Source organism: Macrosteles quadrilineatus, unplaced genomic scaffold (genome assembly GCF_028750875.1).
Source record: "Macrosteles quadrilineatus isolate MER2022 unplaced genomic scaffold, UCM_ALF_1.0 Scaffold_5__1_contigs__length_97177068, whole genome shotgun sequence".
In the NCBI taxonomy this organism is placed as follows: Eukaryota; Metazoa; Arthropoda; class Insecta; order Hemiptera; family Cicadellidae; genus Macrosteles; species Macrosteles quadrilineatus.
The window spans coordinates 36,560,362-36,848,719 of record NW_026542598.1 but is presented as its reverse complement, the minus strand read 5'-3'; the positions used below and the strand labels follow the sequence as shown (position 1 = coordinate 36,848,719).

The 288,358-nt window shown below is 33.4% G+C and overlaps 4 protein-coding genes and 1 non-coding gene across 6 annotated transcripts; 2 read left to right on the top strand and 3 right to left on the bottom strand.

Annotated features, from left to right (window-relative positions):
- Nucleotides 1-23,710: 23,710 nt before the first annotated feature.
- LOC128994447 (osmotic avoidance abnormal protein 3-like) lies at nucleotides 23,711-45,623 on the bottom strand. The gene is made up of 16 exons (XM_054419022.1): nucleotides 45,552-45,623; nucleotides 44,072-44,227; nucleotides 43,092-43,377; nucleotides 41,776-42,012; nucleotides 41,090-41,229; nucleotides 35,408-35,636; nucleotides 34,295-34,473; nucleotides 33,108-33,175; nucleotides 32,568-32,612; nucleotides 31,120-31,342; nucleotides 29,158-29,318; nucleotides 28,761-28,864; nucleotides 26,630-26,727; nucleotides 25,203-25,320; nucleotides 24,536-24,688; nucleotides 23,711-23,924 (listed from the first exon to the last, which is right to left on the bottom strand). Exons 1-16 carry the CDS (start codon nucleotides 45,621-45,623, stop codon nucleotides 23,776-23,778), a joined length of 2,418 nt encoding a protein of 805 aa, XP_054274997.1. The 3' UTR covers nucleotides 23,711-23,775.
- Trnad-guc (transfer RNA aspartic acid (anticodon GUC)) lies at nucleotides 35,771-35,842 on the top strand. The gene has a single exon. It is a non-coding gene; the product is annotated as a tRNA-Asp (tRNA).
- Nucleotides 45,624-61,777: 16,154 nt separating the features above from the next.
- Nucleotides 61,778-67,671, top strand: LOC128994448 (melanoma-associated antigen B10-like). The gene is made up of 6 exons (XM_054419023.1): nucleotides 61,778-61,866; nucleotides 62,540-62,831; nucleotides 63,611-63,794; nucleotides 64,909-65,015; nucleotides 65,858-66,022; nucleotides 67,508-67,671. Exons 2-6 carry the CDS (start codon nucleotides 62,547-62,549, stop codon nucleotides 67,598-67,600), a joined length of 834 nt encoding a protein of 277 aa, XP_054274998.1. The 5' UTR covers nucleotides 61,778-61,866; nucleotides 62,540-62,546; the 3' UTR covers nucleotides 67,601-67,671.
- A 662-nt stretch (nucleotides 67,672-68,333) lies between these two features.
- On the bottom strand, nucleotides 68,334-89,108 carry LOC128994263 (dihydrolipoyl dehydrogenase, mitochondrial-like). 2 transcript variants are annotated; one of them, XM_054418677.1, is made up of 15 exons: nucleotides 88,981-89,108; nucleotides 88,068-88,226; nucleotides 86,024-86,162; nucleotides 77,654-77,754; nucleotides 77,132-77,275; nucleotides 76,392-76,493; nucleotides 75,140-75,260; nucleotides 74,902-75,005; nucleotides 73,812-73,898; nucleotides 72,373-72,509; nucleotides 71,792-71,871; nucleotides 70,514-70,623; nucleotides 69,970-70,107; nucleotides 69,082-69,171; nucleotides 68,334-68,702 (listed from the first exon to the last, which is right to left on the bottom strand). In XM_054418677.1, the coding sequence occupies exons 1-15, from the start codon at nucleotides 89,020-89,022 to the stop codon at nucleotides 68,634-68,636; spliced, it is 1,623 nt and encodes a 540-aa protein (XP_054274652.1). In that variant the 5' UTR covers nucleotides 89,023-89,108; the 3' UTR covers nucleotides 68,334-68,633. The 2 variants fall into 2 exon arrangements, with proteins under 2 accessions (XP_054274652.1, XP_054274653.1); XM_054418678.1 differs by lacking the exon at nucleotides 73,812-73,898.
- Nucleotides 89,109-96,389: 7,281 nt separating this feature from the next.
- Nucleotides 96,390-241,207, bottom strand: LOC128995527 (uncharacterized). Its single transcript, XM_054420546.1, has 21 exons — nucleotides 241,125-241,207; nucleotides 239,623-239,821; nucleotides 239,361-239,515; nucleotides 230,734-231,070; nucleotides 171,696-171,913; nucleotides 163,975-164,859; nucleotides 140,007-140,137; nucleotides 134,905-135,256; nucleotides 118,677-118,901; nucleotides 112,964-113,197; nucleotides 111,849-112,056; nucleotides 110,901-111,034; nucleotides 108,700-108,847; nucleotides 108,405-108,549; nucleotides 107,666-107,814; nucleotides 106,268-106,387; nucleotides 103,027-103,097; nucleotides 101,499-101,609; nucleotides 99,946-100,264; nucleotides 98,061-98,529; nucleotides 96,390-97,511 (listed from the first exon to the last, which is right to left on the bottom strand). Exons 1-21 carry the CDS (start codon nucleotides 241,205-241,207, stop codon nucleotides 97,288-97,290), a joined length of 4,917 nt encoding a protein of 1,638 aa, XP_054276521.1. The 3' UTR covers nucleotides 96,390-97,287.
- Between the last annotated feature and the right edge of the window lie 47,151 nt (nucleotides 241,208-288,358).

The following is a 288,358-nucleotide window of genomic DNA, read 5'->3' as shown; positions in this document are numbered from 1 at the left end:
CTTTGAAATTTGTTCAAAATAAAATATTTCTGATATTAATACATTACCAAATATTGAACACTTTTTGAATAAGAACTTTAAATATACAAACCACCAATTGAAATTAAAATGTAAAATGTAAAATTATGCTAAACTAGGTGTACAATGCAGTTGTCTGCTTGCAATATTGAGCGGAGCCAGCATATTCAATATCAATGATTTTTTTGCATTTTAAATAGAATGCCTATTTGCAGAGGTATCCAAAGTCAATCATAAGTCAGGATTAAGTGAATGAATCGTCTACTTGCAGGAACCGTATTCTATGTTTCATCTGGTTCTCATAAATTAAATGTCTACTTGCAGTATCCAATGCCAATGATATATTTGGTTCGCATAAATGGAATGCCTATTTACAGATTCTAAAGTCAATAGTACGTATGGTTCACGTAGACGGATTGTTTACTTGTAGTATCCAAACCCAATGGTACATGTAAATGAATAGTCTACTTGCAGTATCCTCAATAAATCAATGGTCCATTTATTTTGTTCACATAAATAAAATGCCTAATTGCAGTATCCGAAGTCAATGGTAGGCTTAGGCCTACTTCTGCTTCACTTATATGGGATGTCTATGTGCAGTATTCAAAGTCAATGATACGTCGGGTTCATGTCAACGAATTGTGTTATATTTGGTTCACATTAGTGGAATTCCTATTTGTAGACTGCAAATAGGAATTGAACATGTTCCAATCAGATAGATATTCAAAGTCTACATTAATTGCACGTCTTGCTCACATAAAATGCTGTAAGTTATTTACAGATTCCAAACGCAATATGGTGCATCAGCCTAATTCCGGCAACCCTTATTATTGGTTTAAGTCCTGTGGTCCGAATATTACCATTTCAGATTTATACCTTCCCATATGGTTGGTTACATGACTGTGCCAAATTTCCTGCAGATCGCTTAAGCCTGTCAGGTGGAGCCTGACCTGTATTTGTAAAACAAAGGCAGTGAGTGTAGTATAAGAGCTTCGCTTCACTCCGCTCAATAATTTCGATACTGCAAATGAATCATGGTAGGCCTAAGCAATACCTGTATTATTAAAAGGCAATAACGATTATTATTATATTATTATTACCCATTGTATGTAGAATTTGCTTTTCTTTATTTTTTTTCAATGTCTTCTTTCTTCATTATTAAAAAAAGAATCATTTATTTGTACAGAAGACTTATTTGCATTGAACATTCATAAAACTCACCAATTCAATTACCTCAATAACTGTTTACCAGTATTATTGTTGTGAGGGATTGGGGTTAGCCTCACTTAGTATAGGCCTATAACTTAGGTCTAGTTTTATTTTAGCAGTTAAAAGTAAGAAATTGTCGTCAACCACTTTCAAAATTTCCCTATTGTGCAATAAAATTTATCAATACAACTATTTTATTGTCTAAGTTACACCATTTAGTCTTAAACCTTACCTGTAAACCACGTGGTTGTGATTTCATTTCGTAAAACGATTTTGTATTTTTAGCTACAAGAACATTTTTTACAAAGTTTCTTGCAAATCAAGGGCGGTGTGATTTTTGTTGGTATGATTATGTTGTAGTGTTTTTTTAATGACCTCGTTTTATCTTCTCCTTCTCCAAGCAACATAAACTTAGGCCTAATTAGTTAACTATTCATTGTTGTTAAAAAGAACAGAACCATTTTACAATTAAATATAAACGGCATGGAGTTTAATCACTCAATATAGAACTGATTGTTAATCATTTCGTATTACATACAATCTAATATATAAAATTCTCGTGTCACAGTGTTTGTCTGCAAACTCCTCCGGAACGACTTCACCGATCGTTATGAAATTTGGTGTGTAAATTCTGTAGGTATGCGAATCGGACGTAAACTATTTCCCGTTTCGAAATTCTTAAAAGGGCTCCGCCCCAGTGGCTCTGGAGTTTCCCATGTTAACCTTATGAGAAATGGAATTAATGAATCTTAACAGCTGTTTCAATTAAACAAGTTGGTTCTGTTCTATGATGTTCAATAGCATTAAAGTTACAAGGATTACCAACAGGGTGCAGCACTATTATTTCTTTTACATGTATGACAACAGCTAATTTGCAACCAAAAGATGAGTGAGCGTAGCGAACGAACTTCAACCTGGAGGCGAGTGAGCGTAGCGAACTAGCTAACCTGAAGGCAAGTGAGCGCAGCGAACGAGCTCCAACCTAAAGGTGAGTGAGCGTAGCGAACGAGCTCCAACCCAAAGGTGAGTGAGCGTAGCGAACGAACTTCAACCAGGACGTGATTGAGCGATGCGAACGAGATCATCTTGAAAATTAAACGTAACGGTACTTTCTTTCAATCGGTCTGTCTTAGGGGAAACCTATAACTTAGGCGATACGAAGTTCGCCGGGTCAGCTAGTATACTATAATATGCTCTTTAGTATTATCAAATTTTTTCTTTTGTACTGTATTTATCATGTGGTAGATTTGTTGACTAATGTTGAGGCTCTTGTTTACTTTTTAGTGTTTACTCGCAAATAATGACATGGCGACCAATTAACCCATAAGGCCCATGTTTAATTTCCAAAAGTTTGCATTCATGTAGGGAAAAGTCCTATGGTCCGATTTGTACCGTTTCAGATTTATACCTTCCCATGGTTGGTTACTATGACTGTGTTAAATTTCATGCAGATCGCTTCAGCCGTTCAGGAGGAGTATTTGTAATAAAAAAGCAGGAGTGTAGTATAAGAGCTTCGCTCGCTTCGCTCGCTCCGCTCAATAAAAGTGTTATAGACATTTTCTTATAAAAATAGCAACTAAGTAACATTCATCTATAATTGTGATAGGTATTATAGAAGGGGATGGTTAGAGGGGCTTATATAAGTTAAAACATATTTTATTAAAACTATCGTTTGAAGTGACACTTCTAAAAAACATAAAAATTACAACGTTCCCGAAACCGTGCCTTATCTCAGTGAAGCATCAATATCATAGCAACTGCGGTAAATTAAGCACTAAAATCTGCAAGTGTAAAAAATGTCTCCCAACATAATAAATTTGTTTTATATATTGATCAACTAATGGGTACCTTTCTGTTGAGTATATCACCAAAAAATTACAGTACTTAAATACAACGAATAATGTGATTTCTCACCAAACAGCTCATAGAGCGTGCTTCATATCTTATTTTATCAAGTAAAATCAAGTCAAATAATCAAAACCTAAAGTTTTTAAAAACGTGTAAATTACATAAAAGAGTTGAATAGCTTAAATAACTATAACCATAGACAATAAATATAGACTATCAGCCTAGCAATGGTTACCATGGTTACTATAGGTTCTGGCGCACACCGCTGGGAGCGCCGTGTAGTTACGTAGCGCATCGGTCTAACTACATGGCACTCCCAGCGGTGTACGCCAGAACCTATAGTAACCGCAGCACAGCTGATGGTATATATTTAATTATTTTTGTCTACGCTATAACAATTGTTACGTACTTTATTGTCTTTGATTTTTCAATACAGTACTATCCTTAACATTTGAGGAAATCTTCTCCACGATACATGATAGTAGGATTAAGAAAGGAAATGCAGGAAGACGTATATTCTTCAGTCCTTCAACACGTGTCTCGCATTTGTGTTGCTGTAATAAGCTTAAGACGCTTAGTGTGACGTCACGTTTGTCTTATGTAAAGTATTGTAGCAGACATCTGAAACTCTCACATCTTCTATTGAATAAATCAGAATCTTCTGGATGTCACAACTGTATTTTCCTTATTTCGTGACCATATTGTATGACGATTAATTGTTAATTGTTGTCTAATTATTATTTAGGTTAGATTAGATGGAGAAGGTAAATGTAAATAAATAGTTTGAACTTGAAAACAGGAGTTTAACCTCCCGAAACTTAGTGTAGTCAAAATACTTAGCGTAGGAAAAGCCCATAGACTAAAATTTAAAATTCAATGATAAAAAGGGCTATTGCATTAACACCCTAGGGTATTAGAACAGAAGCTATAAAGGGTGTCCAGTAAGTAAACAGTCAAACTAAAAGAAATATCAAGGAAAAACGTCCAGAAATATGCTATACAGAAATGGAAATATCAACATTTTTCGTTGTAAAATGATGTTGATCAAGCTAGTCAGGTTTGCCTCATTTTACAACTAAAAATAAAAATCATGATATTTCGGTTATTTATTATTCGATCTTTTTGGGAAATTTCAAATGCTAAATAAAAGTGTTCTAGACAATTTCTCATAAAAGTAGCCATTTCTTAGCAATTTAAAGTTAAAAGATTAAAATGGCCACCATTTTGAATTTTTTTGCAATTGGATCAAGACTTTTTTTGGAACGTGGCTCTGTTTACTCATCGATGTAGGCTTAAATCGATGGTTTTACTTACACATACAAACCATGTTATATATTGATCGGTTGAAAAAAATCAAAGATAAAAATGTTTATGTGAAAAAAAAACAAAATGGAAAAATTTTATAGTTGATTTTCTCTTTATTTTTATCCATAGAACCATTTCCCGGAGTTCGGCTGTTTACTTACGGGACACCCTGTATAGATCATAAACATGAAAAAAAATTGTCGCTGGCTTGAAAATAAATATTTTTGTATTATTATATAAATGGAGCTGTCAAAACAAGATGTTAAGTTTATTAGCATAAGATTCGGACCAGCGCCGTCATATTTTTATGATCCATACCTTTCTGTCCTAATATTCGTATTTCACAGTATATCTTTTTGATTCGTCTATGCTGTAACATTTAGTTCACCAGAAACATAAAGATTTTTCACTGGACCCTCATTTAAAACATGAACACATTATTATTTTTCGTATAAATGAGTTCCTATTACTTAGTTCTTTACTGTAACAGTTATTTTGTAACTTCGTTTGTTCCGTGTAACCGCTACAAGAACCTTGCACGTGCGATGTTCTCCCCAGCTATCACAGGTCCCCGATCCATCTTAGTTACTGGTATTAAGCTCATTTACATTCATTAGTTGATCCCTAACAATTGCATCTACCTGACCCTCCATCTTAAGCCCCAACGCCACCCTAAAGCTGTCAGCGAAGCATGTTTTGCAGCTGACTGTTGTCGTTACCTGCAATTTCCCTTGCAGGGATTAACAAATCGAAAAAATTCCCTTTTGGGAATAAGTTATTATATACCGTAGATCTCATGGTTGTAGGACCTGGACAAATGAGTGATTGCCTTTATGTGTGTGTACAAAACTACAAACCACACCCGTGGTTCGGTTTTAATAAAATTCAATATGTACTTCTTCGTGGTCTCTTAAGGTTGTTTTTTTCATTTTTTTTTTATTTGGATTTTATTGGTGACTTTTCCGTAAATACTCACAAAAACGATAAATCTTAATAATAAAAAAATATCTGGATCGATTTAAATGAAAACTTAGTATATTATAGTCCTCGTATAATCAAAACAGTGTCACCCTCATTGCTGTAACATCTACACGGTCAAAAGTTATTGCAAATGTTGAGATTTTCCCCATGAAATACCATAGTTACTCACACCTCTTACGCATGATGAAGGTTTTTGAAAAGCTAATAGGGGAAAGTATGTGTCAGATTGCTGATCCTGTTTATTATATAGTGTAACTTTGTGCTTTATTTTAACCACCAACAGTGGAGGGCCCGGACCTCATTTTCGTGACATTATCACAATATCACTCAGGTAATTGGTTCATTTGTTTTAACACGGGGAATGATCAGGTCTAGTGGCGCGAGACTTCGGTCCCGGAGGTCCCGGGATTAAATCTCCCCAATCACCAATGTATTATATCCAAGTGAAAACTCCACAGTCCCTACGACTAGCCTGAAGTCATTTAAAGCAATTTTATTAAAGCATTGGCGGTTTTAATTTTAAAGGTTTTAATGTTAAATGTTTAAGAGATAAAAGGTGTATAGCATGCTTTAGCTCGAACGATTTTAAATAATATTTATATTATTTAAAATAATATTTATATTATTTAAAATCGTTCGAGCTGTTTTTGTAAAAATTCGATTTTCCGTTATTTCACGGTGTTTTTAAAAAAAAACACAATTGAAAGTCAAAACTTAAAAAAGGTAAATAATGTCTAAATATTCCATTGATTACTACTACCTACCCATAAATCCAGACGCACGCATCTTTTCAAAAATCACATTTTTTATTCGAGGGGGCCCAAAACAGATATACTGTATCCACCCAAAACTCAAACCCGAAATTGTTTACGAAAACAATACTCCATAACTATGTAGAGAGGGAGAAAGTAAAATTTACACGAAACTTGTACACAAAATGCGTCAGCATTTTAACTTTTTAAACAATAAAATATTAAGGTAATTCGTGACAAATATTGAAAGTTGACTAAAAAGTGAACCGATGTAATTCAGTTGGAGTTTGGCGGTTTAGAGTGTAAAGCCAAGCCAAGCCGTCTGCCACGATGATTCATTCTCATTAGTAAGCAGTTGGAGTCATTTACATCCATTAGCCAACATTATATCACCGCACACTTCCGTACAATAGCTTCTAAACCGTTTCTATTTATTTATGATTTCATGAAATAATCTATCAGAGATTACAGGTAAGGCCTACCGCACACGAGAGACTTTTTGTCGGCCGACTGTTGGCCATCTGTCTGGCTGGAGTCGGGTGGACAATCGAAAAGTCGTCAAGACTGTTTGGTCGTTGACTATGGGTGCGCACACGCCACGACTGTTTAGTCGTCTTTCGAGTGAGAAAAGGGTGTATATGACAGAAACCGCTGTCATATGTGCGTTACTGATAAGATTTCGTGCAAGAAAACGTAAGAGAAAATACTGGGTGCATCCAATTTATAGTCCGAGAACCTTGAAAGGCCAGATTTACCTCTATACTCGGATTTGAGGAAATATTCGGACAAATGTTTCATGTACTCATGAATGAGTGTTGATTTTTTTGACCAATTGTTAATACCCCGGCTTCAAATACCTCATCCTATAACTTTTAGGGAATAAGCTGTAACCGTAGGTCTTATGGTGAGACCTGGTCCCGGGACCGATTAACCTTTTCGTTTTGATGTCCCCATAGAGGCCAAAAACACCGTCCGTTCAAATTCACACACACATATATATATTTGTCCGTTAACACGATAACTTAAAAAAAATATCCGATTTTGATGAAATTTGGTACAAACGTGTAAATCTACATGTATTTTATTCAAATGAGTTCGCAAACCAGCATGACTATGGGAACGGGGGTTTTATCGGGTAAAAATGGGGTTTCCCATTTTTTTTTACTATAAAAACAAAACATTCCACAATTTCTTTAGACAACATTTCGCAGGGCTTGAAAAACAAATAATTTAGCATGCTAATTGTTATCATAATGGTTACAGGGGAATTCCAAAATATTTAAAGTTAAAATTTTCATGTCATTTATATGTAGGACAAGTAAACTGTTGTAGTTTGCTTGTTTATGGATGTATTTTGATAAAACTTGGCAAATCTATTTATTTTATACTCAGCTATAAATGTTTTACTAAAACACACCCTGAATACCCCTGTAGCAGCAAACATAGGTACTCGTTTATCCTAATTTTATTGAAATAGATTAAATAAAAAGTTAAATCAGTCAAATGGGAATTCACTTAGTCTGCAGGTTAGCTGCAGCGGGGGCATTTTTTTATTATGACCAAATACTCTTTCAAAGTATTTTTATAAAGAGGGGACCGTGCCTCAACTTCATCGATAAGTTTATCAACTTTCTCGTCCCTCAAACACTTGCACTGGTGGTTGTAGAAGCCATAATAATAACAATAACACACAAATAATAATACTTATCATAATAACAATAATAATACACATGATAACACCGCACTCGACTGTCAGACAGACAGACTTTTTAGTCGTCAGTGTGCGCGTTCAAACTTATCTCCCTGCCTTTATCAATAAGACACGACAGTTGAGTCGGGGAGCAGTCGGCGGGAAAATCGGTCAGCACCAAACTGCCCCGACTGTCTGCAGACAGTCTGCCGACTGTCTTGCTGCGGTCGGCCTGTGTGCGCGCTCAGATTTACCACTATGGGGCCGACTTTGACTCCCGACTACGACTAAATAGTCGGCCGACAAAAAGTCTCTCGTGTGCGGTAGGCCTAAGTAAACCTTATTGAGGTAAAATCATGAAATCGAAAACTCTCTCAAATTGAGTTCACATGATGGGATGTCTTGTTTAGAGCGGGTTTGGTTTAGCAAAATCACCAGGAAATAAATTAGAGTAAATAAAATTGTTTTGAATGTCCAGCACTGTAAAGTGTCTAATACAATGAATCCTTGTTATTAACTTACAGTCATAATGTTCACCATGATTTATAAATTTAGAATTACTCGACACATCGTACGGCACTGGGCCAAGGTACAGAATAGAGTTTTTAAAAGTACGATGATGTTATGGGTATTCTTATAATATTAAATTAATATCTTACATGTTCTAATATTTTGACACTTCTACTTTTAAAATGGACAACAACTTTTTAAATGGGCCTATTATTTGAACATACAGTATTTTGCAAAATGCAAAAAGTCTACATTTTGTTGTATTAAGAACTGTGTTACATAAAATATTAAATGCACATAGTCTTACTTCTGTATCTTGTTCAACCGCTCCAATGGGGTTTCCAGGTGGCAATGTCCCAGATTTAATAGACCATTGTCACAATTATATAGTATGCATTTTCTGGTGTGTAAGGTGTAGCAAGAGAATAATCAATTTGAAAACTTTCTTTTTAAATGTTACTTTTGAAATGATAAAATAGATTCCTTCAACTCTGGTATGAGTCTGACATTCAAAACATGATCATAACATACTACGTAGTCAGATTGTATGAAATTACATATCTTCTCAATCCCAAACAGCAACGGAGCGGTTATTAAATTTCAAACCGCTTTACCATTACTAAATTGATTGTTGAATAATAAATGATCGTCAATTAACATGCTTGATTTATTCAATCGAATGAAAACAGGGCTATCAAATCGTTAATCTGCTGACTTCTGACTTTATGATTTCATATCATCAAATTCTGTTACAGATTTTAATAGATTATGAAACCTTTTAGTGGATGAAACGTGCATCAGCATCTGATTTTGTACATTAAACGTTTCAATAAATGATATCGTTATACTTTATTTAATCAACGCTCTCTTGCCAAACCGAGATCGGATATTTACTAACATCATTTTTACTTTCTCTTCCTATGGCTTGTAATTTACAAGAGCCAGAATTATATTCTGGAGAAAGCTTTGTTTTTGACGAATTTTTGGAATTTGAGTCGTGGGTGGAACCCTTTCGGCCCCCTGAACCCAAAAAGTGGGCTTTGAAAAGATATCTGTGTGTGTGGATGTCTAAAGAGCTACAGACTACACCTGTAGATCGACTTTGATAAAATTTTGTGTGGGTACAAATCTATGTTGGGTAACACCAGGTAAGTTTTTCATCTACGAAAAATTGGATTTTTACAAAAAACGTTTTTTAGCTCAAAAACTGATTTTTATTTACAAAATAGTTCAACCCCCAATCCTGTATAAAATCATGGTTCAAAGGTTATTGTAGTTTTTGTGATTTTACCCATAAATTGTTACTCCCACCACTTACCCATTATAAGAGTTGTTGATAAGCTAAACTGTAGCATCTGTTTTAACAGTCCCTTTTCATGTGTGAGACTTTGTAGCTAAAAACGCCGATAGTAGAGCTCATCAAACAAATTCGAAGGAACATTCAAACATTTTTCGTAACTATAGACTACAAGCACTAACAACAAAAATATATTGGAATGCCTACAAATACACCCTTTTAACTTATAATTCTTCTTATCATTCCTTAAAAACTGGCCACTAAAAGACCATGAATCCAATTCTTTTTTTCAAATCTAGACTATATGCAAACAAAGTGGTAATCAAATCGATGCAACAAAACTATTTAATTGTGATTTCTCTAACACGTAGTTTGTGTGTAAAGTCCATTTACTGTCTGATAGAACTGTCCGGTGACCAGACAGACCCAAGTGTCACTGACAGACAAATGGATCGACTACATAATAAATGACTTAAGTTGGCAGACAGCGTTGAGTTGAGAACTAAATGTGCCTCACTCGATGTGTCTAGCAGTTATTTGGTTAAAGCTGTAGTAAGACATGCTGTACAAACCAGCAATACCCATGCATATAGAGGGTTTTAAGATTAATCAAAATAACTGAACCTAAACTAACTATTACGAAAGAAAGGAGATTTGAAACAGGTGTATATGAAGAGGGGGAGGTGGATCTTCCGAAAACAAATGTATGACAAGAAAGGCGTCACAAGAAGGGGGGTTTTTATGGAAATGGGGAAAACATGACATTACGCTAAGTTACACTAACTAGTAGCTAATATCCCAATTCATTTGATCTACTGTAGAGTTGGCTGTCAACCAAGTAATCTTCGCCTTCTTTGACGGGATTGTTATACACTTGATTTATCAGTTTTTGTAGAAAGATTGGGAATTCCTCATCCACTTAAGCTTAAAAAAGTCAAACAAATGGACCATTAATTTTATTCTCACTATATTTTGTCATTAAAGGTATTCGCTTACAATTTATTTACTTCGTACAAAAGAGTCGCTAAAACTGACAGTTTAAATTATTATTTGCGTGTATCAAATTACATGGTTGATTTTTAAGAATACAATTCAATTAAATTATTATTAATTGAATCATTACACAATATAAATTACTAAAGACTTTTTCCATTTGCTAATGTTTGTATGTTTGTTTGTATTTTGTTTGAATATTGTCATTATTTTTTTATCATAAGCAAATTAATGGTGGTCATAGCACAATAGTCGACAGTAGATCAGCACCGTTGATAGTTTTAATTCTATTACATTATTGTGTTAAAATAAAATGGTTACCTTACCCAACCAAGTTGTTGATATGACGACTAGTTTCATTCCTCAGAACTTGATCAGTTCATTTTGTATGTAAACACATCATCAATGAATTGATATATTGTGGTATGTCAATAGACTCTTGAAAAAAAACTGTCACAATCACAATAATTGAAAATTCTAGTGTTGGTGTAATACTTAAAATGGAATAAAAATTGATAAAACTGATTAAAACAGTACAGGCTGGCCAGCACTGTCTTATCACTGCCAGTGACTAAATAAAACTGTGCAAATCATCATGTTTCTTCTTCTCTCCAGTGCCACTTCTTATTTTATACTTGATTATTAACGTATCAATATAAGTAACAAAATTTATTCAACTGTCACGGTGCGTGCAAATAAATTAATGTTATGTCTTTTATTAAATACGTGTGTCCTGTGTTTTCAATTTTAAGTTTACGCCAAACCTGATGAGAGGATAACCCTAATGATGTGGTAGTTGCCGTGAAACATTTAGTTTACCAACAGCAAATACGTATATTGTAAGGGAACGAAATCTTTTTATTAATATAAGCAATGTCCATAATGAATTTCGAACAATTTCATTGTTTTACAGATAACTATTAATTATAACCAAATTTAAAAACATTTTTTACACCGAGCAATATAACCAGCTAAAAGATTAGTCACGGAATATATATTCCAAACGGAGACGGACGGGTTTTATTAGGACCGAGTTAACGATGATGAAATGGACGTCCCTTGGTGGTGTTAACATATTTATTGAGTCTGCTTGAGATTTACATGGATCTACTTCATTTATAGGATTTCTTGTTACCTCTAAAGCCTTTCCTAGTTTCACAAACCATTGTCCTTTATCAGTTGACACTAAAATCTACTGGGGTTCCTTTATTATTTCTCTCGCCGAAAATATTTTCAAAGTGGAAAAATTGGTACTTTAGCTGTATATGGTAATTGCATGTTTCAAAACAATACATTGGATTTTAACTCCAAAAACATCCATCTAGTTATTTAAATAGATTTTACCTACGACAGTTTTTTTTTAAAGGAACCATCCAGTTCAGTTCTTATAATTGAAAAGTTTTCATAACAGCATTGTTTACTTTCATTACAGCATAGTTTTACTCATAACAACACGAATAACGGACCAATCAGGTTCAAGGATTTAGAGAGAAGAAGTAAAATTGTAATCATTTCAACTTCAACTAATCAGCTGTTCAGGCCAATTTAATTGTTGTGTGGTGCAATCAGTTTTTGGTACAATATGTTTCGTTGCATCACTGTCACTGGCAATGATAGGTTATCAACGAAAACATAACCTCTCTTTGAGGTTGAGTAGTGATTTTTATTAATTAAAACACTGTCGTAGGTAAAGTAGTGTACGCAAATCGCGTAAATAGTGTTAATGACACTCGTAGAATTTTTTAATGCAGTCGCAAAGGCTTCATGTTATTGCCTTTGAAGTTTATATTGTTTCATGCCCCTTTTGAAGGAAAACCCCATAATGAATGATGATGGTAATGATTATATGAAATTTGTATGAAAAAACAACCTACCAACTTAACTTAGACGTGAAACTTTTTTCCGCAACTGGTTGTAAATTTTGCACAAAAAATCTCTTTACAATTGACTTACAGCTCTCAAGTTAACATAAATCTAAATCATGATAAAATTGAATCTCTAATTTATTTTTGTAAGTCCTTACATATTGCCGTTATAATTAAAACATTCTATGAATATATTTTCGCAGCAAAAGTTTGAAATTATTACAATGCTTTTATTTATTTTAATCGTCTGGGGAAATGGTGTGCCGATGTGCCTAATGTTATAGGATGACATTCCCCTAGGAAATAATCAAATATTACGTATAAAATATGTCCTCTGTTTGCCTATGTGTACTTTTATGTTTGCACAAAGTATATCTGTGCTGTCCACGTGTGTGGCAAAGTAAGCTTCAATTTTGTAGAGTGAGCATTGCAGCAATCCAAATCTCATCAGCCCCGGCCAGGTATTCTAAACTCCATTCTGCAGTATTTGCATGAGAATGGTAATACTACTGTCCTCATTGTGGGGCATCGTTTTGAAATGTAATTACTATTAGTTGTAGGTATAAATACAACCCACACAAATTGGAGTGCATTTTTTTAAATCTGCATTGTATTTGGTTATTTTGTGTTTTATCGTTGACTGTAAAAAAATCCTTTTACATTCAAAGGTTTTATATTGGCAATTATGATGTGGAATCTCTTTTATACGGATTATAGGAATTAGTTGGCCAATCTTTTTTTTCATTTAAATATTTACTGGTTAAAGAGTGCCAAACAATTTAATATCGAATAAAGAAAACATAGTTTGAAACGATAGGCATACTTTTGTTGGTTATAATTTCAATAACTTCATATTGAAAATAATCTTTGAAGATCCTTAATTTTTCTGAACAATTACAGAAAGTGTATCTATATACCAGTGCGATTCCCTGCAAGTGATTGTAAATAAACATTGCAAGCTCTATCAGTCACAGATGTTACATTGTTAGTGAAACACAAACAAACGACATTGGTTATCTTGCTGTTGTGTAGTTGTAGATTGTGCAATTCCCAACAAGAGATTGTAAATAAACATTACAAGCTATATCAGTCACAACTGTTACATTGTTAGTGAAACACAAACAAACGACATTGGTTATCTTGCTGTTGTGTAGTTGTAGATTGTGCAATTCCCAACAAGAGATTGTAAATAAACATTACAAGCTATATCAGTCACAACTGTTACATTGTTAGTGAAACACAAACAAACGACATTGGTTATCTTGATGTTGTGTAGTTGTAGATTGTGCAATTCCCAACAAGAGATTGTAAATAAACATTACAAGCTATATCAGTCACAACTGTTACATTGTTAGTGAAACACAAACAAACGACATTGGTTATCTTGCTGTTGTGTAGTTGTAGATTGTGCAATTCCCAACAAGTGATTGTAAATAAACATTGCAAGCTCTATCAGTCACAACAACTGTAACATTGTTAGTGAAACACAAACAAACGACATTGGTTATCTTGCTGTTGTGTAGTTGTAGATTGTGCAATTCCCAACAAATAGAATTGTAAATAAACATTGCAAGCTATATCAGTCACAACTGTTACATTGTTAGTGAAACACAAACAAACTACATTGGCTATCTTGCTGTTGTGTAGTTGTAGATTGTACAATTCCCAACAAGAGATTGTAAATAAATATTGCAAGCTCTATTAGTCACAATTGTTACATTGTTAGTGAAACACAAACAAACTACATTGGCTATCTTGCTGTTGTGTAGTTTTAGATTGTGCAATACCTAACAAGAGATTGTAAATAAACATTGCAAGCTCTATCAGTCACAATTATTGTTACATTGTTAGTGAAACACAAACAAACTACATTGGCTATCTTGCTGTTGTGTAGTTGAAGATTGTACAGTTCCCAACAAGAGATTTTAAATAATAAACATTGCAAGCTCTATCAATCACAACAACTGTAATTACTAATTACTAGTAAAACTTTTAGGAAACACTAGTTAAACTAATGTAGCAGTCTCAACGGTTACATTGTTGGTTTTACTATAAGAAAATATCATAATCCCTAGGAAGAGTATGCGGTTACCGTATGAATCCTCACAAGGATAAGTTTACTATTAGAGACTGGATTAGTGTTAAGGCTATAGATGTTGTTGCCTTATCAAGTCAATAACACAAAATTTTCTTCAAATTGAAACCATGAATTAAAATATGCTGTATTTATAAAAATTTCATAAACATAGCCTCTTTCACTCCATTTAATACTTTCTATAAAAACCTAGATTAAAAAACAAAATCTTTTAAAAGTAAAATGGTATATTGCATTATTCATTTTGACTTGAAAACATGTTTTAACTCTATTGAAATGCGCAATTTGCACTCCGCTCCCTTTTTATTGGTATTGTTAACTAAAATGACAAAGTGGTATACAATCTAAGAGTTATCAGCAGGTGCGCCCGATTTATTGGGAACACCTCCATAAATCTTGGAGGTTTTGGCCACAATTCTGTTGGTGATATAATGTTGGCTAATAAATGTAAATGACTTTAACTGCTTGCTAATGAGAATGAATCATCGCTTTAGATTACTTGGCTTGGCTTACACAGTAAACCACTTTAGCAACTGGCGATATTTGGTACCAAATTATATTTTTATTTATAGATAAGAATATTCAAATAGGCCTATTAAACAACTACTAGCAATGTATATGGTTGTTCCATAGTTTTATATACAGTTTATTGGGGAGGAAACTGGTCTAGTGTTAGAACGCGGGACTTCAGTCCCTGAGGTACCAGGTTCAAATCCCACCAATCACCAATGGATTTTATTTCAGTGAAAATGCGGCATTCCCTAGGTCTAGCCTGAAGTTATGTGAAAAAAGATTCCGGACTAGAACCTGGCATCCTAGGGTAAAACTATCTCATATATCATTTTGATAACTTCAACATCATATATGTGTTCAACAATTAATTATTTGTAGCTATCATAACAAAAGAAATATGCATGTAGCCGTCACAGAGCAGAGCTCCTGGTCTGTGGTAGCTGTGAATAGGATCTATAGTAAGTTCTTGTTTTATTGTTTCGTGGAGTAATTTCAATATTATATAGTTAAACAGTAGATCGTCCAAAGAATAAACGCAACAAAAATAACTGGATAACAACAGGAATAAAAATTTCAGCAGAAAATAAAAATAAGTTGCACCAAGAATCAAAATGGAATCGTAACCCTCAGTTTTTAATCTATTACAAAAACTACAGAAAGGTCTTTAAAAAAGTAGTTGCATTAGCAAAACTGAAAGCTAATGACGATTTTATTAAAAAATCTAAGAATAAAAGTAAAGCATCTTGGGTAGTAGTGAAAAATGAAACAGGACTTAATAAACAAATATCTGATACTCCAGTTGAGATTAAATTCAAACATGAAAGGGATATACAAAATTGTGCAGTATTGGTAGCAAATAAATTCAATAACTTTTTTATTAATGTTTCTCAGTATGCCAACAAATCAACAGATAAATTAAAAGCCACTCAGTTACTAATCGAAAATCATCCACGTTCCAAATTAACATTTAAATTTAGAAATGTTTCAATTGACGAGTTAAGAAAAGTTGTTACATCTCTCAGTAACACTAAGTCCTCAGGTTGGGATGAAATTCCTCTTTTTGTCATTAAAAGAGTTTTTAAATTTATAGAACATCCATTATGCCAAATAGTGAATCAGTCCCTTGAGGGGGGGGTTTTTCCTGATAAACTAAAGTTGGCTGAGATTAAACCTCTGTTCAAAGAGGGCGATGTCAACGATCCCTCTAACTACCGCCCCATCGCCCTTCTGCCTTGTTTTTCAAAGATTTTTGAAAAAATTGTAAAGATTCAACTAACAGAATATTTAGAAAGCAATAATTTAATAAATCCTTCACAGTTTGGTTTCCGCCCAGAACTCGGTACTGAAAAATCCATAACAAAAATGATTAACTACATTGCGGAAGCCTTGGATGGATCGCAGAAGACTGTGGGTGTGCTATGTGACCTATCCAAGGCTTTTGACTGTGTGAATCATGAGATACTCATAGAAAAATTAAGTATGCATGGAATAAAAAATACTGAATTAAAATGGTTCATATCATATTTAAAGACCCGAAAACAAAGACTTATTTTACAAAAAATGCAGAGAAATTATAAATCAGAGTGGAACATTAACCCCAATGGAGTTCCTCAGGGCTCCATTCTAGGCCCTTGTTTATTTATTATTTATGTTAATGATCTATGCAATGCTACTAAGATGTCCACCTTTCAATACGCAGATGATACCGCTTTAATATGCACAGGACAAAACAATGAGTTCATTCAAGCCTCAATAACTAAGGAATTTCAACTCCTTGGGGATTGGTTTGCAGTAAATGGCCTGTCCATGAATGTGGCAAAAACTCAACTAATTCAGTTTTCTGCATCCAATATTAACCAAGAAATAATTGTAAATACAAACTTAACTACAATTCATTCACAACAGTCAATAAATTATTTGGGAATAGAAATTGATTCACAACTAAATTGGCAAAAACACATTAAAAACCTATCAAAAAGACTACGCTCAGCAACATTTGTTCTCACAATAATTCGGGATACTACTAATCTAGAAACACAAATAGTAGTATATCACGCATATTTTTCATCGATTATGAATTATGGAATTACTGTTTGGGGCTCATCAAGCCAGGCCAAAAAAATATTTATTCTCCAAAAAAGAGCTGTAAGATTAATGGCCAGAGTCTCCCATAGAACACATTGTAAAGATTTATTTATTAATTTTAAAATTTTAACTTTTTTTAGCTCTTATATTTACAAATTGGCATTAATGGTTAAAAGTGATTTCGACACATTCATGGACTGTCAACAATCTCATCCACATAACACAAGATTCAAAAATATTATAAAACCAGTTCAACATAGGCTTAAAATCTTTCATTTATCCCCTCAGTATATGGGACCAAAAATTTACAATAAATTACCCGCTGGGATTAAAAACATTGCCTCATTCTCTAAATTTAAACTATCTTTAAAAAATTTCCTTTTGGAGAGGGCATTTTACTCGTTAGAGGAATATCTGGAAAATGAGTATATTTGAAAGATATTGCTTCTCCCATAGGTTTGTAGCTTATTATATGCTTTATTTCTTTTGTAAGCTATTTTATTTTAAAATGTAGTATAGTATTAGTATTAGACTTTGTGACAAATCACCTGTCAAGAGAATTGATGTAATGTGATGATGTTTAATAAATAAATAAATAAATAAATTAGCTTGTTTATAAATACATTTGTATCAAATTTGGCAAATTTATTTGTGTCTTACAATAAAAATTCCTACTATACAAATTTTCCTTCCCTGTATAGCAAACCTGTAACATCACCATAAAATCTAATGTTATTTCACAGAAAATTTTATTAAAAATCTAATTTAGATAAATGAAAATGCACTTAGTCTGCAGGTTTGCTGCGGTGGGGCAGTTTGACCCATCGCAATACACGAACTCTGATAGATACAGTATATTATTTCTGTCCTTGTTCTACTAATTGGATGACAATGGGAGCTGGCCTGGAGCCACCACTCTCATGATTGGATCATCTCTCTTCCCTTCCCTTTAATGCCAGCTGTATCCTTTTTTCCTCCAGCGAAATGCCAGCTAAATATATCTTGCAGTTAGTTGTCATTTGATTGTGATTTGCACTATTGTGAAATAAATGAAAAAAAAACATAGCAGCAAACATGCAAATTAAGCAAATAACCTTTTGCCTAATAATTGCATTTGGACTAACATATTTCCTTAAACATGTGAGATTCATTCCCTGTTTTATCACTTAGATAAAATCCATTGGTGATTTGGCGGGATTTGAACCCAGGACCTTGGGGGCCATGCTCTAACCACTAGCCCAGCTCGCTCCCCCGTGTGAATAACATTAGGTTGAACGAGTACTTAGGTTAGCTACTACAGGGAAAGGGTAAAGTGTTTTTTGTTTGTGTTTTGTTTGTTTTTTGTTTTTAGTTTTTGCTTTTTCGTAAAACATTAATTGTTTAGAATAAAATAAATAAGTTTGACAAAAACGGCCCAAAATATTTTGATTAATTGATATGTTAAGGTTCCCTGAAACTCCAAACAAAATGATACAACCCCTAATCCTGTAAAAATTACAATCCAAAAGTTATTAAATATCTTGTAAATTCCCCTTAAAATATCACAATTACCCCCACCACCCATCAGGGTTGTAGACAAGCTAATGGTTTTGTGTTAGAATGCTGATATTGTTTATTATTAATTGTGTTCAGTCTCATAATTTTTACGAATATATTACATTAAAGTATTTTAACTTTAAAGTATTATTCGTACTCGTATGCAATAATTTTTGGATTGTGATTTTTATAGTCGTCGTTATACAATGTATTCTATAGAGTATGATTCCCCAATGATAGTAGATACAAATTACAAAATCGATATATTTAAAGAATTGCAAAACCCATACAGCTTTAATAATTTAACAACTGTCAACTTTGCTTGTTTCTGTATCATTGTAGAATGTAGATACTCGTCCTAAGTAGCGATTGTGGATGAAATTTGTGAGCTTCAGTCAAAACCAACGACATCGTTGGTCACAACATACTGAAACGCAGTTGGTTAACCAAAAACAAACAGCAATGCTGTAGTAGATAGTACGATTTCCCAAGAGCGATCGTGGATAAACATCATGCCCGATCAGTCATAACAACAACTGTAACAATATTTGTTAACAAACAAATCCATTTTGGTTGCCGTCAAGGGATACACCAAACACCAAGCTTTTGTTAGCTGTTAATTTTCAGGAGAATGTTATGGAAAAGCCTTATCTACTTGATTGTTTACAAACTAATGTTATCAAAATAACAACACTGTCATTTTACAAATGAGTTGATGGTAATAACTAATAGTCTTTAATAAAAAGCCTGTTTTAACAAAATAACTGCTAGACACATCGAGTGAGCCACATTTAGTTCTCAACTCAACGCTGTCTGCCAACTTAAGTCATTTATTATGTAGTCGATCCATTTGTCTGTCAGTGACACTTGGGTCGGTCTGGTCATGGACAGTTCTATCAGACAGTAAATGGACTTTACACACAAACTACGTGTGTGGAGCAATCTCAAAATAGCTAACTACTCTATTAGGTATTTAAAAATATTTTACTTATTAGTGTTAGTAGACTGTCTGGTGTCTATAATTAGAAAAAACTAATTAAATATACCATCAAATTTGTTCGAGTTAGGTCCATAAAATACAAAATGTTTTTAAAATCATTCTAGCCGTTTTTTGTAAAAAAAAATCGTTATTCGATGAGCTTTAAATGGGAAAATCGCCATTGAAAAATCAAAATTTGAAAAAATCAAAAGATCAACAAGCGATACCATGGATTAGTGTATGTTCCAAATTCCACAGGTGTATATAGCCCATATAGGTGTATATAGGTGTGTGTCTATAGCACTTGTCTCACTTAAATACACACAAGCACCACTTTAAAAAAAATTGGGTTCAGGATGACCAAAAACGGATATTCCCACTCAAAACTCCAACTCGATTATTTTGATAAAAACAATACCATCTCCATGTACAATTTATAGGGGATAAAGTAAAAGTAAGTAATATATTAAATACAAATACCTACAAAAAAAAATAATAAACACTTTTCTTTGAAGAAAACATTTACCTTATTTAAGTAAAAAGTTATAGAACCAATTCAATATTTACTGTTTATCAATTAACCACTTGTATGACAAACGTCAAACACACAGACAACTCAAATGCAAGTTCAAATACAAATAGTTACACTCAATGTCCAATAGAAGATCAATAACCACGATGTGGCTGTTTACATAAACCTCCATGTTTGATTAGTAAACAACGCAGAAGAGGTAATGAGAACTAAATTGAATCAGTCATGATGCATTGAAACATTTAACTAAAATGCCGCCATCTCGTATAAGACTTGTACTACTGCTTGTTGTATATTGTGTGAAGATTGCATTTTTCTAATATATAATAAATTGCCAACAAAATGTGCAAGTGAACAAATTTTAATCAACACAAAACATTGTGCACTGTGAAATAATTGTAATCAAAATTTCAAACATCTTTGGTATAAGGTTCACTGTGCCTTAATGTTGAGATGTTACGATTGCCCATGAGTAACTTTTAACTTGGTATGGAGCCTAGACTTTTTAACTCACTTAACACAATTACAAAACTACAGGGACAATTTCTAATCCCACATTGCCCTAGATTTTTAATTACAATCACTTTGTTATTTGAAAAAATATATTGGGAAGATAAATAACTTTTTAGCAGCTGTTTGAAATTAATTCAAGATTGCCGATAGCCTCTAATGACTCTTAAATGAGAACAAAAACGGTTTACAGATACAGTATATCTATTTTAGCAAATCTCTGTTCCAAATTACGTAGTTCTATCATTACATAAAGCAATACAAAGCATCAACTTTAACAGGTTTTTAAGGTAAGAAGTTAGGCCTACTAGCGTAACATGGTGTGGTAATTTTCTTTGGCATAAACATCTATCAAACATGTTTTACAGCAGGTGCAGAGCCAGTTATGATCATGTTAAAAACTTGTCTAAACTTTGTTGAAAGTCAACTTTGATTAATTGTCCCAATTTACTTCGCAAATAACTTTATATCTAAATGTTTGTAATTTGTATAGACGCTTTTTCTTTTTATCAAGAAGTTGTCAGCTTTTAAACTTCATTTAGCTTTTCACATCAACCTACTCTGTTGCATTGGATTTGTCACATTTGTAATTTAACCCTTCCCAGATGGCCTATAGTATGTATACAGACAGCAAAATTATTTTATTTAAATAAAAACTAAAAAATATCTAGTTTACATCTATAATTTAAAGAATGTTGTAAATAGTTAACCTACCCAGCACTTTAGTACTAAATATTTTTGTTTACTTTTTTTATTAAGCACTTTTTTGCATAAACAATTTTTTATAAATGAAATTTCTTATTCTTCTAGAAAAACCCTCCAAGTACATCGTTGAAGATATAATTGAATAAATGGATGTTTTTTTTTATGAAGATTAATGAGGCTATAGACAATCAACTATAACAATAGCTGTAGTATTGGCAGATATTCCGCCAATCAACCAACCAAAAAGGGCTTTTTGTTTTAGCCCAAAAAGGTAAGCCTACCGTCCCAGCCCCTTCTGCTATGCACAAAATGCTAGCAGATATATCCCATTATAGTTCTGGAAGGGTTAAATTATTGAAGACAGCCAATTGAGTGTGTTTTTAACCAACATTCAATGTTTTCTCGTCTGAAAATATTTTAAAGGCTAAAATAGTTGACACAAATGAAAATAAACATAATTTTTATTCGAGAAGTCATACAAATAAACATGAGCACCCACAACAACGTTTTAGTTTTTAGAATCATCACATGCTACCGGTACTGCTTTACTCAACAAATGAAATAATATTACATTACAGAGCACTGACCATGTTTGCATTTCATAATGAAGCGAAAGTTTATTTTGCATAACACATTGTGTGTATTTATTATTATTGCGGAATGAAATTAAATGTTTTCTGAAATAACAACATTTTTACAAACTTATCTGCTAATAGAACATAGATAAAAAAACATTTTTATGTATTACTGAGGATTATTACATGCATTACATTTATTTTCCAGGTAATGAATTTTGAATTTAATAATTTGATGGAATAATTGAATAAATAGGATTTAGAGTACAATAATATTCATAAAAGTGACAATACGCTTACACAAAAACAAAATAGGCCTACAAAAGTAGATTTTTATTTTAGTACAAAAAAAGTCATAGCTTCTGAAGATATAAAATTGAATATCAATTAATTTGTTTCTATTATAGGAAATTAATTACAAATTATTTAACAAGGTAAAGAAACTTATAAGAAAAATCAGTAAGGAATCAAATAACTCTAATTGGGCTTATTTATTTCACATAGTGTGTTTCATGTAGAAAAAGGTGTTGTGAGCAAAATAAACAATCAAGAAAATACATGTTGGTACGTAACAATCCAACAAACATTCACATTTAAAAATAATTCTGTATGATATTAGGGATCACAGTAGTACAAAAGTATTAAAACACTTCCATATTTGATCAAGGATTTCTAACTAGTTACAATTAACATTTTAGTAAAGATCACTTGGGCTCGGGTATAAGGTGCCTTATACAAGTTATATTTTTATTTACCAAAACCAAATTAAATTAAATCTCTATTTAACAACAATCTTTCTGGGTAGATGAGTTGTTAAAGTGTTTGCTTTCAAATATAAGGTTGTTGAGATTGATTCTGGATCCAGATGGGATTTTTCATTAGACTCTAGCCCGGAACTGTTTTCACACATTATTTCATGTTAGACCTAGAGGGGTACGTGGTAATAACATGGGTAAAATCTTTGACTGTCAATGATAAAATCCATTGTTGAATGGCAGGATTTGAGCCTTGAACCTCTGGGTCCGAAGTCCTGCGCTATCACTAGACCAGCTCGCTCACCGATATCAATTATTATAACAAATGGTTTATGTAAGAAAATAACAAGTCCATCAGGCTGGAACTAACCAAAAATTCTGTAAAGGTAAATTGAGACATATTGAGTCATCTAGAGTCAAATTTTTTTACTTTTTAATAAAGAAAAATAAAGATTTTGAGAATTTACAGATACAAACCAAATAATGTTTATGTTTTACGTGACTAAGTACATCTCAATTCCAGAAAGACCATATAACTGTAAAATGTTATTATTTTATTAAATGTACCTATGTCAAGCAATCTTATGTATGCGTACGATTAATACTTTTCACTATTTAATCTTGTTAACAGCACTCGCTGCAGCTGGTTATGTTATATGATCTGTAAAATAACTATTTCAGTGCTTGGTATTGCACCCTACAACCACTTGGTTTTGAAAACCATAGTTACAAAAATAATTTCAATCGGTGGTCAAGCACTAAAGTCATATTCTTACCAATTAAAAGCATAGAGATGTTGTTCTTTTTTAATTCAGCTTTAGGCGTAAACATATAGAGGTGATTCCAGAAGTTATAGCTACTAATTGGCATGGTTATTTCACTCAAATACTTACTCCATTTTCATCAAAAATATACTTAATTGTATTCTTATAAAAATAGACAATACTTAACCACCTTTATCACTTTTGTACTGATACTAGTATAAAACTTTAGGCACATTATGAGAATATAGTTGGTAACTATCAGATGGAATCCAGAGTGTTTAACCCTCTAGTTCTTTGGAGGGAAGCTGGAGCCGGCTTTTTGGAGGGAACTGGTAGAGCCTCAAGCTTGAGAGGTCTTCTTACCAACTCCGGGGATGTTCGGAAACCTCCATTCTTGGAATTTTGAACTGTAAACAAACATTTCCATTGAAATTCAAATCCAGTTTCTTGGACCAAATAAAAAAAAATATAAGTAAAAATAAACCAAAAAATCTTAAGAAATAAATTAAAAACAAGTAGAACTAATTTTATAAGAGTAAGTTGTACTTGAATCACTGTTTTATTTAGTTTAGAAACACAGTGTATAATACAAGGAGACTATTTTTTTTTAAATTTACTTTGTTATAGTAAAAATCCTACTAATATCAAAATGTGAAAGTTCGGATGTTTGTGAGTATGTCATAATGCAGGGGGATTCACATAAAACTACTGTTTTACTTCTTTTTTACTATTGATTTTAAATTGCAGCCCACTTTTTAAACTTCAATACTGCAGGCAGCACAATGATACTTCGACGACTGGACTCTGAGGAGAGAAACCTGTGTAAGAAATCGTAATATTAGCGCTTGTCTATCGGCGTCGGACGGAAACGTTCCCTTACCTTCTAAACAAACCCTTGTATATAAAGATAACTTTACTGTCACAAAACATGCAAACCTGTGGCCTACATTTACAGGAGGTACATGAATTTCTTCCGAGTTTGGGATACCCCAATTTAAAACAGCACAGCTTTTCATACCTGCCCAAGGACTTGTGATCTGGCCTGCACCCCAGGAACTGTTGAGGAACATCTGACCAGGTAGGGGGTTTAGTGGACCCGTGGGGGGAGCAGGGACCCCTCCAGGCAGAGGGGGAACTGTGGCTCCTGGAACTGGCTTGATGAAACTTGTCTCTGAAACAATGAAACAATATAATAAAATATATCAATGAAAACTCTAGACTTCCACGGTAGTACGCACAAAAGATTATCTTGTTGTCTTCTAAGTCAGACAGGGTCGGATAGCTGTGTTTCGATGGCGAAGTTTCTATAATCTAAATTAGTAAATTATAGATAGTGTATTAAGCTTTTTCCTTCCTGAAATTTCTTTTTGGACCTCTTCATTACCCTGTTATGCAAGTGTAACTGATATTAAATCAATTTCAGGAAGAGTTGTTGGTTGGTGAGTCGGTAGCTCATTCGGTAGAGCCACAGACTTCGAGGACAAGGCAACCATGTTGTTGGCTCAAATCCTGGTACCTACAGCTACTTTTTATTAGTAAAATTTACTTTTGTACTGTACCGGCTCACCTTTGCTTTGCTAGATACATTCCACGCACAAGCCCAAGACTCATGTGTATGGACAAACGGAAGGGTAAGAGCCCGCCAACCTCTTTAAAAATAAGTTTTAAAATGTTATCTACTTTACCTCTCCATCCATTGACAGGCCTCCCTGCTTCCTCCTTGAATTTAATCAAGAGTTCCGTTGCTCTTTTTGGCTTGAAGTAGTTTCCAGCAAAATCCTCTTCATCGCTTTTTTGTAGTCTCTGTATTAAAAAAAGACAACAACATATAGTTAGCAATCAAAACAACAAGATGTTTTGCAGATTTTTATGCATACAGAAAAAACTAGTTTTCCCATTTAATATTATTTTGCTAGTTTCAAGTTCCAACCATTATTGATGAGATCATTTGGTTTTTCTAGCAGCAAGACATATTTTTGGCTTCAATTATTGAACCTAGCTGAAAGTTATTACAAAAATATATTATTAAAGATTCATAAAATATCTGAAAAAAATTATTTGATATAAGTTAGTATGTGTATTGTGTAATGGGTAGCAGTAAAAATATTTAAAACTATTTTATTTAAATTTCAAAATTTTATATTAATGTGTAACCGTTACAATTTAAAATCTTCGCTGAAGGCGTTAGCAATCGAAACATGTTAAATCCAGGCAGCAGTATAGTACTTTGCAGAGTAGTAAGGTATTTGTGCATGTTTCAACAAGAAAAAGCTTGATGCAAAACGGTAATTGTGTTGTGAGTGAAATAAAAGTCTTACACTTGATCCCAAAAATGTAAAATTACCTTTAAAGGAAAGGAATTTTTAAACATACTTTTAATAAAACTCAGTGGTAACTATAAAATAAAATGTGGTAATACAACATCTTCTATTATCAGTTGCAACTTTGGTTGGTATAGCTAAAGTCTGGTTGCCATCGTATTTTGTAACGGTAAATGACAGAAAGCAGTTCATTAATCAAACACATTGATAGTAGCCAGAAGGATGGCTGTGGGTATAATCACAGTTCAAGTTCACTTGTTATTACAATAAACAAAAAGATCAATGTGAACCAATAGGCAAAGAGTTAAGGAAAACCCTAATATTCAATTGCAATTTATTTTCTTGCTTTCCACTCAAACTACTTATGCTCTGAAACAAAAGTAGGCTTTTACAACACACTCACAGACACAAAGAGACTTTGTGGCAGGGAGAGACCCTGGCCCAAGGATGTCGCCAATCAAAGCGAGAAAATAATGAATTGTAAAACGGAGGAAAGTTTGTAAGTTAATGCTAACAGTATTTGCATAGAAAAAGTTTTTATTCCAACAGTTAATGTAGTGTTGTTATTCCCCAATGAATGACCATTGCAAGCTAAAAATAGAAAAAATCATGCTACTTTCAACTGTGCTGTGCATTATGCTCATTGTAAAAATTGCTGGACAGAAACAATGTCTTACGCAAAGTTGTGATTAAAGTGTTTAAGTTAGTGAAATCTACTACTCAAATTCAAATTGTAGCATTGTCTTTTCATCTACTAAGTTAGGACTGAGGGTAAGATTCTACAAGTGTACCTGAGAAGGGTTAGGAGGGTCTGCCTCAGGGGATGACTGGGGGCTTGTCTTATCACTGGTGTTATCGCTCTTATCACTGCCCCCACTCCATGCAACACCTGCATGCAACAACCACACATGCTTACAACAACAATACAACTTTGCTTCTACACACATATGGATGTTGGACAAAGACTGTGATCGTTGAGCGGAACAGCTGATAAACAGGATGGTCAGTGATGATTCTTTGAGTATGAATAAAGGAAAAACAATCCTCAAAAGTAAAATTAGGAGGGCTTATCGAATTGTCATCCTTCTATAGGCTCGAGTCCTGACACCTTGTACAATGGTTGTCAGTAAATGAAGATCTCCATTGAGCTCTCGTAGCGGACTAAATCAAATTTACGACCAATACCGTGCTCTTTACATCATACTCTACTATTCTAGCAGATTCCCACTTCTACGCATGAAATATTCTTGTGGTAGCCGAAAACTATGAGAAGGAAAATCAACATTCCTACTGTAGTATGAAAATATAACTTGCGTTCTGTGAAATCCCTGTGGGAAGGAGGTAAACTCCATTTGAAATCTATTGTCAGTTGACAGATTTGTATGGAAACAAGTCTTCTGATGTAGAAAATGTGTGTAATATGCTTAAGAATTTACAGAATGAAGTCCCAGGGTTGCTTTAGTAAATGGGCCCGCGCCAGGGGCGCGGGAGGTTTTAGGTTCGTTGGGGGCACAAGGAAGAGAAAAATTACCCGCAAAGAAGGGAGGAGGGAGGTGAATATGTCTCTTGGAACGCTGTGTCCGCTGTTAGGGAAATACCACCCTGCCCCAAACTTTTTCCTCTCCTCTTAGGGTGTACAGTTTAAAAAGTACCTAGCTCCTGAAAATTGTGAGTAGTGGAAGAAGGATACTTGTGTGCATGCGAATCTCGCTCGCCACTCTAAATTATTTTATCTAGAAGTGTCAATAGATGGGATTTCTAAGTCAAGATAACATTGTAACCAGATGGAAAGAGCAACAGTTGGATAGTTTGATGAAATGAAGGATGATTCTGAGAAACAAATAGCAAACTCAGCCCACGTGAAAGCGGCGACAAACATGCTTTGCTCATGCTGCCGGACCTTTCTCCAAGCATCAATGATGGGTTTGACATTGACCTCAGCTGAGCTACTTTTGGCCGCCGGATCCGGGACTGCAGTTCCTATGGGATCGTTCTCCAAGCGTCCAGGGGCAGTCTGAGAAGGCAGTCGTGTACCCCACTGGGGTCCTAAATTGAGGTTTTATGAATAAGTTAAAATCTGCTTTTCTTTGCATTCTGCATATGACAGTAATATTCGTATTGCGGTGCTTATATGTTGTAAGTGTAGAAAATACTTGTCAAAATTTATATTTTTAACTTATTACTGTACTCATAGTTATTGTAATGAGATTGTTTCAAGATGGGCATAATAAAAGATCCTAACAAAGACAGAGCAAATTTAATAGTAATGATTTGTTAGAAAATTAAGGTATTTTATTCATTAACAATAACAAATAATCTTTTTAAACTAGAGGTTGAACTCAAACTTAAATTTAATTAAAACCCCTCCAATTTTAACACAGAAACACCTTTATTGACCTAGCCTAGTTTTAACAGATTCTTTTGGGAGAAATATTAAATCTGAAAATAAACCTAATAGCATATTGATGTTTTGTCTAAATTTAAGTTGTAATTTGTAAGAATAATTATGAAACTTTGGTAAATGATGCAGGAAACAAGAAATGGAAAATAATTTCAAAAATGATTGTGTATCACAGAGAAGTAAGGAACAGAGGATACACTCCATGGTACACTAGTGAGGTGTCTAGCACTAGTATTGGTGTCTAAGGAAAAGTCCAACACCTCGCCCTTGCCCTCATGTACTACAGCGCTCATGGTGGAGGAAGACCCTGTGTCTTGTGTGATTGTAATTTCCACACAGTACTCGCCGTTCCAGCTCTTCCTTGTTCGACACAAGTATATTTCCAGCACAACATATTCGAGCTGAAAGCACACGGTTGTCCCATAAGGGTGTTTTCTCTGTACCTTACTTCTCTGTGTTGTTATATAAAGAATTATGTGTATTAAATTAGTTTGTTAATACTATTATAGACCAGCTGTTACCTGCAGCAGGGGGTAGTCTTGTGTGGATGGTAGATAGATCAGGCAGGTTCCACGTTTTAGCGTCTTCACTCCAAACTGCTTCTGCCCTTATGTTTTCTAGGTTACTACGAAAAATAATAAACACACAATTTATTATTTTTTATTATTATATCCATGGCCTGGTTTTTAGTGTTAGTTTTCCAATCTCTTGACATCACCCAATTTCAGATAGAGGTGACTCTTTAACATCTCAAAATATTTACATATCAGTTTGGTGAATAATATTAGCCACATGAACTAAAATCGTAAAACTATATTTTGTTATTGACTTTGGGAAGGCCTGGCGTAGTTGGCACACAAACAAGCGCTGATACTCTAAACATACAAAACATCCTTCAATGAAAAAATATTTACTTACCTGTAGTTACAGTCCTTCTTAAGCGTAGGAAGGACTTTGTCAAGGACTTGCTGGTAAAAGCGACATTCCCTCTGTTGTTTGCGAATTGTCTCCAAGTAGTCCGTTCGCTCATTCTCAAACTCACTTTGTAAGTCTGTTATTTCCCTCTCCAGAGCTCGCAGCTGTTGACAAATTAAAATCTTTTCAAATATAGCTTATTGGTTATGAGTTTAGTTATAAATTATAATCTTGACACTTGGGTGATAGATGACACGTTTTGAAAGACTACAGAAAAAATATTAAAATGATCTGATATTGATCCTGATATCAACATTTTTAAATGTCTTCAGTGACTTTTAAATAACAATTTTAAGGAGTTTAAGGGTGGTATTATGGTTTAAATTCATTAATTTAATGTATAACATGTGCACTTATAATCCTGATACAAGAAACTAATGAAACTATATAAGTTTTCTATGTTTTACAGCATGTTTACGTTTACACACATGTTTTACTACATGTTTTATGATCCAGAGGTGGTGTTGGGCCCAGCAAACATTCAGAGCAAGGCCTCTATTAAGCCTCTACACTGGCAGAGTCGTTTGTATAATGACTTTTGGAATCTAAAAACAGATACAAACAGAGCATACACTCTGTAAACACATTAGGTATTCTGTTTATTCTGTTTATTTGACAGAAATCAGTAGCATACTCATTGGGTCTATTCTAAAACTCACTACAAATTTAGAGATTTTACATGGGAATTGAGAATACCTAGATCAATCTATATTCAATGGTTGCAGTTAACACACACAGCTTGTTAGAGTCTCCAAACATTTCCAAGTAGTCTCACTTTCAAACTCCCTCCTGTGTTGTAATTTCCCTCTTGAACTTAAAAGATGTTGACAGCATTTCCACATGTTGCTGCTAAATTGTACAGTTGAACCTCTATAAGACGAATTTCAAGGGGTACGGGAAAAATTCGTACTATAGAGGTATTCTTAATAAAGAGGGTCGTTTTATCGAGGTTTAATGCTGCTGTTATTCTTCTTATAGAGGTTTCTCCTCGCTCCAAGGTTTCTCCAAACAATGACTGAGGAAGGAGGAGGGATGGGTGGGGGTTTCATGTTGAGACAAGCTTCCGTTTGTTTTGAAAACTACGTACTATGGAGGTTAAGATTATGATAAATTCGTCTTATAGAGGTCACGTTCGTCTTGTAGAGGTTTTGTGCTAAGAATATTCGTTGTATAGAGGTTTATCAGTCATAGCCCATGTCACAAACAAATTCATCTTATGGAGGTTTTTAACTTAATTACTACGTTGTATAGAGGTGTTTTTAGCATTGACCTATATGAAAGTGTCAAGGGGATTAAAAAAAATTTGTCTTATCGAGGAATTCGTTTTATCGAGGTTCGTACAAACGAGGTTCAACTATACATGCAATTTTTGTTCAGCGATTGAATTCCTATGCCACGAACACATCAGGGTAAAAGAAAAGTGAAGACAAGGGAAAGAAAGATGCGTGCCGAATGGATATTAAAGCTTTGTTAAGATCAGCTTATTTATCAATTATTATTTTAATAGCTCCGCCAAACAACGTCGCCTCGTTGCAAGTGACCAATGTTATTTTCAGAAACCACAAACATGTTCTGGCCGCACCTATGCCGACACAGTCAGTTTCCCGTTAATTCAATCACTTGTACCAACCTATTGTATTTTTAAAAGCCAAATAAGTTATCCCACGCAGTAGAGAATGTCATTTGTATCGTTATTCTTCAAAAATCTCAATTGCCCAAAATATGTCGTTTCCAACGTTTTCTGGTGGAGACATTAATTTATCTGCCCGAAGGACAGCTGGGTTCTGTTTCGAACCATGAGAAAGCTATGTCTTTCCATGGCATCAAAACAGCATCCTTTTGGTTGGACGAGAATCTTAACCACACAGTTGCTCAGCTATAAAAGGGTTTAGTAAAGCCACGTACCTTCATCTTGTGTTTGCGGATGGCTGTTTTCATCTCCTCCTGAATGTCATCGTAGACTCCCAACATCAGTCCGCTCTTGTCCTCGTCCTCTACTCGGGCCAACACTGTCGCCAGCGCCTGCAGTCTACGCTCAGCGAGCCTCTTCTTGCGCAGACGCTTCTCCTTCAACTCCTTGTCATTGGCTCTCTCCCCTCCGACCATGCTGGCCTGCAGTTTCTGTAGTCTGGAAAATTTATATAGGTATCATTCATTTTTTAAGGATGGTTTTTGTATGAGAGTCTGAACATTTCTGATCGGTTTGATTGGATAAGGAGATATTATACTACTTATTTGGTCAGTTAATGTTAAAAAGAAAACATTTAAAATAGTAGTATATAAACGCTTTACATGAGGAAAACTAACTAATTACCATATTTTAAGTGTGTAATATCTTAAGGGCCTAGGTTTTTAGGATTTTTTAGAGGATAGCAGGCTTACCTGAAAGGGAAAGACTACTGGCACAGGAAACAAAAACTTTACACTATATACACAAAACATTATCATATTTCACTGTCACTGACACCATTTTCAACTAAGGAGGAGAGAGTTTTCTTTATGTCCTTATGATTTTTGGACTCTCCCTTAGTTTAAAACGCTGTCAGTGACAGTGAAATATTCTAATGTTTTGTGTATATAGTGTGAAAATAGTTAATATTATAACATGTTTAGCCTCTGGATCATGTAATTTACTAATAAAAAGGTTAAATACCTGTAGTACTTGTCAGTGATCCTGGAATTTAGGTCAGCGACCCAGGTTTCGAACCTAAAGGTTATATTTTCAAGCTGATACCAAGTTGGGTGTTTGGAATGCGTTTTCAACTTGGTATCACTCATTGTTGTGGTTTGCCCCTGAGCTGGTAAGACAAATATTAATAGTGGTTTATTTACCTTGTATTTTCGTCACAGCTCAAAATTGTTGTATAGAAGCTACAACCATGGTTTCAACGCCGTTTGCGTCATGGTCACGTAGGACATGTCGAGAATCAAAGCATAGTTGTTGTTGTCATAGTCGGTCGCTTGGACGTCGTCAAAAACACATAAACACAAACACGAACACATACGGACATATTAACACTTAAAAATGTTCTCGGGGACGAAATACAGGCCTGTGTTTATTTAACTGTACCGTCGCGGGAGCCGGCTGGAGAACACTTAGCATGGTTGCTGTAGCTTCTATACAACAATTTTGAGCTGTGACGAAAATACAAGGTAAATAAACCACTATTAAAACTTGGTATCAGCTTGAAAATAAACTTTTGGTTCGAAACCTGGGTCGCTGACCTAAATTCCAGGATCACTGACAAGTACTACAGGTATTTAACCTTTTTATTAATTAATATTAATAGGTACGGTAGCATTACGGCAGTTAAGTTAACAAATTATAAATTGTAACAAAAATAGTCACTTACCTTTTCAATATTTCTTGTTGTGCAGCATTTAATGTTGCAGTCTCACTGAAAATAGCGAAATTCATCAATAATAGAACTTGGTATAATAGTCCAGACATATTTATTTGTAATACTAGATGACAAAATGCTGGACACCCCGAGATAGTAGAGGAATATTGTTTGATACAATATTTTTACAGTTAATTAAACTTGTTTCTAAATCCAAATAAATATTACTGTAAAGACAAGATAATGGTGTAATTATCTTTTGTTACTTTCTATATTTAAACTTTGGCACTAAACATACTTTTTCAATAACCATCCTCATGGATCAGCTAAACAGTTTCAGGCAACTGTACTGTACCAAACATAATTATATACTTTTAAACTACTTACCCTTTGGTGTTTAAACCAAATAACATAGGTAGCACACTGTAAAATGTATGTCCAGCAAAGCCAATTTTCTTCGGAGGTTTATTTTATATTTTAGGCCTATACTTAAACCCGCGAGAATCCTTGTACTACTAAAACTAGGCGAATCCTTGTAGAGTACAAACTTACCTATTCAGTACCTCCTCCACTATCTTCTGGGTTGGTGTTTTTGGTAGCATATGCTGTTTATTCTGAGACTGAAAAAATATAATAACTTTTTAATCTGTTATATACATCATCAAATCAATAGTTTAATCTAAAGGTTTTAATTGAATAAAGAATTTCCACTTTGCCAGGGGACACTAAAACTATAATAAGGATAAAATTAGTGGAATACCTGAAAATAGTTTTCATAAAGAATACACTGATATCAACTTTCATAAGATTACACCGTTTATTTTAAGTGAATCTCATTTACCAGGTTCTGCCTTATAAACTCTTCATGTACTTCACGCCTGATTGAAACAGGGACTCAAACCCTCAATATGTAGTACTGTCTCCCGGCAGGAGAGACAAGGCAATGCATGTATACTGCTTGGCCATAGATCAACCCTAATAACACTATAACACTAGCAACGCTGGCCGACCAAAAGTACAAGCATCAGACCAGTCAAAGAAGGCAATTTGCAGATCGGATGGAAATGCTCTACTATTCTTGAAGTGTTATCGTCCATTAGTTGTGATGAGCGCAAGTCTCATGTAGCTGGCGATTCGGAAGTAATGTCAATGTTTGTAGCACAATGATATTTTCCCCCATAATCCAGTTAACCTTGAAAACCCACTCCGAGCATATTAAGTGCCTTTTTTGGTTTTTTGGTGGTCGGACTAAAATTTACTCTCATACTGCAGTACATGTCGTGCTCTGATTTAGTGGTTTTTTTTTTGGTTTTTTTTATTTGCACATGTAGAAGAAGTGGGAGTTTATATGTTAGTCTTGAGTTCGATATAATAGCTGTTGGCGCTCAAAGGTTTACCCAATATAAAGATATATAACTATTGCTGCTCTTCTATAGTCCGTTCAGAAAATTTTGGCAGTTTGAGGGGAAGTTCCCCACTACTTTTTTGCTTAATATATATATGTTGCAGCTAATTGAAGTTTTGGAAAACCTTGTGAGCTGTTGAGCTATTGTTTAAAGGTGGGATCAAGAGGAGGGGATAGATTTTTCCCTCTAAAACCATCTAAATTTTGTAAACGGCGTATGGTATTGTAATCAAAAAGTAAATTGCTTCCTGTAAAATTCACAACAAAATAAGAGAAATACACTAGCAAACTCAAATACAACCATTCATACTTCAGAATAATCACAAGGTCATACCTGACAGTTTATCCGGGCCAAGTCTCTCTCGTATTGCTCTTTGAGAGTTTGAAGATCGTTCTGCACTTGAGTCTTGGACAGCTGCATTGCCTCATATTGTTCTCTCAAAGAGGCCATCTCCTTCTCATACTCTGACTTGACTTTTTCCTTTTCTGCTTTCACAACCTCATCTTCTATGGCTAAAAGATCAAATTGTCACTTTTTCAATTGCAAAGATCATTTTTAAGAGATATACAGGCTTGCTACACTTGACCTAATACTGTGATGAAATTTGTGACGCAATTTTTAGAAAATAATTTATCAACAGCTTTGCCGCTGAAAGAAATCAACACTTCTTTTAAGATAGTTGAATTTCATCAAAAGTTTCTTTTAAATCTAGGAAAGTTCTTAATGTCCAACAAAACAGAATTAGGTGGAGCAAATAATCTACTAAAGATTATACCTGTCTAATTCTGAGCAAAAGGTTTTTATGACCATTTGATATTAGTTAAATGGCTAGAGTTAGGTCCTATCCTGTAAATCAGTACCTATGTAGATCACGGGTGGCGTCGTCCTGTAATCCAGCTACTTGGAGGTCACGGATTGTGGATATTTATAGGCATGCACTGTGGATGGGATACTCCCTGGTGTGGATTAACGTCCGCACTAGTGAGTACTACTACTATCCGCAGTACTATCCTGATAATTAGACCAATTCGTATATACCAAGGAAAAATGTGGTTCGGATTCCACTATAAACTGTAGGTCCCTTTAGTTGCCATTAGCTGTTTGGGCTATTAATTAACAGCTGTGTCTAAGGAATGTCGGCCTTAGTCACTAACAAGACTACAAGATCGCGCCACTCATCCTACACTCATCTCCATTCATACTTGGCTTAAAATACCTACATAGTATGGTCGCCATTTCATAAGAAAGTAAAGAAAGTAAAGAAAGATCTACTGAGGACAGTTTTTTTCAAATAAATAATTTATATTATTATTATTGTAAACATTTTAAAAACAGTGTTATTAACCTAGCAGTTTGTAACACCAAACAATATCTAATCCTAACAAAAAGCCTCTCTAATCCTCATACTACTTAGGGCTGAATTAGGCCTATTCTATAAGAACTGACCAGAAGATCCAACAAAGGCGTTCTTCTCCAGCAGATTCCTCAGTTTGTAAATCTCCTCCTGGTACTCTCGCAACATGGTGTCCTTGGGGTCCTCGTTGATGTGGGGTTTGTTGGTGATGTTCTTGGCTCGGTTGGCATATCTCAGTGTAGATAAGGTCTCGTCATAGTTGTTATCCGCAGGAGACAAACAAGCCACCATCAATGTCTTGGTGTTTCCTCCCAACGAGTCCTGAAAAATGAAGTGTCACTGACTTTGGATACTGAGACGTACATCCTACCTTTGATTATGATGGGGGGAGGGGCGCTCATGTCTCATGTTAGAACAAAGTTGTTAGTAGTCAGTTTATGACCATAAATATATGGTCTTCGGTAGTATAGTGGTCAGTATCCCCGCCTGTCACGCGGGAGACCCGGGTTCGATTCCCGGCCGGAGAGCCAGTTGTGACAGTTTTGTTGATAATAAATACTTGTTCTGAATGATCAATGGCCATGATCATTATGAGATCAAATGGGAATTTAGGAGCTCCTTCCCATGAGAACGCAACATTATTTACTTTGCTGTCATGACTTTGTGTCAGGGTTTTGAAGGCATTAAATAAATCCCATTAGCTGAAATATTAACCGGAAATATGAATCCTATCCTCGGAATTGTGGATGTCAATTACCTAATCCTAGATTTTTTTCCGGACGTTAGGCATGAGTTCAGGATTGTTTTTCACATTACTTCAGCCTAGACTTAGCGGTTGTGGCATTATCAGTATTATCACTTAGATAAAAATCCATTGGTAATTTGGCGGTATTTGAACCCGGGACCTCAGGGACCGAAGTCCCGCGCTCTAATCACTAGACCAGCTCGATCCCCGTCCAAATCCCAGTTTTGGGTTGAATACGCCAACTGTTTCACAAAACAAAACTGAATGAACAACTTTACTGTAGATACTGCAGCATCCTTTTCAAGCCATATAAACTATCATAGAATCAGTATCGAAATCTTATTGAGAAATTATAGAATTTTGGCAATACGGTAGTGCATTATGTGAGTGGCTCGTTTAGCTGTGTATTTTTATTAATTAAATTATTTTTTTACCTTACAATATCCTGTTTAGTGTTGGTAGATAACTACATGTTTCGTGGCGACTGCCACATCCTCAGGTTATCCTCTTCTCAGATTCGTCATCAATTTAAAACATAAACATAAAACATAAAAACAAACGTAAAAAAACACATTACATTTATTTTGGTACCGTCACGGTGCGTGCACGTGTTTGGTCGGGCCGGCGGTGACTGGCATTGCAGTGTCCAGCCGACAACGGCTACGACCCCACACTGCTCGACAAAATACTTCAGAAAGAAAAATATACGTCCAAATGCAAATAGGGAAAAAGGGTATATTACTCTCAGTTACGATAACCATCAATTAATTATGCTACAAATTTTCAAACATTTTGAAGAAAAGAAATTACAAAATTTCTTACAAGACCACAAACAAACTGGAAAGCATTTTGAACAAAAAGCCACAAATAAAAAATAAATACGAAACATGCGGGGTGTATGAAATAGCCTGCAATGACTGCACAAAATTTTACATTGGACAAACTAGGAGGTCTTTCAAAACACGGTTCAATGAACACCTGCCTATAAAAACAAAGTAACTCAAACTTCAAATTATGCTGAACATTTAATTAACACCAACCATAATTATTCTACAATAGATGAAAACTTACAATTTCTCCATAGAAGCAACAACAGAAGCAGAATAACAGCATTAGAAAATTTCGAAATTTACAAAGCAGCAAAATCCGTCGGCAAGAACCTTTTAAATGACAAATTAAATACCCAGGCCAACGCATTGTTTGACACAATAATTAGAGTAAACCAGGAATCTGCTGATCGACACGTCACGTGACCCTGAACTGGACACTGCAATGCCAGTCGCCGCCGGCCCGACCAAACGCGTGCACGCACCGTGACGGTACCAAAATAAATGTAATGTGTTTTTTTACGTGTGTTCTGTGTTTTATGTTTTAAATTGATGACGAATCTAAGAAGAGGATAACCTGAGGATGTGGCAGTCGCCACGAAACATGTAGTTATCTACCAACACTAAACAGGATATTGTAAGGTAACAAAATAATTTAATTAATATAAAGCAATATCCAGAAGTTGGACAATGAATTCTGGTGTATTTTTAATTGGCTACAAATAATCTTAGTCCAGGCAAACTAAACAAACTTACATAGGGACCGTTAAAAAAATTGCAAGAAAACGTTTTATGGTTTTATTTTGTAGAGTTGGGTTTGCAGAATGACATACTAAAAGTTGCCAAAAATCGGTGCACGAGAAAACCACTAAAATCACAATTTAAAATGGCGGCTTTTTTCAACATTGGACAAATTAAAAAAACATATTTCACATGCATTTGTTATGCACATTTTTCGAGATATTGACTTGGGACCACCGCCTGTATTTATTGAGTGGTTAGTACTTCATTTTGATAGGGAACATGTTTTTGGCCGCCATCTTGGATCCGCCATATTGGACATAGATAATTTTTTTTCAATGTAATGATAGTGTTGTGACACATCATTACCAACTACATTTTTACACTGATTTCAATGCCGAAATCCGTTTTTAAATATCTTTATTCATTTAGAAGATATATACAAAAGAAAACTCTGCACCATACATTTCTTATGGACGTTTCGTAGTTTGATATATTTTTTTAAATTATTTTTCTTATATCTCCAGTTCTTATTAACGCTTGTAGTTCGTTCTAGGCTTAAAATATTCAGTAATGTAAGGGCTTTCATTTGAGCTCTTGATCATTAAAATCAGACGAGTTAAAGACCAGCTACAAACCTCAGAACAATATTAAATTTAACTTTTTATAAATATATTTTTATTAAAAGATTTATAACTCGGGTCGTTAATACGTCACCAAGTTCTTTCTGGTCTCAAATTACTCAGTGAATGTTTAGCTTTGATTTTATTAATCACTAAACAAAATCTGACAATTTTAAAATGAGTCATGGTTCTTAATTTAACATTAAAATTTATTTATTTTGAAATTTGTCTTTAGTTAAGGACATATATCCCAAACCCTAATAACTCCCGGAACGTAATCCATAGCTAAAATAAAAGTCAATAATTTGGCGAATTATTTAAGACTATAAAGAGTTTTGGGAGTTATTTAGAATTGGGGATATATGTCTTTAACTAAAGACAAATTTCAAAATAAATACACTTTAATGTTAAATTATGGCCCATGACTCATTTTAAAATTGTCAGATTTTGTTTAATGATCAATAAAATTAAAGCCAAACATTTACTGAGTAATTTGAGACCAGAAAGAACTCGGTGACGTATTAACAACCCGAGTTATAAATCTTTTAATAAAAATATATTTATAAAAAGTTAAATTTAATATTGTTCTGAGGTTTGTAGCTGGTCTTTAACTCGTCTGATTTTAATGATCAAGAGCTCAAATGAAAGCCCTTACATTACTGAATATTTTAAGCCTAGAACGAACTACAAGCGTTAATAAGAACTGGAGATATAAGAAAAATAATTTAAAAAAATATATCAAACTACGAAACGTCCATAAGAAATGTATGGTGCAGAGTTTTCTTTTGTATATATCTTCTAAATGAATAAAGATATTTAAAAACGGATTTCGGCATTGAAATCAGTGTAAAAATGTAGTTGGTAATGATGTGTCACAACACTATCATTACATTGAAAAAAAATTATCTATGTCCAATATGGCGGATCCAAGATGGCGGCCAAAAACATGTTCCCTATCAAAATGAAGTACTAACCACTCAATAAATACAGGCGGTGGTCCCAAGTCAATATCTCGAAAAATGTGCATAACAAATACATGTGAAATATGTTTTTTTAATTTGTCCAATGTTGAAAAAAGCCGCCATTTTAAATTGTGATTTTAGTGGTTTTCTCGTGCACCGATTTTTGGCAACTTTTAGTATGTCATTCTGCAAACCCAACTCTACAAAATAAAACCATAAAACGTTTTCTTGCAATTTTTTTAAGGTCATATCCTATATTTACCCGACTATCTATATAGACAGGATGTCTTTCTACAATCGCATCCAAAAGTTGTGGTGTTAACAAAGTTGGAGTAGCGAACAAATGAGCACAATTAAAAATTTGGCATGAAAAACTGAAAATCGTACATAGCTTATATGATAACAGCAGAGGCTATTTTGTGACAAAATTTAACTATGCTGACTTCAAATTCAAACTAACTAGAACTGTGTATGCTTTATTAGATGTTAACTTTACGGCAGAGTATTCATCACTTTTAAAGTTTATAGTTTGTATATATGCTGTAGTTCGCAGTTTGCAGTTTGTAGGCTGTAGAAAAACAGCGAACTTTTAAACACATAAAACAGAGGACTAAAGTCACTGCATGTTAAAAGAGAGAAGTAAATTTTGGTGTAAAGCTAGTTCATAGACCAGCTGGTCTGGACATGAGGTTCTTAGTTCAATCCAGAAATCAATCTTAAGGTTTTTATTTGCATTAAAACTAAGCTCCAGTTGGTAAAGATTAATTATTAACCGATGTCTGAAACTAAGGAAGTGAGGACTTGTCATTTATTGATTGTTACTTGAACTAATGACTTTAGTTCACTTCAGAATACATTAACTGATTGTTGACCTTATTGCTTACCATCAGTGGTATTGCTTGACCTAGACTGTAGGGTGGGCTGAATCATTTTTATAAATAAATAAATAAAAATATCTTTATTAAGCGTTTCTCTGGTACACCAGCTTTTCAAAACAACTTTCGTCACTATGCTAAATGTTGGTGTAGAGGGATTTATTTAAAAATTAATGTATTTCACAGTTTTGTTGAATATACAAGGGCTGTTCCGGGAGTAAACTACTTTTCTACATAGAGCTGCCAAACAAATTGGGATAATTATCGGTGGATGAGCTATGAGATTCCTAAGTTAAAGAATTTGGCCACCTGTGTACTCAGCCACCCAGTGAAACAAGATTGGAGGTCTTTGCCGTTATTCAAAAATCTGTGCTGCTAACAACGACTTCTTTTTGGTAAACAAATAAGTGAAAGTCAATTGGAGCCAGGTATATAGATTGTAGGGTGGGTGGTTGAGGGAAAATCTCCCATTGAACAATTAAAGTAGACTATGTATGAGACGATTTGACGTGTGAGATTGGGCATTGTCATACAAAAACAAAATTTGTGACTTCAACTTAAGTTCTACCATTTCGGGACAGAACTTTAATTTATTACTTTTTCTGTACACTTCACACCATTGACGATAAATTTCTGTGTCCTACAGTCCTAATCCCACGACTTGCAGGATTTACAGTTGTAGCACACTTTTTAGAAATAATGTACAGAATATTGTGATAACGGGTAGCATAACGCTGTGACAACTGGACAGTCATTGAATAGGTAAAGTACGCCACCAGTGCCAACTATTGGCCTATTGGTCAGCCGTAAACGTTCCTTACTATCTGAATATCCCTTGTATTAAACTACATATAAACTTAAGCTCAAATTTAAATCAAACTTCATGATATTATTCAGACTCAAAATATAGGTAGACGTCTACTAGGCTTATATGGCCACCACTTTTGATTATCATCAAGGGCAGCATATTCACTTGTGTCTATTCACTATTCACAATTCACCTGAAGCATGCGTGTCAGCTTTGAGTCTCTGTAGGGTATGTGTTTAGCCTTGCCGTCCACTAGGGCAGAGATGACATTGCCAAGTGCTGACAGGGACAGGTTGATCTTGGTTGCTTCCTTCAGTCTGTCACCGGTGGCACCTGCAATCAATATCAACTGATAAACTTGGAAACTAAAAGATTACGTGCAATTCATAGATTGATTGTATAGATCACAGTCCAATCATTTGTCTTGACATTTTTTGTGTAATTTAGGGGAAACAATGACTTGTATTTAGAATTTTTTTATGAATTTTTCCAGACAAAAATACTGATGTTTTTGCCAGAACCTTTAAAATACTTTATAATTTAGGTATTATCACTTCAATTTGGCATTTTTAATATTAAATAATTTCTTGAAATAACATTCTATAACAAAATAGTTTCAAAACTGATGTTTTGATAGATGTAGAAAAAATGTTTAAAATACCTCTTAGGTCTTGAGTGGATTTCTTTCTAAGGTAACACCAGAACATTAGAATACACCATATAGGATCTTTCTAAAACAGTGAGAGTTTCAACTTAGCTACTGAATTACCACTGTAAAGTAGGATCAAAACTTTTAGCCAATAGCTTGAAAACTGATACAACAATTTTACCTCATGAAACTCTAACTTCTGCGCCAGAGGCCCAAAATTATTAAAATACCTGTCTTGGCCTGCCGCTCGCTCCCCGCCAAGTCAACCAGACTCAGTTTTCCGCGCCGGATAGGACTAACTTCCAAACACTCGCTCAACGGCATCATCTCTACAGATATGCTGAATATAGAGTGGCTGCGGGAACTGTCGGCGTTCATGAGAGTCGCTCCTGTGGAACGATTCCTCCAACCGCGATCCATCAGCTCTTGACAGTCGCTCACACTCGCCACAGTATGATGGGATAGCTCTGAGATGAAACAGAAATCAACATTGTATTTGAAGAAATTTAGGAGTTATTTAAGGTACTTACCTTATTTTAATCACATAATTTCAAAATTTATATTTTTGTTGAGTTCTAAACTGTTATCTATTGTTTTAAAATACTCAATAGAGATATAATGCTGTTACAGTCCTTCTATCCTTTAAATGGGACCTTGATTTAAATGAGATCTAGTCTGTTCATCTCTAACCGCCAATTGCATTTAGCTAAAGCCAGTATTTCCTAGGCGCGGAAGCGGAGCACGGAGAGAGGAACGCAGAGAGCGGACTCTTCCTGTCTTAGGTAATTTAATGTTACTGTTTTCCTAGAAGCGGAGTGGAACACCATGTTAATCGCTTCACCGCTCTCCGCCCTCCTCTTCCGTGTCTAGGAAAACCCGGCTAAAGGGATATTGTTGGGACGGCAATTCGGAGCCCAAATGTTTAAGTCTATCACCCACCTATTTGGGAAATAATGAAATAAACATGTGTTTTCTAGTGTGCAAATTTCTCTGTGTGTAAAATGTCCTGCACTTAAAGTCATTCAAACAACACCACAGTAATGTTTATGTTACAACCCAAAATTAACAACTAAAATCAATGGATGTTCACCTCTGATAGGTATCTAAATAACAATGAAAAGAATTAATATATCCTGAAAAATAAAATATCGAGCTGAACAGCGATGTAGCTTAGCAAAAAGAACCTTTTAATACTCCCTCTGAAAAGCGATGAGAGACTTACTTTTCCCCTTTCAAATTGGGGACATAAAACTACTTTAAAAGTGCTATTGAAAATTTATCTTTAAAATCAAACATTTTTTTTAAATTTCACCAGTAACCCATATAATTTACCATTTAGAGCAGGGTTGCCACCTTAGGTCAGGAAAAAATTGGGACATTGCCCTCCCTCCCTCCCGGATTAACATAGGCTTAAACACGGGCATAAGGAACTAAAATCGGGACTGTCCTGGCAGAATCGGGACGGGTGGCAACCCTGATTTAGAGGTACATGTACAACAGCAAAATACAAGCAACAAATTAAAACTAGGCCTATATTTATATTTACCATTGACGTAAACGCCTCGATCAAAGTTCTCTTTTAACTCCAGTCTCTTCCTAGTATCATTTCCTAGAAGGTCTCTGATCTCTTCGTTGTAAATTTCCAGATACGACGCCAGCACCAGGTACTTGACGTTTTCCGTGAGAGACATCGACTCAAAGAGGTGTTCGAAGGCTCGGGGGATGATGCCCCTCTGGGAGGGTGGGTCCTCCACCCCCTGCATGGAGAAGCTTTTGCCACACCCTGTTTGTCCATAGGCGAACACGGTGCTGTTGTATCCTTCCAGGACACCCTGGAACAGTTAACTTTTTCACAAGAGTATCAAATCAAATACTGCATACAGCAGTGGATATGCAATTAATTAGTTATTTACAAAAGTGAGTTAGACACATTCGAATGAGTTTGGGTGTTGTTAAGTGTTAATAAAACTATCAACTTGAGATATATCCCAGCCTTTTCTAATACAAGTCTGCACTGGTCGGCCTATTAGAGGAGGCCATGCATGAATAGTTCAGAATCTACATGAATAAGGGATCAGAGGGTGTGTTCAATTTAGTTGTTGTTTTGACCAAACTCCAAACGCTTGTAGATTCTATGAACCAAGAAGAGCTGACATTCAGTATATAAATTTTATAGGTACTGGTGTAGCATTTCTGTTTTCTAACATAGTTTGACATAATGGTACAAATTTGACCAAAATATATAGGTACCTAGTTCACCAGATCACACAGGAAAACCTGCTTTTCAACCTCGCTCATTTCCTGACCTCGGCTTCACCTCGCTCCTGGAACTCTTGACATATACTATTACCTAACTTTACTATCAAGGAAGATTCATTCCCCAAGATTCAGAATGGATTTAAAGTTATGAGTAATTTTGAACAAAAAAATCAATTTTACATGCTGACTATTGAAAAATGTTCTTTCTTTAACCTATTGAATTAGAAAATCGAGAAATACAAATACGGTCTGTACTAAAATGCCAACCTCAACTAGTGGGTAAGCTATCTCATTATAAATCTGCTCCGTTGTGGAGTTAATGTAGTAGACTCCATCGAAGGTGAAGGTCTTCGGAGGAGCCGAGCTGTCGTTGGGGTTGATGAGGGAGCAAGTGCAGCGTTCTGAGTCCATCAACACCACGTTCTGAGAGAAACATCAGCATTAAGGATAGAAATTATGAAATAATATTTGTAGGTAACAAAAATAATTAACGGTAAGTTATCAGCAATCTGACACATACTTTCTCCCATTAGATTGTCATCAACACTTACCATGGGCAAGCGGTGAGAATAACTATGATAAATAAGGCCAATTATATGGGAAAAATAGGAAAGGTTGCAATACCGGTAAAGTTTTTACAGCATTGGGGGATGTGCCATTTAGAGTAAAAAAGTTTTGATTCGTTTAAAACTAGAGTAGATTTTGCTATTCAACGTTGTTTAATATATGAAATGAAACTAACAAACAGTTTATACCAAACCTACATAACAGTAACAATTAATTAGAAATTCAAGTTCGAGGTTATGTTCATTGGCGGTAAACATCACACCCCTAGTACAGAATAAATAAACACTATGGACCATGGTGTTTATTTCATTATTTTGTTCTATGGTACTAGCTAAAAACACAGTAAAAACTATCTTATGCACATTTATATTCGGTATTCACTGTATTGTTACTGTTTGTTAAAGTTAAACAGTAAACAGTGTAAAATAAATAACAGCTGATCAATAATGAAAAAAAACATAAACAAAAACAAACACTAGCGGTCGCTGTGGGCACATGGAGAACTGATCGAGTCGAGAGCAATAAAAAAAATCAGCTGATTGTTTTTTTTCCGCTTGCTCTTTAAGTAGGGCTAGGGAATGTTTAATTCATTCATTGATTTGCAATCATCTGTTTGGAGTACCTATCCTATATCTTTGCCTAATTTCTGTACGAAGTGGTGAAAAGAACATTTTTGAAGAAAACATTACAAAACGTATTTTAGTCACACCACTGAATATAGGTGTGATTCAGGGGGTTCAAGGCGTAATCTACGCGACTTATTAGGTTACAGGCCAAGGGTAAGTGTTCACGCAAACTTCACACGCGAACCCCCTTGACCTTGTAGATCTGATAACAGCTGGCCAGTGGTGGAACTAGCATTACGTCACAGGATCGATGACGTCATGGGATCGATCCTGACTCACGCTGGCCCAATTACATCGCGAACACCATCGATCATCGACAGTTCCTAGAAGCACTATTGTCGCTCACACAACAAGTTAGTGACTGGAGTCACTTTAGGGAAGCATCCTTTGTGTGGGTTCGATCACTCCTCGAAAGAAACTTATCCTTTATGGTTGATCAAGACGCAAAGTTTTGTTACAATTTGGTTATTTGTAAAAGCCTAACCAGTAGGAAAGTATCACTTATTTGAAGTCTTAGAAACACTAAGGAATTTCTAAATTACTTTTGGACTTACTTTGCACTTGAGCTGCATTTCCCGCGTGTTCATTGGGCGACATCTTACGATGACTTTCACTGTCTCTGCCATCCTGCTCCTGTAACAAAAAGTTGCTAAAATATAATTCTATAAATAGTGTAGAGCTTTTTTTGTTCATATATTACACAGGCTAAGGGTCTTATCGAGCTCTCGTCGTGGCCAAGCGAGCTAGTTAAAATATGACAAACATCATGTTCTTTAATTAGGTACTTCTTCCGCTGTGGCGCTGTGTAGTCGACTTCGACCACTGTTGTGCGTTTGTTTTTGTAGCTGAAAGAATTGAGGGAAAGTTGACGCTCCCGCCAGTATCAATTGCGTTGTACTCTTTCAGAAATCTCTGTTTAAAATGCCCCTCGAAATTCGTAATCTGTAGCCTAGATTTGCTGTGACGGTGATTAATGAAATTTTCAACAGTTATATTCCTTTGGTCGTTGATTGCCAAGAGTTCTGGAGAGATCTGCCAGGAGTTCGGAAAAACTCCTTTCCGAAACGTAGTGTAGTCAAAACACTTAGCGTAGGGAAAAAACCTCAAATTAAAATAACCATCCTTCGCAATGATGAACTTTTAAACACAGGAAGACTGTTTCGAAACGTTCAAATACAGACTCTATCCAACCGTGACAGTTCACGAATCATCCCACTACAATTTGTTGTGGCGCAACAAAATGACACTGTAAACCACTTAACAAATTTAAACGAGAACCGAATGACGTCATATCGGTCGATGACCAAATCATATGATTACCAACCGTTTACATTGTTGTGGCTGTGTTATTTTGCACTCACATTGATAGGTCGTAGATCGATGTCAAAACAATTCCACCAAAGGTCAAAGTGCTTCAGCGGTTAAGTACTTCCGTTTGTGACCATCCCCAATCAGTTTCTACGCAACCGTTCTTATAAGTCAATACAAGGTATATATAATTCAAAAGAGAAAATACAGGTCTTGTTTCTCACGATATATTTATGAGGTACGGCTATATAGGGGGTTTACCTTGATTTTCGTTTGGCTAGGAATTTTATATAGTATACATTTTTTATAGGTTCTTGTAGGAGTATTTTGATTGTTGAAATCAGGAGTGAAGCGTTATGTAGGTCACTGTACGTAGACCGATTCATATCTCCGTTAACAAACTGTGTTTTTGACATTTAAAAAAATATTTAAGTTTTTAACCTTTAGTGGAAATGCCTAATTTACATCATCGTGTAGAGCTTAAATAAACAATTTCATACATTGTATCATTTTTGTAAATTTTAAGGATAAGATCTAAAAAACTATACATTTAAAACTTTCATGTTATTCTTATGGGGTAAAACTTCTGTAGTTTTATTTTCATTAAATTTGGCAAATTTGTTTATTTTATCCTATTAACAATTGACCAAACCCCCTTTTTCCCATTCCCCGCAACGACAAACTTAAATACTTGTTAAAACTAATAAAAAAAATGTTAATGTGACTTGTTTCTGGAAATATTTAAGTAAAAATCTATTCGAAAACGCAAATTAGCTTAGTCTGCAGATTTGCTGCGTTGGGGGTATCATAGTTTTGTATCAGACTAAGATAACCTATTTCTTTATCAAAAACGTTTATAAAAGCCCATTACATCGTTTCTAAAACATGATTCAACCCTAGTTAATGACTGGAACGTTCATTCACTGGTTATACCATACCCAAAGTTGTGATCAGTAAATGCTCTTTAAATAACACGGTTGTTTAGGATTTTGATCTTAAGGCGAGTACGCGGGTTGTGCCAACATGTTTACTTGATTCACAGAAGTATATTGCAGTCACAGAAAACGTACTAAGTACGTTTTCTGTGATTGCAGTGCCCATCGCCAATCAAAGAACCATTTATGTTTGCGAGACACTATTTTGTTCATGTTACGACCATTAATTTTGAACCAGTGATAGTGTAGATGCTCCAAAGTTACTTTTTAATACTGTTTTTGATAGGCTAGGCAAAACAATAGGCTTAATATAATGTTTTAAAACTAAACGTTCATTCACTGGTGCTCTTGTCCTTTTACGACCAAAAACTAAGAACAATAATGTTCATAGTCATATTAATGCCATAGTGGTATTAAAACTGATATAAATTGATGTAAACGCAATTCCTTTTTAAAACTAGCATACACAAAGATATAAAGATTTTTAACAAGTGAGATGGAGGTCAAATTTTACACACTGGTCAAGGACTATCGACTTCGAGATTGGAGCTGGACATGTTTATGCTAAATAGTAGTTAAAATATACTCCGGATAAAAATCCGTAATGTATATATATTTTTTCTGAATTAAGTAGTGTTATGTTTTCTATTAGTTCTATCGTTTCTTTATTATCAAACCTACATTGTCAAATTACCAATTTTTACCATCATTCTTTACTAATTTTATACAGTAGAACCTTGATAACAAGACTCTCAAGGGGATTATTAAATAAGACTTGTTATCAAGGTTGACTCCTTATTGAGGTTTGCAATAACATGTGGTAAGGGGTAAAATGAATTCAAGGGGATTTGAAAATGACACTTGTTATCAAGGGTGACTTGTTATCGAGGGTCTTCTTATCGAGGTTCCACTGTACCATTATATTTTAAAAAATTATAAAGATACAGAGCTAAAGAACAAAGTTACCATTCACGAAAACTATTTAAAATAATTATTTGGCGATGCGATAAAGGAAGAAAATCATTAATTTGTATCAATGGTTGTAAGAAATGTTTGAGCGGTTGTCATTTTTGACTCAGTTGTGCCTTTTAGCTCAAATTTGCGGCATTAGATTTTTCTTATAAATACCTTTATTTAAAGCATGCCAACATATGCCCACATTTACAATTTGTCACTTAGCCTACTCTACTCCTCGTGTGGGCAGGAGTAAGTGAGATAAAAGGCACTTACTCCCTTTTGAGATAAAAACCCTCAGTTCCTTAAATATAGTGGTTCTTGACTTTTGAGTATCACAGGTCACATACTTATACCGTTTTATTTACAATAGTTGAAAATTACTAAACCGTTCCGGAACTTTTCACATACATTGTATAAAGTTATAATTATTAGTAATAACAGTTAAAAATAAAATAGTGTTTTTTAAAATCGTATTGAAGAAACACTTTACCATATAAATTAATTTTACTTCACTTATTTAAACGGCGAATTGTTAAAAATTAATTCAAACTAATTCCGAATAAACACACACGTCAAATAATGGACTCAAACCACAATCTAATCAAAGGGGATGAAGACGATATTCAAGGGTAGCATTGTGCGGATGATAAAGCGATCCAGGTGTAATTACAGTTCAAGGTCACACAACAATGGTTTGAAGGTCAAACCAGTGTCATTGGTCAACCGCTGCTTGGCAACGTGTATAGATTGACACGAACACGCACACCGCAAACACTAATGCATCAGCTGATCGCATCAACACGAACACGTGAACGTGTGGGAAGTTAATTTTGGCGTAAACGTAAACGACATTCCTGGAAACATCATTTGTTGATAGGTTACAGGTTGTGTTGTATGTCATGTTTTAATAGAGTGGTGGGTAGAGAGGAGAACGTGTATTTACTTGATTTTATAGGAAATCCCGTTTTTCGTTTAGAACCAAATCTTTGACTTTGCAGCGGTCCGTGAAAGGAAGACACCGGTATATGTGGATAAGATTGTAGGACAGTCCAAATTCTGCACCAATAAGGGGCTCAGCAGCAGATAAAGCGGATCAATTTAGGCGTTTTTGGTAAACAAGGCAACCTAGCATGATTTATGTAAATAAACGGTATCAGCAAACCGACTGATACTTTCCCCATTGGATTGACAACAACTCCTATGATGTAGTGGGTGTAACTTATCATGATATTTCAATTATCAAGTATATCAATTATTTAATATATGACGCCACTATTTGGGGAAAATCACCTAAGTTGCAATAATAACTTTTGGACCGTAATTTTTGCAGCAATTGGGGTTGTACTATATCGTTTAAAGGTAAAAGGACTATAAACAGTCTATATTTTAATCAAAACCGTTAGAGCATTTTTTGTACAATCAATTTTTTTGTTATCTTTTAGGGAAATCATCATTAAAAATCAATATTACTGAAAACCTAAACATACACTTGGAGATACCATGAGTACCAAATTTACCCACATACCAAATTTCATCAAACTTAGGCCACAGGTGTAGTCTGTAGCTCTGTACAAATACACGCACACACAAATATTTTCACAAAAGTGGCTCGAATTATTTTGACTAAAATATATTAAGTAAAAGAAGTACCATATTAAGTAAATACCCCCGCCACAGCAAACCTGCAGACTAAGCGAATTTCCATTTCCCTGAATGGATTTACACTAAAATGTCTCCTTAAAAATATCCCATTTATTCCCTATTTAAATAGAATCAGTTTAAAACATACTTAGGTTTGCTGCAACAGGGAGGGTAAAAGTGATTTTTATGTAAAATGTTAATAGTTGGTAAGAAATAAAAACATTTTCCAAATTTGGGCAAAATATGTTAATAAACAAGCAAACTACAACAGTGTACTTATTCTCCATAAGAATAACATGGGAATTTTAAATTTACAATTTTTTGGAATTTTCTCCATAACCATTAGGCGCATTATAACGCTTCATTATACTAAATTATTTGTTTTTTTAAGCTCTACAAAATAGTTTAGAAAGAAATTGCAAAATTTTATGTTTTTTTCATGAAAGCCCCCATAAACCCCCGATCTCATGGTCCGATCATGCTGGTTCGCGAACTCGTTCGAATAAACGTAGGTTTACACGTTTGTACCAAATTTCATCAAAATCGGATCATTTTTGCTCGAGTTATCGCGCTAACGGACATATATATATATATATATATATATATATATATATATATATATATATATATATATATATATATATATATGTATTTGAACGGATGGTGCTTTTGGCCTCTAGGGACCTCAAAACGAAAAAAAATCTGTCCCGGGTCTAGGTCTTACCATGAGTACTACGGTAATAGCTTATTCCCTATATGGGAAATTCGCTAAAACGTAATATTATGTTTAACATATAATGGTACAACCCCCAAATGTTGTTCAAAAATTACGGGTAATTTGTAAACAATAAGCAACAAATAGTATATAAGCAATACTATAATACAATAAACAATCGTATAGTTCGGGTAATAAAAGTTATAGTCAATTATGTGATTTTCCCCATATATAAGCTACTCACTCTACTTATTCGTTGTAAGAGTTGTTAATACGCTAATGGAAGGAAGTGTGTCCGTTTGCTGACGTCGTTTATTTTCGTACAGCAGAGAAGTGGGTACTTTCCTGTTAAAGGGAACATTCATTATTATCGATGATTTGATACACTCAAGAGCGTTCGTTTTCAGGGTGAGTTAGTCTTCAGTTTCGATAACTGGAGTGGGTTGTTTTATTACATTATCTTTGAGTTGACTCTTTTAAGACATCGGAAATTATGACTGTTATTAGTTTTGAAATATTCTTTGCAATTGCTCGAATTCGAGCAACAGGTGAACTAGTTTTTTTTATAATTGTTTGTTGATACTGAACAATATTTATTTATCGCAGTTATCAGCTGATATGTTTCAATTCGTTGATATCGGATCAAAATATAAAATATCGATATATCTAAAAACAATCATCAATAATAATGAATGTTCCCTATAACAGGATATTGGCCTACCGGAAAGGTTTTGAAACAAAGCCCAATCCATCCGAATTATGTAATTTACTCATAACAGATTTGCAAACCACCACAGTAATATGATTGACTAACGTTCCGTTCTGCACAAAACTTGTCCACCACAATGTACAAACTCGTGCGTGTTTCCCTTGGAAGTGCAAGGTGCGAATCAGGGCGCCGATGTCATTAAATATGCACTCGGGATCGATTGTTGTAATGTAGCCGAAGTACGGTAGTCGCAGTGTGTCACGTGGTGAATTGTTGTTGTTGATAGTGTTGTGTTTGCTGTTGTTGTTGATTATGATATTGTTGTTTTGGCTATGATGATTTGTTGCTATTGGTGTTAGTTTTTTTGTATTTTTTCCTGTTGTTCTGTTGGTTCTCTTAACTAAAGCCGACCGGGGTTTACTGATACAAAAATACATTGGAAGTTAACGATAATACTTCTGTTCGTTATTGTAAAAATATGTCTTAGTTATTGTAAACACTGTTAATATAAATATTTGTATCGTGTATTCATATGAATACACCATCCATTCATTCAGCTGAATAATTTTCCGTTTTACATTTGGTGACAGATTCAAAAGTTGTATGATTTAAAAAATCATATAATAAAAATTAGGATGTCCTTTTGTAGAAGGAAAATAAATAAATAGGAATACAAAAGATTTTTATTGCAAAAATGTTCTTTTAGCGAATTTCCCTATAGGGAAGTAGCTATTACCGTAGGTGGCACGGTAAGACCTAGACCCGGGACCGATTTACTTTTTCATTTTGATGTTCCCAGAGGCCAAAAACACCATTCGTTCAAATTTTTATATATGTGTACTTGAGTAATTTTTGTCCGATTTTGATGAAATTTGGTTTAAAGGTGTAAAGCGGGATAAACTTGAATGAGTTCGCGAACCAGCATGATCGGACCATGGGAACGGGGCTTTGCGGGGGGGTTTTATGGGGTAAAAATTGGTTTTTCTCACTTTTGACCCTCAAAACACAAAATTTCCCAATTTCTCTTGAAACATTTTTAAAGAGCTTAAAAAAACAATTAATTTAGTATATAAAAGTATTTTTGTTCGGTTAATAGTAACGGAGAAAATTAAAAAAATTGTAAATTTAAAATTCCCATGTTATTCTTATGGAGAATATTGTCAAATGTTGTAGTTTGCTTGTTTATGGATATATTTTGTATTTTGATCAAATATTTTTTTTTGTACTAAGCTATCAATATATTACAAAAAAAACACACACTTTGTTAGTTTCCTTGTAGCAGCAAACCTAGGTACTGGTTAAACCTAATGTTATTAAAATATATTTAATTGAAAATCAATTAAGACAAATGGAAATTCGCTTAGTCGGCAGGTTTGCTGCGGCGGGGGTATTTATAAGTAGTTGTCCTACACACAACAGGACAATCTTTCGCGATTATATTTCCTTAGAACAATCACTATTTTTCTGCACAGGCTTAAAAATCGCACCAACTATGCCAATTTAAAAGACATTCGATAATATTTCATTATAATGATACCACTTAAGTTGATTGAACGACTATTGAAGATGTTACTTGCAGGAGGTTGCTCAATGCCAGCCCATATCCAAGCCAAAGCTACCTGTACAAGAAGGGGGTACAATTCCACCCCGTACACGTTTGGTTTTCTGACGGGGGGTACAATTAATTCCACTCTGTATGTAAATAATTTGATGTTGGTAAGGGGTACAATTCCGGAGGGATACAATTCTAGGGGAGTACAATTCCAGGCCGTACATCTCCTGTTCTTTTAAATTTCTAGTATAATTATCCGGTTCACTGATCACTTCCCTAAATTAAAAATATTATATTCAGTAAGAATCAAAGTGTACGGGGTGAAATTGTACCCCCTCTAGGTGCAGTGGCGGATCCAAAGGGGGCAAAGGGGGCAAAGGGGGCGACCCCCCCCTCAAGAATACATAATATATATTTTTACTGCATCCACCACTGTCGACATACCACGAACAAAACAACCTGCGCAGAAACGAAAAGATCACGTGGTTTGCGCCGGTAGGTGTGGCGTACCATCAAACCTGCGCGACTCGAAACGGCCCAGGGTTCTTTTGTTTCTGGTATTACTATAGGTGTTATTTGAAAATTATGTCGACGATCGGTGGGGGTACAATTCTAGGGGGGTACAATTCCGGCGACCCAAACAAACCATATGCTTGTTTTGTATACATTTAGATTGTGCAACAATGAAAACAGCTGATTTAATTCGTTAACATAAAAAAGTATAGTTGTTTCCCAAGCTCTAAATTTAAGCTTGGGAAACAACTATACTTTCTTTGATATCAGCTGTTATCGATAATAACTACTTTCGGTACGGAGATATAAAACACCATTTAAAAGTCAGTTAAAGTGTTAAATTGCAAAAATACCCTTTCCGTAAATCTAAATGACGTCAATCTTTGAAGCCAACCTTTCTCTTGTTGGTTCATCGTTGTATTTGGCGATTTGTTTACAAAGTGGACATGCAATCTACGAATCGACGTATTGACTAAAGCTTTGTCTAATCCTCCATGTAGAATTATCTATTCAACACGCCACTTATGTCACGTGATTATTGATCAATTCATTTAGCTTCTGTTTGTTACTCACGCTAGTCCGATCACATTTCGTTATCAAATGATGGGGTAGCTTCAATACAATACACACCCTTCAAAGGTTATCCTATACTAAGAAGAAATAAATTAAATCCCTTGCTGTATTAATGCGATTGTAGCTGATTGCTACTGTTTTATTCTGTTACTAGTGTCCCTGTTGCTCGAATTCGAGCAATTGCTAAGTATTACAGGCATTATTTTAAAACGAATAACAGTCATAATTTCTGATGAATTTAAAATATTCGACTCAAAGATTGAAATTCTCAAGATGTACAAAACAGATTGATATAATCAACATTTCTTGTAAATATCTTTTCATTTTTCTAAAGCTGATCTTGTTTTTCTATCCACAAAAGGTTGTCCATAATAACGGTTATTAATTCTAAGAAAAAACAATAAATCAGTAAATGTATATAGTTTGTAAAATTTGCAAAACTGTTAAATTATAAAACTTATTGACTGTTTACAATTAAAATATGTTCTTCTTCTCACATTTAATTTCTTACAACAGCTGGAGTTTCATAAACATTTTTGTTTCCCATGCTAATGTTATAGAGAAATACGAAACTTTTAAGGGCCCCAGGGCCTCACTCCCTAATTATTTCCATAAAAAGAAAGTTTCCTGCACAACTTCACGTTAAGCTCTTTCCAATGACACCAAAAACATGTCAATCGGTTCAGTAGTTTCGGAGGAGTAATTGTCACAAAAAACCTGCTTGCGTATTAAATAAGTAATATAGATTGTATATTAATTCTTACTATAGGAACTAATATCAAAAATACTTCTTTTATTGTTTGAACATTTGTTTTATTTATTTACAACGTAAGAAATGTGTAAGATTAAAATAAATTCTAGAGTTGGATTGCCAAGTTAAAATTTCCATCATAATAAATTGAAATTCCACTGAAACTTAAATAATAAAAGCAGGAAATTAGTTAACATTGCGTTTACACCCCCGGTACTGTTTGTTAAATACAGTTATTTTGTTATCAAAACTAAACCGTTTTAAATTTATTGATTGCAGATTTGTAGCCTACCATAAGGAGTGATCTGCCTCGAATTAGGCTGCGATAAACCTATTAATAAATATAACCTATTTTAAAAATCCAATTACATAAACTTGTTGTCTTTTGTTTTTAGTCCAGGCGCTAAACGGGTTGAGTATGCACTGAAAGTCTGACAAAATTTGACTTTTGATTATTGTTGGGGACATCTAGTAGATGAAAAAAATCGATGATGTCGCATTTCTAGGGTGGTCACAACTCGGGGGGGAGGGGGGGAAGTTGCGCGGGTCATCGGTTTACGTTTCCGCGTCTAACTCACAAACGGTTAATGATAGAAAGGTGAATTAAGCGTCTACCTACGCCTAAATATATTGTCTTTTAAAAAGGTTATTACAACCTTTCTTCTATCTCTCATACTTTAGGCGCTAATCAACATTTATTGCAAAAACAAAAATTTAAAAATACTTTAAAATGAAATATCGGAAATATTGCGCTGGTTTAGGGCATGTTACAAACTATTTATGATTAGAAAAATTAACAAGTAGTACAACAGCACCAAGTTTAAAGAAATCTGTGCAAAAACAACAGAGCTACGTTGATTTCAGTAAGAGTAAACGTGGAAAATTCGTAGTAGTATCGAGGCGCGCATGGATGGTACGCCCACAGTCAATATCGGTTTTATGTTTTTGTAAGTAACTATGGGAAAGCTGAATTTGTCTATGTTGTTAGACCATGTTGAGATGATCATTTTCCTGAAAGTCAACACTCCTCCCCCCTTGTGCTTTCCTTTAACCCCCCTTTTTAGATAAATTTACAGCCTCTTAGCAATTAAGCTATAACTTTAAAACTGGTAAGGATAATAACGCAATCTTTTATTAATCATTTTGCGTAACGATATTCTACAAAAAGTGTATTTACCATGGTATCCTAAATATTCATAGTTAAAAAATATCATAAACATAAAAAAATAATTTTTACGGATTAATTTATGAAACTTTTAGATTTTTTATACGAGGTCACACAACAAAATGTTTGATACAAAATTTGGGGTGCATAGTTTACATTTTAAAATGATACATAGTTATTAACAGTTTGTTTGCATATAGTGGTTATAGATAGTACAGTATATTGATTTTACAGGACTCTGGCTTTTTTGTGCACCGCAACAATGAAAAAAATTAAGTATATCATGGTTTTTGTATTTGAATTTGCCGCTTTATATAGATTATATTAACGTTATGTAGCTCATTCAGTATATATACAGACTGTAGTGGATACATATGAATGAATATCGTGCATTTGCTGCTGTACGCCAGAGCCTCATTTTATTATACAGGATGTCTCACCTAAAGTGAACCAATAGATAACTTTTTTATTATGAGATATAGAGTTAACTTCTTATGGGACACTATCCTTTATTTTAAGATGGTTTTTTAGTGGTTTCGAATTTTGAAAATATGTTCGCCATTTTCCAATATGGCTGACAACTTTGTTAGTCCTATGGAATACCCTGTATTTTATGATTGTTTTAGAATGTAACACAATTTTTAAACCTTTTTATTCTTGACATTTTTCTCTAAAGCTACTTGTTTAGGAGTTACATCGAAGAAGAAATGGTTTGTGAGTACATCCTGCATCCTGTAGCTCATAAACGAGTAAGTTTAAGAGCGAAAATACAAAGAATAAACAAGTTTTTAAATCACATCTACATTTTAAAAAAACCATAAAATAAATTGTGCCAATATCAAAGTAAGCTACCATTTTTGAAAATGGTGGCCATTTTTAAAACAACAAAATCAGTATTTTTTAACGTATTTTATATATTTTTTTGAACGAGGACTTATATGTGACTTATTTATTCTTTGCACTTTCTCTCTCAACTTACTCGTTTATGAGCTACAGGATGCCGAATGTACATCACAAGCCTTTCTTTTAGATATAACACGCTGTAACTCCTAAATGGGGTAGGTTTAGAGAAAAAATGTCACGAATAAAAAAATTGCTTTTAAATTCTAAAAGAATACTAAAATACAGCGTACTCCATAAGAAATAACAAAGTTGTTAGCCATATTGGAAAATGGTGGATATATTATTTTTATTCGTAACCATCCCTAAAAACATTTTTTACAAATAAAGGGGGTCGTCGAATAAAAGTTAACTCTATATGGAAAATCAAATTTATGTAGGCCTATGTTCACTATGTAATCTCAACCTGGATGAAACGTGTACCCTTTTATAGCAGAATGTCCAATTTAAAAAAAGATACGTCAATTTTGGTCTAACAAGTTATATTTAAATGAATATGAGTTTTTTTGAATTTTTAAATGGCAAAGATTGGCGGGCACTTCGAAATTATCTTAAAGAGGCGTAGAGTAAAGGGTGGGAATTGATAATGGAGTATAATTATTACATTTAAGAATTGAGATATCAATACAAAAATGGGAAAAATCTATGTAATTTAAAAAATTTATAAAATATTGTTTGTTAAGACAAGTATCTATCAAAGTAAATTATAAAAGTAACAGGTTTGTTTTATGAATTATTAACTGTTTGTAGGAAAAATTCAGATTCTCAGTAGGCTACATTTAAATTTTATAATTAATTCAATTGTTATCTGATCTTTATTAGTATGTAGTGCTATTTGTGTATATTCTGTAGTTGAAATCAGTTAATTTTATGAATAATTGTATGTGATTCATGGAATTTTTTAAACTGTTTTAAAACATTTTAAAATTAGTGTGTCGAACACAAAACAGACGGTCTTTGACCATTGTTCTTTGCATTTAAATAAAAAAAAACACTGTATTGATATTTTATTACAATGAACAAATTTTCTTCTTCTCCTTCTTCAGAAATCTATAAAAATTCTTTTTAAATATTTATTTATCTAATAATTCTTTTTGTAGATTATCGTAACGCAAAATGAATAATAAAAGATTGCATTATTATCCTTACCAGTTTTAAAGTTATAGCTTAATTGCTAAGAGGCTGTAAATTTATCTAAAAAGGGGGGTTAAAGGAAAGCACAAGGGGGGAGGAGTGTTGACTTTCAGGAAAATGATCATCTCAACATGGTCTAACAACATAGACAAATTCAGCTTTCCCATAGTTACTTACAAAAACATAAAACCGATATTGACTGTGGGCGTACCATCCATGCGCGCCTCGATACTACTACGAATTTTCCACGTTTACTCTTACTGAAATCAACGTAGCTCTGTTGTTTTTGCACAGATTTCTTTAAACTTGGTGCTGTTGTACTACTTGTTAATTTTTCTAATCATAAATAGTTTGTAACATGCCCTAAACCAGCGCAATATTTCCGATATTTCATTTTAAAGTATTTTTAAATTTTTGTTTTTGCAATAAATGTTGATTAGCGCCTAAAGTATGAGAGATAGAAGAAAGGTTGTAATAACCTTTTTAAAAGACAATATATTTAGGCGTAGATAGACGCTTAATTCACCTTTCTATCATTAACCGTTTGTGAGTTAGACGCGGAAACGTAAACCGATGACCCGCGCAACTTCCCCCCCTCCCCCCCGAGTTGTGACCACCCTAGAAATGCGACATCATCGATTTTTTTCATCTACTAGATGTCCCCAACAATAATCAAAAGTCAAATTTTGTCAGACTTTCAGTGCATACTCAACCCGTTTAGCGCCTGGACTATTTACAATTTGACTGTGGTTAAACATTCAAATGAATGATCAGCTGTTAAATTACAAGAAAATTCACATCTCAATCACATCTAAATACTTTCACAGCATTCAAACTTTGAAATAACTTGATAACCATTTGTAAATTTAATAACACGTACAATGCTGATCAAGATGTTATTTAACCGTTCGTCACACATCTAGATCAAAGCTTTAAAACGACGCCCCAATCGTAAAAATAGGTTAAGTAGGACAGTTGGAAAAGGGCATGGTGGAAGGATAAAAAACAGGGTCGCCGGAATTTTATCCACCTGGAATTTTACCCCCTGGGCAAAGTTGAAGTCACTATGACGTAGTAACCCGAGTGGCCAAAAGTTTGTTCGCGGCCGGAATTTTATCCCCTGGTTTGTGACGTCACGTTTGCCCAGGGGGTAAAAGTCCAGGGGGATAAAAATCCTCTACCCCAAAAAAAACATAGGTGTGATAGGCATACTTCCGTCAGACTGACGTCACCCAGATTGCAAGCGCCAGCAACTGCACAAAACACCATTTCATGTGTTATTTCTCATACACAGTATAATCATAATCTTGCAGCCAGCAAAAATTTAAATGGTCAACGAGATTTTTATGCTCATTTATATATTTTAATAGAGTTGAATTCGAGCCTGACCAGACGTTTAGTTACCGATAAAATTAAGTATCAATCAATGATGGGACACATTTCAAACAATGTGCCATTTTTTTAAGATAAAGAAAAAAAACATTAACTAATGCTGACAGCCCGGTAATAATACGCAATTATTTGCAATAAGTTTATTCCTCGAATATTTTGTTGTAAAGTTTAATAGTTACAGACATAAATTTAAACACCATATGGCATATATTTTCCTGTATTATGCTTATTTATATTTAATTCAATGTTCCTCCTCCCCATCCAAAAACAATTTTCACCATCACGTAAAACCATTTATTGATAAACAATCCATTTATCCTTATAATATTTTCTAAGTAATTTTAATGATTCAAAATTATTTTAAATCTTTAATGTAATAATCCTAGTATTTATATAATCGGGTTTGTATTATAATACAGTACTACAACTAGTAATTCTGGAAAAAGCGTCACGCTAAGAATCACTTGATAAAGAAGTTAATTTATTATTTTATATTATAAAATAGTTAAACTCGGGCATTCGCACTGTAAAACACTAAAACCTTTAGGAGTATGATCTATGCTAAAACACAACAGAAACATATCTTCGACATTAACGCACTCGTTTTAACCGGATAAAAACACGTTGAAAACTTCCGTATTAAATTTTACCGTGTATAGTATACTTATAAGTATCCAAAGTCAATAGAGCCTACCTGTTATCTATAGTCTAGTTGAGTCTCAGTTCCATTGTTGTGACAGAGGCACCTAGTAACGTGAACGCCTGCAACTTCAAACTGACACCTGTAAAGCTGTTGACCGACTCAGGGCCGGGCATGCGCCAGTGGACGTTTACTTTGCCGGTAAACGCAGAACGCTCAACTGAAATGTGCGTGCACATAATAATACTTGCTAGGCTACATCAAAAAGCCTGTGGAGTAAACAAGAAATAAGCAAACAGGATGGCAGGTTCTTGAGAAAAGTGAGAAGCTGAGAAGCTATTGACGATTCAAAACTGGACCCAGCTGTCCAGTGTCGGTCCCGAAGAGTGGCTACAGGACCTTCTTTGGACCCTGGAAAAATTAATTTAAACTTTTTGTCATAAAAATATAACGGAGGTTTTAAAATCTGTCGTGATCATTGGACTTTGAATTAATTGTACTGTACTGGCTAAAAACAGCGGATTGTAGGGGTAGGTATATATAGTCAATGATTGTAGTCAGTAATAATAAGACACACATATCATATCCACTCCATTTTATACACTCGTCCATCATATACAGGGTGACAATTTTAAAACTTTAAGACGAAAGGAGATATCACACCCAAATTTGGCATATCAATACTAGTAGTATTAGTAAGCTACTTTTTAGTGTACATGGTGATCAGATGTCACGTGTATGGGGGACGGCCCATGGGGAGTAAGTTAAAATCTTAAAGGTAAGCATATAGGTTGATATGTACATCAAATTAATTAAATTTCTTGTCCGAACTAAAACCAATACCACAAAACGGACCTACAATGGACAATCGAGTAAAAAATTACACTTAAATAATGGTTAAAAACGTACCTTATCAGACAATCCTTGACATGTTTTGTAGTGTCGAAAATAACTTGCTACATGTTTCGGTGGTTATTAAATTCCACCATCGTCAGGCACACAAAAGGATCCACTTCTTGAGGTGTCGTCAGAGTTACATACATTTATCACAAACACAAAACACGAAACGATTAAATACACGGTCGGTAACAGATAGGCCTATCAACTTATGCACGTACATTGCCGCGGGCAGGACTGGAAGTAGACTCCAGTACTGTAATTTTTTATGAATTATAAAAAATTACAGCTGTTCAAAGATTTCTTGAATCTGCCATCTTTCAACAGCTTCCATTTTTACTCCATTGTTCTTACTTCTGTCTTACAATCTGACTTCTCTGTGATATACTTGATATTTTTTAAGCTCTCTATTACATAGTTTCAAAATAAGAAATTTAGAAATGTTATGTTTTAGGGTCATAATTAATGAAAAACCAAAATTTTTACCCCATAAAAACCCTCATAAACCCCCATTCCCATGGTCCGACCATGCTAGTTCGTGAACTCGATCAAATAAACATAGGCTTACACGTTTTTACAATATTTCATAAAAACCGGACGATTTTTTCTCGCGTTATCGTGCTAATGGATACACAATTACACACATGTTTAAAAACATATACCAAAAAGTTCAATTGGTCCCGGGTCCAGGTCTCTCAAATAATAAATTTCTACGGTAAAAGTTTATTTCGTTTATGGGAAATTCGCTATAAAGTTACGGCTGGTGACCTTTATTATAAATTTTAATAGCAAACTAGGCAGCGAATTTTAATAAGAAACTGCGCAGCTCCATAGTTTTTGTGAAGCTTGGGAAGAAAGAAGAAAAAATATTATTAAGGATAAACCAAAATTCTTAAGGTTATGTTTGGTTGGAAGTTTGGGTTTGGCGGGAATGGAAGACAGGACAGAGTTGAAGAAAAGAGAATTTAAGTTACTTCATCTATGGTCATAGCATAGGTAAGCCAATGATAATATATATGCTTACTGTTTAGATTATTTTGAAACAGTAATTTACCCTTGATTGGGTTTCGTTCAATTTGGATATGTGGTTAGTATAAGTGTAGAAATAAGAAAATCACTAGTAGCCGAACTTACCTCTCAACCACTGTGTGGTGTATGGGTCACAAATCTTAGAAGTTAGGCCTATATCAAATATATGCTTTTATGATTAACATGGCACTTTACAGCTTGAGCTTAGTTCTCAAAGCACCAGATCTAGTACAGTAGGTACACTTTGGCTTAGTCGTTACCTAAATGCTAATAGTTATCGTGGAGCTTAGAGGTTCGAGGTTGTCTAGAGTAAGTTATCTTAACTAGCCTAAGTTTGCAAATAGGTTTAGCAATCTTTGTGCAGGCCCATTTTAGCACCCCCCCCCCCTCCAAGGAAAGGTATTTTTTCAATCAGATGCAAACTGATGTGGGTAATTTTAACCCTCTATGTGTTTAAATTACCACTAACGGTACATAAGAGTACAATTCCTTAATTTGTTTCTATAAATGATGGCAAGGCACATTTTTTAGGTCAGAGGTGAGGTTGTTGTACAGCTTTGGGCCAAAGTACGAGAAGCTTTCTTTAATTAAGGATATTAACGCTTAATAAGGAAACATTTGCTGGAGTAAACAATAAATACTTGTTTAGGTTACCCAGCTGTCCCAAAAGTACATTATTTCTTCAGTTCTCTCAACGAATATTGTGTTTGCATTCAAGACCATGTTTCCAGATAAAAGATGAGTTCTCAAAGAAAACTTTCTCAGCATACAAAAAAGAGCCGAATAGAAAACTCACAACTCAGCCAGTCTCAAGCGTCCCAAAGTTCATCTCAGCGCAGCAGGACAGACAACCTAACAGAGGAACAGCTAGAAGTTGCTGTTCAAAATGTGACAGCATTCCTTCTGTGTGAGATGAGTAACAAGAGGAAAATCCGCAAGGATGATGTTGTCGCCAATGCGTTGAATAAGTCAGCTCGTCAGTATGCTGAGATCATGAAAAGGTCTCAAGCAATTCTTGATAATGTAAGTACCTACAACCTATTCAACCCAGTAGGCTAACTCTGGAATATTTTTAAATTTTTCTTCTAGATCTATTTGGTTGGTACCGGCAACCATTTCAAACCGATTTGTCCATTTTAATTCAAATTAGAAGCCAAAAATATAAACTCCATGTTCTCCTCCTCTACCAATGTTAGAATCAAAACAGGTGAGTAAGTTGAATAGCCTTAGGTCCTCCACTCCAGTCAAACCACATATTAACTTAAGCTTAACTTATGGATTGCACATGCAATCCTGTAACCTTGTAGGCCTACTATCTAGAAAGAACTGTAGGCCTACAATTCACTCAATAGTGCAAGTCTTAGAAAACTGAGCTAGGCCTACCAGGCCACTATTTGCCGGACGGATCAATTTCCACCCCAACACCAGCACTTGTAAATTTAGATTCTATTAACTAAAACGCCAGTAAAGCTACTTAGCCGCAAAATGCAATGACGTGCTACACACAAAATGCTGCTGAGTCAATGGGTTAAGTTTATTTAGGCTAATAATAAGGAAAAACAATTTTAAGATTAGATTGCTGACATAATTGCTGACATAGATTGTAGCGGCATTATCCAAGGGACTTTGAAATCAGCTGGGTTATAGAATTAAACTAACCTGTAGTAAGTTATTAAAACAACAAGATATAAAGAGATTTTAATTTTAAAAACCTATGAACACACAGAAGGCTAAAATACATCAATTCCTTGAATGTTGACTTCAGCATTACATACTGTAGTAATTATTTTGGTACTTTACAGGTATTTGGGCTGCAGATTGCCAGAGATCCAGACCACAGCGATATTTTTATAATATTAAATAAACATCAAGCAAGGTTTGTTGACCTGACTTTGGGTCTTTCGACTGACGGGGATGTACAGGACGACCTCATACTCACTGTAGTATTGGGATCTATATTTATGAACAGAGGGCAAATGTATGAAAGTAAGTACTGTAGCCAACTGATTAGTCCTTAGACCTAAATTACCTTAGTCACCATTTACTTTACTAACGTTTCACTTAAAGTAGTAAAAAATGGAGTGTTGCTAGTGGAGTTTAGCTTATCACAAGTTTGGCAGGAGAACATTTTTTAATCCCATTTTATTCACTTAATCTTGAGAGAATTGGACATAGCGAACACAGAAAAACAATAGAACGGGAATGCCATTCAAACGAGCACCACAGATGCCAAAACTGCTATCTTGGTTTGACGTAGAAGCCATGCAACGCCTTGAAATCGACAGAAATTAGTAGTGCTGATGTTACAAATACTGCATTTTTACACCCCTGTAGTTAAGATGTATCCAGTTTCGAACCATCTAAAAGCTACTGATTTTCCTCAGAATCAATCCGGCAACCTTTTGATTGTTACACTATAAACTACCCACGAAACATGTAGGGGCCGAGTCATCTAAAAAGGTCCATAGATATGGCTTTTTCAATTGACATTTGAAATCAATCCTAATAATCAGAACTATTTAATAGCAACTGAAAATTAGCTGTTCTTTTTACGCCATATACACTGGTTGTAAACTGCTGAATTGGGAAGTTTTCTTATTGCTATTACAATTAAGTTCAATCAAGTAAATTTTGTAGTAGATAGAAAAGATTTTTGTCATCCTGTGTTTTGATTCAAGGTCTCTGGAATTTCAATTAGGCAACCGGTCACATGTAAGGAATATCAAAAAATAAATAAGCAATACAATCTCAAAGGCAAAACCCAACACTAAACTATTACTTAACAACTTGTGTTTTTTTTTTGGGGGGGGGGGGTTTAAACTTTCTGTAATCAGATACTACTTTTATGTCTGTAAATGACGTTCAAGCCTTTGTTCCAAAGATTAACAATGTGGTCCTCGAGGAGAAAAGGTTGTTGACCCCTGCTCTAGGCTATACTTACTAGTTAAAAAGTGAATTTAGTTGTGGCAGTTTGGATAAAGACAAAAGGAACAAAAATTAGATTTTTGTATGATCTGAAATTTCCTTTAGTAAAAAAAAAAATAAAAGTCCCCTACAAGGTACCTAGGCCTACATTGTTTTTATTCATGTTTTTTTCCAGGCCATTTGATGACAATTTTAGAAACAGTTGGTTTTCTCAGTGATAAATTTTATGGCTCTGAAGGTGCACACAAAATGAAAGACCATGTCGCAAACTTGGTTAAAAAGGTGAGTAGGTAACGAAGAAAGCATTGAACAATTTTTAATTTTCTACAAAATATGGTTGTTATTTCAGATTTTTTTAACCAATTGCTTTTGCTCAAGGTCACATATCAGTTTTTGAGAAATCTCAAATTAATAAAGCCTGGTATTATATGTTACTAACTTCTGAACATAATTTTAGTAGCATCAGGACTTAAACTAGGCGTATTGATTTTAGTGAATGTTAACTAACATAACAAAACCTTTCTGCAGTTTTAACCACAGTGGACAATTTTCTGGTTCTTTTTTAGATATTCATATTATGCTTTTTTTTAGTAAAGCTGTTGTGAAATAGTCTACATTGATAGAATCCATTCTAAAACTATTATTAAGGCATAGTCCTTTTTTTAAGATTCTAAAACTTTCAATTAATATTCGAAAGATTCTAAAACTTTCAATTGATATTCCAAAGATTCTAAAACTTTCAATTGATATTCCAAAGTGTGCTAAATGCAGTGATGCATTGACTTGTTCTTGTTCTAAAACGCCCAAACATCTGGCAACATTCCCAGGTATTATTTCACACAATCGTGATAAAAGAAATCACCATCCCCTAAAAATCCCTAAACTGATGGGTACTACGGTGCCACCTTAAATTTAAATTTTGTAGATCCTTAATGAAAAGAACAAAAATTTTTTGATTTGTCATCTCTTTTCCCAATTGAACAAACGTCCAGGTTGTGGTAGCCTGAAATAGCGGTAGTAGCTAAATAGTGCCCTGGATTTTCAAATCCATCTGATTATCTCAAATCTCTTGAGACTCAGTAGATTCAAAATTCAGCTTTGACATTTCACTTGTTTTTTTGTAGACGTTTGTGAAGCAGATGTACCTAGATGCAGAAGTTGTTGCTCGGCCGCAGCAACAACAGCGACCTCCGTTGCCTGAAGGTGAGATGAAGGTCACAGTGTACAAATGGGGCTACCGAGCAATGCTGGAGGTCAATCTGGACAAACTGGTCGACTACTTGGTAAAGGTAAGCCAATCACGAATATTGTTCGATACACAGGCCCTAATGATTTTTGAATGTTTCACCTTTACATAGGATGTTAGGCTCTAACCGAAACATTACTTTAGGCTGGGCCCAGAGGATTGTGGCACTATCACAATCTATTTGTGATTGGCGAGATTTGAACCCATAACGTCAGGGACTGAGTTGTGTGCTTGACCAATAGACCAGCTTTCAATGTTATAATTAGAATAATAACCTCAACCTGCTCTTCCCGTAACTTTGAGTACTAGTTATATTCCAGTATGGTTTGATAATCAAGCGAGGATGCAATTTGAGATGCTTTTTTAATAGCAGAATATTATTAATGTTGTGATAAATTAACCTAAATACTACCAGAGTAAATGACATTTTGTAAGGATTTGGTTGGTTGTTTTAGACCTACATCTATGCTTTTTAGAAAACTTTGGTCAGATGTTTCAGAACTTGATTCTAGGACTATGAAAAACTTGACTTAATTCCATAATTGATATCATTAATCACACCCAATTTTGTGGGAACTATGAATTCTGAAGGGTATCTTAATCTCAATAAAACTTATCAACTCAATCCCTCTTTTCAAGCTGGGAAATTATAAATACTCAATTAGTACTGGTACCCTATTAATACAAGATTACAGAACAGAAATAAAGAGAAAACATTAACAACTCTTCAGGATTTATTTAAGCACATTAGTTGTAGTGAAATTCTAGAATATGTGCTTCTTGATAAGATACTTCAATAACTTATATTCCACAACAAACAACAAAAATTATGTCCCGTATTGTCAATATTTAAGTTAGGAGTTTAAATTTACGTCCGCTACTTTAAAATTTCAAACCCCCCCCCCCCCCTCTTAACTCCCTTAATTTTCTAAGTGGATATTTTTTTTTTGTTCATTTAATTTTGTTGTTGTGGTGTCTTCAGACCAATTGATTGAAATAAATAAAAAGGTTAAATACCTGATTGTCGCCTTGTGGTCCAAAGCTTGTCCTACCGGATTATGCACCGAAATGCACATAATCAAGTAGGTAGGACAAACTTTGTACCACAAGGCAACAATCAGGTATTTTAACCTTTTTATTTATTTTTTGTTCATTTGCATTTAAGAAAGGTGAGATTTCCTTGCTTAACTTATTTTTCACTACTCTACTGTGAAATTACCTGTTTTCGTTTTATGTTTATCACGTGCTAAAATTTATCATTATTTTGTTTACTATGCAAAATTAATGTTTACTACCTATTTTTGGTTTTGCCGACGTAAACAAACACATCTTTGTAGTGTTGCGAAAAGTAACGTTCAAAACACGAGTAAAAGTGGGTCTATGCATTTTCTCAACCATATTTACAGTTCTCGATAAATCTCGCACATCTTACATATGGTTTCAAATATGTAATGACTCACTTTCTACTCTTGTTATGAAATATACTATTGTTGATTTTTACCTGTTGATATGATTTGAATGGTTTCAGATGCACGATGGTAAGGTACCACAAGGATTTTCTAAGAGCTACTTCAATGACCTGAAAAAACGACAGTTTGAAATGAAAGTCAGCTCCTTTTGATTCTTTACTTTATTGTAAAAACTCATCTATTGTAATTTTGTAAATAAAATATACGTTTTTGGTTCGTAAAATATTTAGTTTTGTTCCTGAAATTTTGTTAATTAGATAGGTCTATTACTATATAAAACTGACTTGAAAATCAATTTCCATCAATTGAGAAAATGTGTACGAGATATCATTTGTTAATGGTTTTTTTCTTTTTAAGTAGGGAGTGATTCTGGACTTTATATAGATTTTTTGCCAAATAAATGACCAAAACTATGTTGTGAGTCCTGGTTTAAAGATTGCCTTGATAGTTTTTTGAATGAATGGTACTCCTAGACATGAGATAGGTCTACAATTTGTACAGTATCTTTGCTGGTAATCGTTTATACAGGATTTTAGTTTATAAATTTATCCAAAAGTGAAGAAAGCTATACAATGTTGTTTTGTTTCAGTTTTTAAACATTTGATTGTAATTTGGTTAAATAATTCTGAACTTCAAGACAATTACTCTGTCCAACAAATTAGAAAAGTCAAAGTATGTGAATTTGTTTCTTAAATTAGCTTTATAAAAATTAGGCCTCTCTTGGATTTTGAGGTTAGGGATTACGGTACCACATTAGGAAATCAAATACTTGTAAATCAAAACTTAGTGATAAAAAATATTAAAAATTCATACTTCCATATAAGTGCTACCAAAATACTAAATTTGAACCTATAATCGAAAACAGTGGGGTTTAAATCAAACTACTATTTCAAAAGAATTTATTTATAACTAAAAAAGATGGTAAGTATAACATACAATAAGCTGACGATTCAAATCCAACATTAATGTTTAAAACAAAATATATTATAAATTAATATCTCGATACACAATATGGTATAACCGGGAATTATGTACAATTTCGTCACGAGTATGGCGCAGATGGATCGTATACTCGAAGTGCATCAGATGATTTCTACAAATGCACAGTGCAGTAGGCACTGACTGCCTGATGCCTCACTACAGCCCCAAAGATTCACAAGTTCTGTACAAGATTGCTTAGGAAGTTTAACCGAAGTTGATCGCTTTGCCGAAGTAAGCTGCTAGATGCGCCTCTCTCAAGGCTTCGGAACAAGTCTGCAACAAAATGAGTTATAAGTAAACATTAAACCATGAGGTTAAGTCGTTTACACACAGAAGTAAAACAGAGAAAACTTCCTCATGGGAAGACTGTGCGCTTTCAAGTCTAGCATATTGTGACGAGCTAGGAAGAGCCTGAGCCGCAAGCACTGTGCGGAAATTTCTATGGCTTGGTCAGTACGACAGACTGCAAAGCCAGGTTAGAATGTCTTTCTTCGCATCTCAGTGCATTCATTTCGAATTTATCATAATGCTCTACAGCTCATCCCTGGTTTTGCCTGATAGGTTTCACACAGGAGCCCGAAGTCGAAGCAGACAGACACATTCAAGGATAAAAGAGATCATTAACCTGTTTAGTAAGAAAATTTAAACTTACCGGGTGGGCGTGACACACTCTGGCTACGTCTTCTGCAGATGCTCCGTACTCCATTGCCAACACGGCCTCGTTGATCAGCTCTCCAGCTCCCTGAAACAAATTACGTGTCAAGCACAACACAAGAGCTCAAGTGCTGTGGTGTTAGCTTAACTTAAAGACATTACCTGTTAATTGATGTAATAATCTTATTTATCACTTGGTGTGCATATTTTAAGCCGAGAATGCACAATGAGATTAGAAAAGAGTAGATAATGTGTGTATCGTTAGACATAAGTAAGCAACAGTTTGTTAAGTTGTGACAATGAATTGAAATCCTAACAATACGACAACAGGGTCCAGTTCCAAAACCATCAAAAAGCTTAAGATTTTCTTTAGGATCACACCCAACTGTTTATATCAGGCTCACGCCATATAACTACACGGGAATTCATCTGTACCGATTCAACTATTCATGTATCATGTTAATAAAAAAATACAATCATTAATTGGCACAAAGTACTAGGCTTTTCAGCTAGCTAGTCAACATGCTTTAACTTTTAAGACTTAAAAATGTTGAAAAAAATTATAATTATGACCTCACAAAACCAAAACATTTTGGACAGAGCCATTCTAGAAAGCCAATTTTCCAAATAATCAATGTCTTTTATTCAAAGGTATATTTTGGAATTGAGTATTCTGCATAATATTCGAGCCCAACCCTTAAAATCAACTGGCAAATGTAGGTCAGGATGTCAAAACAACACCAAAGTTCAAGGTCTGACCTTCGCAGTCTTGGCCAGTGAGGTAAATATCTTCCACTGTAACAGGCATAGAATTTTTATTGTCATCCCAAGCACTCTGATCAACCTCAGTAGAGTTAAGTTAGGTGCAGTAAAATGAAATACTTACAGGTCCGATGATATGGACGCCCAGGATCTTGTCGGTCAGTTTGTCAGCGAGCACCTTGACAAATCCATCTGTTTCGTTGTTCGTCTTCGCTCTGCTGTTGGCAGCGAACGGGAACTTTCCTATTTTGAAGTCAACACCCTGAAAGAAAAATGTCTTTAGCCTACTTGCATAGAATGCTGTTACATTCTTGGACCTTGTCAAATTAAAATGTTGTACGGTTAAAAAAACTAAATAAATGAGATAACTAACTAAGTAAGAATAATCAGTAAATTTGAGGTTTCAGTTAATCCACATACATTCTCAGCAGTTAATCCACATACATTCTCATTCTCACAGTTAAAATACAATTTGTACAGTTAATGTTACAACTTTACATTTTATCGATTAAACCGGAAAATGACTAACAAAGTACTTTTAGTTGATGGTAAAATCTTACAGTTATCGATCAAACTCCTACAGACAATGATACACTTCTTACACTTAATTCTTATTTTCTCAAGTATGTAATAATAACATCTTACAGTAGTTGTCAATGCCATCTTACATCATTCTTGAGGTCCTCTTCAGTACGGCCGACCCAGCCGACCTCGGGATGAGTGTAGATGACGGAGGGAACACAGTTGTAGTCTATGTGCACTGGACCTCCCGCAATACCTGTAGTAGAGTATTGAACAATCAGCCTCCACAATATAACGTATTATACCAACCACACCGATAAATCGACTTAAGATTTTACAAATAAGATTTTAGTTTAAAAAACAAAATCTTCCTAACCCAACCTAACCTAAAACATAGTCTACCCTTAGGCTAGATTAGGTAAATTATTAGTGTAGTCGGTATAATACCTAAGTATGACAATTTTATTTATTTATATGAAGAAAGTATTGTTTTTATCAACATTTTAGAGTTTGTTTTTTGGGTGGAGGTATCCGTTTTGGTCCCCCTGAATCAAAAAAAGTGGTTTTCGAAGTTATGTCTGTATGTGTGTGAATATGTACACTGTACTAAAAATACCTGTAATTTTTTTTACGTAGAAAGTCATGATATCTCTAGATATAACAAAAACCAGAACCTTGGGAATTGAAGTCCCACACTCTGACACTGGACTCGTTCTCTCATTAAAAATACTAGCAGCTAAGAGCACTCCAAATATAGAACACTACACTAAATTCTATAAGTGTTTGACATTTTTTAGCTAAGATTTTGATATTGTAGGTTATGTGGATTCTCTAACCTAAGGTTTGAACTACACCTGTAGACATTCGATACTCATGTTCAATTTGTTATAGAATGAAAATAAACATAGCTGAATTAAGCCACTAAACGCATACAAGTTTTTTTTTTCAACCATGCTACAAAAAAATAAAGCTTCTCTAAAAAAATAAGAGCTAAGAAAAATGAAGACACTTTGAACCAAGGCCACACTAAAAAAAACATGCCGTAATGCTTGCAAGCATGACGTCACGATAGAAGACGGCAACGACGTAATGTTTGCCGTTTGTGATCAGCTGCTTGTTTTAATCTTTCCTTGGAAAATAAATAAATAAATACCTACGTCATTGCCGTCTTCCATCGTGACGTCATGCTTGACGAGCATTACGGCCTGTTTTTTTGTGACCTTGTTTGAACGCGTTTATTCCAAAAGTCAAATTGATTTTTTTAAATCAAAATCTTCTAAATTAAACATTATATTGCCTTACAAAAAATTACTACAGTATCTTAAGCTTTGAATTATTTCAGCAATAAAAATGTAATCGTAACTAAATTGCAAGATATAAAAGCTAGCAAAGTTATCTTTGTGATGGAGAATATTTTATATTACCTTCTACACATACAATTCCTTCGTCTTCTGCCTTATGTGCCAACATGGGTCCGTGAATGCAGTCGCCGATTGCGAAAATGCTGCAACATTGATTTGGTTTAGCTTCCAATCAAAATTAATGAATTTCTAGTACTAAGATTGATTGTATGGTATAATTGTATAGTATTGATTGTTTGAAAATAAATTAGGTTATAGATGTTTCTCAAACTCTACAATTCACCATTTTGGTTTATTATCTCGGCACACCAAGTACACATCTGCAAAATGTATTGGCTCAAACTAAACCTTTATCCTGATTTATCTTTCCCCGATGTATACTAATTAAATGTATTGTTTTCTTTAGGGATGTTTTTTATTTTGACTAAGCCTACTATAAAATTCTCTGAGAGGTTATCTTTGAGATTTTCCAGTATTTACTGGGTTTGTGAACTAACCTTGTTATGATTTAGGTACTTCAAAACCTGAGGACAGGATCAGAATCCAGATCCTAAAACGTTGTGAAAAGACAATCTGCAATAATTCCTAATTCATAAACTCGTCATAACCAAAAGTGAACGAAGGTTTGCAGTTAATTCTCTCACCTGGGAATGACAGTCTGGAAGCGTGAGTTGACTGGTATTCTTCCCTTCTGGTCTCGCTCAATACCAATATCTTCCAGCCCAAGGTTGTGTGTGTATGGTCGTCTACCAACGCACACTAGCAACACATCGCAGTCCAGCTGGAAAACAATGTGTTGCTCATTTTAAAATGTAATGTGAAATATACAACCTATAGCGTCAACAATGCAATGGACGGTTAAACTTGTATTCGTTTTAAGGCAGAGTAGGCAAAAAAGACCATATCCAAACAAAAGCTAATCGAGATTTATCATCTCTATGAACCATCTGATGATTTAAGATATTTCTTTTAAAAATTGCCAAAATATTAGGGCCAAATAAATAGAACGACTTTTTGTGATAATGTAGCTTGTTCTTTGGCATTATTAACACTGTAAATTTCATATAAAAAAGCAGATTGAAAAGCAGTCAAAATCAAATAACATTTAGGATGACAAGTCTACTTGAAATATTCAAATTCAACAATCTCATTGGTTAAGCTAGTTCTGTATAAACAAATACATAGGATGTTACAACATCAAAGACGAGATGAATGACATTTTTTAAATATTGACTTTAAAAGTTCAATATTTACATGTTTCAAATCCTGTTCATAATTATTGTTTATTTAATTTAGAACTTAACTAAAAAGCAAGAGAATAAGTAAGCCTAGTGTTTTAAGAAGTGAGAAGAAAGGATTCATGATTTATGGTGTCACAGTAAAATATCATCCTAATGCCCAATATTACTGTAAATATTATATACATGGTGTTTTAGAATGCTCACCTACATATTTTGGGCATTATTTCTGGGAACCAAATATACATTTATAGATAAATAAACTGTTTGAAAGAACCAAGCTAATAACTGAACCACAATTAATTAAGGTTTTTGTCAAATAAAATCTACAGTTTCCCATTGCACAATCTTTAAGGAATTTCTCAAAGACTTTTGTCAGGAAATATTCAAAGAGTTTTCACATCTCATTTTGAAATTGTGGTGGTTTCAAAATAATAAATGGACATAACAAGTTGACAAAACAAATTACAGAAAAAAAGCAAAGAGTAAAAATTTTTGGATGGTTTAATTACCGTACAACAATTCAGGGATAACTTACTTATATCAAAATACTAAAATAGTTTTGAAATAGTAAAAATGCAAATGTAATGCTTAACAATATAAATTTATCCTAACTTTTCCGTAGTTTTACCCAGAAATAATGCCCAAAAATATTGACAGAGTTTCGAAAACCGTGTGGATTACATGAATAAAGCCAACTGTTACAAATACTGAGTGCACAGAAATAATTTACATGAAAACACAACGATTAAGTGAATGAAAGCCAATCAAGAATAACTATTATGAAAACTTTAAAAATTTGAAAGTTTGCCAGGCAAGTATCTGAACACAAGACATGTGAATACCTCGGTTTGAGAAGATGTCTCTTTCGAGCTCTCACTATCGGATCGGAAGGCACCAAACAGTGTTTGTAACAGTCCCGTTTGAGCGCGCTACACAAAACACGATAGTATCAGCGCAACATTTGATTAATCTTGTAGCATTTAGTACTTGTACCTACTAATTTAAACTTTTAAGTTAGATTCATCCACAATAAAAATAATTTGTGTAAATCACTGTAATACAGGAATACAGGTAAGGTAGTCCTCAAAAAAGTCACCGGTTTAATGAGTAAAGTAGCTATTTGATCATTGGGACTTTCAAATTATTAAGAAAAATGATGATGAGAGAAAAAGAAATAGATCTTAGTTTGCTGTTTAATGATATCAGGACTTTGCCCAAGCAGACTTGAGAAATTCAATGTAGGTATCTTGATTAGGATTAGAAAAGATTTATTTATTTTTATCACAAATATATGCTTCCAAAATCAAATCAGTTGCATAATTGCTGTTTTAACTGCTACAAGTAAGGTTGGGCATGAATTTTCAGTGTTGCGAATTAGCTGACTCCAACAAGATATAAAATACATTAACTAAAAACTAAGTTTTCCCCAAGAACAAGAACCAATATAATTATAGTAGCATAACTGATTTACCAAGGGTTTATCAGACCTAGCATGCTAACCATTATACAAAATAATTTGTTTTCTGGTAGGTTCACCAATTTCAAAGAAGAACCATGCATGACCAATGCATTGGAAAAAGTTCTTAAGCCAAAGCAAAATAACTTAGTCCATAGTTGGCGGCCTTCGATGATTCTTCTTTTCAATGCACAACCCTCCACAAAGATTGAATAAGCAAACCAATTAATGCACAAGTTACCCATAAAAATATTCACATAATTAAATACTCCAACCCATATCAATTGCGTCCCATGCCATTAGTTGCCCTCTCACCAACCAGCCACAAGGTCTTTTGTATCAAAAACTCCATCAGACCCTAAACAGCCGATTTACCCTTTTTTCAAAGAATTACCATGGAAAAATTCATTTAAAAAAGCATATTACGATTCAATTTGAGGGAAAAGGTTTAATTTGTTATCCAGAACATAACTTACCTCTTCTTTCTTAGCTGCGTCTTTAACGTTTTCCACACTGACTTTGATGGTAGAGCCTTCCTTCCGTGCACCCATAACCTTAGTTCCCAGCTTGAAGTTCATTCCTGGAATCCAATTATGGGATTTTAATGTTAGAGGCAGTTTATTATGGGGAAGAATCTATTTGTAACCATTGATATGCAATAGAGATATTATAAAACAAATAGCCTATTTCTTGAAAATCAATGATCTTGCGTACCCTGCTTGCCGAGAATCCTTTGGAACTGTTTGGCAACCTCTCCATCAATACCAACTCCACCAATGGTGTTAAGGAACTCCACAGCAGTGACCTGAGATCCCAGTCTGCCCCACACTGAACCCTGCAGACGAAAAAACAATCTAGTACTGTAGTTTTTTATATTGCACATATAAATTTACATTGAATGACTTCAACTAAAAACTAGACTGATGCATAAATAAACTTGCTTTTACAAGTATGCACAAGTAGATCACACAAATAAGAAGCAGTCTGTTTTCATTAGGTAAAAATATAAATAAATTGATACAATGTCAGTATCCAACAGTCAATGGTTTAAGTCCATGGATAAGAAAAGAGTTCATGGTACTTTCGTATTATATGGAGGCCACTTATTTAACAGTGCGCTGCGGCGGTTATGTTAGGTTGGGTTATCGTATGTTTGTAGGACTTTCGTTTCATTATGAATCGAATGATACCAGATGAGTCACAAAAAATGTATGATAACCCAACCTTACATAACCGCCGCAGCGCACTGTACAAGGGTGGCCTCCGTATAATACGAAAGTACCGAGTCCATCAAAGGAATAGACAAGTTTTATTTTAATTCCAGAAAATTTTGTAATTTTTCTTTAAATTTTGTGTTATTTTCTTTTTTTTTGTGTATTTAGGTAAATGCTTTCACTACATAAATTGGATTCTTTATATAAAAAGTTAATTTATGATGAAATGGAATAGTTGAATTTTTTATGTCTGGCCTATTGTACATGTGGCTTTTAAATTTAAAATTTGCCTGAATAATTTTTTGCGATATAATAGACGTAGGCCCAAGATAAACTTTCCATAAACTTTAAAAATATGTAGTTCTTTGAATTCATTGTTTGATGTTATGTTTGCACAATTTTCTTCATTATAATACCTCTATTTCATTGTAGGTCTACTCGTAATAGCCCATTTTTGCAGTTTTAGTGTACTTTCATTTGATTTTGTGGTACCATAGAAAAATAACCCATAAGCTAAAGAATGAATATTTATGAAATAAATATGAATGTTTTTGTATGTTATGTATTACAAAAGGATGATATCCTAGAACGTGACTATATTACAGAACCTAAATTTGATTCGATTTGAGTAGGTTTACTTGATTTTACTTAGCCTACAACTAGCAAAGTGTGATTTTAACCACACAAAATTTCTTTAGGCACAGCAAAGTTCCTTAGCTGCTTGTTTAATTATATAATCACAAAAAACTTACCAGTTCCAAACCAATAACTCCTGCTCCAATCACAACCATCTTCTCAGGGACTTTCTTCAGTGAAAGCGCTCCAGTCGACGACACTACAGTCTCTTCATCAATCTGGAAAACATACAAAAATACATGATCCAATAATGATTTTCCCGAAACGAAAAAAGAATCACTATAGAAATCAGGAGAAAAATCAGTTCTTCGAATCATAGTGGTCCCAGCCCCCGGTTAATCTGGGGTTTCTTTAAATTTTTGGCCCTTCGGAACTCGCCAGGTGAATGATGTTAGAACATCTTATAATGGCTGAAGTCCCATTAATCAATGTTCAGAATTTGAAATGTTATTCAAGATGACAAGGGTTAAAGGTTCTTTTGATCAGACTTAAAATTGGAGCAATGCAACTTCAAAACCTAACATCCGTAGGTTAAAGTAGATGGATACATGACAGCAATGTAGGCATAATCTACTGATTCTTATGTCTTGTAATGCTTTACACTTCTCTATCACACTTGACCATTGTTGATAGACAAATCCTAAGCTCGAAAGATGCCACTAATCTCTGATTTTTTCCTACCAGATTTAAAATTTGTTGAATATATCCTAGGTGTTCTACCGTGACAGCTAGAAGGTGAGGTAGAAGGTACCCTGAGTCTACACAGGTTATCCCAAGATTAACTTTATGAAAGGCTACTAATAAATACAAAACCAAATGCAGTAAACAACTTTGAACTGTAATGGACCTATATTACCTCGATTCCTGGGAAGGGCGTGACTTCCGAGCCTGTCGCTATCAGAATATTCTTCGCTTTAACTACCTCACTGCTGCCGTCAGCCTTGATGGCTGTGACCTCGTTGGGGCCTGTGATCTTTCCATGGCCACTTATCTGAGTAACCTGGAGAAAGATAAAACATTTGCTGAGAACAATTTCAAAACTCGGAACTACTTCTAAACACTCAATGTTTTGATGGAAAATTGTCGGTCTGAGTTAAGCATATCAATTATTTAAGATAGTACAAGTAGTTAAGTAAGTAGTTAGTATAAGTAGTAGTTAAGTATTTAAGGTAGTATTTAAGATAGTACTAAATAAGGCTTTGTTGGTGCGGCCAAATATCTTCTTAGATATGCATGGCCCTGGGAGTAAGAGTAAGTAAGTAAGAGTATTTAAGATAGTATGTGTGCGTATTTTAACTCAAATATGAGTAAAAGATATTAGATGAGATAGCCCTAGGCTACATTTAACTAAACAACAGAAAAGTTTGACCTAGCCTACCTTGTTTGACTTGAAGAGGCTAGCAATACCACCGGTGAGCGCTTTCACAGCTGTTCGCTTGGCGTCCATCATTGTCTCAAGGTTCAGAGTTACTCCAGAAACTAAAAAAAAAAAACAATAAAATTATGCTTATGCATTCAATGTACATTACGACATTACCCTCTTAATGCACTCACTTATGCATTTCATGTAGATTACATTTATTAAACCCTATTAATGTAATCACAGAACTGTAAGCTTCAGTGTGAGCATCATATAGGCCAATTTATTTATTTATTTATTGAGTTACATGTCAGTACATCATAATAACAGGACATATTGTCAATGGTTAAATAAAGACTTACAACTAATAGAAAAAAACGAATACATCTGTATTTACACAATACCCCCGCCGCAGCAAACCTGCAGACTAAGCGAATTTCCATTTGATTTACACTGAAATGTCTACTTAAAAATATAACTTTTATTCCCGATTTAAATAGAATTAGTTTAACAAGTACTTAGGTTTGCTGCATCAGGGAGGTAAAACTGTTTTTTTTTTATCTTAATAGTTAGTAAGAAATAAAAACATTTTTCAAATTTGATCAAAATATGTTCATAAACAAGCAAACTACAACAGTTTACTTATTCTCCATAAGAATAACATGAGAATTTTAAATTTACAATTTTTTGGAATTTTCTCCGTAACCATTAGGACGCGTTGCAGAAAGTCAACAGTCCCGGAAGGTCAAATAATTTATACCTGTGCCGCTAGGTCAAAAACTACAATGTTTGCAGTGTCTGTAGATCAAAAATCCCAGTAAGTCAAATAGTACAGTCCGAGCTAAAAACGTGGTCTATGTTAAAGCAATTGACTTATTGGGAATTTGACCTAATGCAACAGCAGTTTTAATATAACGAAATAAGATAAAATATAAGTTCAGTTTCGCTGAGTCAACAGTGCCGGAAGGTCAAAAGTATAATCTGTTAAAAACAGCGATAGTCCTCTCGACGCATGACTTCAATAATTTCGTGTTTTGGTGTACCTAAAGTTGTGCTAAAATTTTGAAAATTGGCACAGAGCTTCTTGGTTAGTCCTACTCGATGACTGTTTTGTTGGAACTTTAAACTATTTACCTATCTAATTAATACAAATTGATATGTATGGTGAAATAGTTTTAAATCGTGATTTCTAGCATGAAAAAGTTAGCATGCGAGATTTTTTTTTGTTTTTGGGTTAAGGAGGTTTTGTCTGCGGCAAAGTTGTAGCCAAAAGTGTGATGCGTAAAATATATTTTTTTGATTTTTAACAATCAGTGGTTCAATAGATAACTTGGGTTGAAGAGGACGGCAAATTTAACATTTCGCAACGCATGGAAAGAACTACATCGTACGATGCGACTGCTGAGTGGACTTTTAATTTACAGTTCTAAGAACAAGAAAAAGATGAATATACAGATCACCAGTACATTCATATTATTTATAAAACATCTTTCTGTATTACCAGCTTACATTTTTCACTTATAAGAATACATCATAAACAGGGTGTTAAAAATAAGCGGGGAGATACTTTACCTAGTAATTCCTTGGGTCAAAATAAACAGAAAATGAAGGATAACATTTTTTCCAAAATCGTTTCGTTAACCAGATATCCGCCATTTTGTATTTTTTACATACAAATATTTATCTTTACACTTTTCCAACCGATGTTTATGAAACTTGGTATGTATCCAACTTGGTATGTAGGTAGGAGAGACCCATGTTATAAAAAAAGATTCATCTCGATTCACCCTAAAATTTCAAAATTTAACACTTAACTACAATATAATATACTTTACTACACCATAATATTTACGTATCACCATAAATCTTTAATAAAATAAAACGTTCACATTTTTAAAATCCAAAGTAAATCAATATAATCATATAATCAATATAAAAAAGTGCACTAGTACTTACTAGTGTCCAATAACAATTTGATGGATTTAACCAAAACCTTTTCTATTTAACTTATTTTCAGCTGTTAAATTTCAAACGATACGTTTTAGCTACATCATTAACATTATTATCATCATCATCGTTTGAGTTTAGGTTTGCGGCAATGTATTTTTATAATTAAAACTTTTAATTTGATACCTACCAAACTTGACCTCTGCTGCTATTAATTGACTGTATGGACTATTAATTAACAGCTGTGTCTAAGGATTACGTCGGCCTTAGTCACTAACAGGACAACAAGATCGCTCCACTCATCACACACTCAACTCCATTCATACTTGGCTTAAAATGCATACATTTGTATGGTCGCCATTTCAAAAACAGGTAAAATAGTATTAAAATTATATATGAATTTTGTCTTAGTCTTTGTGGTCCATCCCCCTTAAGGGATTAAACAGTGATAATAGCTTAAGACAGTAGATATTTATGGCTATTATATTATTGATATACCAAGTCTCACTACTTTATCTATATTGTTAAAAAAATATAGCCAATCCAGGACTTTTCAACCATACTGTATAACGCCAACACGAAATTTGTCCGTTGAACTCCTCCGAATTTCTTAGGTGATTTTGACCATTCATGTCTCTAGAAAGAGCGTGTCACGTACATTTGCAAACCAACCTTACATTTTTAAATCCCTTGGGCTCAGCCCCAGCGGCTCATGTTATGAACCCATGTTATGCCTATGAAGAACATATTGATTTATTTATATTAGGATCAGCCCAGTTAATTGCTGTTATGCAATTCAAGGAAATAATGTAGGTTACATTATTAACATGTTACTGATTTGTTTCAAATACTATATTTACTATTTTTATTTGGGTTTGCAGGATAATTTAATCCATTTTACCAAACAATAAAATTAATGGACAAAGTACTATATTTCATGAGCTATCATTGAAAGGACCGATTGAAGTCCTCATCAACCAAAATAATGCCTACTAAAGCAATTAAAATTGAGACGAACATGTAATGCACGAAATCAGGTGGTTCTTAAGTATGTGAAAAAATGTATCGCTATTCAAAAACAGACGGAAAACTTGTAACCATATTCTTGACAACGGGTGTAACCATGTAACATGGCTACATTATCAATGACAAACGTGGACAACCTTATACGAGTGTGAGTACGTCCGAAAACGGAGTAAGTCCGAAAACAACTCTAAAAAACAATAAGCAATAAATTGCAAGAACCGTTGCTTATGTCATTGGGTACGGTATACACGTATCCACTGACAGGTATACTCAATGCTTATATCGAACTGTTATATGTACATCGTGAGTTGTTCCATTAGTTGTTTCATTTAGTTGTGTGTCCATTAGTATAGTAGTTTAGTTGACTCTTTTAAAGTCGGCGGAAATTGTGACTGTTATTACCCTTGAAATAATGTTTGTGAAGTACTTTGCAATCCTATCAATGCTTATAGGCCTAGAATCATACGATTACAATTTTCTGGTTAGAATATGTCGCATAGAGTGGTGACTAATGTATCTTTTTGGTTTGCTTGTAAAACAGGATCAACAGAGATTTTCCATCGACTTAAACAATACGATACTCCCAAATTGTTCATTGCAATAACAAAATATCACACAGTTTGATGAATATTTGTGTGTAAACCACATACAGTACACCTTTATTCTATCTATTTTACCTTTTATTTTTCCAAGACTTTATAGAAAATCACGCATTACGTGATCAGTGAAGAAAAGGCTGTATCCCATGTGTTTTATAGGTAAAGAAGACAAGGGCGCTCCTAGACATATATTTGGGGGGGGGGGTCACCAGGGGCCTGGGGGGTATGGAATACCCCCCAAAAAGGAGGGGGTCCTGGGGTTCCCCCCGGGAAAAACGTATAAATAAATAAATATAGGCTATACAGGGTGAAGGAGGCCACCATTGGAATATCGGAAACGGTAAGAATTAGAGAAAACCTAAAATGGAGGACATTCCTTCATTTTTTTTGGCAGTTTAAAATATGATTTTAGTCGTTTGAAATTCAGCCACCATTTTCCAAAATGGCGGCCAAATTTGAAATTTCTTACCGAGCACCCTATATTTTATCATGTTTTCGGACATAATAGGCAATTTTAAAACTTTTTTATCCTTGACATTTTTTCGATAAACCCACTCGTTTAGGAGTTACAGCCTATGGAAAAATGACTTCCGGTGTAGGCTACTTATTAAATCATGTAGCTCCTAAACAAGTAAGTTTAAAGCAAAAATACGAGGAGTAAAAAAGTCTTACAATTGCATCCACATTCCAAAAAGACCATAAAACTAATTAAAAATATAAATTATATTATTTAAAAAAATGGCGGCAAACTTGAAAAGTGGAAAACTTTTTATTTTATAGTCTTTAAGGAATGAAGATGCAATTCTAAGACTAATATACTTTTTGCAATTTTGCTCTAAACTTACTCGTTTAGGAGCTACATGATGTAAAATGTACACCGGAAGTCATTTTTCCATAGGCTGTACTCCTAAACGAGTGGGTTTATCGAAAAAGTGTCAAGGCTAAAAAAGTTTTTAAATTGCATATTCTATCCGAAAACATGATAAAAAACTAAAATCATATTTTTAACTGCCACAAAAAATAAAGGAATGTCCCCCATTTAATGTTTTCTCTAATTCTTACCGTTTCCGACTTCCCAATGGTGGCCTCTTTGAGTTGATATTACATTCAACCAGCCGTTAGTTAAAACAAATTATATGGGACTAAAACAAATCGATGATTACAAAGATTCCTTTAAAAAATAATTTGAACATCCTACTATTTTTCTATGCAAATTTAAATAATCTGCCATCCTCATACCTAGGAATTGAATGTATCAATGGTCAGCATTACACATAGAATAAATAAGTCAACTCTAAATATGTCTTTAAATTTGTTTCCAAATGCTGAATTTGTGTCACAAATGCTGAATGTTTACAGCTGTTATGCTAAGCAAATTATATTGTACTAAAAGCTGGCTTAGAAGGTTAGCGTCGGCTGCTAGACTTTAAAAAAATTAAAACTTAATTTCTAAAAAACTGGGACCCTTAGTTATAATTATGGCTTTGACATTCCCTAGTTCTCAAAATTATCTTTCTTTCAACACAAAAATAATGAAAATCCGTCGACTGGTTGATACAGAATGTGAAAAAACCATATTTACGTTTTAATAATATATATGATAGTTTGAACAGGTTTCAACCCTTCCGAGGCGTAATAAATTTACACAGTTTATGTGTAGACTACATTATAACTTATAAAATAGTTCAAAAATTAAATGGATCTCCTTTTACAAACGTATATAATAACCAGAAATTTTCAGATCGTCCTTGCGTGTATTTTATGCCACAAATTTTGACGAAAGGCTTTTCATTACATAAACTATACCTATTTACAGTGTTGACCAAACAGTTGGCAAGACGCATTAATAGATAAGCTATGTACCAAATATGATAATTTTAGCTCTATTCTAATTATGACAAAACACGAAGTAACTAAAAGCAAGTTTTGTTGGTGTAGTAAGCGTTGCAGGAGGTCTACTTTACACTGAATCGACGTTCACTTTTATTGCTTTTGATCTTCCGGCACTGTTGACTCAGCGAAACTGAACTTGTATTTTACCGTATTTCGTTATATTAAAACTGCTGTTGCATTAGGTCAAATTCCCAATAAGTCAATTGCTTTAACATAGACCACGTTTTTAGCTCGGACTGTACTATTTGACTTACTGGGACTTTTGATCTACAGACACTGCAAACATTGTAGTTTTTGACCTAGCGGCACAGGTATAACTTATTTGATCTTCCGGGACTGTTGATTTTCAGCAACATTCCCAACCATTAGGCGCATAATAACGCTTCAATATACTAAATTATTTGTTTTTTTAAGCTCTACAAAATGGTTTGGAAATAAATTGCTAAATTTTATGTTTTTTGGGTCAAAAATGCGAAAAACCTATTTTTACCCCATAAAACCCCCCGTAAACCCCCGTTCCCATGGTCCGATCATGCTGGATTGCGAACTCGTTCGAATAAACGTAGGTTTACACGTTTGTACCGAATTTCATCAAAATCGGATCATTTTTGCTCGAGTTATCGTGCTAACGGACACACACATATATATATATATATATATATATATATATATATATATATATATAAATATATAAATATATAAATATATATATATATATGAATTTGAACGGATGGTGTTTTTGGTCTCTAGGGACCTCGAAACGAAAAAAAAAATCGGTCCTGCGTCCAGGTCTTATGAGTACTACGGTAATAGCTTATTCCCTATATGGGAAATTCGCTAATATTCCCTATATGGGAAATTCGCTAAAATCAACAGAATCTTCCCAAATATTTATAATGACATTTTTCGGAATAATGTCATACCAGAAAGCTTTAAGAAATCGATAATTTTTCCATTGTTTAAAAAGGGTGATATTAATTCAGTTCAAAATTATAGAGGATTGTCTTTTATAAATTGTATTGGTAAAATATTTATAGGAATGCTAAATAATAGACTTAGAAATTGGGTCAATGAAAACCACATCTTATCGGAGTTCCAGGCGGGTTTCAGACAAAACTATTCCACTATAGATAATATTTTTAATTTGGAATTGATGATCAAACTACGTTTAGCGGAGAAAGGTGGCAAATTGTATGCATTTTTTGTGGATTTTTCAAGTGCGTTCGCACTATTGATAGAAGATCACTAATATTAAAACTTTCATCAATCGGCGTATCAACGCACGTTTTAGATTTTTTGAGGAGTTATTATTGTAACACACCTGCAGCGGTTTGGTGTAAGGGCGGCATTTCAGATGAGTTTGAGACAAAGACAGGTTTAAGACAAGGATGTATGGGAAGTCCTCTCCTGTTCAGCTTATTCGTAAATGATTTGCCAGAGGTGCTGGAAGGTGGCTGTAATTTCGGTGGAAAGAGAGTAAATGTTTTGATGTATGCAGACGACATCGTATTGTTGGCCCCCACAGCAACAGTGTTACAAATGATGATTAAAAACTTGGAGTGTTACAGTGCAATTTGGAACCTTACAGTAAATCTATCTAAATCCAAAATAATGGTTTTTAGGAAAGGTGGTAGATTATCGGGACATGATAGAATGATGGTGGTATAAGGGCAAACAGGTTGAAGTGGTAGATAGTTATAAATATTTGGGAATGTTGTTTACAACGACATTGTCATGGGAAAAACATTTCATAGAGAAGAGGAGGCTAACTAATTATGCAATTAATTCAGTATGGCAAAGGCTAGTAGACAACAACAAAGTCCCGCTGCATATTAAGATATTATGTTTCGAATCTATTCTCAGAGCTATTTTGTGTTACGGCGCACAAGTTTGGGGGTTTTCAGAAATTTCTCAGTTAGAAAATGCTCAGAAAACGTTTATTAAAAGGATGTTTAGATTGCCACATAACACTCCCAACTATATTGTTTACTTAGAAACATGTTTTGAAAAGTTGTATTTCTTTAATCTACAAATTAACGCAACATACATTTTTAAGGTTTTTAATATGCCAGAATCACGCCTACCAAAAATTATTGCTAAATCTGTAATTGGAAAAGGTATTTTTTGGGCCAAAGAGTGGAAATGTCTAGGGCGAAAACACGGTTTGGATATTAATTTCGAGTCAGCAGATGTTTTTGAGGGATTAGTGAAGATAATTGAGGCGGAAAGAGATAGCTGGAGAATTGATATGGTTGGCAGAGCGCGTACATCGCAATATCACCAACAACTGCTTGCCGTTGACCTTGACCTAGGGCCCAGGAGTTTTCTCACTGATAGCATCAATATAAATCTTATCTCATGGGTCATTAAGGCCCGAGCCGAGCTGGTTGATTTGAATCACAAGCCATGGATAACAAATAAAAATCATGTTTGAAGACTGTGCAATTTGCGCGAATTTGAAACAGTTTTTCATTTTGTTTCTACCTAAAACCTAATAATTTTAAAAGTAAAATAATACAAGTTATGTAAACAATATTATGAAAAAGGTTTTTTTTTTAAGTTTAGTTTAAAAATGGATGTAAAATTGTATGTACATTTGTGTAAGTATGTTATTAAGTGTATTTTGTTTCAACTTCATTTTCATAAATGTGTTTTCCAGGTGTGTCAACCAAACAGACGGTCGTAGACCATTGTTTATTAAGTGTTTGATTATGTTTATGAGGGGAATGTTTATTTTAAAATAAAGCACTTTATTCATTCATTCATTCATTCATTCAATAAGAGGTACTAACTAGGGTACCCATGGTTATATAGGTAGATTAAAGTAACTTAATAGCAAAATTACAAAACGAGGCCTAATAGAGAAGATAGGCTACCCTTAAGTCAAATTGTTCCAGCAAATTTTAAAATTGCCTAGACCTACCTTCGATGCCTCTGCCCTTGAGATCCCCGGAATGAGCCATGTGGTAGTAGTGGGAGTTGTTTAGTAGAGCTTTAGAAGGAATACACCCAACGTTGAGACAGGTTCCTCCCAAGGTTTCATTCTTTTCAATACAAACCGTCTGAAAGTACGGAAAATAAAATTAGTACAAAATTTTTCTCTGAAGAGACGTTGGTTTAAGTAACTCATATTCCAGCTAGTTGGACAGTAGGTAAAAGCTTATGAAACTGAACAATAACATATTGACGATATAGGCCTACCGTACCCCACGATTACTAGAAAAATACCGGTATGGATCATAAACATAAACAAAGTGACATTGTTGGCCCGAATCCTATACTAATAGCATTGAACATATGTTTTGGCAGTTCCATATAGGGTGACCCGGGGCAATTCTGGCAGCCAGACGTGAACCTTAACTTTAACTGCTTGTACCGCGGTGAACATATTTTTCATTTTATTTTGACAATTACCATAGTAATTCTATGTTATTCCTCTAGTGTTTTTATATATTTAGACAACAATCTCAAACTCCCCTTAAGGGGGTTTGAGGTTTTTTTTTTGGAGTGTCAGATGCCAGAATTGCCCCAACCTTGGGGCAATTATAGCAATACCTTATATTTTCCTTATTGTTTAAATTGCTCTGACATTGGGGCAATCATGGCATAGGCCTAATTTAGCTGTTTAAGATGGTGTTTTAATTTTTGTTCTATCTCTATTTATAAGGAAGTTGTGAATAAACCGGTAAGACAGTACAAGCGTACAAGGGCCTTAACCTCAAAACTTCTAGCAACAATAAACAATAAAAATAATTAGGCTGCCATAGAGTAATCTAAGCAAAAGGTGTTTACAAAGCCATCCAAATGAACTGAAATGAAACATATTACACATAACACACGTTGTTATACAATTTATTCTTTAATTTATACATTATTTGTATAAAGATATATAGCTGCCATAATTGCCCCGGGTTCTTTGCCACAATTGCCCCATAGCATATGAAAATGGGGCAATTATAGCACCCATTTAAATTTAAATATCTTAAAGGGATAACTGCTATTACTATTTTTGTTCATGAAGTTTTAAGTCTGAACAATTATCTTTGAGTATGAAAAAAAATAAAATATAAAATTCATAGGGGAAAAAAAATTAGCCGTGTGCGATGTTTCGATATCCTCGGGCTGTGGAAGAAAGTACTTTTTTAATCGCTAATAAAAATTACTGCAAACATTTTATTTTTACAAAAATGCTTTCCTATATATAGGAGGTATATGCTGAAATAACAAATATTGCTTCACTGATCTGTAAAGCTGAAATTTAAAAAAAATATAGGCCATTGCTATAATTGCCCCGTGCCAGAATTGCCCCGGGTCACCCTAAGCAATGTTAAATAATGTTTATTTCGGGCCAAAAACGTCACTTTGTTTATGTTTATGATCCATACCGGTATTTTTCTAGTAATCGTGCCGTACCCTCAATTAATGTGTTGTTGAATAAGGAACTTGTATTACTGAATGTTGGTCCAAGTCAAATGGAAAGGATAACTTTACTTAGGTAATTTATTGTGAAGTAGGCCTACGGCATCAGTGAATTTTATTTTTAACTATGACTTTAAGCATTGAGCAGTCTCTAACTTAGGCTATTTAACTAGAAGCATGATGAAAAAATTACCAAAGTGCAGGAAAAAAAATCCTATCATAACTGATTTCAAGATAAAAAGTGTTTAACCCATCCCCCTGAACCAAGGAGTGTGGACAAATTAAAGATAGAATCACAAGAAATTAACTCTGAACATAACTTAGCCTATTTACCTACTGTCTACGCCAGTGACATTTTGATTACAAAAATAACAAAATGCTTTGAAGGGAAAGCAGTAAAAATCGCTAAAAAACATTTTTATGTTTATAGGCCAGGTCTGAGACACTACCAATAGCTAGCAACGCACCTAAACAATATCACAAAATTTATGTTGTGTTCATAGAAACACTATCATTTTGAAAAATATAAACAAAGATTGTCGACTCACCTTCATCCCCAGCTGTGCCGCCTTGATAGCAGCAACATAGCCTCCCGGTCCTGAGCCGATCACAACAATATCAGCCTCATGGCTACTGGAGTACAGTCTGTGTTGTAACACTGACAAGAGTGCTGGGAAGGCGTGTGTGCGTTGAGTGCATGTTGATGGCTGGAAATAATAGGCGGTTTAGCTCTTCTGATGAATCAGAAATCCTTTATTGTCCTTAGGCAAAACGATCTTTGAATAGACATGGTAACATAGGGCTACACAGTAACCCAGTCAGACTAGATAAATAAGTTAATATCACAGACAATAACAGGTAAAAATTTAGAAGTAAAAGGAATGGGATATAGCCTAGTATACAATAACCTCAATATCCGGAGTTTTATCATGTCTCACAATGTAAATACTCTTATATAAGTACTTTTTAATTTAGTTAATGATAAGTTGTTTAGTTATAAGTTGTGATGACAATGAGCTAATAAAGTTTTCTTACCTTAGGCTATTTTAATAGAAATACCTATCTCCATCGTTCCGTAAATAGGCCTAGTCAACATTTTTTTTATAACTAGGCTAACTTAGGTTAGGCCTATTCTAATATAGGCCCTAGCCTAAATAATTTAACCAACTTATTGGCTACTTAGTTTGTTGTTATTTAATAAATTCTTAAGCCTATCTAAATTTGTAAATTATATTTTAAGCTGGATTGGGATTAATGGTTGTAATACTATTTACATTTTAGCATTTTAGGAGAAAATAATCATAGCTAAGGTCTTACATTGATAAATCGTTGACCTATCTGTGGAGATAGGCCTAGTGAATGGCTTGCAAGAAAATCGAAAATGCAAAATATTTTGACATTATAATTAGTAAATATGGTTTATTTTATATTAGTAAAGTTTAAAATGATTATATTACTTACTTTGATTGAATTGGAGATCCGGTTTAAAATGTTTGCTTGCATTTTTAACCATAAATATTCGACCTACAATCGGAAAAAGAAAGACATAAAACGAGGTAGAGAGGGAGAAGCAGACGCAGACGGCAGACTATACAACTGCAAACAGATGTTTACACATTGTCTGCCAACAGATTAGAAAAACTCACTCGCATCTGTGGTGGAAATACTATATAAAATTTTGGACCAGTAGATCAGGGGTTCTGGCATAGATTAAACATACTCCTCAATCTATGGTTTTAGGTAAGGTATGTAAAGAAATGAGAAAGTGTTCCATCAAAAAAATTAAATAATACTAACACATAAAATTATATTTCCAGAATCATAACAATACCTACGAACAAAATCTAAAATGCACACTTTGGAAGACTGTTTAAGTATAGTCATAGATAAAACATAGTCTATGGTATAGTGTATGTAACCATAGATAAAATACCCCCGCTGCAGCAAACCTGCCGACTAAGTGAATTTCCATTTGCCTGGATTTATTTTCAATTGATCTATTAAATTAACATTTATGTTTTTAATGAGTACCGGTACCTAGGTTAGCTGCTACAGGGAAACTAATAAAGTGTGTTTTTTTATGTTTTTATGTGTTTTTTATGGGAATTTTAAATTAACATTGTTTTAAATTATTTCCCCGTATAGTAACCAACCACCGTACAAAAACACTCTTGAAATACTAAATTATTTGTTTTTTAAGCTCTTTAAAAAGGTCTGGAGAAAAATTGATATATTTTGTTTTTTAAGGGTAAAAAATGAGAAAATCCCATTTTTACCCCATAAACCCCCAACGTTAAACCCCGTTCCCATGGTCCGATCATGCTGGTTCGCGCTCTTTTAAGTAGACTGATGGCCAGGAGAGAGCTTATTAATTATACAGATAGTGGTTAATAGCATAAGTAAGATTTTTTACGCCACACTACATAATTTTGACGAACTTCCCACGTAAGGATTTAGTCCAGAAAACAGCTGTTTGCCGCCAGCTTATTCAAATCATCGATCTCTATTAATAGAGATCGATGATTCAAATGGGGTTTCATTGCGTACTACTGTACTGCAATGAGTTTTCCCGGACACCAATCAGCTGATTATACTGTATTTAGGTGGCAATTAGTGGTTATAAACAAAAACATAACCTCTCTCAGAGGTTATAACTAGTGATTTTGTTTGTCCTTTAGTTGGTAGAAATATATAAGGATTTGTACGGATTAAGTAGTATAGCGTAAACTATCGTACGTAACTCGTCCAAAATGTGTGTACCGGACTCGTATGGTAATCCCGTACTCGACTTCGTCTCGCACGGGAACGACCACACTCGTCCGGTAAACACTTATTTTCAGGACTAGTAACGTAATATACTATTACATTGAATCTCCAACAAGAATTTGAGGGGTTTATGGCTTTTAATTAAAGCGGGGTTTAATTCTTCTATATATATAAAATAGCATCGGCTAGATAGGTTACTAACAAATAAAAGAAATAAATGCAATATTGGTTTTATTTTAGAAATATTTACACGACTGGTTTATTGTATTACTGTCCTGCAGGTGGCTGTGAAACAAAAGGTGATAATGGTAATCCAAGTGGGGTTTGGTAACACTCTCTGAGCTTCCTTAGAAATAGAGATGACTCTTGACAAAGGAGTGAGGATGTTCCAGCTTCAACTTTTGTTATGTCAATCCATAGAAACCTTCACAGCCTCATCCTGTCTATCCTTGATCTAAGAGTGCAGAATACTAAAACAGGGATTGTATGTGTTTTTGCCTCAGATTTGATTTTGAAGGTCTGATACAAAACCAGCAACGCTTTCTCTTAACACTATATAGTTGGTCCTGCTTGAGCTGTCAGATGCAGATTGTATTTTCCAATTAAGTTGGTGGAATCAGCAAAGCAGATCATTTAGGTCTAGATCGTTATCATACTGAACAAAGAAGACAGACCACTGATCCCTTTGAAGCCCCCGTTGGGATTATTCTGCACTTTTAAAGAGGGTCCATCAAGTTGGCTCTAACTGTTATAGTGAGGCCAACTGCTCAGTAATCAATAGTAAAACTATAAGTTTACCGTCATTAAAAGAACACAAATAAATAAAGCCGAGAAAACCGAATGGTTGACACCTACCAACTGCGTACCTATATTCATATAAAATTTCTTGGGGTGTCTAGGAAAAATATTATTTGTTGACTAAAGAAGGACACAAACCTTTATTAAACGGTTATACCTTTTACCTTTTACCTTCTGTCGTGAACTTTTACCAGAGAAGACTGGATTGTTCATGTCAATAAAAAATTAAAACATCACTTCATACATAAAATTGAATATGAAAACATTTAACTATCATTAATATTTACAGAGTACAAATGGCGAGCAGGGAGGAGAGTGAATCGGCAAAAAACTCGTCAATTGAGTAAAAAGCCATGTCCTTTAGCCACCGCACCAAGACACGTTCAAAGCGGTTTTTCTCAAGCAGTCTAACCCTAGTTGGAAGCTTATTAAACATCTTCAACGCTAAGTCCGGGAAGTGCTTTGAGGTCTTAACTAGCCTACGCCTCGGGATGTCCAGATTAGATCTGCTTCTTACGTAGTGGTCATGTATTTCGCTTCTGGTGGTGAAGGAGGCCTCATGTCGCTTAACATAAACCAGCGAAACCAGGATGTAGTTAGACGGTACGGTGAGTATGTCCAAACTCCGAAACAGGGGCCGGCAGTGATCTAGATAATCACTAGAGGTGATAATTCTCACCGCTGCCTTCTGCAGCAAAAGCAGTCTGTAGCACTCCAAAGCGTGCCCCCAAAGAAGCAGTCCATAGCTGATGTGAGAATGGAACAGGGCATGATAGACCACTGTTAGGTATTTGCGGTCAAGTAGGCTCTGAAGCTTCCGCAGCAGGAACAAGACTCTGGACAATCTCTTGGTGATCACATCAATGTGTTTATCCCAGGATAGCTTACGGTCCAGAGTGAAACCCAACAGTTTCAGAGTAACCTTTAAATCCAGAGAGAAAATAATCGTCAAAATAATTATTACAAGTGACATTACAACACTGTAATTACAACTATTGTTTTTTTTCTTTTTATTAGGGTGGTTGAGCAGGTATCTTCCTCTTTCATAAATTTTGTAGATGCATGTGTTAAAATCTTTTATTGGTCATATTTTGGGAAACAAGCAAAATACCCCTTACCTTTTGATAACTACAAAGCTATTTTTGAATGATAGGGCTGTAACAAGCATACATTTACAGCACTTATGAAAATACTTGGGGTCCATATGATTTAATGATTATAGTCAGTTGTCAAAGTGGTTATGTGAAGGCATATTAAACATTACCGTTCTCTACATAAGTTACTTTTTGTTTCTTAATCAAATTCATAGTTCATACCCTTGTTTAGTACCTATTAATGTTTTTAATATTTTTAAGTACTTCTCCTTTTTTTTGATAAAATTTTGGAAATTATGACATTGGTAAAAAATATACTGAAGCTAGTAGGAAAGGCTAAAAGGCTAAAAGGAGCTAAAAGGGGGTGTATTAGAGCAAGAACAGAGTTTGGGTTTATGGCCTGAGCCATTCCTGGCGAAGGGTCAGAAGACAGCTTCCACCATTCATACTATAGCTTTAAACATTCCCAAATGTGTAATTTGTACAATCAATAGTATATTGAAAACCACTCCTACAATGTATGGGTGAATAAAACAACATCCTAATTTATGTTGTAACGTAATTTTTATAACATAATTTTGTTATCCAATGACATAAGAATCAACAATATAGCTTTCACAATACAGTATCAACTTATTTGAATGTTAAAAATCAAAATCTCTATTATTTACAGAACTATGTTACAATATTTACATATTCGAACGTTTTTGTGCTGTTTTAATAAGACTTGTTGACAAACAATCAATTGATAAATGTATTAATATTAAGAAATATTTATAAACAGGAGACAGTGGTGTAGAGCAAGTTACAAGAACTCATAGAATACTGATTGAGACATATAAAATATGGAATGTAAATCTTAATAACAATGTAAATTCTATTACAGTTTAAAAATTAACCATATCATTCAATGTTCACATTTTCCAACATAATTTACCGCTCAATCCAGAGTCTTATAACAATTTATTCACACAAGATGAAAACATTACATTTTATTTCTGTTTATATTTTGTTGACAAAGATTAGAAGCAAAAATAATCACAGAACTTCAATATTTAATTACACAACTTTTTGTTACCGGTACTAATTTCTTAAAATATTTGATACTAAGGAGATGAAATGCATTATAATCACATCATAAAGAGGCAGAGGCAGTCTGAAAACCTCTCAGAAAAAAACACTTACAGGTTCAAATATTTTATTAGATTTTAACTATTTCCAACTCATGTGTAATTAAAAGATTCGGTGTGGTAAAAAATAATACCTAGTAATGCGTAATTTAATTATACTAAATAGGACATAATACAGTAAAATAATATAGAACTAGTTAAAATAATAATAAAATTTGATAATTTATCTAATTAAACTGCATATAACTTACACTCAGAGTTTTAATTTTCTGTTTATTTGCTGAAAAGAAAAGTTCAGATTCTTCAAGGTTAAACATTGAGATAAGATTACTTTCATAGTAGACTTCTTTCAAATCTAAAATTGAATGCTTTGACCTTTTGATAAGCATGGCATAGTAAAAATAGCCAAGGTCTTTTTACTTTGTATACATTTAATGCCAAATATGATAAAATTGTGATATTCAACGAGAACTATATTATTTTCTAGTAATAATTTTTGCAAATATTCTAATTAAAATTTCCAAATAGGTTGTTGAATAGAGAAATTTTCCCTTAAAATTTTATCTGTTACAAATGCATACATTTCTGGATAATTGATTTTAACTAAGATTATATGGTGAAAAAATCCACTTTTTCAGTTTGTAAGCTTATCCGATAGGTAGATTTTTACAATATAAGAGGTCTGTTTTATAAACCACAAAACTATTAGTACTAAAACCGAGTACACATTATTGCATAATTGACCTGTTTTTATATAAATCCATTAAACTATTTTATAATACAGCCTACCTACTATAGAGTATTTATGTTTTGATCATTTTAATAATTTAACTACTAGTGACATTTTCTTAATTCTTTATAATAATAAACATATTATTTTTATCACTACAGATAGTTTAAAACATGGAAAGGTTTTAATAAAATGTTAAAACAATTATTTCAAGGAACTGGTCTTGTGTTAAATAGATACCGATTAAATAGCAAGTTTTATTAATTTTGAATCATAATAGGTCCCGTTTCAGCCATTTAAGGACCAGTGTGTAAACAGTGGCGGATCCAGAGGGGGGGCGAGGGGGGCGACCGCCCCCCCCTCGGGCATACATATACATATATTTTTTACTGCATGTAATACAGTAGTGCATACAAATTGCGTAAAATAATTTGTCACACTAACTTTGGACAAAGAAATGGTAAAAAACTGTGATTTAGGAGACTTAGTTTACACACATTTTTCGGAGGGGTACCCCCGAACCGCCCCTGACTCCCTGGTTCGCCCCCCCCTTGTGACTGCTCTAGATCCGCCACTGTGTGTAAAGCTCCAAAACAAATACAAAAAAGGTCGATTCAATTTCAGAAATATTTTTTCCTGATTTTAGAAATCATCCTAGTGTACACTTACACTGTACATTGAATACTAGCTACAGTATCACAAATTGGAATATTTTATTTAACTCACATAGGTTTGAACTTTTAAATCAACATTTCTCACCTTGCTCCGAAATAGCACAATAACCAGTAAAATAATTCAACAAGGTAAAATTATATGCCACGACGAAACATTTGACTAGTTATGTATTCAAAAAATTAATCGTTTTTTTTATTTAATAAGCTAAAATTAAATAATTGTAAAAATTAATTGTTGAATTCTGATTGTACTCTACTCTTTTTTGTAAAATTCCCATTGTAATAAATTCCTATGTTATTATTTTATTTTGTGAGAAAAAAATAATAAAAAATAAAAATCACACTGTTGAAGGACTTAAACCCACCCTATTTTTAATTGCGCTAAATTATTTCGCTTTACTTTTGCAATTGAATATTTATCTATATTTTTGTTTAATATTTTAAAGAAAAACAACAGTTTTTCTCAATATCACATAATGATTTTCATTACAAGGCGTGTCAATATAACATTCACCGTAGTTTGTCGATGTAGTAACGTGTAAAACAGTGAATAAAATTTCATATCCGAGCATATCTTCTATCCTACTGAAATATGTACATTACATTGTAATAAGTGTCTTAGGTACATTCTATAGACTAAGATCTATAAGTGCATAAAATTTTTCAAATTCAACACATTAATAAATAGTTTTCCAAGCTAGTCTTGGTCTCATAGCACCTTAAAATTAAGGATTAAGTTGTAACAATGCGTAAAATATATTTAACTGAATTTTTTTTAGTTGTTTCACAGAGCCACTTTATTTCTCAATTTTTAAATAGTGTTTTTATTTAAATAAAATATTTAGGAGTCATAGTAGAATATTGTTATAGTTTTAGATTTTAGTTACAAACTTCCGCTTAATTAACTTTTTGGTTATCATTATAAAAATGTTTGTTTTGTTTAAGTTTTATAGTTAAATAAGTTGGTTGAAATGAATATATTCAATAATATTTTGCACAGAGAAATACCGGTTACAGACGAAACACTCAATGACACACTTCAGTGGTGTCTAGCACCAGTGCTGGTGTCTAGGGCAAAGCCCAACATCACCCCCTCGCCATCATGTACTACAACGGTGGAGGAAGACCCTGTGTCTTGTGGGATAGATATTTCTGCACAATGAACTGCTCGGGCTCTTCCTTACTGGTCACAAATATAGTTCCGGAACAACACGCTAGAGTGAAAGCGAACGGTAGTCCCATAAGCGTGTTTCCTCGGTACCTTATTTCTCTGTGTCTTTTGCCTTTGGAACTATCAAGCAGTTAATAAGTAAATAGTTTGGGATAGAATTTATTTTGAGATAGTTAAATCAAATATTTTGTAAGATCGTAAATTTTTTCACCCCAACTGTAGAAAAGTAAAATGAACTTTTGTTTTATCTTTCACTGGTTTTCTTAATCATAATGTTCGGGTTAACCACCCCCAATAAATTATCATTGGTCCCAACAAAGAATTTCCGTGCAAATTTCTATCTGTCAAAGGCTTCAAATTTTGAATACGGGTTTTCTGATGCAAACCCAGAATAGAAAAAAGGGGCCCTGGTACCACTTGAGTTGAACAAGGAATTGAAGACTACTTTTAGTAAAAATATACAATAAATAACTATTTAAATTGCAAGGCATCTAGGTATGTCTACAAGTCACTTAATTTGATACTTTAGAAAACATACATGCATTGGAGTCGCGCTTAGTATCTCACTATCCGTATGGTCTAAACCTAACTACTAGATTACCACTGGGTAGTATATACTATACAGTGAGTTTGGATAGCTGGCAGAGTTCTGGTAACGTCTATAAATTAGATTCTTTTCATTTAAGTGAATCATTTGATGCTCTTAGTAACTAGATGACTGTGGGACAAAACACTGAAACCACAGAAGTTTAAATAAGAGTTTTCTTCATATAAGATTAGTTTGAACCTCACTTTGATGTTTTGGTAAAAGTTACATCTGAAAGGGTTTCCAAATTTTCAGTTTATAAAACTCTTAATTTTGTAAAGTCACTTAATAAAATAAATTTCTTAATTTAAGTGTCAGCTTGAGGCCAGTTCAACAATATTACCACTCGGTTTTGTATAGGTCCAATATTTGGAAACCCTACAACAAACTGTTTTTAAATGATATAAATGAGTATTTCAATTGACTATAAAATTAAAACAAGCAGATTTTTTTACAAACATAATAATTGGAAGTTTGTTTTGGCTGGGAAAGAACCAAATGCCAGATTCCTTAGCTGTTTCATGGGTACACAGTAACCCACTCCATTGGTCTACAAAAATATTGCTTACCATAAAATCACATGAGTAAAAATATCAAAGAAAGAGAACAATTGCCTTCGCTCCATAACAGATATTAGTGAATGAGCGCTATATTAATGTTAAAACTCTATACATGGCAAAGTGGAACAATTCCACCAGTTCGCGCAACTTATAAACATCGTTGGTGTCATCATAAGAGGCCCCTGCTTGCTATCGCTCGCTGCGTAGGCGAGTTACGCACACGAGTTACGTACACATAAACAGTCTGTGAGATTCTTCCTCAGGTGGGATCTCTGTTCTCAATGGCCTCCATGAGTTTCCGTTTGAGCTCGTGTTCGGGTATCTGCGACAGAGTCATCAGTTCGGCCCGTGACAGACGACTAAGCGGTGTTGTCTCGGGAAGGAACACATCGCAGTTCTCTACGACACTCATGTCACGAGTCTCTGGATTAGGTTCCTCTGCTCGCAAGATCGAGTCTGAACTCGCTCTTTTTCTGGGTTTGCCTGTAAAATGAGTTTAAGTTTGAACTGTGTTTACTAAAAAAGCTGTTGTAAATAGTATTTGTACTTGCTTATGGCAATCTGTCATTTGCATTGAGCAGCTATAGTTTCTGGCAATGCAAACAATCTGTCGATTTCTTAATGTAAGTTACAGGTTTCTGTGTCATTTGTGTACCTGTGTATTTGATAAAGCAAATCTTTCTTTTTTGCATGTAGGTATTTAATTCACAGGAACACAAAGGAGAGAAGATAGAATATAGGTACTGTATCATTAAAGCTGCAGAATAACTCTATAGAGGTTGCTCCGGGATGAATGGCTCATTAAATTATGTTCTTTTTGAACGAAATTGCCTACAGCTGGTCCATATGGGATAGCTACTGTCAAAAGTCAACGATACTACACTATCTCTGGACCAATATTAGCAAGAATAATATTTAATATTTACCTTCAAGTTTGCCTCAGTTCTTACCTAGCATGTAACCTATAGTCATCCAAAAACTAAAGCATAAAGGGATATTATTTAATAAATTTATCATTAAATTGAAACCTACTGTTAACTTTTCTTTGTCCCGCTTCCGTGCTCAGTTTCCTGTGTTTCTTCGGTAGGTAGGAGACGATCTTGGGCTTGGGAGCTGTGGGAGGTCTCGGCGTCTGCTCCAGGGAGGAAATCTGCTCCAGAACACTCAGTCCGGTTAGACTTCTGGAAGGTTGTAGTGTCTCACCCGAGGTCAGTCTGTCAGAGGCCACAGGCGTGTTATCCGGGGGGATGATAATCTCTATGAGATGTTCCTGAGAGGCAGTCGAAGCGGAAGTAGTGCGAGGGGGAGGAGTGGGGGGAGCGGTTGATGTTGTGGGAATTTCAGTGTCACAGTGAATAACCACCTTGGGAGTTTCTTCCTGAGGTTCTTTGAAGCGAGACAGTTTTGTCTTGAAGGACGGAGATTTGATGTCGACGTATCGGAAGCGGGAGGCGGCTGAGGCATAGTCGGGCGACTTTGGCAGTGTTTGCAGCAACCGCATCTAGGAAAAGATATTTTGTATGTATATCACAACTATCTGGGTACCGGTAGCAGAGTATAGTGCTCGCCTCCAAAAACCAAGATAACTTAGTTTGGATTCATTGCAAGATGGGTTCTGGACTTGAATGCCAATTGTCACTGGTATGAAAATTATGGTAATATACGGTCCACGTTAAATAATAAGGTCAGAGTGGGACTACCAAAACCAAAACCACCAAATGTCCTATGGTGAAAGTTAAGTGTAATTATTTTTCTTCTTTTACAAATTGAAGTTATTTTTTCAATCTACAGGAATCGTTGCTTGAGAAAGAAGTAAAGTGGAAAGAGTCAAGGCCTTTTCTTGGCATGACTACTTACTTAAACTCTACTTAATACTTAAATAAATATGTGCAGTCTGAAATTATTTTGTCCTACAGTCACCCGACAAAGTTGGCTTCCTTCTACTGTTTATAGTACAGAAAGCTGATAATTGCTGCATATTTATACTTTGCCGTACGGTTTATACTTTGTCGTACGGTTTATACTTTGTCGTACGGTTTATACTTTGCCGCACATCAGGATTCCAACGAAACAACACAAAACAGCGTGGTTCTATTATGCACGTAATCCGTGTACGCTTGGAAATAGGTTGGAAACACTTAAGGATAATAATACTATGAGCAGCTGATTGACTATTATAACTACGATTTAACTTGTCATTTCGTGTTTATAGTTTCGGTATTTCTGAACTTTCTGGACTTTTCTTTTAAACGTTTTTAAAACATTCCTACGATCTTAATAAACAAGAAAATACCTTTAATGCATTTTTTTAGGCGCGGAAACCACTTCAAATTACAAAAACATACGGAAATATATTCTCAAAACGCGGAGCACATTTCTTGCTGAGGAAAAATAGCGGAGTGATACGGACCGCGGGTACTACTTTCTCTAGGGCACCATTTGTGTTGCCAGCTGAACCTAAAAACGTGTTGTATAGTGTTTGAAAGACTAATTATTTATATGCTTTATAGTGACTGTAGGAAAAATATAATGTGTAACACGAGTGAAAAAGGCCTTTGCTGCACTCGAGGTCATTCCGTACTCGCCTGCGGCTCGTGCGTAATCATTGCTCTCGTGTGCAGCAAAGTGCCACTTTCACCACTAGTTACACAAATAACTATTTTCTCTTGGCTTTTATTATTGTTACACAAAATATTCCATATCTTACAATAGAACATAGTTTGTTGGCAATTTAGACGGTAATCAGTAATTTAATTATATCAACATGATGTGTTCGTGGCGCAATTTCACTTACCTAATTTTTATTCTTTACCAACTTTAGGGTGGATATGGAATGTTTAGTTCTCTCCATACGAGTCCTTAAAGGGCAACTAGCGACAAAAAAACACATACTTGAATGATGACACAACAAACTTACCGAGGTTGACTGCGTATTGATCAAGTTCGGACTCCTAGGAGTCATGCTGACGTCTGACGAACTCTCTGCATCCGAAGGACTCAGAAACTGAGACGAAGGCTTGCGATTGATAGACAGGTGACTGGCCCGGCGAGAGTTGATATCAGGCGGACTCAGGTTGGTATCCCTGCTCAGCCGTCGACCAATCGCCTGCGAGCTGTGGCAGTCGAGGAACCTGCCCGCCGCCATGTTGATATCGGAACTAAGCCGACGGATGCTCAAGTTACTCGAGCTCTTAGATCTGAACACGTCTTTACTTAGACGTCTCACCAAGTTGAGCCTACAACCAGCGAGGGAACAGCTGAGGGAACTAGCTTCTACTGGGGAGGAACCATCAGTAGGGTCTATAAGCTGCTATGTACAAACACTGCAGGGCTATAGCAGGGGTATTGGTATTGCGTTTACGTCTTCAAGCAAGACAGTTTGGCCAACATAAACATTTACTACATAAATAATTCTTTAGTTTCATCGTTTACGGCGTCAAGCAAAACAGTTCTGCCAACATAAACATTTACTACATTAAAAATTTGTGTCTCATCGTTAACGTCTTCAGGCAAGACAGTTTGACCTATATAAACATATACTACACGAATAGTTCTATATAGTTTAAAACCATTTAATTACAAGCAAGACAGTTCGACCTATTTAAACATTTAATACATACAAAATTCTATGGTTTTACGGTTTCACGATCATTTATGTATTCAAGCTAGACTTTGGCCTTTATAAACATTTACTACATAAACACTTCTATAGTTTCATTGTTTACGTCTTCAAGCAAGACAATTTGGGTTAACATATAAACATTTACTACACATAATAATTTTTTTAGTTTATTTCATTGTTTACGTCTTCAAGCAAGACAATTTGACCTAACCGTCAACTACACTACTACCTACACGTAGGCTAAAAACAATCTCTAAGTTAACTAATCAGGTAAAAGACATATGGATCGTAAAATATATTATTCTATACATCATAAGGCATTATTTGGTTATCAGTCACTATACACTCTGAAGTAAGTTGCTAGAGGTACAGAGTACTGCCTTCAGTTAAGCTAGATCCATAAAAGAATATAAACACACAGTATAAGTTTTCCTCGGCTAAACGTAAGACGCCAAGCCAAGTTACTGGTACCCTCTTTTTGTGTTGGGTAAACAAGCCAATTCCTGTAAAAGCTGTATAAGACACGCACCATTGCTATTTACTCCAAAATTTTGACACAAGACCCATAATTTGTCTTTCTTCATTTCAATAAATACTGAAAACATACTCCCATTGCAGAAGCTTTATATTAAATTTGTTTGGACAAAAACATTATCCCAAAAAACTTAAGCGAAAATACTAAATTTTTTTTCTTAAATGCCATAAATATAGGAAACTTGGTATCCATATTTCTCACACTTTCAGACAGAAATTATGTACTAATTTCCACGAGTATATCTTTTATGATATAACCAATAACAACCAAGTTTTTTGGCTGCTCTATATGTACCACCGACAATATACTTTACCTAGAATGTCTTCTTTGTTCTGGAGTGTGCTTCTTGACTTTTGGACTTTTCTCCTCCGGTAAAGTCAACATTGGAACTGTTGCGTTTACTACTTTCTCTTCTTGTTGTACTCTGTAATCGATGTAATTTTTTGTAATTACTGAAAAAATGTCACTAACATAGTCAAGTCTAAACAATTTTCTAAATCACAGTGGGATTTTATTTCTCTTATAAGTAGAATATGACAATATGGCTGTAAAATATTCAAGTCCCATCAAAAGTAGTAACGATAAAATTCAAACAGTAATAAAAGTCACACATTGAAATTAAGGAATTTTTGCGTATTCCGATAAAAAAAACTTCAAAAGACTAGTTTTACAATCTTACTGGTGTCTGGTTTGTCTCAATTCCAAGTGTAGTACATTAATAAAAACGTAAAAATTCTTATATCCATTAAGCTAAAAAAAATACTTAAACTATTTGTGTACTGTTTTGTGTTTGGGGGAAGTGTTTCAAAGAATGGTTTGACGCAAGGGTTAGCTTTGATCCCGAATATAAAGTTGGTGAATAATTTATGGCTGAAATCCCTTTGTCTTTAAGATGACAATGCTTACAGCCTCTGGCAGACGTGCGATTTGCATCTCGATAACAAGAAGTGTTTCTGTTAAACAGATTCTGGTCGGTTTTACTGAATTTGTCAAGAAATTTTAGAACACTATTATTTTTAATAGAAATTTCAGCTTCGAAAGCATCAACGTTGAGGTAAAAAACATTTCTGTGATTACAATTTCTTTTAACAGGAAAAAAATGGTTGTTTGAAATAATTTAGAAGTTTCTTTTTACTAAAATAGTGACAAACAACCTCTTTAAAGAGAATAAAACAAATTTTAGAAACTAACAAAGAAATTTAGTGTTAATGTGTAACTTTTGTGTACCGGTGTGTATTTTTAATTGTTCCTTGACACATTTTTTCAGGTAATAACTGAGCTCCTGTTCCTTTCCATGGAAGAAACTTATTTAAACACCTAAGTTGTATCTTAAGTTGTCCTCCTTCAAATATGATTTTAATCATTATAATTTTAAATAATTTTGGAAAATAATTTTATTTTATATTTGCGATGTTTTAAAACTGTAATCAGCTGGTCTTCATAAGCGATCACTTATGTAGAAACAGTTGATCTTAGTCAGAAACAACACAAGCTTAAAAGGCATCGCACCTATCCCAAAACAAGCTTTTATTTAGTGTTTGAATTAATATTCCGATTTACTAAGACTTATTAAGACTTCAAAGCAATCGTAAGGTATATTAGTGCCTATTTTAGTTGTGCCTGGACTGTACAAAACTGGGTCTCAATACTTAATAGAAAACACAGTAAAAATAGTTACTGTATCTGATTTATTAATTACAGAAAACATAGAATGATATCAACAAAAATGTTGTTGACCCAGCAAGAAAATCTGCTCCAGATTTTCAAAGATTGTATTTTCATATGTTGCCAAATAAAAGAAAACAAATACTGGTACTTAAAAAAAATGTTAATAAAATTACCTTCTAATTTCTTGTATCATTTCAAAAAATTGTGCTTTACTCCTTCTTCTGCGTCTTTGCTCGTGTTCCTTCTGGAACAAAATACAGCATTACGGAAAAATATTTTAAGCTAATGGAAATTTCAAAATATGTTTTTATCTTTACCTTCCTATGTTAGGTGAAAATATCAGTATCAATAAAGTTATTTTCTGGACACGTAAATTAATTACAGACAACATTTAAATTCGTTGATTCAAGTTCGTCAAAATTTTCACTCATAAAATTTTGTAAATTAGAAAACATAAGCATTTAAGTTAAAATAAATACAGTTATAAAATAAATAATGTGTTATAATTGTTATATGAATAACATATTTTTCTGAAAAGTAGAATCATAAAGAGTAGTTTAATATAACACAAATTACTTCAATAAGAGAAAATTATTATATATTTTATAGTCTGCATGATGAAACCTGTTTCCTGGCCGTCCGTTTACCTTGGAACTGGTCAATGGTTTAAGGCCAGGTAATCATTTTTGTACCATTGACAAACTATCTGTATTTTCTCACGTGAAATGAACAACAGCTTAACATTATACATGCAATGCATGCTTACAAAAATGCTTGAAGCTGGCACAAGGCATTAGAATTAATGACACCATATTAGATATAGCATACTATTTATAAAAAAAAAATACTGTATTTAAAGCCTTCAATAATTTGGTTTTTATTAGGAGTTGACAAATTTAATAACTTTGTAATAAATTATTTTATACTTTAGGTTATAGCAAATTAGGATCAATATGTTACACAGATAAATGTGTCATTTTTCATTAATTTTATTTTTAGATTAAATTATTTTTATGGTATAAAAGTTAAAGATATTTTTAAAGCACTTTATTTTTTATTTTTATTATAAATTTCTAAAAGCAATCAGCAATTGGCAAAGCAAAATGTTTTATTCGATCATCAGCACTAATACATGCTGAGAAAGCATTAAGCGGCTATGAAGCATGTAAGGAGTAATACAATTTATATATTTTTGAAATTGTAGCTAGTTAAGGAGAAGAATAATAGAAGATAAAAATTACTGTATATAGAGTTATTTCAACCTCAGAGCAGAATTAAAGAGTGATTAAAGCGTAAAGAATTACATAGAACTTACTAATAATAAAGAAAAATAGGAAAATGTTCAAATATTGAAGCAACACACTCAAATTAATTCTGCTCTGGAACTTAAGGAGGTTTTATAGTACTTACACTTACAAAAGTTTGATAATGTTGGGTTTTCCAAAGTGTATAATGCAAAAGAATGAATTTTATTTATTTGTTAATAATATAATTAAATTTATTGAAATATATTTCTTAAATATTACTCCGTTAACGACAACATAGTTGTGTGGGTACCATTGACATTTTATTTAACCTTATAATCATTAATAACAATCTTCAAAAGCAATGTTAATACATATTGATTTACATAGTTCTAGTTCAAACAGTAACAATCTTATAAGATTGTTACTGTTAAAAGAATTTAAAAAATTTGGTTTTTCTTTTCCGAATTTGTTTGGATCTTCTACCCCACCGATTTTCATGATTGAGGTCTCAAATTGAAGGTATGCACGTACAGATTTGCCATCAAGCATCGGCATATATTTATCTTAAATCCCACTCGGCTTATACGTAAACGAAATTTGCTCCCCATGTATTTCATATGGGAGTTAAATTTGGTATTTCTTTGCCGAGTTCGTTTGGCTCTTCTACCCGACCGATTTTCATGATTGGGGTCTCAAATTGAAGGTATGCACACACAGATTTGCCATCAAGCATCGGCATATATTTATCTATAATCCCGCTCGGCTAATACGTAAACAAAGTTTGCTCCCCATGCATTTCTTATGGGAGTTAAATTTAGTTTAATTAATTCAAGCATTGGAATATATTTACCTACTGTATTACTCAAACCAAAAAACATAATTTGATTCATTTTCTTATGGGAGTTAAATTTGGTTTCATTTTTCCGAGTTCGTTTGGCTCTTCCACCAGACCGATTTTCATGATCGAGGTCTCAAATTGAAGGTATGCACGCACAAATTTGCCATCAAGCATTGGCATATATTTACCTACTGTATTACTCAACCAAAAAACATAATTTGATTTATTTTTAAATTCTTACTATAATTTAAGATGTATTTCACATTTTTAAGCAAACCAACATAAAAAGTATTCTAATGAGGGTTTTCTATGAAAAAAAAAACAATAGCTCCAGTATTGTTTATGTTTTTTTATATGTTTTAGACTCAAAATAATCAGTAAATTATAGGCTTTAATTTGAGCTATTAATCGTTTGAATTAGTTAAGCTAATATATAATATACACGCTATATACGGTATATATACGGTATATTGTATTACGCAATCGAAAATAATAAATTTGATTATTTTTCGAATTATAATTATTTTAACGCTGCGGAGTAGTATCATCTAGTTATAATTATTTTACATTTTGACAACATCTTCAGTCTAACCGTAAACGGGAAGAAATATTTTCCACCTAAAATTTTTGTTATAGTTTTACTAAGGAATGCCACTATAAAAAAGATTCAACCAAGTAACAACCAGAAAACTTATAATAACATAGGAATTTATTACAATGGGAATTTTACAAAAAAGAGTTGAGTACTTTCAGAATTCAACAATTAATTTTTTACATTAAAAAAATTTGGAATCCTAGCTCCATATTCAAATTCCCTTGCTGACCGCCATTTCTTTCTAGTTCGTCTCAGACACATACACACACAACCAGAAAACTCAGTTACAACTAGAAGCTGTTTAATTTACTTAAATACTGTTATAAAAATATTTTACAGTAGCTTTCAAACTACACTAAAATACAAATTCTTTTGTTCCAGGATTTCTTTTGCTCAATAATGTCAATTAAAACTCTGGAACAAATTTTGTAGAAAATCTTAAATATTATAACTCTTTTGTTTTGAACTGTAATTTTTTATTCCAATGCAAAATTGGACCATCTTGGATGATTCGTATCCAAGCACTATTTAGAATTTCAAAACTTAGGATAGTTTCATGTGTGTTTAAACCTCATTAAAACTCCTAGAACATTTTTAATTGTCTTCTTTAACAGTAAATGTTTTGTATTAATAAAACTGAAATGTTAACTTCTCAAAGCAAATTCCTATAACCGTCCCACGCAACTATGTTATCCAAATATTATGAATGCGCTAACATGGACGCAAACACCAACCCTTTTTACACTTTTTTGGAAGAGGCTGGTGATCTGCCCTTGCCGTAGAGTGTGTACAAGCTCCCGCGCTGCGTGGTGGGGGGAGACGAGTTCTACGCAGTTGATGAAGCGGTACAGTTTCTGAAAAAAAATTACAAGATAAAACATGTCATGTATAAAAGTTCAAAATATGTACAGTAAATAAACAGCTAAACTCTGGAAAATGGTTCTACAGGAAAGAATGGAAATTTTCCTAAAAATTATGAACTTCAAAATACGAACCCTTGTCCTTTTTGGTTAAGTGTGTTTAGGAGAGGATTAGCTATTTTGAATGTAGTCTTTTAATTTTTTTGTGTTAACACTTTTGGTTGGGAACATTCCTCCAAAAAAAGTACTTCCCCCTTGCCTAAAGTCAACTTTTTGTAATTTTCTGGACGCTGTAAATATAACATAGTATATGTATTACATTTATCAAAGATCCATCCTTAACAGATGAGAAAAACAAAACACTTTAATATATTAAGTACCCTACCTACCGTAATAGTACAATTTGGACATGGAAAATAATAAATCATTTGCTATTTAAATTAATAAAAAGCTGGTAGGGCCTACTCCAGCCCCATCTTCAAACTCTCTAAGGGTCCTCCACTTAATAGATATCCTCGATCCTTAATAGATATTTCAGCAAAAAATTAATGAGAACATAAAGATTATATGACTTGTAGAACATATCAGTATAAACGCTATACATTTTTGGAGTGCTACTTTGGTATTTATTAAACTGTATTATGTTGTGGAATTTTTTTTAAATTTTGGCTTCTAGATTGTATTCAAGATTTTTCTCTATCAATTTGGTTTTGTCTTTGCTAAGTGTAACTTTTGTTAAATTACTTCTTATGAACCTCTTGTTGAGTTGATTTACACAATTGTTGAGCTAGAAGATGGTTAATTTTATGTTTTTGGGAGATAATTTTTGGTTTTATTTCTTTACCTTTTTTTAATTTTGTTCAACGAGTTAACTGAATTTAACTTTATCCAACAGCTCAACAGTAAAAAACATATACTTAAAACTGAGTAACCTGTAAGAAAGCCAAAATAATAAATGCCAAACTTAATAAATCCTTCATAAACACCGAAGAATCCATAGAAAAAGTAAAACCAGACGACAGAGAGAAAATAAAAAAAAACCTTTGTCTTCTTTACGAGTCTTTATTATATGGACGATGTAAATTGGACTTATAAACTTAGTCCATTTAACTGTAATTAACAACATAGTTAAATCCCAAACTATGTTGGATACTTAATTTTTTATCAGTAAGATTTAAAAGTAATCTTATATTGATTATTTATAAATCAATATAAGTGTATGAAATTTGCTGGTGTCAAAATCTAGATTTTGATCTAGATTTATTATATTACCTGGCTGAAAAACATGATATTTCTACTCCTCCAGATGGTCCCCTTGGGCTTATGTCTCAGAATAGGCAGGGTGTAGCGGTAGAATAAATGTTCAATGAGCAGTATAAGGCACCCCACTACCATACCCATCCCTAGGAGCAGGAACACACCTACAAAACAACAAATGTTACAATCGTGTCAATTTTAACTGATTTCTTCTGTGTAGCATCCTTGCAGTCTTTCATGGAAGAATTCATAGGTATGAAGAATTGCAAAACATATTTTGAAAGTATCTAGACATCTTCACTACAAAATGTAAGTAGGCTACCTTTGTTGCAAAAGTGCCATCTAGCAGTGAGGTTGATAATCTTTTTGTTTGTAACAATAAAAAAGTTCCAGTTATTGAGTTGCTAGAATTCTTTACCATCTAGAGTATAATGACCTCTACCCACCACAATTTCATTTTTTCATCTCTTATTTTATAGAAAATCTGTGCTAAGGAGAAAATGTAAATTAGGTACACTAAGTATTGATGACACTGCAACATCAACTGCTATTAGCTATTTTTATTTACAAATTAGTATACAAACTAAAAAATTTCCCTTAAAGATAGAACCATGTTTAAAATACTGTTTCATTCTCTACCTCAATGAATCAGCAGTGTTGTAGTTAACATCAAAGATTCTGTCATTCGAAAGTGTTCAAAATAAAAATGAAATTTTTTCTACGTTTTTAAGAAGATCATTAAGTGTAAGTTTACCCGTGACAGCAGCAACCCCCAATGGCCGAGGTTGAGCCATGTCAGTCGCCAGTTTGAAGCACGGCAAGCCTCCGTACCACTTCTCCTGCAGAATATCCATATAGCCATTGCTGGAATACTTGGCTATCACAGCAGAAATGCTGTCCTGAAATATGTTGAAAGGTTAGGCATTACAGTTTGTCAAACACATTTATAATGGATGGATGAAAGATAAAATAACATCACGATAACAGATATGAAATGTAAAATTTTACTGCAATTTATTTAATGAAAAAAGAGTACCTTTAATACTTACTTTAAGAGGAAAGCCTTTGGTCATGCCTACAGCGTAGGTGTCTTCGTTGATTGCATCACCAATTTTCTGAAGTTTACACCCGTGGTCGGTTGCTCGGTAATAGTCCAAGATTGGGGTGTCCGCTATCAGAATGTCTAATGAACCGTTTCTGGAAAATATTACAATTTATTTTTTCTTTGCGTTGGGTGACAAAAGCAATATGTTAGAATCTGTGTACATATTTGATTTTTGGTAACCAAAGCATTTTTGAAATAGTTCAATAGAATGTTTATCGATATTGTAAAATATATGGAATACTAGCTGTAACCCGCGGGCTTTGCCCCGTTTAACTTCTTAATTTTCAAAATTATCTCGTTCGCATGGCTCAATCACGTCCTGGTTGAAGTTTGTTCGCTACGCTCACTCACCTTTAGGTTGGAGCTCGTTCGCTACGCTCACTCACCTTTAGGTTGGAGCTCGTTCGCTACGCTCACTCACCTTTGGGTTGGAGCTCGTTCGCTGCGCTCACTTGCCTTCAGGTTAGCTCGTTCGCTACGCTAACTCGCCTCCAGGTTGAAGTTCGTTCGCTACGCTCACTCACCTTTTGGTTACAAATTAGCTGTTGTCAGAAATGTAAAAGAAATAATAGTGCCGCACCCTGTTGGTAATCCTTGTAACTTTAAAGCTATTGAACATCATAGAACAGAACCAACTTGTTTAATTGAAACAGCTGTTAATATTCGATAATTCCATTTCTCATAAGGTTAACATGGGAAACTGCAGAGCCACTGGGGCGGAGCCCGAAAGGATTTTTGAAATAAGAATATGCCTATATGTTAATCGGGTATGTGAGCTATCATCATGCCAAATTTCAGCCCAATCCGACCAGTATTTTTCGCGTTCACTTGTCACAAACATACATCCATACATCCATACATCCAAACTTTCTCATTTATAATATTAGTAGGATATTCCGTACTTAATTGTAAACAAACATTGCGACAGAAGTACATAATGTCCTACAGACAGTACATGGCAGCAAAATATAAAACGCACCCTTGTTACAGTGGACCTGCACACCGGTCGTATTCCACATGATAGATTAAAATCAGGTATAAATAAAAAAAAAAATTAAATGATAAAAAAATATAAAAATTAAAAAGCGTAATTTTGAAGAATTTATTTATCAATTTAAGATTAGCTAAACTAATTCCTTAGTAAACAATTACGTTGATTAAAGGCTATAGAGGTGTAAACGGATAAAAACTTGTATGGACTTGTCGGCCATGTGGTTCACACATACTGAGCGTGCCATCAATGTAATGACCAGAAATGGCCCTCTACAACAAGAAAAGGTGGGTTGAATCCAGTTAATGTAATTTCTCGTTTTATGTTATGACCTTCAGTAAATATTTCAAATTTGTTGACTTTATCACAGCTAATATTAATCAATCTGGAACAAATTTAATTTTTGGTGCACTTTTTATTGGTATATACAGGTTATAGCGAATTATTAAATTAAATCATAATCTAAATATCCCCCCCCTAAAAAGTTTTCATTTAATTTCTTGAAGGAAAGTCCTCTAACCAAACCTGAATCTGAAAATGTTGGGAGCCAGATTTACTCTGACAAATAAATGATAAATACGATGCAAAGTCATCTTAGAAACATAATTATAGCTGTTAGAAATTTGCTGGTTACCTTCACTTTATGAAAAGCAGTATTTAAGGCTAGTGCTAGTGAAATTTCATTTTTTTAACTTGCATTTTTCAGTATTATTTATTTTTGATGGTGATTGAAAAAATCTGTGGTTTTAACTAGTTTATCCATTATAAAGCTATAAATTATCAACACAATACAAGCCAAGGAACCTTTTATTAGTATTATTTTATTTAAAGGGTGTATCACACTTTTGTGTAATAGAGTTTTAACTTTAAAACATAAATTTTCAAGAAAGAAAACAAACCGTGGAGATATAGTGGTTAGTCATCAATAAAACTGAATCTTTAACATTTCATCACTGGTGTTATGTTTAGCTCAAGATATATCCATACACACAAAACTCTTACAACTATTCTTTTATAATCAAGGGAACACCAAAACAAAAACTTGTATCAAATCCTCTAACAATTTTTTTTCAAAACAATACGTTCCCCTGTATAACAACTAGAAAGTAAGTAAACATTGACGGTATAAGTAGAGTGGTATTTTTGGTACATACTTGAGGTGCTGCACTCCCGTGGCAACATCTTTGACAGAATACCTCTGCATATGTTCCCACAACACCTGATTAGCTCTGTGTACGTAGTAGTCCGCAGCAGATGCTCTCGGAGTGCCTACTCTCTGCGAGAGAAGCTGTAACACAGGATTAAAGTACTTTCACTTGGATGATAAATGGGTTTCAGAGTTGTTAGAAGACTGCTGTCGAGAGGGTTGAGTATTGTTGGGTGTGTTGCTAGCCTAGTGGTTAGCGTCTCAGACTTTGGTGTGGGAGGGATGGATTCGATTCCCGGCACACCCTCGAAGCGTATGGGTTTGGTCTTTCCCAAAAAACGTTTGAATATTACTCTCTTTAATCTCGTCAAAAAGATTCCAACAGCGTTGACAAGAAAAAAACAATAGCAACAAATAAGTTATTTTTTTACACTGAAATCATAGTTGAATGTAAGTACATCACTAGATTCAGTAGCTTTTAAATTTTCATTATTGCAAGTAAATGAAAAATCAAACAGCTAACTTATAATAACCTATACTATCATCAGTGATTTTATAAGTTGTGCTCAAACTAGAACGGCATGCCTGCTCTAAGCAAAGGGATCATGTAGTTGTTATACTAAGTTAATATAATTAAGTAAATATTTTAGTACCGTACAAAGTGACGGATTTGAGATTTTTTCATAAGAAAATGGCTCGTTAACACCAAATAATTAATGCAAAATTTTAAGGTTAAATAAAAATGCAAGTCCTTGGACTGAGAATGAGTTTCATAAACGTGAGGCATAACGGAGATTACAACTTGAGGGGGTCATATTTTTACCAGCCCATGACCTGCAAAAAATCCATCAACTATAAATTTGTTCTATCCCTTCATTCCTTTCCCCAAGATCGGATATTTTATTTCATAGGTGAAAACTACTCTAATTTTAAACAACGTCAAACGTCTACTCACACTCCGGTCGTGGTAGTCCCCGACGGCGTTGTGGAAGAAGAGTCCAGCGATGAGGGCAGCAATGTTGGCAGTGTAAGAGGCCACAAAGATGACAGAGAATCCTCCCCAAACGTTGATGAGGAACTTGTTGGGCCATGACTTGGGAGCTTTGAAGGCCACGAGATGTCCACACAGCAGACCCCAGCAAACCCACAGGGCGGACGACATGCTGAGGAGAGAAGAAGATGAACCAGGAGTACGGTGGAATTGAATGTACCGGTAAGGATTAAACTATAGACACACGCATCTTGTAACTTTGAATATTAATAGAAGCAGACATCTAATTGTCATGATAAAGTTGTAGAAAGTTTTTGAATTAAAATTGACATTGAGAAATTGAGCCACAACCCTCAACAGATGCATGTGTTAGTGACTTAATTAAATAAATTTTACCTGTTAACCTGTAATGGCTTACTATAGCTCAAAATATTTACTAAATGATGGATCCTCCTGATGCTTTGTCTACCTGGTACTGGCCCAGGCCTTTAACCATTGGCCAGTCTCCAGGTAGAGGGTGGGTCAGGATACAGAATCCATCATGCAGACTATAGTACACTGCAAAATGTATAGTTTTCAACATTGCTCATCATTTTATTATTGTAACTAAAACTCTAAGGCTTTCCTTGGTTGAAGATATTTGTGCTAGGATAACTGGTGTCTTTTTAGTTTTAAACTATGGCTTCCCAGAATTCTAGACCCTGACAGCATTTCTTACCTGCCAATCTGGCATGGTGTTCTATAAGAGTATAAGTTAATGTTTATGATTAATGCTAAGTTAAATTCTTTAGGGATGAATAGTTGGTATTACAAAAGTTACATCCTTATTATACAAAGCTATTTTTTATTAAATAAATTCTGCTACAGTAATAAGTAAACAAAAACAAAAGTGGCAGTTTTCCATTACAAAAATAATTAAATAATCTGAAACTATTCATTAGCGAACTTACCAGTTAAAAAGAGCTTAGCTTAAAACAGTAACAACCTGGTCATAGTTTATAAATACTTGAATGATGGCATAAAATAACAAGTGGAAATTTCAATGCATTCTAAAACCTAAATACAATGACTAAGCAAACCTGAAATTCTTGCTGCGCTGGCGACCCCAGGGGTTGAGGCCGAAGGGGCTGAGCCACTCGTAGATAGCAACGGCAACCGCGGTGACGTTGAGGGATGTGAAGATGGCAATCCATAGCTCGGGAGAGAATGGAAGTAGGAATGCCAACAGAGGAATATCTGTGCGCTGCCGGGGTGCTGCGAGGAACGACACACCACTGAAGAAGTAGGGCACTGAGAAGTCTATTACTTGGGACCTAGAGCAGGTCATTCACGATCAAAACCTTGCAAGTAATAGATTTTACTTAGTGAGATATCATCCCTCAGACACATTGTTAAAGATAATCCCCCGCCGTATAGTCTTCCCCAGCACTTTAAAAGTAAACCAGTTATAGTTTTACGTAAGTAAGTATAGGAACTCTACACTATCCACCCAAGACAACATGATTTTTAGGATCTTTCAGTAAAAGATCAGTGTTTTAATGAACAGCTAGAATAATTTTGTTACCATCAAAAAGTGCAACTCAAGTACCTATACATTGGTGTAAATTGGTAGTTGGGATAGTATAGCTATACTCTGTTTGATGAAACCTGTCTCCTGACCCTTCGTCTATCTGGGGACTGGCCAATGGCACGGATCAGTACCAGGTAGAGGAAAGGTCTGGATACAGGATATATATTACAGACTATAGAATGCTATATGGCTGAATAAGGCAAGTGCACATTAACGCTCTGTGCTTACTAGCGTTTCTTTGTATTTGTTTACTTCAAATCCTCTGCTCCTCCTTCTCCTTCTACTCATCCTCCTCCTACTCCTAAGAAAAACTAAGCTAGGGAAATTTTGTGTTAAATAAACATAAAAGCTTATACAAAATAACCAGTTAAATTTAACTTTTGTAAATAGGTTGTATGTTGTTTGTGCTATAAATTATGAACAAGAGTTTTAAGTATGGAAGCGGTTACCCATACAAGAAAACAATGAAAAAGAAATCTTAAAATCTTGAAAAAAATATTTAAAAAATCTTCTTTAACTAGATATTTACAGCCCAAAGTCATAAGACATGTATGTAGTGTGTGCCTACTGTGAACATAGGTAGAAGGAACAGGGTTAAACAGCTGTAGTTTTGAGCTGTGTAAACAATCAAAGTAATTGTAACTGACTCACTTTTACTACTTGTGGCCATCAAAGTAACCAACCAGGTTTCATTTTTTTTAAAATTTATGATCTAATTGTTCCATAGCTGTGAGTAAGCTACACCAACCATAATGTAAATCTCGACTCCATTACTCATTACACTTTAAAAACTCATTATTAACTCATTATTATTACTCATGATACTCTTGTACTCTTATAAAAGCTTAGTGGTTCAAGTGCTCAAAGAATCGTAAGGTCACCTGTGAAAGTTTAGTAACTTTTTTGGGATTAAAATTTATATCCAAACTAAATTTCTTTGATCATAAAACTGGTAATGAAATGGAACTGTATTTGCCTGACTTGACCCTCCCTTGGATCAATTTAAATAGCAATAGGTTTAAAGAGTAGCCTACCTAGTTTTGCTGCGACAGTGGGGTGGGGGTAGTTGGTAATGAAGTGTGTTTTTAGTAAAATATTAATATGAATAAAGAAATTGTCCTGGTTTGATCAACATATATCCAGAAAGAACAGTTAACTTATTCTCCATAAGAATAACAAAGGAATTTTAAATTTTAATTTTTTTGGATATTCTACGTAACCGATAATCACACAAAATAGTTCTACATACTAAATATTTTTTTTAAGCTCTTTAAAATCATTTAAAGAGAAATTGGGAAACTTTGTGTTTTGAGGGCTAAAATGAAATAAATGAATTTTTCCCCCATAAAACATAAACCATAAAAATCCGTTCCCATGGTCTGATCATGCTGGTTTGATAACGCATTCGAGTTTATCCCACCTTACATCTTCAAGCCAAATTTAATCAAAATCGGATAAAAAAATACTCAAGTCATTGCGTTCACAGACACATACATAAAATTTAAACGAATGGTGTTTTTGGTCTCTAAGGACATCAAAATTAAAAAGTATATCAGTCCCGTGTCCAGGTCTTACCATGCTCCCTACAGTAAATAGGTGTGTAGGAAATTTCACAAAAAAAAAAACTAATAATATTTTGTTTTATTAATGCACTTAGCTCTTTCATACAAAATAAAACAATAACAGTTTGAAATGATTTTGACAAAATATGATAATGATAATTTTTTTATTGTATACTTATCCAGTTTAACTCTTATAAGTGACTAAAATCTATTTTTACGCTAACCTCGATCAAGACAAGTTATTTATCTTTATAAAAAGATCTTCATAAAAGAATATTCAGACTAACAACGGATTAAGAAAATTAAGTTCACACAAACGTCTAATTGTTTAAAAACAAGTTGGATATTGCAAAAGTTTGTAAATACAAAGTTTTCTGATTTTGTTTTAAAAGAAACAGCTGACAAAAGAAACACTTTCTGATTACATTTAAGTTTTCCTAGAATATTTCTTTGGGTGATGCGGATTTCCTTACTGTCTATCTTCTAAACTCGCTTAGAATAAATTGATAAATTTATCTTTGTTCCTTTAACTATACTATTTTTCTATATAAACTCCTGTAAGAGAAATACAGCTTAGTTATAACTGAAAGTGTTAAAGAAACTTTTTTTTAAATAACGAAAACATTAAAAAAAAATTATACCCCCCCCTCTGCAGTAAATCTGCAGACTAAGCAAATTTCAATTTGTCTGGTTGGATTTTTACTCAAATATTTCCATAAACAAGACATATTTATTCCCCACTAGCAGAATACTCGTACTTCGTACGGGGTTTGCGTATAAGTATAAAATACTTATTGCAGCTATACTCATGCTTTGTGTTTGCAATGGAAGAGGACACGGTTTGAGAAAATTTGGTTCTTTTAATTTACGGAAGCTATAGTATAACACATACCATAGCAATAATGTTCTACCACTACACCTAAAAAATAAAAAAGTAAATTATCGAATATCCGCACAATATCAAAACATTATAAATCAAAAACATAAACTTAACTGTAAACAATTAATCCTACTGTAACAGTTCTCATTGTGCATCACAGCCTTTTGTTGCAGTTTGGTTCAAATTAGCTATGTTGTCATGAATGAAAAATCAAATAATAGTGCTGCACCCTGTCGGTGAACCTTATAACTTTTAATAATATTGAATATCATAGAACAAATTAGGTAATTGAATCAGCTGACAAAATCCTTTAATCCCTTTTAAATATGAATACTCATAAGGTTAATATGGGAAACTACAGAGCCACTGGGTCGGAGCCCAAAAGGATTTTTGAGATAAGAATAAGTCTATAAGTTAATTTGGAATGTGAGCTATCATCATACCAAATTTCAGACCAATTTGACCAGTAGTTAAAGTGTGATTGAGCTTCAAACAAACAAACACACAAACCTTCACATTTATAATATTAGTAAGATTTAAATAACAATAGATTTAACGAGTATCTAGGTTTGCTGCTACGTGGAAGGTAAAAAGTGTTTTGTGACCAATGTTAATAGCATAGGATGAAATAAATACATTTACCGAAATTTGTATTGATTTGTTTACTAGAAAAAAATTATTGGTCAACATACATCCATCAGCCAGAAAAATACAACAGTTTTTTCTCCAAGTAGCATGAGAATCTTAAAAATATTTTTTTTTATTTTGGTGGATCTTAATAGCTTTTTTCCTTATGGGAATTCGCTAAAAGGTGACTTAAAAGCCAAGTTGATGCTAATTACATGATGATTTTCCTGTGAGGAAATGTTTGACAGTTAACGTTTCAACTGGATTGGCACTAATCCTTTTGTGATGAATCGCACCTGAAGAGGATTTCATCTCTAAAGAATAAAGCACTTTTTGATACTCTTTGACAGCCTCATTGTAAGAACTATTTTAAAATTTTACATTAATTTAAAGTCTTCTTTGTTCTAACATTTATTTTTATATTTATAGACTATTTTGATAGTTAAGTGTTGATTATACTTTGAATTGTTATTATTTAAAAACGAATTCAGTTGTTTAATTAAAAATCCATTAAGAAGTATGTGTTGCACTATAGATTGTTGTGCTGGTGTAAAGATATCTGTTGGTTGAATTTTTTAGGGAATTTACCATGCAGAGAATTGGCTATTACATCAGGTCTCATGGTAAGACCTAGGCCCAGGACCGATTTACTTTTCCTGTTAATGTTCCCGGAGGCCAAAAACACCAATCGTTCAAATTCATATGTATTTGTATCATATTTATATAAATAATTCATATATGCTAACATGTGTCCGTCTAGCACGATATTTGAGTAAAAATAGTCAAATTTTAGTGAAATTCAGTGCAAACGTGTAAACTTATGTTTATTCGAACGAGTTTGCCAATTAGAATGATCAAACTATGGGAACAGGGTTTTATGGGGTAAAAATGGGGTTTCTTATTTTTGGCCCTCAAAACATAGAATTTCGCAATTTCTTTAAAAACTATTTTGAAGAGCTAAAAAGCGAATAATTTAGTACTTTGATCCTCCATATCAGCACAAACGGCAAATTAATAGTGAAAACCATCTCTAGATCTAATAAGATGGCTAAAAGATTTTAAACGTTTAAATCATTATAGGTCTGATAACTTTTAAAAATGTTCCAGAGATCAGACCGATTGTATACTGACCAATTAGTCCGAGAGTAATCGGATATCTATTGGTGTGTCAAAGTCATTGGATACAGAGCTATGAGAATTAAGCGTGTACCTATCAGTTAAACAAATAGGAGTTATGAGAATTATATTTAGCTACATCGGCATCATAAGAATCCAAGCGTTGTGATTTACAGTAACTTCCATTGCTGTTTTCAGAATCAGAGCTATTAAGATTTAAATGTGCGTGCATTTATTGGAGTAATGGGAATCGGAGCTATTGTGGTAAGAAGTGTGCATCAGTTATAAGAATATGAGTCTTGAGAATGATGAGTAGCTACATCAGAATAATAAGAATACTGTAAAAGCTTTGAGAATTAATTATGCATCGGAGTTATAAGAATGGGAGCTATGAGAATTGAGCGTGCATCAGCTACAAGAATAGGATTAATGATAATTATGAGTAGCTGCCTCAAAATAAAAATAATCTAAGCTTTGAGATTTAATGGTCTATTGGAGTTAAAAGAATCGGACCTATGAGAATCAAGTCACAAGTGTGCACGAGTTAAAAGAATCGGAGTCCTGAGAATTATGTGTAGCCTTATCGGAACAATGAGGATCCAAGTTTTGAGAATTAAATATGCATCAGAGTTGTAAGAATCGTAGCTATGAGGATTTAGCTTGTATGAGTTACACAAATCGGAGTATTGAGAATTATGTGTAGCTGCATCGGAACAATGAGGATCCAAGCTTTGAGAATTAAATATGCATCAGTGTTGTAAGAATCGGAGCTATATGAGAATTAAGCTTGTATCAGTTATACAAATCGGATTGATGAGAATTATGTGTAGCTACATCGGAACAATGAGAATTCAAGATTTGAGAATGAAATATGCATCGGAGTTGTAAGAATCGGAGCTATGAGGCGTGTATCAGTTAAAGGAGTCTGATTGATGAGAATAATGTTTAGCTATATCGGAGTAAGAATCCAAGATTCGAGAATTAAATGTGTAGGAGTTATGAGAATCGGAGCTATGACACCCCGGCACTGTGCATACCTCGGGCTACTAACGCTGAGGGCTGAGAATGACATGTGGGCCGCCCCCGAGACTAGGTCGCCGACGATGCCGTTCCACTTGACCTCACCATCACTCTGGACCACCCTCGACCCGTAGGCCTCGTCCGCCACGATGTACAGGTGGAAGTCAAACTCCAGCTCTTGGGCGACGTTCTCCAGAAGGTCCATGCTCAGCCCGTAGCAGCAGTTGGTCCTGTACTTGTACCTGGAAAAGAGGAAAGTCAGTAGATTTTTTGTTTGAAACGCTATGCAGCTGTGGTTGATTATTGGGATGACTTCCATTATTATAGGAAAGATATAATTCACGGTAGGCTATTGACTAAAGAAATAACTTGTTTTTGGAAGAAAAGGCTAAACACATGGAATCTCCCTACATTTTACAGCTGTAGTGGGTGTCCATGATTAATTAAACTTTTATAATTTATTCCGGCAAAGAAACAGCTGATAGAGTCAGAAAAAACCATGCAAGCATTTCCATCTCCTAAAAAGCACGCAACGCCACAGTCCCGGCCAACTGAAACAGATGTATACGGTTCTAATGTATAATGAAGCATCTGTGCAATGTTTAAGTTTAGAGGTTTGATATCCATTCATATATAAATCCAAAAAATACCCATGAACTTTTGAGAAAACTACAAGTCACACCCCTATATCAACCATATACTTAAAATGTTTCTTTATGACGAGAAACCTTGGTCGTAATTCCTTTCCAAAGGGAACTTTCCATATACCTAATGTTAAAAATACCTTAGCTGTACTTATTTGTATGTTATTCTTTCGATTTATTACCTTACTAGCAGAGTACACGTTCTTCGTACGGGGTTGGCGTATAATAAAAATGGTTATTGCAGTTACACTCTAGCTTTGCATTTGCAATAGGGGAGGACAAGGCTTGAGAGAATTTGGTTCTTTATATTTACGGTATGCTATAGTATTACAGATATAGTATAGTATATACAGTATAGTGTTACACATTTACCATAACCATTCTGTTCTACCTTTGCACCTAAAATATAAAAAAGTAAATGATCATACATTCCTACATAATATGACAACGTCATATAGTAATTTAAAAAGATAGTTTGGCATTTGAAACAAACAAATACTGATCAATTGTCTTTACAGCCTTCGTAATAATCTAGACAGAATGCTATTTCCTACAGCAATAAAGAAAAGTGTTACAGTTTTATCCTCAAGACTCTAGGCAGATGATTTGTTGAGGCAATGGACCAGATCTGTGCCTCATTTGTTATAAGGCTCAATTTTTCCTTTCATTTACTTCATTGGTGCCAATATTTTACGGTAAAGGATAAAGTCTTCAAAGAAAACTGTGTGAAAAACAATGTAAGAAAGACTTGAGTTATTAATAGTTTGGTCGTTCATTGTTTAATGTATAACCTAAAATACTATGTACTATAGTCCCGTGTTTTACAAATATCTACAAGTAACTACATTTTGTGCCTTCGTATATCGCAAATACTTAGACTGACGGTGAGTATTTACAAGTTAAAACAAATTAGGATAGACTAAATTAAGGTCAGGCTATTTTAATTATAAGGTAGAAAACAAAGTGCCTTATGACTAAGAACAAGACTTAGTGTCAATTTTACTGAATCTTTACTCGAATAAGTTTTAATTTTATACTTTGTATAAAAGTAAGTAAAAAAATAAGCATCGGAAGTGTACACAACGTTTACATTTTCAATGAAAGTTTAAATATTACGCCCGAAGTTAGCCACAACAAATTATTTAAATATAATGCTTGGTCATTACTACATACATTAACGTATATTCAAGAACGATGCAAATAATGTCAGTACTGCATAAAAGAATATTGACTTTTCGTTCAAGTGAGTTATAATGTTGACAGCTCATACTTTTATTACAAAACCCTTATCCTTTTATGGTTTTAGGTTACAAGTATTTGCATTCCTCTACATTCTTCCAACGATATACAGTTGTCTGATATTCTTAGTAAAAATATTTTCCGATGGCGAATGAAAATACTATTGATTTATGTTTATTTAACAAAAAATACACCCAAATGCAAGGTGTAGGAGATTGTGGTAATGTATATTAACAATGCACTTTTAGAGAAAATGTAGTGTATACTAGGAGTTTTAACGATGCTATATATATCATAACATTCCGTTTACTTTTGGTTTTAGGACATTTCTTAAATTTTTAAGGTTTTAATTGCTTTGAAACATTTATTGATACTAAAGTTTATTTTTTTAGACAATTTCATATACAACACTATTGGACCTAATCAAACTTTTTTGTAATTTTAAAATTCTGTGCACCTTTACAAAATACATGTTTATAAATTTTAAACAGGGAGTGGGAAAATTACATTTAAAATACGACCCACACAAGAAATTTCTAATTTGAAAAATTACAACTTCCGAACGACTCTCAAAATTGAAAAATTTTAAAATGCTATGGATTTGAAACATGCTTTGCCTTCATCTTGTATTGATTATCAATAAAATCGATAATCTGTATATAGTATTTTGCCTGGAGAAAGGAGGCTATGGTGGTCCCTTTATGTAGCAATATTCTAGATGAAATTCTTGATAAAGGCTATGAAACAAACGTGCTGTAGTTATTACATGCCACGGTGTTTGGAATAATTCTTATTCTTAGACAGCTGAATCTTGCATGCGGCATTGCTAGTAAATGTAGCAAAGTAACTCCCCATACTAACTGGGAAACTAATAAAATCAACATAAAGGTAATACAAGTTTGCATTAAAAATACATTTTCACAAGCTTTTAAACATAAAACCGCAGTTAAATAGAAAAAAAAAACAGTAGCAATTGTTAACAATTAAAAATATATTTTTTTAAAGTACGATTGAAATTTAAATAGCTTTACTTAATATTTGTACGTTCCCAGAATGTTGGACCATTTGATCGGACTGCAATAAAAGTAATATCTGCAATAGTTTCGGTTATTCTAAATAACAAAGTCATTGAATTTTAATAAATTTGCAAGATAAAATAAATTAATTCGTTTACAAAAAGCCTACTTCAGTGAAGTGTGTAGGTAAAGTTTAAATTAACAGAGTTTAAAAGTATTGTTTTTGACAGTGTCAGAAAGCTATTTATAACTTAAAGCATGAAAGTATGATAATTTTACAAAATTTTCCGGAGTTAATATAATAACCGGTGTGATATCAGTGTACTGGGGGCGGTTGAGATGTTTTTGCCCCCAGACTTAAATTAAAAACGGCAGCGTGTCCGTACAAGTTTACTTTGGCCCCAGCTGTGAAGTTTTCAACATACTTTGATCGATATCTTGATATTAGATTTATTCTCCATCTTTAGAGGAATTCACGGATATCATTTATGGTTCTTGCTATGAACAATATGTGCACTTTAACTGGGCTTATACTGTGGAATAATTATCTATTATTAACGATTGGACAGAAATAGTGTGATATAGATCGTAATAGCTCTTTGGACCCAAATTAAATTTGAATTAGATTCATCAACTAAATAGGTTGTATAGTAACTACATTTTAACTTTTAATTTGGAGCATCGAGACTGAATACAACATTAAAAGACTACCTATTACTTTTGCCAGTACTCAAAGCCACTGTACATAATAAATTGATTTTTTGATTTGTATTTATTCAACAAAAAGTTGATGGATGCCTTTTAAAGTAAAAGTTTCAACTGTAGGTCTTTTATAAGTTCATGAATAAAAGATAAGTAGATTTAAACATTCATTTTAAACATTTTATCCCATGGACATCTGAATAGTATATGAGTTATAAAGCCTCGCCATCTTGCCACTGACACTAATAAATAGTATTAAGGATAATTTACAAGCTACGAATCAAATGTTATGCTTTGGTGTTCTATTTTTCTTGATTTGATGAATTTAAACTAAGGAGTGAAAAAAAAACTCAGGGTAAAATATACATTAATCTAAACCGTAATATTCAAGTGAATCAACTTACATTTTGAATGGTTTTGAGGTTGGGTATGATTACACAACTAAATACAGACATATTGTAAGTACTAAACGTTTTTACCTAGATTATAGCAATGGTCTATATAGACTACATAGTTGTTTTTTTTTAAATACAAGCTATGTGTGTCACAATTATGTTATATAGTTTTATGCTTTATAGAGAAGAGAAAAAGTTAATATTTTTTAGATATAACAAAGCTACGACACAATATTGTACCAAAGCGCTACACGTTTCACTGGTATGGAAATAGCAGAATAACGTTTATTAGGGCATAAACAGTTGTGACTCTTTATTGAGTCCATGTGTTTCTGATGTCATTTTTTAACATCCGCGACTGTTTGGAAGTACATTTTTGCCGTAACATATTTTCACTCTACCACTTTTGATATGATCTGTGATATTGTTACAAACTGTTTCTCCTCAAAAACTAAAACAAACGAACTTGTCAATAACTAAAACACAAAATATTTTCTGGGGATAAAAATACAAATACTAACCAATTTTATAAAATTTAAAAATTATATTGTAGAATGGCGTATATAGTAAACCTATGAATGCAGCATAAATGAATTTTGTACTGGTAATATTTAGTTGAAGTTGGAATAATGTAAATGTACTTTATATTTACAGTGGTTTTAGAATTGTTTTTGTTTTATATAATGCTAAAAATATCCGTAATCTATTATTACCTTTTTACCTCAAAACGAGTTACCACTATTATGCCTATTTACCACATTAATAAAACGATCTTTGCTAATAGACGAAACAATTTCTGTGTATAATACAATTATTATTAATAACCTAAAACAACGTTGATAAGTAAATGATGTCATTGACTTTATGAAGTGGTAGTAGTATTATCCTTTGTAACATTAAAAGCGGGTAATTAAATGCACTATGATAAAATGTTTTCATAAAAAAAAAACGTTCCAACTTTAATAAGGAGGTTAATAAGGTAATTTAGTGGTATTACAAATTTATATGCGCACACCAATCGAGAAAAATACACTATTTGCTACTTTTCCAAAACAAAACTGATCCCAAATATTAAATTTAAAACTCATGATCAAAATCACGTATAAATAAGAGACCACTTTTTCTTAAACAAATGATTTTAGCTAAAACATTTGACTATTGATACAACTATTGGGACTTCAGTATCCATAGTCAATGCCAAAACTCTGTAAGTCTTATACATTAACCAATATGTTGTTGTGTTAAAGTTGGCCCGGGATCAAAAGGGGATGTTTTCCACAAAATACGATCGATAAATACTGGAGGGCTACAGCTCAGAATGTGTGGACATCAAAATCCCTTTTATTAGAAAATAAATTTTACAATCGACCAAAATATTATCTATAGTTAAAAGGTTTTGTTACTCCAAAGAGCTAAACACTTAAGCGGTTGAATAAAGTTTACAATTTGTCACTCTTCTTTGGCTTTGATGCATATACATATACATATAGCCTACATATACATATGCATATACATATACATACATATACATACATATATATATACATATCCCATATCTAAACTTTCAAACAAGTGTGCAAAAGGTGTATTTGGATGTGTATATTTATAAAATCCATGAAACAAATTAGTCAATCTATGACATATTAATTGGGCTAGTATTTTTTAGTTTCTAACCCTTCAGAGATTAATGTAAACATATCCTTGATTCTGTAATATTTTAATTTACGAAATCCATACTGTAGAGTTTTTAACAAATTACTTAATTTATTTTAAATTGACTTTTCTAGCAAAATTTTGTTATTGAAGATGAGCAGATAGTTCATCAGCTGCGACTATTTTTACCCAAATGCCCAATGATCAAGATCAAGGACGTTTAAGTCCAGCTAAACACAAACCTTTCAGCATTGAACTAGGCCCAGCTATACCCTGATTAGCCTAAAAGTACTAAGACGACGTTATAGAAGATCTCTTTATCTGGTTAATTTTAGCAAAATTTTGAATTCTAGATCTAGGATAACATATACAAGGAACTATGAATCTTTGCTACCTAGAGTCAGCTGTATTGATTCAGCATAAACTGTTCTATAAACTTTGGTCTCCACGTTCGAGAATCAGTAACCTAGAAATCAAATAGTCTGTGCAACCGTTTGTTGCATTGCCGTATACATACGAAATGTCATTCATCCAAGAATAACATATTTTTAATGGAGATTGCAGCGAAAAGTGTTTTAGACAAAGGTTGCACTTTCGAGAAATATATTTTGTTGGAATTTTTTTCAAAACTTCTTCGTCAGAATAATACTACTTCAAAGTCTTTCACATCAAACATGCAAAATATGGCCTAGAAATAGTGGGGTTACTATAAATAAGGTACTTAATATAAGCTATTTAAGTTTTAAGTCGCCACCATTATATAATTCAAAATATTGGTATAACACTTTTTTCAGTTTGAGAACCGACAAATGTTTAGTATAATATGACGTTTTTATGTAATTATACACACATTTTTTATTTAATTAGTCGTGAATCTCTTCCACATTATTGGTAAATTAAATTTTCTTTGACACTTGTAAATATTTTGCTTACGATTCACATGCAAATCTCTATAATGATTACAGTGAATCTTTGCATCATCCTGGCAGAGACGGTGGCGTCGTCCTATAATCCAGTTACTAGGAGGTCACGAATTGTGGATATTTATAGGCTTGCACTGTGGATGCGATGCTCCCTGTTGTGGATTGACGTCCGCACTAGTGAGTACTACGACTGTTGCATTGGTATCCTGATAATTAAACAATTTTTTTAATTACAAGTAAAAATGTGGTTCGGATTCCACAATAAATGTAGGTCTCTTAATTGCCATTGGCAGTATGGGCAAATAATTAACAGATCTATCTAAGGAACATGTCGGTCTTAGTAACAAGACTACAAGATCGCGCCACTCATCCTACACTCATATTTGGGTTAAAATACGCACATAGTGGCTTCCCGTTCTAAAATAATTGATTGGTAATTGTTGTTTTAAAAAATTTTAGGTTCTCTACTACCTTAATCCAGAAGATGACCAGGAATTTGGTGTTTTGTGTGATTACGATTTATATCCTTAGGGTTTCTAAACTAAGCTACATAATAAGAGCAATTATCGATTGTAGTTACCTATTCGTAAAATCAGAGAAATATACTTGTTCAGTTACGGTTTTAAAATTGAGGTTAAGTTAAAACATTCCAGGTGTAGAAAGCCTTACGCTATATTTAAGTAATTTAGAGAAAGGTACTCTACATTCAATTTACGCCATTGAGGGAAATAATACAACTACATACAAGCGTCGTGAGTGGTGAGGCACTGTTTTAAGCTCTGTGAGAAGGGAAAGACCACGTCATATTTCATTCTGGTATTTCCCTAGTGGGAGAGATTCTTGGTGACGAAACATTGTCATTTGTCAAACTCTTTTCTCGGTTGTCACATCGTTTCTCATCACAACTGGAAATGAATCTTCCTGCTTTTAAAATAGTTATGTATTAAAAACTATTACTGGTGTACAAAACGAATTCACATGATAAATGTATGTGAAAGTTGTTGTTTAAATTAAGTGGAACCTCAATTTGTCGTACATTAATTGTGCTAAAGAGTTCCTTAACTGCGCCAAGCCCTCAAAGGGACCCAAAAGACGTACCTTAGTTGTGCCAAGCCCAAGACAGGTAGGGGCGAGTTGCTTGCAGAAGGAATAACATTGTTTACGTGCCATCCTAACCTATCCTAACCTAACCGTACCTAACCTACTCAATTATACAGTGAAAGAGGGCCGCCTTTTGCGGCTCAATTAATGAACTTATCGGGTGGCTCCCTGGAGTAGTTGGCACAATTCAGAAATACCCGACTACCTGACTCAGGTGAGTTGGCGCAATTAATTCCCGCCTAATAAGAAGTCCCTCGATAATACAAACCCTTGACAATAAGTATCATTTACAAATACCCTTGGTTATAACATATATTACCCTTACATTTTATTCCAAATCCCAATAAGGGGTCCTTGATAACATGTCATATTTGATCACCCCCATTAAAAGACTTGTTATCAAGGTTCTACCATCGACTATTTGATACTGTAGTCAGAGTTATGTCTAATTAAGTATTTATCACATCGAAATGCTGACAATAAATTCTCTAGACTGCATTTATTGGTAAGAGTCTGTAAATTCTATAGTTTCTTCAACTTGTGTATCTTTAAAATCAACTCACTTGGACGACAAACAATCCAGGACCCGAATTAACCAACGTAAACATGTTTAAAATACCGTACCATATTGGGTACGTAATACCCTACCCCTATGCGTAAGGTCCACTTAATAACCGAAAAGGGGCCAACTAAAAATGGAACGTATTTTACACAAAATTGAATGACACATTTAAGAAAACTTACACATTAAACTCCAAACGCAAAGAGTGGACAAAATAATTCTTGTCACCATAACCTACCATACGAAATACTACATTGTAAAATATAATTCAAACCATCAATCTCTATGAGAGTCCCAATGAAAAGTGTTTGTGTAGAAAACTGTTAGCTGTTGTTTATGTTATGTATATTAAGGTATCCATAGTCAATGGTAGCCATTTTTTTAAAGAGGAAGGCTACTAATACGGTGCAACAACACACGTAAACATTACCACTAATAATAGTTTACGCAACGATCGCGTAAGAATAGTCTTATCGACACGAGTAGAAAATTTAAGGTCCGAGCCTTGGCGAGTTCATTTTAACACCTCTACGCGTGTAGTAAAGACTATTTGTGCGAGTTGCGTAATAGCTATTTACCTTACAAGTGTAGTAAGAGCGTTTTTACATCACACAGGTGAATGTTGTGCAAGGAGCGGAATCGAGTTGCATAATTTACCTAAGTGATGTCAACACGCTCTTGCGTAACGTGTAACGTACAAGATTTTACCTGACCCGACAATTTACAGGAGGTTACGAACAATATTTCTCATTATCCATTTCACTCATCTTCTAACAGTTACCTTCATTTACAAACAAAAACTAGGTAAGGAAAATTCTTCAAAACATAACTCAAGCCCACAGCTGATTTCTAGCATTGAACGTCTTGGCTCCATAGAGGTATATTTTTTAAGTTAAGCACTCAATGTTATTTAAATGGGTTTCATTACCTCACCGAGTGAGTTTTTCTCAACTTTACATCACTCGAGAAGTAAAGAAGTTGTATACATCACGCTTGGGATAGGGAAGTTTAACATGGTGGGTTAGGTAAACTACTTTACCTACGACAGTTTTTTAATTACTAACAATCACTACTCATAACTTCAAGAGGTTATTCTTTCGTTTATAACCTCTCATTGCCACTGACAGTGATGTAACGACTTGTCCCAATAACTCACGCACTGTTTAATCAACTGAATTGGTTTTAACAGCTGATAAGTTGACGCTCAACATATTTTAATTTTAATTCTTTTCTCTCAATTCTTGAACCTCATTGGTCTAACATTTTACTGTTAAGTAACAAAACAATACTGTTTAAGTGCATCTGTTTAATTCTAAGAACTGAATCGAAATAAAAACTTGTTTGAAAAACGGTTGTAGGTAAAAAAATAATTACAATCCTGAAATGCAAACATAGAAATGAGAAATGCATTTGCGTAATGGTGATGACCTATGCTTCGTTGTCGCTGAAATGCAGCGATGTTATGGCGTAGAGTGGGCAATAAAGACAAAATATGTTAAGCAACCTAGATCAACGATGTACATAAACAATACGACTTCAACTTATGTTCTTGTGAGGTTTTATGTTGGTTATGATTTAGTTTGTTCAAGATGTCAACGACAACTTCAGTTGTTCCCGACACTGAATAAGAATATTGCTAGTGGATTTCTCATCGCGATGAAAATATGATTATGTTTCGAACTTGTGTATGGATTTGGTACCCTGCAGTAAAAAAATATTGAACATATTATTATGTTTTGGTTGATTTGGTGAGAAAGTTTCTAATTTCGTAATTGTTAGACCAACGGATTGTCTAAAATCATTAGTGGACACCTTACGATATTCACCCTGTATAAATAATTTTAAAATGAAATAGTTTTGGTGGGATGACAAGAATAAAAAAAATAAAAACATCAATAACTACTGGACATAAACTGGGACCATACTAAATAATTGTGTTAACCTGCATAAAGATTACCAATTAACAAGGGAGAGTATTTGTTTCGTTAGGTATTTATTTATTGTGACTAGAGGTCGTCCAGTGGTCGAAAGCTCGACCAAAAATTTGTAATGACTTCTCGAACTTATATATTTTCACCCCACGCTGTAAATAAAACATGTGATTGGAGTTTCTTCCATTTGTTTTGATGTTCTGTTAAAATTTCGGTGTTATTTCGTCACCAGCCCCAATATGACCCATGTTAATTTTTTAAACATTTTAAAAAACATTTTTGTGCTTATTTTTGAGTCTATACTAATCTATAAAGGGATTCTGCACATCTACAGGAAAATATCTTTCTAACAGTATGCGCAGATTTTCCCTGCGATGCACACAAGCTAAAAAAAGTTTTAAAGAAACATGTTTGGCCATTAATATGTACCATTTTTATTTTTTTTGTGGTAAACCAACCGTATGTAAATTGAATATATCAAAATAATTGTGTGGTACAACTGTTGAAGTAAATGTAAATTCGTTTGATAGATTCAATACAATTTAAATAGGGTGCGGCTTATCTGTTATTTGTAGGAAGCGGAACTTCGGTGGTTGGGTCCCATGTTCAAATACTGCCAAATCCAAAATTTTTAATGTACATACACTTCAGAAATAAAAATTTCTTCGTATTAAAAAGTTTTCACCAATAAAATCCAGATTAAAATTCGACTGAGTGCTATACAAGCAATGTACGCCATTATTATAAATCTCACACATCCTAAACTCAGACAAATGAAGAATGTAGAGACGAACGAAGCTTAGTTGAAGAGTAATCTATCTGATCCTCGGTATTGCAAAGCAATTGCAATCTTTACAGCCACAAAATACAGTATTGTAACACTGAAGGTTGGAGCATTGCTGTCTGGATGGTTATTGTGACTGTGATTATCAAACTTTGTCGAGCTTTCAGACCAACAGAAATCTTCCTCTGGAGAAAACAAACATTCTCTCGATTTACTTTACTTTGTAAACTCAGAAAGGTTTTTATTATGATGAATACACTTGTTTTTATATGTCTGTTGTTTTCGTGGCAAGTTCCCTTTGTTTAATGACACACAATTCAGTTTTAATTCGAACTTGCTTAGCGAGCATAATGGTTTTCGTTACTTAATGTATTCCTTTTGGTGAAACTAGTTGTATGCCTTAACTAAATAAATAAATAGCTGCCACGGCCTTTCATTTGCATGGTTGTTCAAAAGCTATATTGTCTATTTAAATATATTACATTTAACGAGTACTTAGGTTTGCTGTTCCAAAGGATAATGGGTAGTTTTTAGTAAAATGTAATAGCTTGGTAAGCTTACCAAAGAATAGGCATGCTTGCATACTACAACAGTTTACATGTGAATTTTAAATTTTAAGTTTTAATTTTCCTTCGTACAGATTTGGCGTTTAACAACGCTTCAATATACAACATTATTTGTGTTTTAGGTTCCACGAAATGGTTTGGAAAGAAATTATAAAATAAGTGTTGTGTTTAATTTAAACCCCATAAAATCCTATTCTCAGAGTCTGATCATGCTGATTAGAATAAAAGTAGGTTTTTATGTTTGTCCAAATTTCACCGAAATCAGATTATTTTTACTGGAACAATCGTGCTAAGGAACATATACCGGTGCTATGTCTAATCATGAAACCTACGGTAATAGCCTTTTTCTCTATATGAAAATCCCTAAATCAAACAAAAAATTACAACACTATTCAAAATATTGAACAAGTTTGATTTAGCTGCACCCTAAACTAAGATCAATTTGAAGCAAATTCAGGTTTACAGATTTGGGCTGAATATTTAAGTACGTTAACATTTAACAATCCCTTAAATATTGAAGTCTATGATAGTGCTTCTTCATTATGAATTATGAAGCCAAGCTTCCCAATCAGATGATGGTGGTGCGGACAAGCTACTGCTACGGACAAGCCTTAGGCTTATATAGTAGTGTTATAATGTCCTTTGTCATTGTGTTTGAAAAAAAAACACTAAATACAGAGTCTAATCAAGTCATATAATATATCTAGGATCAGTTTCCTCTTAAGTTTCCAGTAGGTGTGCCTACCTACATCGGGTTTAAGGTGGTTTAGCAAAGGGAATTATTTACTAAGGTCATCTAACTCAATAGATTAATTGGATTACTGATAAATGATGTAATATTAAATAAAATATTTACGATGGAATTGTTGAAATTGAGTATTGACTCCTCTTCAGGAGTCATTACGCACCGAGTGAAATGCTGTATTATCAAGATGTTGGATGATGTTGCAGTCATCTTGGAAGTTATGTACGACTACAAGACAATGCAGTCACAGTTGGCGAGTCAGCTGACGGTAGTTCAGTGAAGCAAGTTTACGTAAAACTGCTGTTACAATATACATAATTCTCATCTCACTGAACTAAATAGAGATAAAAAATAGCAAGTAATCTACATACACATTTGACCCGTATGAACGAACAGTCGACTTCGTAAGCCAGAAGAGCTATAAACAGTTTATGATGCTATAAACTTATGGAGCTTTAGAACTGACCCAGTGTTCAAGGGCATTATGCTTATGACCTACTTATGCTGCAAGCTATGCAACAGTAAGGATGCGCAAACAATATGGGAATTGACCTTAGAAAACAATTTTCAGTTTTTTTGTAACAGTTATAAGTGTACTAAGTGTTATGATTGTTTGGCTTTTAAAAGAAAGATTTTTTGTGGAATAAGATGGTTTAGTAGAGTGTGGGATATTGGGCCTCAAGGTCCTGGGTTCAAATCCAACCAATCACCATTTTATATCTATGTGATAATACCACGATCCTCTAGACGTAGCCTGAAGTAATGTGGAAAATAACTCAGGTCTAGAGCGTAGAGGAATAAACGTTATTTAAAAAGGAGAAATCTTTCTTCTTCTTCTTAGAGTAGATAATTTAAAATTTTTAACAATTTAAACATAGGAAAGGATGAGTGCATTTTCACATGTATTGTATTTACAGGTAGAATCTAGCCTGAATTTAAACTCTTAACTAATCAAATACTAATCACTACTACTAATCAAATACTATATGTTGATACTAATCACGTAAGATTTCAATCACACAGAACCGCGTGTTTTTATGTAAAAAATATATTTATAAACACAATAAACATGTATGAAAGCTTAAGAAAAACTCCAACAAGACAAAGACGCACTATAAATAAAGGACAGGTTTATTTTACAACTTATTTCGGATCATGAATTTAGATAGCCGTGTACAAGCAAAACACCAAATATTTCCTCACAAGTAAAAATATCATAGAGGAATTTCAAGACCTAAGTATGTGCAACTATGTTAAATTGTTTGAAAACTAGGTTTGTGTAGTCTGCAATTGAAGTTACTTTAGAGTTATGGTAGACTTTTGTTTCATATGTTCTATAATAGTAAACTTTCTTCGTTACGACATAGCTCGACTTTAACACTTAAATTTCAACCTATACACAATGAAACCTATTAAGCTGTTTAAAATAGTTACTTCTATCTAACACTAAGCATATTCTGAATCATAAAATACAACCAAGTTGTTTTCGGCATGAAAGATAGTAGACAATCTTGTGTAAGATATGGCCACTAAGTGTGGTTAAAACAAGTATTATTTTGCATTTGGAATTCCACCCAAGGAGGCGAGATTTTCGGTGACGAAGCAGTCACATTTGTCAGACGTGCAATCTTCAGAGGCATTTCTCTTTGGTTTTCGACACCAAAGATTTTCACCTTGAAAACGATGTTGATGCCATCAAATAAAATTTTGATAAAAATGTTTAACTAATAGAACAGTTAGTAAGAGTTTCTTTATCCGTACGATAGAAAGATAAAAACAAAGTTGAGTAAATCTGAAGTAAAACTATTTCCAAGCTACAAGTTTTACTTACAAAATAAAAGTTTTATACAGGGTGTTTTTTATAAACTCAAATTACTACCACAAATTTCTGCCTTGGTTGTTCTGTACTGTTTTTAAGACAAAACAAGCTCACATTTTCATACCCCAGTATTCTTTGCATTGCCAATCGGCTGATATGCATTGTTGCAGAGTTATCTATGAGTTTTGGTGTTTTTGGGAATTTATTATGAAAAAAGTCAATGAATATTGTACCAAACACTAATTGCACCACTCAACAATTAAATTGGTTTGAACAGCTGATTAGTTGAAGTTCGAATTATTACAATTTTACTTCTTCTCTCTCAATCCTTGAACCTCATTGGTACGTTACCCGTGTTGTTAAATAAAACTATGCTGTTATGAAAGTAAACAATGCTGTTATGTGACACTTTCAATTCTAAGAACTGAATTGAAATAGCTACGGTAGTAGTTAGTATTTAAAACAAATAAGCGCACTAAGAACTAAATAACATGAGCAATTGTGTTCTAAAGACTTTGTCGTTCACAATCAAACGTTTTTAAGTGAAATTAAAAGAGGACTATCGACTGAAAACTTTGTATCATTGAGAAAATTTAGAAACCTCGTTGAACCAATAAAATTTCGTAAATATTTTTTTACATTCATTCAATAAATTTTAATCGTAAACAAATGTAGTTTAGTCTGTTACTTAAACAAAAAAATTAAGTTTTCCTTTAAGTTTCATTTTTGTAAACACCGCATACATCTTGTCCTTTTCACAGACAGTGGTGAATGATGTTATATCCATCTGCTGTCTGTCTTTACATCTCTACTATGGAAGAATTGCCCCATATTTCTTACTGCAAATGTCGTCTCTCCCGTGATGGATGGGGTGAAAATAGTGAAAACTGTACAAAAAATTCCAGTTCCCACTGCACTTGAAAAAAGAAAGAAACAAAAGAAAGAAGGAATTGTGTATATGGAGGAAATTGTAAAGAATTTTGCATATGTTTATTTTACTTGAATGGGTTTTATACTAGAGAAAGATTTAGCAGGAAAATATCCGTCCTGAAACCACTGGATAAAATGTTATCAATATTTTAGAAACAATATTTTATCGACATTTTATGAAATGTTTAAAACATTTATATAATGGTTTCCAACTAGTTTTCATACATTTAAACCGAGCTTTTTTCTCGTAATTCAGTTTATTTTCTGTTTTTCAGTGAGCAATGCAATACTTAACTCTACAGCATATAATAAACGAAAGATTGTTAACTTGGAATTTTATAACATGGAAAAATTGTTTAAAAGCTCAATAATAATTGATATCTTACTCAACTCCAGTGTAAAACCAAAGTAGGCCTATTGTATTTTTATTGAGAAATTTAAAAGTAACTACTGTACTTAAGTACCCTAAAACAGTGTACTATGAATTTTACAGAATTGAGACATTTTCTAAAAGGCCAACCATAGTTTAGCTAAAATCCAGTAAAGAATAACGAGTCTCTAAAGCATCAATCAACTTGTTATAACTTTTATGATGGAATTGCCTAAAAAAAGGATACTCATACTTTGGACCCAAAGCATACAATAGGCCTACCCTCCCAAAAACATGTAAAGTATATCATGCAATTCATTATTCTAATCATGTTTAAGGTCAAATTAAAGCTAGTTTAGTTTTACTTACGGTTTGTACTGTTTTCGTGTCTTGAGATGTGTTGAAACCCAGTTTTTACAAAACCATTATTTATTTACAAAACTTCTAAGGAACTCCACGAAGAATATGGAGCACATATGCATTCTTTCTGACCTAATGGTGTGCCACATCACCAGCACGAAACGGTTATAATCTATGCATACTACTAGAGATCGTTTTGACAGTAACCAGGTAAATGAAACATTCATTAGTTAACCTTTTATCAGACTAGCTTCATAACTCATCCACCCGCATTAACAAATTGTACCTTTTCCGTTAATTCACTACCACTTAAAAATTATTGGTTTATTGGTTAGGTTAGCTTAGGTTAGGTTAGATTAGGTTTGGTTAGGTTAGTTTAGGTTAGGACTATGTTAATGGTAAAGGTCCGTAAACATAGTCCTAACATAACCTAATATACTAATTAGTGGTAGCGAATTAACGAAAAAGGTCCAACTCATTTTGATTACTTAAGTTTAAAGTCTACCTTGAGTTTTGAAAGATCGATCCCATTGCCCAAACGTCTCTCTCCGGAAGTTCGTCCTCTTCGGCGTCCTCCATTCGTTCCATCTCGTTGAAGACGAGGGTGAGATTGTCCTTGTCCGAGGTGAGGAGTCGATGACACTCCAACCCCCGGAGACACTGGCCATCCTCGTCCAGCTCGCCCTCCATGACGAAGGGGGGTGCCAGGGAGGTGACGACGCGGAAGACACTGCGAACTCCGCGGGAGGTGGAGACAGGAACGAGGTCCCCCCCTGGCCAGACGACGGTGTCCAGGTGAACGTTCTGTCCCACGATGTCTCCCACGGGCCGCCACGTTGTAGACTCCTGCACTACCCCTGGAAAATACGGGGTTGTTATGTCTGGGGAAATTGAATATTTTGTTAAGTTAGTCCATGGCTGTGTATTTGGAGGAAGGGATACACTACTGAAGAAAGTGGAGACAGATTTCTCCATTACACTCATGGCCAACTGCTCAGAAACCGGAAGGACAAAGGGGAAGAAGTATTGTAGATTTTTTAAGAACTATTATGGACCATTAGTTAAGTCTGGGATTTGCGAGACGTAGTAAGAGTAACACCAATCCACCTAAACCTAAGTACAGCTGAGGTATTTTCATTAGGTATACGAAAAGTTCCCTTTAGAAAGAAATTACGACCTTAAAGGGCAATTTATGAAAACATGGATAGTTTGGCGCAAGGTTTCTCGTCATAACAAATATTTTAAGTATATGGTTTATGGGAATGTGACATGTAGTTTTCTCAAAATTTCATGGATACTTTGAGATTTGTATATGGATGCTGGGGATCTAAAAAAGGTTACGCCAAAGGCTGTCGATTTGGAGGACTTACTCTCCCATAAGAAAACACTCCTTTCCCGACGGCGATGGCCTTGAATTAACGGTGAGAAAAAATTTAAAAAGATTATGATTCTGTACATAAGCAACGATAAATTCCAATCATATAATTCTTGACAGATTAGTAGTTAGGCTAATGGTAGTGTATCCATAGACCGTATTGTCGTAACAAGACTTCAATAAAATAATAACATTGAACCTCCCCATCGTAAATCATTTAATTTCACTACCCAATTTCATGGTGACACTCAAATGCTAAAATTATAAATCAAAATCCAAAAACAGATAATTCATCATAAAAATGTCCTTTTGAACTTTCCGACTAAAGCTATTACGGGGAATTTAGTTCAATAAACAGACCAGATTGACTAATGGGGCAAAGTTTTGTTGCCGGTGAAATGGATTAATACTCCAGACGCCACAAGGGCGGTGAATGAATAAGGCGGGAAATTGGTTTAATTAAATCTGGCGGGAAATGTTACAGCTGCCAATTACGTAGATGAGTTGTTCCTTAATGGCGGGAAAAATTACTGTGACGAAACAAAATAGTTTCGTGACCAGCTTGGGTTATTGTTTGATGGTGAACGATTTTGTCTTAGAGGAATCTTTCCTATACGAGTTGAAAATAGAACATACATAATAGATTTCCTATTTAAGGAGTTTTAAAAATAAAAGTACTTATCACTTTATGTATTTTTATTTGTGTAAATTGGCAGCAATGGTAGACCTCATGGAATAGCTCAAAGCAGCTGATTTGATCTCAATTGTATATTTGGCAGTACTGTATCAATCAGCTGTTCGAATATGTAAATGACCCTAATCGTGAGCTCAACTGTAGACATTTAGAATACCGCATTCGTAATGTTTTCCAATACATGTTGGAATTTAAATTTTTATAATTTTTTTGAGGAAGAATATGAGTAAAAAGTACTTTTGGAACTGGTATAATATATAATTTTATTGTTTGATATAATAAGAGTGTGTGTCAGAATTAAAAAAAGGTTAAGGATTTGCGGGTTAACTGCAATAAATTGTTATACATGTCTTGATCTATTAAGTGTATTTTAAGTCTACAGAAACATTTTAGAATTATTTGCAATAGAAACAATTGTTTTTTAAAAGTTAGCCAAATCTATAAATATTAATAAAACTTGAAATTCCATTCCATATTAAAGCTGTGGCTCGTTTTACAATACTAATGGACGTAGTTGATTAAGCCACCGACAGATTGTGCTGATGTGGCTAATTTACTGTAGAATATACAAACTAATCTTGCCTATAGGATGAAAAATTTTACGTGTACCATATTGTGTTGAATTATTTTATTACCAAATCAAAGCTTAAGATAAAAAGTATGTTGTAGCCGTTTGTAATGCATGCGTTGCGGGTTTAAAGTAACATTATCATATTTAGTCCCTAGGGAGTAAAAATCAGCTGTTGTAAACAGTTGTAAATTTCGATTGTGGCAATCGTATCGATAGACTTTATTTATCGATTGATTTATTAGGTAAGGTGTTAGCCTATTGTTGTTAATCACTCGACATATCGATGAGCACATACAGTCCTCAATAATTTAATTTTCGTATTGTTAATTTGCATAATGATTAGGCGACGATGGCAAATAATGTTTGAACAATTAAATTGCATACGTTTGTTTACAGAAAGAAAAGGGTGTATATTTCATTTTTATTATGATTTCAGAATAAAACAATCATTAGAAACTATAAGAAATAGAGCAGCAGCAAATCATGGTAATTTAAAACCAACGAGGTAATTAGCATTGCGTACTGCTAGACTATTTGTTTATTTAATATGAATCGTGCATTCGAGGATATCTAGCCATATTGGGCGGAACAAAACTGCTTTAACATGCAAAGTAACTTTTGCATTATAATATCTATACATAAGGGCATCTCTGCATCAGGATGCTTTACAGCAGCCATACATTACATTGTAAAACCTATCTAAAACTAAACGTGCCAATTTATGGGCGTTATTTGTTAGCGAATTTCCCCTATATTTAGTACTCATGGTAAGACCTGGACCCGGGACAGATTTTTTTTCGTTTTGAGGTCCCTAGAGACCAAAAACACCATCCGTTCAAATTCATATATATACATTTATATATGTGTCCGTTAGCGCGATAACTCGAGCAAAAATCATCCGATTTTGATGAAATTTGGTATACACGTGTAAACCTACGTTTATTCGAACGAGTTCGCGAACCAGCATGATCGGACTATGGGAACAGGGGTTAATAGGGGGTTTTATGGGGTAAAAATTGGTTTTCCCATTTTTGACCCTTAATTATGCGCCTTATGGTTACGGAGAAAATTCAAAAAAATTCTAAATTTAAAATTCCCATGTTACTCTTATGGAGAACAAGTAAACTGTTGTAGTTTGCTTGTTTATGAACATATTATGATCAAATTTGGAAAATGTTTTTATTTCTTACCAACTATTAACATTTTACAAAAAAAAAACAAAAAAACACAGTTTTACCCGCCCTGATGCAGCAAACCTAAGTACTTGTTAAACTAATTCTATTTAAATAGGAAATAAATGTTATATTTTTAAGTAGACATTTTAGTGTAAATCCAATCAGGCTAATGCAAATTCTCTTAGTCTGCAGGTTTGCTGCGGCGGGGGTATTTTTTGTTTGCCATGTATCCTACCAATTTGGTTCCAGCAAAGGACCAGTTGGTTGTATTATCAATTATGTTTGTGGTAAAATGGTAATTTAAATCCCAGGAGGTAACGCGTTTTTGTCAAACGTGGTTTTGGTACATTCTTTAGTAAAAAATATAATATAAAGTGGACATTCGTTTACTATTCTTCTAGTATTGTAAGGCTAGTTTTGGAAAAAACAATCGTGATTGTCTTATTTATGGGTCAAGATAATCAGATGGCGAGAGATGTAAAATAAATATTCTGGTATAGACAAATCTAATGAAATGAAGAATAAAGTACGTTTAATTTAAACCCAAATGCAAAATTAGCATAGGAAATGTTCAAACGTACTTTAGTTAACATATTTGCACTAAATAACTTCTTGATCAGCATTGAACGTGTTATTAAATTTACGGAAAGTAAATAAAAGAAACGTCTTATAACAATTAAAACATGTATTTACGCTTATGTCATTCGCCTATTGGGTCTGATAATGATTGGAGTGTCCAATCGAAATCGGTCACCACTTACTATCTATTGTGTATATTTACCGTCTTGTGAGTAACAGCAGAAGCGTAAATATATGTTTTAAGTGTTATAAGACGTTTCTTTTATTTTCTTTGCACGGTTAAGGAACATATCTTGACTGAAACCCCAAAAATTCCAGTAGTTTGAACTCATAACAAATAACAATAAATATTGTTATTGTAAACAAATAACATATCCAACCAGTTGTACAAAGATATTAAAGACGCTACGATACAACACAAATATTTGATCTATAAATTGCAAGTTAACCTTCTTAAGAGGAATGAGGAAAGTGTAATACTAATAATCTTGCGTTTAACAGTCTTAAGTCTATGTAATTAAAACAGAAGTGGGGGCAAGAAACAAACATAGTTTTGTAGCACAGAGATAAAGTTCCGACAGTCCAAGCAAGACAAGGATCCATGTTGTTTACGTTCCATTAAATGTTGTTCAGAATAAACTTGCCTCTGGCTTGCAAGCTAAGATATCTAAAACATTTAATTATTATTAAGTTGTACCAGCCCACTCAAATGGTTTTGTTAAGTATTTTACCAACGACCGTTTTTTTTAACTAGCCTTTTAGTTCAGTTTTTAGAATTGAAAAAGTTCACTTAACATCATCGTTTTCTTATTTTACTTAACACGAGTAACGGGCCAATGCGGTTAAAGGATTAAGAGAAAAGAAGTAAAATTGTAATGCTTCGAACTTCAGCTTATCAGCTGTTTAGGCCAGTTTAATTGTTGAGTGGTGCAATTAGTGTTTGGTACAATGATCCGTCTCTGTCAGTGGCGATGAGAGGTCATAAACGAAAACATAACCTCTCCAGACATTATGAGTAGTGATTGTTTAAAAACGGTCGTTGGTAAAGTAGAGTACGCGGCTCGCGTAAATAGCCTTTAACATACTCGTAGTTTAAAGTTTCGCCAAGGCTCCAAATTTCCACTCCTTCTACTCTCTTTCAAATTATCACTATATAATTTAAACACTATATTTACGAGATCGTTGCGTAACTACTATCCTGAATGACACTTACGCATTTCGAAATCCTCCTGAACCACCTGGGGAGAATCTGGGACTAAATTCAAAATTTGGAACCTGGGAGCCAAAACTCGATCTGTTTTCTCTGAGCTGGCGTTCACTTGTTCAGGCTCGGTTCTGAGCTCTCTGAAACAAAAAAAAAAACATTCAAGTAATTACATCATGTCTAGGGAACGGGAATATTGATGAAATATACAGTATAACATTTATGAAAATAAAAATGAAAAACTATTTATTCAAACAGGCAAAAGTTAGGGCCACGTACTTACACTCAACCTGTACAAATAATTTTGAAATACTTAAATTCAAATATATGTATAATTTATAGCAGATTTAGTTTTATCTGTTTTTTATTTTGTAAATTAAAACATGCTGTGATATTTTTCATTTTGACGTTCATACAGTATAAGTAGTTTTCTATGTATTCCAGTTATGTTTTATTCTTCGGTAGTACCAAAAACACCTATCCTCTTACAAACAAATGTATATGACATATTTCTTTGATCAGAACATATTAAAGAAGGCAAATTCTATTTCATAAAGTTTCTGCAATGGAAAAGGGAAATTAAGAAAAGCAAACAGGAAGTCGACGGCAAACATCCGGGGAACGGACACGTAGGTGACGTCACAAAACCAACTGTCGTCAAAGTTCACTGTAATTGTTCACTGCAATTCCTTATCGGTACAGTAAAAATATAGAGAACAGTCATTAATAGTTATATTTTGTAAAGCCATTTCGAACCATGAACTGAAATTGGGGCTTGGTAGGCCAAAAGTAGTTTTTCAAGTTTGAGCGTAAACGTAAAAATATTAAACAGAAACTTCATAGAGCTCCCAACTAACTAATGGTTTAACATACTACCAATTTAAAATGAACTTTTGGAGTGGTATTGCGTGGAAACACGACAACAAGCAAGACCTTTCTCTACCAAAAAAATCTTTAAAATGGCCCCATTAAAACGCTAACACTAAAATGAAGGTGTTCAAGAACAGCTAAGGTAATTTATCCATGGAAAAAGTTACCTTATTCAACAAATGTCCGTTGACACTCTTATCTATCAATTCAGCCCTTTTCCCAAGACTTACAGTAAGAGTTTACAGTGTCTGACATAGCCAGGGGTCGCATATAGAGGTTGAAGCAATTGCAGATTTTCACTCCAATTTTCCTGTTCACTGATCTTTACTCAACAGCCCAATCTTGAGCTTGAATTTGAAAAGTTTTCCTCTGTCTTTCTTTTAATGTTTTGTCCAGAATACTTTGCTATTTGACTACTACTAAGAAGTGTTTGGGTTTGAAAAGATATTTTCATCCTTTAGCGGAAAGATAGTAAGTAGATATTATTCTGAGTGTGTAAATTTAAGAATCGTTAACACTTTATAGGCTACTTAAAACAGTGGTTTTCTACAGTTCTAATATTTCTACCCGTTTTTAACCAATTTTTACGATTTATGAGCCATTTTAAAGCTTATGATTTTGAGGGACGAATCGTAACAGAAAATCATTCAATTTAGGACTATGCCCTCCCAAGCGTTTCAATTTTTTTCTAGAGTTCACTTGAATATATCCAGTGATGATGACAAACTTTCTTTATAGCACTTTTGAATGGTGTAATTAATAACAGCTGATCCTTCAGATGAAGGCATCAATCTCTATTACAGATCGATGGTTGAAGGATTAACCTCAGTCAGATAGTTAAGAAAACAGTTAAGAAAACGGATTTTGAATAGTAATGGCTACTTTCAGTGATAATTGTAACCTCAGATAAATTACTCTTTATACAATCAACAAATTTAACCTATGCCATTATTAGATCCTCCTAATAACCGTCTTAAGCATAATATTTGAAAGGTGCATTACACTATTCATTTTTCATTGGAAGCAATTTTCTAACTCTATTAAATTGCTCAATTTGCGCATGGGTACCCTCGTTTACCATTTAGAGGTTAAATATTACCGCTATATGAATTGCTATTCAAAGGCATCCCCAACATGATTTTAACGAGTCGGTTGAAATATAAAGTCCTCTTCATTTGAAGTTAGTTTTAAAAGTAAAAGTAAAGTACAGATCCCAAACAAATTAGTATCTAAATTTATGCAGTGTGCAATAGCGTGGAATAAAACCCTATGGACATAGTATACTTTAATTGATAACATTGTAGCTATATTTGACAAAAACTACCTTTTGCATGGATAGTTGAGATAGGCCCTAATGGTAACAACAATTTACAACGGTTAACGATTATGTGAATAATGATGAATTTTAATTTGCTAATAGCTTAAAAAAGCAATGAATTTTCTGTTGAAATACAAAAAAAAAGTATTTTATAAGAGATTATTTAATATAATAAATTACTATTGTATTGACATATACATCTCGTTATTTGTTGTAGAAATTCTGTAAAATGATTATTACTTAAATAGGCCTACCAATAATTATCTGGAATAGTAAATCTTTAAATACTGAGACCAAAGGGCTTTTGTTGAATACTTTATTCATCAACCTAATGAAAGGAATATATAAATACTAAGTTACGGCTGATATAAAATATACAGTTATGTTATCAAACAACTTTAAATGCACTTAGGGAGTTAAAATATTTAAAGCGATATGTTTATTCAATTTACAGTATTCATACCATGTTTACCACCGCCATAATCGGTATTGTTTCCATATGAGAATGAAATTAAAACATTAGCTTTACGTTAAATTTGAACACAATTTATTATCGCGATTATTTAAAACGGTTTATATTTAAGTATTTAAAGCAATCAGTTGTTGATATAAATTAGAAATAGGTTTGAACAACTTGAGTTAAAATATATAGTATAAAATTGTTACACATTTTACGACTCATATATTTTTTTAAATTCACAGTAAGTGCTCAAGGGGTTTTTGATAAAGTTGGAGTAAACCTTTTAAATATATTGGTCATGTCAATGTTTAGTTATCTTACAATTTATTTATTAAATGTATTTTAAAATGAAATTGTCTTGCTTAGTGGTCATAATTTACTTAATAATGACTTTATTTAGGTAATTGCGCTTTGAAAACTTAGCCGGATACAAATTCCATTAATATTTCTTATTTTTAGAAAGGCATTAAAGAAATTTTATTAATAATAAATTCCAATTATGTATACAGATTCATTTGATTAATCTTACTAATATTATAAATGTAAAAGTTTGTGTGTTTGTTTGTTTGAAGTTCAATCACGCTTTAACTACTGGACGAATTGGGCTGAAATTTGGCACGATGATAGCTCACATTTCCGATTAACATATAAGCATATTCTTATCTCAAAAATCGTTTCGGGCTCCGCCCCAGTGGCTCCGGTGTTTCCCATGTTAACATGAGTACTCATATTTAAATGGAATTAAAGAATTTAGTCAGCTAAAAAGGTTGGTTCTATGGTATGCAAAAGCATTAAAAGTTATAAGATTCACCAACAGGGTGCAGCATTATTATTTTTTTAATTTAGGAAAACAGCTAATTTGAATTAAGCAGCAACAAAAACTGTGATACGCAATGAGAACCGCCTGGTTACAGTTTTGTTCATGTTTTTAATTTCACACATGATTTGTGATGTTTTATGAATCTTTAACAATTTATTTTTTTCTATTGTTTAGGTGCAGTGGTATAAAGTTATGGCTATGGTAGATATGTAATACACTATAGCATACCCTAAATTTAAAGAAGCAAATTTTATCATACTGTGTCCTCCCCCATTGCAAACGCAAAGGTTGAGTAACTGTACTAAGCATTTTATACTTATATGCCAATCCCGTACGAAGGACGGGTACTCTGCTAGTGTTAAATAAGGTTATTTTCGGGACAGTTACATAATTTGTTTCAAAAGACCGAGGTGATACTAATTAACATAGAACTAGAGGTCGTCCAGTGGTCGAAAACTCGACCAAAAATATGTAATGTACAGACTTTTCTATTTTCACCCCAAAGCTGTAAATAAAACATGTAATTGGCATTTCCTCTATTTGTCTTCTGTATATATTTCGTCAACAACATAGCAACCCATTACGCCCATGTGATTTTTTTTCAATTTGAATTAATTTGATGGGCTAATTTTTCAGCCTATTTTAATTTATAAAGGTATTCTGCACATCTTTAGGAAAATATCTTTCTAAGAGTATGCATAGATTTTCCCTGCGATGCACGCGAGCTGCGAAAAAAGGTTTTAAAGAAACATACTTGTCTATTAAATTATATATATAACTATTGTTATATTTTATATTGTTGTGTTGTATTTAGTCTTCTATTTATCAAGTATTTAATTTAAGATGGTTGCTAAACGCTTTAAAACTATTCCTTTTCTTAAACTTACATTACGTTTAGTCGTATATTTATGTATTGGCTGTTTGGCCGTTGGTATGAATAAATACAAATTAGATGATAAATATCGGATTATATTTTAAATATGAGTTAAAATAATGATATAAAACATCCAAATTCATTCGTAATATGTTCTTTTAAAACATGAAAACATTTTGCAGATTCGTAAAAAGTTTATGTTTAGAATTGTTGAATAGAGAAAAAGTATGATATGTAAAACAAATGCGAAACATATTCCACTTCCGGTTTCTATCCGAAACGATTTCAAGGTGTTTTCGTTTTTGGTGGGGTTAGAGCAGGTAGGGATTGCCCATCGTATCAAGTAAGCAAATATTAGTCCAACTAAACCAGGTTAAACCATGATTAACCAATATATCTGATTTAGTGTATTGGTTACAACCAAACCACACCAAAGTAACGGTTGCAACCACATCAAAGTAACAGTTATTGGTATACGTACTATTGAGTTTGGTTAATTGCTTAGATGATTAGGGCCCCTTCGATATGCTTGTTTCAAACAATTTTGTGAAATAAAAGCCTAGTTAAAATGTTTTATCAATGTTTTTAAGGGGTTGGTGGCCTATTTTAAATCCTGCAGTTGCACGTTCACATAGACTGCCTGTGTGTGGAACTTCTCAGCTAAGCGAGGGGTGAGCGGGTACAGTACGAAGGTGAACTGTACTGATAAAACTTTTACGGCGGTGACCAGGATCCGACACCACAACATCGCTGCCTTGGGCCCGAAGTCCGTGACCTACCAACTGAGCTACTGACTCATCAAACATGTCATGGTTTTATGAGTTTTATAAATATTTTATAAGTTTTATGAGAAAATCTACATTAAAAAATAGATTTGTTTATCTAAAAATTAAAATGTTTAGAGGTACGGTACCATTAATTGGTACTCACATACCAAATTACAACAAAATCGGACCACAGTTGTAGCCAGTGCCACTGTACACATCCAAACACACAGATGTCACTTTTAAAACCACTTTTCGGGGTTCAGGAAGACCCAAAACGGAAATCTCCACCAACAGTCAACCTCGTAAATTTCTACCAAAACAATACTTTCACCATATAAAGTACTATGTATAGGGAGAGAGAGTGAACAATTATTCAAGAGGATGAGTGGTTTGTTTTGTGTGGTTAGAGGTTAGACGCGGCTTCTTGTTGTGTGGTTAGACGTTGTACTGTTGCGAAGCCCTGGGTACAAATCCCGAAGAAAACCAACGACGTTTTATTTAAATCAACACAATGAATTCATGGGTCAAATCCACAAAAGGGCTTAAAAATTATTGATCTTTGGCTAGAGGACCTAGGTACTAGGTTTCGGAGGCTTTCTACTAAAAGCCTTAAGTTTTTCTGGAATAATGTTTGTACTTATGCAAATATCTACAAATCTTTAAATTTAATATTTCAGTATTAAACTGGGTAGTCAAGATGAATTACTGAAATAATTTAAATACGTTAGTCATCCATTTAAGAGAGTCCTACCCCTTAAATAAAAGGTTTCTTTTAAAAAGGGTTTCTACAAATGGTTTGATTTAAAATACAATTTATAATCCATACAAACCATCATTGCTCCATGAAAATATTGAACGTTTAAAGTCCTGAACACAGCAAAACATTAATAAATCACTAGGTGCTGATGGCGATAAAATACACAAAAGATATCCATCAAAATATTGACGGCTTCTTTAGAAAACTGCTGCTGGAAGCTTATCCTTAACACCGTTATGCTTTTGCATTACGGCGAGATTTAAAACTTTTCTTGATCATCGTGGTAATAAATCATGAACTGGCAAACATTGCATTGTGTCTTTTATTACTTTCACTTATTGTTTCAAACAAAATATTAACCAGCCTTTTGGAATTGAAAAGGAAATTATTATTTTCAATAATAAATAAACGGTATCAGCAATCTAACACATACATTCTCCAATAGCATATAGCTTTATAATGGGCATGACGTGGGAATAACTAAGATATTTTAAGGGTAAAACCACAAAACTCAATCAACTTTTTAAGAGTAATTTTACAGTTCAAGGTCGTACCATTTTGTTTAGACTTAAGGACTGCAGCATAATAAATATTAAACAAAATAGACCAAGCAGTTTTTGAAAATACACTTATGGGGTTTTATGGAGAAATCACCATAAACAAAATAAAAAAAAAAACTCAACAATATGCCTAAGGATACCATCGATGGAACTACCAAATTCCGTCAAAATTTTACCCGTGGTCCGATTTTGACAAAACTCGGTTCGGACCTCGTAGACGTAGACAATACAACACACACACACACACACAGTGAACAGTACTTGATATCATAAACAAATAACAAGACCTCTTGAAGTTCGGTAAATTGGCTCTTTAAAGGCCATAGTTTGGGTGTCAATTTAAATTCTTTGGCCTATTCCAAAAACAAAATACATAAAAGAGTTCAAATACTTTCGAAATAAAATTCTTTCTAAATATAAGTATTATAGTGGTTCATGAAAATTATTTTTTACATTTGTATCATACGACCTAAACCTCCTCAATTCCACTTATTTCATTTCATTTAAGAGAACCTGTCATATTCGCAGTGATATTGTGCTGAAGTATTTGTTTCGACTTCTCCGTAACAGTAGTTCTACATCGTAAAGGTCAAAGTTTAGATTATCTAAGCTTCAATCTCAAGAAATCCGTTCTCTAATGAACCAAACAATGTATTTAATCAAATTTTACACCCTTACTAAAATCATCATATGTATTAGAACTTATATATACATTACGGGAAACGGAGCGAGTGCCGTTCTATTCTTTGCCGTGGGGGTCATAAACTGTCAAAACCGTCAGGTAGGCCCGAGTGCCGTTTGACTATTCAGAGCACAAAAGTGATTCAGGGGAGGGATATTAGTGGAAGGGGGTGTATTGGGCAGGATGTAACGGAGACCGGGTACAGTTTCTACACTCGGTGGAAAATATCCATTCGATTAGTAAACCTTTATTACATTTTTTCATAATCAGCAAGTTTGGTTAGGTTAGGTTAGGTTATAACAGTTTCATTAATTCCTCAAATAAGTTTCGCTCATCCTGCCCTCTCCCCTCCCCCATAGTCGATCTTTCCAACACCATACCCGCCGCACAGTGGAATCGGTCACTGATACCTGGCTGGCACTCGCCCCGCCAAGCCTCATGATCCTCATCAAAGTTTTTGGGCAAACGGCGCTCGGCCCTGTTCTCATAAATTACGTCCTATCTCAAGTATTCAATAGTCAATGGGGCAACCAACGTGGTTCTTCTTGACTATTTAAATATAAATGTCTGAGTAAATAAGTTAAGTTTCCAAGCTTGGTATCACTTGAAGGAGCTATCTCGTGTGTATTTGAGTTGTGGGAGTTGTGGGGGATGAAAGTGCTGTGAGGGGGGGGGGCAGGCGCCGGCTACGCTGACAACAGCTGTGTTATTTCCGGGTAAAACGCCTTTGTAAACAAGATTACTCAATCTGTGAACCTAGAAACCCAAATAAACAAATTGACTTCATTTCAAACGTTTTGTATATACTCTAAAATTGTATACTCTCAGATTCTCTTACAATAAAGGGTTGCAACGGATTGTCAATTTTAATTTGTTATATTTGAATCTTAACAGTACAAGGAATACTTACAGTGCAATGTTATTGTTTAGTTTTGTAGTGTTTTGCCGTTTAGCAAATTTCCCATATTAAAATACATGTTATCATGTTATAATGAATGTTATAATGTGAATTTCCCACATTATAATATCCTTCTAGTGTAGTTCTCATTGTCAGACTTCAAATTCTATCTGAATTAATGACTTTATTTAAACAGGTTGTGATAATTTCGCAAAATGCTTGTCAACATGTTTTCACAATTTAATTCAAACTGTTTCATTCTAATAGTTTAATATCGAACAATAGCGAATGAATTAAATCGCTGCAGTAGAAATAGTCCGATAAGGTAGTGATTTACCTCGTGTGTCACAGATATGCGTTACATTTGTCACAATACGCAATGTTATTAGGCTTTATGGGGCACAGTAATGGACTTTGGTAGTTTTTTGACATTATGTCACTGATAAGCGAAAATCTGGTTCCATATTGAACGATATTATATGTTGAAATCTAAATAGTTTATACACAACATTCAAAGAAAATAATTGCAATAAAGCCAAGTAAATAAATAATACTGCAATCCCTTAAGCTATCTCAATATTTTTCCACTATCGTATTACTTTGATGAATACAGAGAAACTTTTTTCCGGACCAGATACATAATATACATGTATAATAGTGTATTCATTAGAGATTTTTAACTTTCTTTGGATATTTGATCCTGCTATATTTTTATCAATATGTTTTGGAGCATTATATGGACAATAACTGAACAAATAAGATGTTTTCCTTAAACAATAATATTGATAATGAAAGTAAAAAATATATTTAGTTACATTTGTAATCAGATATTTATTTGAACGAGCAGTTGTTCAATATTTACGAAAAAAATTGCAACTGTTGTGTTTTTGCTATTTATATATAATACTTTTTAATTAAAAGTACAAAAACCTTTTTAAATTTTCCGGAGGATTCCTCAAAATTTCTAGATTCAAGAGAGAAAATCTACCAGTTACCTTGTGCCTACTTAATATTCTGTAAACGCTTGGGAGCAATTTACATCCTACAGTCTTTTCAGGTTTTATACTTTTGGAATTTTGATCTCGCCTAAACACGGAAGAAGAACTGTTTAAAAACATGCAAAGTTTTATGAGGGAAATTTAAATCAATTTTACCAATTAGCTTTTGGTGCAGACGTCATGTACAACGCATTTAAATAAACAAATAATAATACGACAACAACAACCTTATTTAAATGACTATTTAATAATGATTAGTATGATTTGCGTTAACCAACTATGACAAAAATTGCCTATTAGGTATTACAACTATAAAATAAATTTTTCTAATATAAAGGTGTTAAGTATAAAGCAATCAACAAAGGAATTGACAATTTTGGGTACGTGATTAATTACTTCAGTTGACTTTGCATACTGCAGATGAAACCGATTGGATCATCAGTATAAACTAAAATCTTTTACGTAAAATAATGATCAATGTAGAATTACAAAAAATAAAAAATAAAAACGAGTATGGCCTACTCTGGCAGTATAATAGAGTAAACAAATATAATCAGTAAATAAACCATTAAGTTGCTTATTATTAGGGAATATAGTAGTGAAAATTCGCCATGATGGTGTTGTATGTTTTTTTATTGATAAGTTTTCAACAAAGTTATAACTCAATTATTCTATTTAAACTCAACGTAATTTTTCTGAAATAAAAAGAATTAGTAAACCTTCAGGGATACATTATTATTTCACACTATTAACACTATTAATTCATATGTAAATAATGCAACATTGCCACCATAAAACGTTATAGTTTTAGGAAAAACTTGTTATGAGTTCAAATAAACGGATAGTACAGCTTTAGTTATCCAAGAAATCTGGTTATTGTTAGCAAAGTGTTTCTTACTTGTGTAAAAAATGCATGGTTAACTCTTTTGATAAGCACTGATAATATTACGTATCCTTTAAGATTTCAAATCATTAGGGTCTGTAAAAGTACGCAACTCAAGATCAATTGAATGGAGGGAAAATCTGTTAAGTACCCTTAAACAAAGAGCTTCCATTATACGCCCCAGCATCGTCAATATTCCTGATATAAAATTTACAGTTTAGCAAAGTATGGTTGCATCAACTAATGCCATTATTTTTATCTCTCATTAATCTTTTATCTTTCGACATCGAACAAAATTCAGATTTGTTGCGAATTTTCCAAATCTTTAAATAGTAAGCTTTTAATTGTAACAACTACAGTAAATTTAAAAATACCCCCACCACAGCAAACCTGCAGGCTAAGCAAATTTGCATTTTCCTGACTAGATTTCTACTATAGGTCGGCCGCTTAAAAAGCGACCTCCTCCAGCATTGGTTTAGCATTAGCGCGCAGGTCGTTTTCTAAGCGGCCGAACTATAAAATATTCCCTTAATTTTCAGATTTATTTTCTATTTATAACATTGTTTTTAATGGGTACTTAGGTTTGCTGCTACAGGTAAGGTATAGAGGTGTTTTTTTTTTAATATAAAAGTTAATAGGTTAGTATGAAATAAACAAAATTGCCTAATTTAACTAAAATGTAAACATAAACAACTAAACTACAACAGTTTATTTATTCTCCGTAAGAATAACATGGGAATTTTAAATTTAAAATTTTTGAATAATCTCTGTAACCATTAGGCATACAACAACGCTTTAATATACAAAATGGTTTGGATGTGAAATTTGGTGTTTTTAGGGTGGAAAATGGGAAAAACCATTATTTAGCCCATAAAACCCCCCATAAACCCCCGTTCCCATAGTCTGATCATGCTGGTTCGTGAACTCGTTCGAATAAACGCAGGTTTACACATTTGTACCAAATTTAATCAAAATCAAATAATTTTTTCGAGTCATCGCGCTAACGGTCACATATATGAATTTGAACGGAGGGTGTTTTTGGCCTCTGGGGACCTCAAAACGGAAAAGTAAGTCGGTCCCAGGTCTAGGTCTTACCATGAGACCTACGGTATAGCTTATTCCCTAAATTTGCTAAAATGTAAGATGTTTTACAAATATCACCGGAACGGCAAAGTTAAATTTAAAACAGAGTAAAACATAAAGTTTTTCATAATATTCATAAAAATAGCTTACTCGTGTGAACAGGGAAAACGGCGTAAATGCCCTTGATAACAGAAAGGAAAATCCATAATCGGATTTGTATCATTTTGTGACATGGGTAAAGCCTGAAAAACAGGATATTCCGTAGTATAGAATCATACTTTACTGTACTCTCTTAATGTTTCTTGTCAAAGTAGTTTAATCAATGAACTAGTGGCCCTAGTAAAATTTAGTAGTTTGGCGGAGCTGCAGAGTAAGGATACACTTTCGGATTAAGGATACAGATATTTAAAATTTAATATTTTATTAAGCTCACCCTCATAGTGTGCTAACTTAACTAAAGGCAGTGCACGACTTTGAGGCATTTAAGTGAAAAAACGTCACGTTTTAAATTTATTTATCGTGCCAAGACAGTTCTGAAGAAAAACCATAAATAATATTAAGCCTTCGAGTTATTTATTCTGTCTAAGCCTTTAATGCTATACGGTGTAGTTTGATCAAGCAACTGTGTTATTTTTTATATCAAAATAATACATTTAAATCTTTAAGGGATCTAAAATCTGACAGGTACTGATGTAATATTATGAATTATAAAGGTTAAATTTTAGTTTTTTAATTTTGCGATATAGTTAGTTCCTGTTTAACATTAACAGCATTAATTTTTAATTCAATCAATTAATTAAATAGCTAAAATATTGTTAAATTGTATAACTATAAAACACAAAGTTACTACAATCATAATTCCAAAAGAGTTCGATTTCAAGATAAGACAATATTTTACAGCAGTACAGCAGTATTTCCTGTGGTACCGTGCCGTGAAATTGTTCAAATAGTTAACTGAGAAGAAAACATTTTCCATTAAATTTTATTTCTTAATTTAAAACTTAAATTTTATCTGAAAGGATAATCTGAACCGAAAGAGCGCGTTTTTAAGAATTAAAACTAAAATATCCTCATAGCAACAAACCTTCAGACTTGCGAATTTCTATTTGACTGATTGGATATATAAAGTTACCAAGTTTGAACAAAGATATATCCACAAACAAGCGAACTACAACAATTTATCTGTTCTCCTTGAGGATGATACAAAAATTCGAATGTCATTAAAATAATCTAGATTTACACGTGTGTACCAAATTTCATCGAAATCGGACCACTTTTACTCTAGCTATCGTGCTAATGGACATATACATATGAATTTGAACGGAAGGTGTTTTTGGCATCTGGTGACATCAAAACGTAAAAGTAAATCGGTCCTGGGCCCAGGTATTACCACGAGAACTGCGGTAATAGCTTATTCCCTATATGGGAATTTACAACAAGTATTTTAATCTTAAAAGCAAAGTTCTAAAAAATGTTCAAGTCCCTGTCGCAGATGAGGTGATTAGTGGGACTTGGACTGACGATCCACGCCCATGAAATGTCTCGCCTGGCTGAGCTATGTTAATTTTATACCCACTAATGATAGTGCCACTAGTATTGGGAGCATCTAGAAAAATTACGTGCATCGTGTTTTATTTCAATCTATAAAAAAATATACAAAACTCTGCCAGCTACCGTCTAATACGATTTCTCAGTAGTTGTTATTCTTAATCGATTTTAACAATAGTGTCATTTAAAGCTTATGATCCAACGGAGGTTAGGATGTTAATTTCATTAGGGATACACCCCCTAGGGGTGTACGAAATTTGCCGTCACGACTAGTGAAGCTTTCCCTGCAACACGTCGTGATCTGGAATTCGATTTGTACTCAGGTGCTGAAGTACTTAATAATCAACAAGAATATTATACAAACCCGATCAATACTAGAAAACCACAAAAAAACTACATAAAAAAGAAGAAAAAAAAAAACAAAAACAGGAAAACAAAAACCATTAAGACGGTGACACACTATCGATCTTTTCCCCGAACAAGACCCCGAACCGAGCAGGGAGAAGGGAGAAGGGAGGTCGAAGGGAGCATGTTCGATAGTGTGTCACGGGTCCGTACACCGATCCAGACGGCGAACCAGACATCAGGCCGAGCAGGGAGACGAGCGCTCTGGAGGCGGTTTTTTGGTGAAAGATCAAAGAAAAGATCGGTCCGATGTACGAAGTGATGTACGATAGTGTGTCACTTGCCCCGTACGCCGTCGCGAGCGCCGCACCGAGCGGCCGCCTGTGCTAGCGTTGAGTTATGATTTAATAAGGCAATTATACCCTTTAATTGGTAAAATAAATAAATGTTGGGTAATATGTTGCCGTTATATATTATGGCCATTTAAGATGTCATGTTGTGGTTTGTTTGGTCGAGGTTCAAAATGTAGAAACCGTTAAATCAATTATATCAATAATATTAAAGTGAATTAAGTAATTGATGTTGTCTGAAATTCTTTCAAAATTAATATAAACATTAATATTATTAAGGGCAATTAAAATTATCATTCTGTAACGTTATTTCAATTAATAAAACCAATAAAAATCAATACATATAACTAAGTATCCTTTCTAGATTTTATTTTTGCGACATGTTTTCAAAAAGCGTCTTTTAACACGCTCTCACTCGCACACACTCTCCATCTCTCTCTAAACTCCCTTTTGCCGCGCTTGGTAGAATTCGTCTGGTCTTGGTCTTGTTCGGAGAAATGTTCGGAGTGAAATTTTGCTGAAATTTATCTCCCTTCTCCCTGCTCGGTTCGGGGTCTTGATCGGGGAAAAGATCGATAGTGTGTCACCGCCTTTAAAAAGCATAGTACACAGAACAGTGAAATAGTCAAAAAGGTCCTCAATTCTCCCATTAAAACCCACTAGTTAATAACTAATAACAAAACAATAAATTAGGCTTTGTAAACCCACATGGTGATGAATATAATTAAGTACTAAGTGTATCACTTATGTAGCTTGTGCTACTTCGCTTCCATCGTCCGAGTATTTCTCGGTCAGCTTCATTTTGCACAACACTAAAAAGTTGTTTTTGTGGACACACTAACAGAAACCAACCAACAACCTAGTTCAGTGCACACACAGATTTGCACAATGACAGTGTTTACAAAGCTTTGCTCTTTCCTAAATAACATTAGCAGCTGTTTAAGGGTTACTGTGGTCACACCAACCTAATGCCAAACGTACGGACGTTATTTTCTAATATTCATATTATAAAATAATACCGAATGATTGATATAGTTATATGGTATAATGTATAAGCTACACAATGTTGATGTTCCACCACTAACCGACTGTTATCGATTGGATGTATTCATTATACCTTACGCAGATCATCTCATACACTTCTACACTCATACTTCACTCGTATTTGGGAAATACGCACCTAGGTGGCGTTTCCATCTCAATGATTGATAATTGATTGATATTACCTACTATTTCCTTCCACACAACATTAACTTTTACTTCCTTCCATACAACAATGCCTTCAAATTACATAAAGATAGTTAAATATTCACAATGTTTTTTACCATTGTGTTCACAAAGATTTGCACAAATAAAATATCTGCTGTTTTGCTACGATATGCTTTTCACCCCCCTACACTAAACACTCCTCAGAGGTCAACTTAATACCGTCTTTTGTTCATCTTGAAGGAAAGATATTACGCTTTTGTCTTTATGGCCATTTATTCTGACTCTGGTGTCAGCTTTAATTCTATCAGACAGTTTTTGGTGAGAATCAGTTGTAAGCTTTCTGAGATAGATTACTTTCTTTGGTAACCTTTTAGTAGCATACGTTCTGACCTAAGATACCTTCACTGACTATTTACCATTTTGTATATAGTAAATTTGCAAGGTATTCTTTCGGATAAAGGATTTATTTTTATGACAAGTAACATAGCAAAACATGTAGTCTTTTCATCCTTATATCGAGCCGTAGTGCTGCTCACCACAATATATATTTACTTTGGATGGAGTGTTTTTAAGAACTATTTCACAAAACAGAGTTAAAAAAGCATTAACTCAGAACAAGGGTGGCCTAAACCACATCCTAGAGGCTAATTAAAGAACACAATAATGAAATTAGTTAATTTTAGCATGCGGTTACTTAAAGGGCTGATTCTTAATTCAAACAAGCAAAACCTTTTTGACTGCTTTATCCACTTTTTACACTAATGAACTGTTAAAAAATACATCTTGTTTCAAAGCTGTCAAACTCCCTTTAGGAATTACTTGTGTTAATGTTTACGAGGTATTTTTTTTATTGAACACTGTAATAAAACATTATTCATATAAAATACAAGTCGTATTGTTACGGCGATAAAAAAAAATGATAAAAGTAATGGTACTATATATGGTGATTTTGTGGTGAAATTTGAAAAAAAAAACATGCTTTACCTACAGTTTTCATTGTTAAATCATTACTTTAACAATATATCTCCCTCCCGACATTTTTTTTCCCAAACACTACGTAAATTATGCCCTCAACTCTTTTGAACACCCTGTATGTATTTGCAGTTACTTCCCAGTTTAAAATGTAGACCAGCTAGTTAAGGAAGATATTGGCACTTGCACACTTGAAATTCAGAGCAGGCTTAAGACCAATTACTTCTAAAGTCTTTCTCACGGTTTACATTCTAAGAATGTTGATCAGTTAAGGTAAGCGTTGTAAATGGGAATAAAGAACAACTTTTGGTTAACAATCGTAACAATAACAATAACATTGTTGCATCACAGAAGAAATAAATAAATGTAATGTTTGTACTTATTGATACAGATAATTTGTTTGTATACATCTTAAGACAATCTTTTTTGAGTGTAAAATAGATTTCCACTGCAAAAATATGAGCAGTTACATCTGGAAAGGTATGAGGGGTTTGTCATGTCACAGTGATAAATGTAATGTCATTAAAATTCAAGACCTATTTAAAATGAAGTTCAATTACAGTAAAGTTAAAATAATTTGGTACTTTACTTGAATCCCATTAGACACATCAATGTTTAAATAAATTATCGTCACAAATAAATACGAGGACATTTTTGTAGCTAAACAAACACAACTGGTAAAAGTTTATACATTTATACTCAATTAAATATCCCAAAATGTAATATAGGAAATTGTGGTGAAAAAAATCCCCTTAACAGCTTAGTGGTATTGGCAATTGGACAAGCAACATTAGGTATTCAACAGTTATGGGTTTGTTCGATACAGCCATATGCACTTAGGCGTTATGATCAACAGAATGGACTTTGGAATTCAGTCGATTATTACAAGTAATAATCAGTTCAGGTATTTCGAGTTCCCTGGAAAACTATGAGGCAAACTATCAATCAATCAATCAATCAAAATAACTTTATTCATATTGCATATCTACTAAGACTATCACTAAGATAGTCTAAAGGAAGTTTTTATTCACAAGATTGAGACCTTTACTTCCTTTCCAAAAGCATACGGGAAAAAAATTACTAATAATTCTTCGTATATTTTAAAACAGAGGTGTACTGAAAAATATTTATTAAGGATAAGCACCAGTGTATGCTGAATCTAAGAAAGTGATATTGGAACAGTAACGGTATGGATCATAAACATAAAGAAATTACGTCACTGGCCTGAACGAATATAGCAATAGCAGTAAAAGCTGGTTTGGTTGTTTTTGACAGTTCCATTTAAACACAGTATTAATGAAACATGTTTAATTTCGGGCCAGTAATGTTATTTGTTTGAGCTTACCATCCATACTGTTTTTGTTGTAAAATTCGTGAAAAAGTAGATTTTCGAAAAATAAGACTATGGAAATAAATTTTATTTAATATCATTTCAATGACAATTAAAAACACAACATACTTTAAACATTTAAAAATTAAAGAGCCCCTTTCGGAATAATGCCAACAACAAAATACGCCTTTTATTCTACTAAGTAAAAGAAAATATTAATGAAATAGTTAATTATATTTTGAATAATTAACATAATCTAAAGTACAACATAGACCAAACTGTCTGGTTTCAAAACTATCTCTTTCATTCTCGTTCTGTATTTTAAAAGTACACATCTTGCTACTTAGTGGTAATATAGTTAGACAGCCCGCTCTTAAGTATAAGTGTGGTAGAGTTAAGAGTATAATAAAATGTTCAAAATATTGGTCTCAAACTGCTAAACTACAAAATGACGCTGCTAGTTCACACTAAATTATGGCTGAGATGTAGTAAACGAAACTATAGGCAGTTACTATAGGTGCAATTTGGCTACGCTGTCTATGTAACGTTTGATATCTTGAAATAAGTAGAAGTAATACAAATAAAATGAAAAAGGTAAAAATGAAGCCGTATGATTCCCCGTATGACACACTGTCGTGTTAGTTAAGCTTAATCCTTGTCACGTCTCATACGAATCTGATGGGCAACTTTTATACCTACGATATTAACAATATTTTATCAAACGGACGATAAAAATTGTGCGAAAGCAACTGTTACTAAAACGATTGAACTTCAGCTGTACATTACAACAGAGTCTTCCATAGTTTTCTTTTAAACCTCACTTTTCAGTTATAAAAACTTATCATTCCAAATTAAGCGAACTAAGAACTATTCAAGTGTTTTGTTGGTTTCTTAAGAATTTTTTAAGAATTTAATATAATCCTAACCTTTAATTAATCCTAATTGTTTTCTCACATTATTGTTTTCTTACGTATTGCAATATATTTTACAAATTAAATAATATTAATATTTATAAATAATTATTTTAGATTCATTTAGTTTCATAAAGTTATTCAAAAGAACAGTTTTATTAAATTTTACACACAATTGAATAAAAAATTTAATCTAAAAATTGTGGTAAAATTTTGTGAAGAAGTTAAACAAAAAACAAAATAATATTGAAAATTAAATGCTACAGTTGATCAACTCTAAAGTACAAATAAATTCATTTCCTGTAAAGGATATTTGTAGGTTGTTGAAATTGTTAAACTAAAGCCTAATAGGCCTGAAAGGAAGTTAAGTACTTAGACATGTGCAGAATAATAAGGTGCGAAGGTAAGCTGGTAAGCTTGTTTCTTTAAGCGAAGAAATTTACACGTTTCATCTAAAATCCCAGTTGTCATAATACTAACATTTATATATGATAATGCGGTTCCTAGTGGTTCATATCCCTTCTTAAACTGTAATTCCCTGAAGTCAAACGGGGCGAAGCCCGTGGGTAACAGCTAGTTTTTCTCTAGCGAAAAAAGAACTGCACTAAGGTAACACGTAAGAAAGTTTGGAAATATGAAAAGCAGTGTATGTAATTAAAGAGAGAATGTTAATAATTTATAGTACGATTGTTTACATAGCTGTTTACTTATTACTTTTGTGATTTTTTGTGTTTGCAAGATTATTATTTGCTACACAGCAGTTTGCGAAGTGAAATATCACGGATTAAACCAAGAAAATAAGAATTTCCTTATGTCAATGTCAGTGTTTTGGGTTGTTCTTACTTTATTTGTATATTTTGATGTTTTGGTGTGTAGCACGCATTGGCAATGGTGCGATCACAACTATACTAGTATTTACCTGTTGGTAACTTTATACTACAGATGGAGGAACGCCAATGGAGGATTGTTATAAAAATTAAGGTTAAATAATTTACTGTTTGAACATTAAGTATAGCTAATATAACAAATTTTGACGCTAAAAATAAAATATATTGTTGGTTTTATCTGTTCTTCTAGTTGATGACGAATTTATTTGTTACCACAAAAGTTATTTTAGAGATTTGTAACCTGATTGAGGTAGGTAAATTATGTTTTACGGCATAGGATTGTATCTAAATTCAACAAATTTAACCTATTGTAAATTAGTAGTTTTATTCACCTAATAAATTTCTTAAACAAACATCTTTGAAAAGTAAATATATATTGCATTATTCGCCCTTGAAGCTGTAAACCCTTTTCCAAAATCTCTACATGGCCTCTCTCGTTAACCTATAAATAAGTATAATGTAATCCTTAATATAATATATCGTAATGGGATGATTGATTGACCTGTATACATACAGTATGTCCAATGCAGAACGAAGAATGAGTAAAAAACAAATAATAAACTGGAGTGACTCGTCGACCGCGGTTGTTGGTCTATAAGTCACAGAGATTTACTGAGGGCGGTCAACTTCATTTAATGTGTGATTTTGAAAGCTGACAAAGCATTGTTCCAGCTGAATTTCCACTCCTCTCCTTCTGTGTTTCATTTTATTAAAACGCAAAATACGCGCTGTAAATTTTCTCTTGGATTTTTTTGTAAAAATTATTATTTAACAAAATTTTACTGCTGTACATGAAATATGTACGTGGTGTTCTTGAATATGCAATACAATGTAAGTTTAGTAAACGAATTAAACATGATATCGATTTTACGATAAATGTACCATGATAACTCTATTCTATTGCAGAACAATGTCTTGACAAGCTATAGTTTTGCTTAAGTGAATATTCAAGATAATGTAATCCATCTTGTGGTTTCAGCGTGGGAAGAATTTATTTTTTACTATTTATCATGGATTTAAATAACACATACTGCACAGGAGAATTAAAATGAACGTTTATATTTGAATCTGAAATTTACTTAGTCGGAACATTGGTAAAAAATAATCGGTTATTCTAAGTATAGGACATTTTAACGAATTTCCCATATCGGTTATGCTATCACCGTAGGTGGCACGGTAGACCTAGACCAGGGACCGATTTACTTTTTCATTCTTATGTGCCCAGAGGATAACACTACAATTCGTTAACGTTTATAAATGTGTGTGTGTGGGTAAATCCGTGAACACGAGTAATTTTCTGTTCGATTTTCATGAAATTAGACATGAATTGCTTCATAAACAAATCTACTAAATGAACTATATCAATCAATCAATTTTTACTAAATACAGTTAGGTAGTCGAAAAGCTCACTTTAACCTTTCTTCCCCAAAAACGTATTATTAGTATTTAAGCTGTGTAAAGTGACCTTAAGCTAATAACTTAGGTGTGTGTGTGCGATTTGGAGTGTTGTAACTGTGCGCTATCAAAGTTTTATTTTATAGACTACTAGCTGTACCCGCGGGCTTTGCCCCGCTTAACTTCATAAGTATTCGCATGGCTCAATCACGTCCTGGTTGAAGTTCGTTCGCTACGCTCACTCACCTTCAGGTTGGAAATCGTTCGCTGCGCTCACATGTTTTCAGGTTAGCTCGTTCGCTACGCTTACTCGCCTCCAGGTTGATGTTCGTTCGCTACGCTCACTCACCTTTTGGTTGCAAATTAGCGGTTGTCATATTGTTTGCTAAAGGTTTTTATGTTTTAATATTTAACATTGGAGAATTTAAACGTTGTTGACTGCACAGGTGTGCTGCGATTGGGGTTTAATACATTTGGACTTATTAAAAAGTAAAATAGTTCTCTGTGCTGCACTCTGTAGTAACACTGTGGCACTATTTCAAATCATGACTAATGCTAATACAGAATGTTGTGATTATTCAAACCTACAAAACAGTTGGTGAAAGTAAACATCTGCTTTTAAATTATATTTATTTGTAAACATTGTAGATCAAAAAGTCTGACATTGGCCCACTTAAAACCCTCTGGGGCAGAGCCCTTTTGACGGATCTGCACCAAACTTCACTCGAACCATCCTTGAAAGATGCTTAATAATGCCTGAAAGTTTCATTACAATCTGTCGAGCGGTTTCGGAGTCCATAACGTATTTATACACACACACACATACATACATACATACATACATAGTTCCTCTTTTATAGATATAGATTGGTTTTTGTTCCGATATCTATGAAACATTTTTACATGTAAGTGTGTAAAAACTTTTAAATGTTGTTGTACAATTAAAGGTTACGGACAATATTCCAAGAAAACTTAAGATTAAAAGTAATAGATTGCTTATTTATATATATTTCAAACAAATTTAGCAAATTTATGTATTCCCAAAAAAAAAAAAAAAAAATTTCTTCCCCTATAGAAGAAAATCTAGGCATTCGTTAAACCTAACGTTAGGTCCTAGGAAACAAATCTGACATGGTATAGAAATCATTTCAGTTAAAATGTTTTCGACAAATTAAAATTCTCTTAGCCAGCAGGTTTGCTGTGACGGAGGTATTATAGTACCATACTCAGAAATTAAGTAGCAAATGACTATAAAAGTAGTATAATATAGACTTTAAATTTTTTTATAAATGACATATCTATTTTTGCATTGATTTGAATTTCAAATAATAATAGAGATTACAATGTTAGGAATATATTTTTTTCTATATATACTGTACTACCATTTGGATGAGGGAAGGGTTTTAAAGAGAGCAAAAGACTGTGTTATCCCCGCGGGTGTTGTTGAATAAAGGTTTTTAGGGATGGTCAGAGGCGCCACCAGCAGTCTGCACTGAAAACATGTTTTATTGTGTCCGGAATGAAATCCAGTAAACAACCCTAATCTGTTTGCTAATGAAGTTGTTAAATTTCATTACATCTTTGTTAAACTAATTCTGTATTGTATGACAATGACATTTTGTACTGCAATCCTTACATATTGAACATTAATTGTAGTTTGTTATTGTATTATAAAATGGTAGTTTTAAATTTATTTCATGAGTGATAATATCAATGTTATTTTAGTTATTATTTTGTCTAGTGTTATGTCATTTATTGACTCACAAATTTAGTAGTATTGTTGTTCTATATCACATATATATCACTATCGAAAACATGAACATGTTTTTATCTTTTACGTTTAACAAATCGTGTTGAATTAATTAGTATAATTGCCATATTTTAGGCCCATATTTGTATGAATATTATTATTATTATTTTTATTATTACCGATTACAATTGGAACGCATAGGAGCGTACTCTAAACCCTAAAAATGAAGGGAGGGTTTAGAATAAAGGGAGATGCCTCTTGTACATTTTATCTGGCATAAGCTAGCTGTGTCTTTAATCAGGGCTATTGTTTAGTAGACCTATTAGAGGTTGTTTAGTCTTTGAAAAGATACTGAAATTTATTAAGTTAAAATAGGTGACCTTTTGATTGCTAAGCGAACACAATTATGTGGTTTCACCGCGACTTGAACCACAGATGTTTTCTGTGCTTGAACCTAAAACCTAAAACATCGCTTCACAGTCATAGAAACTCCATAAACTCTCTTTTAAATGATTTAACGAATTAAATTTAAATTTAAGAGACTTTCAAAGGTTCAGGCTGTGCTTTCATAAACTATATGAGAAGAATAATGCAAAAACAAAGCCTATTTTTAAATACCATTAATTTAGCTATAATAGCTATGTAAATAAAATAAACAAAGGCATCCACGAGGCATGGATCGGCATAAGTAGGGCTCAGAGAAGTAATGTTATAGGCCATTTTACTCATTGGACAGTTATGCCATAGATGAAGTAATATAATGCTTCACATTAGTCAGCCGTCCAAATGCACTTAGGCTTTATGTTCTGCTGTAATAGACTTTGGTAGTTTGATAGACGTCATGTAATTTCTGATATAGAAAGCACCTTGTTGTTTAAATTGTTTAAGTGTGGTAATAATTGTAATAAATGCCAAACGGTATCAGAAATCTGACACATACTTTCTCCTATAAGTTTGCAACAACCTTTATCATAAGGGGTGGGAGTAACTATGATATTTTATAGGGGAAAATCACAAAAGTTGCAATAACATTTGAAACGTAATTGTTACAGCATTGGGGGGTTGCATTATTTTGTTTAGAATTATAAGGACCATAACACAATAATTTTAATAAAAACCTGCTTTAACAAAATCGAACTACATGTGTGGTCTGTAGCTATTTACACATCCACACACAGACATCACTTCCAAAACCACTTTTTTGGGTTCCAGGGGACCCAAAACGGATATATCCACTCAAAACTCAAATTCGAAAATTTTGACGAAAACAATACTTTCTCCATATACTATGTATAAGGCGGGAAATTAAAAATAAATGGTGGACAGGTGACTCTTTGCTACAGTTGCTTTAAACATTGATGATATATAGTCAATGATTTTAATAACCACAAATTATCTTCTGTGTCGTCCCCCCATTACATAGCACAAGCCAAGCAACTAACTATAGTGCCTTATAATTATTGCGAGTAAATGATAGTTTAATCTATACTAATGATTCTTTTTAAAAATACAAAAAAAAAATAGTTGCAATTTACTAAAACAAGGTCTAATGGGGAGGTTTATAGTCGAACAGCCAAACACTTTACATTCTTCTTTCTTTTATAACATTGAAATTGACTCGACTATAACTTCAAGTTACAGTTTGTTGTAGCCTATTCTTGCAAGCAAGCTGAATGGGAAAACTTTAACTGTGCTAAATGTGATTAGATAGAACTCAGTAAGCAGGAAAATTGAGTCCAACCTCATTGTTCACTGCCCAAGTCTTTACTGACAATTAACTTAGCTCGGGCGTACTTTTACTTAGGAAGAATTGTTTCTTAAATACACTTTTTTCCAGAGTTATATCCAAAATACTACAATTTAATACTTGCTTTAATTAATGATACGATTCATGTGATTGTGATGTGATTGGATGTGGATACTTTTTTTAGAATGATGTAATACCGATATTTTAACATTCTAGAAAAGTTAAGGTCCAAAGACAGTTGAATGATACTTTTCGTTATTTTAGTAACATCATATTTTAGTTAGTAAAATTACCATTTGAATATTTATTTGGAATTGGTGCGTTTCCAGTGACTTCTGATTTACAATTTTAAGATGATTCTTTGGCGTTAAGATTTGGCCCAGACTCCAGATCTTAGACAAAAACTTTGTAGGAACTAGGGTGTAGTCGTAATAGGACGTCCACTTAATGCCCCTTACAGAATGTAAATAATACTGTAAATTTTTACAATTGTAGACTATCGGCTGAATATGCTCATACATACAAAAGTAGCAACATCTATCGTCAAAAATTTAAATTCATACCTGACTAAGTATTGTGAAAAGTCCTTCTGCCAACTGGGCGATGGGTCCCGACAAGATGGCGTCTGCCGTCCTTCCTGTGCGTCCACGTGGCACTTCCGGTGTAAAGCACGTCTCAACGCGTCCGCGACTAACCGCACAGCACTCCGCACAAGATGGCGGTCGAACCGCAGCGGCAACGCGCGAACGCCCAGAACTCCTACGGGTAGAGGAGGCACCATATCAAGCTCTTTAGCCGACCGCCTCACCCTTAGTGTTCTATCACTATTATTGCTTGCAGTAGTGTTAAATGAATCCGACGCGGTTGAGTTTTCAAACACGTGCAACGGAAAAGATTCAGACGTTTTGTCCTTGGAGAATACCGTAACTCTCTCATTCGATATCCAAATATAATCGTGCGACACAGACGTATTCTTCGAACTAAGGCTACTTTCGCTTACCCTATCTAATTTATTTATATTATCGTTTACTTCAGTGCGGTTATCGAGATTTATTTCGTTATTGTTTATATTTGAGTTATTAACAAGACCCGTTTCGTTCGTTCGCGTATTTAGTTCTCTACCCATATCACTTGTAGAGTTTGTGGAGTTGGCGGAACCCAGCTGTTTGATGAGGTTGTTGAAGTAGTCTTCACTGGAGGATGTGTCGTGGTGGTCTCCACTCTCGCGCGCTCTTCTGTCTTTGATTCGGTCGTCCAAGGGGTAGAAAATGTTCAGCTTTGATTCGTTCCTGGCGGTAAGAGATGACCCAGTGTCGATCCACAGCCAAACAAAGTTGCCCTGGACCATGTGCAGTCTCTTGGCTTCGTCCATCACCCGCTTGGCAGCAGCACTGTCGCTCATCATCACCACCACTCCCTTGGTTAGGTGGGATACGTCCGACAACATCCTGAAGACAAACAACACGTTTAGAATAATCATAATTAATAAATAAAGACAAGACAACATTCTTGCGTATAACCTGTATGTGGTAGAGCAAAGTGTAAAATAATGAGTTATGGATGCGACTATGCTACTCACTACAAATTAGACTAGTAGTACGCTTGTTCTGCGCGTAACGGGATGAGTGAACATGAGCGCAATAATGAAAGAGTCCACCCACACCTAGCATACTTACCGGTGTCACTGGTGAACACAAAAATGTTATTTGTATCGGCAAATCAACCCATGAGTCGGGGCAAATAATGGTGAGTCGGTGGCTCAGTCGGTAGCGTCACGCGGACTTCGGGCCCAAGGCAGCGATGTCGTGGGTTCGGATCCTAGTCACAGCCACTAAATTTCAGTTCACCTTTGTCCTGTACCGGCTCACCCCTTGCTTTGCTGTAAACGATCCACGCACGGGCGCTTAGTCTATGTGGACAGGCAAATGCAAGGTTAAAAGAGGCTGCCAGTGCTAACCTCTAAAAAAAAAAACCAAATCTCAGTCAACAAAAATCCTAACTTCTCGTCCATTAATTAACCAAAGTCATTGGTAATATACGTAATGTATTTCCTGTTTCTCTCTCTTCTCATAGCATTTTATTATTGCAGATACATCAATCTAACTGTCAAAGAGTTCCCATCACAAAGAGTTAGTCACAAAGAGTTCCCACACTCTGGACTGTTCACCTTGACTACTTCCTTCACCACTTCCTACGTCATGGACCTGTTTCCCTCTCTGCTCATAGCATTTTAGTATTGCAGATACATTAATCTAACTGTCACAAAGGGTTCCCACACTCCGGACTCCTCGCCTTGACTACTCCCTTCACCACTTCCTACGTCGTGGACCTGTTTCCCTCCCTTCCCATAGCATTTTTAGAATTGCAGACACTGAACATTATTCTAATCACCACTGAGGGTTTCTACACTCCGGAATGCTCGCCTGGACTACTTCCTTCACCACTTCCTACGTCGTAGACCTGTGTCCCTCCCTTCCTATAGCATTTTAGAATTTCAAATAGATTAATTTAACTTTCACAAAGGGTTCCCACACTCCGGACTGTTCACCTTGACTACATCCTTCACCGCTTCCTACGTCGTAAACCTGTTTCCCTCCCTTCCTATAGCATTTTAGTATTGCAGGTATATTAATCTAACTGTCACAAAGGGTTTCTACACTCCGGACTGCTCGCCTCGACTACTTCCATCACCGCTTCCTACGTCGTGGACCTGTTTCCCTCCCTTCCCATAGCATTTTAGTATTGCAGTTACACTAATCTAACTGTCACAAAGGGTTTCTACACTCCAGAATGCTCGCCTCGACTACTTCCATTACCACTTCCTACGTCGTGGACCTGTTTCCCTTCCTTCCTATAGCATTTTAGTATTGTAGGTATATTAATCTAACTGTCACAAAGGGTTTCTACACTCCGGACTACTCGCCTCGACTACTTCCATCACCGCTTCCTACGTCGTGGACCTGTTTCCCTCCCTTCCCATAATATTATAGAATTGTAGTTACATTAATCTAACAGTCACAAAGGGTTTCTACACTCCAGAACGCCCGCCTCGACTACTTCCATTACCACTTCCTACGTCGTGGTCCTGTTTCCCTCCCTTCTTATAGCATTTTAGAATTGCAGTTACACTAATGTAACTGTCACAAAGGGTTTCTAAACTCCAGAATGCTCGCCTCGACTACTTCCACTACCACTTCCTACGTCGTGGACCTGTTTCCCTCCCTTCCTATAGCATTTTAGTATTGTAGGTATATTAATCTAACTGTCACAAAGGGTTTTTAACACTCCGGACTGCTCGTCTCGACTACTTCCATCACCACTTCCTACGTCGTGGACCTGTTTCCCTCCCTTCCCATAGCATTTTAGTATTGCAGTTACACTAATCTAACTGTCACAAAGGGTTTCTACACTCCAGAACGCTCGCCTCGACTACTTCCATTACCACTTCCTACGTCGTGGACCTGTTTCCCTCCCTTCCTATAGCATTTTAATATTGCAGTTACATTAATCTAACTGTCACAAAGGGTTTCTACACTCCAGAATGCTCGCCTTGACTACTTCCATTACCACTTCCTACGTCGTGGACCTGTTTCCCTCCCTTCCCATAGCATTTTAGAATTGCAATTACACTAATCTAACTGTCACAAAGGGTTTCTAAACTCCAGAATGCTCGCCTCGACTACTTCCACTACCACTTCCTACGTCGTGGACCTGTTTCCCTCCCTTCCTATAGCATTTTAGTATTGCAGGTATATTATTCTAACTGTCACAAAGAGTTTCAACACTCCGGACTGCTCGCCTTGACTACTTCCATCACCGCTTCCTACGTCGTGGACCTGTTTCCTTCCCTTCCTATAGCATTTCAGTATTGCAGTTACACTATTCTAACTGCCACAAAGGGTTTCTACACTCCGGACTGCTCGCCTTGACTACTTCCTTTACCACTTCCTACGTCGTGGACCTGTTTCCCTCCCTTCCCATAGCATTTTAGTATTGCAGTTACACTAATCTAACTGTCACAAAGGGTTTCTACACTCCAGAACGCTCGCCTCGACTACTTCCATTACCACTTCCTACGTCGTGGACCTGTTTCCCTCCCTTCCTATAGCATTTTAATATTGCAGTTACATTAATCTAACTGTCACAAAGGGTTTCTACACTCCAGAATGCTCGCCTTGACTACTTCCATTACCACTTCCTACGTCGTGGACCTGTTTCCCTCCCTTCCCATAGCATTTTAGAATTGCAATTACACTAATCTAACTGTCACAAAGGGTTTCTAAACTCCAGAATGCTCGCCTCGACTACTTCCACTACCACTTCCTACGTCGTGGACCTGTTTCCCTCCCTTCCTATAGCATTTTAGTATTGCAGGTATATTATTCTAACTGTCACAAAGAGTTTCAACACTCCGGACTGCTCGCCTTGACTACTTCCATCACCGCTTCCTACGTCGTGGACCTGTTTCCTTCCCTTCCTATAGCATTTCAGTATTGCAGTTACACTATTCTAACTGCCACAAAGGGTTTCTACACTCCGGACTGCTCGCCTTGACTACTTCCTTTACCACTTCCTACGTCGTGGACCTGTTTCCCTCCCTTCCTATAGCATTTTATTATGGCAGATACATTAATCTAACTGCTACAAAGGGTTCCCACACTCCGGACTGCTCGCCTTGACTACTTCCTTCACCACTTCCTAAGTGTCGTGGACCTATTTCCCTCCCTTCCCATAGCATTTTTAGAATTGCAAATACATTATTCTAATGGTCACAAAGGCTTCCCACACTCCGGACTGCTCACATTGACTACTTCCTTCACCACTTCCTACATCGTGGACCTATTTCTCTCCCCTAAGTATTACCGATACGTTAATTTAACAGTCATAAAGGGTTTCCGTACTCCTTTCTTTTCACTGCTCACCTTTTCGCTTCCTCTACGTCGGGGACCTGCCCCCCCCCCCTTAGCATTGCATTTTAATATAAAAATATATTAACATCTTTGAATATTTAATATTCAATGCCAACATTAAATTGAATAATGTAAAAAGCTGCTTTGTTCTAAATACAAACATACCTATATACTTTTAATTTAAAGGTGAATTTTAATACTGCACATAAAAGGTATATAACTGCCGACTAATATTGTTAAGTTCAATTTATTATTCTGAAAGTTGTGAAATTTAATTAGCTTAAATAACATTATTCTGAAAGCTGTGAAATTATAATGATATATATTCATAGACGCCAAACTGTTTACTCCATGAATGAAAGAGCTTAGAGTAAAAGTCGTTCTCTCTGTCTTAAGTAGACAACAAAATTTTTGGTCGCAAAACGTAAACAAATACAAAGAAGAAGAAGGTAGCTCCTAATGTTATTCTTATGGGACAAATTTAAAAATGTTTTTTAAGTATTTTATAATTACTACTGAGCGGAATCGTCTAGAATTTTAATCAGGTCTTCCCAGTCGTGTCATAATTATTTGTGCAAAATTTGAACGCTATAAGTGCGACGGTTCTTGGTTTTTTGGAGTTTTTGGTGCGAACACACAGACACACACAAGTGGACAACTTTTCTCCGACTCCGCTAGACACGAACACGATACATAGATTCGTTCACTTCGTTCACTCATCTACTAGCTTTTTATTTATTAAATGCCATTGATCAAGGCCATACAACTATAAGGGACGGATGTGTCTGGTTTACAACATCAAAAAGCTACTGATTTATCATAAGGTCAGCGTACTTGTTAACTAGTTGGTCACGTCAACCACACAACTACCTAGCAATACACAAATTCACCTCCCTCTGTCAAAAAAAATTCCAAGACATAGAAAACGTTACCAACAATTATCAATTATCAATTGGTGAGATGGGGACGCCACCTAGGTGCGTATTTTAACCCAAATATGAGTGAAGGATCGGTGTAGAATGAAGTGTGATGCCTTGTGTAGTTTTGTTACTGACTAAGATCAGCTGTTTCATTAGTCAGGATCATTTATTTAAAGCCCAATGATCAGGAACATCTGGGTCCAGTTTCGAACCATCAAAAAGCTACTGACCTTTCTCAGGATCGAACCGGCGACCTTTTGATTACTATATCCACTCAGCTACCCAGCCAGTTGATAACAGCTCATAGCTAAGTTATCCTGGGCATACTAAAATTTACCACACAATGCCAGACAAAGTTGAGTTAAATTTACATCAAATTAAAAGTCCTGTTTGCCAGCCAATTGTTTTCACAAGTAGTTCAAACTAATAAATTTTAGCATTGACTAGTTAATGGTTTTAACATTAGTTAGTGAGGCACTTTATTTCATAAAATTTGTCCCTTTTAAGTCGGTGTTCGTAAGGCATGGACAAAGGTTCTGTTCTGCCACAACACAATTTCTGTTGGAAGAGATCGGTTGTAATACAATTATTCCAAAATCTAACAAAAGTTAACAAATTAACAAAAAGTTTAAGAAATCAGGAAAACTTCATTCCTAATTATTTTATAGAATAAATAAATTTGCCATTTAGCTGTGAAATGCAATGGATGGTTTTGAAAAAAAAAAGTTTTTTCAATTAATAAATCTTATTACTGGTACGATTTGGAGAGAAAAACAATAATTCACGATTGATATACAATATCTGACTAAAGGATTTCTTGTAAAATTAACACGAACCTTAAAAGAAAGATAACTTTTTCTACCACTCTTGATCACTCTAAATTTTAATATCTTAAAATACAAATGAATGAAACTTCACAGAGTATAAGAGCATTCCAAACAAATTACACAAATAACAATAGCTTGTCAATCCAAAATGTTAACTTGATTAGCATTTTAATGAATTAATTTCCAGATATTTTTAGCATTATCATTAAGTAGTATACTGTGAATAACCGCTTAAATGATTAGTTACTGCATTAAAGCATTCACAAGCAAAATGCTATCTCTGGTTAAGCCGGTTCAAAAGCCTGATTCCGACACATGTCAATTGGCTGATGTGTGAATCATCCCTACAATTATCGAAATGCACATGTGAAGCCGCGCAAAACAGACATTACACTGGCTGTGTTAATAAAGTGTGTATTTATATCCCTATGCAAAATAGATGTGCTTTTCCACTTATTTTTAACGAGTCTAATTTATTTATTAGTAGTGTAAAAGTGGTACCTATTTAATTCATTTATTCAATCAATCTGAACATAGAAATAAATGGTAATTTTATACTTTCTCAGAGATTGTCAGCAACCCTTAATCATGGAAACTCCTTAAAAATGGGGGTGGGAGTAGCTATGATAATTTTGGGGAAAGTTAAAAAAACTGCAATAAATTTTGAACCGTAATCAATCATCATTGTAGGTGTACTGTTTTCTTTAGAATTTAAAGGATCAAAAAAATTCCCTTTTTTTATGGTTATTTAAAAAAAAAAAAACATAATAATACGTGAAAAAAACACCTGGAGATACCAGGGAATAGAACCCACCAAACTTGGACCACAGGTGTATTCTATAGCTCTGTACACATCCACACATAAAGACAACTACACATACAGGTATCACTTCGAAAATATTTTCTTTTCGGGTTCAAGGGGAGCCAAAACGAATATTTCTGCCGTAAACTTAAACTCAAAAATGTTAATTAAAACAATACTTTCTCCATATATAAATGGGGAGAAAGTACAAAATATTTTTGAAATTTAGCAAATGAGCAAAAGAGTGATAGGAATCTAACAACCGCTTATCCCAATTGGATCGGACCTTTTGGTCAACATAACAACACTATCAAATCAAAACCAAACCATTATCACAGCTCCATATAACTACCATATAGCTCCATATAGCTTTATGACTACGAGAAAATTAATATCTATAACCTCTATAACTTGTTTTGAACGCAAAAGAGCTAAGTAAATAGCTGGATGTTGAAGCAACACCTATCAAACGTTTAAACGTGAGACGCGTCGTTATTTAAGAGATTTCTGCCAGACTTTTCGGTCTTTCGTTGAAAAGGCGTCTTCATTGGTTAGGCTAATACCAAGATGTATGGGGTAAAAGCAATAGAATAGGATAAAATAAAAAAAATGGTTGAACGTCTGCCAGGTAACTCTAAAGATCAAACTGTTGATGAAAAAATCGCAATAGTGTCTAATGACTACTCTTCGAAAGCTGATTGAAAAAGAACTATTGTTTTACGAGTAACACTAAAATGACAGCTGAAATTCATACAGGGAATACAAAATAATCTACAGAACATTCCAAAACATAAAAAAGTGTCAATCTGTATGTTTAAACACTACCTGAATATTGCTTGCCGAGCTGCGTCGGGCCGTAGTGGTATGAACTTGGGCTGGAGAGGAGGGGTGGAAATGACGTCAGCCACGTCCTTACGGAGGGGTAGTCCTGTATAAATGAGGGTGAAGGTGTGCCAATGGGTGGCCAGCATGAGGGACCTCAAACCTCGGAAGAGATCTTGGACTCCGGCGTCCAGGCGAACCTCCAGCGGGCCCAGGGACTCCTGTAACATAATAGGGGGAAATGTACTTCCAGCTATTGAGAGAGAACCAAGGTTATTTAAAGAGGATGTTCGGATATTTAAAGAGAAGGAGTAATGTACTTCCAGTTGTTTAAAGAGGAGGAGTAATGTACTTCTAGGTATTTAAAGAGGAGGAGTAATGTACTTCCAGTTGTTTAAAGAGGAGGAGTAATGTACTTCTAGGTATTTAAAGAGGAGGAATAATGTACTTCCAGCTATTTAAAGAGGAGGAGTAAGTAATATACTTTCAGTTATTTAAAGAGGAGGAGTAATATACTTCCAGCTATTTAAAGAGGAGGAGTAATGTACTTCCAGCTATTTAAAGAGCAGGTGAAATGTACTTCAAGCTATTTAAAGAGGAGGTGAAATGTACTTCCAGCTATTTAAAGAGGAGGTGAAATGTACTTCCAGCTATTTAAAGAGGAGGTTAAATGTACTTCTAGCTACTTAAAGAGGAGGTGAAATGTACTTCCAGCTATTTAAAGAGGAGGTGAAATGTACTTCCAGCTATTTAAAGAGGAGGAGTGGTGTACTTCCGGTTGCTTAAAGAGGAGGTGCAATGTACTTTAGGTTGTTTAAAGAGGGGGTACAATGTACTTTAGGTTGTTTTAAGAGGAGGTGCAATGTACTTTTGGTTGTTTTATTATTTGGTTGGTTTTTTTTAAATTTCTAACAAGTATTATAGAGTTATGAAATTGTCTGTCTTTTGTGTTTTGTAAATATTAGTTTAAGAATATATATGTTAGGCCTATATGCATACGAGATGTTTTATTCACTGTATACAAGACAGGTATATTATTAAGATATGTTTAAAGGTTAATTTTGTTGTTTAAAAGAAAATACAAACAACTCTGTGCTGTATACAAAACTGTAATTTGAGAAAATAAATGAATTTGAATTTGAATTTTAAGAGGAGGTGCAATGTACTTTAGGTTGTTGAAAGAGGGGGTGCAATGTGCTTTAGGTTGTTTTAAGAGGAGGTGCAATGTACTTTAGGTTGTTTAAAGACGAGGTATAATGTACTTTAGGTTGTTTAAAGAGGAGGTGCAATGTACTTCAAAGAGGAGGAGTATTGTACATCCGGATATTTAAAGAGAAGGAGTAATGCACTTCTAGGTATTTAAAGAGGAGTAGTAATGTACTTTCAGCTATTTAAACTCGAGCAGTAATGTGAAGACAAATAAATTATATTCTAGAACATTATTCTATTCACATCAAACATTCAGTAAACGTTAAATTTTTTGGTAGTATGTTATTTTTAACACTTATACATTATATTGATTTTCTATTTCAAAATATATAGTTAGTTTTTGCTAAGATACGACTGTTGAGGGAAAACACTTTTCAGAATTATTTACTTTTTAAACATTGAGCTAAGCACACGTGTTTAAACCTGAATATGAATTGAGAGTGAATAATTGAGGTTAGATGCCTTGTGTACAGGTTTATACAGCAAGGGCCATTTATTGTAACAAAGGGTGGTTTTAAAACTATAAAAAACCATTTTATCAAATTCCCGATCACCAAGCGAGCACAGACAACTAAGCTAACTAGTAACTTTTTTAAACCGTCTCAGAAGACATAAATGACCGAGAACTAAAAGCAATATTTATTTTTGACCTTTATTTAGTTACTCTCGACATAAAATATACTGTGAAAAAAAATACTAAATGCAATTAAAAAAGACCTATCGAAAAACTATATAGCTTCTAAATAAATAAAAAAAATTACAGCTTATATTTTATTTTATTGAAATCGTATAAAACCTGTATGAGTAGAGAATAAATTGGTATAACGTAGGTTTATAATTCCACACGGGTTTGAGGGTAAGCTGGGTTTTTGCTAGTCAGATAATAGCAGTAAGCAATTAAGGGATATCTGGCCAGACCGTGGCAGGAAACATTGGGTTTATTTATGGCCAAAATCCCTCCTTGCTTATCTGGTATCGTGTGGTGAAGACGCATTACATGAGTTTTATCCTCCTTTGTTCCACCCTTTTGTCCTTTTAAAAGTTATGTGAGGTATAACGTAATAGTTCATAAGTAACTTAACGAATCCCATTATTGGTGTTTTACAGATATACTAAATGTTGTAATAATGATAATGGAATATTTTGTAATTTTTATATTATTTACTGAATATGTACTTGGTAGACAAGTGGTTATAGTTCTTGCCTTCAAATACGGATTTTTTTGTTTTATTCAGAGTTATATTAGGCCTAAATAAATCTTAACCTAGTTGCTTAAGAAATTAGTGACGCTATTTTACAATAAGTATATTTTTATAGTAACTAGACCAGGGTTTATGTAGATTTTTTTAAACTATGTACAATAAAAATTTCTTATGCAGACCCAAAGTGAACTTATTCTAACAAATTAGTGTAGGAAATGAGCATTCGGCTGTCACCATGTTTTGCTGGTTTGATTATACAAAGTCATTACATACACTATTTAGATCTAAATTTGGCTCAGCTGCCTTAGATCATTGGGATTTTCTTAAATGTTTATTTCAGTGAGCAGCTAATGAAAGTCAGGGACAAACCAATATCTCATTTATTTAACACCCATCCTTCATACCCCTTCGCTAAATAACGCCCCTTGGTAGTAACCTAACCTGACTTACTTAACCTAAAATAGCATAGCATAAACGAAGTAACCTTACCTAACCTTTTCAACCTAACCTAACGTAACCTAACACAAAGTAACCTAATCCGACCTAAAATAAACCATCCTAACCTAGCCTCACTATGGTAAAAATTTAATTCTTAATATTTAATTTTCTATGTGTACTACTATAATTGCTACATGCTAACAGACATTATAAGGTGTATTTATATAGGTTCATCTAACTATATAAATCTGTCTGATTTTTACTCAGTCGTATAAGTTTTTGTTCAATAATGGATCTAATACTGAACATATGAGATGTGAGCGCACTTCACCCAACAGTTGACGTAATGTGGATGGTAAGTGCTTTGTGAAATGGGCTGTAGGATGAGATTTATAAGCTTTCCCTGTCGTTATTCGTCTGTGGCATGTGTGATACGAAATTGACAGCATTTTTACAAATCTGTCCCTAAAACTGTATGGAATTGTGTTTAAATTCAAAATTTTGCAAGTCTTGTTTTATTTAATTTTCCCTCTATACATAAGTATATGGAGAAGGTATTATTTACATTAATGAGTTTGAGATTTCAGAGGAAATATCCGATTTAGGTATCCCTGAACCCCAAAAAGTGGCGTTTGAAGTAATGCTGTTTGTGTGTGTGTGTCAGTGTGAGTGAATTTGAGCTATAGACTGAATTTTTACAAAAACAGTCCAAACTATTCTGACTATAAGTAGTATGTTATGGCCCTTAAAACTCCAAACAAAGTGGATTAACCTGCAATGATGGAAACATTTCAGTTCAGAAGTTATTGAAACTTTATTCCCCTTAAATATCATAGTTACTCCCAACGTTTGCCTGTGATAAGGGTTTTTGAGCTAATTGAATGAAGTATGTGTCAGATTGCTGATATAGTTAATTTATTTGCCTTTTTGCTAAGACTCTGTACAGTATGATATAAAAAATGAACTCTTAATATAGGTATTCAATGTTGATTATTCTTCTATTTAATTTACTTTGGGTTTTAATTATTTTGTTGTGGAATATAATAGTAAGCTTTATAAAAATAGCAACAGAGTGAATATAAACAATGCAAACGTAACAATATTTTTTTTACATTATCTGGTGGGAAAAATTATTAAATATAACTAGACCCTGAAGTCAGAACCGTTAGGGTATGATACAAAATCTCTCTTATTGCAATATTAAAGTCTATCATGAGTGTGAACCAAAATCTTTATGTTTCTGAGGCTAATTCCACTTTCAATCAAATTAGTTTTGTATCAATTAATAAACAGTATTTAAAACAGAATAACCATCTAAAACCGTTATAGACAGATATTAGACGAAAGATTAAAATGTATAAATTTATTTTAAGTAAAACCCACAATAGTCTGTTATATGGACGAAGCCACAATTACTAATTTGCGGTTTTATTTGAAACCGCTAACTCGAAACACTTTTAGAATAACGATGGTGCTATGAATGGTCCCCAATATGTTTGAACACATTTTAAGCCCCTTCTCTAAATAAATAAATCTGACAGTATGGTCAGGACTATTTAGCTTAATTTTTAAAATTAAAGTTTTTAAATATTTTAATATAATTTTAAATTTATATTTTTTAAATTTACAAATTTTATTTTTTTTATGTAAAGTTTTATAATTTAATATTATAATTAGCCCATTTAATTTTAATTTTTAAATACTTTAAGCGAATGTTAAACATACTTTAAGATAAAAGTCAATCCATATAGCAAACTTAATTATATATTATGTAATAAATAATTTACCGGAGTGAATTTAATTCAGTAAATGTTACAAATTACTCTAATCACTCTGTTATTAAGTGTTCCGTGGTGGAAATACAAACAAAAACCGGTCGCTAACTGCAGACACAAAAAATTCCAAAACAAAGTCATTATTTAACTGGGCTTGGGTGGAGCTTTGGCTGTGACAATGATAAATATCAAAGATCTTTAAACCTGCGAGGAAATATACAGGGTGTTTTTTTAAAAACTTGCATCTTTATTTATGTAAAAACCGCAATAGATAGAAATATGCAGTTTGCGGGAATCATCTATTGACGTAGGGGGACCAATTGTTTTGAATTCAACGTTACATTCACATTCCCCCCCTTTCCCCCCCTGCCCCCAACTTAATTTTTTTAAATAGCAAGGTACCCCTTGTGACATATTAAATAAAAGAGCATGAAAAAAGAAAATGTTTGATGAAAAAAAATTGAAAATCGGTTCATAAATTTGTGAGATATTCCCCCCCTCACCCCCCCGGAACTTATTTTTTTTTAATAGCAAAGTACCCCTTGTGACATATCAAATGAAAGAGCATGAAAAAAGAAAAATTTTGGTGAAATTTATTTTTCATTTGATATGTCACAAGGGCGGGTACCTTGCTATTAAAAAACAAGTTATGGGTAGGGGAAAAGGGGGGTGATTATCTCACAAATTCATGAGCCGATTTTAAATTTTTTTTCACCAAAAATTTTCTTTTTTCATGCTCTTTCATTTGATATGTCACAAGGGGTACTTTGCTATTAAAAAAAAATTAACTTCCGGGGGGGTGAGGGGGGGAATATCTCACAAATTTATGAACCGATTTTCAATTTTTTTTCATCAAACATTTTCTTTTTTTATGCTCTTTTATTTGATATGTCACAAGGGGTACCTTGCTATTTAAAAAAAATAAGTTGGGGGCAGGGGGGGAAAGGGGGGGAATGTGAATGTAATGTTGAATTCAAAACAATTGGTCCCCCTACGTCAATAGATGATTCCCGCAAACTGCATATTTCTATCTATTGCGGTTTTTACATAAATAAAGATGCAAGTTTTTAAAAAAACACCCTGTATAAATTTTGTACCAACTTTTTGTGAGTTATTGCTGGCTGTAAAAAAGTTTGTATCGAAATCCACGTGATTACTAATTGCAAAACATGTCCCTGCTTAAACTAGGTAAGCTATAAAGTTGAGGAAAACGGTTTCATTTAAGCTAGATGGGCAATTAGACATAAGTAACGTTGTTTCTATTAAAGTTTTATCTCATATGGTTACTCTTTAGGTTTCAACCTACACATGGTAAATATCCATAACTGGAATAAAGATGTAGGTTTGGTTTTATTGATAAAAATACAATATTTTAAAAATATCTCCGGGATAATTTATCTAGGTTTTTTACAAATTAAATATTTAAATCACAAACAGTTATTTACAAACATTTTTCAACCGTCGTTTTCAAATTATCTTCAAGTATTTAGTTTTTTATACGTTTTTATTATTACATTTGTCCTATTTAGTTTGACTTCTGGTCATCCATTTCAAATTTTGTTAAATCTACAACTATGATGCTTTTATTATTTTAAAATATTTTAGTAAGTCCATTATTATTGGCTTCATTTAAAACAATTGATGCAGTGAAGATGTTCATATTGATTCATAAAACAGTTTTTTAACTTCTAAGGACCTGAAAAATAATTGTGTGTTCTATTTACTGGTTGAGAATTATAGTTGAAAATATCAATTATGAAAGTGAATCACTCTCTATTAATAAGCAAAAGTAATTTCAAAATTAAAAATTGTTGTACACAGCCCATTAGTGTTCCAACGAGATAAACTCAAGTGTAGTAAACTGCTTTTACGTTTGTAATGTTTTTAAAGTCTCTATGTCGTAATGAGTTGGTCATTAATGAAAGCGGCATTAAGGATGGGATTTTAATGTTATACATAATGACATATTTCAAAATGAGTTTAAAGATTGAAATTTCCATGATTTTGTTATAATAAGCGCACAACCAGGAATTTGTATGGAAGTCACTTGATAAATCCTAGATATAAACACAGCTGATATATAAAAAAGACTTGGGATACTAGTATAAAATTTATTGCTATTAGCTATTTATTGACAATAAGCAAAAAGTGTTACATGTCCCTTCTTAAACTAGGTAAGCTATAAAGACGAATACAATGGTAATGTTAACACATACACGTTTGTACTATTTTACACAAACACTGAGTTTTGTCATAAAAGCTACAAATAACATAACGCATCAGATACATATTTGCATATAAGAAGTACATTTATTTTAGCGAATTTCCCGTATAGGGAATAGGTTATTACTGTAGGTCTCACGGTAAGACCTGGACCCGGGACCGATTTACTTTTTCGTTTTGAGGTCCCCAGAGGCCAAAAACACCTTCCGTTCAAATTCATATATATTGATTCACATATATCATATATGTGTCCGTAGCACGAACTATAGCAAGAATGATCTGATTTTGATTAAATTTAGTATAAATGTGTAACCTTCATTTATTCGAACGAGTTCGCGTACCGGTATGATCGGACTATGGATACAGGGGTTTATGGTTTCACTCTGTAAACATAAAATTTTTCAATTTCTTTCCAAACCATTTTGTAAAGCTCAAAAAAAAAGAATCAATCTATAATGTTGAAGGATTGTTGTATGTCTACTGGTTACGGAAAAAATCACAAAAAGGGTAAATTTAAAATTACCATGTCATTCTTATGGAGAATAAATAAACTGTTGTGGCTTGCTTGTCTATGTGCATATTTTAATGAAATTTTGTTTACTCCATACTAAGGTATCAATATTTCAATTAAAAATCCCTATTTTCTTCTCCGTAGCAGCAAACCTAGGTACTCATCAAAATTAAGGATATTTAAATAGGAAATAAATCTAACAATTTTAAGGGAATAATTTAGTGGAATTCCAGTCAGGTAAATTAAAATTCCCTTAGTCTGCAGGTTTCTGCTGCGGGAGTATTTTTCTACCTTCACATTCTAGGACGCTATCATAAGTATAACACTATTGTTTCTCTAGCCCAGAAACGTCTCTCACATTATTTCAGGCCGAACCTAAAGAGTCGTAGCTGTTTGGCTGGATTTGACCCAGGGACCTCGGAGACCGAAGTACTAAGACCAGCTCGCTCCTCTAAAAATAAATGTATCGAAGCAATAAATAATCAATTAGGGTGGTTGGTCTACTAGATGTTTAAGCTAACACCGAGAGATGTTTTAATACGTTTTCTACCACCTAGATAAGAAGAATTAGTTTTGCAAAGAAGACCTCCCTTCGAAAATCTGTAATTTTATTTTTCAAAATTACAAATTAATCACTTAAATAATTTCCAACAGTGTAATGTATTCAAAACTTACCTAAATTATATACTAAGTCATTGTTGGGCTACATCTCTTTTAAAATAATTTTTATTACTTTTATATATACGGAAATGAGATTATTATATTTATATCAAATTGGTACAGAACCAAAATAAGATATGAACCAATCACAGATTCTTCTACAATTCCACAAAGATGACAATGAAACCTCCAAGGTACCCAGAGAGCGACTTTTATCTTTTAATTACAAACCTTTTGTTCTTTGATGCTGGAAAAGTTTTGTCTCATTTTTAGTCATAAAACTTTTATTTATTTGTGGAGTTTGTGAGAACCTTAAAAATATGGTCTGAATTGCAAAATATCTACTTAAAAATGGTACACCTGATACACGTTTTGAATTTAATGTAATCTAATTTAACGCAGACAGAGAACAAACACAAGTTAACATATTTTTCAATAATAAAATTTAGCTAAAACTATTTAAGCTATTTTTTACCCGTCTAACTTAAAGAATCAATTGCACGATAATATAATTTTTGTTTTATTTTATCACACTTAAGCATGTAGTAAAGTTTTTAAGTTTTTTCTAAGGAATGAAGTGAACAGAGCAGATTAATTCAACTGTAAATACTCAAAGACTCACTAATTAGTGGTAGCGTTGAAAACATTTCCATCTACACTCAGCGCTAACATTCCAAAGCAATACGTTTAACTAAATGATTTTTGTTAATTTTGTAAATGTGTGAATGTGTATTATTACTTTTGGCCAATTGTCCCATCTAGGGGATATTACCGCAGGTCTGCTAAATATGAAATAGCAAATTTATTTATTTCATTAAGCTATTACACTTTACTGATAGAAATCCGATTAAACTCCCTGTAGCAGCAAGCCTACGTACTATTTAAATCTAACGGTTAAATCTTATGTCATTTGAGTAGGAAATCAGTCTGAAATTATTTTAAGGAAATATTTTAGTGAAGGTCCTATCAGGCAAATGTAAATTATCTTAGTCTGCAGGTTTGCTGTTGTGGGGATATTATAATTCCATTACTATTACGTTTCATATCTAAGGGATAATATAATGCAGGTAAGATATTAAATAAAAATATTGTACTTTAAATGTCATAGTTTTCCCAATTGAATTTTATCCTATTCGTTCCGAAAATTATGAAATGTAATGTTGTAAACACAGCCAGATAAAATAGTTGAGTTTTAAATGTTTCTGGCATGGCACAGCTGCAATAACAGTAGCATTTAAATCTGTTAATATTCTGAAATGTGGGTAATATTAAAGAATAATCTGAGTGAATCCCTTATAACTAAGGTAAACAATCCATTAATAACTTTTGTTCCCCAACCAATATGTCAATAATTACTGTACATTGAACCTGGACAAAATAGAGATGTTTAATAAAAAATAGCTAGTAAATGTAGGGAGTCAAAATATTTAAGTCTAAAAATCAAATAGAAATAAAAATACAATTTTATTGTTCAAGTTGGAAATATATAAATACTTCATGTTGACAGCCTCTGAATTGCTTATTTTATTTTTTTTTTTTGTTATGCACTTTTGTTATATTACGCATGCGCCACCACACACTCTTGCCGTCCCAGTATTTGTACAGTTTATGTTTAATGTGTCGTTTAAATGTTTCGTGTTCGTGTCCGTGTGTTCAATGGTTTTTAATTACGTGTTCGTGAAAACGAACGAAGATGATGTCACTAGCCTGAAGAAGATAACATGAAAAGGTCATCGAAACTGCAGTAGCCTATTAAGACTACAAGGATCGTTTTGACAGTAAAGGTAATTAAACCATTCTTTCACTTATACAGGGTGTTTTTTTAAAAACTTGCATCTTTATTTATGTAAAAACCGCAATAGATAGAAATATGCAGTTTGCGGGAATCATCTATTGACGTAGGGGGACCAATTGTTTTGAATTCAACGTTACATTCACATTCCCCCCCTTTCCCCCCCTGCCACCAACTTAATTTTTTTAAATAGCAAGGTACCCCTTGTGACATATCAAATAAAAGAGCATGAAAAAAGAAAATTTTTGATGAAAAAAAATTGAAAATCGGTTCATAAGTTTGTGAGATATTTCCCCCCTCACCCCCCCGGAACTTAATTTTTTTTTAATAGCAAAGTACCCCTTGTGACATATCAAATGAAAGAGCATGAAAAAAGAAAAATTTTGGCGAAATTTATTTTTCATTTGATATGTCACAAGGGCGGGTACCTTGCTATTAAAAAACAAGTTATGGGTAGGGGAAAAGGGGGGTGATTATCTCACAAATTCATGAGCCGATTTTAATTTTTTTTCACCAAAAATTTTCTTTTTTCATGCTCTTTCATTTGATATGTCACAAGGGGTACTTTGCTATTAAAAAAAATTAAGTTCCGGGGGGGTGAGGGGGGGAATATCTCACAAATTTATGAACCGATTTTCAATTTTTTTTCATCAAACATTTTCTTTTTTTATGCTCTTTCATTTGATATGTCACAAGGGGTACCTTGCTATTAAAAAAAATAAGTTGGTGTCAGGGGGGAAAGGGGGGGAATGTGAATGTAACGTTGAATTCAAAACAATTGGTCCCCCTACGTCAATAGATGATTCCCGCAAACTGCATATTTCTATCTATTGCGGTTTTTACATAAATAAAGATGCAAGTTTTTAAAAAAACACCCTGTATATAAATAAATCATCATTTTATATTTATAGTACGAAGTTGTGCTTTTTATTTTCAAAATTGTGAAGTTAAGTTTATTTGCTTTTCTTCATTAAGTGTGTTTAATACACTACCTTAACCTAACCACCGAAACTGACCTGATCTGAATAATATTTTTCAAAATTTAATTACGAAATAACTGTATTCCTTAGTTCTACCACGCAAAACATTCAAACTATGTATTTAATATTTCTGAGAACTGAAATTGTTTTAAATTTAATTCAAGTTTGTGTAACCAACAAATATAGTTGATACAGGGAGGAAGTGGAATTTATTTTTATTTTTACATACCAACGGACAAACTCCATTTTTACCTTTATACAAGATGGAATAATATTGAATACAATGTTTTCAATAAATAAAACAATGTAGGGAATGTAGGGTATTAGCACAACTAAGACAGAAGAAAAAGTAGTAGAATTAAACACAGAATTTAGAGGAGATGGGGAAAGAGGAATGGGGATAGTAGGGGAAGAAGAGGGTGAGTTAGGGGGGAAACTGGATACAATTACACCTTCCCCTCCGACCTAAAGCCTGCCACTTGTATCAACCTTAGTGTGCTCGACTTTTTGACAAATTTTAAGATTCATATACTTTGTGCTGCATTTTTACTTTTTAATTACAACAAGTATAACCATGTCATTATCGTTAGTAACTACATAATTATCGATAATTAAACGAACATAGTATTCGTAAATAATGGATGTTTTTATTTACATGTTTCCTTTAAACTGATCAATTGCAAGCAATTATTACTTTTACTCGTATGTACATATTTCAACATTAAATAACAGAAAATATTTAACAACAATATCATTTTGCAAAAGAAGGTCGATGTAAAGACAATGTAGAAATAAGCTAAATACACAATGATATCCAATCTGAGCTATTTACCAACTGGCCTCAATTAACAAGTCTCATGTTAAGGTAAAATAATTTTAAAACCAAGTTAAAGTACGTTGTTTTAGTAATAGTTAAAGTCGTCATTACTTACCTACTGTTTTTGGTCTATTCATAATTTCTAGTTGTTAACATCATATATATAAAGATAGTATATAGGCCTTTAAATAAAATAACATGATAACCATTAAAATATCCAAGCGGCTACGTTATTTTAATCTTAAAACATAATGAAATTGAGAAACAGAGATAAACGACTTAGGGTAACAAGTTTCTTTCTTTATTTTATTGTTAGTAGGAAAATACTCAGTTTCCCAAGCACAAAGGAAAATAAACATACAGGCAAAAATCATATGATTGAAAAACATCTTACAATGGTATACGAATTTTGCAAATAAACTTTGTAAGCATGGAAAACATGTGAAACAATTTAAACGAATATTGATACTGAAGTTAAAAAAATAAAAGTACAGGATAAAAGAATATAAACCCTTTTGGCCTACAGAAATAAATTTTCACAGTATTATTTATTCAATTAGTCAACTTTAAATTAACTCAGACGTGAAAAAATCTACCTGTATGCTTAAAAATCAACCCCCACTATGCAGAGGATGCAAATTTATAGTACCTGAAGTTAGATAAATAATCACTTAATTTTCATTTGTTTGCTCATCCTAAATCCTTGTAGTACAACAAGCAAGGTAATAAAATGGATTTTAAATTTTTTAATTGAAATGTAAGATTAAGAAAAAAAATAGGACAGTTTACAATAGTTGATCTCTTTTACATAAACATAACATGAGAACTTTATATTTTTCAGATCTCTTAGCAATCATTAAGGGTACAACAACATTTAAATATACATAATTAATTGGTTTTGAACTCTGCTTAATAGTTTAGAAAGAAATTGAAAAACTTGTTTTGGAGGTCGAAAATGGGAAAGTCAATTTGTATCCTATAAACCCCGTTTGCATAGTCAGATCGTGCTGATTCGTGAATTCGTAAAATAAAGGTACAGTATGCGCTTTTTACGGAATTTTATCAAAATTGAATGATTTTTATTAAAGTTGTCGTGTTAATCGACAAATACAGGGTGGCTGAAAAGTAACTTGCACCCCCCCTTAACATATCAACCATTTGAGATATTTGAAATCGGTTTGCGGCAACCTTCTTAGATATGAGGGGCTACAATAGTTATGGTCAATTTTGAAAATTTTGCCCTTAGGGTTAGCGGGGGTAGGGGGTAGCTCAAAATTTTCAAATCACAAGTATAGTCGAGTTTGGTATCATTTTGTAGGTCTTGAACATAACAATTAACATAAAGAAAATAGAAATCAAATCATTAATAACAAAATGGCAGTTCAAAATTACTTTAAATAACCATTGCCTTAATCATTTTTAGCTGCCATTTTGTTATTAATGGTCTGATTTCTATTTTCTTTATGTTAAATGTTATGTTTCGTCAAGACCTACAAAATGACACCAAACTCGACTATACTTGCTATTTGAAAATTTTGAGCTACCCCCTACCTCCGATACCCCTAAGAGCAATATTTTCAAAACTGACCATAATTATTGTAGCCCTTCGTATCCAAACAAGTTGCCGCAAACCGATTTCAAATCTCTCAAATAGTTAAAAATTAAAGAGGGTGCAAGTTATTTTTTTTGCCACCCTCATGGTTATTTGTATTTGAAACGTTTTAGGGCGCCATTTTGTTATTAGTGAGCTTTGGTTTTCTTTAAGTCAATGTTTATGTTTCGTCAAGACCTGTAAAATGATACCAAACTTGACTATACTTGTCATTAGAAAATGTTGAGCTACCCCCTACCCCCGCTACCCCTAAAGGCAAAATTTTCAAAATTGACCATAATTATTGTAGCCCCTCATATCTAAAAAGGTTGCTGCAAACCGATTTCAAATATCTCAAATGGTTGAAAAGTTAAGGGGGGTGCAAGTTACTTTTCAGCCGCCCTGTATATAAATTTGAACGGGTGAGGTTTTTGGCCTCTGGGTACTTCAAAACGAAAAAGTAAATCGAACCAGGGGCCAAGTCCTACCATGATACTTAATGTAATAGATAACTCCTTATATGGGAAATTCCCTAAAATGCATGTCCAAAATATTTAACAGCAAAATTAAAATTTAATGTCGAATAGTTTCCTAAAATCAGCTAAACTTTTGCTTGTTTTCTTTTAGTGTAACTGAGTAAAAAGCTGACAAGAACTAGGGGTTTAACCGGAGAGAAAAATAAATCAGGCCAAAAGAGATAATCAGAAGGAAACAAGCGATGGCCGGATTTGATAACATCTTCATCTTGAACGGTCGCCATTTGTCTGCATTAACTAAACGTCTGATGTTGGCGTTTTATAAAACCATTGTATTAAAATTTTAACTAATTCAAAACTCTCTTCAATGTTGAAATAATTTAACAATATATTGTGTATGGACGGATCAGTAAGGGTAAACATTTTGTTTTAATAAGTTGAGTTATTGGGACAAGTATTATATAATAGGGGATTGTAACTTATTTTTTACATGTTTACTATTTTGTAGTTTTCTATATTAATTTTAAAGGCGTAAATTTTTAACTTACTAAAACCTGCCTATTTGGGCTTTACAGTCATGTGTGGCTTATTATTATATGCACTAAATTGAGTTAATCTTCCCTATTAATGCTTTGCTCTAGCCATAATTAGTTGCATATATTAATTCAACTGCGCTGTATACAGGGGTGACCGTTAAGTCTTAGGACGACTTTATAACTTTTAAACGACAAACGATATCACAACCACATTTGGTATACCGTTACTGGAAATTGTAAGCTACTTTTCTGTGTACATGGTGGTCGGATATCACCTTTGGGGGACGGCCCGTCGGGGGTCAGAAGAAAATCTTTAATGACAGCCTATGTTGAGTTGTACATCATTTTAAAAGTCTACTTCAACTGAAAACAATGCCGCAAACCGCACTCCAAAAGGTTGATCCTGCGCAAAATGGCAGATGTTCAAAGAATTTCAAAATTAGCCAATTTCTTTAAATTAAAACACTTTTTTAAATCTTTAAACAACTGTAATTTTTTTACGGATGGTCCTTTTGAAGTACGGTAAGCGGCATTCTTCTTTGCTTAAAATTCCCTTTAAAATGATCCCCATAACTTCACATTCAGTGATCCAAATAACTCTTCAGGGCGACGGCCCACAAGGAGTCGGAAGTAAATCTTGAATGGAAGCATAGGTTGATATGCACATCAAATTAAAGGTATTTATTAGTAGAATACAATGCCGCAAACAGGATTACAGGACGACATTACCGCCCCAGTCTTATTATTAACTGTTATTGTAAACTATCTTTAGCTGTATTTAATGCTAAGCCATGGATTCAACTTTGATGAAATAGGAAAAACCCCAAGATTATGTGGATGGAGGGCAACCCCAAAAAACATTTTAAAAAGACAACTGTTTGGGAAAAGATTTCCGGTTTTGTTTTCATTAGGAGGTATGACTTATTTTAATGTAAAACTTTAAAAGTTCAAATCTACAAACCTATAGATTCTACATGTTACGAAGTTTTACTAAAACACAAATTTATGGATAACAATACAGTAGTGTAAATTTTGCCAATATAATGCCTTTTATTTTAGTCAACTGACTCTACATAGCTCACGCTACCGTATAATTCTATACAATATTAAATATCTGAACGCCTGCATGGACAATTTTGGATACGTCATTTCGAATGTAAGAACATAACTTTATTCACGAGGATTAACTATGTAATAGAATAATGCTATTCAAGGAACAATTCTCGGACTAAGAGATAAGCAAACCGAGCATCGAGAAGTGACAGTGATGATTTAATTATTCCTTAGGTTTCCAGTTGTGAAGTTTCCTGTTTAAACTTGACTGTTTCTGCAGTTTATACCGCATTAAAGCTCATCTGCTATTAAAATTAGTTAAGAAAATTTAGTTTATGTATTTAGTATAATCTTTGTTTTTCTCACTGCTAAATAACAGTCTCTAGTACAAGGCCGCAGGCACGGTGAGGGTGTGTGACAACGTCGCACCGGCCTGCCTATTGCTATGGTAGTAATAGTAAAAACAAACATCTAAACATAAATTTAGTGCAGACGCTCCATTATTAATTAATGCAAGCCGGGAGTGCGGCGTTGCCAATTTTGTCAAGTATTTCATTTTATGTAGTTTTACACTCCTTTTTAAATATGATTGTAAAATATTGATGTCAATTAGTTGTAGACCCAAAAATAATTTTGATTCAATATATTTATCGAATTAAAAGTAAATTTTACGAAATCTCAATTCCAATTTAATTGTAAGAATTTTGAAAAAAACATTTATTATTTTTTAAACGTTGTTTTATAAACTTGGAGCCGATTTAGTGTAGCTAGTGTGCATAGGCATGTCTTCTGTACAGCTATTTGTAGTTGTTTAAAACTCTTTTTTCTTAAACACATTCAATTGCAATTTGTTTATATTTTCGTCACGTTCTAATGTGTTGTAAAATACAAATTTTTAATGCTAGGAATTTGTTAAGCAGCTTATTAAAAATTATCAACAGCCATGCCACAGAAATAAGGAGTAAGCGCACAAACAACCTATAAAATCAAAGTACAGACAGATATCTAAAATTTAAAAAATGTGACTAAACACCCATACACAAATTGGACGTAGTAACACAGAATAAGCTTATCCAAATATGTTGAAGTAAGTTGTAATTTAGTTGTATTGTATACGTTTTTAAAAATGTAAAAAATTCGATGTATCATAAAGGCAATGTCATAACCCTAACTTAAATACCGCTTAACCCTATTGTGGAGCTAAAAACCTCGCTAATTATAAGTAGTGTCAACGACCAATAGCAGAGACAACCGAATGATCTATCGCTCTTCCACTTTAGCGGTCTCTGGAACAGCTGACAGCTGATAGATGACCTCGCCACTAGATTCAATCTTCCAGGCTCAACGCCTTTGAATTGGGCCTAACGCGAACCATTAATTGTGCTAGTAGATGAAGAAATGACACAAAGCTAAATCATATAGGGGGTTTTATTGTTCTTTTAGGTTAAAACAAACAAAAATCTATTGAAAACCTTCGATATAAAAACATTCTAAGAATTTGAAAAGTGTATCTTAAACATATATTGATACTTGATTTATCATCACAGTAGCTTAGCGGTGCCATCTTGGCATGGTAAGCTGGCAATGGCTTAGTTCCAAAATGCACTGCTACGAAACTACTCATTTTCGGTACAGTGCCTTCCTTTTCCATTCTTTTCTAAGTAGTGTCTTTTGGAGTTATGCATTTTGAGAATAGTGCCTAGTGGCACATACTATTTCGGAACAGTGCCTCAGTGATGCGTTATTTTTTGGAACAGTTGGTTCTTTTGCTCACGGGACTCAAATACCACGGAAATTTGCTGTGGTGGTAACGAGCAGTTCGGGTTGAACATGTTGTTTAGATTTACCACAGATAAGTAAGGTATATAAGAAACTTGCTTATGACCCTACGCTATCAGGTCAAGTATATTGTGCGGGAAATATACTTGAGACGAGAAAGAAAGAGCTCGAGTAGTGGGCACTGTGTCGAAATTCTTATTGCTCAAGGCACAGGGTCTTTTCCACCATGAGCGTTGAAGTACATAAGAGCGAGGGGGCAGTCAACCTAGTCCTAGACCAGCACTAGTGATAGACCACCAATTAAAATTACCATTGAATGTGTCTTCTGTACCTTACCCCTCGATGGGTATACACACATATCGATGATTAACTTTTAGTCAAACCTGCAGCTAATCTAAAATTATATTGAGAAGGAAGGCCTAATATAATACATAATACCCAATTCTCCAGTACCAAATTGCATTTTAATAGTCATTGTGCAAGATCAATTCTTTTACGTTACAAAATCTTTAAATCTCATGGCACCGAATAAGCATTTTACTTAAAACACCAAACAATTTGAAAAAAAAATACCGCTTTGAATAAATACAAAATGGTTCATAGTATAGAATGAACAACAAAAAAGTATCATCAATCATTCACGATTTTTTATTCCCTTGGATTGTACCGCATAAAATATTTTTGGTGTTCAAGAAATCGAATGTGGAGTTTGGGAGGAAATGAATGAAGTTTCGTACGTGTTATAGCAGCAGCACTTGAAATCTCTTGGCTTTTACTTTGTTGTTTGACGAGGATGTTAAGACGTTTTAAAATCAACAACCGACTACTTCCTGTGTTGTAATGCATATTTAAAATTGGTTATCTATTAAACTATAAATAAACGTAGACCTTCATAAAAAGTTGTTAGTTTGTCCATAAACATAAATAAGGGCTAATAAATTATCCGAAATAATTAAAAAGGAAATTAAATTTTCGAAAAAGAAGACAAAAGAGATAAAAGAGAAGATTAAGGGCTTAATTACACCCTTTTAGACTCCAAGCACTTGTCTTGGTGTTCAACAACACAATTGAAACGTGTAGTGTTTAATTACTTTTGTTTCTAAAGCCATGGGTTTATAGTAGAACTACTTGGTGTTTCGGGCGAGAACCAAAACCACGAAACAGCAATTTATGGCTAATGTTATTGGTTTTTATTTGCAAGAGGAAATCATTCATTGTATGTATTGTAAATGATTTCTTACCACCTTTTTGTACAATAGTATTATTTATGTTTTGACCAATTTGGAACGATATAAGGTACCATTATATCATTTATTATTAATTGACGTTCCAGTAGGAGGAAATGAATTCTAATAATAAACAGGCATTGTAGGGCCTATATAAGAGTGATTTAAGTTTTATATTTTATATAAAATAATGACGTTAATGCCATGGCCAAAGTGTGAACATGTTTAATTTGCATTTCCAGTATATTATAGTTTTTTTTTAACGAATTACAGCTAATAAACCGTATCATAAAAAAAACATGTTATTAGACTTTTTTAAACACGATTAACTAAAGTAATAAAACATTAATTTAATCTAAACTAGAATAATTAAACTATCGATTCCACTATTAGGTATAAACATCCCATGCATCAAAGACCACCAAATGATGAATGACTTCACTTTAGTGGTCTGTGAACAAATGCCAGTTGATAAATGATATTACCACCACAAACCGTATAGAACACATAACTTTTAACCGAGTAGAGTAGATATAATACCAGAATATGACCCCACTTTCGGCGTTTTTGGACCTAGGACTTTTGAATTTTTTTGGTGAAAAAACACCCAAAATAGGTAAAATATGATGGTTTTACCCTATTTTTGGTGTTTTAGAGGCTATATGGGGGCATTTTTTGGTTAAAAAATGTTATTAATATTGAAAAAACAAGCCTGGAAATGAAGAGCTTTTTTTGACCACTTTTTTTAAAACCCAGCTCTCGGCACGTGAACTCGGACGTGCTCCCGACCCATAGGTTACTTCTGATCCCCAGCGATGACAAACTAAAAGTCTTATGAAAAAATGTTAGAAACAAAAATTGAGGAACATCTAATCATCTATACTTCTTCCACTGAAAGTTTTTCTCTGACCGAAAAATAAAAAAAATCCTCGCTTACTTACTTTTTCATGTTTGCTTTGAGTAACCTTTTTATATTTTCCTTAATTAATAATTATACAGTGGCATAAATTAAATTATATTTATATTGTATTAAACAGTAGTTTATGTAGAATTTTAATATATAAATTTTATGCTATAAATATTTTTTTTAGAAGCTAGACAAACATGTAAGTGATAGAAGGCGCATCACTTTGAACATCGTCATGCCCCCGACAGTGCCGTGCTGGTAATACCTAGAGTTTGAAACTATTGCTATTGTTGAAATTATATTATAGCACATTTACATACAAAAGAAACTGGTAAATGGTTTTAAATTGTTTAACTTTTTATGCTGTATTATTATGTTGAAGGCTATTTTGGTTGCTGGAATTTTAGCTGTTTTGTTGTATATCAAGCCTTTTTTTTAGATATAAGTATTTTTAAACAATAAATCAGACCTTTATTTACTAATGCTATTATTATATTACAATGCATTGGCATACAAATGAAAATGGTTTGATTTATTTGTACTCATATAAAATAATATAATTCTTTTGAGTTATAGGGATGTCTGGTGATTAAATCACAAATTTAGAATATTTAATAATGGACTTTTAAAATAATGGAATTAAGTATAGACTTATAACATTTTCATGATAACTGTTTGATTTATTTGTACTCATTTAAAATAATGTTAAAATAGTATTTGATTTTTATGTTGTATTATTGTTTTTTGTTGTTTAAAAGTTGGAACTAACATAGTGTACCTAAATTTAACCATTTGTCGTATCTCAAGCAGTTTTTGAGAAATAAGCATTTTAAAACGATAAAGTCACACCAGTAATGCATGGAGTTTGTAACCATTACCAACACTGATATTATGTTATAATACATTGTCATACAAATGGAACCATTTAATTTATTTACCAAATGGTATTCATATAAGTTTTAGATTTTTAAATTTTTACCCTGTATTATTGTTTTATATCAAAAGTTGAAATCAATGTAGTGTGCCTAAATATGTTTATTTACTGTATCTCAAGCAAATAGATAGAATAGGATAAAGAGGTGTTTTTGGTGTTTTACCTATGAGAATAACATGGGGAGATTTTAAGCCACTTTTTAAAAAATCGTGCTTATTTATACATTTCTATATAAATGTCCAACTCCAAAAATATTTTCAATCCATATTAATGTCTGTATCATGTGAGATTTGTACCAGTTGGTTTGAAATATTTATAAATATAATGTGTTGCTGGAATCACCTTAAATGGCAAGAAACACATAGTGTTGGGACCTCTGGTAAAATATTGGATTTTTTCTAGTTTGGATTAAATATTTGTGAAAAATTGAAAAAATATGTTTTTTACTCAACTATTTTAGCGTCTTGAAACATGTATTACCGAGGAATCAGGCAAATATTTCGTGCCGAAATTATATTTTACCTTACGTGAGAACTTGGAATCATTATTTAAACTCAGTCCTGCTCCACAGTATCATTGCAGGCTTGCTTCTTGTCCCAAGTGGTGAATTGTGTACAGTTTATGTGTGGTGCAAAGACTGGGTTTTCTTTTTAGTTGTGACCAGCTCATTCCTAAGATGCTAGATGGTATCCACTTTGCCTCTGAACATAAGCAAATTGTAATCTTCAGTTTAGGACTTAAAATTAATGTCGGATGCGATGCCTCTTTAATCGGAAGTTTGGGTTGTGATGAGCTCAACCCCTATCACCAATATCAGCATAGATCCATTGAACTATTATGTGTTATTGTACTTTGTGCTGATTAATATGTGTTTGGCACAACACACAATCCCACATCTTGCTAATCGTAGTTGGTAGTTTAACTTAGCAACGATAATAACAAATTATTATGTCATTGCATTATTATGTCATGTCGGGGGTCTATTTGGTGGTCAAAGTAGAAGTAGGGAGCATTGACTTTCTACAATCATGATGAGATATCCAGCCAGAGCCTCAGACTGTAATAAAAAAATAGATGAAAATGCAAACTCTAAAGGCCCTGACGACCATGTTGTATACTTCCAGGCTGGAACAACCTTTACTTGGAATATTGTATATAAATTGTTTGTATACATAAGACTCTTTTAGTGAATGTACTCTTTGATGAAAATACAAAATAAAGATGAAAACTACTTTATGCAAAGAAGAGAAAGTAATTGTGAAGGGTAGCTACAAACAATTGTATTTTAGTGAGCAATGAAAGTTGCTATAATTATTGGGATTGTTTTGGGTAAGTTTATAGATATGCATTGTGTTTACAGGAATTAATCATAGTGGGGATGCCATTTACATCGAGACATATCGATTTAGTTAAAGTGATAAAACGAAGACCATGATAGTGGTGGATAAAGATTTTATTTGTTGAGCAATCGATATGAGAAGGAGTTTCTTGTTAAACAATAACCTGGAAAACCAATACAACATAATGCACTGTCATCCCTCATTGGTATTGTAACTTACAAGCTCTGTTGTTCTTTACTCATTTTCAAAAACATATAAATTATAAAATAAGCCATTTTGTTGTTTATTTTACTGTTATGTATTGTAAGTGTATATATTGAAATAAATGGTTAAATAAATGTAAGTTGAAAATGAGCCTTATTTTGTCACTAGTTTATTTACATTGATTTGAATCACATTTTTGAACTAACAGATGATTAAATTATTAATTGCATAACATTTGAAACATAGAGATACAACATTTACATTATTAACTGGAAACTATAGATCTATATTATTGTATGAACATAATTTCTGTATTTCATATATGTAAAAGCAATGAGACCATGCTAAATTACAGGATTCAATAACAAAGGAAGCTGATATTGTGCTATATACCTGAGGGTGTAAATATAGAGGTGGGCATTTCCATAGAGACCTAATGACGAATTAGAATGTGAAAGTTCTATGGTAGAAATATCAAGTATGCAAGAGTGATCATCAGAGGTAACATGGTCATCAGGCAATTCATAGAGAGGGGTCAGTCAGGTTGAACTAGTATATTGCAGTGATTCATCCAATATAGAAACAATAGTTACAAATAACCAGAACCAATTACTGGACATTGTAGTTACCAGTTTTCCTATCCTACTGTTAAAATATGAACCTCATTTTAATATGAGTTGGTGAGTTCATGCCCGGTAACATGAATGTAATAATGGTTCTAAATGTATTTATCTTATTTTATGGTAGATTTCACTATGTGTGCTTACTCTATGGTAAAATTCTTTGAGATCATTTAATATTTAACACACTTAGATTAGTGAATAAATCATCAAAGTGCGATATAAATATGCTGGGTGAAACGTATTAAAACTTGCTTCCAGTTTATCTATTAAAGGATTGTCAAACGTCTCGGTTTTGCTAACTATGACCTGGTGTCCCGAAAAGGGCTCTTAAGACCATAAGATGACAATACATAAAGTTTGGACTATTGACTGTGATGTGAATTTATGCATACTTTGTCATACAAATTTTACACTATAGTATTTTTACGAGTTCTGACTGTGACTGTGATGTGAATTTGTGTGTATTTCATCACATAAATTTCACTCTATTTTCACTCATTTCACACCACTATTATGATGTGCTGTGCCTGCATGAGTGTGTTGAGCCATGAATATCATAGACTACCAAGCTATAAGGACGTATGCTAGAACTGATCTAACCTCTGCCAAACCCTGAATACGAGCCTGGAGGCACAGACTTTGGACCAAGGATCAATAATTGTAAATAGACAAACCTGTGTGATAGGATATAGAACACTGAAAAATAAAAATGTTAGAAACTTTAGTCTTTTACTTATTTACCCTTATCACCCTCTGTTTTGGAGGAAACTGCCTTACAACCAACATTATGAAGATTGCATTAATACTCATGATCTTGGTCATTATAAAATTTATCAAACATAAATCCGTATTTGCCATTATTCATAGACCTTTCCTTGTCTATTATGAAAAAGCTATCCAACACTGGTGGTAAAGACTTTTATATTGATGAAATGAAAAGTCATTATTAATATGATTGTTAAATATAAGGTTTAAAATTTATATTGCCTTGTTTGGATAATATTAGAAAATGTATGTTATCGCATAAATGTTTGCGTACTTTCTAAGTAAAAGCAGTTAATATTTTTATGTTGACCCATTGAGAGAAATTGTATACTATTTGTACTATAAAAAGTCTATTCATGCATATCAGTCCAGTAAAAGTTCTGTTACAATCCAGTCATAGGTCAGTCTCAATTGCATCCATAGTTTCTCAGTCAACCTGTCAGTCATTTGGTTACAGTCTGTTTTCTAACTCTTTATTAACCAATATTGCATAACATTTTTTATTTAAAACACAATATTCTATAAAATTTTCATTGGCCAGTTGTTGTTGATTGTTATAAACAGTACTTGATATACAAACACATACGTTGTCATCAGTCAGGCGTCCAAACAATTAAAAAATATCGTTGAGAAGAAATCGGTTGTTGTATTTAACAACATAAAGGTCGATTCACAAACGGTATGTAATAGTTTAATCATGTCACAGTGTATACAACAACTGACTGTGACTGTGATGTGAATTTGATTAGTTGTGTGAAATGTGTGAAAATAGTGTGAAATTTTTGAAACTGCTTCCAGTTTATATGTTGTCATTAAGCAAGCGTTTAAAAATCCAACAATATCGTTGAGAAGAAACCAGCTGTTGTATTTGACGACATAAAAATCAATTCACACATAACACGTCACAGTTCAATCACATCAGTTACGACACCGTGTATACACCAACTAACTGTGACTGTAATGTGAATTTGTGTGTACTTCGTCACACAAATTTTACACAAATTTCACACATATTTCACACATTTCACACAAATATCATGATAGTTGTGTGAAATGTGTGAAATATGTGTGAAATTTGTGTAAAATTTGTGTGACGAAGTACACACAAATTCACATTACAGTCACAGTCAGTTGGTGTATACACGGTGTCGTAACTGATGTGATTGAACTGTGACGTGTTATGTGTGAATTGATTTTTATGTCGTCAAATACAACAGCTGGTTTCTTCTCAACGATATTGTTGGATTTTTAAACGCTTGCTTAATGACAACATATAAACTGGAAGCAGTTTCAAAAATTTCACACTATTTTCACACATTTCACACAACTAATCAAATTCACATCACAGTCACAGTCAGTTGTTGTATACACTGTGACATGATTAAACTATTACATACCGTTTGTGAATCGACCTTTATGTTGTTAAATACAACAACCGATTTCTTCTCAACGATATTTTTTAATTGTTTGGACGCCTGACTGATGACAACGTATGTGTTTGTATATCAAGTACTGTTTATAACAATCAACAACAACTGGCCAATGAAAATTTTATAGAATATTGTGTTTTAAATAAAAAATGTTATGCAATATTGGTTAATAAAGAGTTAGAAAACAGACTGTAACCAAATGACTGACAGGTTGACTGAGAAACTATGGATGCAATTGAGACTGACCTATGACTGGATTGTAACAGAACTTTTACTGGACTGATATGCATGAATAGACTTTTTATAGTACAAATAGTATACAATTTCTCTCAATGGGTCAACATAAAAATATTAACTGCTTTTACTTAGAAAGTACGCAAACATTTATGCGATAACATACATTTTCTAATATTATCCAAACAAGGCAATATAAATTTTAAACCTTATATTTAACAATCATATTAATAATGACTTTTCATTTCATCAATATAAAAGTCTTTACCACCAGTGTTGGATAGCTTTTTCATAATAGACAAGGAAAGGTCTATGAATAATGGCAAATACGGATTTATGTTTGATAAATTTTATAATGACCAAGATCATGAGTATTAATGCAATCTTCATAATGTTGGTTGTAAGGCAGTTTCCTCCAAAACAGAGGGTGATAAGGGTAAATAAGTAAAAGACTAAAGTTTCTAACATTTTTATTTTTCAGTGTTCTATATCCTATCACACAGGTTTGTCTATTTACAATTATTGATCCTTGGTCCAAAGTCTGTGCCTCCAGGCTCGTATTCAGGGTTTGGCAGAGGTTAGATCAGTTCTAGCATACGTCCTTATAGCTTGGTAGTCTATGATATTCATGGCTCAACACACTCATGCAGGCACAGCACATCATAATAGTGGTGTGAAATGAGTGAAAATAGAGTGAAATTTATGTGATGAAATACACACAAATTCACATCACAGTCACAGTCAGAACTCGTAAAAATACTATAGTGTAAAATTTGTATGACAAAGTATGCATAAATTCACATCACAGTCAATAGTCCAAACTTTATGTATTGTCATCTTATGGTCTTAAGAGCCCTTTTCGGGACACCAGGTCATAGTTAGCAAAACCGAGACGTTTGACAATCCTTTAATAGATAAACTGGAAGCAAGTTTTAATACGTTTCACCCAGCATATTTATATCGCACTTTGATGATTTATTCACTAATCTAAGTGTGTTAAATATTAAATGATCTCAAAGAATTTTACCATAGAGTAAGCACACATAGTGAAATCTACCATAAAATAAGATAAATACATTTAGAACCATTATTACATTCATGTTACCGGGCATGAACTCACCAACTCATATTAAAATGAGGTTCATATTTTAACAGTAGGATAGGAAAACTGGTAACTACAATGTCCAGTAATTGGTTCTGGTTATTTGTAACTATTGTTTCTATATTGGATGAATCACTGCAATATACTAGTTCAACCTGACTGACCCCTCTCTATGAATTGCCTGATGACCATGTTACCTCTGATGATCACTCTTGCATACTTGATATTTCTACCATAGAACTTTCACATTCTAATTCGTCATTAGGTCTCTATGGAAATGCCCACCTCTATATTTACACCCTCAGGTATATAGCACAATATCAGCTTCCTTTGTTATTGAATCCTGTAATTTAGCATGGTCTCATTGCTTTTACATATATGAAATACAGAAATTATGTTCATACAATAATATAGATCTATAGTTTCCAGTTAATAATGTAAATGTTGTATCTCTATGTTTCAAATGTTATGCAATTAATAATTTAATCATCTGTTAGTTCAAAAATGTGATTCAAATCAATGTAAATAAACTAGTGACAAAATAAGGCTCATTTTCAACTTACATTTATTTAACCATTTATTTCAATATATACACTTACAATACATAACAGTAAAATAAACAACAAAATGGCTTATTTTATAATTTATATGTTTTTGAAAATGAGTAAAGAACAACAGAGCTTGTAAGTTACAATACCAATGAGGGATGACAGTGCATTATGTTGTATTGGTTTTCCAGGTTATTGTTTAACAAGAAACTCCTTCTCATATCGATTGCTCAACAAATAAAATCTTTATCCACCACTATCATGGTCTTCGTTTTATCACTTTAACTAAATCGATATGTCTCGATGTAAATGGCATCCCCACTATGATTAATTCCTGTAAACACAATGCATATCTATAAACTTACCCAAAACAATCCCAATAATTATAGCAACTTTCATTGCTCACTAAAATACAATTGTTTGTAGCTACCCTTCACAATTACTTTCTCTTCTTTGCATAAAGTAGTTTTCATCTTTATTTTGTATTTTCATCAAAGAGTACATTCACTAAAAGAGTCTTATGTATACAAACAATTTATATACAATATTCCAAGTAAAGGTTGTTCCAGCCTGGAAGTATACAACATGGTCGTCAGGGCCTTTAGAGTTTGCATTTTCATCTATTTTTTTATTACAGTCTGAGGCTCTGGCTGGATATCTCATCATGATTGTAGAAAGTCAATGCTCCCTACTTCTACTTTGACCACCAAATAGACCCCCGACATGACATAATAATGCAATGACATAATAATTTGTTATTATCGTTGCTAAGTTAAACTACCAACTACGATTAGCAAGATGTGGGATTGTGTGTTGTGCCAAACACATATTAATCAGCACAAAGTACAATAACACATAATAGTTCAATGGATCTATGCTGATATTGGTGATAGGGGTTGAGCTCATCACAACCCAAACTTCCGATTAAAGAGGCATCGCATCCGACATTAATTTTAAGTCCTAAACTGAAGATTACAATTTGCTTATGTTCAGAGGCAAAGTGGATACCATCTAGCATCTTAGGAATGAGCTGGTCACAACTAAAAAGAAAACCCAGTCTTTGCACCACACATAAACTGTACACAATTCACCACTTGGGACAAGAAGCAAGCCTGCAATGATACTGTGGAGCAGGACTGAGTTTAAATAATGATTCCAAGTTCTCACGTAAGGTAAAATATAATTTCGGCACGAAATATTTGCCTGATTCCTCGGTAATACATGTTTCAAGACGCTAAAATAGTTGAGTAAAAAACATATTTTTTCAATTTTTCACAAATATTTAATCCAAACTAGAAAAAATCCAATATTTTACCAGAGGTCCCAACACTATGTGTTTCTTGCCATTTAAGGTGATTCCAGCAACACATTATATTTATAAATATTTCAAACCAACTGGTACAAATCTCACATGATACAGACATTAATATGGATTGAAAATATTTTTGGAGTTGGACATTTATATAGAAATGTATAAATAAGCACGATTTTTTAAAAAGTGGCTTAAAATCTCCCCATGTTATTCTCATAGGTAAAACACCAAAAACACCTCTTTATCCTATTCTATCTATTTGCTTGAGATACAGTAAATAAACATATTTAGGCACACTACATTGATTTCAACTTTTGATATAAAACAATAATACAGGGTAAAAATTTAAAAATCTAAAACTTATATGAATACCATTTGGTAAATAAATTAAATGGTTCCATTTGTATGACAATGTATTATAACATAATATCAGTGTTGGTAATGGTTACAAACTCCATGCATTACTGGTGTGACTTTATCGTTTTAAAATGCTTATTTCTCAAAAACTGCTTGAGATACGACAAATGGTTAAATTTAGGTACACTATGTTAGTTCCAACTTTTAAACAACAAAAAACAATAATACAACATAAAAATCAAATACTATTTTAACATTATTTTAAATGAGTACAAATAAATCAAACAGTTATCATGAAAATGTTATAAGTCTATACTTAATTCCATTATTTTAAAAGTCCATTATTAAATATTCTAAATTTGTGATTTAATCACCAGACATCCCTATAACTCAAAAGAATTATATTATTTTATATGAGTACAAATAAATCAAACCATTTTCATTTGTATGCCAATGCATTGTAATATAATAATAGCATTAGTAAATAAAGGTCTGATTTATTGTTTAAAAATACTTATATCTAAAAAAAAGGCTTGATATACAACAAAACAGCTAAAATTCCAGCAACCAAAATAGCCTTCAACATAATAATACAGCATAAAAAGTTAAACAATTTAAAACCATTTACCAGTTTCTTTTGTATGTAAATGTGCTATAATATAATTTCAACAATAGCAATAGTTTCAAACTCTAGGTATTACCAGCACGGCACTGTCGGGGGCATGACGATGTTCAAAGTGATGCGCCTTCTATCACTTACATGTTTGTCTAGCTTCTAAAAAAAATATTTATAGCATAAAATTTATATATTAAAATTCTACATAAACTACTGTTTAATACAATATAAATATAATTTAATTTATGCCACTGTATAATTATTAATTAAGGAAAATATAAAAAGGTTACTCAAAGCAAACATGAAAAAGTAAGTAAGCGAGGATTTTTTTTATTTTTCGGTCAGAGAAAAACTTTCAGTGGAAGAAGTATAGATGATTAGATGTTCCTCAATTTTTGTTTCTAACATTTTTTCATAAGACTTTTAGTTTGTCATCGCTGGGGATCAGAAGTAACCTATGGGTCGGGAGCACGTCCGAGTTCACGTGCCGAGAGCTGGGTTTTAAAAAAAGTGGTCAAAAAAAGCTCTTCATTTCCAGGCTTGTTTTTTCAATATTAATAACATTTTTTAACCAAAAAATGCCCCCATATAGCCTCTAAAACACCAAAAATAGGGTAAAACCATCATATTTTACCTATTTTGGGTGTTTTTTCACCAAAAAAATTCAAAAGTCCTAGGTCCAAAAACGCCGAAAGTGGGGTCATATTCTGGTATTATATCTACTGAGTAGAGTGTTTAGTTCATTCTTGGGTATTCAAATCGATGAGAAAACCATATAGAGTGTTCCAGTATTTAGGTGGTAAAACGGATGGGGAGCGAGCTGGTCTAATGATAGAGCTCATGACTTCGGTCCTCGAGGTCCCGGGTTAATTAGGTTCAAAATAGAGTGTTCTAAGGCAAAAGAAAATTAGGTTCGGTGGTCTGGTACCCGATTTGAGTTGTACTTTCATCTGATAACGAGAAAATGGCAACCTTTTCAAAGGTTGTTTCCGTTTTGAAGTTCTCTTGGCATGGCAACACGCAATGTTACAAATCTCAAGAATTGTACCTCAAGTTAATGTATTATATATTACACCACGTTATATAAACTTCACATATCCGACTAACAAGTCGGCAAGGGTGTGATTTGTATTTCCTTTGAAATTTCCAATTCTTCAACAAATAAAAAACTGCAGTTAATTAAGTCATATAAGGAATTTGATGATGATCTTAAAATTCTTAAAATTCTTTTTAGGTTCGTGTTTACCTGCAATTAATCTTTTCTTAGAATCAAATTTATGATTTGCTAAAAACTACGGTTCTTTTATATTGCGTTTTAACTAACGCGTATAAACTATTTTAGACTAATGAAATATTTAGAATATCTAAAATAGTATTTAAGGTCTAATTATAACAATAAAACGTTGTTAAAAATATACATACAACGTTTCTAAATATTTCGGATCTGCTAAATCCAGTTAAATATACCCCAGAAGCATTCGCGTTGACAAAAATTTTCGGAGGAAAATAACATTTAAGGGAGTCACCTGGTGGAAAAAAATTAAAATACCGTAAGGTTACATAGGATTAATTTACTTTTAAGATAAATGGTAGTGTACTCTTGCTGTATAGATTAAATACTCTTATATCTAACTTGGGAAAATTAAAAACTTAATCTTTCTAGAACATGGCTTGCTTATGTGTTAAATATTGATACAACAACAAATACAATATTATTTTTGGCTAAACGTATGTTTATGAGAAAAACGCAGAATAATATAAGTTAAGAGAAAGATTTCTCTGTTAAGGAACTTGACGGTTCCGAGTTTGTTATTTAAATTAGACCTCTACTTGGTCCACTTCAGTGTGCAGCCAAACAGTACGAGATACCTATGTAGAGCGTACAAGCCAACTGGCCGTATTCTCTATTAATTTGGTTTTGACAAAATTAGGGCACATTTTTTAAAGATCCAGTTTATTTTTTCAACTTATTGTAATACGATAAATTTGCATTTCTATTCGTTAGAAACGGATTGAATAAAAACTGCATAGACTTATCCGAGGAATTTATTGCAAGATGTTTTTTAATTTCATAATAATAAAATGTCAAAAAGTATTCCCTATAATAGTGTTATTTTATTTACCTAACCCGACATGTTAAACTTCCCTATCCCAAGCGTGATGTACAGTATACAACTTCTTTACTTCTCGAGTGAAGTAAAGTATCAAAAAACTCACTCGGTGATGTAATGAAAACCATTTAAATAACATTGAGTGCTCAACTCAAAAAATATACCTCTATGGAGCCAACGACGTTCAACGCTAGAAATCAGCTGTGCGCTTGAGCTTGAGTTTATTGTTATGCTTTAAAGAATTTTTCTAACATAGCCTTTGTTTGTAAAAGAACTGTTAGAAGATGAGTGAAATGGATATAATGAAAAATATTGTACGTAACCTCCTGTATATTGTCGGGTCAGGTAAAATATTGTCCGTTACGCGTTACGCAAGAGCGAGTTTACATCACTTAGGTAAATTCACCTGCGTGATGTAAAAACGCTCTTACTACACTTGTAAGGTAAATAGCTATTACATAATTTAAGTGATTATGCTGAGACTAAATATTTGCTGTTTCGTGTTTTGTAATATATATCCGTAATATATGTTTACTTTTCGTACCTTAGGTGAAATTAAGTTTTACGAACACAGGTATTAGTTGTGATTAAAAGTGTGATAATATGTAATGAATACAGAGAGTAAATTAAATATAATTGTAGGTATAATGTAAATCTCTGCTAAAATACATACAATAGTATTTAATTTTGTATTACAAGTCATGCTACGAACTATTATAGTTTATCATAGTAGACTACATTTAAGTTCTTCAAAGTTTACTCATTCTAAAATGATTCAAGACATTCATAAATTTTATTCCTAAGAGACGGCAGTAATCTGATTAAAATATGAATAATTCATCCAAAACGAGAAATCATACTCCCATTCTAAATCTCTGTATAAATCAAACCTCAACGTTTTTAAATTACCTTGCTTTAAACTGTGGACCTAATATGAATGTTACAGATATGGGGAACCACAATGTGCAGGTAGATGCCATTAAGTGCAGGTATGAGCTATAGAGTGCATATAGGGGGAATAGAGTCCATGTAGGGGCTACAGCGTCCATGTAGTAGGGTGTATGTAGGGTCTATAGGGTCCAGTTAGGGTTTATATGGTCCAGTTAGGGTCTATATGGTCCAGTTAGGGTCTATATGGTCCAGGTATGGGCTATAGAGTCCAGGTAGGGGCTATAGAGTCCATGTAGGGAATATAGAGTCCATGTAGGGGCTACAGCGTCCGTGTAGGGAATATAGAGTCCATGTAGGGAATATAGAGTCCATGTAGGGAATATAGAGTCCATGTAGGGGCTATAGAGTCCATGTAGGGGCTATAGAGTCCATGTAGGGAATATAGAGTCCATGTAGGGAATATAGAGTCCATGTAGGGGCTATAGAGTCCGTGTAGGGGCTATAGAGTCCATGTAGGGAATATAGAGTCCATGTAGGGAATATAGAGTCCATGTAGGGGCTATAGAGTCCGTGTAGGGGCTATAGAGTCCATGTAGGGGCTATAGAGTCCATGTAGGGAATATAGAGTCCATGTAGGGGCTATAGAGTCCATGTAGGGGCTATAGAGTCCGTGTAGGGGCTATAGAGTCCATGTAGGGGCTATAGAGTCCATGTAGGGAATATAGAGTCCATGTAGGGAATATAGAGTCCATGTAGGGGCTATAAGGTCCGTGTAGGGGCTATAGAGTCCGTGTAGGGGCTATAGAGTCCGTGTAGGGGCTATAGAGTCCATGTAGGGGCTATAGAGTCCGTGTAGGGGCTATAGAGTCCTTGTAGGGGCTATAGAGTCCGTGTATGGGGCTATAGAGTCCGTGTAGGGGCTATAGAGTCCGTGTAGGGGCTATAGAGTCCGTGTAGGGGCTATAGAGTCCGTGTAGGGGCTATAGAGTCCGTGTAGGGGCTATAGAGTCCGTGTAGGGGCTATAGAGTCCATGTAGGGGCTATAGAGTCCATGTAGGGGCTATAGAGTCCGTGTAGGGGCTATAGAGTCCGTGTAGGGGCTATAGAGTCCATGTAGGGGCTATAGAGTCCGTGTAGGGGCTATAGAGTCCGTGTAGGGGCTATAGAGTCCGTCTAGGGGCTATAGAGTCCATGTAGGGGCTATAGAGTCCATGTAGGGAATATAGAGTCCATGTAGGGGCTATAGAGTCCATGTAGGGGCTATAGAGTCCATGTAGGGGCTATAGAGTCCATGTAGGGGCTATAGAGTCCATGTAGGGAATATAGAGTCCATGTAGGGAATATAGAGTCCATGTAGGGGCTATAGAGTCCGTGTAGGGGCTATAGAGTCCGTGTAGGGGCTATAGAGTCCGTGTAGGGGCTATATGGTCCATGTAGTAAAGTGCAACCCCTATGTAATTATAAATATTAGAATCACACAATGTAAAAATGCTACACAATGTAAAAATGCTACACAATGTAAAAATTGTAAAGAGCAATAAATAAATAAATCTATAGGGTCCAGTTAGGGTCTATATGGTCCAGTTAGCGGCTATAGGGTCCAGGTAGGGGCTATAGAGTGTATGTAGGGACTAAGAAATGCAGGTAGGCCCACCTCTATTACCAACAAACACAAACTACATTTAGAAAGTTGCTTTACCCTCAAGGTTATCAAAAAGTAAATCCAAATCAAAATTGAATATAGTTTTCATTTGATTAAATTTAGATTTTAAATTTCGGCTCTGTAAGGTAAATTACTGCATTTTATGTTTTTCAAAGTTAAACTAATTGGTAGAGGGCAATATTATTAATAAAGCTTATTACAGCTTGATGACACTTACTCAAATAACATGTTTTCATAGATAATTCAATTTAAATATTTCAAATTTGGCTTACGATTTAAGTATGATAAAAAAGCGTTTTAATATTCTTATCGTAACTTTCACTAACAACAATCTTTTACTGTAGTATTGTGTAGTTACGGTAAATGACCTCTGAAAATTATATATATTTACGTATTTTATCTTCAAACTCTGTTGTTGTAATTTATTTTTATAGTGAACTAGCTGTACCCGCGGGCTTTGCCCCGCTTAACTTCATAAGTATTCGCATGGCTCAATCACGTCCTGGTTGAAGTTCGTTCGCTACGCTCACTCACCTTCAGGTTGGAAATCGTTCGCTGCGCTCACTTGTTTTCAGGTTAGCTCGTTCGCTACGCTTACTCGCCTCCAGGTTGATGTTCGTTCGCTACGCTCACTCACCTTTTGGTTGCAAATTAGCTGTTGTCATAAATTTAAAAAAGTCATCCCTTTTATTGTTTATAATACAGTACTTTGATAAAGGTTTTTATGTTTTAATATTTAACATTGGAGAATTTAAACGTTGTTAAGTGCACAGGTTTGCTGCGATTGGGGTTTAATACATTTGGACTTATTCAAAAATAAAACAGTTTTCTGTGCTGCAATCTGTAGAAACACTGTGGCACTATTTCAAATCATGACTGATGCTATTATAATACAGAATGTTGTGATTATTCAAACCTACACACAGTTGGTGAAAGTAAACATCTGCTTTTAAATTATATTTATTTGTAAACATTGTAGATCAAAAAGTCTGACATTGGCCCACTTAAAACCCTCTGGGGCAGAGCCCTTTTGACGGATCTGCACCAAACTTCACTCGAACCATCCTTGAAAGATGCTTAATAATGCCTGAAAGTTGCATTACAATCTGTCGAGCGGTTTCGGAGTCCATAACGTATATACACACACACATACATACATACATACATAGTTCCTCTTTTACAGATATAGATTCGTCTAGTTAAATTAGTTAATTTTTCACCTGTAACTTAGCATGTCTGTAGAGAATATTACTTGTGTTATACTTTGTAGTTTGTGAAATAAATCAAATTTGACGTTGGATAAATAATCATTGCTTTAAAAAATCCAGTGAGCTTCTTCTTCTCCTAACTTGACTAATGAAAGCAGCTGTTGTGCCGTTGATTACTTTACAATAGACTCTCAGTTTTGCAGGATATTGTTTGAGGCCTAAGACGGATGACGTCATCGGCTATAACAATATTGATGACGTCCTCAAAAACTTAGATTAATTAATTAGTAATATATTAGCTTGGTTTTAGTTTGGTAATTTGATAGTTTGAATACTTAGTAGTATTCAAACTATCAAATTAATTAATTGATTCATTTAATTTATTATGAATTAAATTACTTATTATTAGTTAATAATAATTTAATTTAATTTGTTTATTATAACGAAATATGCATTCATTTGCTAATCAAATAATTAAGCTGTAGCCTATCACTTTAATAGTACGTTACTTCTAACTACTACATTACTCAAAGTTGCGTTATTGAATCACTAAAATAATACGTACTTATCAGAAAAAAATGTTCCAAAAGGTTGTTTCACATATATAATCTTAAACTGGAAACACATAAATAAAAAATATCCCTGATTATTGTGCGACTTGAATAAAAAAACCCTAAAAACATTTTCCAATATAACAAAATATATGTGAACTGATATTAAACTATGTTTTACAATTACTCTCTTTGACAAATGATATTTTTTATGTCATATTAAATATCTTATTAAGGATTAACAACTATCTTCATACTATCAGGTAGTATCTTTAATTAATAAAATTTTAAAATTGTATTACACAGATTTTATATGTAGACAGTAAATTGTAATGTACTTTCAAAGCACCGCAAGCGATATTTTCATAAAAAAAGGTTTTAATGAATTATTCTTCGTTATTTTTTTTAAGAGAAATTCTAATTGAGCAGTTGTTCCTACCTAAAAACTTTTAAAAAACTGCCTACAATAGTAAAAAATATATAAAAAGAACTAAGGTTTGCGATTAGAATTTTAATTATACGATTAAAGTTATATACACGATATCTTCAATTACAAAATCTACAAACAATACAAAAATAACTTGTAAATAAATAACGAAAACAAATATTTAAACAGAGCGTTCAATTTACTTAAAAATTTGAAGCACTGTTTTAAAGACTTTATACTATGTAAATTCAAAATACCACATTTTGGTAACAAAGTTGCGAAGATATTTTCGGATATTCAACATTAAAAACTGTGTAGATTGATATTATTTGTTCATGGTTTTTATATTTATTAATAATAAAGAATAAGAAATAAAATTTTAGATCGTAAGTCGCAATATATTTTATGTGTGTCTAAAACATTGGTTTAAGCCTAACACGAGTGTTAATAACTCAATTATTCTTTATATTTTAAGGTAATACACATTTTTAGTAGTATTCAGTCCCTTTTGTCTTTGTTGGCTACAGAGCGTTCATCACTCAGCAGGACAATGTTATCTTTTAATCTACTACAGCAGGTGGAAGGCCCTTCATAATTTGACCAAGACTCTCGTGCTTCCAGGAAGTAGTTATCAAACAAAGGAAATAACAGGGGGAACTGTATGTATTTTGAAATTACTTAAACTAAACGCATAACTTTTTGTTAAATAAATAATCCGTTTATTAAAAATCGATTTAAAGAATAAAAGCAAAATTAAAGTTTTACTTTACAAAACCAAACATATATATTTTATATTTAAACGAGCAAAAAAAGTGGGATCTTACTGTGAGCCATGGTTTTGGTTGCAAATCCATTATTGTCATTTCGATGATAAAATGTCATCAGGTCTTGTCGTAGGAAGAAGTCACATTATATAGTGTCATATTTCTATACTAAATACACGTATCACTGTTTATCCTATTGATAAAAACTATTTTAATATTCATCAGAATTGCTATTTAAATAAACTATCTGTTGCACACGGGATTCATCCCATTTGACTTTATAAGTATTAATAAAATGTTTGATTGGTTAAGTTAAGCTGAAATAAACAAAACAGAAAACAAACAAATAATCACACCTGATTTTAATAAGGTATTTATTTTAAAATCTATTTATAATGGAGTGCTTTTATTAAATTCCAGCCAGTGTGGTTATTTTTCATAACATTTCTGATTATTTATTCATCAATAACTGGAAGCAATTTCTGGATATTAGTTTGCTGGAGATGTTAACTATCTGCTTAAGAATCCTGGGATGCATCTTGGATAGTTTCAAACAGCTGCTGAAGAGTTAATTATCGTCCAAAAATATTCTTTCAAACACAAAAGTGATTATAATTTAAATATCTAGGACACTGTGAAGTTAGAATTTTTTTTGTAGTTTTGAAATGTTTCCCAATGGATTCCATGAAAGCAAACTGCCATCTTGGATTTGCCTCCATAAGAGCAATTTTAATTTTGTTAATTTCAAATAGCCGTTGAAGAGTTATGTACCATCTCAAAATATGTTTCCAAATACCAAAGTAATTGTAATTGATATGTCTGGTGCACTGTGTGATTATAAATTTACTTTGTAGTTATAGCGAATTTCCCTATAGGGAAGTAGCTATTACCGTAGGTCTCATGGTAAGACCTAAGCCCGGGACCGATTTACTTTTTCATTTTGATGTCACCAGAGGCCAAAAACACCATTCGTTCAAATTTATGTATATATATATATATATATATATATATATATATAAATGTCCATCCGCACGATAACTTGAGTAAATTTTGTCCGATTTTGATAAAATTTGGTTTGAAGGTGTAAGGCCGAATAAACTTGAATGAGTTCGCGAACCAGCATGATCGGACTATGGGAACGAGGGTTTATGGGGGGTTTTATGGGGTAAAAATAGGGTTTTCCCATTTTTGACCCTAAAAACACAAAATTTCACAATTTCTTTTAAAACCATAGTAGTGGTGAACTACCGGTATGACCCCACTTTAGGCACGTTTTTCCCATGTTATTCTTATGGGGATCATTTTTTAGCCACCAAATCCAAAAATCCTGATCTTCGCCTGTACACCCCAATATAAATGTTCAATACCATTGTATAACTTCATTATTATTTCAAATCCACATGCATTCACAAGTATATTCTCAAAATCATCAACTTGACAGTGCGAGGTTTGCACGTGCTCCCAGCTCACGGCGCGCTCCCTTGGACATCCTTAGTGGAAATCCATGAATTCTGACTACTTGGGAACCCAAGCCATTTGACATACAATAAATCACCCTTCCTCCTAATTGCCTTTTCTATTAAATACATGTCTTTATATTTGGTCTTTAACAACTCCTCTGTATAGAAGCCTCCCCTGATTATATTGCCATTTTCATCTTTCAAGATATAAGTCACAGGCTTTGTATTCTTAACTTCTGCTATTGTAAATAGCTCACCTGTCCAATTTGGGGTATAACCTTTACTAAAAACATGTTTATACTTGGAAATTCTCATGCTATCACCCACCTTATATCTTGGCTTCTTAACTTGCACTACTTTAGAAGTCAACCTCTCATGCACATATTTACTATTCTTAATATTCACTTGGTTAGGCTTCATTCCTATAGATCTATGCACCTTATTATTATATTTTCGAATTAACTTTGGAAGTAAATCCAACCATTTATAACTCCCCTGAGCACTAAATTCCCTATATAACCAATTCTTTAAAGTTCTCTGAAACCTCTCCACAATTGCAGCCTTAGTTGTAGAAAATGTGTGATAGTGATTAATATTTAAGTTTTTCATTAGTTTGCTAAAATATTGATTAAAAAATTATTTTCCATTGTCAGATTGAATGTTTTTAACCCCCTTTGGTAGAATGGTTTTAATGGCTTCTGTAACCACCAACCCTGTCTTATTCTTTAGCGGAGCAGCATAAGCTTTTTTAGAAAATGTATCTATTAAAGTTAAAATATATTTATTGCCAGAATTTTCTCTAGCATAGTTTTGCATATCAATTAAATCTATTTGTAAGGTTTCGTTTATACCTAATACTTTAAAAGATCTTCTAATGAAATTCTTTCTTGCAGGCTTATGAAGTTCGTATGCAATTTCATTCATTTTTTATAACATCACTCTTTCCTTGTACTGTAAATATATTACCATTAGCCCCAATCAATAGATTATCTTCCATTCTTTTAAATACATAGTTTTCTGGTATATAAGGTCTATTATCTATATACTTAAATCCACTCAAAGATGTAGGGTCGGCAACTAATAAATCAGGATTGTATTCCATCAAATTAAATTTTCTTCCTGCATATACAAATTTTGATCCATCATAATACATAGCTTGTGACATTAAACAAATATCATCTAAATATTCCCCCTTTGGCAGATTCCTTATAAATTGTTTTTTGGCATCCCAACATTTTTCTTTTTTATCAAAAGTTATAGTCTGTTCTTTTGTAACACAGTCAGTGTCATCAACGGCGGGTTTTACACGTACTAACCTTTTATTATTAAAATCCCAATAGCCTGCTTCCATTTTTGGAACTTGTGAAACATTCACAGCATCTTTACTATCTGTACCTTCCATCAAATTGCTAAGTTTCTGTTTCTTAGCATTCCAAACACCATTCTCAGATTCTAAAAATTCATAATTATTATCGTCTTGTACAAATTTACCATCTTCTTTTCGTATTAAAGTCTGTTGTAAAGTGGGCACATCATTTAAACTTTCACCCTTTTCCACATTAGTAATTTTCCGTTTCTTAGCATTCCAAACACCATTTTCTGATTCTAAAAATTCATAATTATTATTGTCTTGTACAAATGTACCACCGTCTTTACGTATTAAAGTCTGTTGTAAAGTGGGCACATCATCTAAACTTTCACCCTTTTTCACATTAGTAATTTTCTGTTTTTTAGCATTCCAATTTTTATTCTTAGATTCTAAAAACTCATATTTAGTTTTACCTTGTAAAAAGACATCACCTTTTCTAGTTAATGTCTGTCCCAAAGTTGATACATCATCTACAATCTCCCCATCTTTAACATTACCAATTTTACGGTTTAAACAATTCCAACTATCGTCTTTTAAATTTAAAGTAGGTTCATGACTAGCCCTGGGTTCTGCAGGCTTATTATATGGATTATATAAACGATAAAATTTATCTATAAACATATTTTTATTTAATAAATAATACCACTTTCTCTCAATTCCTCAATAATGGAATCTATTTCATTATCCACTCCTGAGTTACCGGCTTGGCGACTTAGCCAAAGAAGTCTTAACCTATCTACAAGCTCATTAGGATCATCCCAATAAATATAGTCTATTTTATTACCAGTCACTTGTCTCAAACCTTCACCAACAGATTTAAATCGAGGTTTAATTATATTAAGATATTTAGTATGTCTATTACTTGAAATTGGTGCACCATCTTTGTAACTCTTTAAATGCCCATTTGTAGCTTCCAAAATTTCTTTATAATTTTGCAAATCAGCCGGAGTATAATCCTCAGGTTCTTTTAAAGTTAACAACTGCCACAAGCCTTTTGTCCCCTTGTAAGTTTTATTTGCAACTGTAACATCATCATTGGCAATATCAACTTCCTTATTTCCAATAAAAAATTTATTTGCTTCTCGTCTAATACCATATGTAGTGTCTGTCATACTACTTTTACTGAGGTAATTTCCTAAATAGTCTGATGCTAAAAGACCAAAATCTAATTTCTGTGGGGTGGATTGTTGTAATCTTGGTATCATTGATATTCTAGATGGAGTCATTGGGAGTATCTCCATTCGAGGCCTCTCTGTTTTGGTGATTTTTTTAAATTCTTGTAATGGCTCTATTAAAGGTTGGAATGTTTGGAACCTCTCTTCAGCCTCTAGAAACTTGCCACGTTTTAAAGCTCTATATTTCTCTCGTATTTGATTTGCAGAGTCAACCAATTCTTGTTGAATGTTTTTCATCTTTTATTTAAATTTTATTTATCTCATTTGACAAAGGATTGTACTCAAACACTTTATCATGTATTATCAAACAATATGCAGATGTATTTGCTGGTACATTTTCTGCAGTTTCAATCTCTAATTTAATATCAACAATTCCTTCCTTCACTGTTTCATTCTGTCTAGAACAATCTATTACAATTAGTGGATATTTCTTCATAAACTCAACCCTACTAATCATAGGATCTGGGATAGTATTGTAGTAAGTCTCTCTAAACCTCATAAACATCTCATAAGCTTTAGAGACATCTCCATTTTCAAAATCGAGATTTAAATCACTATAAGGATAATATTCAGAGTTTAGAAATACTTTGAGATTTTTTAACTTACAGTGATCAAATTCATCAGTTCTTTTTCGTGCACTATTATCCCTAGCTGTTTGAAAACCAAATATAATATACCTAGGCTTCTCCAAACTTGAAGATGTCTTTACTGGCCATGTATGTCTTGTAGTATTGGGATATGATGGAAGTTCATGCAACTCTAAACTTCTAAATGCAATTTGCAAATTTTTATTTTGCAATAACATCTTTTGTAATTGTAACTTCTCCCCATCTGATGGTGTCACATGTGGCATCACCCATTGAATTGAGTTAAGTGTAATTTTGGGAATCATATCAGCAGTGCCACTGGCTGGAGCACTAGCAGTTGTTAATATACAATTCAAATCATTTTTGGATCTTTTCAACACCAATTCTTGTTTGACATTTACTAATACCTTATTAAAATCCTCAAATACACCCATTAACAGCTCTAATGGCAAACATGTACTAAACTTACCACCTTTATGGAACTCTTTTAAATTTGTGTCAGAATCAAATGCCACATTTGACAATTTAGTAGTTTTATTGTAAGAGCTCAATATTTTCATAAGACTAGAAATTCCTGGGTTTCTTACAATGTCTATTTCTTTACCTGCAACTTCGTATCTAATTTCATCAAATAAGAACGCAAATGCATTATTTATAAAATGACCTTTATCATGATTTTCAATTTCTCCCTTAATATACAGATAACTCCTACATGGAAGAGTTAGCAAATCTTGATTATTAATACATATTCGAATTTCATCAGAATTATTTATTGCCAAAGTGTTGTGGGGAACATAGGAGTGATTTGTAATTTTAACCACACTATCGTCGAATTGGGATTTCCCTGTAACATCTAGAAAATCTTCCATTTTTATTAATAGAAAATTTTAACTTTAGTCCTATTGACTTAAGGAACCTAGCATTTTGTACACTTATAGATAGCTGCCCACTCTTATAAATTCTCATATCTTTTTTATATGACAAGTAATTGTAGTTTCTTCTCCGTTAAAGTCAATTGCCTTGTCGTGCTGATCGGCAAATGTAATACTGACAACATCTAAACTTCTCTTATTTACAGGAAAATATATAATATTTCTTGGAACTTCAATAATTTTGTAGCCGGGAGGAGCTTCTGGATAAAAGCTATGTATGGTGTGTGATTTGTTGCCATTTAAATAGGACCCATTTGCAATATTACATTTTACTCTAATCACATTTACATTATTAATGTTTATTTTATTTGTAGATTCAAACTGAACACCAGGAGTAGAAACACCTTTAAATCCCAATAAAACAGACCCTAAACATGGTTTTGTAAAATCAAACACGTGGCTAGAAAGTAGTGTAGCTTTCATAGTTTTATTATTAGCTGTAAGGAAAAAGTCTGGGATTTGCTTTTGAATTTCCTTTGCAAGCTCAACCACCTCATATGTTCCTTCAGGAATTTCTATTGTAACTGGAGCATTGTGGTCATAATAGAAAACATCATCACCTTCTCTAATGGTTAATTTGTTGCCCTTAAGTTGATTTAATTTTGGAATAAGCCCTTTAAATAAAAGTTTGGATTTAGTATTAATTAATGCTTCTCCATTTTTATCTATTATAACTTTAAGTTTACCATTTAATAACTGGTTTAAATCATCGACAGAGATCTCTCCTTTTGGTAATGTCATTTTCTCTACTTTGTAATATGTTAAAGTATTTAGAGGTTTTTTAACATTAAATATAGAATTATAACTTTGAAAATCTACTAATCCAATTACATAATCATCATTTAATTCTATGGGAGGAAAGAACACTGACTTTAGCTCTGACTCTGTACCCGAAAACGTTATAGTAAATGAATCCATTTTTATAAACAAAAATTTACAAATAGAACTATTTAAATCTTGTATTTGATCAGTTGTATAGAATATTTTATGTCCCTCAAAATATTTAATTACTTCTTTTGGAGGTTGGATTCCAAATGGGTCAAAATAAATTACAATATCTTTATTTTTACGATATGCTGTCCAATGTGTGCCAGATGAACTATCTAAATTAACTATTCCGCACTCTTTTACTCTTGGTGTTAGATTTTTTAGCTCGCTTTTTAGGTACACTCCCCTGAAGTGAGGCACGTCTTTTGCGGCCTCTAACAGCTGGTAGTTGTCCATCTTTTTTATTAAATTTTAATCCCATTCCCATTTTTGCTTTAGCCTTCATCAAATTTGTCACTGCATAAGCAGCGGCTTTTTCAGCAAGACTTGCGTCCTTGGCCGTTACTCTAGTCCAAGCTAAGTCTGCTAATCTCATATCTGCTTTGTTCCGAGCAGCAGTATCAGGATTATTCATGTAGAATATGTCATGCTCTTTACAATAAGAGTCTAGTTTATTTTTTGGAGGTACATTTTTAGCTAAATTCTCACGTACATTCGTCCCAGGTCCACAGTATTGATATGATGGTATGTGAAGTGGAAATGGAAGGTTATTTATAAGAGTATTCAATAACCCTCGACCCCTGTAAGGCTTTAGGAATAAACCTTTGCCCTTTTTACATGTTTTCTTATTATCATTTTTTACCATTTTTATTATATAAAAAATGTCTTTTATTCAACAAAAACATAAATTTAAAATATCACATACTAAGGAGTATATACCAAAGAAGTTGGGTCTATTTCCTACCAATATTCGATGTGTTATTTGTGGTCCAAGTGGAAGTGGGAAGACGGTTGTAATTTACAATTTAATTGTAAGAAAGGAAGGATTAAAATTTACAAACTTATATTTAATATCTAAATCTTTAGAACAAGAAAAATATAAAAAAATAATTGAAATATTTAGTTTGTGTGATGAAGTGAAATTACACACGTTTACTGACTGTGAAATCACACCAAATGATGTAAAATCACAGTCAGTTGTTGTATTTGATGACATAAATAGTCAAAATATTACACAATTTTTCTCAATGGGTCGACATAAAAATATTAACTGTTTTTACTTGTGTCAATCTTACAGCAAAGTACACAAACATTTACGTGATAATGTAAATTTCCTAATATTATTCAAACAAGATGATTTAAATTTAAAACATGTATATAACAATCATGTTGGTAATGACTTTTCATTTAACCAATTTAGAAATCTCTGCCACCAATGTTGGGATAAAACTAAATATGGCTTTTTTGTAATAGACAAAGAAAGGTCAAAGAATAATGGCAAATATAGATTTATGTTTGATCAATTTTATAATGACCAAGAGCAAGGGTGTTGATGCCATCTTCTAGAATAAACCTCTTGTCATCGTCAAAGGATAGTACTTTCTTGTTCATGGTCAAGGTTTGAAGATGATGATTTGTAGATTTAATTCTTGTCACATTCTCATAGTAATCTTGCCCAGTTGCAAGACAGTTTAAATAATGTTGATGTCTAAGGAGATGTTTAACTGTAGCACTATCAGCTCCTTTAGCTTTTTTGACCTCTAAAGCTTGCTTGTCTTCTTCATATAACCATTTTAGAGGAATGTAAGAGTATAACTTTGGTCTTAAACCACAATATTCATACATAATATGACCATCTAATTCGTCTTTAAACTTTCCAGTGACTTTTTTATTTTTATCAGAGTATAAGAAATGGTCTTTACTATATCCAGAGGTATCAAAATAGTGTAAGTCACATTCTATTTCCTTGTAAAAGTCCTCTGTAACTATAGCATACATTAAAGAATCTGTATCTGTCATTAGAAATCTTTTATTCTTAAATTTTGACATATAATTATAGTGGAAATCATACATTATTACTTTACTAATATCCAAAATGGTCATTCCCAAATATATTGGTTTATTAAACTTTACAACTAATTTATTTAAATGTATAGCATGTAAATTGTTATCAAACTTTTTGCTACAGTCAAACCTTGGATTAGTGACATATTTTGTTAATAGTGACTCATCCTTGAGATGTATGTCACGAAACTTTCGTTGATTCATAATTGTTCGACCAAAGAGACTATTATTTAATAATTTGTAAAAGTCTTTTTCAAAATCATTTTTAGCCCATTTTCGTTTTTCAATATTAAAATTAATATAGGGCGCAAGCCATTTTGATTGTCTAAATTTTAAAATTCTGTGGTATTTTGTAACAATCAAACCCAATTCCTCATATTTTTGTAATGCTTTGTAATGTAAAATATATTTAGTTTTGTCATTTAAATTAGGTATTAATTTGCCATTTATTTTCTCTGGTGCTAATGGATAGTCATTATGTAAATCATGTAAGCTTTTATCATATTTTAAATCAACTTCTAAAATGTATCCAAACTCATCATTTTGATTATTTTTGTATATTTTGTAGTCTATCTCATTAGTCCAACGAAATCCATCCACAGGTAGTGGCTCACACATAGCTGTGGAGTATAGCGAGTTACAATCTAAATATATTAAATACACACTCTCTTGATTGGGGTCATAGTGTTCGCCCATATATCTATTATTGGCTTTAGCGTAACGTGTAGAAATCATACTGACTCCTCCTCTAATCGCACTTTCTATGAACAAATGCATGTCAATATCTTGAAATAGTTGTAATTTTATACCAGTCATTCTAAGACAGGCCTCCCACGTAAGTCCAGGAAGTGAATACATATGTACGGGGTCAAGTTTGTAATCTTTTAAACACAGGTCTCTAAATGTCTCAAAGACATCAGCCAGTAGCAATACGTCTGTTTTAAGATATAAATCATGATATTCTTGTAAATTATTTATATTAAAATGTGTCCAGACATTTTTAGCATGTTCATATTCATTGGGAGAGATATGTTCTTTAGTTAGAGTACTGTAAAATGCTTCTATAGGAGGGAGATACTCTGCAAACTTATCTGGTCCCGTCATATATTCATAGGGAAATACACCTTTGCGTTGTAGTAGTGGATTTTGTATGAATCTAAATGTGTTTAAATTGGAAGCCAATTTATATAATGGAAGGGACAGAAAGTTATAGGAATCTAAAAATACTAAATCATCAACTGAGAATGATATATATTTTTCCATATCTTTGGCTATGCAATTTAATTTACAATTATTAAATTTTCCTAAGTGTTGCATTATTAAATGACCATCGTAATTTTTTAAGTTATGGAAGAATACTGGGATTTTCTTTGTTACTTTATAGTTTAAATTACAATCATTGTGGGCAGCTCCACGGTATTGCCCAGAGGAATGGCAATGATCTCTCACCCTATCAAAATATAGGGGTTTTTCACAAATGTAACAATGTGTTGAGTTTTGGAAAGATGCCTCTTGCTCTGGAGTTATTACAAGGGGAATATATATCGACATTTGACTTTTAATGAAGTCATAAGTCTCAAACAACCTTTTGAAAAACACATCCATAACATTTGCACCACTATACAACTCTTCAGATATTATCTTAGAATCTCTTACTACAACAAATGCAAATCCAGATGGAGTATGGTTGTTAGAGTTTATAAAGCATTAAAAATCTGCATAAATCACAAATGGGGCTTTAAGTTGATATTTATAATTTTTAAATTGTAATGTATCTTGTTTAGACATTTCCACTCGTTGGGCATCAAAGTTTTTACAATATGTTGCATGACGTTCCAATATATCATTAGTGTAAAAATGTTGTAAACAAAATTTGCAAAAATGCTTCTTATGGTCATCTTTTGTAGAGTGGAACATTAACATATTAAAATCACGAATTAAACAGTAATGTGATTTACGACCTTCTTGTAATAATAATAAATCTATGTGAGTATTTCTATTTAGTTTGGTTGTTCTTAATGGATATATACATTTCTGGTCTTCAACTCCAAATACATTAACACTTATATTATTCTGTCTTTCGAATTTATCTATATCAGATATTTTTACGGGATATTTTATATTTGTCATATTTAACTGACTTACGTAGGGTACATAGTTAGAGACCCTTTCAGCATGATCATTAGCATTCCTTGGATATAAAGCTGCTAAAATTGACCAAAGAAAGCATTTATTATCCAAATTTTTTATATTTAAAACTGCTTTTGTCAATTTAATACTCTCTGGTGTGGGAATGTATGATTTTGGAGTTAAGGGCTTATACTTGTAAACATGTAACTGCCAATATTTAGTATGGTCATAAATCCATCCACTGCCTTGGGCTTGATATTTGTGTATAGATGCATCAATCTTTAAAAGAGCATTGTCAATTTGAGGCTTTAAATCTCTCTTCTCAATAGTTAAGGTGGTAATGCTTCTAAAATCTGCAATACATTCTTTCTCATTAACTAATTTTCCATTTTGATCCACAGAATATTTTATTAATTTGATTCTCCTTACTAAAGTCCATTTTATCGGCAGAGGACAAGAGTGAAGAGTATTTTTAAGTTTAGTTTTAATCGATTCACCAACAAATTTAATCATTGTATATGGACATTTGTTGCAAGAATGTACATGTCTTTTAAAATGACCAACAACATTTCTTTTACAGAAACTACAAGTCTTGTGAGTTATTAATATATGAGATTTTAGAGCTATGTTACTATCACAGATTAAATTACAAACTTTACACAGTTTTACCTTGATTTGATGTATCAAATTGTAGTGGCGAATCAGGTTACTTTTGGTGGAGAATGACACAGAGCAGTGTTGACATGTAGCCTTCATTTTATATATGTAACAAAAAACTAGGTTGGCATCTTCTATATAGTTGAAATTACATTTTAACAATTTCAATTAGTGAGAAATAATAATTTAAATCAGAATTTTAAATGTTAATATTCAAAACAATTTTATACAATAAGATTTTATAATTGCAATTTTCAAAATCAAAACTAAATCAAAAATTAAATTTGTTAAATAAAAATACTTTTTAGCAATTCAGAATGCTGAGTCTACATTTATACATCGTGTGCTATAGAGAAAACTACCTATGTTACCTGTGTTACCTTAATGAGTGAAATTCAGCTAATTGTATAAAAATCAGGACTTGTTATATTTTAACATAGTGGAAGTTATACAAAAATGACAAAGTGTCATTAGAGAAAAATAATGTTTTAAAAATAATAATAAAAATAATAAAATAATAATAATAAAATAATAAGTTTTAAAGAAAAATCCTGTACAATTTTTCTAAGTTCAAAAATTAGGACTTTAATGTTTAAGTTTCACTGTCACAAGTCTTTTGAAAAATACTCTCTCTAAGTTTCAAATAATAAATACACAGACAGGCAGTCACCTAACTAAGTCATTTCCGCACGAGCAAGCGAGGAAGTGTCCATACCACTGCAATTAATTATACAGACAGACCAGTCTCAGACATTCTATTCGCTACCGAGACAGGGGCGTGGCAGCGTAGGATGTCTAGACAGGTCCACGGTGCCGACGCCTTCCACTAGCCCAGCCCCGCATGTGAAAAAAAACTTACCAGAGGAGAGAGATCAAAATGGCTGCGCTGGCTGCGACGGAAGGGGACTGACTGAAGGAACCGGTTTTCCCCGCCTTTTTATATAATTCCCAGCAAGTGAATTCTGTACAATTCATAAAATAATTTTTAACAATTGCAGTGTATTTGTAAAATTTATTTTAACAATTTCTGGAGAAAATTAAAATATGAAAGTACAAATTTAATTTGACACCTGTCACCTGTCATCACATCAATCACTGTCAATATGTCCGACGCCGCGCGCCTGTCTAGACAGCGCCACTCATTCCCGCGCCGCATTCTCTCTCTCTCTCACTCCCACGCCACGTTCTCTCTCTCTTTCAATACCCCCCCTCTCGACATTGAATGGAACACCTGGGACTGGTCTGTCTGTATAATTAATTGCAGTGGTATGGACACTTCCTCGCTTGACACTGCTAATGGCGAGAGGACCGGTCGCGCTCCCGGCCACAGGCGCGTCCAAGTTTGCATACAAACCTCGCACTGTCAAGTTGATGATTTTGAGAATATACTTGTGAATGCATGTGGATTTGAAATAATAATGAAGTTATACAATGGTATTGAACATTTATATTGGGGTGTACAGGCGAAGATCAGGATTTTTGGATTTGGTGGCTAAAAAATGATCCCCATAAGAATAACATGGGAAAAACGTGCCTAAAGTGGGGTCATACCGGTAGTTCACCACTACTAACCATTTTGTAGAGCTTAAAAAAACAAATAATTTAGTATATTGAAGCGTTATTATGCGCCTAATTGTAACGGAGAAAATTCAAAAAAATTGTAATTTTAAAATTCCCATGTTATTCTTATGGAGAATAAGTCAACTGTTGTAGTTTGCTTGTTTATGAACATATTTTGATAGATTTTGGAAAATACTTTTATTTCTTACTAAACTTTTATCATTTTATAAAAAAATCATTTTTACCCTCCCTGTTGCAGCAAACCTAAATACTCGTTAAACTAAGTCATTCTATTTATATAGGAAATAAATGTGCTATTTTTATGGAGGCATTTTAGTGTAAATCCAATCAGGTTAATGGAAATTCGCTTAGTCTGCAGGTTTGCTGCGGTGGGGGTATTTTAATTAGTTTATGAAGGCTTCAAGGACTCTTAAAAGCATTTTTAACTGTTGCAGTTGCGTGATATTCTGTGTTCATTTCGTGCCATATACGTATGGATGCAAGTGCATGGTAACATCGTAACAATTTATGAAAGCAATACTTTAGTGGAACTTTTTAGATGAAAGGCATATTCCATATATTTATAAAGAATCGTCTATATAACACACCAAGGAAAGTGTAAGCACATTTTTGATAAAGTTTTACATCTCAAGTAAAAATGTTTTTTTAGTTTCAGTTACATTTTCAGGATTAAATTTCCCTTAAAATGAGAAAGAGTACCTTTCCAAAAAACCTAAATTATTTTTAAAGGCTTTAAAACCCTTTCAATTGCATGAAATCACTTACAAAACAATAGCACGCTTGAGTTGCTTAATGACTATCATTAGCTACGTCAGCAAACACGTTGGCATAATCACTTGTGTGATTGATTGGGTGAAGTGCTGAGATGAAGGTGTTGTTAGATAAATGAAAGCCAATTATAACTTGGTGACACCCGGCCAATAAAGTTTGGACAACTCTTCTCTGGAAATTCAAATATCATTTTAATCATTTATTGCTGGTGCGAAATTTAATTTTTTATAAAATTGTGGCCTTGAAGTTACATCTATAAACCTTAGGTTTCCTACAGCCTCTTATAGTTAGTAAAATAAATAATTGTATAATAAATATACCAACATGTTTAGTTAAACCTGAATGCCATATTTTAATTCAATTTTTAATTTTATAACCTGGATTGAGATTGTTTTATTTTGCTATGTCATTACAGAAAAAATGCGTGATATTAATGTTGAGAAATATTGTATTGGCAGGAATAAATGTCAAATTTATCATTAGTTTTTATGAATAATTTTTATCGCATGGTTGTCGTACGTTGCTCAAAACTTATCGTCGTGCGTTACTACAGGAATCTCAATTCTTTTTTGAACAATTCATAGATCAGTTTTTCTATAGAAGTTTGTATAGTTTTTTGCTGAGTTACGGACATTAAAGGAAGTCAGACGATGTTTATGGACTTGACAATAGCCTCTGATTTTAGCCTTATATTCTTGTGTTTCTGACACGACTCCCAGTTGATCTGCAAAGGGAGTTTTGCTTTAAGCAATATCTAGATGTCCAACCACTTCAGTACTGGCTTATACCTTTTAGACATTCCATCCCCATGTTAAAGTTGTCACCAGGTTTTTAATCAAATTTGTCTTAGTTCATGTGAGCCACCTACAGATTGCGCTGATCTAAATGACTGATTTCTGCCAAATGCACGATGGTTTTTACCAAGTCAAACTGATTGAATGTTTTATTATGAGCTATAGCAACTGTTATGACCGAGCAACTATGTCAGTAACAAAAGTTAAGGTACAAAATAGAGTTTTAGATACTAGCGCAATCTGTGACTGGCTCACACAACTACATTAATTCTTAGTAAAAAATTGGCGACAGCTGGTCTAGAAGGGATGTCTTCTTATACTCAAAAATTGTATTTTAATTAATGTTCATCTAGTAGGTCTGTCTCCTTGTGAAAAAGGACAATATTCAAACTTTAATCATGCTTAAAACTATTAAAACCAGTTTTTTTTTGGGTTACATGATTGTTGGTAAACAAAATTAAAATTAAACTAAAACATGATTACAGTTTGTTGTTTATAATACCTTGTTGCTATCCAAAATGATCCCTTGTCATAGCAAACTACAAAGCATCGTTTTGGACGGTAACAAGGAAACCACTATGGTTAATAGAGACGATCCAGGGGCCATTCCACCATAAAGCATGATGATGAAGAATTTGAAGTAATTTATTTCCAATCATAAAACCTTTTTTATAAATTAATTGTAATGAAGCTATAAAGAAACTTGAGAAGGGATTACAAATTAAACTTGAGTGTCATTACAGCCTATGCTGCTTGTTTCCACATCGGTTATATTTGATAAAATAAAATATAACAAAAGTAGATAAAAAAAACTTTAGGCAGGTTAGGAAAATGTAGATTAATATCACAATTATATTTGTTATTTTGTTTGCATTTCACACAAACGTTGGTCCAAGTAAAATGTTTTCATACTTTTTCTAGGTGCGTTTTTAGCGAATTTTGCTATAGGTAGCTATTAACGTTGGTGGCATGGTAAGACCTAGGCCCGGGATCGATTTACGTTTTCATTTCGATGTCCCCAGAGGCCAAAAACACAATTCGTTAAATTTATATATGTCCGTGAACACGATAACTTAAATAATGTTTGTTTGATTGTGATGAAATTTGGTTTGAAAGTGTAAGGCGGGATAAACTTGAATGGGTTCGCGAACCAGCATGATCGGTCCATGGGAACGGGGTTCTATGTGGGTAAACATTGGTTTTCAAATTTTTGACCCTCTAAACAGAGAATTTCCCAATTTATCTCCAGACCTTATTAAAAAGCTTAAGAAAACAAATAATTTATTATATCAAAGTGTTTTTGTACAATTATTGGTAATGGAGAAAATAAAAAAAAACTGTCATTTTAACATTCCCATGTAATTTTAATGGAGAATATTGTAAAATGTTGTAGTTTGCTTGTATATGGATATAATTTGGTCAAACTTGGTAACATTTTGTTTAACTAAGTTATTAATATTTTACTAAAAAAAACACACTTTTTCCCTCCCTGTAGCAGCAAGAATAAGTAATCATAAAACCTAATGTTCATTAAATACATTTAATTGAAAATTAATTTAGGCAAATGGAAATTTGCTTAGACGGCAGGTTTTCTGCGGTGGGGGTATTTGCTTTTAATATTTACGATTTTCCACATAATTGGATGAAACCCAACTAGACACGTCAAAGAAGGTTCTTGATGCGATTCAGTGGCTTAATTCATTGATCCATTTTTCCGTTTCAAAAACAAAGCGCTCTCCCTTGCTTTAGAGCGGTCCTCTCAGCCAACCATTAGCCATTAGTGTTTCAAACGTCCAACCATTACTCTTCCTAAGCTTCGCATTCAATTAATGGCTTGCGACGTTCATGTAGCACTGTGAACCACCGATAGTTGTGATAAATTACAACTAAAATCTGATCAGAAGCTGTCGAATACTACGTTGTAAGATGACAAAATGTGTTGAATGGTTTTACCTAAGGTGAATTATGCAACTCGCTTCGCTCGTTCGTTACACAACATTCAGCTGCGTGATGTAAAAACGCTCTTACTACACTTTTAATGTAAAAAGCTAGTTTTCATATACGTTTACCTCAAAGTAGGTTTAAAATGTTAAAATGGTTACCATACTAAAACCGTTAATAATTTTAGAAATCATTAAAAAAGGGTTTTAGTTGAGTTTTTTTAATAAATAATCTATTGGACACTATTATCAAATTATTATACAAGGAACTCTATGCAGACCTCAACATCCAGTAAAAATCTATAATCGCACACATTCGAGTGCCACCATAAATTTCCAAAGTAAAAAATTATAATTTATCAGTAGCACTACATATACATCACTAAATGCATACACTAATATGCATCGATTGCACCATTGTTGGTTTTTAAGGCTGAGTAGGGAATAGTATATTTCGTACCTAGGGCCGAAAATGAGGTTTTGCCGGCTCGAGATAGTTTTTAAGTTCGAGACGAAGTCGAGAACTTAAATCGATCGAGAGCTGCAAAACCATTTCGGCCCGTGGTACGAACGCTATTTTTCACCACACTATACCCTATTACCACTATTCACCACTATAATAATGCACACTGATAGTCAACACAACTACAACTTTAAGGTTATGTAAAGAAATAATTTGAGGAATCAGCAAAAATAAAAATAAATAGTTGCTAGGCAACGGCGACAATAACACAATTCTATTGCAATGCTATGGATTTTGATTGTGTATTTAAAATGCATTCATGTTTTAAGTAAGTAAGCGGACAGCTGATTTTGCGGCCCCGGCCTGTAAAAACCTGCTCGGTCCCCAAATTTCGATGACAGCTGGCATGGCCAGCAAAACGTAACTTTCAGCCACCAATTAACGTATGTAATACAGCCAAAAACATCATAGTGTGGTGAAAAATGCTTTTACGCACACATGTGGCCAGCCTGTAGTGTGATACTCCTGAGAGGAACTGACTACTCACTAAAAACTCCTCTACTCTATTGGACACATACCTGGCATTGAGTCACATTTCATCAAGTAAGACCAACATGTGACCTAAGCCCTAGGGCTCCCACTGTTTCTGGCATTTCTTTTATTACCTAGACCCTAGACCGCATCTCGATTAAGGTCAAGCTTCTTAGCGCGGAGAATACCCTGGACGAAATTTGACACAAATGGCCAGTTTTCCTCACTCTCCGCTATCATTGGGATGACCATGTCCACCGACAGCAGTCATACACTGTATAGAGCCTCCAGGAGGGGCCTTTCCCAACGCGTGCAGCGGAAAAGGGTGTGTACTGTGTCGTCGGTGTGCCTGAGCAGAAGATACAATAGGGCTACACAGCTTTGCCCATCCTTTCCATATTTCTATCAACCTATCAACGAATAACCATTGGGTGTGTTGCTAGCCTAGTGGTTAGCGTCTCGGACTTCAGTTCGGGAGGGATGGGTTCGATTCCCGGCACATCCATTAAAACTTTATTTCCAAGTCAATTTCTTGTAAATGACACTGACGTAGAAAAAAAAACCTAATCAACCCAAATAATGTGAAACCCCTAGAGAGGCTAACAAAAAAGTCAACAACACAGTCATTGAAGAACTCATTCAGCTATAACTAACAAATCGGCTACAGGTCCATACAGAGAATATCAAATTTAGTATAAAAATGCATAGTTTATACTTTGCATTTTATAGTAGCACACTTACTTATATAGTGTTCACATGTTATATAGAACACCAAGCAGGAGGGTGTAAGTAAGGTGCACCACACATGTTCACTAATCATCAACTACGATCTAGACTCTGAATTGAGGTTGCCCCAACCCTTACCCAAGATAAATTACCTTAAAGGATCCCCCTTGTTCTACTTCTTTGTCTAGTTTCAGCAGAAACCCATAAACCGAAGGTAATTTATAACCATGCTGTCCCAATGATAAAAATAACTCATGTCTTGACAAAAGTATGGTTTAATCTTTTTTAATCTGGACAATATGAAACTGCCCTATATTTTTCACCACTATTTGATTACGCTAAATCTAAAAAAAAAACTGTGCAATGAAAGAAGCAGGTAAAAATTATCAATTAAAAAATGTTATGTATTTCAGTTATATGTATTTGAAATATAAGTTAATATAACTTTTGGTGATTGTATAAGTATTTTTGCACACTGGGTTTATTTCTCAGTTTTATTAACTTTGCTTGACTCTGTTGAGAGATTTTACTTATAAGATAAGACAATAACACTGATGACATTAACTATGTTATAAAATAGTATTTGAATTTGGCCAATGAATTATAAATCTTAAATTATGAGTTTGTATTAAAGTCAGTGGAATGTTCAGCGTACATTCGTAACTTTAAAGATAACATTAATAATATTTGGGTTAGCGGAAGAGTGCAGGACTTCGGTCTCTGAGGTCTCGGGTTCAAATTCTGCCAATCACCAATTATTGATTTTATCTCATTGATAATGCCACAACCCCTACGTCTAGCCTTAATCTTGAAGTAATGTGAAAAACAATCCCGAGATAGGGCTTTGGGTCCTCGACAAAAATAATTTAAGCTTATGGACTGGTAAAGTGGTTTTAATCCTTTAAGATAGGATTAGAGTTTTATAATTACCAATGTTGCTAGCCATGTTATGATATGGCGACCTAATTGGCTGGAGCCCTCCTTAGGTTCCTTTATGGAGTTAGAACATAAGAAATGTCTCTTAGTAGGGTTTACGTGAAGTGCCCCTATTACATAGCACCCCTTCAGTTAAAGGGCTAATATCTTTTAGCTATGACCTAGTAACATTCATATCGAATGTTAAAAAGAGTTAAACAAAAGGACAATTTTAAGTAAAAAAAAATTATTTATACTGTATTATACGCAACGAAAACAAAGGTAATCCAGTCATACTTAGGGAATAAACATCTTAACCCTAATCCTTTAGAAGTAATATTTTTACAGAGTTGAAGATTATTATTCAATACGACTTAGCTTAAGTATTAATTTGAGATCCATTAACTTTACAATCTAAATCTCTAAATCGTAAATTCTAATTATTTTCTTTCACTGATGATAACCAATGGTTGAACCCTTTGCATGTTCGAGTTTAATAACTAGTCTTGTAAAATTATGGGGGTTTCAAGTTTACGAATACTCCAGTGGTGTCTGCAAAAAAGTAAATGTATTTTAATGAAGGTTTGAGATGTAAATCGATTTTAAAGTTTTCCGACCCAAAATGGAGGACGATTTAAGGTTGGGTTGGGCCCTGTGAGTTGTAATTATAAGGCTAACCGCAATGAGTGGTGGCCATCCCCGACCTACCCTACTGAAACTTAGTTAACCCTCCATGTATAATATATCTCCTCCAAAGACTTTAGTGTATTATTTAAGCGCTAAGACTACATAAAAAGCAGTAGTTTCAATAGCGAGATTTGGTTTCGCATTTTGCTATGTAATTCATTCAATATTTTGGAGGTTGTTTAAAAATATGGCTACCAAACAAATAATATATCTATTATTTAATCCATTCTGTGCTATATATTGGGTTTCTTTGTAAAATAAAAATTTTTACTGGGGTATATGTTAAATATGTAAATAACCATCTTTTAGTTTACTGTGCAAGTTAAACCCCTCTTAAAGTATTTTAAACAATAAATGCTGTAAAATGTAAATTATTTGTTTAAATAAACGAATTTGTTCATGAAATCGTAATGTGACATACATTTTAGTAGCCTAATTAGTTCAGGAATAAAACCTAAGTTAAGGGGTCAAAGTAAACTTAAAGTATAAATGCAAGCCTAATTTTAAATTTTAAATTTCAAACCTTTTTATGAATTTGTGTACATTTGACGTTAGCTGAATCTAGTTCTTAGGATTTGCTTGTATATTCTTTTTAGCCATGAATATAATCAAACCATTACAAATACGGTAAACACAAACCAATTTCAAATTCATTAAGGTTGCATTACATAAACAACATTTCCATTATTGCATGTTGAAAACGATGTAATGGATTGATCAAACTGATGAAAATGTTATTATATTGGAATTTTCAAGCCAATTAAAAACTTGCTGGTGCCAAATCAATTGGCCCAGATGGTTTTGATCTTTACATCAGTGACTTATTTAATGCAAATTGCTTTCATACCCGTAATATTTCTTTAAGTGTTTGGGTAGTATTTCGTACTGTTTGAGCCATGAGTAAGGCACAATATGTGATATTTTGGTCCATCCATATGAATATTTGTGTTAACAGTGTTCTTTATTATCACCATGCGTATCACTATATCCAAAAAGATCACTTTAAGACGGATAAATTAATTTTAAAACATATAATTGACATCTTATTAACACCAAATAAATATACCATCGCAAAATTCAATTTTCTTAAAAAAAAAAATCGTATAGATCATTCAAATTTTCGAACATTGGAAAAGGTTTATGATTTTTCTCGTCGATTAGTATTTATTGTCTGGGTTTGGTACTGATCGTAACGATGAAATGTATAGTCTAATCGTCGATCGTTACATTAAATTTTACTCTATAATCTACATTTTCAGATTAGATCAATGTACTAACTTAATCAATGAAACTAATAAGTTATCAATGTAAATCAATGTTAATAATGTAAAATCACCATAACAAAATATGAAAGTTGAGAGTCCTTGGAGTCTAGACGTTTAACTCGTAAAACAGTTAAAGAACTACAAAGAAAATCTCTAATCCCACAGTATGCTAGATATTTACATTAAAATCACTCTGATGTTTGAAATATATTTAGGATGTTAAATAACTCTTCAGCGGCTGTTTGATATAAACAAAATTAACAATGCTCTTATAGCAGGCAAATCCAAGATGGCCGTTGCTTCCATGGACTCCCTTGGAGAACAATTCAAAACTACAAAGAACATTTATAATCTCCCCTTAGATATTTAAATTATAATCGGTTTGGTGTTTGAAAAAATATTTTCGGGAGATAAAAAACTCTTCAGCAGTTGTTTGGAATCATTTAAGATGGCCGCTAGCCTCCGAGGACTCTTAAGAAAGAACAAGGACCACTTAAAATGTTGTCCATTAAAAAGTTGATACCATTGGTAAACTTTAACCTATTCAAAGACATACTTTAAGCCTGTTAGTGATAACAGCATAAATTCAAAGGTTGAGCTTAGAAATAAAAACTCAAGACTTACATTGTAGGTCTATGTAGTAAGATATAGTAGTAATAATTATTACTGACGCTGAACTGCTCCAGTTAAAAATCTTTACTATGTAAAAATAATGTTTAAATAATCAAAAAACACTAAAAAAAGAGAAGCATTACAAAAAAAAGTCAAAACCTTAGGTCAAATTACTAATTTGGTTACAATGTGTTCTTTATTTTAAAAGATCTAGATAATGAAGTAGTTTTTAATAACATAGATTTTAATTTTTTAATTTCAAATATTTACTGTATATCAACTTATTGAAATCGTATGAGAGTTTTTTTATCATAATTCTCCAGTAAAAATGTTACTAATAATGACTTGACAAATTTTTTAAAGTACAAAAAAGCTGTGAAAAATAGTCCGATCACATGATATAAAGAGATTAGTGGCTACCCTTTAGTTAGGTTTAGTTAGGAACCAGAAGTGGAATTTATTTACAGTCTCGGGTCGGTTATCAAAAGCGGTTTTCCGGATCCCAGCTGTAACCACACATTATAAATATGTGATTCATTTTTGCCACATTCAATGGACTCATTTACGGAAAACGCACGTAATTCGAACATTAGCTCAGTTAGAAATCTACTTAGTCACGAGGAGTTATAAGAAAAGAGATTCGAGATTTTGGTAAATTATTAATCAATTAATCCAAAACGTTTCATATTAAAATTATTCATTTTGAAGAGAGTTATCTTATATGTTTGTATTTTTATAATTTGTACACAGAATGGATGTAAGGAATATTTTCTCTACGAACGCGTCAGTCCTACAGAGAGTAGTTTTTCAATTTATAAAATCATGATTTCTCCATCTTTCTAGAACAATCTCTCTATCATTCTGGAAACAAAACCTTTATCTTTTTGACTTTACTTTTCTACTTTATACACAATTTGTCGATCCTTAAACAAATGTATATTTTTGGACACAAATTGTACGTTTGCATAAACTGTTTAACTCACTTTTAGTTTCTCTTAAGCTAGAACCGAGCATTTAAAATTTCGAAGAACAGAACCTTTTACAGCGTCCACGAGTTCCTAAACGTACTCTGAAAGGTGCAACTTTTAATTATTGTAAATTAGTAATTAGTATTTTTGTATTGGGCCTAGCAAATGTAAAATTTATAATTGTTAGTGTGACTGTAGACGTCCCATGTGATGTGAAAAGTTAGAAGCCAAGAAAATAGAGGAAGTTCAAGACCATCTCACCAGAGTTTAGTAGTGTATTGGGTTGAATATTAATTAAAACCAATGCAGTATCATAGCAAACAGCTAATTTATTTATCACTTAATTGTTTAACCAACTAAACTACTTGATTTGATCAAACATGTGACTCACCCTCTCCAGGTAGCCATAGTTGACCTCACTGGTCGCCCACACTACAGGAATGCCCGCCGCGGCGGCAGCGAGGGCCGCAGTCATCCCTTGGACCTCCGGGGCGAAGACGAGGACTCCGACGACGACTCTCGGTCTGGCCCAGGCTGCGGCCAGCTCGCCCAGCATGGGAGGCGAGAACCCGGGGGGTAGAGGATGATAGAGTGTGGCCAGAGTGAGTCCAGCGGCCGTCAGTTCCGGGGAGAGAGAGGCGAGAGTGCGGTTGACCGCGCGGGACACAACGGACTCGTGCTGGACTGAGTAGGCGACCGCAAGGTGGAGCTGGATAGGCGGACCCTTCCTGTAACAATTGACAATTTGTATTAATTTAGGTTTTGAGTTTTTATCTAAAAGGTACTGGAAGGAGGGAAAGGAACGCAGTAGATCAGGAAGTATGTCGGCAATGTGTAACCTTGTGTACCAAGAGTGCGGTTTTATTTATTGTTATGTCGACCATTCACATCCTAGGACGCTAGTTCTAGCCCAACTGTTTTACACATTACTTCAGACTACCCCTAGAGGGTTTCGGCATTATCACATATATAAAACCTATTGGTGATTGGCGTGATCTGAACCTGGGACCTTGGGCAATAAAGCCTCAACCTGTACTACTAGACCAGATCGCTCCCCAAGAGTCACTGCAGTAAATTAAATACAAAATTTCATTATTTAAGAGGCAAATTTAGGACTTGCAAGTTTTCTCTACCACTTAAGGTCTAAAAAAAAATTAAATCTATTCGTGAAAACCATAGACAACCGTCCGATGATGAGGGAAAATCCGTTATTTTGAGCAATGATAAGGTATCAGGCACTGGTAAGACGGGTTGTTGGCGGCTTGTGTGAATGGATCTGTTTAGAATCAGTAAATTATATTTTTGTCATGTTTAAAATATAATACTTTTGAAAAGATTTCAAAAATCAAGTGGCTGTAAAAAAAACTAAACATAACTCATATTATTTCGTTGTACTCTTTTACTATGCTCATTTTCAATGCTTTCATAAGGCTACAGTGCTACATCTGATTACCACAACCTTTCACACAATTTTGCACATTATTTTCTTCAACAATGCTTAATACTTAAGCTGCTTTACAGTATATTCTAAAACACTAAAGGGCATTGAACACACAATCATTTACATGTATAAATACTGTATTAAATATACAAAACTCAACGTCATGATTGAAAATACTAAATCCTCCTTGTTCATTCAATTTAGAACAAATTAAATTTCCCTATGTTAACAGTATGATTTACACTTTACAAAAATCATACTTGGTATGTTTAAGAAACCCCTTAAAATAAATAAACATAACAACAACAAATAAAATATTTCTGTAACGAAAGTGTTTTATAATACTAGTAGTCGTTTGGTATATAATTTATGTAGCATGAGATAAAAGTTACCATCACACATCTAGCGGAGGCTCCGCTATCTCAACTGTAATGTATCATACCCGCATCATGTCTTCTACAGTAATTAGTTTTGTTTACTTGAAAACGTATGTTGCTTTTACCACACACTTAATGTTAAATGATAATACTCTTACCCTTCCTTTTGACGTTGTAAATATAATATTTTCCTAGTGAATTCAGTCCTACAATAGGCCTACATTTTTGTTAAGTATATAGATCATGATTATAAAATGAATTAAGAATTAAGTTTTGAAACCTTATAGTTTATCGAATTCAAATTATTTTACGCTAGACATAGTGTGAATAATTTTTTTTTCCAAACACTGTCTTAGAAGTGAGGATGAAATATTTTTTGTTCAAGGACGCTAGAAACGAGTCCGGAATTGTTTTTCACATTCCTTCAGGCTAGACCTAGGGGTTGCGACATTATCACATGGATAAAATCCATTGGTGATTTGACGGGATTTAAACCCGGGACCTCTGGAACCGAAGTCCCACGCTCTAACCACTAGACCAGCTCGCTTCTCCGAGGATCGATTATAGCTTTAAATATAACAAGTCAAAGACTCTAAATTATAATATTACTGATGAACAATTTAAAATATCTTGTAGTCAACTTCGATTAGTGTTTCCATCAGGGAAACATTGTTATAGCTACAGTTTGAGACGTATTAAAGTAAATACCGAGTGCTATTATATTACAGGGGCAGGAACTGATTGGTTCAATCAGTCTTGAAAATCGCCTTCTGGCAGGAAATGTTCTACACCATCCAATGTCCTGAGGTCTTAGTTTTAAATCTAATCGTTAGTCGTTTATGCTTTGTTTGTACATAATATCTTTTTCAATAAACCCACGAAGAAGAATACAATAGTTCTCTTAGAATCACTGTATTTTTTTCACCAAAACGATACATCAAAAGAATAAAATCAATTGTATACCGTACTAGCTATTTTATACAAAATATAAAAAAAATTTCAAAATGACCATCAAGAAGAAAGAAAGTTTAGAATTTAGGAACTGTGTTAATAAGTAGTTTAGAACCGTTTCCAACAAAGCACAACATAACGATATACTAACCACGAACTAGTTGTAGACAAAAGTTTTACTGTACGTTTTTTTTTAAGATTTAATCATATCCATGAGAACGAACAGTATAACAGTTTGAAACAACAACAGTTTTACCTGTAATTTGATACTTTGTCCTAACAAAAGATGCTAGTAAAAATAATATCGATGGTGGTAAATTGCATGAAAAGTGTTTCTTAAAATCACATACATTGAATGATTTATTAGATTAAATTCAAACAGTCGTTTGAAGAAATATATAAACCTCTTGATGAGATTGAAACCTAATAAAAGGAAGGACCAATTACTCATATTAAATATGAATTGCAACTCTAGAAAACTATCCAATTAGTTTTTAATTACAAACTCTTAATCAAGAATTCTGTCCACAGAAATGAACAAACTAAAGCAAACAATGATTTTAATTTGGATAAAGGAGTTCACAATGTAAAAATGTAAGAGAGACACTGATTCAGTTAAGTTCCGTTTCAGAGTGTAAGAGTGCATAAACTTGCTGATAACGTTGTCCCATTCATTATGAGAAGTAGTGGATGAAATGTTTGAGTTAGGATTGTCATACTTTTACATCAGTGGCAGGCTTTTCTGTGGAATACTTTGGTGATATTTTAAAAATAAGTTATCAGGTAGGTGTTGTAGTAGAGTGCAAAACTTTGGTCATCGAAGTCCCGAGTTCAAATCCCACCAAATCGCCAATTTTTTTCTAAGACGCTATGCACGATCCTGGGATATTTTTCTCATTAATTCAGGCTAGACCTAGAGGATGCGGCATTATCACTTGGATAAAATCCATTGGTGATTTGGTGGGATTTGAAGCCGGGACCTCAGGGACTGAAGTCTTGCGCTCTAGCCACCAAATCACCAATGGATTTTATCTAAGTAACGCCGTATTCCATGGGTATAGCCTTAACTACTTTAATGTAAAATACTATCCCAGATTAGAGCCTACTTTCCTAGAAAAAATACTTATAATAAAGTCAGCATAACCAATAATTAGATGCATCATATTTTTTTTTTAATGTAACTTTTCACTTCCTATAAAGGTAATGGAAAATACTTTAAAGCTTAAAAATGATTCAATGTGTAGTCCTTGACTGAAATCCTCGATCAGCAAGAGCATAATCTCTTAGGACAAAAAGTGAGTAGAGTTCGAGACTTCCATCGTGAAGGCCTTTGTCCAAGTCTTGCAAATCAGCAATGTTTTTTAAATACATAGTAATAATGTCACTGTTGTACAAACAAACACACCATCTTTCACATTTATAATATTAGTATGATATGAGATAAATTTAAAAATGGGAAATACCCCTTGTGAACAAGCACATAATTTAAACTGAATTCTCACAAAACGTTTGAAACAAATTTGAATATCAATTGTTTTATAAGTTTATATTACTTACAATGTAATTCTAAAATATAAAACTTGCTATTACCACTCTATTCAATAACCTAAATAGAAAATATTAGTTATTTTTACCTATTTTTAATCAATATTTCATTGAAAAATTATGTCTCGTTAGAAATATATATCTCTAAAATGTTCATAAAATAAATATGATTTTTTCATTTGCTATTGTATAATTTCCAATTAAGATGACACACAACACCATACACGTTCAACATAGAACCTCTACCCAGGTATTAACTATGTTTGCACAGACACTAAGAGGAATACATTTCATACTAATTAGCCTACAAAGCCCAAGTACATCAGCAAACATAACAAATATTTATGTTATATTTTCCTACTACTTTGTAGTTTAATGATCGCCTATTTCCCATTGTAAACAAAGACTACTACGGGTAAATCATTATTATTTGATTTTAAAAATATAAAACTCGATTTTACGAATCTTGGCTATTTTAGGTAATTGTTCAACATTTCATTTCAAGATTGATCGAATCGGGCTCAAAATATATTAACAGGCAATTCTCTGAGTAGGCAGGTGGGTTGTGAGAGGGCTATTCATCACATAAAATATAGGATATGCTTTAATTTCCTACACCACAACGCAACTTTCATCATTTTATTTCTACTATTTCATTTATTTAAAAAATTTTAAGATACAATTTTTTTTTTTTTTAAGTGTTTAGTTATAATATTTGCAGCGAAAAGTTTTGCACTTAACTCATTCGTTGCAGGGCTGTATTTTTCACCCCGAGGGTACAACAATCTGCTGGAGTCAAGGACTTTATCTATACATATCCTGATTTTAAAATTCGTCCGTTAATTTCCCCGATAAATACAAAATTCAAAAATATACATACGATATTGTATTGTTGCATATTTTTGTCATACTACGGAATAAACGGTTGTTTTCAATTCATTATGCGTTGTGGGGTTAAAGTATACATTTTTATCTTTATGTAGAAAAAGAATAAGATGAAGTCAAGGAAACTAACGGTACATTAGGATGATTGTAAAAGTTTTTCAACTGAATTTTCCGAAAAAACAAATAAATTACCATGTCGTAATATTTTGTTTTATTTATCACTCCCTTATACTGATTATTTTGCTTTAAAATCGCCTCTTTACCTTTATTTATACAACAATACAAAAGGTAGAGTAATAAAATATGAATTTATACTAGCGAAGTGTTGCATATAAATAATTTCAACAACGGTTTGTATATAATAGCGGAAGAAGAAGGGAACTATTTCGTTGGATATAATCTTTAAAGCCAAACAATATATGTACAAATTACGTATTGTGAACTACTTTGCTCGAAAGATGGTGCAATGTGACTTAAATATAGTTAGTTACATGAGTTGAAAGTGTCTTTTTTCAAAAGTCAACATTTTCTATGGTTACACTAGAGACCATGTAAAAATTTGTTATTTTATTAGCAATATTAATTTTCTTTTCCAAATTTGAGAAATAAATGAGAACAGTTTAATAAATGAAAAAACAAATCAGACGAAAAATAGATCTGAACAAATGTATTTACTTTACTCTAAACAAACACAGAAAAATTAGAAATGACTAAAATAATCCATATCGATACAAGTCACCTGGGAGTTGTGTAGGATTCTATCAGCTGATTTATTACCCCTTTGATGTTCCATGTATAAAGTGAATATTCAAACTTCACACGAAGTGTCTCCAACGAGAATTTCTGCTTAAATTTTCCTATGACAAAAATGAAACACCCCCAATGGCAAATTTAATTATCAAGTAAATCTTTAGTTACAATATTTAACTGCATGTTCTTTTTTATAAGTTTTAATTATATAAGATGTATAAGACGATCGATTCAGCTATTTCTTATTCGATATTTTTTTTACTTAGTATCGTTTGGTAGGGGATTAAAAATTCCAAATAAAATTATTATTGACATTTTTTTATAAAATCAGCCATCTTTGAAAAATTTAAGTCTAAAAGTTTAAGATGGCCGCTATTTTGAAATTTTAAGTTGGATCAAGATGATTTTTCAATTAACATGGGTCTCTTACCAAGTTTTAAAAAGACTAGGTGAAACCCGTCGAAATCGACGGTTACTTTCAAGGCTTACGTTAATTCATCTAACCGCGATAAATTGGGCTAAATATACATATTTCGAGCATTTAGCATTGTTTAAAGAGTAATAAGTGTAAAAACAATAATATTATTTATTGCGCTAATTGCCAAATTTGGTTGATCATTCAATGAATAAAATATTCCCCATACCGTACGTCATCGGAGTTATTATTAGTATGTTATATCGTATATCTTCCTTTGGAAGAACCTTTAAATACAGTATTAAAATCGTATTGGTGGATCTTTTCTAGTTAAACACTTCTGTAATTTCATCAGTGTAATATGATTTTATTTCAAAAGAAAATATTTTTTGGGAAGACATATTCTAACTTTAAAGGGAGGTATATCCGTTACAGTGTAATTTTATTTTTCCTTCGTCACGTCGCGTCAGTTCATATCGTATTTCTGTGCCAATGAATGAACCCTCTAGCATAGTTTTGAGAAATTGATTGTGGGGTTATTGTTAAAACTGGAATTCCTTGACATGGGGGATGTCAGTTAGTTGTCTCAGCCTTATCAATAACATAATGTTGTCAACATAATGTCTCTACGGAATGTTAGGTGTAGTGGAATACTGTACTTGAAGTGAAGTTGGCTTTTATTCTTGAACTGCTAGGAGCCTCCTAGTTCATATGGTCTTGCGGCTTCATTGTCAACAAATAATGCAAACGACATGGCAATGGGACATTTCCAAAAAGCAAAAATACTGTAAGTTGGCTGTTACGTATATATTGACGTTTACATATTGTTAATCAACGTATCTTATAAAGGATTATGTGATCTAGTTTAAAAGGAATATGACCTTTCCGTCATGACAGTAGCTGCTTAAATAGTATTTTCTCTTTGTACCATATTCTACAGCCAAAATGTGGTGAAATTTTCAATAATGTTACCAACTCAGTGCGCCAAAGTTCGTAATATAGGCAGGTGCAAATAATTTGTCAAGATGGGTATCATTGTAGGCAAAGTTTCTATGTTTGGATTTTATTAGACACGATAAGAGCAGACATTTCTACATAAATATTTGATATGTGTAGAATAATATGATAAAATGTAGGAAAAAGTGGTGAAAAAGGTAGATACCAACCCGTACAAAAGATATAAGATAGTTCAATAACAAATAATTTAAGAATTGCTGTGATAAAAGGATTTTCCACTGATTTCGTAATGGAACGATATATTGCAAAACATGACATGATAAAGAAGAAAATCAATTTTAAAATCAGAAAATAACATTGCAAATAGTTACTTGGTAGAATTTAGTAGCTCCCAATAAATGTGTGTTGTTTGAAATACAATTCAAAAATGAACAGCTGTTTCATTAAAAAGTATTATTCACATGGTCAAAATGTAAACAACTCTGTGGATGGATCTTTAAAGGCTTCTGGGGCAGAGTCCTAAGGGATTTTGCTTAGTTTTTTCTTTTATAACTCATCTACAGACCAAGACCTTTCTTTGGACATCTCTACCAAGTTTCTACGCCCAGCCGTTTTCTCAAATTAGTGGGGACAAAGTTTCCAATTAAATGTTTAGATTCCCCCATTTTAATCTTATGGGAGGAACTCCAACTTTGATGGCCTGTGGGGCGAAGCCCGAGGACTTTTATTACAGGAATTGGTGAAAGGGGGCGTCTACACAAAAAATACTTCATTTTGACACGTCGTTTGTAAAAATCCGTCCATTATTAACGGAGTAGTAGTGTTTTGTAAAAATTGCCTTCACGTATTATATATAAGGATTGGTTAAAAAATTCAAAAATAAAAATGTTTTTTTGTTAAAAATACAAAATGGCGGATATCCAGTTAGCAATGTGATTTTGGAAGGAAAATTATTCTTGATTTTCTCTTTATTTTGACTCAAGGAATCAATACGTAAATTATGTCCACATCTTTTTTTAACACCCTGTATAATTCACAAGTATGAGTTTCTAAATAAAATACATTCAGAGTCCAAAACCCCTTCTAGAGAGGGTCACTGTAGCTTAATATATGATGAAATAAATGCTATATGTTGCTGAATTTCTAAACATCTTGCTTTGCGATTTATCTGTTTGTTATTCTGAGCAAGTTAGAAATTTTGATTGACATTAGATTAATGGTATCTACGAAATTGTGTACGATTTAATCTGGGTCTAATTAATAAAAGTGTTTGCAATAGCTTGCTACAGTTGGTATCAAATCAACATGGTTTGAACATTCCGCTATACTGCCGAAATGGCTGCAGAATACTTGTTTAAATCCCCAAAGCTTAGCAAACCACGTCTTCAACCTAATCCCTATATTGAATGAAAGTTAATAAAAATATTTTTACACAATCTTTCAATACTTAAATATTGTACCTAAAGATGTATCCTAGTTACTAGGTTTAAAATGTAAGGGTCATTTATTTCAAACACCTTAACCTATAGCCAAGGAAAACAACCTATTTAATTCTGTGATACTCACCCATGGACGCCAACCGTGGAGGACCTGCCAGGGGGTTGCTTGTAGGGTTGTGGCGGTGGTGTTGGGAGGGTTGGGGGTGATTTGTTCCACACGGCACACAACAACATCATAGTAAGTTCTGTGTTACTCACCCATGGACACCAGCCGTGGAGGACCTGCCAGGGGGTTGCTTGTAGGGTTGTGGCGGTGGTGTTGGGAGGGTTGGGGGTGATTTGTTCCACACGGCACACAACAACATCTTAGTTAGTTCTGTGTTACTCACCCATGGACACCAGCCGTGGAGGACCTGCCAGGGGGTTGCTTGTAGGGTTGTGGCGGTGGTGTTGGGAGGGTTGGGGGTGATTTGTTCCGCACGCCCCACAACAACATCTTAGTTAGTTCTGTGTTACTTACCCATGGACACCAGCCGTGGAGGACCTGCCAGGGGGTTGTTTGTAGGGTTGTGGCGGTGGTGTTGGGAGGGTTGGGGGTGATTTGTTCCGCACGGCACACAACAACATCCACGGCAGCAGGCACGTCACTACCAGTAGAGCGTACGGGCGGTACAGGGACATCGTGCTCAGTCAGCCGATCTCGAACTCCAACTCCTGACCTGCGGAGGAAAGTTCCATATTTTTTAAGTTTTCTTAAACTCAAAACAGCAGTTACATCAAGATACAAATGATACTAAGAGAGTAGCTATACACTTTTCCGGAGTTCTGAATTACATTATCTGCCGGGAACTGTTCTAAACATATTATGAAAACCTTTTGAGATATGATAGAACGCCCTTTCAAAACTATCTCACTCTATGTTTATTTTATAGGGTGTCCCGGAACTCTCTACCAATATTTCAGGGCATTGCTCCTGGGTAAGAAACATAACTAAATATCATATTTAAACTGTCCGGAAGTCCTTAGTTACTCACACAGCCGCCATTTTGTTTTTTTCAGTTATTAATTTTTTTCTAAAGAATGGTTAAACATACGAAATGGAAACTTTGCACAAACATTTATGACAACTAGAAAAAGCTACCAAAAAATTATCACGATTTTTCAAATTCATAAAACAAAATGGCGGTCATTTAAAGTTTTTGTAAAATCAACGGTTTTGAGTTATTTAAGAAAGAAAATTTTAAATGGCCACCATTTTGTTTTATGAATTTGAAAAATCTTCATAATTTTTTGTAGCTTTGTCTAGTTGTCATAAATGTTTGTGCAAAGTTTCCATTTCGTATGTTTAACTATTCTTTAGAAAAAATTAATAACTGGAAAAAACAAAATGGCGGCTGTGTGAGTAACTAAGGACTTCCGGACAATTTAAATATGATATTTAGGTACGTTTCTTACCTAGGATCAATGCCCTAAAATATTGGTAGAGAGTTCCGGGACACCCTGTATTTGTGCTATAATACAGTAGAGGATACTGTTTAAAATGTATTTATTGAGAGACAAATTAAAATTGGGTATCGGTACTTAAGTCTTAGTAAACTAGTCATACTTATTTTATACTAGAATAGAACATAGTTGGGTCAGCAGGCATGTTAGTTTTTCCTATTTTAAAGTTTGACACGATTGAGGCTTTAACTTAAAGTGTCTTATATAATGATAGTTGATTAATTGTAGGAATAAAATAGGTAATAATGAGTACGCTTTTTCAGTTTAACACGATTCTAAAATATTTCATGTGCAGAGAATCTGTATTTTACAGTTGCAAACCTTCTGAAAAGGGTGATTTCAATATGTCTGATTATTTTTTAAACTGGCTACTTTCATAACACTAGGAACTTAACCTTTGTTGTGTTCCTAGTCAAATCGTATAACAAAGCTGCATGTCACAAAAAAAGAAAACACTGTAGACTATTTCTTTACCTCCCATCGTGCCCGTAGTCGTCACGCTCCCATCATACGCTGTACTTCTTGAGTGTATAAACACGCAGAAGGTGGATGGGAAAGTTCTTGCGTCGGACTACTTTCTTTCTCCAAATGAAGACGACCATGGTCAGAGCAGCCCTCGAGTTGAGTCCCCTCAGTCAATCTGTAAGTGGATAAATCAAAAAATGTATACTGTATCAAATAACTATTGGTAAACCCACATCCATAACACCGGTAGTATACACTTACAATACCATATAATTAAAAATATCTCAGATATAACTTAGGTTTGAAGCTACTAATCAGCTGTTGCAATTAATCAGACCTTATAACATACTCATCATAAATTGGATATTACTTTATTAACAGTATACTTCTTCCTGTATACAAAACTAGCAGAGTACCCGTCCTTCGTACGGGGTTGGCAAAATGCTTATTGCAGTTATACTCGTGCTTTGCGTTTGCAACGGGAGAGGACACGGTTTATGACAATTTGGTTCTTTTAATTTTTATGGTATGCTATAGTATAGCACATTACCATAGCAATAATGTTCTACCCCTGCCCCTAAACAATAAAAAGTGAAATTTTCGTTTTTCACAGCTTTTGTCACTAATTGGTTCAAATTAGCGGTGTCATAAATGCAAAAAAAAATAATAGTGCCACACCCTGTTGGTAACCCTTATAACTTCCTAATGCTTTTTAATATTATAGAACCAAATTGTGTAGTTGAAACAGCTGACAAAATTCTTTTATTCCTTTTAAATATGAATACTCATAAGGTTAACATGGGAAACTCCAGAGCCACTGGGGCAGAGGCCGGAAGGATTTTTGAGATACGAATGCGTCTATGTTAATCGGGAATGTGAGCTACCATCACACCAAATTTCAGCCCAATCCGACCAGTATTTTTGCGTTTACTTGTCACAAACACCCATCCATCCATCCAAACTATCTCACTTATGATATTAGTAGGATTGAAATCATGTTGTTCATTAACATGATGGTGATTTCGAAATATTTGAAACGGAGCGTTTGATTTTTTTCGATCACACTCTTTTAAGCTCAAATCTTCAACATAGACATTTTTAGTGGACGCTATTCATTCCAAAAACTCAATTTTTAGTATTTAATATTCATTTAACAAAGAGATTGAAGCATATTCCGTCAAAAAAAAATAGATTCTTTTTTCATCGTTTGGATTAAATCAATAAGGCAAAGCAAATCATAGGATATGTGAACCTTTTTCCGGAAAACTTGTATTGATTAACACTTGTAAACAAATGAATCTTAAACAAACAATAAGTGAACAATAAACCAAATATGTTAACTACGCGATTACCTACTATATTCTGTCAATACAAGGAGAAAACTAAGTTTATAATTTAAACAGTTAGCAAATTATGAGGATATAAGTAGATATTAAACACCATATACACCATTTAAAATGTTTTACGATTAATAGCACAGGAACTTTAATTCCTCATTTACAGTAAAATATCAATTTTACTTGTACAATGTAAATTAATTGTTCAATCTGTGGTTTAAGTTCAAACAGTTTATTGAACAGTTCATCAATTTTATCCATTTATTGAGATGGGAATTTTGAGGGAGTGCTGTGGGAGAGGGAGAATTTATTGAGGGGGAGGGGGGTTTTTATTGAGGGGGATTTATTGCGCTTCTAGATGCGAGAGAAGGATGAGTGTAATGTGATCTGTGTAGCTTTGTTCTTGACTAAGATCAGCTGTTTCATCAGTCAAGATCATATTTAGCCTATGAATCAGATTGCCCAGTTTCGAACCATCAAAAAGCTACCAACTTTTCTCAGGATCGAACCGTAGGCCTTTTGATTACTAGGCGAGCACTATAACCACTCATCTACCCAGCCAATTTATTAAAAATAGTCTTTTCCAACCTTTACGATTCATCGCTCTCTATTCAACCCATATAGGCCCACAACCTATTAAAAGAAAGAATAGATCACATGCTTTTACCTTTTAATGACCCCTTACAACTACATATTTCCAAGTTTTTCAATTTATTTCACCCATACCGTCGTTCACTGCAAACTGACTGACTGGTTTTAAAGAAGTTGCCGTGAAAAGTGGACGACCCAAAGGCAATAAAAAGTGGACAGAGGTTTACGTTTGATAATAAAACTGGTCTGTCGACGGTTTTATTGCCTGCAAACTGTCGACCGATTTACGGTCTTAAATACCTCGTAAAGGCCATCCTTCAGGGCCAAGCTAAAATAGTCTTTAAGATACCCTTTATGGCGATAACGATAACATCTCCATTACTGACCTTCATAAGAAACTTGTCGATCAGGTCACGCATTTGTATTTGATTCTTAATACAATAAAAAGCTTAAGTGAACAACTCACCTAAAACGATTGTGTTTACTGATTTTAAACCCTTAAGTTAAAATTGTATGAAATAAACCCGTAACTAACTTTTAAAACAACATGCAATCTGGCATAAATAGTTATCAGATACCAGCCAAATACCTGGAGGGAAAATTGTCAATATGAGAAAATGGTTTCTTGTATTTGTTTAAGCCTATGTATGTAATCATGAAAAGGATGCTACACTGGATGGGTAGCTGAGTGGTTATCGGGCTCGCCGAACAATAAAAAGATCACCGGTTCAATCCTGAGAAAAGTCAGTGTCTTTTCGATTGTTAGAAACTGGACCCAGCTGTTACTGATTGTTGGACTTTAAATAAATGATCCTGACTGATGAAACATCTGGTCTTAGTGACAAAGCTACACAGATCACCTCACACCATTCTACACTCATCCTTCACTCACTCATATTTAGGTTAAAATACGCACCAAGGTGTTGTCCCCATCTCAATGATTGATAATTAATAATAATAAATTTTGATGATCGAAAGAAGTGGGGGCCGAAGCCAAATACCACCTAGGGTATCGATGGCCATGGAGTAATTCTAAAAGTATAATACAGGGTGTTTGTTAACTCTCTCGAAAAAATTCACATTATTATTCCTTGGGTTAAAACATGAATATTTTACTTTATAAACATGGGTCGCCGGAGCCTCGTTTTCTGTCTGTCTGTCTGTATGTGTTTTTTATAAATAACTTTATAACTCGAGTTTGAATCGAGGTACAAACTTTAAATTTGACACGCTGGTGTATTTTAACGTGTTACACAAACATGCAAAATTTCATTTCGTTGACTATAGCCGTTTCAAAATGGCGGCCATCTAAATTCTTTGACCTCGAATTACATGAAAACCACTAGAGTTACAAAAAAAAAACACAAGGATAACAAAATGTGGGAAATTTTATGCCAAATCAAATGACACTTAGATCTTAAAGATCGGACAACAAACAGCTGAGTTATACACTTTTTAAATAATTAATAATTTCTTTACTGGCTTTTAATTGTTATTGTTTATTCTTTAAAATCATATGATCCTTTCTAAATTGGCACAACAATGTAAAACAGCTGGTTGGACATACGATTTTGAGATGATGATCACATGATTATTTTGAGTTATTAATTTTTTTTTATAATTAATAATTTCTTTACTGGATTTTAATTGTTATTGTCTATTCTTTAAAATCATCTGATCCTTTCTATATTATTGTTACAACAATGTAAGACAGCTGGTTTGCCCTAACAACAACATTTAGTTTTTTTACTAGATGGTAATTGTATTAAGTGTCCTATTTTTACCTTAACTATTGAGATCTGTTTAAGGTTACGTAATGTACTCTGTATCAGATGATTTTAAAGAATAAACAATAACAATTAAAAGCCAGTAAAGAAATGATTAATTATTTAAAAAGTTTATAACTCAGCTGTTTGTTGTCCGATCTTTAAGATCTAGGTGTCATTTGATTTGGCATAAAATTTCCCACATGTTGTTATCCTTGTGTTTTTTTTTGTAACTCTGGTGGTTTTCATGTAATTCGAGGTCAAAGATTTTAGATGGCCGCCATTTTGAAACGGCTATAGTCAACGAAATGAAATTTTGCATGTTTGTGTAACACGTTAAAATACACCAGCGTGTCAAATTTAAAGTTTGTACCTCGATTCAAACTCGAGTTATGAAGTTATTTATAAAAAACACATACAGACAGACAGACAGAAAACGAGGCTCCGGCGACCCATGTTTATAATGTAAAATATTCATGTTTTAACCCAAGGAAAAATCCTGTGAATTTTTTCAAGAGAGTTCACAAACACCTATATGTATACATATATTTACGCATGTACGGACGTATTTATTGTAAGCCCATACAACAATTTTAAAACCTTTCATTTGGTCACGGAGTTCATTGATAAGACTTAAAATTTAATCAAAGTTAAACTTATTAAACCTGTATACAATTCTCCTGATCACTATGCATTTGTATGTTGTAGCGTGTTTAAAAAATCTCTTTAATTATGAATGGTTAAATGTCAACAATGCATCAGAGTCCATCAGTGATTGGTGATTAATGATCGAATATTGACTATAAAACGATAACAGAGGCGTCGATGATCCAGCAATTCATCATTGTTGAGCTTATTTATTAGAGAGATTCTGTTAAATATTTGAAACTTTCAATTCAGATGTTTAACAATTTGACCATTGTATCATGTTTTATAGGCTAATCAGCTTCCAATAATTTATTTCTGAGTTTTTTTAGCGTTATTTAATGTTCTACGTTATCACCTTATTTAAAGGAGAGCATTTTTTTTACTTTAGGAATCAATCTTTAAGAACAGTTTATTTTTGTTTCTGTGGAATACATAGGAGCTAGAAATTTGTTTCATGATAAATTTTCATGTGTTTCGTGTAATCCAATAGCAAGAACGTGGCGTATGGTAATGTGTAACTAGTTAATACTGTTTTTACAGTATTCTTTTTCTGCTTGATTCGCCTTAAAAACAACGTAATTCAAATTATATTAATATATTAGTTGCAGATATGACAAAATTCTCACTTATAAATTTAAGGGCTGCTGATTTACTTTCTAGAAGAATCGTTGCTTGTCTCAATTAAAATTTGTAGTGTTGCATGTCTTTAACACGTTGACTACCGGCGGCACTCTCCTCCATTAGTGGAAGAATATTAGGAAAATAATTCGGACTAAGTGGAAACTTTGCACAGTTGTTTAGTAAGCCTAAATAAATAAAATTTCAAAAGTCCCCATAAATCCCTGCTGTGCTTCAGCCACCATCTTGGAAAATGGCGGCCAATTTTCACTATTTTGACAATATTTCACAAACTATTGGTATTAGAGAATTTTTGTTAATACAAAAGTTAAAGAATGTCTAAAAATACATCTTTTTTATATTACAAGGTTTGCTCTATCTGTAATGGTTATTGAGATAAATAATAAAAGTTAATATTAAATAAAAAATTCCCATGTTATTCTTAAGGAGGAAAATAAAATTGTTGCAGTTTTCTTATTTATGGATATATTTTTATCAAACTTGGCAAATTTATTTATTTTATACTAAGCTTTTAATATTAAACATAAATATACACTTTAGTACCCTCCCTATAGCAGTAAACCTAGTACTCGTTAAATTTAAAGTTATTTAAATAGGGAATCCATCTTACATTTTTAGTATATATTTTTAGTAAAAATCCAGTCAGGCAAATGGATATTTATTTTTTTAGACATATTAACAATAGTTTTCCCTTATTAATATTAGTAAGTTTAAAGCCCACTCACTATATTTTCACTACTATGTAACTACTTACATGGTAGGCCTACTTATTACTCCCGGTATAATTATTTAGTCGGTAAATATTAGGAAATTCAACCTTAAAATCCGGACTTAATGCGGCTGAGGCACAGCCGGTATTTTTGGGAACTTTTGCCATTTTCATCAACTAGTCTCACTCTGTGCAAAATTTCAATTTAGTCCGGATTTTAAGGTTCAATTTCCTAATATTTACCGACAAAAAATTATACCTACCGGGAGTAATAACGTAGGTACCACTTAAGTTTTTAGTAGTTACATGGTAGTGACAAAATAGTAAGTGGGCTTTAAATCATAATACTAATAAGAAAAATGTTTGTTAATATGATTGAAAAATGAATATCCATTTGCCTGACTGGATTTTTACTAAAAATATATCCTAAAAATATAAGATAGATTCCCTATTTAAATAACTTTAAATTTAACGAGTACTAGGTTTACTGCTATAGGGAGGGTACTAAAGTGTATATTTATGTTAAATATTAATAGCTTAGTATAAAATAAATAAATTTGCCAAGTTTGATAAAAATATATCCATAAATAAGCAAACTGCAACAATTTTATTTTCCTCCATAAGAATAACATGGAAATTTTTTATTTAATACTAACTTTTATTATTTATCTCAATAACCATTAGAGATAGAGCAAACCTTGTAGTATAAAAAGATGTATTTTTAGACGTTCTTTAACTTTTGTACTTACAAAAATTCTCCAATTCCAATAGTTTGTGAAATATTGTCAAAATAGTGAAAATTGGCCGCCATTTTCCAAGATGGCGGCTGAAGCACAACAGGGATTTATGGGGACTTTTGAAATTTTTTTTATTTAGGCTCACTAAACAACTGTGCAAAGTTTCCACTTAGTCCAAATTTGTTAGGTCGAATGGCTTTATTATTCCTAAAATTCTTGGACTACATATAGGATGCCTTGAGTTACCTAGTAGTAAATGTGATAATCAAATCGAAACAAAATATCACAGTTAAATTATATATATATATATATATATATATATATATATATTAATAGGCAAGCATGTTTCTTTAAAACCTTTTTTTTCAGCTCGTGTGTATCGTAGGGAAAATCTACGCATACCGTTAGAAAGCTATTTTCATGTAGGTGTGCAGAATCCCTTTATAAATTTAAATAGGCTCAAAGATAAGCACAAAAAATTAGTTTAAAAATTTGATAAAATTAACATGGATCTTATGCGTTGCCATGCTGGTGACGAAATAACAACGAAATATAAACAGAAAATCAAAACAAATGGAAGAAACTCCACAATCACATGTTTTATTTACAGTGTGGGGTGAAAACAGAGAAGTAAGTACATTACATATTTTTGGTCGAGTTTCGACCACTGGACGACCTCTAGTAATATTTAAATATACTACAATACTTAAAGCATAGATAAATCATACTCCCCTTAGTCTATGCTTAAAGATACTACAACCATAGACTAAGCAACGTATGATTTATCTATGCTACAACTAATATCAGCTGCTGCAGTTTTTCCCAGCTTTAGACTATTGATACTACGACAGTGTTTAGTACCGGTTTTGAAAACTAATAGTTATTAAAGAGCTTGGTAATGCTATAAATTAACCAATGTTTTGTTAACGATTTGATTTTTTTATCGCATGTGTAAAGTTCATAAGCTGCGAATCACATAAATATCGGTAAGTGTTATTTGATTATAGGTTATTCCTTATACTGTAGATAATGTTTGTATTCAATCATATAAACGCGCTGGTCAATCTAAGAGACTTATAGATGGTTCTACAAGCACTCGCTAGATTGAACATTCACTTTATTACACAGAAAAGGCTTAACTCTGACTGAGTTTTTACGATCAACTTTTGTAAAGTGCTTAGATTTTATTGCTACTGTAAATCAAGTGATCTTTAAGATGGTTCGGCAATTGCGGCTTTAATATTACTGCTAAACTTTGTTTAACCAGAACAAACACATTTTGATCAAAGAATGAATTGTATCAAAACATTAATGAATTGTATAAATACAATTTTAGTTAAATTTTGACAAGTCAATACTATTAATAAACTACTAATTTGGTAAAATGTATTAGTATTGTATAAATACATAGTATTTTATAAATGTATTGTAAAGTGTAAGGGAATAAGTAGGTAAAAATTTTTAATGATAATATTTACCTTGGTTTTTTCATATGTTGTATAAATAGTTCGTTTCACGTAAAGGATTTCAGTTACGCACTACATAATTTGAAACCTTATAATAAACTTTAAAAGGTTCTTCCATTGGATACGTTAATAAGAGAAGTGAAAACAAAAACGCTATGTGCGAAGTGACGCTTTGCTGCACATGAGAGAAATGTTTACACACGAGCCGAAGGCCAGTGTAGAAAGTTTCTTGAGTTTAGCAAAGGCACTTTGCCCTCGCGTTACACATTATATTTTTCTTACACTTACTATAAATCGTATAAATAATTAGTCTTTCAATCACTGTACAACACGTTTTTAGGTTAGGTCAAATCCAAACATTGAACAAAATGGGAAACGCTGCACCAGCTGATCGTATTCGTATAATCTTGAAGTGTTGCCAACTTATTTTCAAGCGTACACGGGTTACTTGCCTAATACGTGTATTAACATATTAGTGTTGTTAGTTTGAAATACTGGAATGCGGTAAAAATGAGTAGATCAAAGTAGATGCAGCAAATTAGCTACTTTACGTGCTATAATCAGTGCAATGAAGTCTTTTGTGTCAGGTAACGGTAGGAAAATTATATTATATTAATGAAAATCATCTAAAGGAATCAATTGGTCAAAATTTATCAACGTTTGATAAGCAAAGAGTAATATAAAATATTTTAACTCAAACATTCTCATTTGCAGCTTTTTTAAATCCAATGGCAAAATCGTTAGAGATCAAATGAATTATTAAAACCTGAACACAGCAAAGCATATTTCAAAGGATGTGAACTGACGGGTTGGAAATAAAGGAAGAAAGGTTTGTTTGAGTAATGGAGTCCTGGTAACTAATTCGGTCTGTATTCGCTACACAAATTCGCCTCTAACTTCAATAACTTCGGGGGAAACTTTTGGTTAACCGCTTACTACATTCATATCTAAGAAACCATCCAATCATTGTCAGCTCTGGTGATTACAAATTAATTTTTCGTTAAAAAACACACAACTTTGTTACATCATCTCCTTAGTTTTACTGTTGACTTTTAAAATACTGAAGAACCTCTATGTAAACCTCTATGAAAACAAGCTATAGAAATCTTTACATATTTAAATTTTTATACGGTAGTTTAATGAGCTCTTATATAAAGTAGTAAGGTTTATGATCAATTATCTTTTTTTAAATTACGCAGTATAATAGTTTGGTAAACTGGGTTGATAATAACAAATATCATAATTTTACAATAAACTTCCATTATTCACTTTAATGTCCCAAAATAGTCGATGTTTACAAGAGCCGTATGCTTCATAACTGTGCACTGTATTAGTGGCTGATTAAAACCACTTTTTAACGGTTTGCATAAATCTATATAGTTATTTGTGTAACTAGTGTGCGAAGTGGCATTTTCTGCACACGAGAGAAATGTTTAAAGAGGGCGGAAAGTTTCTCGAGTGCAGCAAAGGCAATCTGTACTCGTGTATATTTTTCCTACAGTTTCTATAACGATTGGAAATAATTAGGCTTTCAAACACTGAACAACACGTTCTAGGTTATAGTCCAGGCAAATTAGATCAAAAATAGGGTGTGCTCCCCAAAAAATCTTCTAAAGCTGGAAAGTGTCTTAATACCTTTTGGGGGTCCCAAATAAGACTCCTGTGAGTTTGCGACGGATTCTGACGTCTGCTTAAGTTTTGGGAGTCGAAAAACTAAGAAAATTTTGCACTTTTTTCAGTTTTTCGCTTATAACTCCTTAATAACGAATCCTAAGGAAAATGTTGTTCAAAGGTGTCTTTTAGTGCATTTAATTTCGCGTCGATTGGTGTTAAATACGTCAAAATCGACCGAGCCGTTTAGCCGCCGTGGCTTTTCAAAGTTGGGATATTTTCATCAACATGGCCAAAAGGTTGATTATTTGACCAGTTTTCGGCTTACAACACCTAAACGACACATGCTATACAAAAATGCACCTGTAGTTAGTTTGGAAAACACATAATTCTGCGTATAATGTTTTTTTTTATTAATTAATAACGGTAATTGATTGTTACCTTCTTTGTATGGTCGCCATTTCATTGAAAAAAGTATTAAAGTTAAAGTTGGAAAATTTTACTAAAATTGGTTACAACGTAGATCCTGTCCTTAAATGGATTATGAATTATTACATAGTGGTTTATTCCATGATGGTTATCCAGAGGTTTATCTAATAAGGTGTGAAGAATCTGGCAAACAACCAGCCTAATTACCAAAAACATAGGGGATATGGCAGTGAATCTATCAATGAATCTATCCACGAATCTATCCACTAGTGTGACGTCATGGATCCTGCAGCATGGCATATTTTTCTAGTGGGGCCTTGTCTGAACACGTCCTTAACTTATAGCATTGACTATTGGATTCAGAAGAAGACGTCCCATCCATATGGATCAGCTGTCGCCAATTTTTTACTAAAAACTAATGTAGTTGTCTGAGCCAGTCACAGATTGCTCTAGTATCTAAAACTCTATTTTGTACCTTGTTTTTTGTTTCTGACATAGTTACTGGGTTATAACAGTTGCTATAGCTCATAATAAGTCATTCCATCAGTTTGACTTGGTAAAAACCAAAGTTTAATCGGCGGAAATCAGTAATTTATATCAGTGCAATCTGTATGTGGCTCACATCAACTAAGACAAATTTGATTAAAAACCTGACAACAACTTTAACATGAATATGGAATGTCTTAAAACAACAATCACAAAATAAATTTACTATTCATTTTTATTTTCAGAGCAACACATGTTTAAATATCAAATTATAAAACTAAAATTTTAACAATAGTAAACAATGAAATTTATTTTCTTGGAACTGAATGGCAAACTGGCTAATGTTAAATATCCACGTACTATTGAACAAGGATATTTCACAATTAAAGCAAGACAAAAAGCATAATTCCGGATTATGGTGTAATATGACCAATGAACAAGTAAGTGCTCATGAGAGCAACATCTTACTGTGGAGAGCTTTCCCGAGATAGAGGAATCAATGATGGGGATCTAGCCCGATGGTTCGCTGGCAGGCCCATCGCAGTGAATGCTACCATGCTACCCATCAAACTAAGGGATATTGTGGGATCACCTCTTCAACATATCAAGTTGACAATATAAACTCCAGGGATACGGTGGGATCAATAAGAAATTCATCAAATGGTTCCAGTGTCACGACCCATTTACTGAAAATAGTTCACTCATGTCAATCAGCTCAGGAGTTATCCCATATGATAGCATCAACGCGAGATATAATGATAGCATCAACGCGAGATATAATGATAACATCAACATGAGATATGTATAAAGCGTAATGAAAAGACACAGCTTGCAAGAAAATCGTAAATAGGCAAGCCTATGATGACCATAAACTGTGCAGAATAAAAGGAAGTGGTGACCTTAATTGCGAGCTGTGATGGCAACAGCAAAGTTTAAAGGAAAATCTGCCCGCCTCAGTCAGCACATGACATATTCCACATTAAATCCAAGCCTCAATTTGAATCATACTTTGGATTAAAAATAGGTCGCACCCACTAGCGCAGTTTGATGATGAAAGCGTGATGTAGAAGAGACTAAAATCTAACTATTCATGTAGCCTAAAACCTACTCATGCTGTTTACTCCAATCAATGTGGATCTCACTGTGTTCTGACGGGTTACAACATTTGGCGAAGTTGCAGAAGCAGGTATTGACCCTATACATGTTGGGAGCAGAAAATATCCAAATCAAGTGAGGGTTGGTCTCTTCTAGAGTACACTTTCAAAATCTAATTTTGACTTTAATTCTATTAAAAGGGGCTGATCATCCACCAATCCTTTAGAGCTTATTTAAAAGTGTACTTAATTCAGAGAGATAGGTATAGAAAATAAACGCCAATGGATTAACTCCCATCACTACGGCTAATCCACCGTTTCGACAAAAATTTCTCAACTCCGTCTACCTATCTCGACTATCGTGTACATATAAAAAAAGGTTTACATTATCTTGCTACTTTTTAAATGCAGGGATATAATGCACTACTGTCTGAAAGACTTGTAAGGGGCACGATTATCTCAATTCGATATCTGACGAAAAAGATAGTAGCGTCTACCGAATGTCACCATTTGTGGCAAGACAAAAGAGCAAGGAATGAATCCTTATTCTTAAGATTCTAATGATGAGAAGTAGAGAAGTTATATGGTGAAATCTACGAAAACTCCCAATCGGTTTTTTTCTAGGCTAAACACATAAAGGCTATGTAAATATGTCCCATTATCATCTTTCGTTTATTAAGCTAAAAAATAAAATTTTTGCTACATTTAATAAAATCTTTCTCGTTGTAATATCTTTTTATATATTAGAATCGCTTAACATCATTTTGGAGTGTCCAGAGATGGGTTCGTAAATGGGAGCTTAGGACGAATCCTAAAATTTTTGTAACCTCAGATACCAATATTAAAATTAAAATTACATAAGGGGTCTTGCTACCCTTCCCTTCAAACATTCTTGGATAAACCTCTGGATACGATAACCATGAAATAAACTATCTAGTAATTCATAATCATAATTCTAAGCCGAATTTTGTGTTTTCCAAACTAACTACAGGTGCATTTTTGTATAGAATGCGTCGTTTAGGAGTTGTAAGCCGAAAACTGGTCAAATAATCAACCTTTTGGCCATGTTGATGAAAATATCCCAACTTTGAAAAGCTACAGCGGCTAAACGGCTCGGTCGATTTTGACGTATTTAACACCAATCGACGCGAAATTAAATGCACTAAAAGACACCTTTGAACAACATTTTCCTTAGGATTCGTTATTTAGGAGTTATAAGCGAAAAACTGAAAAAAGTGCAAAATTTTCTTAGTTTTTCGACTCCCAAAACTTAAGCAGACGTCAGAATCCGTCGCAAACTCACAGGAGTCTTATTTGGGACCCCCAAAAGGTATTAAAACACTTTCCAGCTTTAGACGATTTTTTGGGGAGCATATGTCTAATTTGCCTGGACTATTAGGTTAAATCCAAGCGTTGAACGAAATGGGAAACAACTGCACCAGCTGATTTTAGTCGTCGTACCTTTTAGTGTTGCCAACCTATTTCCAAGCTCACACGGATTGATTACCTGCATAATAAAAGCACGCTGTTTTGTGTTGTTTGGTTTGTATACTGGTGTGCGGAAAAAAAGAGTAAATTATCTAGATTAAGAGTTATTATATATTATTAGTATTATTATCTTTAAGTGTTGCCAACCTATTTCCAAGTGTACACGGATTACGTGCATAATAGAACCACGCTGTTTTGTATTGTTTCGTTGGAATCCTGATGTGCGGAAAAGTATAAACCGTACGACAAAGTATAAACCGTATGGCAAAGTATAAATATGCAGCAATTAGCAGCTTTCTGTACTATACACAGTACAAGGAAGCCAACTTTGTCGGGTGACTGTAGGAAATAGTTATTTGTGTCAATTGAGGGTAAAGTGGCACTTTGCTGCACACGAGATCAATGTTTACGCACGAGCCGCAGGCGAGTGTGGAATGATCTCGAGTGCAGCAAAGGCCTTTTGCACTCGTGTTACACATTATATTTTTCCTACAGTCACTATAAAGCACATAAAAAATTAGTCTTTCAAACACTATACAACACGTTTTTAGGTTCAGCTGGCAACACAAATAGGTGCCCTAGAGAAAGTAGTACCCGGTCCGTATCACTCCGCAATTTTTCCTCGGCAAGAAATGTGCTCCGCGTTTTGAGAATATAGTTCTGTATGTTTTTGTAATTTGAAGTGGTTTCCGTGCCTAAAAAAATGCTTTAAAGATATTTTCTTGTTTATTAAGATTGTAGGAATGTTTTAAAAACGTTTAAAATAAAAGTTCAGAAAGTTCAGGAATACCGAAACTATAAACACGAAATGACAGGTTAAATCGTAGTTATAATAGTCAATCAGCTGCTCATAGTATTATTATCTTTAAGTGTTGCCAACCTATTTCCAAGTGTACACGGATTACGTGAATAATAGAACCACACTGTTTTGTGTTGTTTCGATGGAATCCTGATGTGCGGCAAAGTATAAACCTTACGACAAAGTATAAACCGTACGGCAAAGTATAAATATGCAGCAATTGGCAGCTTTTTGTACTATAAACAGTACAAGGAAGCCAACTTTGTCGAGTGACTGTAGGAAAAAATGTTTACAACCTTACCATAGGAAAAAAAAGTCAAGTTCGCGTTTTTTTATTCCAGAAGCTCTTACTTAGACTGATGAAATCTATACTCGTATTAGGTTTATTATTACAGTTGTTGATAACATTTGCTACTAATAATTTTTATTTATAATTGGTTACTGTTATGCTAGGTGAAACCTGGCTGTTTTCATTTACCAATCTTTTACATGTAAGCTCATATTTAAATTGTGCTATAAATTTAAGCTTTAAATATAACTAAGCAAGTGTAAATTTAAGAAATTAATAATGATTGTAAATAGATAAAAACAATTAATAAAGCCTAGTACAAAATTTAAGTTAGCAGATATCTTCGCAACGTAATTAATTGTATTTTAACTATACCTTTTACAACTTTTTTGTTCATAGTGATTCTTTTGAGGACTTGCAAAGTTGTTTTTATTTGCATTTTACTGTTTTGGTATTGCAAATTATTTAAATAATGTGTAGACCAAGTTACTTAATTTTCATAAAAAATAATACGTGTAGTTTGAATAGAAATATTTGTTGTTAAAGTTTACATGTTTGTTTGAGCTCACGTTTTTATTTCAGAGTTCATATTTAACACCTAATTACTGATATATCCATTTCAGTCCAGAAAGACCTCTCCAGTACTAACTCTAACCTATATAATACCATACAATGTTCTGTTGCTAAATGGTCTACATTACAGGGGTGGGGAAAGCAGAGTTGGTGATATGATCGAGTTACCTCTAGCTCCAGGATAGCTTATCTTGAGTTACCTCTAGGTCTGTAATAATGCTCACTCATATCAAAGGGGTTGGTTTGAAGATAGGTAATGACCGTTATTTTTAGATTTGTTGTGCTTGAAGCTTCATCTATGTGTTGTGTTTTTATAAAAGAACAGATTATATCACCTCAATGAACTTATTGTACTGTATTGAAAATGTTAAAAGAAAACTAATCTGAAAATCACAACATACAAAAACGATAAAATAATGATCAGCTGTTACACTATGCTTACCAAATAGGGTTTAAATAAAAGTACATATTCTATTAATAATGTAAAAACTAAACTGTAAAATCAAAACAATCATAATAAAATAATGATCAGCTGATCAGCTATGCACTATGCTTCTCAAATAAGTGTGCTCTTGCCCATCGAAATACTGCAAAACTATAAAAAATATAGTTATAGAGTATTTGTAATTTCATGTAACAAAATGTAGATGCCCTAAACGGAATAAGTTTAATAAATGTATTAGTTTTAAGAGATACTCTATATGATTTCAATAGGAATTCGCCCCATGTATTACATAATGCTAATCACAGATAGCGATTCAAACGGCGGAAATAGCTATTTATATATAAGAGCGCAAAGTACGTAATTGCCGCTCGAGAACAGTAGTTAGCCGCAAGCTCAGCTTTAGGTGAGTGTGGCCATACATTTCGAGAGCGACAATGACTGTGCGTGTACACACACGATGTTTTCTACCACCATAATCAGCTTATAATAACACAAGTATTAACATTTTAGTTGTAGCCTATATAAAATGTCATTTCGGGTTAACTGTGAAAACAGTTGATTAGCGAGCGGGAAGGTTCAATTTCCGCTCTAGAGCGTAAATGAGTTATTTTGCGCACTGTTTACTTTACAATGGTATGGCAATGTTATTGTTTCCATGCAGTGGTAAAAAATTACATTTCCTTGTACTTTATTAACTACAACAACAAAAATAGTTGTCAGAGGCGCATGGATAGAAGAAAAAACTCTTTCCACAAATTTTACAAAATTACAGTAAGTTTTAATATTTAAAATTAGGTTATGGAAAAATATCCCTGAGTAGTTATCAGAATGATAGTGAATAAAGTGAAGCACGTTGCGTAGGTGTAAATTTGAATTAGCTTGCTTGGTCGTGAAGCTAGCCCATTGGTGATCGCAATTTACACACAGCCCTGGAATAATCTTTGCTGTCTAATTAAAATATTACTGTATAAAATTCAAAAGTCTATTCCAAATAACCAATCCTACCCGCAACGGATGAAGATGGTTCGATGTTTTCTTATCTTGTATCACCACCATCTGTATCTGATGGTTAACATAAAGACAATCTTGTGAAGTTTTGTACACTCTAAATGTTTCCATGTCCACTTCCAGACAAACTTGTATGTTACAAGGAAATTCTAGGTCATGCTTGTATAACACAAGACACAGGATCACAAAGCATTGCCCAGCTAGATAAACGCGGCGATGATGTAATTTAGCTTTGTCTCTATGTTTAACATGTACATAGTCATTATTTAACAATGGTTTTCTACTATGTAACTTTAACATTCCAATTAAAATACTAATGTATTTCTCTATTTTTGGACTTAATTGACTGATAACAAAATGATTCAATTGAACTCAAATTATAATGGTCAAATCGTTAAGGATGGGGGGTATGGAAACATCTGTATTAAACTCATTTTCACAAAATTTCGGTTTAAAATGCCCCTAACTATCGTTTATTTCCATTAAAACATTTTATATTAATGCCATTAGCCTTGATGAGGTGGGGGAGTTAGAAAAAAATCGTCTGATGACTATGAACTTTCGTTCTTTGTAAATAGCACTACGAATACACGTGCAAAGCATTGCTTCCAATGAACATGATAAAAATAACAATTGAAAATAAATGTTGGCAAAACATATACACCAAGTTTAAGATAGAGGTTTTGTTATTTAAAAAAAATGTTAACTTTAAATTATGGAAAATTAAGTTGAAGAGGTATAGGTACCTACTACGAACCATAGAAATTCGTCAAGACACCACTTATCGGTGACGTTTTAAGTTTAAAATTAGAAATATCTTGCAAAAGTTTGCACTGTGTAAATTATAAATATCAATTTATAGCAATGTTATGTGCTAATACTCTTTGTATTATTAAGAAAAACTTATCCTTGATGTAGACATTATTGAAGCAGTAATTCTCTGCTAAAAGCTCATATTATTCATTTTATCACACATAAAAAATCTGAAGCATAATATTAATCATTTTATAGTGTATTAGCATAAAGTTAAATGTTTTTTCTTTAATTAATAGATATACTTTTAACATGTCCTTGACTGTTGGTCTATAATACCAAAAGACAAGCAACAATTCACAATTATTTTGTTAAAAATTCGGTTCTGAAAGTTAATTAAATAAAATATATTTAAAATTCAGCACATTTTGACAGAAAAACATATCGAAAATGGATTTAGGCTATCCTAAAATATCATTGTCAGTAAGTATGTTAAATTCGAGACATCATAGCGCAATTGGTCATATACCCATCAAACTAATTATAAAAAAAAAACAAAAGTGCAATTCAAACCACAGTTTTATTAACATGCGGCCTACTAATGCCAATTATCGTCCAATCACATAATCCATTGCCATCGTTGTAGTTCATTGTTTTATGGTTAGCTCATTAATTTGAGCGTTGACCATCAATACCACATCGAAAGTGGTACTTTCCATGGCGATAAAAATACCACGAATAACTTATTGTGGGTGAATATTTTGTAGTGGATTATATTATAAATCATTTTAGTAAAATAATTATCACCAATAATCTTTACTGTACAATGACATCAATCAGTTTTCTATAACCTAGTTGAATAATTAATGTAACATAAAATAAACTACTAGTAATTGAAAATAGTATGGTTATGCTTTCTCTCTACATTTAGTAATAATTACAGCTGAGCTTTTCCTGAAATGAAATTTTTGATAAATTAGGCCAATTGCATCATCTTAGAGGCCGATTCTTTTACCTAAGGGGTGGTCACGGTCTACATTTTCTTAGGGTGGCCATTAATTGCGCCAACTGACCTGAGTCGGGTATTCCTGAATTGCGTCAACTACTCTAGGGAGTCACCCGATACGTTCATTAACTGCTCCAAGTGGCTGCCCTCTTTGACTGTATAATTGAGTAGGTCAGGTTAGGTTAGGTTAGGGTTATGTTAGGTTAGGTTAGTTTAGGCTAGGTTATGTTAGGCTAGGTTTGGATAGGTTAGGTTAGGTTGGGTTAGGTTAGACTAGGTTAGGTTAGACTAGGATAGGTTAGGATAACACGTAAACAAGGTTATTCCTTCTGTAGGCAACCCACCTTTAAACTGGCTTGGCGCAACTAAGGAACATATTTTTGGACCCTTTGAAGGCTTGGCATAATTCATTCACAATCTTTACACATACTCTATAACAAAATCACGAAGGCAAAACTTAAAAATAGCAGAAAATACAACAGTCCTTCTAGCCTATTTGACAAAAAATATATTTTCCCTATAAAATTTAATGCTTTCATTATATTTGCTGTTGTTGAGCTTATAATACGTTATGAAGTGGTAAGGTAAACAGTTTGTGATAATGGAAAGTGTTGAGTTAACAGCAGCGTCTCAATTACACTGTTGACCATTATGTAACGGCCATACTCAACAACAATACACCTGTATTATATACCATAACACTAATGTCACAGCTCACTGGTATTCATTTGTTTATATTAAAACTTTATGTTTTGGAGAATTATAGAATTTAATAACAATAACTTGAATTACCATGTGTTGGTTTTAATGATTCTCCAAGTTACCTTACTTATGGATAAAAACTTGAATTTTAAATTTATATAATTTAAAAAACATAGATAAATCATTCAAAAGTATAAAAAGGAACTTGGACACGTTTAATTTATTATATAAATATTTTTAGGCTTGTTGTAGATTGATTCGCATTTATACAAATAATCAATGTAACTTAATACAGTGTCGTGATATTAAAAAATATACCTTGCCTTAAAAAGAAAAAAAAAACTATGTTATTCGTTTTTGTTAGATATTGAATTGGCAATTTGAAAACTCTTAACAAACTAAGCTGAATAAAAATAAAATTTAGAGGGTAAAATATTTATGATAGTTACTATTATTTACAACCTAAAATATTTGTAAAAATTCATTTACTGAAGAAAATATAAAAATGTTGCTTTGAAATAATATATTGTCTAATTTACAAAATCTTCCAGTTTAAATTTTGAAAAATAAACTAAATAAATAAACTAACTAAATAAACTACTTACCAATATCCAAACATTTTTCACGATTCACTATCTTTTTCCAACATCTAGGTAGGTCACGGTGCCACTTTTTCATCAAACTATTTTTATAATAAAACCAGGTCATGAACTACGAACTTCTGTCTCGGCTTCAGTGGATTAGTTTAGTTGGACGCTACCGGATGTCAACTTAACGTCATTTTGTGTCTTGATAAACATGACTTCAAATATCAGTATACAATGTTATTGCATTTTTATAATAGTATTAATTAAATCAATAATTAAATACAAAATATAAAATCTATAATTTGTTATGGTTATGAAAAATTATGTAAAATATAAATACCCTGCCCAGAACCTTGACAGAAGTTGAATTACATGATTAGTTCGAGGAAATTTTTTTAAATTTATTACATTCAGTCTTTTGGCGAATTGATTTGATTTTTATGGTAGAGTATTAGGTATATATTTTTAACTCTTTGCATGTAGCTTTAAAAATGTATTTAGTAATTTTTATTTCACTAATTATTTAATTATTATTTTTTTTTTTATCGTCATCTTATAGTGCGTTGATGTATATTTTATTTTATAAAGATTTATGTTGTGTGAGGGTTTCTTAGAGATGTTTTTATACTTCGACTTAAAAGTAAAGCCACCTAGGTCACTTCAATAATGTTTATTATACTATTTAATTACTACATAATTTAAAACCAATTATTAGTGTTTGTTAGGGTTTAAACCCTAACCTCCAGTAAAATAAATCACCTTATCCAACCAAAAATGATGGTATCAATTACGTCACAATCAAACTTAGCTTTGTTCAACTGTTATACATGTTAATCAGGTTAACCATTCAATACAAATACGCTAATATTTAAATCGGCATTTACCAATCAAATCGTTTTCCAATATTTGCTTAAAGCCTATTACGACGAACAGTTTGAACAGATGGCTCCACTAATATACTTTAATAGGTTTATCTGGTGGATAATTAACTAACATGCTCTGATAATGCCCCCACTCTGTACATCTGAAATAGATCCTAAATTTAATTTAGTTTGATTGACACAATTTTCACCGTTCCAAATTTAATTTTTAAGTTTAATTGACTAATTTTTTGACTCGAAACAAAATATTACCAGTGGAATAAAAAGTAACTGAACATATTGTGGAAATGAAATTACCAATTGTATTATATTGGTCATTTTCGGCATTGTTTAGCTTAAAAAACGTCAATATTATGCAGTATTGCATTTAACTTCCCAGTGATGCAAATTTCTCATTATATTACTATTATTTACATTGCGTATGAGATATCTTCGAGGCATCTTAGAAAAATTTCAAATACTAATAAAACATACGATGAAAACACAAAATCAAACGTAAGTCATTTTATACAAATAACATTACAATATTATACTTGAATTCACTAACACATCACCATCTGGAACGATAACCCCATGTTTGTATGGATGTAAACAAAATTTGATCATAGTCATCTGCTTTGATGTAAACAAATGTAAACTTTAAAACGTTCATATGATTGACAACAGAAATCAGCACAAACTTTGAAATTGTAAACGCCTATGGGACGAAGGGCTTTCGCGGGATATCATCCAAACCCGCAAAAGGCACATCTAGAGGATAAAAGCTTTAAACTGATACCCAATATACCTATGAAAATAAAATATTTAGGAGTCGATTTTCTGCACACAAAAAACCCACTAATTCTTTTAATAATCATAGATCTAATTAAGTACTTGTGAAAAAACGAGGGAGGCCAACTTTGAGATACATACATATCTGTAGCATAGTAAAATCAAGTATTTGAAAAGCAGAAAAAAGATAAGATGAAACAATATAAGGCATAACATTTTCAGATACTATTGTTTCAAATATAATTTCATAAAAATCAACTCACGGTGATTAATTGTGTATGAGATTACGATCAATAATTACTCAAAACACCAAAAACTGTTTTATTTCCAAACCAAATAGTAGCTAACAATAAAAATATCTCGTAGTTATTTTAAGTATTTTACTCTTTTATAATCTGACAACAACAAAAAACAAGAAAAAGAATGAGGTTGCTACATTTACTGCAAGGAATATAAGGATACGTTGATCCTAGCAGATAAGTCCATGTATTAACTAAATTGAATCTCACATGTCTACTGTTATCTCTGTCGTCTGTTCTGTTCATTCTCTGGAGTTAAAATGATTACTTTCGTTGAGACATAATATATCTAGGAAAGAAAGAGTTCTTAGAAAAACTGCTGTTGAGAAAAGTGTAAAAGAACTATGTACATATTGCTTGTATAATAACCAAAGGATATTTAACGGAATTTACAATAGACCATTCAAGTTTAAAACGCTAAAAATAATAATTATAAGGTACAGAAACATATAAAATTAAATAGTATAAAATGTCCTTTGCTAATTAGCTAATTATTGTTTTACCCGTCGAGCGACTGATGTTAATATTGCATCAATAGATCGATAACATGTGTATTACGATAATTAATTAGCCTATAAATTTACCAAACACGATTCATTGCAATGTTTTACTTCGCGGATTTTCTGTTGAAGCTTTGATAGGAAAATATTGTCCTTCTAGGTTGCTTGGTAAAAAGTTCAACAATCTCTAGTTTAATTATTTTAAAAAATCGTCTGTATGAACTTTACTGTTTACCTCATTATTACTTTTAACATTTAAACTTACAAATCCATCTTGCGATGTACATACATAGGAGTTAAAATTCAATTTACAGTTTAAAAAAGCCTGAAACTAAACTATAAACTACTAAATGGGGTTTCTAGAACAGATTCTGAAAGAGAAAGCTATTTTCAGCCAAGAGATCAATGGTGTTTCTTTTCTAGATGAGTAGACGTTTACTTTCAGGTATGCTCTAATTAAAAAAGCCACAGTATTTTCATAAAGCTACAACAATCAGACATTGGTCAAACTCGAGCTTGAGCCTTCAACTACTAGACTAGCGACGTTTCTTGAAAAATGAGCTTTTAGAAACATGCCTCGAATTCAACAACAACCAAAAATTCACAATGTTTACCTTTGCATTGACATTTTAATGTAAACAAGCAGAACTGCCAAATTGTGAATTTTCTCATGCTTCCATAAAGACCAATATTAATATACTTTTAAAAACCTCACCTCAAAACTTTGGAAATCCAATAGACGTAACCCGAGAGGAACTCAGGGAAGTGAATAGGCCTATGCCATTCCTAGATATGTGCACCATCTTTGTGCTTAATTTTGGTTTTATCGGTTTGGTAGTTAAGTCGTGACAGCTGCCCAGACAGACAGACACAACATCAATTTTATAATAGTATAGATTCACTGAACCTTTCTTTACACAGCTAAATATAGAACTACAATGATGAGTATGGAAAATCACTTTAAGCGTGGGACGAGGACGTTGGCCTTTTTATCCTTTAATCTATCTTAGACCTGCCTCTGGTCCCAAACTAATATCCTTCCACATTGTGTACAATGGAAAACGTTTACTGTCTAATCACAATTCAAGGAGCCTCTAAATTTATTAAGAACTATATTATTATTATTAATTGAAATAAACTTAAAAACTTTTAAATAGTTAATTATTAATCTTTTGCTTTAGTTTTTACAATCGGTCTAAACATTTGTTAATGTAAACTCCTCAGTTTTTTGTCATTATAAGTTCATCGTTAAACAATATGTAGATAGGTTAAAAACTATACTGTAAAACTTCATTTGAGTAAAAAATAACCAACTTATTTACCAAGCAACCAAGTTTCTATAAGAAAACTTCCAGTTTACAAACAAAAATTATTGTTGTTCTTATCTTTTGCTGAGTCAAAAATAAAGAGTAATAATAGTGAAGAGCCAATTAAAAATAAGAGATAAGATGTAACAAATTATATTGGAAACACAAAATCGAGTGTATTGGCATTTCGGTAAAATTAAGCTGGCGCCAAAAGTTTCCTAAAGTCATTGATGTTATCGTCTCTACATGTTCTCTAACTTCCTGGTTCAAAACATTGAACAACTTAACCAAGTATTATCGTAAGCACCTTAAAAATATAGTTATTTCTTGTTTATGGGAGCTGTTTCACATGGAGTAAGTACATTGTATTTACAATAAAAAGAATGCATTTAATGATATTAAAAATAAATCTTAAGAACCCATAATCTTAAGTATTCAGCTCGGGTATTTTAAAATAGGTCTTAAAAATCTATTCTCTACCGAGTGTAAAACTTAAAATCTATCCTTTTATACACATTGCTTTAATTTAAATTGTTCTAATTACTTTTAACATTCATAACAAATTAAACATAATGGTTTCGTAAAAAAATACCTAATCTAACTTTTAACTCTGGCTTTTTATAAATACGCTTTTATTTAATTTTCATACCAATACATCTTTAAAATACAGTATGAAGATTTTGTAAACCAACGTGTTGGATTTAACAGTAATTATTAAAAGATCTCTGGGCGAGCTAAAAATTACGTAATAAAGTTCATAGGAACGGTTCGCTATATTTGGCAATGTTTTTATTCTTTATAACGCTAACTATCTTTTTAAATCCTCAATCAACTCATGATAAAATAAGCTTTTCTCCTTGAACATTTGTTATTCAAGTTAGAGAAAAAAGTGGAAATAGTTATGAGACTGAGTTACACTTTGGGAGTTTGTAGAAAGAAATTTTTCTGTGCCGCATAAATATATGTTTGAAAAGTTAAAAATATTAGTATTTTTTGCACAGTTTAGGACTTTTTTCAAGATACAGTTTTATACCTGTACATAAACTTTACTTTAGTAAGAATAATGAGTTTAAACTCCAGAGAATTAAAGGTTGGACGACAGATATAACAGTAGCCTTGAGAGATTCAATTTAGTTAATACAGAGACTTATCTCCCAGAATCAAAATCTCCTTGTATGCTAGCACCAAATGTAGTGACCTCAATTTACTCTAGATTGTTTTTTTTTTTAGAATATACATTGTGACAATTGTTATTTGTTTTCTCGAGTGCAGCAAAGTTGCTTTGAGCTCGTGTTACACTTTATATTTTTCCTACAGTTACTATGTGGTATATACAAATAATTAGTCTTTCAAACCCTAAACGACACGTGCTAGGTTAGAAATTCGAGCGTTGAACGACAATAGAATTTTAACACGCAACAATAGGTTTACAAATTCAGTAGTAGTATCAATAGGAAATGGTTGGGATATACTGCACCAGCTGATCATTGTCGTAGTATCTTTAAAAGTGTTGCCAACTTGTTTTCAAGCATACGCGTATTATGTGCCTAACACAAGCACACTTTGGGTTGTTTGTTTGAAATACTGGAGTTTGGAAAAGTAAAAAGAGAGCGATAAAGTAAAATGAGTGTGGCAAAGTAAGTAAATACGAAAGTAAGCTACTTTACGTGCTATAATCAGTGGAAGAAATCCCGTTTTGTCAGGTAACTGTAGGAAAATATGTTAACTGTTAGTGTTTCAACTAGTATTCTGTAACTCAAATTTAAAATCTGTGATACAGCAAAAGAAACAAGTGGTGGTAATAAATTATTAAAAACTTTATACAATTTCAGTTTTGGAATTTTATAGGCCTCCCAAAGACATACAACTAACCCCTAAAAACCCCTTACGCACCTCATATAGTCCTAACTATGCAGAACCTGAAAATGCTATATCTAATAAAAATTTTCCTTTCTGTTAAATCTCTAAATTTACTAGTTCAGTTCAAGACTATTAAGGTTGATATCACTATAGTAAAAAATATAATTTTAACTAATTCGTTAACTTTACTTTATAATAACTAACATTAAAAAAACGTAATAAGATATACAAACTGTGGAATTATTATTCATCAGAATTCATATAAAATATTTAATTTAGTTTAAAATACATCAAGCGGACGGACAATATAGCAAATTGGTAAACCTATGCATAGTGTTGAATGTATTTTATACCTAAAGAATAATCAATTTCAGTCCATCTTCTACGTGACTAATACAAGTTAAGCCATTTTGTTCAACTAATCCTTATAAGATGACAAGTTGGCTGTTGCAGCCAAATAAGCCGACGTATAACTGACAAGCGACAACCTTAACCTAATTGAAATTTCTAAGGTTTAGAATAAAACTTAAGGCTAGTCAAATCAAGTAAAATAACCTATAGAGATTGTTCCATACAATTTTGTATTGTTGTTTTTGGAAGTTCAAACAAATTGAATTGAGGAATATGTTTTATGGATCAAAATAAAACTAATACCAAGAATATCATTTGTTTCCAAAGACGCTTTGATAGAAAGACATCAAACATTTTTTTTTCGTATTTAAGATTTATATCTGCAAAGTTATCAAATAAAAAAATTTCTGATTTTATGAGAAATGTCAAGAAAAAGTGATGTTATCTGAAATTTCTTGTCAAACGGCAAAAAGTTTAAAAACATCTCGATTTTTAGTTATGTTTTTGGACGCGTGTCCTAACTAAATAGCCTTATTTACCTCGTCTGTAAAATTAAAAATCGAGATTTTAGTTATTCATAATTCATTCTTTTTGGCCTTGGTGCCGTTTAAAGGAAACATTTTAATGCTAAAAGTTTACTTGGTATTGTTTCATGAAATAAACTATTGTATAGTAATTTAAGCTACAGTATACATTTACAGCCAGTTTGGAAATAAGTTTATTAATATTAAAAAAAGGAATTTCGAATTTTGTAAATTTAATTGTTTGAAAGATATTAATTTCAAATTCTAAAAATGGCACATATTTAGCTAAGAAGATGTTTTTGGAAGATATCGTTCTTGATTATTGTCTAATATTTATAAAACCTATTCCTAAATGTTTTTCACTTACTTACGGGACACTCTGAACGTGTAATACCCTATTGAAACGTATTCATCATCATTTGGGGACCGAGCAGGTTTTTACATCCCGGGGCCGCAAAATCAGCTGTTCGCTTGCTTATTAAATACACAAACAGATTCATAGCATTGCAATAGAATTGTTCTATTTTCACCGTTGCCTAGCAACTGTTTATTATTATTTTTGCTGATTCCTGAAATTACTTCTTCACATAACCTTAAAGTTGCGTTGACTATCAGTGTGCATTAATTATTATTGTGAATAGTAGTAGTGTGGTGAAAAATAGTGTTCGTACCACGGACCAAAAATAGTTTTGCAGCTCTCGATCGTTTTAAGTCCTCGACTTCGTCTCAAACTTAAAAACTTTCTCGAGCCGGCAAAACCTCATTTTCGGCCCTAGGTACGAAATATACTATTTCGTCATACGAAACATCTGTTTAAATTACACCGTTCAGTGTAAAAAATCCTACTAATATTATAAATGAGAAAGTTTGGATGTATGGATGGATGTATGGATGTATGTTTGTGACAAGTGAACGCGAAAAATACTGGTCGGATTGGGCTGAAATTTGGCATGATGATAGCTCACATTCCCGATTAACATACAGGGTGTCCCGGAACTCTCTACCAATATTTTAGGGCATTGTTCCTTGGTAAGAAACATATCTAAATATCATATTTAAATTGTCCGGAAGTCCTTATTTACTCAGATAGCCGCCATTTTGTTTTTTTCACTTATTAATTTTTTTCTGAAGATTGGTTAAACATACGAAGTTGAAACTTTGCACAAACATTTATGACAACTAGACAAAGATACAAAAAAATTATGACGATTTTTCAAATTCATAAAACAAAATGGCGGCTGTTTAAAATATTGTTTCTTAAATTACTCGAAAACTGTTGATTTTACAAAAATGTTACAAGAATAACTTTTTTAAGGCAATTTAATTACAAATCGATCGACACCTTAATCTTTAAGATCGAACGAGTATTAACTGAGATATGGCAGTTTTAGTGATACGTGACCGCTTTCAGCATGCGCTGCAACTAATAGCCGGCGGTCACGTATCACTAAAACTGCCATATCTCAGTTAATACTCGTCCGATCTTAAAGATTAAGGTGTCGATCGATTTAATTGCCTTAAAAAAGTTATTCTTGTTAAATTTTTGTAACATCAACGGTTTTCGAGTAATTTAAGAAACAAAATTTTAAACAGCCGCCATGTTGTTTTATGAATTTGAAAAATCGTCATAATTTTTTTGTAGCTTTGTCTAGTTGTCATAAATGTGTGTGCAAATATCAACTTCGTATGTTTAACCAATCTTCAGAAAAAAATTAATAAGTGAAAAAAACAAAATGGCGGCTATCTGAGTAACTAAGGACTTCCGGACAATTTAAATATGATATTTAGATATGTTTCTTACCCAGGAACAATGCCCTAAAATATTGGTAGAGAGTTCCGGGACACCATGCATATTCTTATTTCAAAAATCCTTTCGGGCTCCGCCCCAGTGGCTCTGGAGTTTCCCATGTTAACCTTATGAGAAATGGAATTATTGAATCTTAACAGCTGTTTCAATTAAACAATTTGGTTCTGTTCTATAATGTTCAATAGCATTAAAGTTACAAGGATTACCAACAGGGTGCAGCACTATTATTTCTTTTACATTTATGACAACAGCTAATTTGCAACCAAAAGGTGAGTGAGCGTAGCGAACGAACTTCAACCTGGAGGCGAGTTAGCGTAGCGAACGAGCTAACCTGAAGGCTAGTTCGTGAGCGCAGCTAACGAACTCAGGACGTCAGGACGTGATTGAGCCATGCGAACGTGATCATCTTGAAAATTAAGAAGTTAAACGGGGCAAAGCCCGCGGCTGAAGGCAAGTGAGCGCAGCGAACGAGCTCTAACCCAAAAGTGAGTGAGCGTAGCGAACGAACTTCAACCAGGACGTCAGGACGTGATTGAGCCATGCGAACGAGATCATCTTGAAAATTAAGAAGTAAACAGGGCAAAGCCCGCGGGTTACAGCTAGTTTAACATAAACCTGCAAATGTTATACTAAAAACGCACTCTGACCATAGTCTAAAATATCACCAATTTATTTTAACAAGGAATATTATAATGGATCAAACCTAATAGTCGTAAACAAACACAATTGATCAATATCAAGTTGTTCTATCACCGGTGTTTGCTATATGATACAGGTGTAGTGTTGTTGGATACGGCCGTAACATGATACGAGGGTCAACAATATAATAGAGAAGCCGCTAGATTAACTCAACACCTTCCATTATGACAACATTGTTCAGCCAACCATTTCATCTAATTTAGTGGCTTAACAAGGAAATATCAAATACATTACCTTATCTGTTTTTGAAGAAGGAAAAGCGAGTTATAAACCCATTGACGTAGCTTAGATTTTTATCAAAGGGAATGCTACTACAGTATATGTTTTTGCAAATCAGTTTGGGTTATTTATTAGATTTTAACTCAATTCTTTAGACTGTGACTACACTTAGGTGTGTATTTGAAGATGAATAACAGTGAATAGTTGGGGGGATGGGGTGAGAGGATTTGTGGATATTTGTTGCTGACTTAAGACCAACTGCTTTTTAGGAAAACCAAAAATAAAAGGGGTTATCTCATAACTCCAAGTTTTCATAAGTACAAGTGATCATAACTCCAAAGTTTCATAAGTCGAAGTGATCATAACGCCAAGTTATATTTAATCCAAAGTTTCACAACTACAAGTAATCAAAACCCCAATGAAAATGCAACCATTAAACTAAACCAAGTTCTCACAAAACCAAGTAAACATATCTCCAAGTACTCATAAGTCCAAGTGATCATAACTCCAAAGTGTCATAAGTCCAAGTGATCATAATCATAATCACCCAAATAAAAGCCCAACGAACAAGGACTGCTGGGTCCAGTTTCGAACCATCATGAAGCTAATCTTTTATCTCAGGATCGAACCGACGACCTTTTGATCAGTTTATATGATACCTCCTCAGCTATATATTGATCCATTTACTCATCAACATTTATTTACCTACATGTAACTGTAAACAGGTACCTTACAGTAAAAGTAAGAAACACTTAATAACATATCGTTTACTTACATGTTAAACTAAATTACCTAAACTCCCCCCAACACCTCTAAAAGTAACAAAGTAATAAAGTGTAAAAACTTTGAGAGCTGAAACCACAACGAATGTTGGGCACGATGTAATTAGTGGGGACGACAGTTCGGGCTATCCAAATTATTTGCCACATGACTAACTTGTTTGGCCAACTTTCCGTTGGCTCTATAAATAAATTCACTTGCAAATGAGTACTTTACTAGCTCTTAGTGTTGAAAACAGAACTTTGCCTTCTGCAAGTTTGAGCTTGATTTATGTTTGCATTTTCTTCCATTTAATTAGCCATAATTACTATATACGAGGTGTCCCATAACAGAACCCTCCTCCCGTGGTTAATTTTTGAACGGGTGTATGTATTCAAACGATGTTCAATACACGTTACTAGGGTAAAATTACTTTTTTGGGGTATTATGAAATTCATCCCTACTCTCAGATAGGGGTTGCTGGTGGGGTTTTGATTTGTTTAGTACCAACCCCTATTTGAGGGTGGTTAATGTGTAGAGGGTTGCCCGATTGTGTTCAAATTTGTGGCATTGTATTCTACTAATAAATGCCTTTTATTTGATATGCATATCAGACTATGCTAACTTTTAAGATTTTCTTTTGACTCCTAGTGGGCCGTATAAGGAAGTAGCGGATCACTGAATATGTGATAAATAAATGTTTATGTCCAGTACCTTTGTGCAAAGTTTTAAGATCTATTTTAATTATTTCAAAAAAATATTAAACCAGTCTAGGACTTTTGGGACAGTCTGCACATTTAAAATAGGTAATACTATAGATACAACAAATGCCTTAATACAGTATCTAAGAATATTTTGGTGGCTAAGTGGATAGCACTTGCTCTCTAAGCAGAAGCTTGCAGGTTCGATCCTGAGAAAAGTCTGTAGTTTTTTAGATGCGAAATTGAACTCAGCTGACCTTGATAAATGTTCCTGGCTAAAAAAAAAAACAAAAACCAGCTGACATTTTTCAACAACGTTATCATCTCATCCATTCAATAATAGCCTTTTACTTTCGTCTTGAAATAAACACCGTGGAGTTTCAGTGTACGTACTCGTATCTCGACTAAAATGTTTTAAAATAATAAGCACAGCTGATAAAGTAACTTAAGATTGTAAAAGTTCTCATGGTCAGACTTGAAAACATATGAAAACACACCTAGTTATTTTATATTATTCTATCCACCTTATAATACCATATTGTTATGGAGCAAGATTTGGTTGCCATAAGTTGTGTGTAATCTTGGTATGTAAATGAAAATTACAGCTGATTCAGTAAACCAAAATACTGTACTTAACTATCAACATTTGTACCGTAATGGCTTTAAAATTGTACATAAAATTGCAGCATCTGCATAGTTTCTGTTTCCAAACAGCCTTGTCCTCAAAATGTCCAAAAAAACTCAGAGTAAGAGAAAGTGTTTTAATCTCTTCTTCTTATTTTCTCTTTCTTTTTCGCATCACTACAGTTTCTCATATTCTTTATTTGGTAATCAATACATTATTTATGTGCAGTGAAAATAATGGTTTCCGCTCTGAAACACGCTTTACATCCTCCTAAGGGTTTCAAGTTCCCATCACCAGAATAAAGTCTCAACACCTTCTCGAACTTGCGAACAATACGGTAATGTGGACGAAACATAATATATAACCATTGCTAAAGTGATGTATCACGAAATCATACACATAAAAAACTTAATTAAAAATTATAATAAGACAACCTATGAGCAGGTTGAAACTATTTATCTCCCATATGAGAGTAAACAGAAGATTTATGTACTAGACGCTATATAACAGTGGAAACAAAGTTAGCTAACAGTTAAGTTAATCATTGAAACCATTTATACCAGTTAGCTGACGGTTTCTAGTTCCAGCAAAATACATAAATCACATCCTATCAACACACCCATTGCCAAGTCCTAGTTGATGGATAAGTCCTCAAGTTTTAAAACAAAACCTTTTACATTTTTAAGTAGTCGTTAATCTGTTATAAACATAAAACTGTTACATCTTTTATGTTGTAAGATTTACGAAGCTTTTGTCATATTATTAAATACCTTTTACGTAACAGTTGACAACAAATTTCCTCATTATACACACGAAATCGTTATAAATTAAATAACGATTTAACTGAATCTTAGTTCTCTGAAGTTGCAAACTTATGTTTCATTGAACAGTTTAGCCACTCGTTTCAACAATAAAAAAAAAACAATATACTGTATCATATTTACATAAACATACGTCATTTATATATAATTGCAGATAAATAAAATATTGTAAATAGGTGGTTAATCGTGGAGTAAATGCAATAGACCCAGATTAACCACATATTTACAATATTTTAGTTATCTACAATTGTATATGAATGTCGTATGGTTGATCTGTATTTTGTTTCGGTCATTAGCTTAAAGTTAGGGTTAGTTAATTGACAAAAACCATCCTGTAAAACAGTTCGTACTGATGAGCGCTTGCTAATACATTGTTATTTTGTGTAACTAGAGTACGAAGTGGCATTTTGATGCACACGGGAGAAAAGTTAAGTTGCTCGAGTTTGCACTCACGTTAAACATTATATTTTTCCTACAGTTGCTATAAAGCATATAAACAGTTAGTCCTTTCAACACTTTACAACACGTTTTTAGGTTAGGTTGAATCAAAAAATTGAACGAAATGGGAAACGCTTCACCAGCTGATCGTAGTATAGTCGTATCTTTAAGTGTTGCCAACCTATTTCCAAGCGTACACGGATTACGTGCATAATAAAAGCACGTTGTTTTGTGTTGTTTGGTTGGAATACTGGTGTGCGACAAAGTAAAAAGTGTGCGACAAAGTAAAAAGTGTGCGCCAAAGTAAAAAGTGTGCGCCAAAGTAAAAAGTGTGCGCCAAAGTAAGTAAATGCAGCAATTAGCAGCTTTCTTTACTATAAACAGTACAAGGAAGCCAACTTTGTCGGGTGACTGTAGGAAAAGGTATTTTTGTTTATTATTTATTTATATTAAATATTTACAATAGATAAGGACATCCGCTAAACATTCATTATTACTTCAAATAATTAACAGGACTTCACATCTTGTTTGTTATAAAATAAATAAAACAACACTGCTTCAATTTATTTAACAAACTACGCCTAGGGGAAAACAAGAGTTTTAACCCTACAATATTTCATGTTGCCCCAAGTTAGGTAAAGTGGTCTTTAGGAAATATCCAGAAACATTAGTTACTGGATGGGAAAGACAAAGTCGAGGTCCAAAACTGAGAAAACATCCATCCAGATAAACCAAGCATTTGTTATTCTTTTCTACTTTGTCCCTGGCGCATTTTAGATTTAACTTTATATCGATTCAACCCTAGTTAGAAAACTTATAGACACTGATATTTGTTTAGCTTGAAAACGAACGAAATATTATTGATCTGATCAACTCCCATATCATTCATATTTGATATTTTTTTAGATAACCCGTTTTGAACCTACAGTACTTGAAGGGATAAATAGTACTGCTTCACTTGGATAAATTATAGATCTAATTAAAAACTGTAATAGTGAATTAAATATATCAATATATTACGGTAATAAACTATTACTGTAACAGGCTATCATGATAATTATTGATCATTTACTTATTCCATATTATGGTTACCTTCGGTTAATACTAACCTTTATAAAATTAACAAGCTATCATTAAGTAAAAATTTCGCTAAAACTTTTCTGTGAACGATTTATTTATATTGTTTCTACTAAGAAGGACCATTTAGCTAAATATTTAAAATTTGTTGCTATTGGACTGTAGCTTTTACTTGGATTGTAGCTTGTTACTGAAGCATAACTTGGTAATGGCAATGAGCAAAATACAATACAAAAAATGTTTAGAAAAATATAAACGCTCTTTGAACTATAGAGCTTACTTGAAGAAGAAGCAAAAGGATGGATCAGTAAGAAAGAACACAATAGATCGTTAAGCAAGGAATCAACCTCGAAAGGAACTTGAGATAGTACTCTACCACTATTCTTTTTAAATTTCACCTAAAAAACTTAGTCATTTCATATGTACGAAACATAAAATTTCAACCCATTTTTGTGTTTAGTTGTATTGTGATAAGTGTGGTAAAAAACCAAAGATTCTGAATTGATTTAGTTAAAGTGAGTGCATAAACTTTTCGAATACTTCAGGAAAAAAATCACTGACATATTGATAGTTTTCTAATAGCAACAATATTCTATTTTACTTTAAGTATTTCTATTTTACTAAAACGGTAGCAATACACCATAAACAATATTTGTATTTAAGCCGGTATATCATTACTAGGGAGAACGGTTGTCTTCTCAGTGCCAATTAAATCAGGTAAAACATATTAAAGTTACATTTAGTCGAATGATGTATTCTTATAACAACATAATATTAACAAATAAACATCATTACATTGTTGGTAGTCATGTTAGTTTTACTTACTAATCATAACACCAGCATATGTACCTGTAACAAAATAAAATAGTAAATACAAATTGTTTCTCAAAATTAATCTTACTTTAAATATATTTATGTATGTAAAACAAATGTCTAAGTCTTTCAAAAGTGTGATTGTCTTACTAAAAAATTTTGAATTGAATATATTGCTACACTTTTGAACTATTTTTGGTTAAAATACTTTCATGCCATTAGTTTTTTATCTTCTTAATTTTCATCTTCAGATTTTTAGGATAAATCATTTATGTGTACAGCAATTCCTTTCTATCCTCTACGACATTTTGGTTAGATAACCTACTTCGTCATTGTCATAGCTCTAAAATACTCGGCAAAATATAAAGCTCTCCCCCCCTCCCCCCTCTTAACCACAGTTAAACCTCCACGACTTCATATTGCACCCCCCTCCCACACAATTTTTTCACTCTTTTAAGGGCATTCCGACTTCCATAAGGAACTATATGTTAACTTTGGGACACATATATAAAAAAGATATTGTATGTAGAGTCACAGGGTTTGTTTTAATTTTAAGTTAAACCATATGTTTTATGACAGGCAATGCTTCTTTCTCTTCCTTTTTTAACTCGCATAGTTTTACCATAGGAACCCCACCTAAGATTATTATGCAAACTTTCATGATCTTACTTCACTGATAATCTTCTAATTCGTTATACAGTGTGTTGTAAAAAAAATGTTAAAACACTAATTACAAGTACCATAAGGCACTTTTAAACAACAAAACAAACTCATATTTGGAATTCCTGTATTGTTTTTATTGTCAATCAGCTGATGCATTGTTGTATTGGTTACCTATGAGACTTAGTATGGAAATTAATTGTAAATAAGTCTCAACTTGGCGTTTTTCAAGCTCTATATGAACTTGGAAAACCCGTATTGAGTCTTATTTCAAATACAATTTTCAATAACACTAATACCCATAGATAACTATGCAAAATAATCTATTACTAAAATCTATGCAATTACTGTGCATAAAAATGCACTTAGCATTTTTATTTCGAAATACATCGTTCAAGGTATTTAAAAAAATATGTGTTACTAGATGATGGATGCCAATCATTCCTGAATATTGATGGCCCCTATTTTTGAATTCCTAAGATAAACTTTTTTATACGGACGAGTTTAACCTTTAAAAAGTCCAGATTTATGTGAGTTTACTGTAAATTTTTAAACCTGCCAAAAAAAGCATAACTAAAACACTTCCAAGTTTTAAGCCTAGAAAACTATTCAAATTAAACTTATTTTCAGGTGTTTTCGATTTGTGTAAATAATGAAGCAACCCATTTCATACTTGACATCTCACTTGATAAAACAAGGCCGGGTTAATCTGTTAAGGTCGCCTTGTAATGAAAGAAAGACGTAACACCGTTTAATTAAATACTTGAAAGTTCTTTAGCTCAGCCAAGCCCTAATGACTTAACAGGTGAAAAGAGTAAATCGTGTAATTTAATTTTTCTCTTACGGGAGAATAGGTGTCCTTATAATCTTGCGCCTAACAGAACTATTAAAATTAATATAAATTGTCCTATAAAAAGAAACAAATATTTTCATCAAAATGCATATTAAAGGATGTTTTTTTACCACAATCCAAATTTATACCGTAAGACATTTTTAAGGACAAAACCTGCTCATACGTTGGTACCAGGTTTTCATTACGTAATTGTCGATCGCGTATTTGCATTTTTATCTATGAGCTTAATATTGGGAATTTGTTCTGAATAAGACAATATACTATTGGATACTGAAGTAGACATCCCAACTATATGGATCAGCTGTTGCCAATTAAAAATACCCCCGTCACAGCAAACCTGCAGACCAAGCGAATTTCAACTTGTCTGATTACATTTTTACTAAAATATTTCCATAAATAAGACATATTTATTCTTAATTTAAATAACAATAGATTACACAAGTGCCTAGGTTTGCTGCCACGGGGAAGGTAAAAAGTGTGTTTTTACCATACGTCGATAGTATAGGATGAAATAAATAAATTTGTCAAATTTTATCGACATATATCCATAAACAGGTAAACTACAACAGTTTTAATTTTATCCATAAGAATAACACAAGAATTTTAAATTATACTATTTTTAAATTTTCTCCCTGGCCGTTAGGCATACAACAGAGCTTCAATATACTAAATTATAATTTTTTTTAAGCTCTACAAAACGGGTTGAAAAGAAATTGAAAAATGTTTTGTTTTTAGGGTCAAAAATGGGAAAACCCAATTTTACCCCATAAAACCCCCATAAACCCCCGTTCCCATGGTCCGATTATGCTGGTTTGCGAACTCGTTTGAATAAGTGTAGGTTTACAAGTTTGTACGAAATTTCATCAAAATCGGATCATTTTTGCTCGAGTTTTCAACGATTTTGGTTATAAAACTGGGTCATCTTTGACATGGGGATGGATCTTAGTTGTAGCAATGGTCAAAGATAATACCAACTTTGGGTGTTGGTGTTTGAGCAACTTCGCGTAACTTTATTCTCCGTGGTACTAGAGGAGCGAGCTGGTCTAGTGGTAAGAGCCGTGTAAGAGCGCAGGACTTCGGTCCCCGAGGTCCAGGGTTCAAATCCTGCTAAATAACCGAAGGATTTTATCTAAGGGATAAAGCTGCAACCCCAAGGTCTAGCCTTAAGGATTGTGAAAAACAATCCCTGGCTCGTTCCTTGCGTCCAAAGGAAAAAAAAATTTTGTTGTACTACCTTGATCGGATGGTCATGGCATGGTGCAATGGCATGCGTTAGGCCTTTTTGTGACAGAGAGTGAATTATGTGTGTGGATGCGTATGTTAAAGACGAAGATTGATCACTTAAGTTTGCAGAAATAGCTTTGTTTATAGTTAAAAAGTAACATAAAAACCTATTGTTTGGTTTATATTTAGTACATTAGAGATTAACTAGAAAGGAACCATGGCGTCATAATTTTCGCCTCAATAACAAGTATTTGTTTTAGTATGATTTTTCTCTTAAATCTTTTTAATAAAAAACCTAAAACAAATTATATTTTTTTTGAACTACCTAAAGAATTATGTGTTATCGTTCTATATGTCTTAGACTATTTTCGGGTTATCACAACGTAACATGCCCCATCAGAAAATAAAAATTATGGTATAATGAAACTAAGTTGACCCAACACGAAGTGTGTTCTATTTGTAGAGTTCATGTTTGCAAAGTCCCTCGTGCGTTTTAAACAACAAAGTGTATCAGACTGAAATTTTGTTAAAATACTTCACTGAATTGGAAGCACAGAAGAAGAGGCCTAGTTTATGACGGGATATTAAAGTTTAATGGTGCAGAAGAGACAGGCGTCCAGAGCTTTACTCAAAAATACCCGAGGGAGAGGGTTTATTTTCAAAAACACTTTTTTCTGTATTGTAAAATGGTTTACTTGTTTTATACTGTTTTATATACCGATTTGGTTTAGTATTTGATAGTAATTTGAATATGGACAAACTGTAAAAAATGAATAGTAACTCGACCTTGAGAACAAGTCTATATCATTTGACAAAGATATGATGTATGGGGATTTACATGGTTTATTTATGTATACAATTATGTATATTCATACTAAATGTATCGTTATTTCTTAAAATTTTGAATGAATGTTTTGTAAAAAAAGGTTGTGTCTTCCTCAATTTCAGCCAAAAGGTATTTTACAAAATTATACTAGGTGGCGTTCGCAGAGGCATCCACAAAATTGAGCGGGATCATCAAGGGTTCACATATTGTTTTTGTCATACTGCAGTAAAAATAGTCGTTTTTAATGCATGCGTTGCGGGTCTAAAGTAGCATTTTTACTCTTTAGGGAGTAAAAATCGTTTTTAGCCTCTATGGAGTAAAAATCAGTTACCGTGGAGTAAAAATTCAGTTGTTGTCAACTTGTAAATATATATTGTAAACGATTGCATGTATCGAAATATGTATCGATTCATGCTTCGTAATCATTTTAACCTACAGTCTACAGTCTCTTCCATTAGCATTTTAGCATTGCAGATACATTAATCGATTCCCACACTCAAAACTGCCCACCTTTACTACTTCCTTCACCGCCCCCTACGTCGTGGACCTGTTTCCTTCCCTTCTCGTAGCATTTAAGTATTAGATACATTTATCTAACTGCCCAAACGGTTCCCCCACTCTGCACTGCCAGCCTTTACTACTTCCTTCACCACTTCCTACGTCGTGGGGCCTGTTTTCTTCCCTTCTCATTGCATTTTAGGATTAAAGATACATTAATCTAACTGCCACAGACGGTTCTCACACTATGCTACATACTATGCGCATATGCTCATACTTAGGATTGCAGATCCCTTAATCTAATCGTTATAAACAGTTCCCACAATCCTGACTGCTCGCATTTACTACTTCCTTCACTACTTCCTACGTCATGGACCTGTTTACCTCCCTTCCCTTGGCATTTTTGGATTGCACATACCTTAATCTAATCGTCATAAAAAGTTCCCACACTCCGGACTGCTCACCTTTACTACTTCCTTCACCACTTCCTACGTCATGGACCTGTTTACCTCCCTTCCCTTAGCATTATTGGATTGCAAATACCTTAATCTATTGGTCATAAACAGATCCCACACTCCGAGCAATTCGCCTTAACTACTTCCTTCACCACTTCCTACGTCGCGGACCTGTTTCCTCCCCTTCAAATATAATTTTAGGATTGCAGATACCTTAATCTAATCGTCATAAACAGTTCACACACTCCGGACAGCTCGCCTTGACTACTTCCTTTACCACTTCCTACGTCGCGGACCCGTTTTCCTCCCTTCTTATAGAATTTTAGGATTGCAGATACCTTAATGTAATCGTCATTAACAGTTCCCACACTCCGGACAGCTCGCCTTGACTACTTCCTTTATCACTTCCTACGTCGCGGACCCGTTTTCCTCCCTTCTTATAGAATTTTAGGAATGCAGATACCTAAATCTAATCGTCATAAACAGTTTCCACACTCCAGGCCGCTCACCTTTACTACTTCCTTTATCACTCCCTACGTCACGGACCTCAAGCTAGTGTCGTCATTTGATTATATTTAGGATCCATACCGTTTCTGTTCTAATATCTGTGGAACAATGCTATTAGCTGCTATTTCTTTATCTACTGCATTCAAAAGTCAACAGCTGATCATATGTCTTTGTTTATGTGTCAAATACTGCTTCCATAAGGATTACATTGAAACAATGAGACCCAGTGGGGCGGATTCTTGAGAGACTTTTTCAACGCCATATAGATGTTGGCACTCAGCGATATGGTCTTTATCACCATTCAAAATTTGAAAACGATTGATTTTGCCGTCTAGGAGGAGTTTGCGTATTGCGAAATGCATAAGAGTCGACGTATAATAGAAATCTATGCATTTATATATACTAAAGAATGATTGTAATGAAATTTTATTTAGGTATCACAATGTTGACGTTTGCATTCATTTCACTATAAAAGTAGTTATGAAATACGCATGAATATCTGTACTTTATATTTAGTTTACTTAAAATTAAGTTAATAAGCTGTAAAAACAAGATTTAACAATGGGACTGTAGTATAAATTAGTAGATTTTATCGTATTTCACAGTGGGGGGAGAAGGTGAAAGAGAAGAAAATCTCCCTAAGATAATTAAAAATAACTAAATAAACAAATTACTCTTAAGATATTTTAAAAACAGCAAAAACCCCTCAACGTTTATAATAAAAATTTAACTGTACTACTAAGTTTCACTCTGATAGCTCGATAAAAACTTAAAAATACATTTACATAATTTTTAGCAGAGAAAATTCTGTATACATGGAGTACTATATATTATTAGCCATACTTTAATCCTAGTGAAGAAAGAAATTCTCTTTTTTATAAATTAGCTTACGTAAGTTTAAGTTTTAAGTTTAAATATTTTTTTTGTACAATTGAATGGGTTACACACACACGTACAAGGTCTATGACCTTAATAAAACAAGTGCAATATTATATTCCATTTAATTTTCATGACAACGTAAAAACAAAGTAAAATATCCACTAATAATCTTCTAAACTTAATACAACTGAAAAGGTCTTCCCAGTAATCGTTATCCCCTCGGCACTTAGGTGAAGATCACTCGAACTGGATCGATCCTCCGTTCTCAACTCTGCCTTCTTTGTGAAAAAGAAGCACAGTGAACCATGGCTGGAGCCTGTTTCTTTATGTACGAGACAAATTTACGTTTAAATACGTTTTAAATACGTAAAATTTACGTTTAGATATGTGGTGTTCAAAAATTTGTTCAACTACTTTTATGTGTAATTTTTGATGGACTAGTTATGAAAATGAAATGTAAATCTTTAAAGCTATTAAAGGTGTCCACGTTAGTAGTTCTAGGATGCAAAGTTTAATTTGTTTCTGAGCCTTACAACTAGTAAACACAAAATACGATATGTGAAAATTTTAAAACGATGTACATCTCTAAAAGCACGACTTGGTACTTCGGAGGATCAGTAACAAATTTCATTACATAGAAATTGTATATCCATACTGATTTAATTCGCTGATAATTAATTTCAAAACAATATTCACGGTATGAAATCACTTATGAAAACAAATATGTAAATTTTTACAATGAACGGTGTAATTTAAACAGATGTTTCCCATTGCATTAAGTCAATTATAATAATACCTGCGAAGCATCCATGACGTTTTATGCAGTCAGTTAAGACCCTAATATACAATCGTAAATGGAATAGCCTTTGGTTATGACGCGCATGAGAATCCGAAGGTCGCTGGTTCGATCCTGTTAAAAAACAGTGACATGTATATGGATCTAACCTGGACCCAGCTGTGCTTGATCACGATATTAAAGGAGTAATCATGCTTTAAACAATTTTCCTATTTTAACCAGCTTACCTTAATAAAAAAAAGCAACTCATCTTCAAAATGTTGTCCTAAAATGCGCCTTGAAGGTATGCCGTAATCGAAGATCTAATCTAATATAAAATATTGTTCACATGGCTTGAAGGCAATAAGCAGTTATAAAATACGTTTAACAGAATAAAGTTGATAGGGGGGGGCTCCTGGTCCTAGGTCTACTTCTTGCAACAATGGTAATTTTACTATCTTACAGCACATAATTGCAGTTTCATATTTTAATTTATTTGCAATGTTTTTTTTTTTCATACTGTATCAGTTTCTCCGATAGTAGTAATTGGGCTTTCATCGTATTTTCTTCTTGGAATAATAATGAAATGTGGGACATACGCTTAAAAATTATCTTTTGTAGTGCTTTAATAGGGCATTGCCTTTCTTACTCTACTTTGTTCAATTTGTTGTTTGCTTCGATCAACTGATGCCGTAGAATGGATCTCATTTTAGCAGATTTCCCATACAGCGAATAAGCTTTTTGCCATAAGCCTTAAGGTAACCTGGACCCGGGACCGATTTACTTTAACGTTTTGATGTACCCAGATAACAAAAACACAATACATTTAAATGCATAAATGAAAAAATCAAATTGTTTAAAGTAAGTAACTACGCAAATAATTTGAAGCATGCTTTACGTGCTATAAAGTCAATTAAGTAACATGCTATGCATGGTATGAAGTCAATTATGAAACATGACAATATAGCATGTAGTCAATTATATCTGCTACGCAAATGTACATGACTAGACAAAGGATTAGATTAAATTTAATTAACAGAAAACCCAGTTGAATCCGTTCTGAAAGGGATGTGTACCATTGCTTTTACAAAATAACGACAATATATTTACGTTATTAACACTCTAATGCACAAACACGCTGAAATTATAGTTTTATCGTTTAGTTTGTGTCAGTTGTTTATTTTAATCCAATAAATATTAATGTTTAGATTTATGTCAGTCTTAATGCCTGACAGTTTCATTTTGAATCATAAATATTTAGTCTGCTTGGTATTTGCCGTTCTCCAAATGGATTTGTTTCTTATTCTTTATAGTGATATCATAAGATTTAATGTAACGTATTTATTAATTTGTTCAGTATAAACATCAACTAGAGATATAATTTTATAGTTAACCAATAATAGCACCTCATAAAACCTCATAAAATTGGCACAACTTGGTACAAATAAAATAAACTAAATAAACTCGCAAAATAAAACTGTTAAGTTGTAGCTACAAAATAATTTAGGCCTTGAAAAGAATTTTTAACGTAAAAACCCACAATAATTGATATATGAGAAAAGTTTATTTTTATGTTGTATTATCTTTTATCATTATTTAGGTAGTCAGATAAAAAATATTCTAACATAATAATGAACTTACCCTTATAATGACTTGCCCTGCGATTTCCACGCATAATATAAGGGGCTGGCTCGTCGGTGCAGAACACTTTAATGAACCGGGGAATTATTATCATATAATTAACCCTTAGAGATAGTAAGACCATAATTGCATTTTGCAAGTAGTTAGGTAGGCTACTGAGGTATAAGGAAGACGGTTTACAAAATAATAGTTAGTATATGTTATATTATATTTTGCGTGAATTGGTGCGTTGGATTGAATCATTAATGTTTTTCTTTTATAATGATATGGAAAGTTGAATTAGCTGTATCATTGTATTTATTAATGCGTGAATAGCTCTTAAATGAAAATAAAGGGTACGTGAGTACTGGATAGTGTAAAATTTTGCTTATAATTAACTAATTTTTATTTTCGTTGTATTTCCCACAATGACATTCAAGATAGGGTAAGAAATATTTTATACAAATGGTGTCCTTTAATATTTATTCTGTATTTTAGGAAGATACGAGACATCGTACAGTGGTCGAAAACTCGACCAAAAGTATGTATTGTGCAAACTTCTCTATTTTAACCCCACGCTGTAAATAAAACATGTGATTGGAATTTCTTCCATTTGTTTTGATTTTCTGTTTAAATGTTGTTCTTATTTCGCACCAACATGGCATCACATAAGGCCCATGGTATTTATTTTAAATTTAAAATTCACTTTTTAAGCTATATTTTTGAGCATATTTAAAGGGATTCTGCACATGTACAGGATAAAATCTTTCATTTGGTACCAACCGCGTGTCATTCGGTCCAGTAGTATGGTCAGGCTAGCTGTCATAAATTATGCAAAAGTTATTTATTATATAAGATTGACCTCATTATTAATTCACACTGGCTTTTTCATTACCCATATCAATCAATTAAAAATACATTAAATCATATGAACTGTTTTTATTTTATTTCACATAGATTTAGGAAATCACACTGCAAAACTAAATGGCAACATTCCGTGTTATCAGCACTATGTCGGAAAATAGTATGTAGAAATACTTGTTATTCTTTATACTATATTCAGTAACTTATTTACGTATCTATTCAAAACATATGAAGAGAAAAGTCGAGTAAGTTGGTAGTTTGAGGTAGAGTTAGAGACAGAAGTTATCACAAAGACATTCCCGAGCCAAACAAACATTCCACCACAGAACGATCCTGAGTAGGAAATGCTGAACGTGTCTGTGATCGTCATGCTTGGTTAGATCCACATTGTAAACCTTAAGAGGAAAGGTACAACACTAACACCATATTGTATAAAATTGAACAGGGGACCCGTGCACAAATGGCGCATTTTAACAGGTACCAAAACTTGTTTCTAAATGATTTAGTGCAATAACAATTTACTTTTTTCAATATATAAGCAGTTATGAGTTGAATAGAACTATTAATTTACAATATTTTTCGCCATACTGCAGCAAAAACAGCCGTTTTCAATGCATCCATTGCGGGTCTAAAGTAGAATTTTTACTCTCTAGGGAGTAAAATCATTTTTAGTCTCTAGGGAGTAAAAATCAGATGTTGTAAATAGTTATAAATTTCAATTGTGGCAATCGTATCGACCGAAATTATGTATCAACTGATTTATTAGGTAAGGTTTTAGCCTGTTGTCGATTGCTCGAAATATCGATGGTATAATGTACTGTAGCACAATCGTAATCGGCGAAATGATTCAATCACTTCCTAACCAGCTGCTTATTTGCATTAGCAGAATTGAAAACAAGCTTGAAGTCGTTTTGAGAGGTTATCTTTACATTTAGTTATTTAGTTAGTTTTCCAGCTTTGTTTGTTAATAAATGATGCAATTTGACGAAAAATATAGTTCACCACACGAACAAAAAGTAACTGTTTAACCCTTGCTCTTTCCGACCTCGGCTTCGCCCGCTTCGCTTCGATCGTAAAACTTGACCTTGAGTCAAAAAGAATCACTTTAGGCCCTAGTGATGAAATATACTATTTTTCTTTTATTATCTACCCAGGACAGAGTGATTTACCTACCTTAATCAGACTATCTAAAATAAGTTTTTGAACTGTTTAGTCTCTTTACAATTTGACTGTGGACTACAAACATTCAATTGAAGGCTGTTAAATTAAAATTCACATTTAACCCGTTATAAAGAAAGTCGACTGTACACTAAAGCATGACTGTATCTTTGAAAATAGACTCTAGAAATCAACTAAACGTGAGGGGAGAAGCCCTGAAGGAAATTTACATTTTTAATTACCATTTAAGAGTGCACATAAGCTTTGTAATGACACCTTAATCATACAAATCTGTTAGGTTGGGGGGCTAAAACAGGGATGTAATAGGGAAACCCCTTATTTTAAGTTATGTAGGGATAGATTCAAACTCTAAACTGCTAGCAATAATGCAACTCTATTGTGTAACGGTGTAAGTAAAAATATTTATTTGTTTCTAATATAAAAAAAAATATTTTTACATATTTTAAATCCTTTCATAGAATGTGAAAATATTGAGGCTCTACCTTTGAAATAGTTTTTATATGGGATTTGATAGATATAAGTTTGGTATTACTTAAAAAATAGTCAAAAGAAATTAAGTGGTGTTTACGTCATCAGAGTGTATTGACTATTATTACTGAGTAATTTGTTCCTTCAACTGGTTAATACATTAACACATTATTTAAATTCTTGGTGGTCCATCTATTTAATAGTCCAATATCCAAAATCAAGTTGGACGTAAAACCTAATATTCACTATTAGACCTTTTCTACTTTTTTTATATTACCAAATACTGCGGTAAAATATCTTATAGCTTACTTGCTACAAGATTGGTGAAAATGTGTCTTTTATTAAGTAAATCGCCTCGAAAAATAAATATACAATGCATGCTCAAAATATTATCTACAAGCTTTCCCGTTTAAATTAAAAATCAATCGATCAGAATAAGAAAAATACCTCTACTAGGTGAATCCATGTTCTTTGAAGGATATCCATTCTGCCACGTCAAGACGTAAACAGGTTTTACGCCAGTCTTTACGAAGCAGATTACAAGCACAGACAATATAATACTTTAATGTTTCCATTGTCTGTGTTACAAGTTTCAACTTGATTATTGCGAACCAATTTCCTGGTAGTTGAGCGTTGCGGATTCCATAAATGCGTAATTTTGTAACTGTAAACTTGGTTAGCAAAGTTGAACACACCATAAGTTACCATGTACAGCTTTACATTTCGTTGTCTAAACATTACCAGCGTGTTACAACAATTACGGCGGGATAGTTATAACATTATTACACGGGTAGAAATAACAAATAACTTTGTTTTTGACTTAATATGCAATTTGTCCATTTAAATCCATTTATCCATTTAATAAGTGCCATCGCAAAGACAAACATTGATGTAAGTAGTTTAATGTTGAAAACAAAGTGACTAACTCAGAGGGCAAATTTCTTGGAACCGGCATGATAACGGCTGTCAGGCTCATTGCGCATCGCTACTGAGTCGCCGGCACGCTACCAACCTGCGGGCACAAAACCCACTAACTCTACCGCCATCCCCTGCTGACTGGTCAACGGAACTTCGTCGCGGCTGGACTTTTAAAGCGCCTTCATTTCTTCAGCCGCAACCTAGTTGCAGATCTGCGTTGGTATTATTGGAATTTGAAGGAACAACTATTATCTGTTTAATATTGTTTTATCAATTAGACTAATTAAATGCTTTTTATGTCCGTTTGTTAATTGCTTCATATTTTTAGCTAGTTAATTTTATCTGTAGACTATTAAAAAAAAAAAAAAAAAATTAAAAAAAATAATAATAAAAAAGCTGGTTTTATCTTACTTCAACGTAAGTTTGTTGATCTGTAAAATTGGTATTTTGTTGTGTTTAAAATGTTTCTTACAGATTTTTACTCTTGTTAAATCGGATATATAGTTTTATTAGCGTAAATTTGTCCCTGAATTGTTTTGTTGCCTCTTTTTCTGTTAAAATATAAATTATAGTTTATGCTGAGTTAGGTATTTATTTACTATACTAGTTTTTAATTTTTGACTAAAATGCCTGTAACTAGATCTTCAGAACTTCTGGATATTATTGACGGTCTTTTTTATATTGAAGATGATGTAATTGAACTTGTATCTAAGTTTTACAGTGAGTTACGTTGCACCTCGGCCACATTTGGTGTGGATTCGATTGAAAAACTTGTCCCGCATGTGTCCAAACTTTTATCAAAACTTAATGACATTAGTAAGGAAAACAAAGAACTTGTCCAAGACCTAAATATTCTTCGTGAAGAAGTGTCTACTATCGAAAATAAGTTTTCTGGACTAAATAATAGTATCAAAGAAAAAGCACAAGAGTACAATGAGCTTGAAGATGACTGTAGCGAGAAAATTTCACGTTTGACAGAACAGTTAAAGAAAGTAAAGGAGGAAAACCGACAAATCAAGGCGAGTCGCAACCAATTAGAAGAGATTGATGTCGAGAGGCTTAAACTAGAGCACGAGGAGAAGGTGGAAGCGCTGTATGCTGAGCGTAGATGTCTGCTGACGACCATCGAGGTGCTGGAGGCTGACTTGCAGGCTCTGCGGTCTGAGGTGAGGACGATGTCGGCGCGAGAGAAGGAGAGCCAAGCTGCCGCCGATCTCTATACCGAACTGTCCCTAGCTGCCATAGACACTGTCGAGTCACATCCAACAACTACCTCTACTATTGACCCTCCAACAGTAATACCTTCATCCACCCCCACGAGGCCTCAGTGTTCGAATGACAGTAACAAGAAGCTCAAGAGGGTACTGCTTATAGGCGACTCACATCTTCGTCATGCCAGTAAGAAATGTGTTGACCGAGGTGCAATCTTAGAGTGTTGGCCTGGTGCAAAAATTGGACACATCAAGGAAAAATTGTTGACCTTTGTAAACTTAGACTTAAGCGTAGTTTATATTCATGTAGGATGTAACAACCTTAGGAGAGGCTACAGGGGAGGTCCAGGGTACAATGGAGGGCACGGAAAGCGAGAAGTCCTTCACAGCATGGCGGATCTGTTGTATACTGCCAAGACAAATTTTCAAAATTCTAAAATTGTTTTGAACAGCGTCCTAATTAGGCAAGACATTGGCTATAGAGCTCTCCACGACTTCAACTATCAGTTGGAGCTAATGTGCAATAACTTTGACGTTGAATTCGTGGAAGTTAATACTTGTGTTGGCAGGAGAGACCTCGCCCGAGACGGTACTCATTTGAACCGTAGAGGCACCTCACGACTCGGATCACTGATTTTAGAAGTGGCTTCGCGGTATCTGGATCAGCCAGCTCCGCAGTCTCTCTCGCATGACCATGGTAGAGTCGCGTCTGTTGCTCCTGCTCCTGCTCCTGGTG

What these genes read in the sequence shown, in the direction of transcription:
- LOC128994263 (XM_054418677.1), bottom strand. Translation starts at nt 89,022, where the DNA reads ATGCAAGCAAACATTTTAAACCGGATCTCCAATTCAATCAAA. An exon ending in GCCTCTTCAAGTCAAACAAG is followed by an intron (nt 77,276 to 77,653) that starts GTAGGCTAGGTC and finishes ATCTTTCTCCAG; the next exon opens with GTTACTCAGATAAGTGGCCA. An exon ending in CGCCCTTCCCAGGAATCGAG is followed by an intron (nt 76,494 to 77,131) that starts GTAATATAGGTC and finishes TATGTTTTCCAG; the next exon opens with ATTGATGAAGAGACTGTAGT.
- LOC128995527 (XM_054420546.1), bottom strand. Translation starts at nt 241,207, where the DNA reads ATGGTCGTCTTCATTTGGAGAAAGAAAGTAGTCCGACGCAAGAACTTT. An exon ending in CTCAGCGTTAGTAGCCCGAG is followed by an intron (nt 113,198 to 118,676) that starts GTATGCACAGTG and finishes GACCTGCTCTAG; the next exon opens with GTCCCAAGTAATAGACTTCT. An exon ending in GAACAAAGAAGACATTCTAG is followed by an intron (nt 100,265 to 101,498) that starts GTAAAGTATATT and finishes CGCTGGTTGTAG; the next exon opens with GCTCAACTTGGTGAGACGTC.
- LOC128994447 (XM_054419022.1), bottom strand. Translation starts at nt 45,623, where the DNA reads ATGGCAGAGACAGTGAAAGTCATCGTAAGATGTCGCCCAATGAACACG. An exon ending in TAGCTTACCCACTAGTTGAG is followed by an intron (nt 43,378 to 44,071) that starts GTTGGCATTTTA and finishes TAACTGTTCCAG; the next exon opens with GGTGTCCTGGAAGGATACAA. An exon ending in TCGAGGCGTTTACGTCAATG is followed by an intron (nt 42,013 to 43,091) that starts GTAAATATAAAT and finishes GTTTCATCTCAG; the next exon opens with AGCTATCCCATCATACTGTG.
- LOC128994448 (XM_054419023.1), top strand. Translation starts at nt 62,547, where the DNA reads ATGAGTTCTCAAAGAAAACTTTCTCAGCATACAAAAAAGAGCCGAATA. An exon ending in CTCAAGCAATTCTTGATAAT is followed by an intron (nt 62,832 to 63,610) that starts GTAAGTACCTAC and finishes GGTACTTTACAG; the next exon opens with GTATTTGGGCTGCAGATTGC. An exon ending in TGGTCGACTACTTGGTAAAG is followed by an intron (nt 66,023 to 67,507) that starts GTAAGCCAATCA and finishes GAATGGTTTCAG; the next exon opens with ATGCACGATGGTAAGGTACC.